Source organism: Macaca nemestrina, chromosome 7, assembly GCF_043159975.1.
Source record: "Macaca nemestrina isolate mMacNem1 chromosome 7, mMacNem.hap1, whole genome shotgun sequence".
NCBI lineage: Eukaryota > Metazoa > Chordata > Mammalia > Primates > Cercopithecidae > Macaca > Macaca nemestrina.
The window spans coordinates 11,963,597-12,251,954 of NC_092131.1; the positions used below are offsets into that span (position 1 = coordinate 11,963,597).

General features: G+C 45.1%; 3 protein-coding genes, 3 long non-coding RNA genes and 1 pseudogene across 9 annotated transcripts; 2 read left to right on the top strand and 5 right to left on the bottom strand.

The window, feature by feature from the left end:
* Window positions 1-4,672: 4,672 nt before the first annotated feature.
* On the bottom strand, window positions 4,673-129,771 carry LOC105467462 (uncharacterized). Its single transcript, XR_978904.2, has 3 exons — window positions 129,544-129,771; window positions 120,097-120,170; window positions 4,673-4,936 (listed from the first exon to the last, which is right to left on the bottom strand). It is a non-coding gene; the product is annotated as an uncharacterized lncRNA (long non-coding RNA).
* Window positions 124,396-125,298, top strand: LOC105467461 (mortality factor 4-like protein 1 pseudogene; annotated as a pseudogene).
* Window positions 129,772-131,062: 1,291 nt separating the features above from the next.
* LOC105467463 (TCL1 family AKT coactivator A) lies at window positions 131,063-145,967 on the top strand. Of its 3 annotated transcripts, none has more exons than XM_011717079.2 (4): window positions 131,063-131,303; window positions 132,877-133,047; window positions 133,460-133,517; window positions 145,380-145,967. In XM_011717079.2, exons 1-3 carry the CDS (start codon window positions 131,184-131,186, stop codon window positions 133,505-133,507), a joined length of 339 nt encoding a protein of 112 aa, XP_011715381.1. In that variant the 5' UTR covers window positions 131,063-131,183; the 3' UTR covers window positions 133,508-133,517; window positions 145,380-145,967. The 3 variants fall into 3 exon arrangements, with proteins under 3 accessions (XP_011715381.1, XP_011715380.1, XP_011715378.1); XM_011717078.2 differs by having other exon boundaries at window positions 145,391-145,966; XM_011717076.2 differs by lacking the exon at window positions 145,380-145,967 and adding an exon at window positions 134,409-137,007 and having other exon boundaries at window positions 131,064-131,303.
* A 465-nt stretch (window positions 145,968-146,432) lies between these two features.
* Window positions 146,433-153,550, bottom strand: LOC105467468 (TCL1 family AKT coactivator B). The gene is made up of 4 exons (XM_011717081.3): window positions 153,260-153,550; window positions 149,279-149,449; window positions 148,851-148,919; window positions 146,433-148,240 (listed from the first exon to the last, which is right to left on the bottom strand). Exons 1-3 carry the CDS (start codon window positions 153,440-153,442, stop codon window positions 148,866-148,868), a joined length of 408 nt encoding a protein of 135 aa, XP_011715383.1. The 5' UTR covers window positions 153,443-153,550; the 3' UTR covers window positions 146,433-148,240; window positions 148,851-148,865.
* Window positions 153,551-169,642: 16,092 nt separating this feature from the next.
* On the bottom strand, window positions 169,643-176,397 carry LOC105467465 (uncharacterized). The gene is given in 5 exon segments (XM_071099647.1): window positions 169,643-171,687; window positions 171,690-171,735; window positions 171,737-171,844; window positions 171,846-171,953; window positions 174,960-176,397. Coding segments are annotated over 5 exon segments (426 nt in total). The 5' UTR covers window positions 175,014-176,397; the 3' UTR covers window positions 169,643-171,577.
* Window positions 176,398-176,609: 212 nt separating this feature from the next.
* LOC105467464 (uncharacterized) lies at window positions 176,610-221,401 on the bottom strand. 2 transcript variants are annotated; one of them, XR_003014888.2, is made up of 7 exons: window positions 221,316-221,401; window positions 193,763-193,871; window positions 190,122-190,307; window positions 189,859-189,971; window positions 177,983-178,069; window positions 177,410-177,595; window positions 176,610-176,801 (listed from the first exon to the last, which is right to left on the bottom strand). It is a non-coding gene; the product is annotated as an uncharacterized lncRNA (long non-coding RNA). The 2 variants fall into 2 exon arrangements; XR_003014889.2 differs by lacking the exon at window positions 193,763-193,871 and having other exon boundaries at window positions 221,316-221,390.
* A 40,304-nt stretch (window positions 221,402-261,705) lies between these two features.
* On the bottom strand, window positions 261,706-270,406 carry LOC112424170 (uncharacterized). Its single transcript, XR_003014836.2, has 3 exons — window positions 269,743-270,406; window positions 262,941-262,995; window positions 261,706-262,341 (listed from the first exon to the last, which is right to left on the bottom strand). It is a non-coding gene; the product is annotated as an uncharacterized lncRNA (long non-coding RNA).
* Between the last annotated feature and the right edge of the window lie 17,952 nt (window positions 270,407-288,358).

Consider the following 288,358-nt stretch of genomic DNA (forward strand, 5'->3'; position numbering starts at 1 on the left):
AGAATAGAACTCATCTGTTATATTAACACCTCTTCCAATATCCCCAATTAAGAATGGTACTGTGGGTTAAATGGCACCCCCCAAAAAGTATGTTTGAGTCCTACTTTCCAGTGTCTATAAATGTGACCTTATTTGAAAATAAGGGACCTGCAGAAAAATGAACTAGATCCCTCATACAAAATCTCGCCACATACAAAAATCAAACCAAAGTGGATTAAAGACTTAAATTTAAGACCTCAAACTATGAAACCACTACAAGAAAACATTGGAGAAAATCTCTAGGACATTGTCTGGTCAAACATTTCTTGAGCAATACTCCACAAGCACAAGGGACCAAAGTGAAAATGGACAAATGGGATCACAAGTTAAAAAGCTTCTGCACAGCAAAGGGAACAATCAACGAAGTAAAGAGACCACCCACAGAATGGGAGAAAATACCTGCAAACTACCCATCTCACAAGGGGTTAATAACCAGAATATATAAGGAGCTCAAACAACTTTATAGGAAAAGAGAATCTAATAATCTGATTTTTTAAATGAGCAAAAAATGCAAATCAAAGCTATGAGATATCACCTTACCCCAGTTAAAATGGCTTTTTTCCCAAAAATAGGCAATAACAAATGCGGATGAGGAGGTGGAGAAAAGGGAATCCTCATACACTGCTGGTGGGAATGCAAATTATTATACCCACTATGGAGAACAGTTTGGAGGTTCCTCAAAAAACTAAAAAGAGAGCTACCATATGATCCAGTAATCCCACTGCTGAGTATATACCCCCAAAAAAGAAAATTAGTGTATCGACATGATATCTGCACTCCCATGTTTGTTGCAGCACTGTTCACAGTAGCTAAGATTTGGAAGCAACCTAAATGTCCATCAACTGATGAATGGATGAAGAAAATGTGGTATGTATACACAATGGAGTACTATTCACTCATAAAAAAGAATGAGATCCTGTCATTTGCAACAACATGGATGGAACTGGAGATCATTATGTTAAGTGAAATAACCCAGGCACAGAAAGACAAACATCGCATGTTCTCACTTACTTGTGGGATCTAAAACTCAAAACAGTTGAACTCATGGACATAGAGAGCAGAGGGTGGCTACCAGAGCCTGGGCAGGGTAGTGGGGGAATTGTAGAGGGAGGTGGGGACAATTCATGGGTACAAAAAAAGTTAGAATGAATAAGTCCTACTATTTTATAGCACAACAGAGGGACCACAGTCAATCATAACTTAAGTGTACATTTTAAAATAAAAGTTATAACTGGATTGTTTGTAAATCGAAGGATAAATGCTTGAGGGAATGGAAACCCCATTCTCCATGATGTGCTTATTTCACATTGCATGCCTGTATCAAAACATCTCACGTACCCCCATAAATATATCCTCCTGCTATGTACCCACAAAAATTAAAAATTAAAAAAGAAAAAGAAAAAAGGATCTTTGGGGATGTAATTCCTTTAAAATGAAGTCATATTGAATTAGAGTAGGCCCTAATCCAATGACTGATGTCATCAGAAGAGGGAAATCTGGACACAGAGACCCAGACACAGGGGAGAAGCTCACGTGAAACTGGAGGCAGAGACTGGAGTGATGGAAGGTCTGTAGCTGCTGAAAGCCGGGAGAGAGACATGGAGCAGCTCTCCCCTCACAACGCTTGGAAGGAACAAATCCTGCCCACACCTTGATCTTGGAGTTCTAGACTCCAGAACCATGAGAGAATTAATTTCTGCTGTTTCAAGCCACCTGGCTTTTGGGAATTTGCTACAGCAGACCCGGGAAATGGATAGGGATGGGGACACTGAGACGGGGTGGCTTGCCTGATGGGCTGGAGTAAGTTTTACACAAAGCAGTCGCAGACTCGCGCTCTGATGTCTTGGGCACACACCCAGCTCAAATGGAAGCCTGTGTTGACCTCTCGGCCTGCATGTTGCTATGCTTTGTATGAAGGGAGAGAACAGGAGAGAGCAAGGAAGTTATTGTTGGTTGGTGCTGGCCCTCCAGAGCAAGACAGCTTTCTTCCCACTCAAATCACTGTGCTCTGCTTAGTTGCCTAATGCATTTCTGTCACATACTAAGAATATTCCGAAAACTGTAAACTTGACTATGTCTCATAAGCACAGAGACAGGTTAGTGGATTCCATTTGTCATGCATCTGCTCAGTTCCCATTTAGCCAGAGTTGTTAAAAGAATGATAAGAAGAAAATCAATGTGCATTTTAGTTCCATTAAAAAATGAATAAATAAGAGAATATCCTGTCATTCATATAACTCCTTATAAAATCAACTATCTGACTCTATTTATAATTCAAAGTCTTTTCTAATGAGTGAATTTTTTTTTCAATTAGAGGGTTCGATTATTTTACTTTTCAAGGACTTCACTGACAAGTTATATTTGGGGTAGGTTCCTTTGATCAAATTTCCCTGGACTTTTTCAGAAGACTCAAAACATCTGATCCAGATAACACCAATATAAAGAACAAGACCCAAACCATGTTTCCGAAATTCTCATGCCCAGAAATCCCAAGCCATTGGCTTGCATCCCTTTACTATATGTGATGCCACAAGTGATGGGGGCAGGGGAGGTAGGGGCAGAAAACTGGAGTGGAAAATGCTGACTTTTAGATCAAGATCTGTACACTTGAATTCTGCTGTTTATCTGATGAGCAACCCTGGTAATTGAAATAACCTCTCTGAGCCTCAATTTTCCCTCTGTATCTTGCAAAGTGACTCATGGTTGTCAGAGGTCAAAAAAATATATACACATTTTGGGTAGGAAACCTACTTCCTGAGCAGGAAGGAAAACTACTGCATCAGAAAAACTAAATGTAGTAGGTTCAAGTTCTGAACCCAAGTTCAGCCACTCACTGCTCAAAAGCCAAACACCAGAGACAAGAGTTGATGAGAGGAAATGCGGGTTTATTCAACAGCTGGCAACTTAAGGAGATGGTGGACTAGTGTTGCAAAGAACATCTCAAGTGAGTACAAATTTCAGGCTCTTGCTATGTTAAGTGTAGGGGGAAGAGTAGAAGGTTGGGATCAAGAGGTGACCAACAACTGCAGGCATCTGAGCACTGGCAAGCTTCTGAGGAGGCTAAGAACTTTTTTGTCTTCGCAGTTCACAGTGCTCCTATAAATCTTTAAACAAGACATAGTTGTTTACATACTTCCCCTTTAATCCTAAAGTTAGTTTTAAAAACCATGTGATTGCTGTTTTTGCATATTATCTCAGTGCTCTAAAATTATCCTTGCCTTTGTGCAGTAATGGGTAAAGAACTCTTAAACAAAAAGTGAAGTCCGTTATGTCAGCTCTTTGCTGTTTCACTGCTACAGAAGTCTATGAAAAGTAGTAGGAAGTTTGTGAAATTACGGGATGTGCACACTTGGAAACATTTCTTCTGTTGTGCAGTAGGGAGAGAAAGTACTAAATTAGGGATAAGGCAATGTCATGGCCAGTAAGATGTAAGAAAACACAGGTAAGATAAGGGAGAGGAGGAGGCTGCAGAGTGCTGGCGTTCTTGTGACCTCAGAAATGATGTTAGCCAGGACTTTAAGTTGATTTCAACCAAAGATACAGGAAAATCTGCTTAAGGCCAAGGAGTGCAGGCATCTACTCTGCTTTCCCTGCATAGGGGTTCCTCCTCACACATGTGAAGTAAACAGCGATGGGGACAGAGCAAGTGCTTCTCCTTGGAAAAGGCACTGGAGTGGGACTTGGGTAACATTTGACAGAAGATGAAAAGGGAAATTGTATGGAGATGGGAGAACATATTTGGAAGGGCTTGAGTACATCATAGAAGTGTGTGTGAGTGTGTGTGTGTGTGAGAGAGAGAGAGAGAGAGAGAGAGAGAGCTGGGCTGCATGCATGCCTGAGAGCATCTCAGGAATGCCTGTTGGTTCCCCCATGGGATGGTTGTGAACTGGAAAGAAGCTACCTGCTCCTAAACCTACATTGCCTCAAATACCTTGCTTACCGTATGACCACAGTGGGACCTGGGTCACGGGAGGCAGATTTCACAGTCTTGGTGGCCTCTGTGAGTTTGTGTAACTATTGTGGTTTTGGGCAATTGTAGTGGGTTGCCACCTCAGTGACTCTCCTATCCCTTTTCACAACCAAGAAAAGTTTAGCCAACCCAAGGGGAAAAGGTCACTGATACATATATAAAGTATCATGCTTATAATAGGCACTCAGTAAATACCAACTTTATGCACTCTTACAGTTGTATCAGAAAAGATAAGAATTGCTTGTCACAGACAGGCACAGAAACTTTAGACACTTGGCACAGATACACAGAAATCAGAGCTGCATTTTTTTTTTAAAGAATCATTAAAACAATCCAGTGATGTACAGCTCTGACGTACTGCTCTGCCACCAGGGCTAGGGGTGGAAGAAGGGACAAGAGAGAGTTATTAGTGATAGGGTCCAAAGTTTCAGTTAGACAGTAGGAATAAGTTTTTGTGATCTAGTGCACAACACGGTGACTATAGTTAATAATAACTCATTGCATATTTCAAAATTGCTAAAAATAAGTAAAATTCAAATGTTCTCATCACAAAAGATGATAAACATGTGAGATGACAGACATGTTAGTTAGCAAGATTTAATCATTCCACAATGTATACATAGGTCAAAATGTCACATTAGACTCCGTAAGTATATGCAATTATTATTTGCCAATTAAACTTTTTTAATACACAAAGCAAAAAAAGTTGAACTTAACTATTCCTGTAAATAAGTGGGAAAAACCTTAGACAAAGATGCAAAAGGCTGGGACCGTGGATTTAATTATGGCCTTACTTGGGTATCACCCGCAGAAGCCCAGTTAACTCCCTTCTTCTCTCTGGTCAGCTCCGACGATGGATCACTCTTCTCCTATTGCTCTGAATTCAGCAGATCATTCTACAATTTGCTCTGTATTTTGTGGAAAGACCTAGTGAACAGAAGGCAAAAATCCTTTCTTAGTAAAGTGGAAATAAAAATATTATGCTTTCTTAAATTAGAAAAAAAAACAAAACATTTTTAAAATTAATATTTTCTTCATCTAAACTAGCCAAATATTAAAAACAGATTCCTAAAGGTGATCAGACAAAAACCTTGTTAGAAGAGTATCAAAGAACACAGAGAGCTCGGAAATAGACATATGAATTTAGAATATGAAGAAGAGAATGTTTCACATCGGTGGAGAAAAAAGGACTATTTAATGAATGATTACATTGAATAATTGGCAAAATATTTGAATAAAAAAAAATCCCTGCATCCTTCCTTATGCCAAAATGAAATCCAGATGGAAAAAGATGGAAATGTAGGAAATAGAATCACAAAATAACAACGCTAGTTATTAATAATTAGAAAACACTGGGTAGTCTCCGTGTCGGGCACAGTGCCTGACACATTCAAGGCACTCAGTAAACATTTGTAATATCCATTAATGCAATGCTTTTTATGTGCCGGATTCTCCACAGAGGAGTGCTTTACCTGCTTTTTTTCTCATTTAATCCTCAAAACAGGGATATGACACAGGATATAATAGTTCCTATATTTTATGTATGAGAAACAGAATCACAAAGAGGTTAGATAACTCCATTGAGAGCCACCAGCTAGCAAGTGTGGGGATGACATTCAAACCCTGAAATTTGGACTCCAGGGCGCTCTCTTGTTTTCTTTTCGTGTGTGTATGTGTGTGTGTGTGTGTGTGTTGTGTGTACACGTATTTGTGTGTGTGTGTTCCTGGTAGATTTTAGTTTTTGTCTTTTTATTATGGAAAACCTTAAATATATATAGAGATGGAGAACATGGTACCATGAGCGCCTGTGGATGTACGTACCACCCTCCATTTAAAACAACCATCAAGGCCAGTCCACTTCATCTGTATCCCCACGCACTTGGGTCCGCTTTGGGTGACTTTGGAACAGATCCCAGACTTATTCATGTGAAAATATCTCCGCATGTGGCTCCAAAAGACACAGGTGTCTTTCTTCGAACATAATCTCAGTTCCATCATCATTCTAACAAATAACTATATCTTTATAGCAAATATTCAGTCAGTTTTCAAACTTTCCTTCTTGTTTCACTTTTCTGGAGAGAGGGATCCATTTACTGAGGTTATCTGACATGGCTTTCGAGTCCCTTCTACCCCACAACTCCCCTTTTTTCCCTTTATCCTTGTGAATTATCTGTTAAAGAAGCCAGGTCACTGGTCTGCAGTTTCCTATTGTCTGGGTTCCACTGACTATGTCCAGTGGTGTCACCGAGCATGTGTCTCCAACCCTGCATTTTTGCAGACTGGCCATCCAATTTGGTTGAGCCCATATGGCTTAGTTCATACTTATGAGACAATATTTTGTTTTGAGATGGAGTCTCACTTTGTCCCCCAGGCTGGAGTGCAGTGGCATGATCTCAGCTCAATGCAACCTCTGCCTCCCAGGTTCAAGCAGTCCTCCCACCTCAACCTCCTGAGTAACTAGGACTACAGGCACACCCTGTAGCCACCACACCCAGCTAATTTTTATATTTTTAGTAGAGACAGGGTTTCACCATATTGATCAGGCTGGTCTCAGGTGATCCACCCTCCTCAGCCTCCCAAAGTGCTGGGATTACAGGCGTGAGCCACTGGCGCCCAGCCAAGAATAATTTTTTAAACTGTTTGGGGAAAGAAGAGCCTTGCTTGACATGATGAAAGGAAAGGAAAGCAAGAGGAGAAGGAGGAGGAGGAGGAGGAGGAGGAGAAGGAGAAGGAGGAGGAGGAGGAGGAGAAGGAGAAGGAAAGGAAAAGGAAGGAGGGAAGGGAAGAATTGGCTGGGTGTGGTGGCTCACACTTGTAATCTCAGTACTTTGGGAGGATGAGCCGGGCAGATCACTTGAAGTCAGGAGTTGACCAGCCTGGCCAACGTGGTGAAACTCTGTCTCTACTAAAAATACAAGAATGAACTGGGTGTGGTGGGGGGTGCCTGTAATCCCAGCTACTCAGGAGGCTGAAGTGGGAGAATCATTTGAAGCTGGGAGGTGGGAGTTGCAGTGAGCTGAAATTGCGCCACTGCACTCCAGCCTGGGTGACAGAGCGAGACTCTGTCTGAAAGAAGGAAAGAAGGAAGGGAAGGGAAGGGAAGGGGAGGGGAGGGGAGGGGAGGGGAGGGGAGGGGAGGGGAGGGGAGGGGAGGGGAGGGGAGGGGAAGGGGAAGGGAAGCCAAAAAATATTTAGAAAACAGTTAGCTTTTCCTGTCTAAATATTTAGAATTCCCTTCCTTTATGACAATCTTTCCCTCTCTCTCCAACTAGATCAGAGGGTGTGCGATAAACTAGGGAAAATATTTGCAATGCTTCCATCAGTTAATAACCATAATCTATAAAGAACTCCAACAAATTAGTAAGAATAAAACAAACAGCCCTTGGCTGCAGTGAGAACGTGCACTGAGCACTCAGCTCTCCTACCGTGGGGGCACAACTGATGGGCAGCTTCAACTTGCCTGGAATTCAACACCACATTTGTCTCAAGTCCATGCTTCCCAGGGCTGCTCACAGCCAAGGACAGGAATGCAGGTCTCTTCCTGGGACAAGACACTCCCCTGAGGGTGACTTGGTTGGAGTCCATGTTGGCCTGCCTGAAACTTTCTTGGAACTGCGGGGCAGTCTGATGCTCTGTCTACTCACCCCTCTTTTACTGAGGCTGCATTGTATGACCCTTCCCACCCTCTCCAGCCCCTCCCCTTCCTCACTAACTCTCTCCACATCTAATCCCATCTCAACATCTGCTTCTCAGAAGGACTCAACCAACAAACCCTCCATGTTGCACCTGTCAGATGGAAATGATGAAAATAACTGATGATTATCACAGTGTGCTGAAGTTGGCATGCTTATCCACCATGATGGGGGGTATGAGTGGTTAAAATCATTCTAAAAGACAGTTTAGCAACATGTCTCCGACCTTGTGAGTGGCTAACCTCTTTAACCCCAAATTCCATATCTAAGATTTTAGTTTAAATGGTATGTATTAAAAAAGAAAACACATATTCATCTCAATAGATGAGAAAAAACCTTTCATAAAATTCATAGCCTTTCATGATTAAAAGATAAAAACCTTTTAGCAAAATAGAAATAGAAGAGGACTTCCCTAACACAAAGAAGAGATGTACTCAAGAAAAATGCCCGAGGGCAAGAACTGCATCTGCCATGTACCAGGGCCTATCCCTGGCTCAAGGTCAGTACCTAAAAAGTCTGTATGGAATGAATGAAAAAAAAAGGGAATGGTCCCTGGCCATGTTTTCAGCCCCATCTTCCGATCCCCCTTTACACGCCTCTACTTCAGCTGAACAAAATGACTGGCACTTGCTGCGGTGATCTTAGAACTCCACTTTATTGGGCTGGGAGCGGTGGCTCATGCCTGTAGTCCCAGCACTTCGGGAGGCCAAGGTGGGAGGATCACCTGAGGTCAGGAGTTGGAAACCAACCTGGCCAACATAGTGAAACCCTGTCTCTACTAAAAATACCAAAAAAAAAAAACATTAGCCAGGCATGGTGCTGTGTACCTGTAGTCCCAGCTATTTGAGAGGCTGAGGCAGGAGAATCGCTTAAACTCAGAAAGTGGAGGTTGCAGCAAGCCAAGTTCACACCACTGCACTCCAGCCTGGGCAACAGAGCAAGACTTCATCTCAAAAACACAAAACAAAACAAATATTGAGCATCTGTGTGCTGAGCTGAGAGTTGAGCATTTGACTAACGTCATTTCTAATTGTTGCTACAACCCTGAAAGTTGGAGAGAGTTCCCCATTTTATAGAAGAGGAAAGTGAGGCTCACAGATGCCAATAGCCCACTCGTGGACACACAGCTAATGAGAGGCAGCACTTGGATTTAAGTTCATGTGACTGCCGTGAGGACCTGTGCTCGCTCCGCCCTATCACACAGACTTTCTGGGGCAGCACTAGGATATATGAAGACCTTGCCCTTAACATTGAATGACCTGATACCTTGTCACTTGATCTGAAAAATGACACTGTCCAGTCCACTTCTCCTGGCTCTGCATGTACATTATTCTCTTCTGTGTCTCCTGTGCACTGAAAACCCCATTGACCAGCATCACTCTGCCCCGTGCAAGAGAACCTCCAGCCACCCTTGAGATTCTAACCAGTGTTAGTGACAGCAGTTGGAGCTGGGGACAGGATGGAAGGGACACACTGTGAAAATGGAACATGTGCATTTTCAACAGCCTTCTCCAAGGTCTTGGCCTCAGGCCTCTGTTCCCTACACCCTCCTGTAAATGGTTTAATCACAGGCTGGAGCCACAGAACCCCCATCTTCATTATAGCCCCAGGAAACAAGGTGCCAGGCCCTCTAGAGCAGCCTGCCCAGAGCAGGCTGTCTTCTACTAGTGTCAATTTCAGACATTAAGCCTCAGCCACCTTGACAGTACCAATAATAATTTGCAGGGAGTGGGGAAGATCTAGTTTGCAGAACTGTAGAGGCTGGAGAGCCCTCTGGCTTCGCTAGTCATCTTGTAATCCAAATTTCTTTAAAAATATTAGTAGGTTAATTAAAACCAGCAAGAACAGCAAAACCACATTGTTACTCAAAGGGCCAAGTGCTTTGCCAAGGTGACATACTTGTCCAGGGGCATAGTTTTGGATGGAAGTCATGGGTTCTGTCTCCTGTCTGATGCTCCTTTGATCTGCCGAGACCGTTGGGGACATGACTGCCCCTTAGCGTCCCTTCCCATCCTAAGGGTGCAGGTTGTAGTTAAGAGCATATGATGGTCTCAGCCCAGCTCTGCTGATTGCCAGATGTGTAGTCCTAAGCAAGCTAAGAATCTCTTTGTGCCTCAGTTTTCTCGTCTGCAAAATAAAGATGATAAAAAATGTTATCTAGTGGAGTTATGAGGGTTAAATACATTAACATATGTAAAGTTTTTAATACAGTGCCCAGTACACAATAAGCACTCCACAAATATCGGCTATTACTATATTAATTGGTAGCTTTAGGTCAATAAACCATTGTGGAACCTTTCTCAGGAGTGAAGTTAAAATGATTTGTACCCAGTTTATAGTAACTCTTGAATGAGTGAATACATGAATAAATAAACAGATGAAGGACAAGTGAGTCCAAATATCCCTGAATGGTAGTTAATGGCTTTGATATTTTTCCACATGACGTGTCCACTGAACAGAGAATTTCCTCACTGTAAGTTACTAACAGTGCCCTCAGACACCATGGCTTCCCAATAAGGTGGATATTTAGGAGCAGGGGGCTTTGCTGGGTGATTGGATCTCCAAATTAAAATAATCTCAGCCACAAAGATATCAGGCCCTTCCATGTTCCAACGCAGGCTCGTGGAGGCTTTGTTTCAGGAGAAGAGGGAATCCCAGCTATGACTGACATTTATTTACGCTCACAAGATGGCTTGTCTGCTGACGAGGAGCTGGAGTGTAGGAGTGAAAGTCAATGACACAGAGAAACAGAAATAGATGGGGAAGGTAAAATTATCTCTTGTTTTGGCATCTTCTGCTCTGCCAGGAGCACAGTTAAATTCATACCATCTTAGGATGCCAGAGATGAGGTTTGCCTTGGAAGGGCATTCATTCTGTCACCATCTAGAAAGCATTATGTGCTAGGTGCTGGGCCTGAGGGTGGCAATGCAATGGTGCCCCAGTGAGGCCCATCTCCTGCCCTGGGTCATGGAGAAGGGAGGGAGACAATGACCCAGCGTTTCAGAGTGCTCCGACGTTCAGCTGTGAACTGGATTCTTATGGATATAAGATGGGGAGATGCCTCTACTAAAACTTCCTTTTAGGGTCAGGGAGACTGTGAAGGGGAGGGAATACTTGAGCTGGGGCTTCAGTGGATGAAGAGAAGTTTGCCAACCAGAAAAGCTGGAAGGCCCCCTAACGGAGGCAGCAGGTGCAAAGGCTGGGGGCTGTCCAGGGGACCTCCAACCTTTGTCATGGCTGCAGCAGCAGTGAAAGGGTGTCAGGGACGGGTGGGAGATGGGAATGAGTGAGGCTACAAAGGAACTGAAACTCTATCCTGCCACCATTGCAAGGTTGAGTAGGAGAGGTCAAAGTGGTACCAGCCCATCCCCTCATTTTCACAGAGGAAGAAAATGAAGCCCCTGGACATGGAAACGAAGTGACTCCCCCAGAGACACAAAACAGGTCCATGCTGGTGCCAACACCCAGTTCTCCAAATGCCCCATTCTGACACTTTTCACCGCACTCTATCGTCCCCTCTAAACCTAGGAAATGAACAAATATATAACATGAAGCAAAATCTGCTCAGAGATAGGCCACATAAGGATAAAGATTTCTGGTTAAGGCTGTTTGAAATTGAGTTCCTGTTCTACTTAAGAGCTCAGAAATTCAGTTCAGTCATTGTAAAGTGGAGGTTATATTTTCCCATGTAGGACTAAGTGAGATAGAGATTGCGAAGACACAGAGCATAGTGCTTGGAGAGTAGGCAGAGGACAGCCAATAGCTGCCATAACCATTGATGGGCTGAGACCTTATTGGTGCCCACTGGTAAGTGGGAGTCCAAACTCAGCTCATAAAATAAAGCTGTAGACTGGTGGTATTTTCTTGGAGAATCTTCAAGGAAAGGCTCAGCTTTCTGTGATAATGGTTTCCTTTGACTTACCCATCCTCTCTTAGCCAAACTAGTACAGAGCCACCTGGGATTTCTTTCCTCATGCAAACCTGCCTGCACAGCATTGGTATTCTAAGCAGCTTTGGTTCTCCGAAATGATTACCCACAGTTATTTGGGGCACTAATTTGCATGTAGTGTTTATTGCATTTTGAAATGGTTCTTTTGTTTTCAGCCCAGCAGACATAGTGGAGGAGGAACATGGGGAGGAGTGTAATGTATCTTAATTTGGGGGTAGCTAACAGTCTTAAACCAAGCTCTGAGATGTACCTTTGAAGCTGAAGCTGGGCATACACTAGGGTGAGGGAAGTGGGAACCAGCCCCTGCAAAGTATGCATTTCAATAGAACACTGCATCTTTTTTTGTTTTTTGAGATGGAGTCTTGCTCTGTAGCCAGGCTGGAATGCAGTGGCGCAATCTCGACTCACTGCAACCTCCACCTCCGGGGTTCAGACAACTCTCCTGCCTCAGCCTCCTGAGTAGCTGGGAATACAGGCGTGTGCCAGCATGCCTGGCTAATTTTTTTGTATTTTTAGTAGAGACAGGGTTTCACCATGTTAGCCAGGATGGTCTCGATCTCCTGACCTTGAGATCCGCCGCCTCGGCCTCCGAAAGTGCTTTCGGGTTTACAGGCATGAGCTATTGCACCCGGCCCACATTGTATCTTTTAAACAAAGAGTCTTGGATGGCATATGATTTTCGAGCCAAACAGGTAAAGGGGAGAAAAATGTACTTAATTAAATTGCATAATTAAAGAACAGTAGGCTATGCCTCATCTTATAACAACTAAGTCCTCGTGAGTCAACCTCACTCCATGGAGTAAAACACAAAGCCTTTTCACCATGCTCTTCTTCTTTGCCTCTTAGCAGCAGGTGGCCTGGTTATCTGTTCTAACCCCTTGACATTCTCTCCTACCCTGACTTCCAAAAGTCTCTACTTCCTTTGGTCCCCTGCTTCTCTCTGACCACTTTCTCCTGCCCTGAAAGTCTGTGTATCCCCAGGGTCACTCCTAGGACCCTTCTCTTTGCTGTCTCTTCTTCCCTTCTTAGGAATCTGTTGTTCTTTGCCAGGCTGTCTCCAGGAGTGAGACCCTGTTTAAAAAAAAAAAAGAGGGCCAGGTGCGGTGACTCACTCCTGTAATCCCAGCACTTTGGGAGGCCGAGGCAGTCGGATCAGCTGAGGTTGGGAGTTTGAGACCAACCTGACCAACATGGAGAAACCCCATCTCTACTAACAATACAAAATTAGCCAGGAGTGATGGTGCATGCCTGTAATCCTAGCTACTCGGGAGGCTGAGGCAGGAGAATCACTTGAACCCAGGAGGCAGAGGTTGCAGTGAGTCAAGATCGTACCATTGCACTCCAGCCTGGGCAACAAGAGTGAGACTCCATCTCAAAAAAAAAAAAAAAAAAAAAAGAATAACCAAATTCATGTGATCAACTTTCACACCTGAATCATGGTAGGCTGTCCCAGGCAGAGCTCTCTTGGTTATCATGAAAACCAGTTGATATGGTTAGGCTTTATGTCCCCACCCAAATCTCATCTTGAATTGTAATCCCCATAATCCCCACATGTCAAGGGAGACACCAGATGGGCGTAATTGAATCACAGGGGTGGTTTCCCCCATGCCGTTCTCGTGATAGTGAGTTCTCACGAGATCTAATGGTTTTTTGGGGGGCTCCTCCCCCTTTGCTCAGCACTTGTTCCTGCCACCTTGTGAAGAAACTGTCTTGCTTCTCCTTTGCCTTCTGCCATGATTGTAAGTTTCCTGAGGCCTCCCCAGCCATGCTGAACTGGGAGTCAATTAAACTTCTTTCCTTTATAAATTACCCAGTCTTGGACAGTTCTTTATAGCAGTATGAAAATGGACTAATACACAAGTTATCCAGCCCCAGCAAATGGAAGGGTCATTGAATGTACTTAGCACCTTCCTTACTTATAGGACAGAGCTTCAGGAAACACACAGGGCCTCTGGCTTCTTCCAGCCCCTTCTCTCTAGGACCTCACGGTCTTCCAGCTTGGCATCTCTTACAGTCTGTGTACCCTCTTGTTTCTGCAAACCACACTACTTCATCTCTCATGGTTCTGGCTTAGCGAGACACCACCCCCAACTATAGCCCTCCGGATCTTCTTGTTGAATGGCTACCACCTCTGACCTCTGTGACTCAGTTCCTCTCATTGAGCATTTCATTGACTCAGCCCAGTCCACAAACAAGCCAGTCTTGAGTCATATGGTCATGCTTGGTCCAATTGGCTGTGGCAGGGTTGAGGTCACATGACTGCTCTTTGCAGAGGAAGGCAATAGAGCTGATTAAGTCAGAAGGGGAAGTTGGGTGTGGGAGGCAAACTGATGGATCTGTCTGCTGTACAGGTTTTTCATGAATGTTCCATTCAGGAATGTTACTTTGAAAGCTAGGAAGAGGGACTGCCCTGTTCTTGGGACTGACATTTGCTTCTCTGAATCAGGACTTTATGGTTGGATTTCCTTTTCTGTCTTCTGTTTTCTTGTGTCTGAAATGCTAAGAGACTGGGAGTGGGAATAAGGGACAGAGAATTATGACTTCGACTTTGGCTTTTGTGCAATTTCTGATGTAATGCTATGTGCTAGGGGGTTGAATACCTCCTCCTGTCCCTGCTGTGCCACTTCCCAGCTGGTGGTACCCTGGCCTGGTCACCTACCCATCCTGATTAAACTGCATGACAATGTATTGAATTAAATGATAAGGTCTGTTGTAGCCACCATGAATCCTGTCCTCACTCAGTCAACAGTCAATAAACATTTATTTTTATTACATGTGTGATAATGAAGGCTCTCTCCCTCTGGAGGGTGCAGAGAAGCAAAAGCAGGGGATGGCATTTGCTAATTTCTTAGGCTATTTCCAGCCCTCACATTGATTGTTTTTCAGCTATCGCTGCCCCCAAACTGGATTAATGTCACCCTGCAAGAAAGAACCAAAGAACAAGAGGGCAAGTGTGAGAGAACACATAAGACAAGGCTGCTTTCCAGGAGGGAAATGGAAATGCCAAGAATGCAATTGTCACCAGAGAGGAATAGGGCCTGCCCAAGAGGACAGGAGGCATAAATCTCTCCCACTTTGCAACTCTTCCCGGAGCTCTCTCTAGTGGGGAGAGGGAGAGAAGTTATGGGAAGAGGGTTGACAGAGCCCCATCTCTGAGCTGGCCTGTGCTTTCCTGACAAGGAATCAGACACACCAAGTTCAAGGCTTGGCTCCGTAACCCCAGGGCAAGTTGTCTAAACTGTTCTTTCTGTTTTTTCAGCTGAAAATGAGAGATTAAATACTTTTCTCCAAGAGTCACTGTGAGAAATATATGTTGCTATATATGGAGATGACACCAACACAGTAGCTATTCAAGAGGCGTGAGCTTCCTCTCCCTCAAGCTGGGAGGCCCATCAATCCCAGAGCCGATGGAGCACAGTGACCATCCATTTAATCCTGCAGAGAAGGAAACTGAGGCTCAGAAAGGGAATGACTCTTGCCTGAGCAATGGTTAGGGCCTTGCTGCTGACTGCACAACTGGGTGACCCTCATCACAAGTCCTGTGGGCCAGGCTGGTGAGATCCTGTGCCTGTGGATGAATGCTAGCACCCTAAAATGGATCCTTAACAGAATCAGTGACCTAACCCTCACCCAAAGCTAGCAGACACTGCAGAAACTCTGAGCAGTTGCTCGAGGTTTGGGGATTCACTGTATTGAGCATGAACTTCTGGAAGCTCCCAGTGAGTACGGACACTGTGGAGATCCCAAGCCAGAGCTGAGACAGGACCTGAAGTTACCCCCAGAAAACCCACCAGGGTAACGGGGAGACAGAGGGACGAGCACCTAGTTCTGAGGATCCGTTCCACCCCAACTGCCTTCACTACGGCAAAGGCCCAACCACTGAGGAGATTCCTCTCGTGTCTGCCTGCTCAGCATCCATTCCATTCATTTTAGTGACAGCACCCCAGATTTCCTTGGAGAACCACCCCTCCCCATTCTTAAATCCAAGATTTAGTCTTCTGACTCTTACTCTGTTCTCCATCCTCCTCTCCCGGAATGGGCATAGCAACATGACTAGCTGGCCAATCAGAGCATGGCATTATCCTCTACCTACAGTGATTGGTTCAGAAATGGGCACATGACCCAGGCCAGACCAATTAGAGCTAACGAAATTTAACAGGAATGCAAATTACTGGCAAAGAAAGCCTCTGCCTTTTCCCTAGTGAAAGGATAGGGTGTAAGCCTGGAATTGCCACGAAAAAAAGGTAGCCTGTTAGTAATCACAGCCTCCACAGAAATGCAGGTTGGGAGGTCTGCGTGGGTATAGCGTGGGGCACCAAAGCTTCAGAGAGAAATGCTTCTGATCTTCCAGCTCTTGGTGCTCTGGGAATGGAACCGGACCCTGTCTTTGGGGCTGACTCCAGCTTTGTTCCAGAAGGTACAATGTTGTGTGGTCATTTGGGTGCTCCAGACAATTGTAAGGACAGTGTTTACCCAGTGTTCTCGGAGCAGTGCTGAATAATCCCAACGCAGTGACTGTTCTGTGTAAAAATGTCAAAGACTGTGGGCAGGGTGATCCCTGCAGACATAATTAAGGTGTGAGCAGTGATGGGCTGGGAGAGGTACCGCCCGGAACCCTCTTCAGGGAAGGACCTGTCGCCCAGTTGCTGGGCAGGCTGTCAGCCCGTTCAGGGATGCTTCAGGCTAAACTTCTCTGGGACGGCTTCACAGGGAACCCAATTGCTGCCATGAAGTAATGCTTCCTCTATTAGGATCCAATGAGAGAATTAGAGAATGGGGGGGGGAGGGGGCACAAATGGCAAAGGGCTGGATGCCACAACCTGGTACAATTGAGGACTAAAAGGAGGAAATGTCCATGAGGCACCCGCCTCTTTCCCTCCAAATAGAGTCAAGGCCAAGGAACATCAGGAGCAGCAAGATCCCATACTGATATTTAGATGCTTCTTTTAAAATAATTCCTGTATGTTGCACTCAAAACTCAGAAAAGTCTCTTAACCCAACAGCCTTAAGCTAACTGTGCTTGTGGTGCCTCTGGTTGTATTTGGACTGGAAATTGAAGCTGCAGTTCCCCAAAGGTTATTCAAAGCTGTCCAGAGGTGATGGGAGGAGGTCAGAGCAGCAGCTGGAGTGAGAGGTGACAGCCTGCAGTCAGGACAGCTGGTACCCGGATCCCCTGGCTCAGGACTTGCTTCCTGTGGTCTTACCCTGGAGGGCCTCTGGCTAAGGAAGTCTGGCATTAAGGGAAGGAGTAACTTCCCTGAAAACTGGGATTTGAGGACATTAGCGTGACCCCAGACTTAGGACATGTTTGCTGACTAGCCCTCAGGGAAGATGGCCGAGGGAGGTGGGATAAAAACAACAACCCCCGCCTCAACAGGCCATCGGGGGAGGAGGAGCACCCTGGGGGAGGGGCTTGCTGTGTGCTGCAGCCTGGGGAGAGGAGAGGGGAGGGGAGGGAAAGGGAGGGGAGGGGAGGGAAAGGGAGGGGAGGGGAGGGAAGGGGAGTGAGAGAGGACTGGTTGGGGAGGCCATTCCCTGGTCTGCTCTGGCACAGCACAGGGCCCAGAGGAACTCTAGATGGTGAGACTGAAGCTGGCTGTGCTGGGAGGTTCCCACCATGTACCCTGAAGGAAAGGGCAGGGCTGAGCTGTCATTCCTTTAGGCTGCAGGCCCAGGTGTGGGACCCAGAACCAAGGCTCCTGGCTCTCCACCCTTCCTGCAGCCCCAGGAGCCTGGGGCGGCCTCTCAGTCACTCTCGGGACAAACAATCTTGCTGAATGCATAGAGTCTTCAAGGAATAAAATCAAGGATTTTTCATGCTCGTGGTCAAAGCCTCACATTAACGTAGCAGAGTGAAGGGGGTTGCCCCATTTCCCAGGTGGAAGTATTGAGGTGCAGAGACATAACGGACATGCCCACGATCACAAACATAGCAAGTAGCAGAGCCCCTTGAGCTCCCCCTCTGCCCCCAAGCTGTCCTAAAGCTCCTTCTTGCTTTATTTCTGCCCCAGTCTCCCATTTAGGATGTAGGTACAGTCTAAGCCCATTTGCTGAATGCAGCCAATGCCATGTGAGTGATGGGAGCCGACGCCATGTGAGTGATGGGAGCTCCAACCCAGCCTTAATACACGTTTTCTTATTTGGTGACTGTTTCACCACAAGGTGTTTCTGATTACAGAGCTGGGGAATCTCTCTGGAGTCACTGGAATTGGATGTACAAAGGCTTAGCTCTCTAGGACAGGAAAGAGGAACCAGCCATAGTTCCCCTGAGGGCAGGCAGGGGCCCGCAGGGCTGGGAAGAGAAGGCAGAGCCTGATTTATTTTCGCTTCTGAGGCATTCCTGGGTAAGATGGGCCCATCCTATTAGTCATTCTGCCTGAATGGGTAGAGCCGAGGCTGAGCCTTTTCCACAACTCTTCCAAGAAGGCTAAAATGTTGGTGGAATTTTCTTCCTTTAATGGACAAAGAAGGGCATATTAGTTTTCTGTGGTTACTGTGACAATCCACTATAAGCTGAGTGGCTTTAAAAAAAAAAAAAGTATTATCTCAAGTTCTGGAAGCCATGAGTCCAGAATCAAGAAAGAAACCATCTCTTGCTTCCCCTAGTTTCTGGTGGTTGCCGGCATTCCTTGGCTTGAAGTGACATCACTCCAATCTCTGCCTTCCTCTTCACATCATCTCCTCGTGGTGTGTGTGTGCATGTGTGTGTGCATGTGTGTGGGCACATGTGTGTGTGTGTATGTGTGTATGTGCCCACACTTTCTTTTTTTTTTTTAATTTTTATTTTTATTTATTTATTTATTTTTGAGACAGAGTCTCGCTCTGTCGCCCAGGCTGGAGTGCAGTGGCCGGATCCCGGCTCACTGCAAGCTCTGCCTCCAGGGTTCCCGCCATTCTCCTGCCTCAGCCTCCCGAGTAGCTGGGACTACAGGCGCCCGCCACCTCGCCCGGCTAGTTTTTTGTATTTTTTAGTAGAGACGGGGTTTCACCGTGTTAGCCAGGATGGTCTCGATCTCCTGACCTCGTGATCTGCCCGTCTCGGCCTCCCAAAGTGCTGGGATTACAGGCTTGAGCCACCGTGCCCGGCCTGTGCCCACACTTTCAAGAGGCTCAGAGTCCAGTGTGGAAATCCAACCAGTACATGCTCAATGACCATCTTTTGCATTATTCTGTAAAGCCAATCACTACAAAGCTGTGTGATGCATTCTGTGGTTAGAATGTGTGGCTGGTGAGGTGGCTTGTGGTAGTAAGCAGTGAATTCTACCTGGAGGATCAGGGCAGGCTGCTCCACAAAGGGGGCCTTTGATCCTGGCCTCGGAGGAAGAAGAGGAGTCCAGGAGGGAGCATTGACCAATGGAAGACAGCAGGCCCAGTATTGTCTCTGGAAGGTCAGCAGTCCTGCGTGGTCAGGCAGAGCGCAGGCTCGTTGGATGAGAGGACATATTTGGAAGCGGGGAGAGGGGGGTGCTGCAAAGGGTGGTCAGGGGCATTTCAAAGGCCCTCCCTCCCCTGCTAGGAAGTGAAACCACCTTGCAACTTTGGCACTAAGTGTGATCTCTGCTGCATTAACCCGGATGCATCTTTTTCCTCTCAAACATGACTTCCTCAGAAAGATCTTTTCCAGACTACCCAGACTCCAGCACTTCCCTGTGATTTATACTCATGGCACCCCATGCTTGTCTTTCCCAGCATTTATCTCATTTGTACACACACGAGGGGCAGCTCAGGTTAATGCGTAAGAGCAGGACACTGGACCAAGACTGCCAGCGCACACCTGGCCCCACCACCTACCAGGCAGGTGATGTGCAGGGCTGCATCATTACCCTGGTTCCTTGCCCATCTCTGCTTACCCTTACCAAGCCAGTTTGCAGTACCCTCCCCTGTGGGCAGGGCTTGCTGCCTGCCCCTGTGTTTGGCTACTTGCTTTGCTTTAACTGGTAGAATTAGGGGGGAAATGACAGGGTACCACCTCTGAACCTACTGCTCGCTCTCTTGTACTTCTGCCATCCCTACAAAACGGACATTCCTGGACTGGCCTGTTGCTTTCAGAAGAGGAGGAGAGGCATGTGGAGCAGAGCCAAGCCCCCACTGGCCACTGGCACATAGATGAGAACAGGAGAACCGCCTAAATGAGCCCAGCCTGGATCAGAGCCGACACCCACCCAACAACTTGTGACAACCAATACATGGTTGTTTTAAGGCATTAACTTTTGGGACTGGTTTGTTATGTGGCTATAGCTAACAGATACAGGTGACCCTGGGCAAGCTAATTAATCCATCTCTGCCCCCATTTTCTTTTTTGTAAAGTGGGGAAATGAATAGTACCTGCCTTGTGTGATTTTTATAAGGATCAGATGAGTTAACAATTGTATAGCACTTAGGTGCCTATATACACATTTGTTTAATAAGCATCTTTGTCTTTATTCAAATAATGCTGTTTCCCCAACAAGACTCAATAACTGTTTTTTCATAATGTCCCCAGCAACTAGTACAATGCTTGGTCCATAAACGGCACTCAATAAATGCCTGTTGAATAGATAGTGGATTTTCCTAACACACATATAAATTAAAAGACCAAATATGGAACTTCCTTTTTTTTTTAAAAAAAAAAAAAAAGCTATTTAATGAGCCCTTACTAATTGCCAGGCATGATGTGAAACAACTTAGGTAGAAGTAGGTAGAATTATTATGTTCACTGTAGAGACAAGAAAACTGAGGCTCGAGGTTAAGTAACTTGGCTGCAGTCACACAGCTAGGAAGCAGCAGAACTACGATTTGACCCCAATCTGAGTTCCTGCATTCTCTCCTCCACCCCAGCATGCGTCCCTGTGTGCAGATGGCAAATCAAAGCCAAGATTATTTCCCACTGTGGGAAAGGACTGCAGGTAATAAGGAAGGGGTCAAATACCCAAAAGGGCAGGCTCAGCCTGCAATGGGAACCGGGTCCTCAGAAGGAACTCTTTAATTAGATGAATTCAGTTTTTTTTTTTTTTTTTTTTTTTTTGTGGGAGAGTCTGATTGATGTTGTCACTGCAGGAGGAAGTCCAGTGTCAGCATATTCTCCAGGGGCATGGGCTGGCCTCTCCCCCAGTCGCCAGCTCCATTTTCTGAAGGTGGTTTATTGGAGTTTGCTCCCCGAGGGCCACTTCCTGAGCGGAACATGAAGGCAATAGCGAGATGCTTATGTGGAGGTTTTCTTTCTTGGGCAGGCGTTGGAAGGGTTGGGAAGCCTATCTGAGTAAGCAAGTCTGGGCAGCCTGGGACTCCTGGGGCTCATATGCTCTGAGCTGCTGAGAGAGGCTGTCAGCACCTCCTTGGTGGACCCACCGTGGGGCCAAAACAAGAAAGGGCCTTCCTGTGACTTCCCTGCCTGCTGCTGCAGCCATCCCCTACCCGCTAGGAGCTTCACATTCTCCCCTGGGGCCCCCTGAAAGCGGGGGGGAACTGGAGGACATGGATCACAGCACCAGGAGCCATGGATCTAGCAGTCTGGTGTCAGACACGTTCTACCAGCTGTGCAGACCGTGAACAGTCAAACAGTATCTCTGAGCCTCAGTTTCCCCATGTGGAAATTAAGAACTCTAACTGCTATGGAAACCATAGTTCAGTACCCTAAAGAATAACAATATCTATGCATGTATTCAACACCTTCTACATTCTAGGTCCAGGGCAATGCACTTTATATATATGATCTCGTGCAATCATTTAAAAACCCCAATGAGAGACTGTAGGGTTGATTTACTCTTTATTTTACAAATGATAAAACTAAATCTCAGGAGATTAAACAAAAGTTGCTTACAGTTTCAGGTGGTCAAACTTTGGAGTGTCCACTCGGCATCATTTCCACCTTTCTCCTTTCTAATAGAATCCCAATTTTATCCACGTAATTTTCTGTCTCCACAGGGAAAGGTGACCACATCTCTGGCTCCGGGACTCAGTCTCACTACCTCCAACAGCAACGTGTGTTGTTTGGTGGCTATGCCACTGGCCCATGGGTGAGCACAGGACTTGTATGGGGTGAGGGTCTCCTGAGCTAATGATGTTGTTCTGTGTGTGACCTCGGTTTCTATGCAGCAATCTGATGAGTATGAAGGGAGTCACCCTTAGGATGAAGCCAGTGTGAAGCAGAGATGGAAGAAGTGGAGTCTCTGATGATATTATCGAGCCATTGAACCACCACTCCTGATGCTTGCCCTCCCTCTAGATTTCCTCGGCAGTCAGATAATCAATGTCTTTATTTTTCAGTCTAGTTTGAGTCTATTTAAATCATCCTGAAAGGCACATGACATGAACTTTCATCAGTTCAACTTTGAACCCATGTCTTTCCAATCAGTACCTAAAATGACAAAGATTTCGTATTTGTTCCATTAAAGAATTTAACAAGCATTTGTTGACTGACTAAGTATATAAATATTTTACAAACATTTCACTTTATTCTCATCATAGCCTGAGAAGGCACATCAAGTTAAGATAATTTTTCTCCCAAAGGAACAAAGATTCAGAGAAGTTAGATGACAGAAGTAAAAGACACACAGCTATTAAGTGGCAGAAAATAGCTTAAAACCTGGATTTCTCAGAGTCCAGAGCCCATGCTGTTTTCAACATTGCACATCACTTCTCCAAAACCTGTGAGCTCCAAGCTTTACCCCCTACCCACAGAGATTATCAGCAATCATATCATCAGGTCAGTTCTAATCCTAGTTTTAACCACTCCCATATACAGACTAGAAAGTTGCCCTTAAGACACTGGAACCCGTTTTGAGCCCATTGTCTTTTATCCTCAGATCAAGTGAGAAAGACCACCTGGAAATTTGGAGGGGAAGCAAGGCTACTTCCCGCATTTCTAAAGAAAAGAAAGAAATTCTACCAATAGTTCCCTCCCCAATGGATTTGCTAGGGTGAACTCTGCCTTTCTCTTACTTCTGATTCATTTCGTCCCCAGGAAATTACATTTAACACAAAGTTGTTGAGCAACTACTATGTGCCAGGTTCAGTTCTCAGTGCTGAGGATAGACCAACAAAGAACTCAAGGTCCTATCAGGGGTGTGGACTGGAGCCTAGCATTTGTGGGGCCATGTTTCTTAGTCACCCAGTATTTAAGGGCTCATTGCTCATGCATCACTTCCTCTTGTTTTCTATTCTCTTCTTATACTATTTTCCAGTAAGGCATCTCAGGGACCAAGGAGACTGGGAAACTTCTACATATTTTGGGGAACACATTAAAAAACTAGGAAATCCTATAACATAGTTACCAAAATTATGCTATATTTTAAATACATACATTAACTAAAGCAACACCTTGAATGTAAAAAATGCAATGACATATACTTACGCTCTTCACAAAACAAAATACGTAATTTTTAAAGGTTCGTTTATTCACTATCTATATTCATTGTGCCGGTTTAAAGTTGTGTTAGTCTTCAAGGTCGTACTACTGGCACATGAATAGAAAAACAGATCAATGTTACAGAAATAGGCAAAAATACATACAAGAATTTAGTATATGATCTCTGCAGAGTTTTGGCAAAGTAAAATTTTATCATTTTGATAAAGTTCAATTTGTTAACGTTCCCTTTTATGAATTATGCTTTTGGTGTCAGGTCTAAGAACTCTTTCCCTAGTCCTATATCCTAAAGAAATTATCCTGTGTTTATTTTCTTAAAATTTTATAGCATAACATTTAATATTTAAGTCCATTATCCATCTTGAGTTAACTTTTGTATAAGGTGTCAGATAGGTCAAGGTTTATTTATTTGCCTATGTATGTACAATTATTTCAGCAGTATTTGTTGTAAAGGCTACTTTTCTTCTATTAAATGCTTGTGTGCCTTTTCAAGAATCATCTGAAACTATTTATGTAAACTATATCTGGGTTCTCTATTCTGTTCCTTTTATCTAGATGTGTGTCCCTCTGCCAGTAAAACAGTCTTGATTATTGTAGCTATATACTAAGTTTTCAAACTGGGGAGACTGATTCTCTTTCAAAATTGTTTTGGCATTTTTAGTTTCTTAGTCTTTCCACATACATTTTAGTATAATTTTGTTTGTAGTTACAAAATATTTTTCTGGAATCTTATGAAAATTGCTTTAAGCCAGTTTGTCAGTTTGGTGAGAATTGATATCTTTGTTATTTCCAATTCATGAACGTGGTATGTCTCTCCATTTATTTGGATCTCTTTTGATTTATTTCATCAGTGTATTGTAGTTTTTAGCACAAATGTCTTTTACATGTTTCGTTAGATTTACATCTGGGTATTTCTTTTATTATGTGATTGTAAATGCTATTGTATTTTTAATTTCAGTTACCAGTTCTTCACTGCTAGTATGTAGAAAGGCAGTTGATTTTTCTATGTTTATCTTTCATCCTGTGACCTTGCTGAACTCTATTATTATTTCTAGGAGGTTTTTTTGCATATTTCTTCAGATTTTCTACATAGGCAATTATGTCATCTGCAATAAAAACAGTTTTATCCTGTCTTTCCAATCTGTATGCTTTTTTATTTTTACTTCTTGTCTTATTCTACTGGCTAGAACTGCCAGCAATAGATTAAATAAAAGTGGTGAGAGTGAGCATACTTACCTTCTTCCTGATCTCAGGGGAAAGTTATTCAGTTATTGATCATTAAATATAAGGTTAGTTGTAGTTTCTTTCTTCCTGCATTCCTATTTTCCTAAGATTTTTTTTTTTTAAATTGGGGTTGTATTTTATCATATTCCTCTTTCTTCATGGATTGGTATTATCATGTAGTATTTTTCTTTAGCCTATTAATATTATGTATACATTGATTGACTTTTAAAAATTGAACCATGCCTGCATACCTGGAATAAATCCCACTTTGTCCTACTATATGCTGCTGAATTTTTTTTTTATTTTTTTATTATTTTTTTTTTTTTTTGAGATGGAGTTTTGCTCTTGTCACCCAGGCTGGAGTGCAATGGTGCAATCTTGGCTCACTGCAACCTCTACCTCCTGGGTTCAAGTGATTCTCCTGCCTCAGCCTCCTGAGTAGCTGAGGTTACAGGCATGTGCCACCACACCCAGCTAATTTTTGTATTTTTAGTAGAGATGGGGTTTCACCATGTTGGCCAGGCTGGTCACAAACTCCTGACCTCAAGTAATCCACCCGCCTCAGCCTCCCAAAGTGCTGAGATTACAGGTGTGAGCCACCATGCCCAACTGCTGAATTCTATTTGCGAATATAATGTTAAGAATTTTTGCCTTTGTATTCATGAAGGATATTGGTCTTAGCATTCTTTTTTTGTATTAGCTTTGTCCAGTTTGAATAGAGAGTAATACTAGCTTTGTAAAATGAATTGAGAAGTGTTCCCTTCTCTTCTGTTTTTAGGAAAAGTTTGTATAGAATTGGTGTTAATTCTTCTTTAAATGTTGAATAGCATTCACCACTGAAACATCTGGATGTTTCATCTTCAGTGAAACATCTGGAGATGTTGGGGGGCAATTTTAAAATTACAAATATAATTTCCTTAATAGTTATAGGTATACCCAATTTTTTTTTTCATATTGAGTGAATAGTGGTTATTTGTGGGCTTTTGAGGAATTGGTCTATTAAACCTAAGTTTTAAAATTTATGTGTGTAGAGTTCAAAGTATCTCCTTATTATCTTTTTGATGCTTGCAGGGTCTATAGTGTTATTTTCTGTTTCATTCATAATATTGCTAATTCGTGTCATCTTTATTTTTTTAGTTTGTTGTTTGTTTGTTTGTTTGTTTGGTCAGTCTTGCTACTGACCACATTTGTCAATTTGGTGTACCATTTCAAAGAACCAACTCTTTGTTTTGACTTTTCTCTATCGCTTTCTGTTTTCAGTTTTACCGATTGCTGTTCTTGTCTTTATTATTTCATTCTTTTTCCTTACTTTGGGTTTCTTTTGCTCTTATTTTTCTAGTTTCTTGAGGTGGGAGCTTAGATAATTGATTTAAGACTTTTCTTCTTTTCTTGAGTATGAATTTACTGCTAAATATGTCCCTCTCAACACTGCTTTAGCTGTGTCCAACAAATTTTTTAGGTCATATTTTCACTTCCATTCATTTCAATGTAATTTTCATTTCCTTTAAGACTTACTTTTTGAACTATGAATTGTTTAGAAGTATGCTGTTTAGTTTCCAAATGTTTAGAGATTTTATCAGTTATCTTTCTGTAATTTACTTCCAGTTTAATTCCATTGTGGTTGAAGAAGATACTCTGTACGTTTTCATTTCTTTTAAATTTGTTGAGGTTTATTTTATAGCCTAGGCTATGGTCTATCTTGGTATATGTTCTTTAAGCATGTGAAGAAGATGTATATTTTGCTTTTGTTGGGTGATGTGTTCTACAAATGCCAATTAGATTCTGTTGGTTGATTGTGTTGAGTTTTTGTATATTCTTGATGGTTTTCTTTCTAGTTCTATCAGTTGTTCAGAAATGTATGTTGAATTCTTCAACTACGAATTCTTTCTTATTTCAGTTCTATCAGTTTTTGCTTCACACATTTTATAGCTCTGTCATTTGAGACATACACACTTAAAATTACTATTTCCTCTTGGTAAACTGACTTATCATTGTATAATATTCCTTGCTAGCTCAGATAATTATCTTTGAAGACTACTTTATCTTATACTAACATAGAGACTCCTGCTTTCCTTTGATTAATGTTTGCATGGATATATATTTTTCTATCATTTTACTTTTAACCTGCCTGTATCGTTATGCTTGAAGTGAATTTCTTGTAAGCAGAATATGGTTGAGTCATGTTACTAATCTCTGTTTTTCAGTTGATGTGTTTGAGTGTAATTATTTACATGATAGGCCTTAAGTCTTATTTTTCTGTTTGTTTTCTCTGTTTTGTTCTTTCTTCTAGTGGGTTATGTGGACATTTTTAGATTTACAAAGATGTAGAGTTTTGATTAATCTGTAGTGTTTTTAGTGCATCTCTTTGTGTAGGGTTTTTTTTTTTTTAGTGATTGCTCCAGATATTACTTTATATACATAATTTATTACAGTCTATTCTTATCATTTTTATAGTTTGAGTAAAGGATGATACCTCACTTCCTTTAATGACCCTTTACTCTCCCCTATGTATAGTATAATTGTATTAGTCCATTTTCACACTGCTGTAAAGAAATACCTGAGACTAGGCAATTTATTTTAAAAGAGAGGTTTAACTTACTCATAGTTCTGCATGGCTGGGGAGGCCTCAGGAAACTTAAAATCATGGCAGAAGGTGAAGAAGAAGCAGGCACCTTCTTCACAAGGTGGCAGGAGAAAGAGAATGCACAGAAGAAAATGCCACTTTTAAACTATCAGATCTTGTGAGAACTCCCTCACTATCACTATCACAAGGACAGTATGGGGGAAACCACCCCCATGATCCAAGAGCCTCCTACCAGGTCCCTCCCTCATCATGTGGGGATTATAATTAGAGATAAGATTTGGGTGGGGACACAGAGCCAATTAGAGATAAGATTTAGGTGGGGACACAGAGCCAAACTAGACTAATAATTTTCTTAACTATTTATTCTACATACCTTTAGAACCACATCAGACAATGCTAGAGTTTTTGCTTCAAACATCAAACACAGTTTAGAAAACCAAAGAGGAGAAAGACCACCTATTTTATTACCCATATTTTCACTTAGCCATGTTCTTTCTTCCCTTCAGATGTTCCAAGATTCCTTCTTTTATTGTTTCCTTTCTGTTTAAAGAACTGTCTTTAGCCATTATTCAGGGCAAGTCTGCTGATGACAAATTCTCTGAGTTTTCCTTCGTCTGAAAATGTCTTAATATCTCATTCATTTTTAAAGGATATTTTCACTAGATGTAGGATTCTGGATTGACAGTTCTTTGCTCTCAGCATCTGAAAATATTGTGCTACTTCCTTCCTTCTGGCCTCCATATTTTCTAATGAGAAATTCACTGTTATTCTATTTGTTTTTCCCTTATAGGTAAGATATTGTCTTTCTCTGGCTGTTTTTAAGATTTTTTTCATGTTTTTGGTTTTCAGAAATTTAAATATGATATGTCTTGGTATGGATTTCTTTGGTTTATCCTGTTTGAGATTTGCTCAGGATTTTGACTTTGTAGGTTTGTATGTCTTGCCAACTTTGGGGAGTTTTAGCTATTATTATTTCTTTGACTACTTTTTCAGCACAATTCTTCTCTCTCCTTTTGGGACCCCAGTGATACAAATTTTAGATTTTTGTTGAGGTTCTACTGGTCCATGAGGCTCTATTTATAATTTTACATTCTGTTTTTCCTACATTGTTCAGATTGAGTAATTCCTATTGTTCTATCTTCCAGTTCATTAATTATTCTCTTTATCCCCTCCATTTTGCTGTTCAGTCCATCCACTGAACACTGAACTTTTTATTTTGGTTACTGCATTTTTCAATTCTAAGTTTACCTTTTAGTTCTTCTTTATATCTTTCAATTTTTGCCTTGTCTTTCTATTTCTTTGCTGAGACTTTCTATGTTTTCATTTGTTACAAGCCTGTTTATCATTGTTTGTTGAAGCATTTTTATCATGATACTTGAAAATCTTCATCGGATAATTCTAATATCTCTGTCATCTCAGTGTTGGTATCTATTAAATGTCTTTCCTCACTCACTCTGTGATCCTCTTGGCTTATGATATGACAAGTGATTTTATTTTAAGATCTGGACATTTTAGTTTTATGCAATGAAGCTATGAATCTGAGTGTTTTAGCTATTTTTAATGACTGCTCTAGCAGGGAAAGTGGGGACACTGCCTTGTTGTTTTTAGGCAGAAATAGAAGTCCTGAGTTCACATTTGGCTTTGTTGATACTTGAGAAGGGGGTTCTCCATTTTGCTGGGTGAGAGTGAAAGTCCAGCCTCCCCACATGGTCTCTAGTGATATTGCTGGGAAGGAGATCTCATTGTCAGCTGGTAGGAATGAAATTCCTGGCTTCCTAATTGGCCACCTCTGACATCAGTAGGGGTATTGGGGTGTCTTGTCAAAACATCATGAGACCGAAAATCTAGGCTCTTCTTTTGCCCTTTTCTGTCATGAGTGAGGATAGGGGTTTCAAGGTTCTGTGTGTAAAGTGTTTGGCTAATGTAGAGTAGTTATTGGGAGCAGATTTTGTTTGAGCTTTTGATTTTGTCTGCTCCTGTCCATGTTTCTGGGAGAACTGGCTTCTTCACATCCAATTCTGGGATATATGAGGCAAAAAGAAAACCCAAGGAACCCACCACCATGTTATTCCCTGGGTTCTGAGGTCTCTAGCCTTTTACCTTCCCCTCTCTATCTTGCAGGAGCTCCGTATGTTTGTCTTGCATATAACGCCTAGGCTTTTCGTCGCACTTAACAGGATGAATAGAGAAAAGTACACCTGCTTTTTTGTCTTAGGCAAGTAAGTCCCCTCAAAGATACACTTCTAGTTGAAACAGGAGGGTGCAGAACAGAGAGTGTGCTCTGTGTAAGCACACATATGTGCAAGGACTCTCTCTGGAGAGTCAAACACAAAACACCAATCACATGGCTTCCAGGGGGACTGGGGTCAGAGAGGAAAGAAAATTATGCTTCTCTCTATATTCTTTTGTAGCATTTCCAATTTGTACCATGTGCATGTGTTACATATTCAAAAGAATAAATGGTTTTTAAAAGAATGCAGCACGATGTACATTTTTATATTCTCCAGGAATATTTCCCTGACTGTCTGCCTAACCTTGTGTTCTGGGCTGAATTATGTCTCTTCCAAAATTCATATGTTGAAGTGCTAGCTCCTAGTGCCTCAGAATGTGACTGTATTTGGAGATAGAGCCTTTAAAGAGGCAATCAAGTTACAATGAGGTCATTACAGTAGGCCCTAATTCAACATAACTGGTATCCTTGTAAGAAAAGAAGATTAGGACACAGACATGCACAGAGAGAAGACCACGTGAGGACAACAGGGGAAGACAGCCGTCTGCAAGCCAAAGGGCGAAGCCTGGGAAGAACCCCTGCCAATACCCTGATCTCGGACTTCCAGCCTCCGGGATTGTGAGTAAATAAATCTCTGTTGTTTAAGCCAGGCAGTCTGTGTTACTTTGTTATGGCTGCCCTAGCAAACTAATCTAACTTGTTTGGAGATAACACTGAAGGTATGAATTTGAGACCCTTGGCGAGTGAGAGACCTGAAAGAGACGGCTCTCTGGCCACACCAGCTGAAGTTCTGCCAATGTTCCTGCTGTGGAGTCTGTGAGGCCCAGGCTGCCTCTAGGATGACCCTTCAGCCATTACTCCCTGAGTGGGGAAGCCTGGCTTGCTCCAGACTTTCTGTTATGGTGAATGCAGTTTGGGGAATCTTCCCAATATGGCATCATCAATAACAACACTGATACTGAGCCTCGCCTGGCTCCTTGTGTTCGTTCTCAATCGGTTACACACCCAGAGGGGAGAGGAGAGATTAAATAGGTTCCCTCAGACTTCCAACAAGAGCAGCCCTGCAGTTTTTTGGTGCAAATGCTTTGAAGAGCATCATCCTATATGTCTCTTTTAAAAAGACCTGTGGGATGCATCCCACTCTGATGTCAAAGTCAGAAGCATTTATTACCCACTTAACAGCCTGTGCTTCCGTTACAAACATCAGAGCCTGCCTTGCTCTTTGCCCAGACTCTTTCTACTGTGGTAGAAGGCAGGCTACTTGATAACCAGCTATGAAAATAGCCTTTCAGTCATTTTTCTCTCTTCCCTCCTGTGCTTTTTGTGTTTTTTCGGGGTTTTGTGTTTTGTTTGTTTTTAATCTGTCCCTTTTTTCTGTTTCTCATTTAAGTTGTTTTTAGTATTATTTTACCCATGTTTTTGTTACAAGCTCTCAACTCTGAAGATGAGCTGATGTGCAAATACAACCAGGTGGAGAGAGATAACCCACATTCTCTTGTAACTGTAATAGTTACAATAGTATCAATTATAATAGTGAATGTTCATTGAACAGTTTTTATATACTCATGACTCTATGGTGCACATGACATGCATCATTTCACTTGATCTTAGAACTGTCTGGGGGAAGATATTATTGTCCTCAGTTCATAGAGAGAAACAGAGGCTCTGAGTGATTATAACATATGGCCACAGCCCACCTCGCTTATAAGTCATTGATTGTGTATTTGAAACCTGGCTGTTGAATTCCATGGCCCAAGCTTTTAATCACAGAAATGCTACTTGGCAAAAGGAAGGGCAGGTGTCTTCCTTGTGCCTGGCACATGAAAGATACTCTTTGCGTAATTGTCAAATATTAGCTCTGTGAGACAGGGCTTTTGGTCTATTTTGTTTACAGCCTGGCACTGAATAGGTGCTCATTAAATATTTGCTGAAGTATCAAATGAATGAGTGCATGAATGAATGAATACAAGGATGAACATGAGAATCAAGAGCTGTGGGAATTCAGAGAAGGGGAAGCTTCCCCCAACCCCCAATTTGGGTCAGGTGAAATACGAGAAGAATCTACAATAGCTCCTCTGATACTAGTGGTAAAAAAAATCCTGACATCATTCCAAACAGGCTCTGTGTTGCCCAGCCAACACCTCAGGAGATATCACTGGAGGCTTAGGCGTGTGGGGAGGGCAGAGATTCTACATCCACCACAGCAGAGAGAGGGCCCCAGAAGAAACCCCAGACCTTCAAGCTGCACACAGGGTTGCAGTCTGCACAACTTCTGCTGATGGCCCTGCTTACAGGTGTGGGCTGGAGTTGCTGCACCTCTGGGTGCTAAGTGGTTGGGCGCTGGGCATGGCTGTCCCAAGCGTGGTTCATGTACATAATTTAGAACGTGAAAGTACATAGATGCTCTTCAAGTTGCTCCCAGAGGTGACGTGCATTATCAGAGGGGAAGAACCATCCACAGAGAAGGCAGTGATTGCTTGGGGAGTGACTGGAGGATGGGATTTAGTCTCCCATAGCCTTATCAGTTATTTGCCCCATTCTTCGTTATGGACAACTGATGGTTTTCAGTCCCACATAGAGGGCTATGGAAATACCCCAAGCCCACATCCCTGCCCACAAGTCCCTCATCTGGTGACACAGGTGCTGTTACAGGGAGAGTGTCCACCTCATGCTGGCCCCTCTGGCTCTGTGGCCCCATTCCTGCTGACCGTGTGCTCGCAAAAGATGTGTTGAAGTGCTAAGCACAGTGCCTCAGAGTGAGACTTTATTTGGGAATAGGGTCATTGCAGATGTAATTAGTTAAGATGAGGTCATATTGGAATGGGGCAGGCCGTTCATTCAATATGACGAGTGTCCATATAAGAAGAGAAGAGACAGAGAGAGTAGAAGGCCATGTGATGGCAGAGACACGCCAGAGAGGACCACGTGAAGCAGAGATGGGAGTGATACAGCTGCAAGCCGAGGAATGCCAAGCTTTGCCAGTAACTGCCAGGAGCTGGGAGAGACACATGGAGCCGACTCTCCTTCCAATCCCTCCAGAGGGAGCCAACCCTGCCCGACACCTTGATTTCAGACTTCCACTTCCAGGATTGTGAGAAAATAAACTTCTGTTGCCTTGAGTCACCCAGTCTGCGGTGATTGGTTACAGTTGTTGTAGGACATGAATACTCTTAGCCACGCTGCCCGAGTGCCAAGACACTTCTCAAATCATCTCTTTCCCATGTGCAGGAACCTTCAATGGCTCCCCATTATCCTCAGGATAAAATGCAGCTCTCTGGGATGATTCACGCGGCCTTCTCAATCCGGCTCTGCCTGGTCCATCTCTGTGGCCTCCTCCCCGAGGCTCCCTGCCACTGTCCTTCCAACTCAACCACAGCAATGCCTTCATGAACCCCTTCTTTGCCTGGAAAACTCTTATTTATTCTTCAAAACCTGGCCCAAATGTTCTCTCCTCCAAAAAGGCTTCCAAGGTCTATCTGAGCAGAGAGAACTGGTTGCCTCCTCTTCAGTGCTTGAGAGCACCTTGAAATACCTTTGTGATGGCAGGTAACACAAGAACGTAAGCTCCATGAGGACAGGCAGTTTATCTTGTTCACTGTTCGGTCCTCAGAGCCTAGATAATAGTCATTCATTAGGTATTTGTTGAATAAATGTATGAATTAATGCAGGAAAGAATGAATGAATGCAATGTGCTATAATTACAGTCGCTTGAGAGACTGAGTCCCTTCGTGTCAGGACTATGTCTCATTTGTGCTGTGCACCTATGGATGGCAGGGAGGAAAAGGTTTCTTTCCAGCATCTGTAATTGGAAAGGACGAGGTTTGAGGGGCACAGGACTAATGGTAATAAAATGAAGCCAGGCATACTCCCCAAAATAATAAAAAGGCATTTGCAAGCCTTCACATCAGCTGACTGTAACTGTTTTAAGGAAGCACAGAAAATGGCTGGGCATGGTGGCTCGTGCCTGTAGTCTCAGCTACTCTGTAGGCTGAGGCCGAGAATGGCGTGAACCCGGGAGGCGGAGCTTGCAGTGAGCCGCGATCCTGCCACTGCACTCTAGCCTGGGCAACAGAGCGAGACTCTGTCTCAAAAAAAAAAAAAAAGAAAGAAAGAAAGAAAGCACAGAAAACAAAGAAGGTTCAACACCAGCAGTCCCACAGTAGTGTGTCCCCAGGTTCCAGAAACAATAGACATTCCATGTCATCAAAATTATAGGACTGCAGCTGGAGGTCATCTTGAGGACAAATGTCACCCGCATAGAGAAGCCCTCCCTAACTGTGCGATATAAAGTGGCCATCTAAATTCCCCACGTAGCCCTTGGCATACTCTGCTTCTTGCGACCTCTTTGTTTATTATCTCATCCCTCTTCCTTCCCCTGTGGTACATCAGAGGTTGGCGAACTACAGCCTCTGTGCAGCAGGTGAGGAAACCAACTCAGGGAGGGAAGGAGTCTGCACTGGGTCATGCGGGAGGCAGCCTTGGAACTCTCATGCTATTACTTGTCTGCTGTTGCTAACGGAATGTTAATGCTTTGCGGTTGATCCCAGCCCATGGAAAGTGGAACGCCAAAGCAGGAAGGACCCTCAGAGACTGTTCAGCCCAAATGTGCTATCGCAGAGATGAAAAGCGAGGCTCACTTACCACAGGGGAAGGAAGAGGGATGAGATAATAAACAAAGGGATCGCAAGAAGCAGAGTATGCCAAGGGCTACGTGGGGAATTTAAATGGCCACTTTATATCGCACAGTTAGGGAGGGCTTCTCTATGCGGGTGACATTTAAACGGAGATCTGACTGACAAGGAGTCCGCCGGCTGATGATCTGGGGGAGGAATATTCAGGGCAGAGTAAAGAACTGTGCAAAGATCTTAGAGTCAGATTCATTACAGCGTCACCTCTGAAAGACGAAACACTGCAAGATGCAAAGGCCAACAACCAGTGAGTCTCTCACGGCCTCCTGGCTTAGGTCAGATTCCCTAGAAATGGAGCCTAAGATAGAGATTCTTGTGTGAGCAATTTAAAGAGGAAGTGTTCTCAGGAGATACCTGTGAAGGAGTCAGAAATGTGAAATATAGGAAAGGGACAAGCCAGGCAAATGTGTGGTTTAGGGCGAGTCTGGCCTCCTGACCCCATGGGGAGCTCTGGAGCTTCAGATGCACCACAGAAGTTGTCTTGGCAGAGGCAGGAGGGCTGGGTGGTCACACCCTATATCAATCTGCTATTGGCCACAAGTCACTGCTAGGGGTTTGGCCATACATCCCAGGCATCCCTGGGCAAAGTAGCTCCCATCAACCAAAGGCCATGCTCCAAAAGGATGCAAACATGAGCTGCTGGCAGCCAACACCTGCCGCATCTGGGAAATGAGTACAGCAGCCCCCAAGAGGAGTTGGGTGAAGACCAGCGTGACTCAGTGCACCTATGGCACACCCTAAAGCATTCCAGGTACTTTTCCACCCATTGCCCCATGTCATATTTACATCACCCTGTGTGGAAATCATCACTATTTTGCAGATTAAAAACTGATGTTTAGAGAGGGCAAGGTACTCGCCATGGCTCACTCTGCTAGGAAGTTAGTGAGCTAGGCTTAAGACCTGGGTTTTCTGATTCTCTTTAGGCTACTTCAGACTGCCTCCATTGCATATATAAATAGTCTGAAGATGCAGACAGTAGGTGCCATTTGTTTTATGCCTTGCTGCATAGTATATGTATCTCACAGCCAGAGATGTTAACACACTCCTTAGGGAGGAGTAATTCCTGAAAGCCAGTGATCTTGTGGAATACTCCTTTGAGCATCGGCTCAGAGCCTGGTCCACATCCCTGGTTAGTTCAGGTGACCGGTACCTAGCAGAAGTCATTCTGCTTCCAGTCTGAGTGCCTGCATGTCAGCTCAGCAGAGACCCTGTGGTCCTAAAGCTTGAGGTGAAAACCACAAAACTGATCTCATGCTGTTGTGGGTGCTCAGCTGCCTGCTTTGGGAATCCTCTGGAAAGGCAGCTTATAGCTCCCATTGGTGCCTGGTGAGCAGCGAGTCTGCATCAGTGAGCCTTGCGCCCCATGCATCTTCCACATTAGTCACTTTTTTACAGAGATCTTTCTAAAATGATTAAGATGCTGAACAAAATTTAAGTCTCTTCTTAACGACCCAGGGATCATCATCCTGAGTATGGGGCCAAATATAGTATTTCTTTCAGAAAGTAGGTACTGTTTGCCCCTAAACTAAATAATCCCAGATTTCTGCCTAGTATAAGTTAAATTGCATCACCCTACACATTTGTATGTTGAAGTCCCAACCTTTAGTATCTCAGAATGTGTAGGGTCTTTGCAGATATAATGAGTTAATATTAAGTCATACTGGAGTAGAGAGAGACCCTAATCCAACACGACTGGTGTCCGTATAAAAAGGGGAAGCTTGGAGACAGACACACACAGGGAGAATGCCAGGTGGAGATGAAGGCCGAAGTCAGGGTGATACATCTACAAGCAAAGAAATGCCTATTATGGCTTGAAAGACTGACAGCAAATCACCCTAAAACTAGGAGAGGGACATGAACCGATTCTCCCTCACAGCCCTCAGAAGGGACCAATCCTGCCTATCCCGTAATTTACAACTTGTAGCCTCCAGGACTGTGAGAATAAATTTCTGTTGGCTAAACCACTCATTGTATAATACTTTGTTTCAGCAGCACTGGGCTAACATACTGCCCTTGCTAGTCATATGTAGGGTTTACTTTTTTAATATTTTTTCAAAATCTTTTCTTGGTAATCTTATGTAAGAATATAATAGTTCCTCCTTTTATGAACCCAATTCTTTTTTTTTTTTCAAAGATGAAAGAGGGCTGAATATTAACCCAATTCTAATTCAACTAATCAACTAGAAGCTGAACTAAATCAGGAAATAGTTGGGCATATGGGTAAAATGGAAACCAGCAGGGCTGAGTAGGACTCACCGCTTGAGTTTTGTCACAACTTTTTGTTTATGCTTGGACTCTCCCTTCTTGCTTTGAGATTCCTGTTCTGAGAAGCCTGGGTTCCCTGGAGCTGGACCTTCAGATAAACATGTTTTCATTGGGAATGGACATGTCGGGTCCCAGGCTGAGCTCTTTTTGTACATTATCTCCTTTAATCATCATAACCAAGTGGTAAGGCAAGAGTCTTCATCCTCACTTTATGCTTAAGGAATGCGAAAATTACAGAGTGAAGAAAGTTGCCTCAAATCATGCAGCTGATGAGCAGTACAGCCAAGAAGTGAACCCAAGCCTTTAAGTCGTCAAAGCCTGATCTCTTTCCATTAGAACACAGGATTTCTGGTCATTAAACCCAACAGCCCCATATGTTGGTATCACCTAATGATCATACTTATCATGATTCTTTGTGTGGACGGGACTGGGATGTGATGATGGGAAAAGGATTCCAATAGGCATCAGCCTGTGTACTGAACCCCAGGGTGACCAACGACTTCCAAGTTTCCTCACCATCAGCTCAATCCAAAGATAGATTCTTGGCCAAATTACACTGTAATTGCATTGAATCCAAGAAGTTCTTTCTTTTGTCCAACTAAATTCTGAAAGCTTCAATTTATTCCATTCCTTTTGATGGGAAGCTCTCTAGAAAAGGAAAATAAACTTCTTCCATGTTTCTACTCCAGATACGTGATGTTTCTGCAAGAATAAAACTTGTCACCTCTTCTCTGTAAAACAATTCGGTGCAATGATAGACTGTTTTGTTTTGTTTTTGAGGCAGTCTTACTCTGTCACCCAGGCTGGAGTGCAGTGGCACAATCTCAGCTCACTGCAACCTTCTCCTCCCTGGTGCAATGTATTCTCTTGTCTCAGCCTCCCAAGTAGCTGGAATTACAGGCGTGTGCCATTATGCTGGGCTAATTTTTGTATTTTTAGTAGAGATAGGGTTTCGCCATATTGGTCAGGCTGGTCTCAAACTCCTGACCTCAATGATCCGCATGCCTTGGCCTCCCCAAATGCTGGGATTACAGGCTACTAGACTCTTCTTTAATCACTTCTCCATAGAGTCACTCAGCTTGAACCAAATAATTTAAAAAGACAAACACCGACTCTTTTCATCCATCATGTGCACAGACATGATGTGCACAACTTGGCTTAGGCCCTGCTGTGTGCAGGGGTCTTCCTGTTTAGATTCTGCCATTTTTTCCATGGATCAGGAAGCCCACATCATACCATGTTGTCATCATTGTGTGTTAAGTCTGAGTCAATAAGCCCTTAATAAAGACCCTTTCTGTGTTTATGCCATTTTGAGAATTTGATGAATGCTATGCCGTCCACCCTCAATTCATATAAAAAAACACAAAAACATTAATATGAATTCAAATATTCTGTTTTTCAGAGTCAATCACTGTCCATGGTTTCAGGTTAAAAACACCTGACTTAAAAAGAGACTAAGAAAAAAAGAATCCCTGAAATGGTTTCTTAGAATATTGATGACTTTATCCCAAGGCCAGTCCGTTAAAGTGTGAAGCTGCATGTTGCAATCTGGTCAAGAAAAGAGATTATGGAAAAAGAAGGAAGAGAAGGAGCAGATAAAGAAGGACAAGGAACAGGAGAAAGATGAGGAGAAGAAGAGAAGGAAGAGACTTTGGCACCCACTGACAAGGGTTGGAGAGAAAGACCTGTGTCCTGATTGATCATTTGGGCTGCCTTGGGAGTCGGAAGCACAACTCTTGTCACAATGACATAGACTTGATTTACTGTTGAAGAAATCCTTCATCTATCTAGCCTCTCGGGAAGGTTTGCCAGCCTGAGACACACCTGTGGGGCTGTGCTTTCTGCCTGCAGCCACCAGGGATACTCTGAAAAGACTCTAGTTTTGTCTCCATGGAGAAAAACACCAACCTGAGAATGAGAAGAGCTGTGTGACCCTGGGCAAATCCCTCTACTCAGCTTCAGTTTCCTCTTCTGAAAGATGAGAATAATTGCCCCTGCCCAGCCTGTCTCTCAGGGATGTGGTGATGTCCAGGTACTTTACAAATGGAAAACACTAAATTGACATAAGGAAGACCGTTGGTCAGTGGGGTGATGCCTTAAGGGACACAGTGGCAATTTATTCTGAATCACTCCCAAGTGCAATTCTCTATTTTCTATTTACTTCCCGTTGTCCCAGAGATAAGAAACAGCCTTGCTCTTCTCCCACCAGCCATCTCTCTTGCCTTCCACCAGCTCACTTAGATCTGGCAGCAGCAGGAGTTTCACAAGTACCTGGGACAGACTGTCCTCTTAGAAGACTGTGTGGAGACAACGTGATACTGAGCACCTGTTGGACCTGACCTCTAGAAAGGGTGTCTGGGAATAGGTAGGGCCATGTTTTCTTATCAGGAGAAGCCACTGCATTCAGACAACCTCTTATGAGCACTTACTACGAGAGTGGTGCTCAGTGGGGATGCTAATGAAAGATGCGGTCTCTGCCATTAGGAGTGGAAAAAGAGCCAGCTACTGTTGAGTAGCTCAGGTGGACTGGATGCTGTATGGATGCTTTCTCTAACCCTTGAAGCAATCTATTGAGGTCACATCCTCCCCACTTACACACAGGGAGTACAAGGCACAGAGAACCTTGGCGATTTGCTCTAGATGTGCAGGATGGAGCCAGCCTTGGCCTCTCTGGGTCCAAATGCCATGCACTTTTCTCTGTGTTGAGTTAGCACACACTCTGGAGGAAGAGGCAAAAAGTCTGTAATACCAACAATGACAATAACTCACAAGTCAGGTATTATCCACCAGACACTGTGCTAAGTGCTTTACAGAGTTACTCTCTTCTGATACAACACCACAACATGGTTTCTATTAACAGCTCTATCTTGCTGGTGGGATAACTTAGATACAGAAGGTTAAACAAAGTGACCAAGTTCACACAGAGAGAAAGTGATAAATGCAGGGCAAAAATGCTGAGAGTAACTCTAGAATCCCCACCATTAATGTCTCTGCTACATTCTCCCCATCAAATGATGAATCACTCTGTAGGATGGTGAGACTCAGCACACAGAAACCAGTGAAAGACTCCCTGTGATGGCGAATTTTATGTGTCAACTTGGCTGGGTCACAGGGTGCCCAGACATTTGGTCAAACATTACACTGGGTGTGTCTGTGAGGGTGTTTCTGGATGAGATTAACATATGAGTTGGTAAACTGAGTAAAGCAGATTGCTCTCCTGAATAGAAGAAAAAGACTGAGTCAGAAGGAGCTTCTTTTGCCTTCCTGCGTTTGAGCTGGGACACCAGGTTTTTCTTGCTTCAGACTTGAACTGAAACATCAGCTTTTTCGGGGTCTTGAGTTTGCTTGCTTTAGGACTGGAACTACTCATCGGCTCTTCCAGGTCTCCAATTTGCAGAGTACAGATCTTGGGACTTGTCAGCCTCTGTAATTATGTTAGTCAATTTCTATATAAGTCATAAATCTCTCTCTCTCTCTCTGTCTCTCTCTGCACACACACACACACACACACACACACAGAGAGAGAGAGAGAGAGAGAGAGAGAGAGAGAGAGAGAGAGAGAGAGAGAAACTATTGGTTCTGTTTCTCTGACACCACAGACAGCAGCTTCTAAGCTGCATGCCTTATCCCTGGATCATTCCTGGTTCATTCCCAATAAGGGAAAGTTCATCCCGCATTGGTTTGAAAAATGGAGGACCTTTCCATAATCTCTCTGATTTTGGGTCTTCGGAGCTCTTCTGGCCTCAGCCAACTGGTTGACCTTTGTTATGAGTTCCTGAGGCCAGGGACCAACTCTTTCATCTTGGTGCCTTGGTGCCTGACACACAGCAAGGACCCTTGTATATCTGCTGGTTTAAACTCAGTTTGGAGGGAAGGCAAGAGAAGGAGAAAATGTAGCTCCCTGCTCTTTGGTTGGATAACACAAAAGAGGAGGAAGAGCAAACTGAATGAAGGCAGGGAAGTGTTGAGTGTGGATCAGGATGGAGCTTACCTGCCTCGAGCATCCAACTGGTGCCTGGTGTTAGTTATGACGAGGAAAGACCACTTTTGCTTTTTTCCCATGGGGCAAGACCACTAGGGAGGATTTTACCTGGGTGAGAGGCAGGAAATGCAGCTCCATGGAAAGCCTAACTCCCCACAGCAAATGGCCCTGGTCTGAAGAGTAGGATCTGCAATGTCAGCAAGCATAGGCTAGCAGCCAACATGCAGGTAGGCAGCAAAAAGTTGAGAGGTTGACAGCGTCAAAGAAAAAACTGGCTCTAATTTCAGCTGAGCATAGAGTGTTCTCTAAAGATAAGCCATGTTCAGCCAAGGCCAGTCTTTGACCATGTTTGGAACAAGACAGAGTGATCACCTTGCAGTGCCCAAGGTGTGGGTATAATGAAGGCCTCCTTGAAGGAAGATGAAGCTCCTTCCAACCCTGGCTCTCTGGCCCCCTATCCTGCCAGGATGCTAAGCAGAGATTAGCAGCTTCTTCAGCCAACTGGCACCTCAGCAGAGAAAGGGCCAGCCTGGTGCTGCTGAGAAGGACTGGTCCTCTGTGGAGGGAATATGCCCTGCCCCAGTCAGGCTGGACCCAACTCCTCTCTCTGAGTCCTGGGAAGCTCTTAACTTAGGCTTTACAGGCCTGTTTTGGGTCCCTGTTTTGTTTGAATTCCATAGAATCTGAGATAAACCACTTTGAGCTCCCACTGCAGAGATGGAAAAACTGAGGTCCAGTTGACTTAGCCTCCAAGAGGTACAGCCCAGGTGAAGGTCTAATCAAATACTACATTTTTTTTTTTTTTTTTGAGATGGGGTCTTGCTGTGTCACCCAGGCTGGAGTACAGTGGCGTGATCTCGGCTCACTGCAAGCTCCGCCTCCCGGGTTCACGCCATTCTCCTGCCTCAGCCTCCCGAGTAGCTGGGACTACAGGTGCCCGCCACCATGCCAGGCTAATTTTTTGTATTTTCAGTAGAAATGGGGTTTCACCATGTTAGCCAGGATGGTCTCGATCTCCTGACCTCGTGACCCGCCCGCCTCGCCCTCCCAAAGTGCTGGGATTACAGGCGTGAGCCACCACGCCTGGCCCAAATGCTACATTTTTATTTCTAGGCAGGGCCACTACATGGGCTCCCCATCCAAAGCAGGATAGGCTGAGAGGGATTAAGCTGTGGACTCACACAGACCTAGGTTCAAATCCTGGCCCCACCATTACCAGCTATATGGTATGGGAAATATATCACCTCTCTGAGCCTCTGTCTTTTCATTAATGAAATGAGGACAGTAAAATTTCTTATTCAAGACTGGTGAGGCTTTAATGAAAAAATGTCAGGCACTCAATAGATGCCAGTTGCTACTTCATCCTGCCCAAAGGAGGTAAGCTGAGTAGCATTAAAGAGAACCCCAATTCACCCCTCCCTTTCACTCTGAGTCCAAGCCTGGAGCCAATCCTAAGCAGTCAAATCCCTGCTTCTATTCTTTGAAACCTGAACTGACCACTGACACTCTATCAAGCCCCAAATGCCTCCCTCCCAGATAGGGGAACTCAGAAAGCTCTTCCAAGTGATACCATGATATCGCCCAAAATCATGGTACAAATAGCTCTATAGAGCAGTCCCTCCCCCAAAGCAAACATTAAGCTGAAAAGAGTAAGTGAAATAAACTCTTCTGGAACTCTGGAACTTGAGGACATTGATGACACCCAATAGAATTCTTGATAAAGGAAGAGGCTGCTGATCCTTCATAAATGAGTAGCATGGGCAAACCAAGTACTTTCCTCCGTTTCTCAGCCCCACTACACCTGTGAGCATAGAAGCTTATGTTCTTGGCATAGCTGGCTGCAAGAGGGTGGGCAGTGAGACTTGTTCTCCAAAAGTTTGAAGTTGTACATTTTGGTTGGTTTGATCATGGCTTGAGAGACTGGTAGATACATGGCCCTCTTGTCATCAGTGACTTCCCTAGTGGCATCTATTGGAAGATTTAAAGAGATAGAGCCATTTCCCCCATCATTTTAGAGCCAGATCTTTAAGAAAAATATTTGTTAGGTCACTGGTTGACTGCGAAGAAAATAGAACATAAAGTTCAGTGACCAGACACAACAAGGAATATGTACTTTGCAGAAATAAATTGGAAAAGTCACAAACAGATAACGCTAGCCTTCAAGAAGCAAAAATCAGCAATCTCCGAAGAGGGGAAGAATCTGATTTCCAGAGTTGCCACATTATAATACTCAGAATGTCCAGTTCTCAAGGACAAAAAAAAACTACAAAGAAACAGAAGAGTATGATCCAATCACAGGAAAAAAAACTTAACAGAAACTATCTCTGAGGAACTTAACAGAAACTATCTCTGAGGAAGACCAAACATAACTAGTCAAAGACATTAAATGTATTAAATGTGTTCCATGAGCTGAAGAAAACCATGAACAAAGCACTAAATGTAATTAGGAAAGGAATGTATGAGCAAAATGAAAATATTAATAAAGAGACATTATAAAAAGGAACCAAACAGAAATTCTGGTTGAAAAGTACAATAGTTGAACTAAGACATTCACTTCAACAGTAGATTCAAGCAGGAAGAATAAAGGATCAGATAATTTGAAGATAAGGCCATTGATATGATCCAGTCTGAGGAACAGAAAGAAAACAAAATGAAGACAAACGAACAGAGTCTGAGGAACCTGTGGAACACCATCAATTGTACCAATATGTGCATCATAGGAATTCCATAAGGAGAATGGAGAGAAAATAGTGGCTAAAAACTTCCCAAATCTCCAGCCTGCTCAACGTAGCAAGACCTCATCTCTACTAAATTTTTTTAAATGAGCTGAGTGTGGTGGAATATACCTATAGTCCCAGCTACTCAGGAGACTGAGGCAGGAAGATTGCTTGAACCCAGGAGTTCAAGGTTGCAGTGAGCTATGATTGTGCCACTGCACTCCAGCCTGGGTGACAGAGTGAGACTCAAAAAAAAAAAAAAAAAAAAAAAGCCAATGTCACTTTTTTTTTGAGATGAGACCCCTCATCTTAAAAACAAAACAGTTCCAAACCTGATGATAGATATGAATCTACACACTCATAAAGTTCAATGAATTCTAAACAAGATAAATTCTAGGAGATTCACACCAAGACATATTTTATTCAAATTGCAGAAACCCAAAGCCACAAAGGGGATTTTGAAAGCAACAAGAGAGAACCAACTCATTGTGTACAAAGGATCCTCAATATGATAACAGCTGATTTCTCATCAGAAACCAAGGAGGCCAGAAGGCAGAGGGATGACATATTTAAAGTTCTGAAAAACACAAACAAACAAACAAACCCTCTTAACCAATAATTTTATATCTAGCAAAACTATCCATCAAGAATAAAGGAAAAATTAAGACATTCTTCGATAAAAATAAATGCTGAGGGAGAGGAAGCAGGAGAGGAAGGGAAGGGCTGGTCCCTACACTTCAGGGAAAGGTTATAGTCATAGTACTTTTCAAGTCACTCCCAAATAAGCTGGAATGAAAGAGACAAAGGTAGGTATGGTCAGCATAGAGTTTTGGTCATATGGTCTCCAAGGCCCCTGAAGCTGATTTACACTGAAGCCCATAGAATTTTGAGGGTGTAACAGACATCAGGCTGGTGACAGTGGGCATGAAATCAATCTTCAGTACATCCCCTCAGACCATATAAAAGGCACAAGCCACCTAACAAAAGAATTTGATGCCTCTGAACCTATGAATTCTCCATGAGAGGAAGGAAGATCTGAATGTTGCATTGAGTCAGGCAGCAGAGGAAGTGGTCCTCAAATGCATCTGCCACCAGAACTGAAGCAAGCTCCTTCACTGATTACAGTCACTCTCTGCCCCTCACCTTGGACTTCCAACCTCATTTTATCCTCCAAATAGCAGCCTGGCAATCACTGCAAATCACATCCTGTCCTTCCTTGCTTAAAGCTTTCCAGTGGCTCGCATCATCCAAAGGTTAAAATGCTAACTATTGACTTGTCATTCATGACCCCCTAGATTCAGCCCTGCCTCCTCTCTGGCATCATTATTCATCAGTGATGAGCAACCTGGAGTCCTAACAATATACAATTCTTTCTCACACCCCTAGGACTTGGCCCCAGTATTCCATCTGCTAGTAAAGGCTTCTTTCCTCATTTGTCAAGTTTGAGTCTTCCTTGAACACCTGGCTAGATCAGGGGCCTTTCTCCATGCTAAGTCCACTATACCACTCATTGTACTAGATAGACCACCTACTTTTCTCATCCCTCAGTAGGCTCGTTTTCTCTGACAATCTCTTAATTACCAGGCACTAGTATAAAGCCTGGCACAGAGCTGGCACTTAATAGATTATGTGTTCAATGAATAGATGAAAAAAACAAATGAGTGAGTAAGTGAATGTCTGTATGCCAGGGGGCAGGGCATTCTGGGCTTGCACAGGTGAGGAAGGCCATGCCTGGAATACCAAACCATTTTAAAGCCATTATGTTATTAATGCTGGCTCAAATTTGGCAGAATAAACAAACCAGCTTTGCTCAGAGCATTTTGCTGCCTTCTGAATTGCCCAGACATGAACAGCTCGGAAGTCAGATCTTCTGGTGATTTTCTTTGTTTCCTCTCCTGCACTTGCTGGAAATGTGTGTCCCTCCATATCTTCACCCACTAAAGTTTTCTGACGACTTTACTGGTTTTAAAGGACCCAAAGTTCTACAGTTGCCTCCCTGGGTATCAAAAAGTAACTGGCCACTAGAAGCTTTCTGACACTGCTTTTGAAAGAAGTTTGGTATCCTGCCAGCCTATCTGCAAATGGACTTAGACATTTATTCACACAACAGACGTATTTGGAGGGCCAACCACATGCTCAGTATCATGCAGGGTGCTGAGGATTCAGGGATCCAGACCTGGTCCTGAAGGAGCTCACTGTCCAGTGGGGCAACAGATAACTACTGTGTGGTGAAATGTGTCTAGGATAGGGCTTGCAATGGGGCATATGAGAACCCAGTTAGAGGACAGCTGTCCAAGCCTGGGGAAGACAAAAGGCTGTGTCCAAAGAAAGAGACATACATACATTTATTTATTTATTTATTTATTTATTTATTTATTTATTTGACAGAGTCTCGCTCTGTGGCCCAGGCTGGAGTGCAATGGCATGATCTCGGCCCACAGACAACCTCTGTCTTCCGGGTTCAAACTGTTCTCCTGCCTCAGACTCCCCAGTAGCTAGGGTGAGAGACATGTGCCATCACATCTGGCTAATTTTTGCATTTTTAGTAGAGATGGGTTTTACCATGTTGGCCAGGCTGTTCTCGAACTCCTGACCTCAGGTGATTCACTGGCTTCGACTTCCCAAAGTGCTGGGATTACAGGTATGAACCACTGCGCCCGGCCTAGAGGAAGAGACATTTAAAGAACAAATTCATGTTGTTTATCTAACAGATGAAGACACTGAAGAAACGGTATCATGACCAAAGAGATCAGCGCGTGCTGAGGCTTGGATGCATGAGAGGAAGTCATTGGGAAACTGCAAGTATCAGTTGTAGGTGCAGCCAGTGTATGGCTACAGGATGTAAGAAAGAAAAGTGGTGCAAGATTAGGCAGGAACTGGAGCTGGGGAGTCTTCTATGTCATAAGAAGTGGTTTGCATCTCTATTCTACAGGTTTCAACATGCCCTTGAAGGGTTTTAAGCAGAGAAGTGGTAAGAGCAGAATTATGCTTTAGAAGGATTACATTGTGATGTTGAGCTTAAAAGACTCAGGGTAGTGTCTGGTATGTAGAAGATTTTCAGAAAATCAGCTCCTCTGCCACCTTCCAGCTCCCCCACCCCACAAGCCTTCTTGGTCCTAGACTTACCCTCCCCTTTCCCTGACATCTTTTATGTTTACTCCCTAATTCTGCAATGGCCTTTTCTGTTCTGCCTGCCCCAGCCTCACTGAGCCTTTCCAGGTGAGTGACAGGCAGTGGAAGTGGGGAAGCCATTAGAGGTTGCATATAAGGAAGAGTTAATAGGACTGCAATCCAGACTAGCAGGACATGAGCTACCTAATTCAAGAGTCATGGACCCTCATACATGTGGTGATGTGCTCATCAATTTCCTTGATGAGGACATCAAGGTGATACCCCCAGTGAATCACTAGCTCAGAAAATAAGGGCTATTTGGACACTTGTCCCAGTGGGATCATTGTGCACACAAAATCTTGCTGGTAGAAGGGTATCAGTTGCTCAAATCTGCTCTAATGAAACAGAAAGTTCCCTAGTAAAGGAAGGAGAAAAATCAAGGAGAACAGGCTTGGATTTTGTGCTGAATTCACAGTCAGAATCTTCTCAGAATGGAGAAGGCAACCACTGAGCCCATGGGGAGATGGCCTGAAATTGCCGGAAAAGCAGAAACTATCAGAGAGGCTTGGCAGAGGCTGTGATGACGTGGGAAGCTCAGATGTTCTGCCCCTCTCCAGGAATGCAGATCACAGTGTTGTCTTAGTCTTTATGCTGCTGCTATGGCTGAATACACAAGAATGGGTAATTTATGAAGAAAAAAATACTTCTTATAGTTCTGGAGGCTGGGAAGTCCAAGGTTGAGGGGCTGCATCTGGTGAGGGCTTTCTTATCATGTCATAACATCACAAAGGGCATCACATGGTAAGATGGCAAGAGCATGCCAGTTCAGGTCCCTCTTCCTCTTCTTATAAAGCTATCAGTTCCATCATGGGGACCCCACCCTGATGACCTTATCTAATGGTAATTACCTCCCAAAGTTTCCACCTCCAAATGCCATCAACATATAAATTTGGAGATTAAGTATCAAATACATGAAATTTGGGGAACATATTTAAATCATAACAAGTATCCCAGAAATGCAAACTGTGTGGCTGCAGGGAGCGCACCAGACAGAGGACCACCCATTCTGTCCACCCAGCAGACTTCGGGGATGACGGCCCTGGTGCTCACCTATATGACAAGGGCTCTCATGCTTCTGCTACATTGGCTTCAGTGACTGGCAATGCACCATCCCTGTGTTTCCATCGCAACACAAGGTAATATGTGTAGAGCCCCTGGTACACAGTAGGTGGTCAATGAATGAAAACCATTGTCATATTCTGCAAGCTTTGTGTAGCTGAAGGTTAAAGCAAAATGCTTTCAGCTGAAGGGCACATGAAGTTTATTGTCCATCTTTTCTTGAAAGAGCCCTGGTTGAAAATAACTGTTCCCAATACAACAGTTGTTATCAGAAAGGTCTCCCTTTGAATATCATAAACACACTGTCACACACATTCCCATTGCTTTCTGAGCCCACTGAGGCCCCAACTTTGGGCCAAAGCATCACCATTTCATCTTGGGTGGCTATTCTTGTGGTCTTTAAGAACCCAAGGAGGCATAGATGGTATCCAAGCTCCTCTGGTTGGGTGAACAAGCATGTTTATGCCAGAGGGGTGGGTGGAATGTGGTCAACAACAACTGAGCAGATGGCCCATCTGGCCAGGCAATCTGTCCTTTCAAAAATTACTGCAGAGGTATGGTGGAGTGTAAAAATGAGGCAGGGAAATTTAGATTCATGTTCAGCCTGGCCACTAGCTGTTTGCCTTTGGGCATGTGACTACGTCTCTCTGAGTCTATTTCTTATGTGGAAGATGGGGTAATGGTATGACTTTTACTGGGCTATTGTGAGAAGGAGCTCAGATAATGCACCTGAAAGGCCTAGTAGAGTGTTTGTTACATAGAAGCTGCTCAGCAGATGCTAATTTCATTGGTTTATCTCTTCCATTCTGTGCCTCCCTAATGTACCCACTCCCAAAGTAGACCCTCTTTGCATGGACCCAACCTTTCCTAAGTTTCCCACACTTTTAGGGTGGAAGGTTCCTTCCTCATTGCTATTCCCAACTTCCCCAAGTGGCTTTTCCTTGTCTATATCTCACACATGGGCTCTAGGCTCATTGTGACTTCCTGGACAACCACTAATTGGCCCATCCTCTCTTCCAGGAAACTTGTGGGGAAACAGCGGCTCCCACTTTCCTTTTCTTCATCTAGCCCTGAAAAATGGGGCCACCTGCTGGAGCAGTATCCGAAACAAAGTCCCAGCTTGCCTCCCCAGCATAATCCTATCATTCATCTCTATGCTGGTCCCAAACTCAAACTCTCACTGTTCCCAAACCCACTTCATGCTCTCCTGTCTCCATGACTTTGTTCCTATGATGCTGTGGTCCACAAATGTGCACATGACATGCACGCACACACACACACACAGAAACACACACACATACACCTGTGAAATCTTCCATCTCCATTTCAAAGCCTCTTCTGGACCCTGTGACCCTCAGGGAGTGCAATTGTTACTTTTTTTCTTTCCAACTTTTATTTTAGTTTCAAGGGGTACATGTGCAGGTTTGTTACACGCGTAAATTGCATGTCATGGGGGTTTGTTGTACCGATCATTTTGTCACCCAGGTAATCAGTATAATATCCAGTAGGTTTTCAGTCTTCATTCTCCTCCCACCTTCCACCCTCAAATAGGCCCAAGCGTCTACAGCTCCCTTCTTTGTATTTATGTGTACGCAATGTTTAGCTCCCACTTATAATGGAGAACATGCAGTATTTGGTTTTCTGTTCCTGTATCAATTCACTTAGGGTTATGTCCTACAAAATCCATCCATGTTGCTGCAAACGCCATGATCTCATTTTTTTTTAATAGCTGCATAGTATTCCATGGTATATACACATCACATTTTCCTTCAACTAGTCCACCACTGATGGGCATCTACGTTGATTCCATGTTTTTGCTGTTGTGAGTAGTGCTGTGATGAATATATGTATGCATGCATCTTTATGGTAGAGCAATTTAAATTCCTCTGGGTATGCACCAGTAATGGGATTGCTGCGTTGAATGGTAGTTCTATTTTAAGTTCTTTGAGAAATCTCCAAACTGCTTTCCACAGTGGCTGAACCAATTTACATCCCCACCAGCAGTGTATAAACATCCCTTTTCTCTGCAACCTCACCAGCATCTGTTGGTGGAGCGTAAATTAGTTAAACCATTGTGGAAAGCAATATGGTGATTCCTCAAAGAGCTAAAAACAGAACTACCTTTTAACTCAGCGATCTCATTACTTGGTATATACCCAGAGAAATATAAATTGTTCTGCCATAAGGACACATGCATGTGAATGTTCATTGCAGCACTATTCACAATAGCAAAGACATGGAATCAACCTAAATACCCATCAATAACAGATTAAATAAAGAAAATTTAATACATATACACCATGAAATACTATGCAGTCATTAAAATGTTCATGTATTTTGCAGGAACATAGATAGAGCTAGAGGCTATTATCCTTAGCAAACTAATACAGGAATAGAAAACCAAATACCACATGTTTTCACTTATAAGTGGGAGATAAATGATGAGAACCCATGAACACAAAAAAGGGAACAATGGACACTGGGAGAAGGGAGAGGAGCAGAAAAGATAACTATTGGGCTTAATATCTGGGTGATGAAGTAGTCTGTACAATGAACCCCCATGACCCTAGTTTACCTATTTAACTAACCTTCATTTGTACCCCAGACATGAAATAAAAATAATAATGATAATAACCATTCTGACTGGTGTGAGATGGTATCTCATTGTGGTTTTGATTTGCATTTCCCTAATGATTAGTAATGTTGAGAATTTTTTTAATCTCCTTGTTGGCCATACATATGTCTTCTTTTGAGAAGTGTCTGTTCATGCCCTTTGCTCATTTTTTAATGGGGTTTTTTTTTTCTTGTTGATTTGTTTGAGTTCCTTGTAGATTCTAGATATTAGACCTTTGTCAGATGCCCAGTTTGCAAATATTTTCTCTCATTCTGTAGGTTTGTCTGTTTACTCTGTTGACAAGTTTATTTTGCTGTGCAGAACCTCTAGTTTAATAGGTCTCTCTTGTCAATTTTTGTTTTTGTTGCAATTGCTTTTATTGCATGAAGTCTTTGCCTGGGCTGATGTCCTGAATGGTATTTCCTAGATTTTCTTCTAGGATTTTTATAGTTTTAGATTTTACATTTAAGTCTTTAATTCATCTTGAGTTGATTTTTGTATATGGTGAAGGGTAGGGATCCAGTTTCAATCTGCATATGGCTAGCAAGTTATCCTAGCAGCATTTGTTGAATAGAGAGTTCTTTCCTCATTGCTTGTTTTTGTTAGCTTTGTCGAAGATTAGATGGGGGTAGGTGAGCAAGCACAGTGTTTTCAAACCCCTTGAGCCCTTAGGTCATATCCCTTCTAGTCACCTGACTCCCACAAGTCCAAATTTTTGAAAGACTTAAGGAAGAACTTATTTCCCCTGCAGCCAGATGAATATCTTTATCCTTGTAACCTGTGTTAGTTTGCTAGAGCTGCTGTACAACCATCACCACAATCAGTTTTAAAACATTTTCGGCCAGACGCAGTGGCTCACGCCTGTAATCCCAGCACTTTGGGAGGCTGAGGCAGGCGGATCACAAGGTCAGGAGATCTAGACCATCCTGGCTAACACTGTGACATCCCGTCTCTATTAAAATACAAAAAATTAACTGGGCTTGGTGGCGGGCACTTGTAGTCTCAGCTACTTGGGAGGCTGAGGCAGGAGAATAGCATGAACCTGGGAGGCGGAGCTTGCAGTGAGCCAAGATCATGCCACAGAACTCCAGCCTGGGCGACAGAGTGAGACTCCGTCAAAAAAAAAAAAAAAAAAAAAAATTTCATCACTCGAAAGAAAACTTCATACCTATTAGCAGTCATGTTTTTCCCCAACCTCCATCCCAACTTTAGGCAACCACTAATCTATTTTCTGTCCTTATAGATTTGCCTATTCTAGATATTTCATAAGTGGAATCTTACGTGGCCTTTGGTGGTGACTGGTTTCTTTCATTTAGCATAATGTTTTTAAGGTTCATCTATGTTATGACATGTATGCATACTTTATTCTTTTCAGTGCCTAGTAATAGTCATATGTATGGATATACCACATGTTATTTAGTCATTCATCAGTTCACAGACATTTGGGTTTTTCCCACTTTTTGACTCTTATGAATACTTCTCCTATGAACATTCACGTACAGGTTTTTGATTGGATGTATGTTTTAATGTATCTTGGGTATATATGTAGAAGTGGGTTTTACCTACTATTTCCCTAAGAAAACAGTATAGAAGCAATAAGAAAAAAAAACTTTCTTAATCTTTCCACCTCAAATCAACCAACCTATCTGCTTTCATTCTGTTACAATGGAAGAATTATTCCTGGTTGTCTTAGTCCATCTCTGCTGAGACTGGCTAATTTATAAAGAACAGAAATCTATGCTTACAGTTCTGGAATCTGTGAACTCCAAGATCAAGGTGCCAGTAGGTTTAGTATCTGGAGAGGCTCTTGTCCCTGCTTCCAAGATGCTGCCTTAAATGCTGCTTCCTCGGAGGGTTTGAATGCTGTGTCTTCACTTGGTAGAAGGAAGGAAAAGGAAAACTCATTCCCTCAAGCCCTTTTATAAGGTCTTAATCTCACCCTTGAGAGAAAAGTCATCATGACCTAATCACCTTCTAAAAGGCCTCACTTTTTAATACCATTGTACTGGGGATTAAGTTTCAACATGAATTTTGAAGTAGACACAAATGTTGAAACCATAGCATTGATCCCATCTAAGGCTGCCCTTCCTATCCAGCTCAAGCCTGGGTTCTGAACACTGTTTTCTAGCCAAGAACTTTGTTTCTTCCAACATTCATTGTCTCTCCTGTGTCACCAATTTCTCCCACCATTTCCATCAACTCTCAACTATGCCAAAATGTCTCCCAAATTATGAACAATTCTCTAGACCCCCACATCCCTTTCTAGCCACACCCCCATTTGCATGCTCCCACTTACAGCAAAATTACTCGAGAGAAATCTGCTCCCACCCTCTCTATTTCTTCACCTCTTATTTTTTCCTAATGCTATTTGAGTTGAGCTGCTATTCCCACCACTAGCATTCAATAGCCCTTTTTAGGGTCACAGATGCCTGCTATCTTGCCAAGCCCAAAGGCTGAACCTTAGACCTCATTTCTCTCTGCTTATCGACAGCATCTGACATAACTGATCACTCCAAGACACCACACTATCCTTTTCTCCTATCTTGCCAGTCACTCCATTCAATCTCCTTTGATGGTCCCCACTCTCTTCTAGTCCTCTAAATGGTGAAATGCCCCAGGACTCAGTTCTCTGTCAATTTTTCTTGTCTATACTCTCACTTATTGTGTACTATTATCTACTTTCACAGTTTTAAATATTAACTATTACAGTGGCCACTAAACTTTCCATAAAGGACCAGACTAAAAAATATTTTAGGTTTTTTGACTCAGATGGTCTCTCAATTCCTGCTGTTATAGTGCAAAAGCAGTTACAGACAATATGTGGATGAATGTGGTTGTGTTCCAATAAAACTTTGTTTACAAGAAATAGCCAACAGATGGATTTGATCTGCAGGCTGTAGTTTGCTAAGCCCCAAACTATAAAAAATTTTTAAAACTTTGTTTTTTAATTAAGCTTAATGTCTTTTCTGAACTCCAGACCCATGTATCAATTGCCTACTTTTGTCTCCACTTGATTGTTGACTAAGTATTTCAAGCTTAACACATCCAAAACAGAACTCATGCTTTCATCCACCTCCCCTACTCACATGAACATTTCTTCCACATATTTCTTCACCTCAGTAAGTGGCATTCCATTTATGCAATTAAAGAATGCAACTTTAGGCCGGGCGCGGTGGCTCAAGCCTGTAATCCCAGCACTTTGGGAGGCCGAGATGGGCGGATCACGAGGTCAGGAGATCGAGACCATCCTGGCTAACACGGTGAAACCCCGTCTCTACTAAGAAATACAAAAAATAGCCGGGCGAGGTGGCAGCGCCTGTAGTCCCAGTTACTCAGGAGGCTGAGGCCGGAGAATGGCATGAACCCGGGAGGCGGAGCTTGCAGTGAGCTGAGATCTGGCCACTGCACTCCAGCCTGGGCTACAGAGCGAGACTCCGTCTCAAAAAAAAAAAAAAAGAATGCAACTTTATCTTCTTTCTTTCCTTCATACACTCATCCAATCCATTAGCAAGAATGTTAGCTCTGCACTCAAGATACACTCAGAATCTGAGCACACGTCGTTTTTCCAAGTTTACTACTGCCTCCATGGTCACCTGGACTGCTGCAAAACCTCCTTACCAAACCCCTTGTATGAAAATCTCCTGGCAACAATTAGAGTGACTTTTGAAAACTGTTAATCAGTCATCTTAATCAATTACAAATAAAATCTAAATGCTTTATCATGAGCCACAAGATTCTATATTAGAGATGGGCATCTGATTTTATTCTTCTGCACACGGATATCCAATCTTCCCAGCACTATTTATTGAAGAGACTCTTCTTTCCCAAATACATGTACTTCACACCTTTGTCAAAAATGTATTGTACACTTCAAAAGAGCTGGAAGAGAGGATTCAGAATGTTCCCAACACAAAGAGATGATAAATGCTTGAGGCGATGTACATGCCATTACCCTGATTTGATCATGATACATTGTATATGTATCAAAATATCACTTGTGCTTAATAAATAAGTACAATTATTACAAGCTAATTTTTTAAAAGATTCTATGTTAGGAGACCTAGCCCATGCCTATTTCTGTAAACTCGTGTTCTAAGACTCTCATCTTATTCCTTCTACTAGTGTCACGTGGATCTTCTTTCTATTCCTTGAGTACATCAAGCTAATTCTGACCCCAGGGCCTTTGCCTCCACTCTTCACCCTGCCCGGGGAGCTCTTCAGATGACTTGCTTTATTATTTTGTCTCTGCTCAAAAGCCATCTCTACAGAGATGTGTTTCTCGGACAATCTCACCACAGTACCTCCCTAGAACCATCACTCTCTCTCTTACTAAGTCCTTCTGTGGCTTTTTAAAAATAGTACTTCTAAGTCTTTGATGTTATCTGTTTGCCTACTTATTTATCAGTTTATCAGTTCCTGTCTCTCCCAAGAATAGAAGCTCATAAAATCAAACCCTTTATCATGTTCATCACCCTGCTCCCAACGGCTTAGAACAGTGCCTCACATGTGATAGGAATTTGATACAGTGTGTGCTGAAAGAATGAATGTGTGGCTTCATTGTCCACACCAGAGCCTGATAAGCACTCTATCAGGTGTTGTTCAATTGAGAAGACAACAGGATGTGGCAAAATCAGCCCTCTTGGAGGAGCCAACAGTCCTAGGTCCTAGTTCTAGCTCTGTCATTAGCTGTGGGACCACAGGCGAGACACACCCCTGGTAGAAGCCTCTGTGTCTCATTTGTGCAATGAAGATGCTAATTTAGATATTTTCTCAGGTCCCTTCCAGCTTGGATGTCAATGAATGAAATTGAACTGAGACACTCTAATGGAATTTCAGGATCAGCAGGAGAGGGCCAAAGGAAGCAATTCGGTAATACCTTTCAAATGACCCCACATCTTCCGAGCAGTCTTGGAGCTTGTGGAGGCAAATCTCCTTAATGAGAACAGCACCTCAGGTGGGCAGCCTGAGCCCACATGGCAGTGAACCCTGTATCAATGAGGGAGAATAATAATGACTTCAGCCCTTCCAGATAGAAAGCCACATGCACTCAGCTTTTGCAATGAATCTTGAAGATCATGAAGTGATTCGAGTTGCTGCCAAGAAAGCTTTTGTCCTATAAATATGGCTCAGGAGTACAGGTGAATCAGCTGTGTGCCACATCTTCAGGAAAATAAAATACAGTGCTTAGTTAGAGTTTAAAGCCTGCAATTGAAGTGAACATGTCACTTAAATTTATTTGCTGTGATATCACCACCAGATTGCTATAAAAATGGGGAAGGATCATCAGTCAGTGCAGTAGAGATCACCTTCAAGAAAAGCCACAGAAAAATGTCTTGGCTTTCCTTATTAAAACTGTAAGTTCTGGCCGGGCACAATGGCTCGTGCCTGTAATCCCAGCACTTTGGGAGACCGAGGTGGGCGGATAACGAGGTCAAGAGATCGAGATCATCCTGGCCAGCATGGTGAAACCCCATCCCTACTAAAAATACAAAAATTAGCTGGGTGTGGTGGTGCACGCCTGTAGTCCCAGCTACTCGGGAGGCTGTGGTAGGAGAATTGCTTGAACCCGGGAGGCGGAGGTTGCAGTGAGCCAAGATCGCACCAGTGCAATCTAGCCTGGTGACAGAGCAAAACTCTGTCTCAAAAAAACCAAAAAACAACCTGTAAGTCCTGGCATTTCCAGGTTTCTGATGATTTCTCAGTCCTGCTGCTTGTCAAGGCAACCTTTCAAAAGGATGGACTCAAGGAGTGGACTCAAGACCTATTACATACATATATAGACAGCTTCACATACATATGTAGACAGCTTCACAGTTTACTATGCATGTTTTCACTCATCATCTCATGGGCTGTAACTTTTGATGTCTCGAGGAAATGTCTGACCTTAAGTTTCAGTGTTTTATCTTCTTTGCTATGTGGCCTTAGGAAAATCACTTCCCCACTCTGGGCTTCAGCTTCCCCATCTGCAATCTGAAAATACTCAGAGTCCCAAGTGGGCCTTCCCAGACCCCCAGAGGCATTTGAAGGTCAAAACTGAGATCCAAGAGCTGTTCTCAGATTTCAAAACACCCCCCGAGAATCCTGTATATGCCCATGACCAGGCCAGACAAGTTAATTAAAATGTCAAGCTTCTTTGCTTTGGATGGAATGATATTGGCTCAGGTGTTGGCTCAGATTATCTTGCAATGATCAGAAGCTCTGATAGGCTGTAAGCGATATCACAGGAAATACTGGGATGTTGTTTTATTGCCTGCTCGGCTGCTATGTGTCTGGTTCATAAAGTGGGGAGGGAGAGAAATTAGCTACTGCACACCTGCAGACTTGTAGTCAAAACCTGCCAAGGAAAAGGTGTGTGAAGAAAAGTGGGTGGTGGAGTATCATGGATGCTGAAAACGTCCTCCCTCCACCATGCTGATCCCCAGAGAGTCTCTGATATTCCCTTTCCAGTGCTAAATTCTATGATTCCAACATTGTGTTCATTTGAGAATGCATTTTTATCCATCAGGGAAACATACTGAAGAGGACATTGCTGTCTGTTTTTTAAAATAGCCCTTTCTATGATAAAGTCACCCCCAGGTACAAGCAGAAAAAGAAAGCAATTCATTTCAGTGTATAGGATAGAGGCAGCAAGGACAAGGTCCTGAAAAAAAAATCAATATGGCACCAGTTTTAAAGAGAAATCTTGCAGCATGCCCTGAAGTTCAGCAGTTGTTGGCTACCGAGAAAGGACAAAGAAACAGATTACACCACCGACACCCTTTGGCTTCGAGGATCTGTGGATAAAAATAAGGGACTTGGTGACAGTAGAGCCCTAAACTCAGGAACTGAGCCATGTGACCCTCAGCAAGTCCTTTATTCTCTCAGGACCTCAGTTTTCCCCTCTGTAGGGTACAAAACAATTGGGTGGTGATGGATGCTATGTGTACCCCACCAAATCCCCTCTGCTCTGCCATGCCTCCAACTCCTACCTTCTCCAAGTACTGGCAGCTAGCAAGTCACAGCTGTACCTTCTCTGGAGAGCTGTTCTCAGTTGAAGGAAGCCACCTCCTCTGAAATGGTAGCTCCCACCCCACTCCCCAGGAGGAGCAGCCTGCAGCCATTAACAGACTGATATGAGAGTACAGCAGTTCAACTTTTGCCTCGAGGTGGGACCAGCTCAGCAGGGCCAACAACTGCTGAACTTCAGGGCATGATGCAGGATATCTCTTTAAAACGGATGCCGTGTTCCTGAGCTCCCCATGGGACCAGAGGAAGCTAGACTTCAGCAGAGGCCACATCCTTGCCTGTTTCCTTCCGCCATGTCCTACCTCTCCCAGTCCCTTGATCCCTCAATGTATTCTGTCTCTGAATCCCTGTCCCAGACTCCAGTCCTGATCTAAAGCACTAATGCTTGAAAAATACTTGTAGCTATATTGACTGACTCCTCAACTATTCTAGGTGAGGACATTCTGGAGCATGGCTGGGCTTCCCTGGAAGCATGTCATCACCATCCTTTCTCCATGCAAGGTTTTATCTCTTGGCCTAGCGTAATTCTCTCATCCTGAATACTTCATTGTACTCTAACTGGCTGGTTAAAATCACTATGGCTGTCAGCCCCTTAGGCTCTTCAGTATTTGCTTCCTATGTTTATGTAATCAAACTTCCAGATTAGTCCTCCAGAGAGGACACAACTTGCTCCTTGTCTCTCCAAAACCTGTTTTTCCCAGGGATGACTTCCAGCTCACTCAGACCTGGTAAAGTGGAGAGAGACCTGCTGTAAAGTTAGAAGGCACTTCAACCCATGGCCTGACCCCTCATGGATTGAACAAGCCTCAGCTTCATTATCCGTATGAAACAAAGAATAGGTCAATATCTGTTAGCCAATATTGATTGGATCAATATATATGGAAATATATAAAAGCCACATACATTCAAGTCATCTGGGGAATGTATTTTACATTGAGATTCCCAAGTTCCATTTCAGATCCGCTGTGTTAGAATTTCCAACATGTGCATGTTGAGGGCAGCGTCAGGAGTGCATGTGCTAGGAACACTGTTATGAGACCACCAAACTACGTGACTTCCGAAGCTTGTTCCCACTCCTATGTCCTCTACGTTTACCATGGCCATTTCTCAGATGGGTAGGGCAGATATTAGTGCTACATTCACTACAATAGTCTCCCTTTAAAGTTTTCAACCAGAAACTTCCTTTCTAAGCAGATCCTTCTTTAAGCACAGAGTCTCTAGGCTACCTGACCCTCATGCATCCACCTATTCCCACCTATGGCACCATTCCCAAGATTGCGGCACAAGATCTCTTCTGCTTCGGATTCATTTACTCTCACTGGAGGCTCTTGTGGTTGCAGAAATCCCATTCTGATACAATTAACTCAATTCTCTATGATCCTAGGACCTAATCACAGGACATCTTGAATGCTGGCCTAAGGAATTTGGACTTCGTTCTTTAGGCCACATTTTCCCACACTGTGTTCGATGGAATTCTACTTCCACAAAAGAGAGAGGAAGAAGGTGTTCCCAGTAAACTAGGGAACGGTGGCCCATTGTCCCCTTCTGGAAGTTTCACGGTATCACCTGCCTGGTAGTGATGCTGAGAAGTCCACCTACGTGGAAGCTTGCCTTTGTTGCTGTGCCCAGCAGTTCCAATACAATTTGGGAATGGAGCCTTTTTTCCAAGGAACACTATTAATATTTTGCAGGAATTAGTGTGGCCTGGAAGATCATTTGGGAAACTGCTCTAGGCAGAGTCTGTGAGGAGACCAATTTGAAAGTTTACAAGCCAGTTAAAGACATACTGAGATGTGCCTTAACATGGCCCAGATGAAAGCTGTTAGAAACGAATGGAGTAGTGGAGATTGCAGGCTGGGGGCCAGTGATGAGAAGCTGTTGTAATGCTCCTGCACTGGGCCATTTTTGTTTGCTATAAAGGAATACCTGAGATTGGGTAATTTATAAAGAAAAGAGGTTAAATTGGCTCACAATTGTGCATGTTGTACAGGAAGCATTGTGCCAGCATCTGCTTCTCAGGAGGGCCTCAGAAAGCTTCCAATCACAGCAGAAGGCAAAGGGGGAGCCAGTGCCTCACATGATGAGAGCAGGAGCAAGGGGCACGGGAGGGGACACACTCTTTAAACAACCCTCTTGCATGAACTCAGAGAAAGCACTCACTCATCACCAAGGGGATGGTGCTAAGCTATCCATGAGGGTCTTGCACCCACAATCCAAACACCTCCCACCAAGCCCCACCTCCAACATGGGGAATAACATTTCAACATGAGATTTGGAGGGAACACACATCCAAACCATATCAGGTTCACGTGAACTGTGATGGGGCCTGAACTAGGGCAGACTGGGGAAGGAGGTCTGTGACAAATGGATGCAGGGAACACTGGAGAATTAGGATGCTCAAAGCCTGGGAACCTTGTGCTTTGAACCTCGCTGCCTGCACAGTCTTCAGGCCTCTCCTGGGTGCTTATTCCAAATGCCATTTAGCCCAACTATGCTTACACTTTGGTGCAGCAGGAATAGCATCAAGCTGGTCCTCAGGTTCTATCTTCTGCAGGGATAATGGAAGCCATGAATCCTGGACCATTGGCTCTACCCCGACACTAGTATCTAGGGGCTCCCCCTCCCAGGCCTTCATCCTCCTGATCTCTCCTCTCATCTTCTCTCTTAGCCCCTTTGTCTGGCTGCAGAGCTGAGCAAGACAGTGCACTGGGCTCAAGGTTAAGCCTGATGCCCTAAGTCCCCATCCACCATGCTGATGTCCAACTGCTCCTGGACTAGCTTCTCAGTGTGCAGGACTTTCCAGTCTGCCTAGCACCTTCATTTACCTTCTCTAAATTAACCCTCCCAGCAACACTTGAGAGAGGACTGTTATTCCCATTTTATAAATTAGAGGGGAGGGGGGAGCAACTTCTCTCAAGGTCACACCACCAATGAGTAGCGGAACCAGTCCCTAATCCCTACTTTACTTCTTGGTCCTACGCGCTTTTACTGCAATTCTAAAGTACAATGGAGTCAGCCAGTCTGTCTTCTGACTCTATTTGCCCCTCTCTCTCCATTTCTCTCTTTCATTCTGAAGAACCCCATAGGCCCTATGCCTCCCTTTACAATTTTGAAGGTGCCACAGGTGTGCGGAGACCCCAGCTCCATCCATGAGTCTGTCTCGCAGATGCTTTCAGATTGCATCACTCCTCTAAGCAAGAGTCTACCCAGAACTCCTGCCTATGAGTTTCAATAAATTCTGAGTGTTACAAAACATTTAAAAATTGCTTCCCCTAAGAGATCCTCACTGGGATGGGGATGGGAGCTGCCACTCCCCGTAGGAACAGAGGCGTAGTTTTTTCTAGGCTGGGCAGGCCTGGCTCCATGCCAGGGCCTGGCATCAGTAGGTGACCACTGCTTTTCATCAGGTGGCAAGTGCTTTCTTGGTGCTGCAGACTTGCATGTCACACTGAGGAGACGGGAGTAGGGGGGACTCTTTAGGCAGGTGGAAATTTCTGCTGTTTGCAGTATGTACCATTGGACTCCACCAAGACGTCAAGGCTATTGGGCCAAAAGTACTCATGGAATATATTTGAAGAAAGACAGCATGCAGTTAAAGGGGAGCCTTGAAGGTCATGGCTGAGGAGATGGAGAGCAGGGCAGGACCGTGGCAGGCTGAGGGCAGCTGTGTGCTTGTGCAGGTCATGGGCGACCAGGGGAGCCAGAGAGGGCAGGAGTGGAGCATGGGCAGTCAGACAGTAGCGCCAGGCTGGCTCCTCTCTTTCCACTTTGCTAATATCAAACCCACGCTAGCTTGACCATGGCTTCTGCTTCTATCAGCTGCTGCCTGGGGGAGGGAAACCACAGAAAAACAGTTCACACCAACATGTCTGATTGGCATATTCGGGGATCCATAGTGAGTGCAAGAGGGTGGTCTGGGCTGGAGGGGGAGTCTTGCCATAGAGGTCACAGTCAGGTCACAGCACAGCTGGAATCCCCGCTTGGTTCTCTGGACTCTTAATGAAATCTTTTCAGAGTGCAAGTGCTGTGTGCCATTCCAGAGATCCTGGAAACCTGCAAACTCTCCCAAACCTGGCTGGTCTTCCTCAGTTTTGCAAAGTAGTAGAGTCTGTAGGAAGTGAATGGAATCCCTGTGGTTACAGAATGATAGAATTTGGATGTGTGTCTCTGCCCAAATCTCATATTAAAATGTAAACCCCAATGTTGGGGGTGGGGCCTGGATGGGGGTGATTTGATCATGGGGGCTGATTTCTTGTGAATAGTTTAGCACCATCCGTCGGTACTGTCCTCATGATAGTGAGTTCTTATAGATCTGATCATTTAAAGAGTGTGGCACCTCCCCTCTTGCTCTCTTGCTCCCGCTCTAGCCATGAGACTAGACTAGCCTGTGCCCTCTTTGCCTTCTGCTATGATTCGAAGCTTCCTGAGGCCTCCCCAGAAGCAGAAGCCACTACTTCCTGTAGAGCCTTCAGAGTCATGAGTCGAGTACACTTCTTTTCTTTGTAAATTACCCAGTCTCAGATATTTCTTTAGAGCAATGCAAAAATAGACTAATACAAAGTTCATGTATCATTATTTTATGGGAATGGTACTATACCTTCCCTGGTCCCAATCACTATCTTAACATCTCCCCTCTTACCTGCAGTTGGAATTTCTAACTATGCTGCCTTCCTCTGGCCCCTCCCAGAATGCTGCTGCCAAGTCCTCAGCAGCCCCTAGAAATGCCCACTTTTATGGCCAATGGAGCCTCATAAGACTGTCGCGTTTGAAAGCCAGATCAATTGGACAAAGCCTCTGGTTCCTGAGCTCCAACTTTTAGCAGGTCTTGAAAGCCAACACCATGTGGACTGACAGCAGAGGCAGCTCCAACCCAACATTTCAACAGGCACTTACTGAGCATCTATTATGCGACAGCTGCCGTGCTTGGGATAAAGGAATGAGGCGTCCGCAGACACAAAATACTATGAAACGCCACATGATGATGTCAATAAGAGAAATAAGTTCAAAGTGTTTTTGAGAACCCAGGGGAAAGCACAATGAACTCTGCCTGGAACCGAGAGGGTGTTGCAGTGGCCTGGTGAAGAATCACTGGTGGTGTGAGCAGTCAAGGGGGCTGCAAACAGAGAGAAACAGAACATTTCAGAGTCATTAAAAAGCCAGACAGGCTAGGCCTGAAAAATTCGTTGAATGAGGTGAAGGGTGCTTGGGTGACTGGGTGGGTGAGTGTCAGGGTCATTTCTTGCGACAGGAAACCCAGGAAGGGGGAAGATTTGGGGCAGCAAGAGGGTTTTCTGTCACTTGCTTTGTGAGAGCCACCATCAGACCAGAGGCATTTGAGTCCTTTTGTTAGAATAAAGTGCACGCTACTATTTGAAATGACCTTAATACTTCCTTCTCAGGCTGTCAAAACCCCACCCTTTCCCAGCCCAGCTCAAATTTCACCTTCTCTGAGAAGCTTCCTTAAACACGGTGGACCCCTCATTCCTTGTTTGAGGTCATCTTGGTGCCATCTTTTTCATCAGCGACAGCACTGTGGCCTTGCTTGCCTGGGGATACAGCAAGCTGCACACAGGTGTGTGTCTCTCTCTCCAGGGCCCTGGACCTGTTTTTCTCACCCTTCCTTCATGTCTTCATGTGCCCAATGCCACACCCGGCACAAAACAGCATGAGCAAATGAGTGCTGCATTGAGCCAAATTGCAGGGCTTCTGCTTAACTAGGGCAAGGAGCAGTAGAAATTTCTGGAGCTCTCACCTGAAGCTTCAAAAGAAACCAACCTGCGAGATGCAACAGCCAGACAGCAACTCCTCTCTCTGATGCACAAATAAAGCCAAGCCTGGAGGAGGGAGCCTGGCACCAGGTCCACCTCTCCAGATCATCTGCCTTCCAGAGTTGTACTCTGTGAAGGGGGCTGGCCCCTAAGTGGAGGTGACAGTTGGCTGGCTCTGGCCACCCATGCACACAGTCTTTGCCCCGTTTCTGTGGCGGGCAGAATTTGCAGTCTGAATCCAAGCATTGGGGGCAGCCCTGGGCCAATCTGAAGCAGTGAGGCTTGTCATCCTTCATTCTCAACTCGGCTTTCCCTGACCTTCAGTGAGTACCAGCTCTACCCTATCCTCCTGTTTCTGAGCAGCCATCTGCCCCCATCAGTGTCCTGCTTCCAGTGCAGCTATCAAAGGATCTGTCCTCAGACCTTGCTATGAACCCTGCCCCTCACCTAGTGTTACCAGCCATGCCGTTCGGCAAGGAGTCTCAAGGGATCCTTTATGAAGCCAAGCCCCAAGCCAGGCACTCTACAAGAGTGAGAGACCCCATCACACCCACAGAACTGCAGCGGCCACCATAGCATCTGACACATGCTATGCTCAATGGAGGCACTGGATGCATGTCCGGTGCTCAATGGATGCATGTTGAATGAATGTTGGGTGCAATAATAGACAGCCCCTGTCCTGCAGCAGTTCACGATCTGGCAGAAGAGACACTGGACAGAGAGGCTGGCTTGGGAGCTGGGGTCAAATCACATGGCCTAAATACACACTCTGCTATGGATGTGCGGGGTGGCTTTGATTTGTCTGTGCCTCCGTTTGCTCATCTGTGAAATGTGGATAACTTTGAAACCTGCCTCCCAGGTAGTTGAAGAGAGTAGGTTACATCTGATAAGTGTATAGCACAGTCCCTGGCACTCAGCAAGTGCTCAAGAGACTCCCTGAGAGGATAGGTGGTAAATCAATGAGTGAGTGAGTGGGTGAGTGAAAACATGAATGAAGTACTGATGTAGTACAAAGTGCCGCTGGAACAGGCAGCATTTGGGGACCTTAGTGGAAGGTGGTGTTTGATGAGGAGGGTCTCCCTAGGTGGAGCTAGGGAAATGGCACCCCAGGTGGAGGGCACAGCCCAAACAGAGGCAGAGGTGGGAATGGGCAGGGCAGTTTGGGGAACAGGTGGCTCAGGGTGGCTGGGCCATGAAGGGCAGGGACGGGAGCCACAGAAGATACTGAAGGGGAAGGTTGGGCCCAGACACATGGGGCCCTGAATGCCAGGCTGGGAGCTTGGCAAAGGAGAACTTTGCCATAGGGGAGGGAAGAGCATGCCCAGGACAGGAGGCAGATGATGCCTAGAGGGACACAGAAGGAGCTGAACATCTGTTCTGCCTCCTTCATGCTGCTCACAGCCCAGTTCAAGCGGAAGTGCTCTGATGGGGATGAACCAGTGCATGGGGAGAAAACCCTCAAAGCCTTTACTGCTTGTCCATCAGTAAGCATTACTGGGTTTGCTGGATCCAAGAACATCCATAAGACATAGGATTTCAATCTCCGTCTCATCTGACTCTCCCAGTTCCATAGATCAGAAACCCAAAGACAGGGAAGGGATTTGCCTGAAGCTAAGAGCTCCTGGGCCTCTGTCCCTAGGACCTATTTCCCTCTAACATGAATGTAACATCAGCAAGTTAAACCCATCTGAGGCAAGAAAAATGAAAATAAATCTCTACCAGTCATCCCAACACCAATCCTAAAGAACTGATATTTTACTCTTGAAAAACAGAGGCAAAGAAAACTGACATTGCTTGTCCCAGATACTGATGGGGCCTGTCTTTCAGGGCAGCATGGCATGAGACATTCTTCATTCATTGACTCATTCACTCAACAAGTGTTCATCAAGTGCCTTTGCCACATGGGGCTCCATGCTGGATGCCAGGAGCCTAACTTTGGAAAGGCCACAGATTTGGCATCTGACCTCAGGCTAATTCTGGCCATGCCTGACCCATCTGTATGGCCTTGGGCAAGTCACATCATCTTTCTGAGCCTCAGCTTTGTCATCTGCAATGTAAGGATCCAGCATAGAGCTCCTGGCATTGCATTCAGCATTAAACAGGATCATGTGTGTAAAGTGTCCATTGCCGTCCCACAGAAGGAGGTCCTAAGGCAGCTTCCCAGCCCAGATACCTCGCTCAGATACATTTTTGTTACTACCCCCATGAGCTCCAAGGGAGATTCCAGATTCTGGGGCACTTAATTGTTTCCTTCTGATAAATGTCACAGGGCACGAAAGCTGAGAGCTGCAACGGGTGCATCTGGCACTTTGAGACGTGGCATCTCCTTGCGGAAGCATCGCTCACCACTCTGCGAGCCAGGGAGCCCAGCCCACGCTGTTGGCAGAGAGGAAGGAGCTCTGACAGCAGCTGGGACACAGTGACTGATAAGGTGCTGTCACTTTCCATCCACTGCTGTGTTCAAGTATCAAAGTACTTGGTTGAAAATGTCAGGCAATTTCTTTCCTCCAGAATTCATCAAAGCCTGTGGGGGTTTGGGGAATAAATAGAAGAGATGCTGAAAACAATTAGAAATGTTCTAGGGAAATGATGCACTGGGGACTCCTGTACATCACACTTTTGCCTTTTCTTCCACCCCTCACGTGGCAGAGAGCTTTGGTCTCAGGTCTCAGATGAGGAGCACTTACAGACTGGATGACCTGGGCTGAGGCACTCAACCCTCTGGGGCCACTGTTTCTTCATCTGGGAATAAGAAAATCTATTTGAGTTTATTGTGAGTGTTAAATTATGGGGGGAGTCTTAAGGTTTTGTGCTGAAATGACCTTTGTTAGTCAGGGATTCTTAACCCTGGCTATACATCGTACCCACCTGGGAAGTTAGTTATTTAAAATATCTTTGTCTGGGGCCCACCTCTGGGTAGTTTTATTTAACTGGTCTGGTCTAGGGTCTGGGCACTGTCTGTCTGGTTGGTTGGTTGGTTAAAGCTTCCCAAGGGATTGAAATCTGCAGCCAGGTTTGAGAATTCTGTCATTGAATCTGCCTTCTCATTGCAGGTCTTAAGCATGGAAACAACACTGTCAGTTTTATGCCTTGGAAAGATCACTCTAGGGACAGTGAAGATAATGGGTTGTGTGGTAGGTGTAAGACTACATTTAGGGACACCAGTTAGAGCCTTTCTATTCACTGTGTGGTCCATGGAACCACAGTATTGACCCTCCTTGTTAGGGAGGCAGAATCTCAAGACACATCCTGAGCAACTACTGACTGAGAGTCTGCATTTTTAACAAGATCCCAGGTGATGTGTACCATCATCCCTCGGTGTCCACAAGGGATGGGTTCCAGGACCGCAGAGGATATCAAAATCCACAAATGCTCAAGCACTTTATATAAAATGACATAGTATTTGCATATAGCCTATGCACATCCTCCAGTATACTTTAAATCATCTCTGGATTGCTTATCAGACATACCTAATACAATGCAAATGCTATGTAAATAGTTGCTGTACTGTGTTGGTTTTACATTTGTATCATTTGTATTGTTGTGTTGTTACTTTTGTTGTTTTTAAAAATATTTTTGGTTTGCTGTTGGTTGAAATCACATATATGAACTCGTAGATACAGAGGGCCAACTCTTCATTCATGAAAGCTTGGGAAGGTCTGGATTAGAAGACCATACACTGCAGGGGTCCAGGCTGGAGATGGTGATAACCCCACTCAGAGAGTAGGGTTTTAGAATAGAAGGAGACATATGGGAGAAGAATTGACAGGGTATAATGGCGGGGCTTGGTTTGGAGTTTGGGAAAGAGATATCGAAAACAAGAACATATTTCTCATTTGGCCCTTGGGGGAAGATAGTGTCTCTGTCTGCAGGTTAGTAGGGAAAGGCTGATGAGTTATCTTCTTTAACTCAACTATTTTTGCACAGCATCTTATGCCAATAAGTAGCTTGCAACTTTTGTGCCTTATTTAGTAAGAAGCATCTACCCAAACATGCTCATTCTGGTGTAGATAGAATTGGGCATCTTTTCATTGCAAGTTTTCATATTTGGAAACAGGCTAGGTGCTTGCTCTTGGTCACATACATAGGAACTGGTGGAATGAAGCCTGAACTCAGACCTTCTTACTTCAGATCCTGTGCTCTTTTCCAAGACTGGCGGTATTTCTTTTGTTTTGTTATTTTGTGTCCCATTGATCTCTGCTGTTGTTATCGTCCATTCACTGCTTAGTGTCCAACTAAGTCAACGTAATTGATCCCTCATGGAATGTTTTTATAGAATCTCCTATATTAATCACTGGTCTTTTAAAAAATCACTGCATATAATAGGCACACAATCAACACATAACATCTCTGGTCACCAGAACATGTGAGATTTTTCCCACACTGATCTCACAAGACTGCCCTGACTTGAGATTCCACTCTTAAGTCCAGGCCTCCCGTATTTCTGGCCAACTGGCTATAAATTGGGGATTCCCACGACCCCCTCCTCAGGCTTGAACATATGAGCATATGATGGGAATTGAGGGGAGAGGAGGGTGGAGAGGCAGGGAGATACTCTATTTTGGGGGTCTCAGATGCCTTGGCAGAGGTTTGGACCTTGTCAAGGGCATGAGACTACTAGATATGTACCTTTAAAAGATCACTGTAGCAAAAAGATAGAAGAATAATTACATCAGGGTTAGAAAAACATAAGAAAACTTGGCTGAAGAAAAAGTCCATGTGAGAAATGAAGTCAGCTGAACCAGTGCCTCTGGCATAAAGAACAAGAGCAGCGGCGATCAACCTTTCAGGACCACGGACAGATCCCCTCTGAGTTCAATCCCCTTTAACGAGAATATTGTATAAATACCCTATCCGACTATTTTCAAAATAGCCACCATTTACTGAGTGCCAGGATCCTTGCATACATTATGTCTTCAATCCAAATAACAACCCTGAAAGGCAATGATTATTGGCCCCATCCTGCTGGGGAGCAAAAATTGAGTCTCACTGAGGAATCCCTTATCAAGAGCACACAGCAGACCAACGACACAGCGACTTCATTTTGCTATACTGACCATTACATCAAGCTACCACCACATAACATGCTCTAATTTTGAAGTGGCAATTAATTCTTTTTTCCATTTTAATTAATTAAAAGCACAGATCCAGCCAGGAATTTTAATTGGTCATCCAGAACTGCCACGCAGTACTGCTTGTACTTCTAGCCCCAACCAAAGGAATTTGGCATCCTTGTTCTCTGTGCTGAATATTGTGAGTAACTGCAAGGATATCTATGTAGGGTTTGTTTTGAATGTTGGAATAGTTTCTAACACCCTTCAATCCTCCTTCAAGGATGCCTAGGGATGTGGGGAGCCAGGACACGGAAAGGTGAAGAAGGCAGACCCTGGGAACACTGGCACCCTTGTTAAGGTTTTAAATGGGTCTTCTCCAGGAAGCTGAGAAAATACTCAGCCCTACCAGCTCCTTTCCCCATCTTGGGAACATTTCCTTTCATTTTCACAAAGTCAGGCTTGTGATTATTTTCAGTTCCAATATGAGTTTGTTACCGTGTGTGGACTGGAAATGAGGTGGATGTCAAATAAATACCTGATAGAGTTTCTGCCTCACAAACTGGGGAGTGTTGAGAGAACTTTCAACACCAATGAGAATTCTATTACAGTATTTTCTGGGCTGCTGTTTATTTCTTTGGTCAGAGGGTCCGAATTCAGGGCCTCACTACCTCCCCCTGGGAAGCTGTCTCTAATTCCTCCCCCTTTGATGTGTTGTGCATACAGCATTAGATTTATCTTCAGTAGAGCAACTCTATCTAATAAAGTTACTCACCTGCTCCAAGATTCTTAGTGGTTCCCTATTGCCTTCCAATATAGTTCATGGTCCTTACCTGGCTATTGAGGGCCCTTCACAATTCAGCCATAGCCTGTCATTCTGACCTCATATCCTGCTGCATCTCTCCACAAACATCACAGTCCAGTCACATGAGGTTAATTTCTATTCCACAAATTCATAGCTCAGGATGTGCAAATTGTCTTATCAGTTTCTTGGCACACAGGTCTCCCCAATATAATAAGAGGCTTCCTCAAAATCACCATTGAAAGCAGTCTGCTAGCAAGACAGAAGTCAGAACATTTTGTAATTTTATCATGGAAGTGACATCCCCTCAATGATGCAGTGCTTTGTTTATTAGGAGCAAGTCACTCAAGGGGAGGGGATTATATGACGTTGTGGATATCAGAGGGTAAGGACCACTGGGGACCATCTTAAAAGCTACCTACTACAATTCCTGTTGAAGACCTACCATCCCTTTAAGAGTTAAATCAAATCATATTTCTCAAAGATCTTTCTATATGTCCTAGTCAGAATAATTCCTCTCACTTCATAATATCCTCGTTCTACATTGCTTTATTTGTCCTTCTAGAGGAACACTTGTCTTAATGCCTATAGTAGAGGCACTTAAGATGTCTGTCTTTACCACCATTTTGGGAGTCCCTGGAGGGCAGGAATCACATCTGTTTCTGTCTCTGCATTTTATGCAGCCTAATGGAAGAGAGGTGTTGTGTAAATGTTTGCTGAAGTGAGTTGGCCAACTCTTCTGTTCCTTTAGAAATAGCTTTTAGCCTCCAATTTCAAACACAGAAAATAATTCACTGACAGGGTGTTTGTCTTGGGTGATAAGGAAATATATGCTTTTCTCAGAGTTTACAAAATCCAAGATTTGACAGGTTAAGAAATAGGAGCTTACCGTAAACTGAAGCAGAGAGAAGCAAGTTTCTCTGAAGGCATTCATGTATACAATATATGACCATATATAAAAATTCACAAGGTAATAATAAAAATAAATAATGCTTACCATGTCAAGTGCTGTATACTTCACCTACTTTGGACCACTTAATTCTCACAATAGTCCTAACATGTTGGACAACTTGTCCTCATTCTACAAATGAGAAAGGCTACAGTTCAAGAGGTAGGTAACTGCCCCAGGATTATAGGGTCTGATGACAAAGGCTACGCTCCTCACTGCTCCCCTGGGTGCCTTTTTCTTATTTTCTTAAATAAAGAATTTCTTTTCTCTTAATGCTATTTAAAAGCTGTAATTTTACCACAGTGAACTTAGAATTGCACTGGGCCAGTTCTGAAGCATAGCTTTGTGAATGACACATAGGTCTGCATATCAGGAGTGCAGAATTTTTCTTTTGGTTATATCCCAAACTTGTAGCACAACCCTGGTAAGGTTGTTTGCTGTCTCGGGATCTTCTTTTCTAAAAACAGATGCAAATTATGTAATACCTAAGGTTCATCACAATTCTAACAGTATGTAGGATTTAATTATAAATCATTATAATTTAAATTGTATGCTAAAATGTACATTAAAATCAGATCATTGCTATTTTGTCAAAATTCCTCTTGTTTGTTTTTTATAGATAAAGGAGTAACCATTTAAAGTTACATTTCAAAATGCCTTCATGGAATAAAGAGACTAAGCCTCAGTGATATCATTTGGGATACTTTTTTAATGAGGTCTTTTTTTAGAAAATCTTGTCAATAAGTCATAACGGACTATATTCCCTATTACAGACCCAGAGGTTTCATTACGGACCTTTTAGGAAGATTAAAGAACACTCCCTCTGGAGGGGACTTGAGTCTCAGAGCACCCAGGATATCACATTAAGCATCTGAAATACTCATTTTCAGTTTCTAACAGCGGATTAATGAATCTACAAAGAACACACTTATTAAAACCAACATATGCTGAGGGATAATAAACCTAGTCCACATTTTCATCTCTCTGTTTCTGCCTGTGAATGAAGGGAAAAAGAGCGTGAAAATTGAGTTGCTGTCCTACCCAACACTCTTCTGGGTAAGTAGTGTCATGGATTGGACACTGGTCTTGGGAACAAGTAACCAGGGTCCAAACCCTGACTAAGCCATTCACCTTGTATAAATCATTTGACCTTCTGTGGGCCTGTTTCTTTCTTTTCAAAATAGGCTAGACCAGGGATTTTCAGAATGTGCCCCTGAGAGCTTGAGGCATTTCTTCCTCGGTGCCCAGGGAACGCTGCCGGGTGATGACTGGATGAAGGGGTTTCTCAACATTAAATGCTGCTGTAAAAAACCACTGGCTGGTTGATGTGTAGAGTCTTTTCCAGTTAGATTTTGGAGGTGATAGGGAAATATCTATTGATGTTTCCGTATTCTTGAATTATTTTAGCTTATAATTCAAGTTTTTAAAATGCTAATACACATGCATACACGCTGTTATGGCTAATAGGTACCATGTTGTCACATTGAGCTTCCTGGAGCCTCAGTAGAGTCAAGGTCAGAACTCTTTGGCATAGGTAATATTTTCTGATCTCAGAGCTTGAAAGAAACAGGAGATTCATTTAAAAAGGAAACTGAGACTCAGAGGTTATGCAACAAAGAGAGGAGTGGACACCAGGTTTTCTGTCTCCTGTTTCAGGATGTTCTCTGCTGTCCCGTGCTCCCTGCCCTGCTGTTCTCCATCCTACAGCATCTCTGCACTGTGCTACAGTTGCTTGTGGGCATCATGCCATTCTTCCTAAACCATAAGGTTCTGGGGGGTCCGGGCTGTTCCGTCACAATGACCAATGGTGTGCGTTTCATCCCATCATCCCCTGAGGGGGCTGCAGACATTTGCCATCATCAGGAGAAGAAAAAGAAAGCTTTAGGAAGATAAATCATGGTGTTTTTTTTTTTTTTTCTTCACTAAGAAACTGTTTAGACTGGAACCCATCTCCACAAATTATGGAACATACATACTGAAGTGTCATTTTTTGCAGAAAACAATGATTCACCCAAGTTTTTCCTGACTGGAGATTTAAATTGGGCTGTCCATCAACTTGCTGTCAATCAGCGTCTCCTATCCTGAGCTGCACATACAGTCAGAAATAGAATCACAAGGTCTTTTCTCTGAGGGGAAGCAGGGCTAAGTTTCATCCCTTTTGATTTGCCTCTTAATTTAGTCTGTTGGCAAACATGTGGCAAGCACCTACTATGTGCCAGGCTTTGAGAAGGTGGGAGGGAAGCTAAAGACGATGAAAGCATGGACTTTCCCTGCATCCATTTTCTATTTTCATAACAAATTACCACAAACAGAGCAACTTAAAATAACACAGATTTATTATCTCACAATTTCTGCTGGTTGGAAATCTAACACCGAGCTAAAATCAAGGCTCATCAGGGCCACATTGCTTACTGGAGTCCCTGGGGAAGAACCTACTATTGCACTTATTCAGGTTATTGACCTGACTCAGTTCCTTTGCTATGGTAGAACTGAGGCCCCATTTCTTTGTTGACCATGACCAGGGGGTCTCCCTCAGCTCCCACAGGCCTCTCCCCAGGCCTTGCATGTGGTGGCCACTTGCACCTCAGAACCAGCCATGATGTGCCAAGTCCTCAGACCCAGGCTCTCTCCTTCTGCTGTACCTCTGTCTCCAGCCAGAGAAGGTTCTCTGCTTTTATGGGCTCATGTGGTTAGCTTGGGCATATACAGATGGCCCAGAATAATCTCCCTGTCTTCAAATTTCTAATCTCATTTACCTCTGCAAAATTCCTTCACAACAATACCTAGACTCATGTTTGCTTGAATAACCAGGAGATGGGAATTGTATTAGTCTGTTTTCACACTGCTATGAAGAAATACCCAAGACTGGGTAATTTATAATGGAAAGAGGTTTAATTGACTCACAGTTCCACATTGTTGGGGAGGCCTCAGGAAACAACAATCATGGCAGAAGGCAAAGGAGAAGCAGGTACCTTCTTCACAGGGTGCAGGATGGAGTGAGTGCAAGCAGGGGAAATGCCAGACACATAAAACCATCAGATCTCATGGGACTCAGTGACTGTCATGAGAACAGCATGGGGAAAACAGCTCCCATGATCTGATTACCTCCACCTGGTTCCGCCCTTGCCATGAGGGGATTACAATTCAGGATGAGGTTTTTTGGGGGGCGGGGAACACAGCAAAATCGTATCAGGAATCTCAGGGGATGTGACAGTTAATTTTATGTGTCAACATGATTGGTCTACCAGGTGCCCAGACATCGGTCGAACATTATTCTGGGTGTGTTTGTAAGTGTGTCTCTGGATGACAACAGCATTTGAATTGGTAGATGGAATATAGCAGACTGTCCTCCCAATATGGTGGGCCTCATCCAACCAAAGGCCTGAATAGAACCAAAGGGCTGACGTGCCTGAGAGTAAGAGGGAGGTCCTCCTGCCTGACTTCCTTAGAGTTAAGACATTGTGTTTTTCCTGTCTTTGAACTCAAACTGAAATACTGACTCTTCCTGGTCTCAAGCCTACAGGTCTTTGGACTCATCGGCCCTCCTGGTTTCCAGGCCTTCCAACTCAGGCGGGAACTACACCATCAGCTCTCCTGGGTCTCCAGTTTGCCAATTAAACATCTTGGGTCTTGTCCCTCCATAATCATGTGAGCCAAATATACACACACACACACACACACACACACACATATATATATAGGCACACATATATATATTCCCACTAATTACCTAACTCATGTATATATGTATATATAAATATAAATTCCTGTTAATTACCTAATTTGTGTGCATACACACATATATATATACACACACACACACACTTGTTTTCTAATATATATCCATGCTGGTTTTCTTTCTGTGGAGAACCCTAATATACAGGAGTATACCTCTATGAACAACCTCCTTCAAAACTCTATCTACTGGAGCCAGGCCCTTCAACAGGGATTGCAAGCTCAAAAGCCTTCAGGGTCAAGGCGAAAAATCAAAATACCAGATGGACATGGTGTCATACAACAGGGCAGTGGTGGTTCTGTGGTAAACTGGAGTGTACAAGTTCTACCTACCCTTAAGTTTTCTAAAATCACAATGCGGCCAAACAAAACACATTCGTAGCTAAATATGATCAGGACCCTTAGAGTTTTCAATAAAATGAAAACTGTTATACTAGAGGCTTGCTGGAAAACCACAAAGAAAGGAAGGATAGAAATGTTTTTATAAAAAAGATGACATTTGCATTGAGCCTTGGTGGTGAATTATAAGTTCTCCAGGCCCGGGGGGAGGAAAGGCACTCCAGACAGAGAGAAGAGCATGGCAAAGCAGCAGAGCCCTGGTGGTGCCCACGTCTGCTGTGAAGTGGATAGGGGCACAGGGCCCAGGCAAGCAGCTGGAGAGTAGGTGGGGGCCAGACTCAGGAGGGCTCTGCTGTTAGGAAAGCAGCCGTACCACCCACACACTCCCTGAGACTGGTGTCAGGTGCAAGGCAGGCCTGGGCTGGGAGCTTCAGATCAGCCAGAGATCCATTTCGCCTTCTATACAGGGATTTCATCATGAGAGACTGAGGAACACAGCTTGAATAGCAATGAGGGCCTTACCTCCTTTTGTGCACAGCAGGCAAGGCTGCCCTGAACACCAGGGCCTGGGCTCGGGGAGCTGGACCCCTGGAGACTGAGGGCCCTGCCTTCCCCACCTTGCTCATTCTCACAACTAGTACCCCTTTCCCATTAATTACCTAATTATTGTTTAAATGTCTGAGGCCAGGTGAGCCATCCTCCAATTCAAGCCAAGGAAAGCCTGCAGCCCCCCAGGTGGTGGAGGGAAGCGCCTCTGGGGAAAGGCCCCGACCGGCAGGCAGGATCTGTGAGCTGCGTTCAGCTTCAGTCTTCACCACCTGCCTTTCTGGGATCCCAGTTCCATCCTCTGAGAAACCACAGCATTGGGCTGGTTACTGCCCAGTCCTGTCCAGGCTCCCGAGGTCTACTCTAAGTCCAAGTCCAGACTTCTGCAGATCTTCAGTCTGAAAAAGGTTTTCTTTCTTTTCTACCCCAGAGACACAAAACCCTTAGAAACACCTAAAGCACAATGAGAAATTTCAGAAAGGAAACTGGGTATCACTTCTGGCTAAGGTTGGAGTTTCTCTTCCCCACCCATGTTCAGGATAAATGACAGGAAAAGGGCACAGGCATGAGGCAGGGGGAGACAAAACCTCCACTGAAAAAAGTAAGGTTGGGGCAAATGGCTTAATTGCATGGGGTCCCTAAAATTTTACCTCTGAATCAGACACCTGTGCCTACCCAGCTCTAAAAGAGGATCCAGAAGGGACTGATCCCAACATGCCCAGTTCCTTCTCCCAGGCTCACCAGTTCGGTAAATGCTGCCACCTTCCTTGGGGAGGCGTGAATAAGGGGAAGAGTGTGTGGCAGAAAGAAACCAAGGGTGTCGTCCTAGTCGAGGTCCCTCCACAAAGAAACATAAGGAGTAGGGAGGGGAAATGTCCCCCCATAAGAGATAGTGATAATAATAATAATGAATAATATATATTGAAGGCTGAATGTGCCTGACTCTAAAAGTGTATTATTTTGTTTCCTGAAGACAATCTCATGAGGTAGGTAATGGAGAAATTGAGTCACAGAAAATGTCGCTGGTCCAAAGGTCACACACTAGGTGATATAGTTTGGATGTGGGTCCACCGGAATCTCATATTGAAATGCAACCCCCAATGTTGGAGGTAGGGCCTGGTGGGAGGGGATTGGGTCATGGGGGCAGATTTCTCATGAATGGTTTAGCACCATCCCCTGTGGTACTGTCCTTGTGATAGTGAGTGAGTGCTCGTGAGATCTGGTTATTTAAATGTGTATGGCACCTCCCCTCACTTCCCTTGCTCCTGCTTTCGCAATGTGATGTGCCTACCCCACCTTTGCCTTCCGTCATGATTGGAAGCTTCTTGAGGCCTCCCCAGAAGCAGAAGCTGCCATGCTTCCTGTACAGCCTGCAGAACCATGAGCCAACCAAACCTCTTTTCTCATACATTACCCAGTCCCAGGTATTTCTTTATAGCAATGCCACAGCGAACTAACACACCTGTCAGGCAGTGAGACTGCACAGCTCTCTTTCCCAACGGTTCACTCTAGACCAGTTCTCTCCCGACAGCTGTGGGACCTGGTGCAAGGCCCTTGACCTCACTATGTCTTGGGTATCTCACCTGCAAAGAGTCATGGCAGTCTCCAGAGCACGGGGTTTGGTGAAGATCATGCCCCGGATGTACTTCTATTTTGAACTTACTCAGTTTGGAGAGGCCGGATAATGTAGTGGGAGGGGCATAATGTGGTGGAACCAGGAGGTTCAAATTATTTCCCCTTAAAAAGGATCATAATAGGCCAGGCACAGTGACTCACGCCCGTAATCCCAGCACTTTGCTGGGCTGAGGCGGGCAGATCACCTAAGGTTGGGAGTTTGAGACCAGCCTGACCAACATGGAGAAACCCCATCTCTACTAAAAATATAAAAAATTACCCAGGCATGGTGGTGCACGCCTGTAATCCCAGCTACTCAGGAGGCTGAGGCAGGAGAATCGCTTGAACCTGGGAGGCAGAGGCTGCAATGAGCTGAAATTGTGCCATTGCACTCCAGCCTGGGCAACAAGAGCAAAACTCCACCTCAAAAAAAAAAAAAAAAAAGAAGATCATAATATCTACATTATGCAGACAGACCAACATCCGTGGTGTAGACTTACATCTATGGCACAGGAGTCTTACGAGTTAAAGCTGCACAATGCCTAATAGCTGTTGTTTTGTTGCTGCTGCTGTCATAATTGCTTTGGGGTCTCCTGCTCTCCTTTCCCCACTAGACGCTGGTTTTTGTCTCCCAGAACCATCACAATGTCTGGCATACAATAGCCACTTGGTGAGTATGAGGTGGGGTGGATAGTTGTTATTTCTTCCTCCCACCCACCTTCCCGCACCGCCCAGGTGAGTTCTCCAGGCCTTGTTAGCATCCTGAATGTCCCTGTTAGTGTCCTGTTAGCATCCTGAATTTCCACTTAGAAGAGCACTCACCACTCTTGAAACAGATTGTTGAATTCTTTGCTTTTCCTACTAGATTATCAACACCATTAGTGGAGGGCTGAGACTGTCTCATTCACCATTTACCCACCCGTGGTACAATGGCAGGAATATGGAAGTCACTCAATGGATGTCTATAAGATGGATGAATGAGAAAATGCATTGAGTGAGCGGATGGATGATTTCACAGAGCTGCTGAGTCCCAAACCAAATACAGGATCAAACCTTGACCCTGTGCAATTTCAGACATGACCAACAGAGGGTGCTCTGCTCTGAGGTTCGTAAAGATAATGCGATTTCTGTCCTTAAAGCTTGAAAACCAACTAAGTGACCGATGCTATCCGGCACGTGGCTTTAGGTAATGCCCTATTTAATGGCCTCAGTTGAAGCTGCCCACTCTCCACAGCTGAGCTCCCAGCCAAGCTGGGGCAGTAAGACAGCCCTGTTAGGGCTAAAAAGCCTTTTCTATATTTCGAAGATGTAGGTAAAATCCCAGTAAGGCATTCAATGGCATAACTTTATTGGCAGAGTCAGCATGTTTTTAAGTCAGGCATTAAAGGTGTTGGGGCTCACACTGGCCTGGAAATCCTGATTCTGTGCTCACCTGTATAAAACCTTGAACAAGGGGTTTTCCTCATTCATTCACCCACTCATTTCATTTATTGGACAAACTTTTTCTGAGTGTGAAATATGCCAAAAGCACAGGAATGTCTGAGTTGAAAAGTCAAGTCCTTGTCCTTAGACAGTGCAGAGTTTAAAGGGGTAAGATAGGCATGAAACAGACATTTCAACACCAGAGTCATCATGCGGACTGTGTCGAATGGCACAGGGGCACAGAGAAGGAGCACCCAATTCATCCCAGGAGATGTGGTCAGGAAACACCTCTAGAAAGAGGCGGCCTTCAAGCTTTGTCTGAAAGGACGGGTGAATGAACAGGTGCAGGGATGAAGTTCCTGGCAGGAGGACCAGCAAGAGCAAACACAAGGAGGCTTGGAAGTATGTGTCTTGCTTGAAGAAGTGCACTAAGGGCAGTTAGTGTGCAAAGTATTCATGCAGGGACCAGATGAGGGTCTTTTGTACTGACAGCAGAGGCCCTACTTCATCCAGATGGCAAGAGAGAGCTTTTGAAGGATTTTAAACAGGGAGGTGACAGGACCAGTGTTGTATTTTGAAAGATCACTCTGTTGACCAAGCAGGCAGTTGGGGTGGAAGGTGGCTGGTGGGAGGAGGCCTCTCTGAGCTCACTTTTCTCACCTGAGGTGTCTGAGAGTGGAAGAAGATGGCCTAGAAATTTCCTTTGGGTTCAATGTCCTATTTTTTCTACACACACAGATATGGACACTTTAGTCCTTCAGCATGAACAGAGGTTATCAGAAACACATCACAACTGGGGGTGGGGGGTGAGGGGAAAAGGTTTCCAGCAAGCTGGGGTCTCAAAATACCATGATCTAACTGGGTCTGCCTGTCACCCACTTCTTCAGTGGGTCTGACGCGGTGTCGAGAAGCTGTTGTATTTGTCTGCAACCCTAGTTAAGAAAAGCCCGCAGGAAGCAGTTAAGAAGAGAAGATGCCACTCACCTTGTTGGACGGGTGTCCTTCTGAGGCACTCTGCCGTTAACAAGGTGTCTAACAAAGTGTCCGAGGGCAGAACTCAAAATCAGACACTTTCCTGGAGTTGTCCCTGACCTTCAGAAAACGGGACCACTATGGCCTTTGTGGAACCTACGTTCTCCTGGTAATGCCAAGGAAAGAACCCAGAAAGAAATGCTCTCTGTTCCTCATCCCAGGAGCCCCATGCTCAGGAGGGTTCAGTTTTGCTCATGAGGCAAAGGCAGAGGAGACAGGGAGATTTATGAGAAAGGGACACAGTCCTTCATAGGCAAGTTCACCACATACAGACAGCAGAAAAAGTGCTCCTGGAAGAGGAAACAGCTTAGATAATGACCTTGAGTCAGGAATCGTAGTAACCTAATGCAATTGTGTTGGAACAGGTCTTGAGCGTTGCTTTTTCAGTAATTGGAGACATCTCTAATGTCAAAGGGGACAGCTTGGGTCTCGATGGTATATTGATAAGACTGGCAGGACTGGTATCAATGAGGGATTTCCTAGTCCTTACAATATTGTAAACATTCACCTGTAGAACCCCCCGGGCCTGGCAGTGGTTATTTGTACGTGCACTTTGATTTTAAAAACTTATAAGGGTATATACAGTTTGATACTATGTATGTGCATTTAAAAATATATAAGACAGTGCTGTAAATTGTTTAGGTATTTATCCTTAAATCATGAAAGTCTGGGCAGGAAGACTCTATGACAACTTCGATATAGAGGTAACCTCTGGGAAGAGGGAGGCAAAGGTTTTACAATATCCGCGACATCTTTCTACAAAGAGAATATGCTATTGAATTACTTTTCTGTGTGTGTTTTAAGTGTTTCATAATTGGGTATTAACATATAAAAATGGAAATCGCTGCCAGCAATAATAAAACTGGGGCTCTTTTCTGGAATCCATTCATTCGGTGCTGGTTCATCAGGGCTCTGCCTCCTGCAGGCCCCACTCTCCAATCTGCCTCTCCCTGACCCAGACCTGCTCTCTTTCACCCAGACCGGGTGGCACCTTAGAATCAAGTTGCTTTCTCCAGACCCCTGACCCATCACCGCCATGGGCCTTCCTGAGTCTGATTGGTGCTGCAGAGATGGGATCTGAGGCCTACATTGCCTCTGGGTTCACTCTGCCACCTCCTACCCAATCCTGGCCCAGACCCTACTGTGGCCTTCTATCTGATTGCGGTTCCAGAAGTGGAGGAGGAGAAGCTGCCCCTCCCTGGTGTAGGATCACCTACCCACCACAGGCTCAGGTCAGTCCTCCGTGCCTCTCAGCCCTGCCTACTTGGTCACCATCCCCAATGGAAACCCCTCTAGGCACCCAGTTTTTTCTACCACCTCATGTTGCTCCGTGACCCAAATTTCCTCTGCTCTCCTACCTGCCCCCTACCCCACTGTGCATTCCAGAATCCCGGCTGTAGAGCAGGAATGCCCTTTGTACTGGTTTGCTCTCACGCTGCTAACGACGACGTACCCAAAACCCGGTAATTTCTAAGGAAAAAGAGGTTTAATGGACTCACAGTTCCACGTGGCTGGGGAGGCCTCACAATCATGGTGGAAGGTGAAAGGCATGGCTTACAAGGTGGCAGACAAGAGAGAGTGAGAGAAAGCAGAAACCCATTATAAAACCATCAGATCTCATGAGACTCATTTACTACCATGAGAACAGTATGGGGGAAAATGCTCCCATGATTCAATGATCTCCACTGGGTCCCTCCCACAACACGTAGGAATTGTGGGAGCTACAATTCAAGATGAGATTTGTGGGGGACACAGCCAAACCATATCACCCCTCTATTCTGAACCTCTCATTCAGCTCCCTTCATCCTCCCTGCTGAGGCTCTGCTGTCCCCTGAGGGTGCCACTTCCTGACAGGCTTGTTCTCACAGGAGGGGCAGACATAGGCTGAAATTCCTCCTAATCCCCGCTGCTCCTCCTAGACCATTATTTCTTCAACTTCACATACAAAGCCCATTCTTTCAGGATCACATCCTCAGGCCAGATGGTCCTACGCTGTTCCTTCCTGCTGTTGTCTCCAAAGCCCTGGACATTCCTCTTTATCTGCAGAGCACTCTGGCACCTGAACGCTGCACCATGAATGCCGTTGAGTATTACAGGCTGCAAACTCGCCACTGGCTGAATCAGCCCGCACACATTATTTATTTGTTTATAAATAGGAATGTGTATTAGCCAGCTCAAGCTGCCATAACAAAATAGTCCAGATTGAGTGGCTTAAGCCAGAGATTTATTTTCTCATAGTCCTGGAGACTGGAAGTTTGAGGCAGGGTGACAGTAGGATTGGTTTCTGCTGAGGGTGCTCTTTCTAGCTTGCAGATGACCATCTTCTTGCTGTGTCCTCACATGGCCTTTTCTCTGTGTGCACGCAAGGGATGCAGGAATAGGAGAGGGAGAGAAAGAGAGAGAGAATAAATGAGCTCTGTCTCTTCTTATAAAGACACTAATCCTGTTAGATTAGGGCCCCCAACCCATGACCTCATTTAACCTTAATTACTTCCTTAGAGGCTCTATTTCCAAACAGAGACACACTGGGGGCCAGGGCTTTGCCCTGTGAATTTTGGGGGGATGCAAGCTGATATGGTTTGGCTCTGCATCCACACCCAGATCTCATCTCAAATTGTAATCCCCACAATCCCCAAGTGTTGAGGGAGGGACCTGGTGGGAGGTGATTGGATCATGGGGGTAGTTTCCCCCATGCTATTCTCATGATAGTGAGTGAGTTCTCACGAGATCTGATAGTTTTATTAGGGGCTCTTCCCCCTTCACTCCCTGTCTCTTTCCTGCTGCCTTGTGAAGGAGATACTTGCTTCTCCTTCACCTGCCTCTGTGATTGTAAGTTTCCTGAGGGCTCCTCAACCATGTGGAACTGTGAGTCAATTAGACCTCCTTTCTTTATAAATTACCCAGTCTCAGAGAAGTTTTTATTGCAGTATAAAAACAGACTAATACACAAGCATTCATTCTGTAAAATAAGGTGGATGTCTTTGAGCATGCATGCCCTCTTGTTTGCTACCATCCCTACCACTCCCTATTTCTTTCTCCCTTCCTGCTGCAGTCTCTTGCATGTCTACCACGCTGAATGATCTTCACTCTCCTCTAACTCAGCAGCCAAGTTCGGCCGCATCCTGAGCCATGTTGTCACCCGGGACCTTCGCATCCCTGAAGCCAGTCTACAACCTTCTGGTTACAGTTTCCTAACTTTCTATCCTGCTGAACTGGGTCCACTGGATCAGGTACAAAACCACACTTCTACATCTTGGGACAGTTTTTGAACCAGGAGCTCTGTTCCCCAGAGGCTCTGCCACACCTGAGGAAGACAACGAATCCAGCTCGCACCCCAGAAGAGAGCACGGAAAGAACTGGAGTTAGAAAATGGATACAGTCAGGGGCAAGTAACTTAGCTTTCTGGGCCTCAATGTCCCCATCTGTAAATGGGAAAATACCAATTCCTTCTTCCTAAGGTTTTTGTGTAAATTAAACTTCATGTCCATGGAAACACTTTGTAAACAGCAATCATGGAGCACAAGGACTCAGTGGTCGCCTGAGAAGCACATGTTCCCCTAATTGATACTGGAGACACCATCTCCTTATATGGATGTATTAGTCAGGGCTCTCCAGAGAAACAGAACTAACAGGATATATGTGTGTGTAAATATTATGAGGAATCAGTTCACATGCTTCCAGAAGCTTAGAAGTCCCAAGATCTACAGTTGGTAAGCTGGAGAATCAAGAGAACTGATGGTGTCACTCCAGGCTGGAGACAGGCAGGTGCAAAACCCAGGAAGAGCTGAGTTTCAGTTCAAGTGAGAAAGGTAAAAAAGACCAGGGTCCCAATCCAAGCACTCAGGCAGGAGGAGTTTCCTCCTACTCAGACTTTTTGATATTTTAAGGTCATCAGTTGATTGGATGAGGTCCCCCATCTGCTTTACTAAGTCTACTGATTCAAATGTTATCCAGAAACATCCTCCCAGATGCACCCAGGATAATGTTTGACCAAAGGTCTGGGCACCCTGTGGCCCAATCAAGTTGACACATAAAATTAATTATGTGGACACAGATTTTTCAAGGTCAGGAATTTCCTCTCCTTTTGTACACGCAGTTGCAGTTGAGAATCCTAGTGATTTAAACAGCCCTGCAGGGTGCTTTGCTGATAGCCTTGAACTTTATCTATGTCCAAGGATGACAGAATGAATGGATCCAAGACAGTAAAAGCAAGAATGTTTTGGAAGAGTGGAAAGTTTCATAGACACACTAGTAGGTGTTGGTATCATGGTTCAAATTGGTGCAGCTTAATCATTATTTTCTGAGAACCAATCACAGGCAAGACCATGGGCCTGGCCCACTAGAAGCCCAGCAGGAGAGAGATGAGGGTTTTGGGATCCCTGAAGCATCCCAGTTCCATGTGCAGCATGAGTCTGCCTAAAAGCATGTTGACAGTGTGACCTTGGGCCTCTCCCTGGGCCTCAGTGTCCTCAACTGAACAAGCAGGCTCTGAACAAGGTGAGGATGTGCAGAATCATCATAAACTAAAGCCCTGAGAAATGGCAGGCAAGTTCCTTACATCTCTGAGCCTCAGTTTCCTGGTGGGTAAATGCAATGGTCATCGGTGCCCTCCTAGTTAGTGTGAGTGTTCATGAGACAGTGTCAGATGATGCTTACCATGCATGACGGGTGGCCAGGGGAATGTCACAGGTGCCATTTATTCACGAGTTTGGACATTGATTAGACATGTACTTACTGAGGACCTGCTACGAGCAAGGGTTGTGCCAGGGGCTGGAGAAACAACAGCAAATAACGAGAAGTCAAAGTCCCTTCCCTGAGGGGGACAAAGAAGAGTCAGCTCAGTCGATACTGAGCAGCCATCCCATGTGATTACTCATAGGCAGATAAGACAATGCTGTGGGGCCCAAAGGACAGTTATCAAACCTAGACTGGGGCTGCATCACAAGAAAGGCTTCCCAGGAGAAATGGACCTGGACCTGAATTTCAATAATGAGTAAAAGTTTAGGACCTAAAGACAACATAGTTAACTACCCGTCTTGTTTTTTTCCACTTGTGCTGAGATAACTAAGACTTCCTTTCCTGGGGCCGTCTAATGTTAGACACTTTCAATCAACATACCTGAGAAAAAACCTCAGGATGCACTCAGGCTCACAGCAATGTCTAACTGTGTCCAGCTTTAACCTACACTTGTGTAGAACTTTGTGGTCACGTGGAGAATGAAGAAGTAGGGAGCCAAGAGAAAAGCTTCTTGTATCACGTATCAAAATACATTCCAGCTGGATGACAGAGGTTAGGTAAGTGTGAGAAAATCCGTACACCACCAGAACTAGACTTGAATATCTATCAAACATCTGGAGGGAGAAAAGGCTTGCTAAGCATAGCAGCACTGGAAACAAGCCCAAGGGAAAACAATGGGCAGAAGGGACATCAGCAAATTTTGACTTGTCAAGTTTATTCACGTATTCTTCACCCATTCGACGTTTAGTTATTGAGTACCTACTACGTGCAGGATGCAGAGCTATCAGCATTACTGGAACAGCAATGAAAGACAGTCAGAGTCTTTAAGTCAGCTGGTCCTCTGGCCAAGTAGAGTGTGGTGTAGAAAACTTCCAGCATCTTTGCAGTGTGTGAGAGTCATCCCCTTAGCATCTGAAAGACTTAGAGAGGCACCCAATCTTGCAGAGCCAAGAGCCTCAGTCATTAGAGTCTCTGCACTTGGAGGTGGGATGGGGAGAGGAGAAAAATAGTAGGAAAAATATTTGCAACAAAGAGTTAATATTTTTATTATATAAAAAATTCATGGCCGGGCACAGTGGCTCACACCTGTAATCTCAGCATTTTGGGAGGCCAAGGTGGGAGGATCACCTGAAGTCAGGAGTTCGAGACCAGCATGGCCAACATGGTGAAACCCCGTCTCTATTAAAAATACAAAAATTAGCTGGGTGTGGTGGCAGGTGCCTGTAATCCCAGCTACTTGGGAAGCTGAGGCAGGAGAATTGCTTGAACCTGGGAGGTGGAGGTTGCAGTGAGCTGAGATCACGCTACTGCACTCCAGCCTGGACGACAGAGTGAGACTCTATCTCAAAAAAAAAAAAAAATCATACACATCAATAAGAAAAACTGAGCTTTCTGTAACTAAATGAGTAAAGGATACAATTTCCAAATTAGTAGGGAGACATACAGGAAAATGCACCTCCCCTCCTCTGTAGTAACAAACCACATGTAAACTGAAATAAAGATGAACTACCATTTATCCTTAGCAAAGCTGTGACCATAGGAGAGTCCCGGGGCTGGCAAGGGATGGAGCAGAAATCTTTCTGCACTTTGCCTGTGGGTTTGGAGATGGCATTGTCTAGTGGTACGACTTGTCCCTATTTAAAGGCTTTGATAAAGATGATATATCGAAGGCTTTACATTATAGGCAAGAGGGAACAACTAAATATCTTTCTCTAGAGTCCAGAGGGTTAGTTAAGGGGGATGCAGGGACTTGTCAAGGTTATTCACATATTCTTCACCCATTCGACGTTTAGTTATTGAGTACCTACTACGTGCAGGATGCAGAGCTATCAGCATTACTGGAACAGCAATGAAAGACAGTCAGGGTCTTTTAGTCAGCTGGTCCTCTGGCCAAGTAGAGTGTGGTGTAGAAAACTTCCAGCAGTTTTGCAGTGTGCTAGAGTCATCCCCTTAGCATCAGAAAGACTCAGAGAGGTATCCAATCTTGCAGAGCCAAGAGCCTCAGTCATTAGAGTCTCTCATTAATTTGGGATAACACACGCTCCTTGGGGACATTCGTCTGAGGAGGAGGCAGTGTCAGTGGCAGGATGTGGAGGCCACACACCTGGATGCTGGCCTTGCCTTGGCTCCTTTCCCACCGTGGTCTCGAGTGAGTCACTGGACCTGCAGCTCCCACCGTCAGACCTACACAAGGGGTTAGTAGAGGAGGGTTCATGTCCTCCTAGGCGCGAAAGCATCTGTCAAACTGACATGTTGGACAGACAAGAAGCACATTCATTACGTAGGACACCAGAGCTTCTCTGAAAGCAGGTTATTTATTTCAATTAGCACCTCAGAATCTTCCAATCCCTCCTGTTTGGGCTGCAGCATTCCAGGGGAGGGATGGGTTTCTCCTTGCAGTCTGGTGCTTGGAGAAGCACTGCCCCACGTGGTAGTGATACCATACTCCTTTCAGCAGTTACAGAAGTCTAATGACCTGATGGCTAATTTTGTTCTGATTCATATATTGCTTAATTAGGATTTTTACCCTGTAACAGATGGCTGTCTTTATTAAATCATGATGCATTCGCTCTGACTGGAAGCAGCTGGTTTGGGGGTAGATGGCAGTTTATTTTCTCCGTGTCAAAATGAGCCACGAGAAAAGGAATTCAGATGAAAATAATGCAGTTTGTTCCAGTTAGTTTTATCCGTAAAATTAGAAGTTTTTTTGTTTTGGTTTTTGTATTCCCTTGAGTCTGTTAGAGGTCTGCACTATGATCTTTATAAAGATCCCCTACCTTAAGCAGTAGGGGAGTTAAGCAGGAAACTGAGTAACCCCCTGAGAAATCCCTAGAGGCAGCAGACTTTGCAGCCTCCTGATCACAAGGTCAGGAGTTCGAGACCAGCCTGGCCAACATGGTGAAACCCCATCTCTACTAAAAATATAAAAATTAGCTGGGCATGTTGGCAGGCGCCTGTAATCCCAGCTACTCCATAGGCTGAGGCAGGAGAATCGTTTGAACCCAGGAGGTGGAGGTTGCAATGAGCCAAGATCACACCACTGCACTCCAGCCTGGGTGACAGGGTGAGATTCTGTCTCAAAAAAAAAAAAAAAAAAAAAAAAAAAAAGTGCACGCTGATGGATGGAAGAAAGATTTTCAATCACTCCTGTCCTTAATCAAAAATAGAATTTTCTATAAAATTAGTGCAATCTGGTAAGTCTTAGAAAACACTGAATGACCTCATGAAGCTTTATAAAAGACACAAACACTATAGAAAGAATTTGATATTTTTCTAATCAATAATTATTACTAGTGATTGCATGACTGCATACACTTGTCAAAATTTATAAATTATACACTTAACATTGGTAAATTTTATTGTATGTAAATTATGCCTCCATAAAGCTGATAAAAAAGGGATAAATACCCAGGGACACTGTGGCATTTCCAAACAATTATTATTAAATTTAACCTAATGCATTTCTAGGCACTGTAAGGGAGGAAGAATCTATCACTAAATTCATCTATCACTAAATTCATGACTGAGGCCTCACAAAGACAGATTAACAAGAGAAAAGCATACAGATTGATTTTATTTAAGTTTTAGGTGACATGGGAGGCTTCCTAAGGAAAAGGAAGAACTGAAGAAATGTGTAAGGTTTTACAATTTTTATGCTAAGTTTGATGAAGAGTTGATAGCTTTGGAGAAGTATAACTGGACAAAGATGGTATGAGCAAATGGTGACAAACTGGAAGAACTTAGCAAGTCCTGTTCAGATTCTTCTCTGTGACCCTGTGTCTTCAAAGATAAGAATGTTCCTTCTTTCTGGTACAGGGAGGGGCCTCTCAAAGGAGACCTGCTTCAGGGGGAAAGGGAGGCGGATGGTGAGAATAACCTTCCTGCTTCGGCCATTTTCTCAAACACCAAGGTGCCATATTTTGGGTTAGCATATCCTGAACCCATCAGTATAGACTGTACCTTCCTACATTATTTAAAATCTTATCTTCAAAACACACAGTCTTGAAAAGAGTCCTGAAACTTCAGGCAAGTTTGATGTGAAACTTCACATCAAATCCCCCTAATAATTTTCTATTTTCTAGTTTTGCACTTCAAATTTAAAAGGCATTCTTTTCTATCATAGCTTCCTGCTGATTACAAGAGAGCCCTTGTCTTCGTTTCCTAACCCTAATCAGCTAGAAAATTCTCCCTGACTCTGCTGCCACAGTCCTCACTGGGCATATTCTCAGTGAGGAAAGGTAAAGGAGGCCATTTTCAACGAGGCTGCAGGGAGAGGGTGTCCAGCTGTGTTCTAGTTGGAAATTCCCAGTGATGTGTGACTTTAAAGTTAGGCAAGAAAAACATTTTCTTTGCAACAATACAGCATTGACAGTGGGTCCAGCATTTTCAGTGATTCTTGCTGTCATGTGGGAACTCTTATTTCTGTTTTTTTGTTGTTGTTGTTGTTTTTGTTTTGGAGACTGAGTCTCACTCTGTCACCCAGGCTGGAGTGCAGTGGAGCAATCTCGGCTCACTGTAATCTCTGGCTCCCTTGTTCAAGCAATTCTCCTGCCTTCGCCTTCCGAGTAGCTGGGATTACAGGTGCATGCTGCCACGCCTGGCTATTTTTTTGTATTTTAGTAGAGATGGGGTTTCACTGTGTTGCCCAGGCTGGTCTTGAACTCCTGAGCTCAGGCAATCCACCTGCCTCGGTCTCCCAAAGTGCTAGGATTACAGGAGTGAGCCACCGCACCCAGCCAGGAACTCTTATTTCTAACTCTTGATATTCACGCTGTTAAGAAATGAGCATGATTAACGCAACTCCCAATGTCTCCTATTTCCTTCCATGTGGAGGGAATTTTATTAGAAGTCTTTCTCTGCTCCTTTATTAAATCTCTCTGGGGGCTGAAGTGACTTATTTGATTGGCAAATATGAAAAACAAAGCAGGCAGGCTGAGGTTGGTTCCTTGTCTTTATCCTGAGAGTGAACCTGTTTGTGGAAACATTAGTTCTCTGCTTCTCCACGTCCTAAAGCTAATCTGGGCAGACCCCTCTCCATATAGACCCAGTGTCCTGTCACACTCCAGCTGCTGGGACTGGGAAGTTAAGCAAGTCCAACTTTAGGGTTTAAGTTTAGTAAGCCTACTTACCCAAGGATATAAGCCATGCCCTCCAACCTAGCCTTTGTGACAGCTTGATGTTCCATTGACCCCTTTTGGACAGAGAAGGGGTTGTCATTATTGAATTACACTCAAATACCCCAAGACTTGTAAGAGAAGGCAATGGGCATGCATTGAATTCTCAGTCTTATCAATTAACTAGAGTGTGACTATGGATCTGCCACCTGACCTTTCTGAACCCCATCTGTGAAATGTTGGGAGAATCATTATGGAGACTAATGATACCAGCATCATTGAGCAGGTGTGTGTATCAAATGAGTAATGAATATGAGACAGCTTGGCCAACTGTGACGACCTTTAAAGTGAGCCATGCCTAAAAACACTGTAACAAGGTCTTTAGCAAACATATACAATACACACATGCATGCAGAGATCCAAGCTATTTATATGACACCTGTTCACTTAGCACTTCATTGATCATTGTCCACTTCGTAGTCTTGGCTCTGGAACTAGCCCTAGCAAGACTTAGTAGCAGGTGAAGGCACCACTTTGTCGGATGTCACATGAATGTGGTGAGGTGGCTAAAAGCATAGATTCTGATGCCAAATAGAACCAGTTTCACCTTTCAGGTCTGCCACTCACCAGCTGGGTGTCTGTGGGTGAATTACTTCATACTTCACTCTTCTTAGTCTTGAATTCTTTTTTTTTTTTTTTTTTTTTTTTTTTTTTTGAGACAGAGTCTCACTGTGTGGCCAGGCTGGAGTGCAGTGGCACGATCTTGGCTCACTGCAACCCCCGCCTCCCAGGTTCATGTGATTCTCCTGCCTCAGCCTCCCAAGTAGCTGAGACTACGGGTGCATGCCACCACACCCAACTTAGTCTTGAATTCTTAGTCTGAAAAATATGAATAATAATAACTGATGGGGATAATGAAACATGCTTTGTAGGGTTATTATAAGGAGCAAATGAAGGAAGGCATGGGATGAATCCAATACAAGTCTGGGCACACCATAGGAATCCATTACATGCTAACAGGCATTATGATGTCTACCCACCGCCTCCACCATGGCACCTATGACACACAACCCCCAGGCTGGTCCAGTTTCTCACCATAGCTCCTTGTCTGAGCCCAGCCTCCTTCCCTGCCTTTGTTGCCCATTCCTCTCAGCAACTCATATGTTCTCAATTCCCCCAGTCAACCACTCCACCCCACCCCACCATGCCCTGTTTACCCCAAGCTCCTGGCAGGTTAATAGGAACTATGCTCACTTATTTATTTATTCAGTAAGTGCACACTGGGCACCTCCTCAATGCCAAACCCTGGGTGGGAGTTGGGGTCACAGAGGCATATCAGCCTCATTCTCCCATTCTTGAGGAGCTCACTCATGAGTGGGTAATGAACACAAATGGCTCCACTCCATGGGAAGGTGTGATGGGGCAACTCCAGAGGGACAGGCAGTGCCTTGTGAGCACAGGACATGGTTCCTTCCAAGGAGGTCACATTTAACTAGAACTTCAAAGGCAAGAGATGATGAAGAGGAGCTTGCAAAACAAAGGAAAGGGTGAGGAAAAGGACTAAGATAAACAAAGGCATGGAGGAAGGAAACGACAAGGATTGTGAGATGGAAGGTTATAGCAATCCAGAGCCTAGGGTGCTTGGGAGGAGACGACCAAGAAGAACTTTGTAATCACAGGTAAGGTTAGGGAGGTGAGTTGAAGTTAGGCTTTGCAGAGCCCTGGATTTTTTCCCTAGGACTTGCATGTGCTATGGGAGTCCATTAAAGGTATTTGCACCAGGGCATGCAGGAATGAGGGCAGCTCCCCAGGACAATGATGCGATCAAGTAGGAAGAATGGATTGTGGAAGGGTGGGGAGGATCAGAAACCTTCTGAGGTCACCAGTCAGCAGTAAGAGCATCATCACCTGTTTACTAACTTATACAAGAAGTGGCTGCTGAATTCCCTATGTCAGGCAGAACCTGTGTCTTTGGATGGGACACTTGAACCTTCCTGGGCCTCTGTTTCTTCATCTGTGAAATATTCAGGTGTCAATATTCAGGAACAAAGGCTATGCCTCTGGTGTCAGATCTTGGGGACAGGTTGCTCCTGCTGCTTTCTGGAGTCTCCTGCAGCCTTTGAGATGCACTCCCTAGGACCCTGCTTGGCCCAGCCAACTCTTCTGGACTTGAGGACTAACAGTATCTCCTCATCCTTTCCCAAGCTACACTACATTGTCATGTCCTGAGGACAGAGGCAGACGTGTCCGTATTATCTGGACCTGCCTAGTAGGTGCTTGCCCTGAAATTGAATGTCACGTGAACGTCAGCATTCTCTGAGAAGCCATATTCTCCGGTCACATGAGGAGCCGTGGGTTCCCGGGATTTCATCTATCGAGCCTTTACTTCATGCATAGAGACTGTGGCTGGGGTCTTTAATGACCTTTGCTTAGCCCTCCAAGAGGCTTAGGAAATGGGTGTTTGTGCTCTCGTGTTCCCAATGACCAACTGAGGGCCAGAAAGATAAGGCATTTGCCTGAAGTCACAAAGTAAGGACACAGCAGAACTGAGGCCAAACACAGATGGGGCTGTCTCCTCATCCAGTGTTCTTTCAGCTACATCCCACCTCAGACTCACATTAGCCCCCATCCCCGCCCAGCACCTCTCATTCTCTAGGGCTTTCGAGCAGCCCCTGCATATCTCAGGATCCTCAGCATGATGGTTCTCCCCACCTCAAGGAGAATGGCAGCAACATATCTGGGGAAGAAATAGCACATGAATGCATCTCATCCATCACCCACTCCAACAGGAAAAACAAATTATTAAACATGCTCTGTATGCCCTTTCCAGTCCTGGTGGAGGATTAAACAATTAAAACTTCTCATTGCAGGAGTTGCCCTAGAGACAAATGAAAGGAAATTGAATGTGAAAATGAGGGGAGAGCAGGATCTCCATAGAGGATCTGGGTAACTTCAGGACTGTTCAGAGAGATGATCATTTTAAAGCAGCCTTAGCTGGCGGTCTTCAGATGTAAACTCAGGAGCAAGCCCAAAAACATTTCTGGAGTGGTCAGTGAATAAAGGCTTTTCTAATATAAAATAAGTGTGTGTGTATATGCATATGTGTATATATGTCTACTCACACATATATATACTTATATATAAACACTTATATACATATATAAGTATGTGTATACATATATAAATGTTTATATTTATAAACTTACAAGTGTTTTATATGTGTAAATACTTATATGTATGTACTTGTGTGTATACACACACTTACAGAAATGCTTTCTAAGTTAAAACATAAGAGATGTTCATTAAAGAAAATCCTGGAAGTAAAAGAGAAGAAATCTTGGGTCCTACCGCCTTGCTTCTTTCCCTTGCCCAGTAAACAGGTTGTATTAGTCTCTTCTTGTATTGCTATAAAAGCTACCTGAGACTGGGTAATTTATAAAGAAAAGAGGTTTAATTGGCTCGCGGTTCTGCAGGCTATACAGGAAGCATTGCAGCTTCTCGGGAGGCCTCAGGAAACTTTCAGCCATGGTGGAAGGGGAAGAGGAAGCAGGTGTGTCTCACGTAGTTGGAGCAAAAGGAAAAGCCGGGTATGGGGGGGTACCATACACTTTTAAGTCACCAGATCTCCTGAGAACTCTGTCACAAGAACAGCACTAGGGGGATGTGTTAAACCAGGAGAAACTGCCCCCATTATCCAATCACTCACCACTGGATCCCACCTCCAGTACTGGGGATTGCATCTCAACGTGAGGTCTGGGTTGGGACACAGATCCAAACCATATCACAGGTCCTCTCCAAAAGAGAGTCATGGGTAACAACTGATTCCCTTCATTCCATTTTTTTTCACATAGTCAAAACTATGACTTTATAGGGAAAGGAGGTGCTTATTTAGCACCTACAATATGCCAGGCAAGTGTCATTGCTTTGCCTTTGCTGCCTCCTTTAATTCTCACAGCAATGCTGGGAGGTCGGTATCATTATCCCTGTTTCAGGGTTGAGGAAACTAAAACGCAGAGTGGTTCAGAAACGTACTCAAGTCACACAGCTTCCAAGTGGTGAAACTGAGATTCCCACTTGACTCTAACTATAGGCCCCCCCATTACCTCAAAGGAAGCAATGTGGAAAAACATGAAGACTTGGCTGTACTCCCAATTGCTCCCAGCACAACAGGGGAGGTCAGATGTGCATGGCATTGACCAGAAGCCCAGACAAAATGCTATAACTGTATGAAGTTTCATTAAAGTCCTTTGAGAATTTACAAAAGGAGCATATTACTTTTAGTTGGAGAGAGGCAAAGGGAGATTAGATTAATGGAAGGGGTGACATTTGAACCGGTCCTAAAAAAGGGGGTGGGATTTTAAAGGGCACATTGGAGGAGGCAGAAGACTCTCTAGGCAGAAGCAATAGCCCAAAGAAAGAAAAAGAGTTAGAACACTCAGAGGCTCTGCAGCAGACAGGAGATCGACTCCTTTGGCTGGAAGTTGAAGATGTGTGGATAGAAGATACAGACAATGAAGCTGGAAATGAGGTTGAAGGCAGATACTGAAGGGCCTTGAATGGTTGGTTAAGGGTTCAAACTTCTGTCGTTGAGCAGAAAAATGGCACGCTCTGAGTAACAGTTTAAGGGAATCACTGTAGGAGCACCTTGAAGGCAGAATGAACGGAGTGGGGGCAGCTTTCCATGGTAGGAAAACCAAGCAGGCTGCAGTTACTGTAACAGAGCAGAGGCCCATGAGGGTGAAATGGTAATAGTATTGGGAAGATACGAAGAGGAGAGCACTGGAATATGAGATATATCAAAGACAGAAATGATGAGGCTTGTATTGGGGAGATTTCTGACTTGAGTTATTGAATAGGTGGTGGACCATTAATTGGGAGAGGGAGCCCAGGAAGGGAAGCAGGCTTCAGGGACAACACAATGAAATCAATTTTTTGTCTAGTTGAGTTCATGGTGATTGTGTGACATCTGGGTGAGATGTTCAGAGTAGGTGGAGGTATATACCTCAAGCCCTGAAAATGCTGGCTGATACTTTCCAGCACATTCTATCACAGACCCAGCAAAGGCCGTGGAAGTCATCTATTCCAGCCTCATCATCCCTGCAGCAGACCCTGCAACACCTTTGCCTCCAATTCATTGACCTTTCAGTAACTATTCCCTGAGCCACTTCCTTTATTTCCTCATCCCTGGGATCTTCCTCCCTCTGAAGTCATAATGTCTAGTATTCTCTACTCTGATCTGACTATCCCATCTTCTCAAGACTTTATTTCAGATTGGCCTTATCAGCACTCTTCCCCCTTCAGCCTGTCCTTTTTCTCCCAGTCTTTGGGATCTTTTGTGCCCATTTTTCATCCCACTGGTGCTTTTACTCCACATGGACTTTCTAAGCCATTCTTTCACCAACATCCTTAATTCCCTTGTGCCTCTCTTGTGCCCTGCAACCAGCTGATGAAACTCCATCACTCTATCAATGCAGGGCCCCACCCTCTCTATTTCTATGCTATATTGCCAAGGAGGAGGAAAATCATGCAACTACATTGATCAAATATACTAAAATTAATGATCTTTCCTCAATTGGGCTCACTACTCCATTGTCAAAACCTTCCACTTGTCCTTTTTCAATTCTCTAGTTCCATCTTTGCTCTTGCTGTTCTATAAATTGTCCCCTCTTTTCCTGCACCTCTAGCCTCCCCTTCTTCACTGGCTCCATACTTAGATCTTTCTCAGTTCGGTGTCATCCCATCTCTCATATTTTTCTCTTCCCAACTTGTTAAAGGACTTGCCTTCCATGATATTCACTGACTTCCATTCACTTCCAAGCCCATTAAAATCAGCCTTCCTTCCCATTGCCCTCCTGGAACCACTCTCAGGAAGGTATCAGGGAGCTTCCAACATCCAATGGCCACATCCTTCCTCCATGCCTCATCTCACTCTGCCTGTCTCTTAGATTTGACTCTGTGAGTCACTGTATTTTTCTTAAATCTCCCACCCCCGTGACTTCTATGGAGCAACAGCTTCTGGGTTATCTCACACCACTTTCATTCTTTCTCAAAATTCTTCATGGGTACCTCCTCCCCTTTCCGGCCCTTGAAGTTATTCCTTAACATTATAGTAGCAGACCATGACTGTTTTAACTTTACACATACCCTTGGTCTGGGGGGTCTTATTCAAATCACCAACTAAATACAGACAACTCCAAAGACTGTAACATCAACCCAAACTTCTACCATGAGCCAGACTCAAATCCATCTGCATACCTGACCTATTCCTTGACACACCATTGACTCCTCAAAGTTAACATATCAAAGTACTCTTTCTCTTAGTTGGTGAAATGACCATCTACCTGATTTAACCTGGAAGTCATCCTGACTCTTCCTTCCCTCACTCATCATATCCAATAGATTTCCAGGTTCTGATTGTTTTATGTCCTAAATGTCTCTGAAACTGCTTACTTCCTAATATCTCCTAGTGTCGTGTGTATCCTTAGCATCTCTCCATTGAATTCCTGTAACCCTTGCCTCACTAGTCTCCTATATACAGCCTTATTTCTTTCAAATCCATTCTCCACACTGTTAAAGATAAATCCTATAGAATCACTCTCTTCTTTAAGACCTTTCAAAGACCCTGGATTGCCCATAAGCAGTGTTTACCAAAGAGGTTTTTAAAAAATGGCTTTTCAGAATGTTAAAAATTGTTACGAAGTTAATAAACTGAATAGTTTTCTTCATTGGAGGACTTCTCAGTGCCCAGCGGGCTACTATTTATTGGGAATCTCTAAGATATTACCCAAACATACTTGGCCTCAGGACTTTTTCCTAAGGAGCATTTCACAGGACTGGCTTTCCAAGAAAAGTATTTTAGGACTCATTAGTCTACATCATAAAGTCAGAGCTCCAGAGCTCAGCATCTAAGGATGCCATGATATTGACCAAACTGACCACTCCAGTCTGACTCCTAGTACTCCCCGCCTTACCTCCTGGGCTGTGGAAACAGCAGACACATGCCCATCCCTACCTTCATCATCCCATCTCTCACCTCCTTACTGCTCATGCCATGCCCTTTGTTTGGATGGCTCTTCCAATGTATCTTCTCTTTGCTGATTCCCAGTAATTCTTCACATCTCAGCATAGCTATCATCTCCTCTGGGAAGCATAAAGATCACGGAATATACACAATGGGAAAGCCAGGTATGCAGAGCAGACACTTCCCCAAGCAGCCGAAGGAGAACTGAAACTGACTCCTACCTGATTAATCACAGAGGGACTAAGAAAGGGGCTAATCCTACCTGATTAATCACGGAGGGGCTAAGAAAGGGGCTAATCCTACCTGATTAAGTCTTGAGTTGCCAAGACTGATTTGGGCTTCACCTAGGTTTGCTTACCCTATGGAGGACAGGAGCAAAAGGAAAACATATTATCTTAGACTGGATATGCTGATAGGGAGAGCCCAGAAGAACCCAAGACACCTATGCTCATTCCCTTTGCCCATTCCTCCAGACCAATGAAGTCCCTCTTCCTATCTACAGGAGTCATGAATTGATATGAGTGAACTAACAGACACAACTTCTTTCCATGATTTCCAAAAAGATAGAATTTCTTAGTTTAAGGACCAAAGTAGAAAATGTGATCAAGCAAGAAAATGAGTTATCCTCTATAGGAAACATTGCACATGCTTAATTACATAAAAGAAACAGGCCATTTGAGTGCATCAAAAGAGTTACAGAGAGACTGTGACCCTTCCAATCTAATTAAGGCAGCTGATGCCTTCGGAAATTCCTATGGCTCTGAGAAGAGAGACACAATGGAGCCTAGAAACAGAAAGTAAATAGGGATCCACATGGTCTCCTTTCCTGGCTTTGCAGAGAACTGGATTTCAAACATTCATCTCAATGAGCTTTACCACTGTCTGAGCGCCAGAAATCACTGTCACTCCCCAGTTCTTGTTTTCTCTGAAATGTCTCTGGTTATTCTGGTTAGGTAGGCACTTAGACTGACATTTAGCTTCTATTTCTCCTTCTTAAAGGGCATCCTGGTTGCCCCCCATTTCACGCAATTGTCTGCTCCCTGAGGATGTGTCCTCCTTGCAGTTCTCAGCTTCCTTCCCATCTTGCTGCTACCCACTTCTCTGTTTCCCAGAAATCTAATTAGCCTCTGTCTCCCTCACCTTACACTGCCCACAACCAAATGCAAAATGTCAGGAAATTGTTTCTTCATTGAATGCATCAGCAACCTGTCTCCCATGCAAAATGCATCGCCTATCTTTTGGCCCAGAACCCATTTCCGGTTGTTGCACTTGATTATGATCAAGGTTGAGATACGGCATGGTGCCATGGAAGGGGCAGGCCTGGTTTTCCATATAACTCTCTCAGTAAACACTTGCTTTGTTTAAGTTTATGGCCCTTAACTTGTCTGGGCCTCAATTTCCCCACCTGTCAAATAGGGATAATAATAGACAAGTCTCAGAATTTGTGATAATCAAATAAAAGACCTCATACACCCAGAAAGCCCATAAATATGTTGGTTTAATGGAGACATAGGGGATTTTCAGGCATTCCTGGAGAGCAGCTCCTTATCATTGTGTGTTGAGAGGGTTAAACATGAAAATGAATGCAATGTCTGTAGTTCAATTCCAGACTGATAGGAGCTCCCTTCCATTCCCCCATTTTCCCAATAATCCACATATCCCATTGTCTTGCCGCCCCTGTACCTCCAGGACCATTGGAAAGATGTGGGTGACCCTTCCACTTCCCTTTGTGCTGGATCCCCCACCTCCATGCCCTCTATTTACTTTGCTATGTTGCCAGCTCACTGAGTTCTAATTGCTTGTCTCATTAAAAATTGCTAATCTAATAAATACTAATTACTCTGAAATAAAACAAGAGCATCCTCTGAAGAACAGCATACTCAAAAGCATCCGAGGCAATAGGCGTGGGGATGAGCCACAGAGCGAGGGCCTCTCTTCTCTCCAGAACTAGTGAACTCTTTCCAGATTTTAATTACATTTCTCAAAAACAAAAACAAGACCTATTCCCCTGTGAGGGATTCATCCCTGTTTTATGGAGAACAGAACCAGCTGTGTTGAATAGCAGGATAACAAAACCGGAGAGGGACAATCATGGCTAACATGTCCTGGACAAGAACAATTGCACATGTTGTCCTCACCACATGCATAAGAACAAGCACCCCCACCCCACCCCGCAACTCCTCCCCTGGCCACTGGGTTCTTACCCATCCCCCAGGTATCCTGCCTAAGGGAAGATGAGAGGCATACATGTTCTACAAACCCTGTGTCCTCACCAGGTTCATCATGGCAAATGGCTGGGAATCTGACAACCCCAAATTTCCACCTAAATTGGCATTATAAACAGCAGCCTGCAAACTGGAAACACTTGGGTTGCTTGGACTCATCTGGTCCATGATATAATGATTTGGGTTCTTGGGAAAAGTCACTCAACCTTAGTCTCAGTTTCCTCATCCATGAAATGGATGCTTTCCAGTCTGTCTACCTTCCAAGGTTGTTGCTGAACTGAAAACAGAAAGGAGACACCAAATGTAGAGTCATGCTGCAGAGAACCCTTTTTCAAAGTAAGAGAGTTACACTGAGCAATGCTGTCTTCTCTCTGAATTAGGGTCATGGGGCAGAGAAGCCAGGCGATGACCGTCCAACACCTGGTGACCAGGGAGGAATGCCGGCTTTTCTATCTCATGTTATGACCAAGTCCTCTCTACTGACCTAGGCCCACTGGGAGACAGCTCCTTCTGAGATTCCATCAGAAGACTCCCTTTGTGGATGCCACCCGGCGTGACATGTGGCATGGAACAATCTTGCTGGAACAGCCCCCTTTGAGGCAGCCTGAACTGCTCACCTCATCCCTCCAACCTGACATTTTGCTCCGTGCTGGGGCTGGAAAGTGACAGCTGAGATACTGTTCATAACCACATTTTCCTAAAACATAACTGAGGTGCGTGCAAATGCCTTGTCAAAAACGATAGTGCTTGGTGATCCATGCCGCTCCTTACAGAGGGTGCGAGAGAGAGCTGGGAAACATGGTCCTTGCCTCTGCATCCTTCATCAGGAACTCTTTAGATTAGTAATTCTCGGCCCAGAGTGATTTTGACCTCCAGCAGGTGTTTGACAATGTCTAGAGAGATTTTGGACTGTCATAACGATTGGAGAGCAGCTACTGGCATCCAGTGGGCAGAGGCCATTGACACAGCTAAACACCTTACAATGTACAGGACACCCCCACAACAGAGATCCCACCCAAAATGTCAGTAGGGCTGAGGCTGAGGAACCCTGGTCTAGATAGTATTTCAGGGCTTTTAAAAACATTGGGCAGCTGTTGTCACCCCCACTAACCTTTGCCTGTCTTTCCCTAATGGCAAATGACTCTTGAGGGGGCTTCCTGATCAACCACATAATGAACCCAATAATGACAGTCATTGCCAAAGAAAAGGTTCTCTCTTTTGAATAGAATGATGATGTTTGCCATCCTATTTTATTTGTGCCAAAATAATACACAGGTTAGTTTACATAGTCTGTCTGTCATCCCATGAATAACGGTGCTGAGACTTGCTCGATCATCAGAACAAGTTGGTTTCCAAGGGAAAGAGGTTCTTCTTTTCCAAATCAGAGCCCTTCATGTACACAACTAAGCGTGACATTTGCAAATCACAATGCTAATCCAAAATTATATAAAATTAGATGGAGATCGAACCCAAGTCTTCATTGATGCCTTCATCTGTCAGCCAACAGAAACGTGTCAAGCTCCTTTTATGCCCAAGACCTTGTGTTCCAGCATGGGATTCCAGTGAGAAGTGGCCTCTGCCCTTTAAGGGCACACTCTGATGGGAACAGACATTTGCAGAGAAGCAATTTCAGGAAAATGGGATGGACTGAGTGTGGAGGCGTGCAACAGAAACTGACCAGTTGTTCTCCAAACCTGCTCCCTTTCCTCCTGCACACATAGTCATACCCTATTTCCCAGCCTCCTCTGAAGCCAGGGTCTCTGCATTCTGGACATTGGACTATGAGTCAGAAGTGATGGGACTCACTCACAGCCTGGCCCATGGGAGCCTCCCATGGTTGGCTCCTGTCCTTCCCTGTCTCCTACCCAGATACAGAGGATCCAGCAAAGGATTCTGAGATCCCATGGGATTGCACAGCCACAAGATGAGAGGGACATGGCTACCTGGAGGGCCTTGGGAATGACCACCTCCAAACAAGAGTATCCACCATATTCATCAGAGTTCTCCAGAGAAACAAAATCAATACAAAATCAGTATGATACACACACACACACACACACACACACATATTAATTTGTTGTTATAGAGGCTCAGAAGTCCCACCATCTTCTGTCTGCAAGCTGGAGAACCAGGAAAGCCAATGGTATAATTCAGTCTCAGTCAGAAGGCTTGAGAAGCAAGAGAACCCACAGTATAAGTTGTGATCCAATGCAAAGGTCCGGAAATGGGGAGGCTGATAGTGTAACTACTGGTCTTTCCAAAGACCTAAGAACTTACAGTGCTGATGTCTGAGGGCAGGAGAAGATGGATGTCTCTACTCAAATAGAGATAGCAAATTCACCCTTCCTCTACCTGTTTGTTCTGTTTGGGCCCTGGACAGATTGGATGGTGCCCACCCACATTGGTGAAGGCAATTTTCTTTATTGATTCAAATGAGGATCTCTCCAGAAACAACCTTCCAGACACACCTACACCCAGAAATAATGTTTAACCAGCTATCTGGGCATGGCTTAGCCCAGTCAAGTCAGCACATAAAATTAGCCATCATACCCACAATGGACTGAGACATCAATTTGCATTTGTTAACCTACTGGAACTTGGGACTTCAGTTCCTACAGCAGCTAATGTTACCAATATGAACTAACGTAAGTTTTGTGCCCAGGCCATCATCTTAAGTGGAGCTGACTTGCCTTTGTGTCTGCCTTATACGTTATGGAGACCTTTATCTCAACACATGGGAGGTTTTGATGCACTAGTGCATTTATCTCTCTGTCTCTCTACAGGGGTTGCCACAGACTTACTTGACAGAAGGGACTTAGGGATGGCAATTAGACTAAGAGGGGTGCTAGGAGATTTGTCTCGAGGCTATAACTGCCCAGAAAGAGTACTGTTGCACTCCTGATACAAAACTAAAAGAGTTTCTAGAGTGGTTTTGACACACTGCAAAAGAATGAGAAAATGGCAATTACTCCATTTCAAAGAAAGGGTAAGGAGTTCCCCTACCAGCTTGCTGAAGAATAACTGGGTTGAATCTAGGGTCTGCCTTTTACCATTTGTGATGTTAGATAAGTTACTTAATCATGCTCAGCCTGCTTCTTCATCTGTAAAATGGGAGTAATGAGATCACCTGCTTCATAGAGTTAGGATTAAATAAGATGATGCGTGAAGAATGCCTCTTGTACGTTCTGGCACCCAACGCCAGGCATCCTGATTATTATTATCTCCAAATCCCCAGCACTTCACCACAGTGCCCAAAAGCGTGGTAAGTGTTTGCTGAGAGAATGAATAACTGACTTTTTAAGATCACCCAAGTCAGAAGAAGATAAGAGGAAAGATATTGCTCATCCAATGCTGATTCAGCTATCATGATTAATTTCAGAGATACATTTTGCTGGCATCTTTTCCACAAGGATTCTCCCCTAGATTTAATTAGGAAGGCAAAGTCAGCATCCTACCAAGGTACTTATCCTTTTTTTATGCTCCTCTTAAAAAACAAAGCAAAAACAAAAACAAAACAAAAACAAACAACAACAACAAAAAACTGTGATGCTATTTAGTGCAATGAAAGGTATTGTCCAGGGTTCTCACTGTAGCAGTGCACACTGCACTGAAGAGCCAGCCAGCTGTGCTACCTACCTTTGCAGAGAGAAAAGAGAAAGGGCCCTGGGGATCTAAGAGCCAATGCAAGGTCAGAAGACAAAACGATGGGGCTCAGAGGCTACTAAAAACAAGAACCTTAGGAATCATCTCAAGTCGCAGATGGGGAAGCTAAGGCCCTGGGAGGGGCCGGCCAAATTGCCCAAGATTACAAGACAGGATGCAATAGGTGTGGTTCCAATGGCTTCTCTCTTAAGCACCTCCAGGGGGTTTGGGTGGGTACATTTTGATTCTTCTTAAGCATCCCCTCCATCTTCTGTCCCCAGGATCTGGTGCAGAGTAATTTCTTCCGGCTCCTCCAGAGGTAGATATGAGTATCTGAGGGCAGTGGACACAGTCTGGACCCCTTATGTCACACTGGAAGGCAACTGGACCAAGGAGCTGAGTAAGACTCACAGCAAATGCATCCACTCTTCCAGGAAAAATAACCTCCAAGTCCTTGGAAGAGTAGTCAGATGTGTCAGCTCCATCTGCAGACAGTAGTAAAATCAATGATATCCTTTGGTGTCAAATTGGAGTTACAGTACATTTTAGGGTCCCCTTGGGGTCAAATTGCCTGCAGAATAACTCAGAGGGGGGCGGTGGAGGTAGGGGTGGGAGTTAGGACGACAAAAATCTTGCTTGATGAGCTGCCATGGGCAATATGTCCCATCAATCCAACACCAATCCAACATCCAGCCCAATGCCCATTCACCCAGAGTGGCCACACATGCTGGAGGTTAAAGCACACCTCTGAGGGCTAGACTACCTAGGCTGGAATCCCTGTTCTCTTGCTTATCTGTAAGACTGTGGGCAAGTCACTTACCTGTGCATGACTCAGTACCCTCCTCTATAAAATGGAGATATGAATTGTCCCCACCTCATAGGGCTGCTGAGAGGGTTACATGCCGCCTAGCTCCTTGTGTATACCACCCTCTCCAACACACACAAATCGTGATTACTGTTTCTGAACCATCTCTTCTGGGTCTGGCACTGATCTCAGCACTTCAGAGAATACAAAGATGAATGGTTCGGTCTCTGGACTTAGACACACAGAGTCCTAAGACAAGCGTCAGAGGACTCTAATGTCAGAGTCCTGAGTGAGTGGGGCCCCAGGCAGGCTTACACCGTGTGTTTTGGTCAAAGGAGGGTGCTGAGCCTGGTGGTCAAGAGCCAGAGCTGGCAGCTCATGGTTGTGGGTTCCGTGCACAGCTGGCCTGGGCAGAGGGGATCCCAAGGAGAAAGGTGGCAGGTGGCAGGTGGCAGGTGTGGAGGCTAGAGGAATTATGCTGAGAGCTGGATGACAGGGAGTGTGGCTCACAAGGCTGATTCCAGAGCCTCTTTGGAGGGCAGATTTTAAAAGGGGAGGGCTTCGTGTAGAGGAGCATGAGTGTCTCCCATGTGGTAGCTTTGCCTGCCTTGCAGTTCACAGTATTCATCTGATCCCACAACAGCCTCGGGGCAAGGCTGAGTGATGCCTTGTATTTTAGAAGTCACTTCTCAATGCCCCTGTACACTAGGCCCCTTCCTCAGCACTCAGCCTAAGGTAACACATCCAATCCTCCTGACTGCCCGATCATCATCTCCTGTCTACAGAGGGGAAACTGAGCATTGAGACGATAGGTGCTTTGTCCAAGGCCCCTCAGCTAGTGGAGAAGTCAGTCCCACATGAAGCTGGCTCCACAGTCCACACCTTTAACCAATAATCCAAACAGGAGAAGTGGGGCTCAGAGCCAGGCCTGAAGTGAGATCATGAAATAAACAAGCTCACAGAATCACCCCAAGAACCAGGGGGACAAGGGTGTGGTGGGAAGACACTGTCCGTACCTCTGAGGATGCGGTTTGAGGTCTGTCTTTTCCACCTGCTCATGGCAGAGCCCCTGAGGACTCATATCCTCAGCTCTCTAGAATGTAGCTTCTGTCACAAGCTTCTGTCACCATCTCCCATGGCCGGCCGAGGAGATGTGGTCCACCACCTGCCCTGGGCCAGGTTCTCTATTCCCACTTTTGACTCATATATTCAAATATCCCCAGGGCAGTGACCTGTTCAGATTCCTGTTGTAGAAGATCTTACTTGGTAGAGGGCATGATAAGAAGATTCTAGGTACAGGGAGATAATTTAGCCTAAATAATTTAGCGTAATTAAGTCTAAAATGAGGCTGCTACCAGGAGACCAGGAAAGAGGTGGTACAATCCCAAGGAGCAGCAAATTAGGCAGTAAAGGCTTTGAGTTCACTCTCCATCTCCTGTATCCTGGGATGCCTGTAACTCATGACATTACACCTCCAGGATTTCAGCAGGAGGGAGCAACCTTGCAGAGTCTGACAAAGCAAGCACATTTGGTATGGGGGACTCACAAACCCACTGTGAGCCAGCTTCTTGTCCTCAAATAAAAGCGCTGCTTCATCTCTAGGCAGGGCATGGAGCAGCCAAAGGGAATTAAGTAATAAACTGCATAATGACCATAGACCCATTCCAGTCCTCTCTGTGAATCATCCCAGCACCAATACCCTCAGCCTCTGTGCTGATGAATAATTGTTCCATTCCGGAGACCAGAAGCCTGAAGTTGGCTGTGTATATATTTATCGATGTCACCCACAGGTTCTTGGAGGTGGGAGATCTAGAAAAGGCTTGCTATGGTTAAAACCAATATATAATACACTGTTTATTTAGGGACTAATAAAGGCTGTCTAGGGTTCTTTTTTTTCCACATAACAGTTTCATGCCAACCATCATATTTAACACTCATAACCCTCTGAAGGGGCATTATTTTTCATTTTACAGATGAAGAAACTGCAGCTCAGAGAAGCAAGTAACTTTATTAGGCTCATAGAGGAAAGTATGCCTCTCTCCATACCTACTACATCACACTGAAATTTCTTTTTAATCCTTTTCTTCAAAATTACACAAGGCTGTTCAGAAATTTCCCTGCATGGAAAGAACGGGTTATAATCATCAACCTATTTTTCAAAGGTTATTTTTTTACATAGAGCCAAAGGGCTTCTTTCCATTCATCAAAAGCCCAGCTATCTTTCAAGGCTGTTTAAATGCTCCTATTCTAGAAGACCCCTGGGACCTCTCCAGGCCACACCAATCACCTGTGTTCATCCTTTGTTTTTTTGTTTGTTTGTTTTTTGTTGTTGTTGTTGTTTTGTGTGTGTGAGTGTGTGTGTGTGTGGTGTGTGTGGCTTTTGTCTTTCTTTCTTTCTTTTTTTTTGAGTCAGGATCTCATTCACTCAGGTGGCCCAGGCTGGAGTACAGTGGTGAAATCATAGTTCACTGTAGCCTCAAAATCCTGGGCTTAAGTGATCTTCCTGCCTCAGCCTTTCCAGTAGGTGGGACCACAGGCATGCACCACTATGCCTGGCTAAGTTTCTTTCTTTTTTTTTTTCTAGACAGAGTCTCACTTGTCGCCCAGGCTGGAGTGCAATGGCACAATCTCTGCTCACTGCAACCTCCGCCTCCCAGGTTCAAATGATTCTCCTGCCTCAGCCTCCCAAGTAACTGGGATTACAGGCATGCGCCACCACACCCTACTAATTTTATATTTTTAGTAGAGATGGGGTTTCACCATGTTGGTTAGGTTGGTCTTGAAATCCTGACCTCAAGTGATCCACCCACCTCGGCCTCCCAAAGCACTGGGATTACAGGCGTGAGCCATTGTGCCCAGCCTCTTTTTTTTTTTTTTTTTTTTTTTTTTTTTAATTTTGTAGAGATGGGGTCTCACCTAGACTGTTCTCAAACTCCTGGCCTCAAGCAGTCCTCCTTCCTCAGCCTCCTAAAGTGCTAGGATCACAGGAATGAGCCAACACCCCTGGCCCCTTTGGTTCTTGATGGTCAGCATTTCAGACAACTTCTCTTTATTATTTAACTGCTCATTGTGACACACCATTAAGAGGATGAAAAGGCAACCCACAAAGTAGTAGAAGATATTTGCAGTACATGTGTCAAAGACTATTATTCAGAATATATAAAGAACTTCTACAAATCAACATGAAAAGACAAACAACCCAATACAGAAGTGGGCAAAATACTCAGAAACTTCACCAAAGATATTAATTTTAATGTTGATAATAAAAACGCTTTAATTGAAGTATAATAGACATACAGCATAGTGCAAGTATTTTGAGTATACAGCATGGTGAATGTTCACAAATGCACCTGTGTGACCAGCACCCAGCTCAAGAAAGGAGATCATAACTAACACCTCCATTATCCTTCAACTTATACACCCTTCCAGCTACCGTCTCTCCCCACTGAGGGTAATCCCTCTTCTAACTTCCAGCACTACAGATTAGCTTGGCTTGTTTTTGTGTGTTCTGTAAATGGAATCATGAATGGAGTCATACAATGTGTACTCCTTTGAGTCTGTCTGCTTTTGCCCACAGAATGTCTGTGAAGTTCATTCACGGCTGATTTCTTCCCCCCAACCTTATGTCTGTGAGTTTCAGCCATCTTTTTGTGCATAGCTGTAGTTTGTCCATTCTCATTGCTAAGATGGGCTTTCAGGTACTTACCAGATTGAGGCTGTTTTGAACAGCACTACAATGCACCTTCCAATACATATCTTCTGGTGGAAATGTGCACACATTCCTGTTAGGTAAGAAGAGTAGGTCCCTGAAATCTGGAATAATACTGAACCCAATTGCTGTCAATCTGAACATGATTCTGTTCATGCATTCCACCTACAAATGTCATGCCTTTTCTGCCTTCATTAAGCACTTACCATGCACTGTGGCTGTAACTTTTGCAGTTTGAAGTGTGACAACAAAAGTAGCATGAATTTCTTTTTCTTCTTTCACAATTTCATGGATAGAAGATTTGTTCTTACTGTAGATCTTAGCAACCTCAACATACTTTTTTTCTTTTTCTTTAAGTCAAGAACTTTCACCTTTTCCCTTAAAGAAAGCACTTTAAAGCTTCCTTTTGGTATATCCAAATTGCCAGCATCAATACTCTTGCACTTTGGGGCTATTATGAAGTAAAGTAAGGGTAACTTGAACATGAGCACTGCGATACCCCGACAGTCAATCTGAAAACCAAGATGGCCACTAAGTGGCAACTGGAAAGGAGTGTAGACAGCATGGATATGCTGGGAAAAGGGATGATTCACATCCCAGGCAAGACAGAGCAGGACAGTGAGAAATGTCTTCGCAATACTTAGAATAGCATGCAGTTTAAAATTTAGTAGTTACTTATTTCTGGAATTTTCCATTTAATATTTTTGCATTGCAGTTGACCATGGATAACTGAAAATGTGGAAAGCAAAACCACAGCTTTAGTAGAAATTGCCAGTTTTCCAAAGTGGTTGAATAAATGTATACTTAACAAAATATGAAAATCCAGTTGTTCACATTCTTACCAACACTTAGTATTTTCTCTTTTTCATTTTAGCAATTCTGGTAAGTATGTAACATTGATGTCTAATATTGGTTTTAAACTCCATTTTCCTGATGTCCAGTGAGGTAGAGCTTATTTATGTTTATTGGATATCTCGATAACTCTTTTGGTGAAGATCTTATCTGAGTGTTTTGCTCACCTGTATATTGAGTTGCTTGTTTTTACATGTTGATTTCTAAGAATTCTTTACATATTCTGAATAAGAGTCTTTTTTCTGACACATGCAGTGCAAATATCTTCTAATACTCTGTAGAAGAAGTAGGTTGCCTTTTCACTCTATTAATGGTGTGTCATGACGAGCATCTTTCATTTTATCCAAATTTAGCCCAGATTTATAAGATTTTCTTTTATGGTTAGTGATTTTATGTGCTCCTTAAGAAATCTGCCTACTTTAGGATTATGAATACGTTTGATCACATTTTCCTTTAAAAGGTAAAAACTTTTCTTGTTTAAATCTGCAATCCATTGTACATGGTGTGAGGTAAGAATTGAAATTCATTTTGGTCCATGCATCTATGCCTGGGAAGGCCATCCTTTCCCCCATCGCTTGTGGTGTCTCTTTTCTAGGTCTGTTTCGGACTCTCTTTGCTGTTCCATTGTGAAGTTTTTCTATCCTTGAGCCTACCAAGCTGTGTTGTTGTTGTTGTTGTTGTTGTTGTTGTTGTTGTTGTTGTTTTTTAGACAGGAGTCTCACTCTGTCCCCCAGGCTGGAGTGCAGTGGCGTGATCTCGGCTCACTGTAACCTCTGCCTCACGGGTTCAAGTAATTCTCCTGCCTCATCCTCCCAAGTAGCTGGGATTACAGGTATGTACCACCACGCCTAGCTAATTTTTGTATTTTTAGTAGAGACAGGGTTTCAAAATGATGACCAGGCTGGTCTCAAACTCCTGACCTCAGGTGATCCACCCACCTTGGCCTCCCAAAGTGGGAGGTTGGGATTGTTAGATATGAGTTCTAAATTTCTTTTCAAAGAATCAATATGTCAGTATGTTCAATTCTTTGCCTACTTTTAAACTTAACTTCTTCAAAAAGCAACCTTTTTCGATTACCTGCTCCACCCTGACTTATTCCGATTACCTACTTCACCTTGACTCACTCGACTACCTACTCTACCCTGACTCATTCTGATTACCTGCTCCACCCTGACTCATTCCGATTACCTCTCTGTCATAACCATTTTTCCCACCAAACCACTCACCCCCCACCTCCCACTCTCTTTAAATTAGCCAATCGGAATTAGTTTAGCCTGTGCGGTCTAACCCTAGCTAATAGGGGAATGACACAGCAGCAGGGGCCACGTGTGTCAAGGATAAGAACCCCTTCCCCTCCCTTGTCCAAGTGTGCGCTCACCACTGCTCCACCTGTGAGGGTGCACCCTTCTATAGAATACCTTGCCTTGCTGAGAATTAAAAAGAAAATTTTATATTCAAGTGCTATTTATTTTGTGGCACTGAAACTTTATTTGTAACAGGATTACAGGCATGAGCCACCACGCCCGGCCCATACTGTCTTAATTATTGTAGCTTTTCATCTGGTAATCCTCCAGGTTTGTTCTACTTCAATATGGCCTTGGCTGTTCTTGGTTCTTGCAGTTCCATATGAATTTTACAATTTTGTTCTTGTCAATTTCTGACAAGAACAACAACAAAAAAGATTAAACTTGCTGGGATCTTGATTGGGATTGCTTTGAGTGATGTCTTTATAATATTGAGTGTTCTGATCCATGATATATTGAATCATTCCATTTATTTACGTTTCCTTTCTGTAATGTTTTGCAGATTTCAATATACAATCTTATGCATATTTTGTTATATTTATATATGAATAATATGCTATTTTAATAGTACCTTTAAAATTTTACTTTCTGTTTCTTGCACATAGAAATACTATTGCATTTTTTGTATATTGGTTTTATATCTAGCAAGATGGTTGCTTAAGTTTCAAAGCATGTGTTTTATTTCCCCAACAGGCTGTAATTTCTAAAGGAGATTTTGACACTGGGCTCCCAGTTTGACATACCTTAACTCCCTCACCAGTCCTTGAGATAGGTATAAATGGCCCCAGTTGAAAGATACAGCAACTGAGTATCATCAATGACTCAGTTTGCTGAAGGTCACATGGCTTTTTGTGTATGACACAGCCCAAGGCCAATGCTGGAATGTCTGATTCCAAGGTCTATATTCCTTCTGCTACAGCAGACAGGGTGACTGATATCATACCTGAGTAAATTTCTCTTTCCTCAACACAGAACTGGGGTAACAGAAGGTGCTTAGTTGTTTTTTGTACAAGGGCAAAAACCTTTCAAACTCATCGCTTACTTTCTCATTCTCTGTCTTCCATGAGAGCAACATGTACGTGCCAAGTTGCCAAGTTCTTCCTTTAAAGAGAGTAACTCCGGACAAAGCCCTTGGGGCTTTAATTTTGCTGCTTTCTCATGTTGCAGATTGAATTTTGTCTGAGAACTATACTTTCTGCTCCCAAAGGCTTTCACCTTGTGTTACAGACACAGAGCATTGGGCACTTTGTTGGGAGTGGGGACTGGTCAGGTAAATGGATGCACAGAGGGAGAAAGAGGTTATTCAAGGCAGGGAGGAAAGGGAGCTGGGAGGCAAGAAACAAGGAATGGAGTCCTCCTCTGACCACTTTCTGTACCAAGAGCTGGTCTGAAATTTTGGGAGGTGGGTGGCTTTTAGGAGCTCAGGTGCACAGAACTGAGTTCCTCATGGTCACTTCCTGGCACCTTAGCACCAGTTTTGTCAGAGGCATTTGAACCAGAGAGACTCCATCTTGAATAGGGGCTGGGTAAAATAAGGCTGAGACCTACTGGGCTGCATTCCCAGGAGGTTATGCATTCTTAGTCACAGGATGAGATGGCATAAGATATAGGTCATAAAGACCTGGCTGATAAAACAGGTTGTGATAAAGAAGCCAGCCCCAACCCACCAAAACCAAGATGGCGATGAAAGTGACCTCTGATTGTCTTATTTACTCATTATGCACTAATTATAATGCAAATATAATAATGCAAAGACACTCCCACCAGCACCATGACAGTTTGCAAATGGCATGGCAACATCAGGAATTCATCCTATATGATCTAAAAGGGGGAGGAACACTCAGTTCCAAGAATTGCCCACCCCTTGTTTAGCATATAATCAAGAAATATGTATCCTTAGTCCAGCAGCCCAAGCTGCTGCTCTGCCTATGGAGTAACCATCTTTTATTCTTTTACTTCCTTAATAAAGTTGCTTTCACCTTACTGTATGGACTCACCCTGAATTCTTTCTTGCGTGAGATCCAAGAACCCTCTCTTGGGGTCTGGATTGGGACCCCTTTCTGGTAACAGTTTTGGGCAAGAAGCCCCTTTGGTATCTCATTATTTCTCTCCTCCGTCCTCCATCCATCATCCCAATTCTGTCGATGTTATAGAGTATCCAACCTAGTGCTTATGCATCCTCCCAATTTCCCTTCTAATATTTGTTTGGATGTATAACTTTTTAAAAAATAATTTGAGGGGTGTGGTTTTAAAAATTACATGAATGAGATTTTTTTCAACAAATCTGATTTCGTTTTTCACTTGCTTCCTTTGACAGGTGCTTTTTCAGTCTATCCAGGAGGTTCCAAAACGTAAATACAGTTTGCTCCTTGTAACTACTGTAGTATCCTCTTCCACAGGAATATACCACATTTTACTCATCCATGCCCACAGGTACAGATTGCTTACTTTCTGCTCTCTTTGTGACATTCATTCGACATTCATTCATTTCCTGATTCACAGGCCGGGCGCGGTGGCTCAAGCCTGTAATCCCAACACTTTGGGAGGCCCAGACGGGTGGATCACAAGGTCAGGAGATCGAGACCATCCTGGCTAACATGGCGAAACCCCGTCTCTACTAAAAAAATACAAAAAACTAGCCGGGCGCCGTGGCGGGCGCCTGTAGTCCCAGCTACTCGGGAGGCTGAGGCAGGAGAATGGCGTGAACCCGGGAGGCGGAGCTTGCAGTGAGCTGAGATCCGGCCACAGCACTCCAACCTGGGCGACAGAGCGAGACTCCGTCTCAAAAAAAGAAAAGAAAAAGAAAAATTACATGAATGAGTTTGTTTCAAGCAATCTGATTTCGTCTTTCACTTCCTTCCTTTGATAGGTGCTTTTTCAGTCTATCCAGGAGGTTCCATGTAAATACAGTTTGCTCCTTGTAACTACTGTAGTATCCTCTTCCACTTTTCAAGCAATGGGGTTTCCCCAACTGAATTTTCTGTATGGACTTTGCCCATTTCCTTTAGACTTTTTGTCTTTATATTGTTGATATAAAAAAGCTCTTGGAATGCTCTAGATGTTAATTCCTCATAGGTTTTAGATACTGCAAATACATTTCCCTGTCCTGGTACCTGCCTGTCATTTTTGCTGATAGTTTTCTTCCCAATTTTTTTTTTCCTGTATGCTTTCTTGCTTTCTTTCTTTCTTTTTTTTTTTTTTTGAGATAGAGTTTCACTCTTGTCCCCCAGACAGGAGTGCAGTGGCATCATCTCTGCTCACTGAAACCTCTGCCTCCTGGGTTCAAGCGATTCTCCTGCTTCAGCCTCTCGAGTAGCTGGGATTACAGGCACCCACCACCACGCCCAGCTAATTTTTTTTTTTTTTTTTTTTTTTGTATTTTTAGTAGAGATGGGGTTTGACCATGTTGAGCAGGCTGGTCTCGAACTCCTGACTTCAGGTGATCCACCCGCATTGGCCTCCCAAAGTGCTGGGATTACAGGCGTGAGCCACCATGCCCAGCCTCCTGTATGCTTTCTAATTTGAGGGTTAAGGAGATTCTCCTGCACTCCTGAGTTACAAACATATATATTCTTTTGCCTTTCATGTGTGCCTCTTTAACCCATTTAGAGTTTTTGTTTTGGAGTTTTGTTTTGTTTTTAAAATATTGTGAAGGATAGGAACCTAGCTTTCTCCATATAGTAAGGCAGTTTCCAAAATACTGTTTATTAAAAGGCTCATGCTTTCCTCATTAGATGATACCTTGACCTTATACATAATCTTCACATATATTGGGTTCACTCCTCTATTCCTTTGATTTATTTGTCTGTTGTTGGAAAAATTGTGCCCAATTTTATCATTATGGCTATTAGAATATTTTAAAAATGCATAAGGAACACCCTCTTTGCTTTAACTTTGCTGTTAGAACTCTATTCTTCCATAAAAATTTAGAATATGTCAAGCTTTTATTGTGATTGGAATCACACTGAATTTGTCAACCACTTTGGGGGAAAACTGACATCTTTACAATACTGAGTCATCACATCCATCCAGGTGAAACAATCTCGTTGCCCAAGGCATCACTCAAAGTTCTTTGTTTCACAACCAAGAAAATTAAGGAGCAAGAACACCAAGGGAGAGGTTGGAGCAAAAGTTTAATAAGCAAAAGAAGAAAGTGCAAGAGTTAAAGAAAGAGGAAAGAAACAGGAAATGTGGCTGGTAGTTAAAGACAGGTTTTCTTTAGATAAAACCTGAGAGGGACTCCTGGCCGATTTTGGTGAGAAGTGCTTTCTCTTACAGACTGTAGGGAAAAGAAAGAGAGATCAGACTGTTACTGTGTCTATGTAGAAAAGAAAGACATAAGAAACTCCATTTTGATCTGTACCCTGAACAACTGTTTTGCCTTGAGATGCTGTTAATCTGTAACTTTAGCCCCAGCCCTGTGCTCACAGAAACATGTGTTGTATGGAATCAAGGTTTAAGGGATCTAGGGCTGTGTAGGATGTGCCTTGTTAACAATATGTTTACAGGCAGTACGCTTCATAAAAGTCATCGCCATTCTCCATTCTCAATTAACCAGGGGCACAATGCACTGCGGAAAGCTGCAGGGACCTCTGCCCTGGAAAGCCGGGTATTGTCCAAGGTTTCTCCCCACTGAGACAGCCTGAGATATGGCCTTGTGGGAAGGGAAAGACCAGACCATCCCCCAGCCTGACACCCACAAAGGATCTGTGCTGAGGAGGATTAGTAAAAGAGGAAGGCCTCTTGCAGTTGAGATAAGAGGAAGGCCTCTGCCTCCTGCATGCCCCTGGGAATGGAATGTTTCAGTGTAAAACCCGATCATACATTCGTTCTGTTCTGAGAGGAGAAAACCACCCTGTGGCTGGAGGCAGGATATGCTGGCAGCAATGCTGCTCTGTTACGCTTTGCGACGCTGAGATGTTCAGGTGGAAAGAAGCATAAATCTGGCCTATGTGCACATTCAGGCATAGTACCTTCCCTTGAACTTATTTGTGACATAGATTCCTTTGCTCACATGTTTTCTGGCTGATCTTCTCCCCACTATCACCCTGTTCCTGCCATATTCCCTTTGCTGAGATAGTAGAAATAGTAATCAATAAATACTGAGGGAACTCAGAGACCAGTGCCGATATGGGCCCTCCATATGCTGAGCGCTGGTCCCCTGAGCCCACTGTTCTTTCTCTCTACTTTGTCTCTGTGTCTTATTTCTTTCCTCAGTCTCTTGTCCCACCTGATGTGAAACACCCACGGGTGTGGAGGTGCTGGCCCCCTTCAACAGACTAAGAGTATATATTGGTCTTAGGGTGAGGGGGCTTATCACAAGCTTGGAATGTTTATGTGTGTGGAGAAGTTTATGGTGGGGTTGGACTCTCTCTGAGAGGAGAGGAGTTTATCTTGGGGTAGACATCTTTCCAGCCTGGAGTGGGGTTATCTCGGGGCTAGTATCTGTGGATGTGCTTGGTTCTGTGTATCAGCTGCAGGCATATTTTAGGGAATATCCTCTGTGCAAGTTCCCGTATCTGAGTATGCCCAAAAAAGATAAGGGGTGTGCTCACTGAAGCCCACTGGACCTCATTTCCTTATCTGTGTTTGTAGCTTGATCTTCCAAGCTGCTCTTTTTGTTAGAAAAGAATTCTTCTGAGGCCTTGTCCTAACTATCTGCCTAACTTGTTCCTTCCTCTCTCCTCTCTCATAGGCATGTGGTCGTGTCTCTCCATTTACTTGGAATTCCTCTTACATCATTTCACAGTATTTTCTTTATAAAGGTCTTATACATTTTTTTTTTTTTTTTTTTTTTTTTGAGATGGACTCTCACTTTTGTCACCCAGACTGGAGTGCAATGGCATGATCTCGGCTCACTACAACCTCTGCCTCCCAGGTTCAAGCGATTCTCCTGCCTCAGCTTCTGCAGTAACTGGGATTATAGGTATGCAACACCATACCCGGCTAATTTTTATATTTTTAGTAGAGACGGGGTTTCCCCAAATTGGCCAGGCTGGTCTTGAACCCCTGACCTCAGGTGATCCACCCACCCCAGCCTCCCAAAGTGCTGGGATTACAGGCATCAGTCACTGTGCCCGGGTCTTATACATTCTTTAACAGATTAATTCCTAGATATTTACTAGATTTGTCTTCATTATAAATGGTGTTTTATTTTCTATTACTTTTTCCTTGTTGGTTATTACTTATATAAAGAAACGCTACTGATTTTTGTATGTTGATCTTATATCTGGCAACATTTAATTTCATTGCTTCCAGCCCTAGAAATAATGTGTCTCAAAGTTCCCATTAAGTGCAATGTCTGCTGTTAAACAGACTTCAGATAGATGTTATTAATTAAAATAAATTCCGATGTATTTCTAGTTATATTGTCATATATATCATGTCTCAAAAGATCTGTAATTTACAAAATACATTTTCTGCATCTATAGAAAGTTCATTGGACTTTTCTTAGTTTCTCAATTTACTGTCATTAGTGTAATGAATTATGTTGAGAAATTTTCCATTTTTTGCATTTAAAATTTTTGTTTTCCTTTTCATTTTTAAAATTTTCTATTGAGGCATAACTTCACATACTAACAGGCACAAATCTTAAGAATACAGGTCAATAAATGTTCACATATTCATCCACTCTTGTAACCACCATGCCCAAAATAGAAAACATCTCTAGTACTCCACCAAGCACTCTCATTTCCTCTTCCAATAGTAGCACTTCCCCCCAAAATGCTTGCTATTTTGAATTTCATGTACCTAAAATCACATATTTATTATTGTGTGTTTGGTGTCTTTTACTGAACATTTTAGGCAGAGTTTAGTGACTCCTTGTGCTACCCTCTGCCCCACTCTGGGTGGCCCAATGAGCTTCTGCCATTTCCCAACATAAAGTTTCTTTCTGGACAGCAGTTCATTCATTCAAGTATTTCTTAAGCATCTCCTGTGTGACAGGCTCTCTCCTGGCTGTGTAGGATTCAATAAAACAAAACAAAAGCTTTACCCTTATACAGCTTACATTCCAATAGGGAGTTAGAAAAGCATAAGTCTGAAATCTTCAATGTGAGTAATGAAATAAATCATCAAGACTGCTGAGTGGGCTGAGCTGGGATTAGACATGATGAATGTATAAAATCAGAAAGATGCTATGACCTTCTCCAGCAGCACTCAGAAGCCTGGGAAGAGATAAAGTCAGCAATAGAGGGTTGGAAATTAAAATGAGGAAAAAAAAAAAACAGCAACTCTTTGGCTTGATTTTCCAGCAATATATTCTAATCTCTAGAGGTTATTGCCACAACTGTTCTGCTCAATTTTAACACAATATAGCAATGCCCAGACTAATCCAGTGGTCAGCTTTTTGGCACAAACAGAAACTGGGAAATGAAAGAGATTTTAGTGAGGCCTCTAAGCTTTAGGAAAAAATGGGTGTTATCCAGCCTTTGCCATCCCTAGCATCTCACTCAGATAAGAGCATGTAAAATTAGACAACAGATTAGGAGAACGAAGATGCCCAGAGACCATCAGAAAGTGACGGCTAACAGGAAGAGAAGAGAAAGTAGATGAACACCTTGCAAGGCAAATGGAGCTAAGAAATACAGGAGTCGGGGAGCACAGACTTTAACTCTTAAGGGGTGAGCATCCTGATTCAGGCTCCTTGTGAACATTTCCAAATTATTACATGGTGCAATAACTTGACATGATAGAGCCCGGAAAAGAAGAGTTATTTATATTTAGTCTACTTCATTTATGAACTCAAGGATAGATGTGATGTTGTCCTCTAGAGAGAATTCTCTGCCCCACCCCCTACTGCCAATGGTATTTTTAAGTTGTCATAATTGGAGGAAAAAACTTAAATTATCATGAATATAAGCCACATGATCAGTAGTTCTTAACTTTTAGAGTCTTAGGCCCTCTCCCTAGAAAAAGAAGTCATTTATTTGCATATAAAGAAAATTTTGCACATAATTACAGGACTCTGATGCCTAGCTTTGAACTTCAGCCTGCAATCTCTGACTTATATGTAATACTCTCATTTATTAGTGATACAAAAAAATAATAAATACTGTTACTATTCTTATTCCACTTTGCCAAAGTTAGTGAATCTTCCATGATACCCTCTCAGTTATATTTCTTAATAACAATGAGCTTAAAACCCATGTTTATAAATACAGTGTATTCCTGGTTAATCTTCCCCAGCTCCACTTCATTGCTGAGTAATTTATGCAGGGCAATATTTATTCTATATTTATTCATCTGTTCAGTGCACCACCCTGTGGCCTCACCCACCTGGAGACACCCTGGCCTGATCTCAGCTTCTTCCCATCCTCAGGCCTGTGGACCCAGGTCACAGCATGCCTCCTGCCCAGGTGCACCTGACTGCTGAATCCCTACTTCCCACCTCTACCCAAATTCCCCTACAGTTTTCCTAATTCCAATTTCTTTATTAAATGTAAGAATAATGTCCTCCTTTATGGAGAGGTACTGTGACATCATCTCTGCCCAGAGTGTACTTGAACAGCAGCCCTGATTGTCCAGGAGAGTTTCCAGGACTCGACAGTCACTGAAAAGCTCTCCGTGCAGTCTTTAGATGACTTAATATCTGCATATTACAGCTCATGTCTCTGCTCTTATGGGAGCCTCTCAGGCTCTGCTCAGAGCCCATCTGCTTGCACAACACACAGAATCCTAAGAAATTCATGAATTTTTTATTGACAAAGATTAAACGCAAAATGAAGAAAGCTGGCATATATGGGGATATGAGTAACACTACATTGCGTGTGTGTGTGTGTGTGTGCGCACACATGTATGTCATCTTTGAAATCCAGGGCGCATTTCACACATATAGTATATCTCAATATACTGGCCATATTTCACATGCTCAATAGCCACTGTGGACAATGGCCACATATTGGATGGCACATCTTTAGAAAGTTAATCACACAAAGGCCTTATATATAAGGGCTCTTAGAGGAATTACTCCATCAAGAAGTGAATCTAGGAAGGAAAAATGGATATAAGAAGTAAATGTAGAGTGGTGTCACTTAAGATAGTGGAGTAGGAGAAAACAGCCTTCACCCCCAAACAACAAAACAAATATAGACAGTTATCCACAAACCAAAATAGCCCTGGGAGGGCTCAAAAGCCCATTACCCAGCACTTTGGGAGGCCAAGGCGGGTGGATCACAAGGTCAAGAGATCAAGATCATCCTGGTCAACATGGTGAAAACCCATCTCTACTAAAAATACAAAAATTAGCTGGGCATGGTGGTGCGTGCCTGTAATCCCAGCTACTCGGGAAGCTGAGGCAGGAGAATTGCTGAACTTGGAAGGCGGAGGTTGCAGTGAGCCAAGATCGCACCACTGCACTCCAGTCTGGGGGACAAAGCGAGACTCTATCTCAAAAAAAAAAAAAAAAAAAAAAAAAAGCCCATTAAAGAATCTGCAGCAACACAATAGAGAAAAAACAAACAAAAAAACAAAAAAACAAAAACAGAATATCCACACAGAAAGGATTGCTTGTGAGACTGGCAGAACAGAGATGCCAGAAAATGGTTAGAAACAAAGAAGAAAGGCAGAGGCTACTGGCATCGGCCATATGGTAGAAGCCATCCTGTCCGCAACAGCCTGCTTCTCGGGCATCTCGGGCATAACAGCATCTTCTGCCTTGATGTTAACCACAGCCATTACCACTGGCAATATGAAAGAGGGAGAAACTCTTGGGTTTTCCCTGCCCAAGAAACAAATGCTGTTGTGTGCCTTCAAGGCTACAGCCACCATCCCCCCTCTTGGGTGTGACCCTGACACATAAGCCTCAGCTGCCTCATAAGTGACTACACTCCAGACACCAGGCTCTGTGGCTGCACCTCACTCACCCGTGTGTCAGACACCAGAGACATAGCCATAGAACAAGCTTACACCCCAGAGCCCAGAATCAAGGTCTCTCTGCACATGTACGTGCCCATCCTCCAGGCACCAGCTCAGCTGCCATAGAGAACTAGGCCCTGCCCTGACCCCGGAGCCACTGTAACTCTGACCATGTCTGTGCTCCTATTCTTGGCTGACACTTCACAAGCGCTCACATCTCATATATTGTTACCAGTGCAGCAGCAGGGGTGCCTTCTCCCAGGCACCAGCAGGCCCCAGAGCCATAGTTCCTCTACCCATGCCCAAGCTTCAGATCTCAGCTCTATGGCTACTCCAGGGTACCATTCATCAATACTGATGCCGCTGCCAATGCAAATCGGCCCACAAGCTGGACCCAGTACCAAAAGGGAACTCCTCTCCACAACTTCCCCAGTTGGAGAAAAAGAAGTTGAGAGGATCTTAGCAGCTATTACCAGTGAAACCCCGACAATCTTCACCACCACTGCAGACATCCACACTGTTGGCCACTTGCAATCTTCAGCAACATCAACACCTGAGCTTACAGAGCTGCAGAGAGACCACACAACAGTGGCACCCTCGCTGGTGTCAGAACTGCTACACAGCATCCAGGAAGTGCCTTCACACTTCCAAGTAGAAGAAGATCTTTCCACATTGAAACAAGCCCATAAAGTCTGAAAGGGATTGACCTTAACAAATGTGCAGAATTCAACATAAGGCAGCAAGAAACATGAAAAGCCAAGAATACATATCACCATATATTAGTCCATTTGCATTGCTATAAAGGAATACATGAGGCTGGGTAGCTTATATACAAAAAGGCTTATTTTGGCTTATGGTTCTTCAGACTGTACAAGAAGCATGGCACCAGCACCTGTTTCTGATGAGGCCTCAGGAGGCTATTACTCATGGCAGAAAGCAAAGGGGGAGCAGATATATTACTTGGCAATAGGGGGAGTAAGAGAAAGATGGAGGTCTCATACTCTTTTAAACAACCAGGTCTCATATGAACTAATAGAGCAAGAACCCGCTCATTATCATAGGGTGGGCACCAAGTCATTCATGGGGGATCTGCCCCAATGGTGTAAAACCTCTCCCAAGGCCCCACCTCCAACATGATGAATTACATTTCAAAATAAGATTTGGAGGGGACAAATATCCAAAATATATTATTCCTCTCTGGTCCCCCAAATCTCATCATGTCTTGCTCATATTGCAGAATACAATCCGTTTCCAGTAGTCTCCCAAAGTCTTAACTTGTTCTAAACATCAACTCAAAAGTCTCATCTCAGAGTCAAGGCAAATTCCTTAGAGTTATGAGGCTGTGTGATCAAAAATAAGTTATTTACTTCCAAGATACAATGATAGTACAAGCATTGGGTAAACATTCCCTTTCCAAAAGGGAGAAATCTTCCAAAAGAAAGCGACAACAGGTACCATGCAAGTCCAAAACCCAACAAGGCAGACAATAAACCTTAAAGCTCCAAAATAATCTCTCTTGACTCCATGTTCCACATCCTGAGCACATTGGTGCAAGGGGTAGGCCCTCCAAGCCCCGGACAGCTCCATCACCATGGCTTTGTTGGGTGCAGGTCACATGGCTCTGCTTTCATGGGTTGGAGTAGAATGTCTGCAGCTTTTCCAGGCTGAAAGTGCATACTGCTGGTGGCTTTACCATTCTGGGGGTCTGGAGGGTGTTAGCCCAGTTTGCACAGTTCTACTAGGTAGTCCCCTAGTGGAGACTCTGTATGGGGGCTCCAATCCCACATTTCTCCTCATCATTGCCTTAGTAGAGGCTCTCCGTAGGGGCTCTGCCCTTGTGACAGGTTTCTACCTGGGAACCCAGGATTCCCCATACATCTTCTGAAATATAGGTGGAAGCTGCCAAGTCTCCATAACTCTTGCATTATGCACACCTGCAGATCTAATACCATGTGGAAGCCCCAAGACTTATGACTTGCACTCTTTGGAGTGGCAAGCTGTATCTGGGGCTGTTTGAGCCAAGGCTGGAGCCTGTGCTACAAGTATGCGGGGAGCAGCATTGCAAGGTAAGACAGCCCAGGGCAATTGTGCCCTGGGCCTGACCCCTAAAACCCATCTGTCCTTTTAGGCCTCTGGGCTTGTGATGGGAGGGGTGGCCTGGGAGATTTCTGAAATGCCTTTTCCCCATTTTACTGAATATTAGCACTTGACTCCTTTTTAGTCATGCTAATCTCTCTAGAAGAGTTTGTTTCCCAGCCTGCATGGATCCTTCTCCTTTGGATTCCTTCCCTGAAGATGCTCTTTCCTTCTCTACCACATGAGCAGGCTGAGGATTTTTGCTCCCATATCTGACTGTAGGTTGTTAGAAGTAGCCATGCCACTTCTGGAATGCTTTGCTGCTTAGAAACTTTTTCCGCCAGATATCCTAGGTCATCACTCTTAAGTTTAGCTGTCCATAAAGTCCTAGGACATGAATAAAATGCAGTTAAGTTATTTGCTAGGGAGTAACAAGGGTGAATTTACTCCAGCCCTCAGTAAGTTTCTCATTTCCATCTGAGACCTTGTCAGCCTAGCCTTTACAGTCCATATTTCTATCTGCATTTTGGTCACAACCACTTAACCAGTCTCTAATAAGTTCCAAAGTTTCCCTTATCTTCCTGTCTTCTTCTGAGCCCTCCAAACTCCTTCAATCTCTGCCTGTTACCCAGTTCCAAAGCCCCTTTCACATTTTCAGGTATCTTTATAGCAACACCTCACTACTCAGTACTAATGTTTCTGTATTAGTCCATTTTTCATTGTTATAAAGGAATGCCTGAGGCTAGGCAATTTATAAAGAAAAGAAGTTTATTTTGGTTTATGGTTCTGTAGACTGTACAAGAAGCATGACATCAGCAACTGCTTCTGGTGAGGCCTCAGGAAGCTATTACTCATGGTAGAAGGTAAAGGGGCATGTCACATGGTGAGAGGAAGCAAGAGATTGTGGGGGGTCCCAGACTCTTTAACAACCAGATATCACATGAATTAATAGAGCAAGAACTTACTCATTACTGTGGGAAGGCCACCAAGCCATTCATGAGTGATCTCTCCCTGTGATCCAAATACCTCCGGGCCCCACCTTGAAAATTGGAGATTACATTTAAACATAAGATTTAGAGGAGACAAATATCCAAAGTATTAGCATGACTATCTTTATTGCTATAAAGATACCTGAAAATGTGAAAGTGGCTTTGGAACTGGGTAACAGGCAGAGATTGAAGGAGTTTGGAGGGCTCAGAAGAAGACAGGAAGATAAGGGAAACTTTGGAACTTATTAGAGACTGGTTAAGTGGTTGTGACCAAAATGCAGATAGAAATATGGACTGTAAAGGCTAGGCTGACAAGGTCTCAGATGGAAATGAGAAACTTACTGAGGGCTGGAGTAAATTCACCCTTGTTACTCCCTAGCAAATAACTTAACTGCATTTTATTCATGTCCTAGGACTTTATGGACAGCTAAACTTAAGAGTGATGACCTAGGATATCTGGCGGAAAAAGTTTCTAAGCAGCAAAGCATTCCAGAAGTGGCATGGCTACTTCTAACAACCTACAGTCAGATATGGGAGCAAAAATCCTCAGCCTACTCATGTGGTAGAGAAGGAAAGAGCATCTTCAGGGGAGGAATCCAAAGGAGAAGGATCCATGCAGGCTGGGGAACAAACTCTTCTAGAGAGATTAGCATGACTAAAAAGGAGTCAACACCACAAAACAAACAAAAAACCAATAATCTCCCAGTAGCTGACCCAAAAGAAATGGAGATATATAAATTGCCTGACAAAGAATTCAAAATAATTGTTATAAAGAAGCTCAGAGAATTTCAATAAAAATACAGAAAAGCAATTCAATTAAATCAGAGAAACATAAATGAACAAAATAGATCAAAATCATATACAAAATAAACAGAGATTGAAATCATATGCAAAAATAAAAATTCTGGAACTGAAGAATTTGGTGAATGTAATGCGAAGTGCAACAGAGAGCATCAACAGCAGAATTAATAAAGCAAAAGAAGAATCTGTGAATTCAAAGACAGGTTATATGAAAGTATACAGTCAGAGAAGAAAAAAGAAAAAAAACTTTAAAAATGAAGAAAGCTTAAAGAATGTATGGGGCAGCATCAGGAGAACAAATATTTAAATTATGGATGACCAAGAAGCAGAAGAGAAGAACAACAACAACAACAACAACAAAAACAACAGAAAGCTTATCTAAAAAAATAATAGCTTCCTGGGGCATAAGGGGCACCAAAGAATATAAATAAACAAATAAATAAAAGTTAGAAATTTTCCAAATCTGGGGAAAGATATAAATATTGAGGTATAGGGAGGTCAAAAGTCTCCAATCAAATTCAATCCAAATAAGACTGCACCAAGCCATATTATGATCAAACTGTCAAAAATCAAAGACAAAGAGAGGATCCTGAAAGCAGCAAGAAAAAAGAAGCATATCACGTACAAGAGGGCTCTAACAAGGCTGGCAGTGGATTTCTCAGAAGAAACCTTACAGGCCAGGAGAGAGTGGGATGATATAGTCAACATGCTGAAGGGAAAAAAATCCTGCAAACCAATAATACTTTACCTGACAAAGCTGTCCTTTAGGAAATGACAAAGACTTCCCAGAAAAGAAATCTGAGTGAGTTTGTCACTACTGGACATACCTTACAAGAAATGCTAAAGGGAATTCTTTAACCTGAAAGAAAAGGATGCTAACAAGTAACATGAAAACATATAAAAGTATAAAATTCACTGGTAAAAGTAAGTACAGTCAAATTCACAATACCCTAATACTGAAATGGTAGTGTGCAAATCACTTATATCTTTAGTATGAAGGTTAAGGCTGGGCATGGAGGCTCACGCCTGTAATCCCAGCACTTTGGGAGGCCAAGGTGGGCAGATCACCTGAGGTCAGGAGTTTGAGACCAGCCTGGACAACCTGCTGAAACCCCATCTCTACTAAAAATACAAAAATTAGCCACGTGTAGTGGCACACGCTTGTATCCCAGCTACTCAGGAGGCTGAGGCAGGAATCACTTGAACCCAGGAGGTAGAGGTTGCAGTGAGCCAAGATCATGCCATTGCACTCCAGCCTGGGTGACAAGAGTGAAACTCTATCTCAAAAAAAAAGGGTGGGGGTGTTAAAAGACCAAACTATTAAAAAGAATAACAACTACAACGATTTGTTAAGGGATACACAATATAAAAAGATGTAAATTATTACACAAACATATAAAATGTAGTTGGAGGGGCACTGGAGTAAAAGCGTAGAGGTTTTTGTGATCAAGGTTAAGTTGTTATCAGCTTAAAATAGCCCATTGTAACTATTTGATGTTTTATGTAAGCCTATGGTAACCACAAAGCAAAAATCTATAGTAGATACACAAAAGATAAAAAGTAAAGAATCAAAGCATGCCACTAGAGAAAACCATCTAATCACAAAGGAAAACAGCAAGTGAGCAAGAAAGGAAGAAAGGATCTACAAAATAACCAGTAAACAATGAGCAAAATTACAGTAGTAAGTCCTTACCTATTAATAATTACCTTGAATGTAAATAGATTAAATTCTCTAATAAAAAGAGTGGCTGAATTGATTTAAAAAAAGGAAAAAAACAGACTCAACTACATGCTACCTACAAGAGACTCACTTTGCCTTTAAGAACACACATAAATTGAAAGTGGAGGGATGGAAAAAGATATTTCATACAAATGGAAACCGAAAGAGAGCAGAGATAGCTATATTTACATCAGATAAAATAGACTTTAATTCAGGAGAACATTGACTACATAAAAAAAGAGACTAAGTTAAAAACTATAAAAAGAGACAAAGGTCATTATATAATGATGAAGGAGCCAATTCATCAAGAAGATAAAATAATTACAGATATATATACCCTCAACTTCAGAGCATCTAAATATATAATGCAAATATTAATAGACCTGAAGAGAGAGATAGACTGCAATACAATAACAGTAAGGGAACTTAATACCTCCACTTTCAACAATGGACAGATCATCCAGACAGAAAGTCAATACAGAAATATTGAACTTGAGCTACACTTTAGACAAAATGGACCTAATAGACATATACAGAACATTCTACACAACATAAGCAGAATATATTCTCAGGAGCACAGAGAACCTTCTACAAGATAGATTATATGTTAGGCCACAAAACAAGTGTTAACAAATTTGTGAAAACTGAAATCACATCAGGTATCTTTTCCAATCACAATGGCATGAAATTAGAAATCAATAGGAGGAATTTTGAAAATTTGCAAGTATGTGGAAATTAAACAACATGCTCCTAAACAACTAGTGATTGAAGAAGAAATTACAAGGAAAATTTTAAAATATTTTGAAACAAATGAAAGTGGAAACACAACATGCCAAAACATATGAGATGTAGCAAAAGCAGTTCTAAGATGGAAGTTTATAGCAATAAATGCCTACATCAAAAAAGAAGGATCTTAAATAGACAACCTAACTTCATACCTCCACAAACTAGTAAAAGAGAACAAATTAAGGTTCAAGTTAGCACAGGAAAGGAAATAATAAAGATCAGAGCAGAAATAAATGAAATGTACTAGAAAAACAGTAGAAAATATCAAAGAAACTAGGAGTTGGTGTTCTGAAAAGCGCAAAATCAACAGAGCTTTAGTTAGACTAAAAAAAGAGAAGTCCCAAATAAACAAAATCAGAAATGAAAGATGAAACATTACAACTGATACCACAGAATATAAAGGTTCATAAGAGCCTCCTATGAACAATGATGTACCAACAAATTGGATAAACTAGAAGAAATGGATGAACTCCTAGATATATATAGCCTAGGAAGGCTAAATCATGAAGAAATAGAAAATCTGAACAGAGCAATAACAAGTGAGAATATTGAATAAGTAATAAAAAGTCTCCCATCAAAGAGAAGCCTCACAACCCTATGCTTCACTGCTGAATTCTACCAAACATTTAAAGAACCAACCCTTTCCAAGTGCTCCAAAAACTTGCAGAGGGAAGAATACTTCCAAATTTATTGAATAAGGCCAGCATTACCCTGATACTAAAGTCAGACAAGGACACCGCAAGAAAAAAATATATTACAGAAATTCCAGGAGGGTGAGTGAGTGCTGTGCTTTCATGGGCCTCTTCTTTATGAACCAAAGTGTGTAAAGGTTGCCATAAAGGACAAACAAGTGAAATACTTTTTACATTACAGTGGTTGGAATAAATATTGGGATGAGTGGGTTCCAGAGGGCAGAGTACTCAAATACGTGGACACCAATTTGCAGAAACAGCGAGAACTTCAAAAAGCCAGTCAGGAGCAGTATGCAGAGGGGAATATGAGAGGGGCTGCCCCAGGAAGGAAATCATCTGATCTGCAACAGAAAAATGTTGAAGTGAAAACAAAAAAGAACAAACAGAAAACACCTGGAAATGGAGATGGTGGCAGTACCAGTGAGACCCCTCAGCCTCCTCGGAAGGAAAGGGCCCAGGTGGATCCTACTGTTGAAAATGAGGAAACATTCATGAACAGAGTTGAAGTTAAAGTAAAGATTCCTGAAGAGCTAAAACTATGGCTTGTTGATGACTGGGACTTAATTACCAGGCAAAAACACCTCTTTTATCTTCCTGCCAAGAAGAATGTGGATTCCATTCTTGAGGATTATGCAAATTACAAGAAATCTCGTGGAGACACAGATAATAAGGAGTATGCAGTTAATGAAGTTGTGGCAGGGATAAAAGAATACTTCAACGTAATGTTGGGCACCCAGCTACTCTACAAATTTGAGAGACCACAGTATGCCGAAATTCTTGCAGATCATCCCGATGCACCCATGTCCCAGGTGTATGAAGCACCACATCTCCTCAGATTATTTGTACGAATTAGAGCAATGTTGGCCTATACACCTCTGGATGAGAAGAGCCTTGCTTTATTACTCAATTATCTTCACGATTTCCTAAAGTACCTGGCAAAGAATTCTGCAACTTTGCTTAGTGCCAGCCATTACGAAGTGGCTCCCCCTGAGTACCATCGGAAAGCTGTGTGAGAGGCACTCTCACTCACTTATGTTTGGATCTCCGTAAACACATTTTTGTTCTTAGTCTATCTCTTGTACAAACGATGGGCTTTGAAGATGTTAGTGTATAACAATTGATGTTTGTTTTCTGTTTGATTTTTAAACAGAGAAAATAAAAGGGGTAATAGCTCCTTTTTTCTTTTCTTTTTTTTTTTTTTTTTTCCATTTCAAATTTGCTGCCAGTGTTTTCAATGATGGACAACAGAGGGATATGCTTTAGAGTGTTTTATTGCCTAGTTGACCAAGCTGCTTCTGAATGCTGGTGGTTCTATTCCTTTGACACTATGTACTTCTATAATATGTGTTAATGCTATATGACAAAATGCTCTGATTCCTAGTGCCAAAGGTTCAATTCAGTGTATATAACTGAACACACTCATCCACTGGTGCTCCTTTTTTTTTTTTTTATGTTGCTTAAAGTAAAGAGCCCATCCTTTTACAAGTCATCCATGTTGTTACTTAGGCATTTTATCTTTGCTCAAATTGTTGAAGAATGGTGGCTTGTTTCATGGTTTTTGTATTTGTGTCTAATGCACATTTTAACATGATAGACGCAATGCATTGTGTAGTTAGTTTTCTGGAAAAGTCAATCTTTTAGGAATTGTTTTTCAGATCTTCAATAAATTTTTTCTTTAAATTTCAAAAAAAAAAAAATATATATATATATAACAAGCCAATATCCCTGATGAATATAGATGTAAAAATCCTCAACAAAATACTAGCAAACTGAATTCAACAGCACATTAAAAGGCTCATTCATCATTATCAAATGATATTTATCTCAGGGATACAAGGATGGTTCAATGTACACAAACCAATAAAAGTAACACATCGCATTAACAGAATGAAGGACAAAAACCATATGATCATCTTAACAGATGCAGAAAAGGCATTTGACATAATTGAATATCCTTTCAAGGTAAAAACTCTCGACAGATTAGGCCTAGAAGGAATGTACCTCAATACAATGAAGGTCATATTTGACAAGTCCACAACTAATGTCACACTGAATGGTGAAAAGTTTAAGGCTTTTTCTCTAAGATCAGGAACAAGAGAAGGATGTTCAGTCTTACTACTTCTAATCAGCACAGAACTGGAAATCCTACTCAGAGCGACAGGTAAAAGAAAGAAATAAAACGCATCAAAATGAAAAGGAAGAAGTTAAATTGTCTCTGTTTGTGGAAAACATGATCTTATATGTATAGAAAACTCCTAAAGATTCCATCCAAAAGCTGTTAGAACTGATAAATGAATTCAGTAAAATTGCACGATACCAAAACCAACATACAAAAATCAGTAACGTTTCTATACACTAACAATGAGCTATGTGAAAAAGAAGTTTTAAAAATCCCATTCACAATAACTACAAAAAGTAAAAAAAAAAAACAAACACTTAGGAATAAATGTAACCAATGAAGTGAAAGATCTGAATACTGAAAACTACAAAATACCCATGACAGAAACTGAAGAAGACACAAACAAATGGAACAATCTCTCATGTTCATAGATTGAATGAATTAAAATTATTAAAATGTTCATCCTACTCAAAGCAACCTACATATTCAACGCAATCCCTACCAAAATTTCAACAACACTTTCACATTAACAGAAAAAATAATCCTGAAATTCATATGGAACCACAAAAGATCTGAATAGCTAAAGCATTTTTGAACAAAACGAAAAACCAAAAACAAAGCTGTAGGCATCATAGCACCAGTAGGACAATAACACCCAAGGTGTGGAGTCATCCCAGGATTGAGAAATGTTTCCAATACAAATGTAGGTCAACTTTAACTTGCCTCTGGCAAATGGGAGCCACAGTTGTAGCTCAAAGTGTCCAGTGCAATTCTATCACATCTTGCTCACTCACTAGCTTGGCAGAATCAACTATTCGGTGCATTTTGAGTAGCGGTTGCGAGTTGTGTTTTTCATTTGTGTTTTGTGTGGGTGTCAAGGGTAGTATGGGGGTTAGTATAGGCCCTTGCTACCCAGAGGTGATTTATAGACCATTAGTACCTGCCTCAACTCCAAAGATATGAATATGTTACAAATTCAGAATCTTGAGAATCGCCTCGACCCCACCAAATTAGAATCTGTATTTAAATAAAATCTCCTATGCACCTTAAAGTTGGAGAAGCTTTAAGTTTCTTAGAATTGTTAAGTTTAAAGAGAGAGAAGATAGCTATGTAGTGGGCAGAGTAGGATCAGTCCCTAATTTCTACTTGAAATACCCTTGTCTCAGATTCTCCATTAATTTAGAGATACCATTTCATCCCTTATGAGTAAAAGGCTACAACATCTTTTTACCCTCAACTCACTTGATCAGCAGCCTTAATTATTTAAACTATGGCCCAGACATAGGAATAAAAAAACAAACAAACAAAAAACAGGCCGGGTGCAGTGGCTCCTGCCTGGGTGGCTCATCCCAGAACTTTGGGAGGCCGAGGTAGGAGGATCACCTGAGGTCAGGAGTTCGACACCAGCCTGACCAACATGGAGAAACCCCGTCTCTACTAAAAGTACAAAATTAGACAGGCATGGTGGTGCACGCCTGTAATCCCAGCTACTCGGGAGGCTGAGGCAGGAGAATCGCTTGAACCCAGGAGATGGAGGTTGCAGTGAGCCAAGATAGCGCACTGCTTTCTAGCCTGGGCAACAAGAGGGAAACTCTGTCTCAAAAAACAAACAAATGAAACACTCCAGGCATGGATGCCTTAACAGCTACATATATATCACAGAATCTGTTTTACACATTAGCAAGATCTCAGACCTTTATGATTCCAGTAAACTTAGGGCTACGGATCCCTGACCACAAAGGATTGGAAGCAGCAAAGTAGGGCAAAGGGAAAGAAGTAAAATATGGAGTTGGGGTGAAGTTTACAATGAGAATTGATGGTAGAAAGAATAGCTTTGACATTTTCATAGTTACTTAGATTTAAAAATCGGTGCACACATCAAAACAATCACTCAGGTCTTAGAGAAATTGTACTCAACCCTGCCTGCATGTTAGAATCACCTACTTTTCTCAAGCCTCAATCTCAGAGATTCTGATCTAATTGGTTTGGAGTGGGATCCAGCCACAGGTGTTTTATTAAAGCTTCCCAGATGATTCTCAGTGGTTTAGGGTCAGTCATCATAGGGCCCAGAGGCCTAAACATCTGAGTAGCCTCTAAATAGGCTCTTTACAGCTTGCTATAATCATTGACAATCAAAGACCCCAGGGTTGGTTAGGATGACCTTGCTTACAGGATTTTCTTTTAAGAGGAAAACACTCTATATATTAGAGGTGATTTTGACAGAAAATAAGATAGCCTGGAACTAAATGATACATAAACATCAGTATAAGTCCTGTGTCATAGTTGGAGAAATCTAGGGGGCACTGGTGTGTTGAATCAGACACCCCCTATCTCTCCCTCTTGACCCTCCCTCCATGTAGCCCAACATTTACCATGCCCATGAATCACCTGGGGGTCTTGTTCTGATACAGATTCTGACTTAGTAGGTCTTGGGGGAGGCTCCAGATTCTGTCATTTTTATGAGCTCCAGATGATGCTATTGCAGCTGGTCCAGGGACCACACTTTGAGTCAAGGTCACCCTGATGGCCTTGGCTACCCCTCTACCCCTTCTTTGGAACTCAAACAAGAAGAATGGCTTCCATGAATTCCACTGGGGTCCTTGATCCAGAACCACTGTGCCCAAAACTGTAGGCTTTCCTGAACTAACATCATGTATTTTGTCCATCTATTTTCTTAACTATTCCCTCCTCCCACTAGGCAATGTTATGGGAGGATTGGGGCCCATTGAGTTAGAAAAAGGCTTAAAGAACAGGTAGTTTGGCCCATTCATTACAAAACTACAGCACTGAGGCCAAGTTGGCAAACGATTTGCCTGGTTCACAGGTGATCGTAGTAAAGGCGAAACTAGATCTAAATCAGGACATGAACGCATCCATTAAGGGTTCTGTCAGAATGATTGCTTCCTATAGCTTTCTGTGTGAAACATAGGGAAATCAGACTAATAAAGACTCAGACAGGAACATAAAATTCTAAAGCTAGGCTTATGGCCTTTATAGCCCTTAGATGGGGCAGATAACATGCCACGGAGGCTCAGAGACAGCTCTGAGACTATGCAATAGCTACTGGTTCCCCTCTTGTGGAATGTTCACTTAAAAAAGCTCTATAAGTTGCCCAATGAACTCCACAGTCATCCTTAATTCATTTTCATTTATTGGAACCCTTTCTCAAATAATTTTCCAAATCCCACACAAGAATGATATATATTCCTGCTCAATAGTAAGAAGCCCTCATGCAAAACTGAAGAAATAAATTGTTCTTACAAAAGAAGGAAAAATGAATTACATTTCCAGAACATTCTGCTTACCCAGACACACGGATCTGATTCTTGCTCCCTTGTTTGTAGCATTCTCGGTCCTAGGGCCATTGATGTGGCTGGGTCAGTGGCCACACTGGCTCCTGGGTACCCCTTCCCTGGCCACAAAAGTCCGTCCCAGCAGCACTATTTAAACTGGACTTGTTATTTCTCACCTCAAAGCTCTGGCCTGGGCTGAGACCTCTGCAACAGAGCTTATTAGCGAGCTTTTCATCATGCTCTGTGGCTATCTGGGTCTGAAGTCAAGAGCCATTCACAGGAAAATCAGCGTGAAACCTATAAGTTTGCATATTAAATATTAACACTACTAAGGGCTACAGTGGAAAAGAGGTTTGCTGAGCTTAAGGGCTCTCGCTCCACCCCCAACTGCCCTTGACTTTTCTCTTCTATGTTGTATTCCTGGTAAATCCCGTTATATCTCAACTACCTTAGGCCACCTCAGCTCCTTCTTGGGAATTAGGCTGTCTGGATAGGCAAAGAGGCAGATATCCAGCTGTCAAGTGAATCAGATGTCCTCATCAGATCTCTTAATTTCCACTTTTGTGATATTTCAAAGGATCACAAATTATTTTCTTAGTGCCTGGTCAGAGAACCAGGAAAGAGCTAGAAGGTGAGACACCAAACTCCGTTCCATGGTGATGTTTGAACCAGGTTGGAGCTGGTTTCACATGTTTTTCATTGTGCATGACTTTCTTAATTGCCTTAGTGGGAATGTGTTACTGCAAAATAAAGTGAAATTGTTTTCCTTATTGCCTGTAATTTACAGAGGGATGGTTTTGATAATATAAACCAAGGACTTTTCAAATCCATTGATCTTAGGGTGGAAGGAGGGGTTTCTTTTTAAGTATTCATTTTGAACTATGCTTTCACTAGTAAATTCAAAGCCCAAGGGGAAAAACCCATGTTTCTCCGTTTTGTAATAGCTATTAGATGTCCACAGCATCATCAGACCTGCGGAAAACGCATGCTTTGTGTATGGAAGACGGAGCGTCAGGAGTTGTTCTTTGCCAAGAAATGGACCCTGACACTCAAAGGCACAAGCTGGAGGAGATCCAGGGAACCCGGGAAAGCCCAGGCCTAACTCAGGCCCGCGTGGGTCTCTTCTGATCCCAGAAGATGAGGACTGGGTCCCGGCTCTGGGCATCCTAGTGTCGACTGTGAGTTCCCAGCAGAGGCCCATAGTCCCGGTCCGGCAGCCGAGGGAAGCGGCGGGGTCTCCCAGAAGAAGAAAGGGCCAAGGTCACCCCGGGTGACTCTCCAGCAGCAGCGGAGGGCGGCGGTCGGGGTCGCTGCTGGCCGGGGCCTCGAGGAAGCCGCGGGTCAGCCAGGGCTGGGTCTCCGTTTCCAGGTGCTGCCACCGTTCCAGGGAGCCAGTCAGGCCGGGACGTAGCGCCTGCGTGGGACCCTCACTTGCCACCGGGACCCCCACAAACCCCGCCCCATCCTGCCTTACGCCCCGCCCCAAGGTCGTCCTCCCGACCCACGGTCCCGCCCCAAGGCCGTCCTCCCGCCCCGCCGCTTGGTGGCGGCCGCATGCTGCCCGGATATAAAGCGTCGGCCCCACATCCCAGGGACCAGCGAGCAACCTGGAGAGGCTCTGGCTCTTGCTTCTTAGGCGGCCCGAGGGTGCCATGGCCGAGTGCCCGTTACGTGGGGAGGAAGTCACCGACCACCCGGACCGCCTGTGGGCCTGGGACAAGTTCGTATATTTGGACGAGAAGCAGCGCGCCTGGCTGCCCTTAACCATTGAGGTACAGCCAGCTCTGGAGCGGATGGCGAGGCAGCAGGGGCAGCCCCCGGGAGTTTGAGATGCCCTAGGAAGGGTGAGGCCTTGAGAAGCACCCACTGTGGGGCAGGGAGGATCCCCACAGATGAAGCCACTTTGAGCCGGGCTCTGGAGGATGAATAGGAGTTCTCCAGGCAGGGAAAAAGGGTGGGAAAACCGCAAAGAAATGTCGGCCAAAGGAGGGGACCCAGTGCCTGTGGAGCGTGACTATAATGTTGACTACAGCAGGGCTTTTCTGGGCTTCGGGGTCCTAATCCTTAAAAATGGGTATCTCTAAGTGACTCATCCATACGGCCGATTATCGGAATCATCTTAGGTGGGTCCCAGAAATCTGTATTTTAAAAAGAACCCTCAACAGCTCAAAAGAACACGTCAACCAGGCATAGCAACCACTGCCCTAGAGTGTGAAGTATTTTCCATGACCTCTGTGCTTTATTTAGAAAACAAATTTAACAAGTGATGTCGTAGTATAAGCGCCGGTATTGAATCAATATTGACTTTGTTTTATGTGTGATGCCTTAGGATGGGTCCTTAGTCCATGTTAAGTTTTTGTTAAACAAATATATAACTCTTTTACAAGTATTTGGATTTACTCGATGAAAAAGAGTCAAAAAATGTTCAAACTCTTTCCAAACATAGACTGAAGAAAGCATAAAAAATTAAAACAAATTAGAACATGTATGTCCAGTAGCAAACAATCAAAAATTATTGAGTGTTAACTGTGTCTCTACAGATGAGAAACTGAGGCACAAAAATGTACATTTGTCCAAGGTAGGGCTGCTAGTAGGTAATGGGGTTGGAATTCTAGGCTGTTAACCACCACCAAAATTTGCATTTTTATTGGCACTTCAATTTTTTAAATATGTTTTTACTTTAATAATCAAGTTAAACATTTACTTTTTTAAAATCAAAATTTGAAGAAATAATCTGAATATTCGGTGAATTTCTTTTTTTAAATCTCTGGTTGAGAAATCTCTTCAACGTGACACCAGAATCATAAACCAGACAGTTTTTCATATAATCATGATAAATGCCACACAAAAACCCACTAGCAAACTGTGGGACAGATTTTGCCTCACATCATTGAAAAGGCCAGTATTCTTTTTCTTTCTTCTTTCTTTGTCTTTTTTTTTTTTTTTTTTTTTTTTTTCCCCCGTAGAGACAGGGTCTCGCTCCGTCACTCAGGCTGATCTTAAACTCCTGGCCTCAAGCGATCCTCCTGCCTCGGCCTTCCGAAGCACAGGAATTACAAGTGTGAGCCACTGCAACCCGCCAGAAAAAAAGTGTGCCTTTCATGGCCCTGTCTGGGTAGCTAGACACATGTGCGTGCTGGTGATCCTGGCCCAGCCAGAGTCCCTGAGAGGAGCATGCATGGCCTACGGAAGTGAGCTTCAGGGAACAGTGATGACCGTCATTTCATACTCGGACCCCTGCCCAGATGGGTGGGTGGCTGGCAGGAAGGACTCTGGTTTTCTGTGCCTGGAGGAGCCCTGGCAAGCGGAACCTGAAAGTATGCCCTGTGCTCTTCTTCTCCTCAGATAGAGGATAGGTTACGGGTGCTCTTTCGTCAGGAAGACATCATCCTGGGGAATCCTATGACCCCCACCCAGATAGGCCCAAGCTTGCTGCCTATCTTGTGGCAGCTCTACCCTGATGGACGATACCGATCCTCAGACTCCAGTTTCTGGCGCTTAGTGTACCACATCAAGGCGAGTGTGCTTCTCCCAGGGATCCATCGGGTGATCTTGGGTTTCCCCTCCTCCGTGTCTGGCCTTAGTGGTTTATCTTCCCTCCATCCCAGTCCCAAAAGCCTCAAAAATTGGGGGGAATGGACAACTGAGGATTTCTAAAGGACTTTCCCAGAGAGAAGATAGATCCTCTGAGGTATCTAACAGAACCCTACCTCCCCTTCCTCCCAGCCCCCCAGCTGGCCGCAGGAAGACATCTCTGGTGGGCGGCCACAGGCTGAAGGCTGGTGGGAGGAGGAGCAGTCTCCGAGAGCCCCTGAAATTCACACTTGGGTTCCTACCTGCTGTTTCCAGCTAGGGGAAGGCGCAGGAGTGAGGAATGGAGGGAGTGGAGGGCTCTGGCCGATCAATGCCTTCTCTGTCTGCCTCTCAGATTGACGGCGTGGAGGACATGCTTCTCGAGCTGCTGCCAGATGACTGAGTGTGGCACGGTGAGCGCCACTGACCAGGGCTTGACCCCTCTTAGTCCACAGTGGCTGTACCAGAAGGAAAGACCACCCGTTCTCCATGAAGGCAGTGCTAACCCCTCCCCGACTGCTGCCATCTCAGGCCTCCCAGGGATGGGAGAGTCTTCCTGGAGGCACCCATGTCTCTCCCTTACCACTTTGGGAGCCCCCTTTATCGCAGCTGCTCATATCTACACAGCACTTCACAACTTCACGTTTCAGCGAGTACTTTCAGTTCCCATTGCCTTTTGTTTTTGTTTTTGTTTTTTGAGTCTCGCTCTGTCGCCCAGGCTAGAGTACAGAGGTGCAATCTCAGCTCACTGTAAGCTCTGCCTCCTGGGTTCATACCATTCTCCCGCCTCAGCCTTCCAAGTAGCTGGGACTACAGGTGCCCAACACCACGCCCAGCTAACTTTTTGTAATTTTTTTTTTTTTTAGTAGAGGCAGTGTTTTACCGTGTTAGCCAGGATGGTCTCGATTTTCTGACCTCGTGATCTGCCCGCCTCAGCCTCCCAAAGTGCTGGGATTACAGGCTTGAGCCACCATGCCCAGCCTTACCATTGCTTTATTAAATAAGCACTGGTGCTTGATAATATAACTGAGCCAGATACTAGATATGTTACTGAGTTTACATAAGATTACAAAACTCCAAAATGAGTTTTGAGGAAGTACAGTGAGTTGACATCTTCAGATTGCAGAGCCAGGTATATTCTGACTGTATTCTGACCATAAGCCTTCTGCCCTGTTCAGAATTTGCCTTGGCTCAGAAGGCCTCTGGGGGCCATCCCTGACCACGAGGCTTCCCACTTAGACTTGCTCGCCACTGCCTGGTCCTTTCCTTCACCCTTGACTCTGTCTTCTCTTGTCCTTTCCCAGGTCTCGCAGCACCTGTCTCCTTTCGCCCCAGGGCCTGAGTCTGGCCAGCCTACAGTGGGGATGTTATGTTTCTGTTCACCTTCGTTTACTATGCCTGTGTCTTCTCCTCCACCACGCTGGGGTCTGGGAGGGAACGGACACACAGAGGATGAGCTCTCCCCAGGGCCTGCTGGACCTGCCCGTAGCCCACTCTGCTCCCCTCAGCACTACCACTCCTGCCAGGGAGGACTCCATTTGGCAGAGCTTCTTCCAGGTGCCCACCTTTACCTGTGCCTCAGCTTTTCTCAGCTGGCTGATGCTTTTCAGCCTCTTTCTGCCCCTGCTGTCCCTCACAGCACTACTGTTTCATGTTGCACACCCACTCAGCTCCGTGAACTTGTGAGAACACAGCCGATTCACCTGAGCAGGGCCTCTGAGACCCTGGACCAGTGGTCTCACACGGTGCTGTGCCTGCAAACCCTGCCTGAACACGGGTTCAGGTGCAGCTCAAGAAAAGGCCTGAAAGGAGCCCTTGTCTGCGCTCAGGACTCAGAAGCCTTTGCATCAGTGGTCCACAGCCCGGGACGCAGCAGGAGGCCAGGCCGGCGAGCCTTGTGGACAAACCCTCAGAACCCTTGGCTTGCCCATGTGGAAAAGGGATAGAGGTTGGGTTTCCCCCCTTTTATAGATGGTCACACACCTGGGTGTTATATGAGGTTGTATGTGTCATGAATACTTTTTGTAATGATTGATTAAATGCAAGATAGTTTATCTAACTTCATGCTGAATCAGCTTCTATCCTTGACTTAGATTCTGGTGAAGAGAAGTGAGAACAGGTAGCCACCAAATAGAAAAATTCGTGGATTTATTTATTTTACTTTGGAGATAAGGGACTACAATTTTTTTTCCCATGTAATCCAATGCTTAAAACCCCAGTGTTCTTGGAGGCATACGTTGAGAACCATTGGAGTAAGCAATCTCAAAAACGTCGGCAATGCCTGGTATTCAAGAGCCCCTGTGCCTCCATCTGGTCCTGCCCTCCTCACCCTCCTCATTCCCATGTGCCCTCGGCTCCAACCAGCGCTGCCTTCTCCTCGCCCAGGCATTCACCAGGCTCTGTCCTTGCACAGATACTTCTGTCCTCTCTGTGCACAATACCAGCAGAAGCCCCTCCTGCCTGAAACTGTCCCTGGCCACTCAGGCCCCGAGCAGACTCCCTTCCCCACCTCCCATGACCTGCAGTCACAGCAGATCCCACCCCTTGCCCTGTCCTCTTGCTCCCTTCTCAAGGCCCCCCTGCCCCTCCTGTATCTCCATAGACAGTAGCTGGACCTCAAATATTACCAGGGGATGCCTTCCAGAGAAGGGAATCCATCCTGTGTTGAATCCTGGCCCTCCCACTTTCATGTGTCTCTAGTCCACAGCTTTCTTGTCACAGATGAACTTAGAGGGTTCTTCTGAGGATTCAGCGGGATATATAACTGCAGTGTTTTAACAGAATTGTATAAGAAAAACACTACTTCTCCCACTTTACAGTCTCTGAACCCAGGTTTCTTAACCAGCACTAGACAGAGAAGAAACACTTGATGCTCAGTGTGCCAGAGTTTGTGTCTCTTGTAACCCAATCACCCTGCACAGCCCATGGCAGCAATGGAGCTTGGTCTGTGGGAGCAATTACTGTACAGATGCCTCTCAGCAGGGCCAAAACATGGAGAGGCAGAGCGGGGGGGTCATGGGCGATCAGGCAGCCGCCTCATTTTAGGAATAGGAATGCGGGGACCCAGGAAGAGGAAAGCTTTTGTGCCAGATTCTTTTGTTGACCAAATATTTGACCATCACCATGAACACTGCCAGGAACTGGGACATAGCAAGGACAAGGCGAAGGCCCTACTCTCATGCAGCCTTAGTTCTGGAAAAAGATAAAAAGAAGGTGCGAAATCCCAGAAGAAAATAGAACAGGGTAACAAAGTATAGGGAGTTCGATTGGCTGGTAAGGAAATTCCTGTCTGTGGATGTGGTATTTAAGATTGGGCCTTGAAAAAGAGGGAGCTAGATTCTTAGGAAGAGGGGATGGCAAGCGCTGTGCAGATTTGATTTGCTGTGGAAATTAAAAACATAGCAAAAGGATTACTTCTTACTAAAAGAAATGCTGTTTTGTAAGAATAAATGACCCCAATAAATTAACTAAATGCAATGCAGAATCTCAGTTTTCCACCAGACTGACTCTAGGGTTTTGGCTGGAAACACAAAGTTGTTTTGCCAATGCATTCTAAATACCTCATAATTTTCCACATATATATATTTATATATATATAGAGAGAGAGAGACACGGAGTTTCACTGTTGTTGCCCAGGCTGGAGTGCAGTGGCACGATCTTGGCTCACTGCAACCTCCACCTCCCAGGTTCAAGCGATTCTCCCACCTCAGCCTCCCAAGTACCTGGGACTACAGGCACCCACCACCATGCCCAGCTAATTTTTTTGTATTTTTAGTAGAGACGGGGTTTCACCATGTTGGTTAGGCTGGTCTCCAACTCCTGACCTCAGGTCATCCACCCACCTTAGCCTCAAAAAGTGCTGGGATTACAGGCGTGAGCCACCGTGCCCAGCCTCCCTCTACATATTTTATTGCATACATATTTATCTATATTTTATTTAATTTCTTTCAATAACATGTTGCAGTTTTCAGAGTATAAGTTTTGCATTTCTTTTGTTAAATTGATTCCTAACTTTACTTTTTTTATTATGATTTAAAAAAATCTAATTAACCTGGCATGGTGGTATGTACCTTTAGTGCCAGCTACTTGTGGGGCTGAGGCAGGAGGATCGCTTGAGCCCAGGAAGTCAAGGCTACAGTGAGCCATGTTCCTGCCACTGCACTCCAGCCTGGGTGACAAAGCTAGACCCTCTCTCAAACAACAAAAAAGCGCAAACAAAAAAACTAACATGAAATTGCCCTCATAACAGACTTTTAAGTGTACAGTACAGTATTGCTTATTATATGAACATTGTTGTACAGTAGATCTCTAGAACTTTTAAAAACTAAAAAAAAGTTTTAGTCTTGCATGACTAAAACTCTATGCCCTTTAAAGAGCATATCAATTCAAGGTTCTGTTTCGTAAATTGGATTGCTGAGCCATATGGTAGTTCTGTTTTTAATTTTTTGAAGAGTCTCCATACTGTTTTCCATAACAGTTACGACATTTTACGTTCCTACCAACTGTGCACAAGGGTTTGCCACAGCCTCACCAGCATTTGTTGTTTTCTGTTTTTTTGATAACGGCCATCCTCACAAGTATGATGTGATATTTATTTTACTTATTCTGTTCCAATCACGGATGATTTTTCTTTTGTCTTCTTGCCTAATTACCCTGGCTAGAACCTCTAGAACTGTGTTGAATAGAAATAGTGAGAGTGGGCGAGGCTCGGTGGCTCATACCTGTAATCCCAGCACTTTGGGAGGCCGAGATGGGTGGATCACCTGAGGTCAGGAGTTCAAGACCAGCCTGGCCAACATGGTGAAACCCCCATCTCTACTAAAAACACAAAAATTAGCCAGGTGTGGTGGTGGGTGCCTATAGTCCCAGCTACTTGGGAGGCTGAGGCCAGAGAATTGCTTGAACTCGAGGCGGAGGTTGCAGTGAGCTGAAATCCTACCACTGCACTCCATCCTGGGCGACAGAGCAAGACTCTGTCTCGGGACAAAAAAAAAAAAAAAAGAAAGCAAGCATGAGAGTGGACATCCTTGCCTTGGTCCTGATCTTAGAAATCTTCATCTTTCACCATTAAGTCTGATATTAGCTATGGCTTCTTCATAAATGTCCTTTATCACATTGAGGAAGTTCCCTTCTATTCTCGGTTTATTGAGTGTTTTTTTTCATGCAGGGATGTTAGATTTTGTCAAATGTTTTTTTCTGCATCTGTTGAGATGATCATCTATTGAAATGTTGGTGTTTGTCCTTTATTGTATTGATATGGTGTGATACACTCATATTTTTTTTTTGTATGTTGAACCATTTTGCATTTCTGAGATGAATTTTAATGGATCCTAGTGTATAATCTTTTTTATATGCTGTTGGGTTTGGTTTGCTAGTATTTTGTTAAGGGTTTTTTTGTTTTTGTTTTTGTTTTTGAGACAGAGTCTCACTCTGTCGCCCAGGCTGGAGTAGTGCAATGGCGTGATCTCTGCTCACTGCAAGCTCCACCTCCCGGGTTCACACCATTCTCCTGCCTCAGTCTCCCGAGTAGCTGGGACTACAGGTGCCCGCCACCGCGCCTGGCTAATTTTTTTTGTATTTTTAGTAGGGACGGGGTGTTAGCCAGGATGGTCTCAATCTCCTGACCTTGTGATCTGCCCGCCTCGGCCTCCCAAAGTGCTGGGATTACAGGCGTGAGCCACCGTGCCCAGCCTGTCCTTTCATTTTTATTCATATAATTTAAGCAGGAGGGAAGGAATTACTACTGGTCTGCAACTAAAGAGATCAAGAATGTTGCAAGAATAACAATTTGCTGTATTATTAAAAAATCAAACAGTTGGCTTGAGATGCTCACCTTAAAAAATATGGCATATAATCACAAATAATTAGGTCGATTTTTGCTCAAAGTTACAACTGCCTTTTTTCAACATCTCTACTTTCTTTGGCAACTGTTCAACAGGGTGACAGGCACCCCCACCTACGTTTGCTTCAGGCTATCTCAGAATGAATGTAGTCAGATGCTAATGTCACAATAGGAAAAACTAAACTTGAAGTAAAACTGTATCATTAGCTTAGTAATTACTTATAACAAAGGTCTTTGTATATATAAGGAAAACAGTAAAATATGTATATTATGTATTTTTCTCCTTGAATTTCTAGAAAATCCTTTTGTAAAGATGGATTTGTACATACCATATTCTGAATTTTATTAATCTGTGTCTTGATATTTTTTAAATGAACATCACCACCTTTGTTACAAGCAGCTCAGGGTAATGTGCCCAGGAGTTGGCAATGCTAGGCTGAAAGTGTGTGATGTCATACAGAATCAGGAAGCTGGGGTTTTATTTACTCCTAACCATCTACGATCTTAGCCCAGGAGAAAGCCTGGCCAGCCTCATTTGGCACCTAAGGTCAAGATAATAAATTCTGGATTTTTTTTTTTAGGAGGCCGGGGGTGACAAGTACATACTGTTGTGTAATGTTACACTAAGCAAAAAACAGCAGCCACTCAGAGTCCTTTACTGTGAAGTGTAGGTAACATTGTGTGGTATGCCTTGATTGAGGAATTAAAGGTAGTTTAACTGAAGATGTTGAGGAAACTTGGTTCTGGTTTTAGTACACCAGAATAACTTTTTTTCAATTTTAGAAAACCAAGGAGGTTGGAAAAACTAGAGGAATTGGCCGGGCGCGGTGGCTCACGCCTGTAATCCCAGCACTTTGGGAGGCCGAGACGGGCGGATCACGAGGTCAGGAGATCGAGACCATCCTGGCTAACACGGTGAAACCCCGTCTCTACTAAAAAATACAAAAAACTAGCCAGGCGAGGTGGCGGACGCCTGTAGTCCCAGCTACTCGGGAGGCTGAGGCAGGAGAATGGCGTGAACCCGGGAGGCGGAGCTTGCAGTGAGCTGAGATCCGGCCACTGCACTACAGCCTGGGCGACAGAGCAAGACTCGGTCTCAAAAAAAAAAAAAAAAAAAAAACCAGAGGAATTAGGGGATACTTTTTTATGGGTTCATTTATAAGAAGAAGAGAACTCACCATAAATACTTTGTGAGATTTGTCCTGTCTTAAACTTGAATTGTAATATGAGTAATGCTTAAGGGAATTTTAATAAAGAAGGAAAGCTAAAAAAAAAAAAAAAGAGAGAGAGAAAGGCAGTTGGTCCAAAAAGTGATCCCAGTGGACTAGCTAGTGTGATGTGTGATGAACACAGATTATCTCCTTTAGGCCTTACGAAGAAGTAAGTACTCTTGTTACCTCCAAGTTCTTGGTGAAGAAACAGGCTCCAAGACTAGAAGTTACTTGCCCCAAGTTAGTAAGTGGTGTGGTCTGGATGTTGCCAGAATCTACCCTGTTTCTCCCTTCTGGTCTTTGTTTATTCAACTCAATCTTTGGCCCTGAGCTAGGTGCAGAGGGTATGCATTCTAGTACAGAGGGAAGCCCTGTGATGGAAAGAAACAAGAGCAGAGTGATCAGGAAGGCAGGAAGAGCTTTGTGCGGGCCCTTCAGGCAAGGCCCCTCTGGGAATTCCCCATTTGAGGTCTCTTTTTCAGCCAAGTAGAAGAGATGGACTGACACAGCCATCTCTGATCCAGGGGAAAGCAGCTTACTAGAGAAACCTGATAGAATTGCTGAGCAGATCTGGCCTTTTGAGGTTTGCAGGCAGGAATTCAAAGTGGAAATTGTCAGCCTGTTTTTATGAGTATTTTGTCTATCAATATTTTTCTGTCAGGTTTAGAAAATAAGAAGGGAAAGTGGGTTCCACCAAATGTGGCATTTCACCTGGCAAGTGATACAGAAGAGCGGGGCAGACTCCGTGTGTGAAGGAGTTTTTGGAACACGGAATCTAAGCTGGTGAGGGATGAATGAAGTGTGGAAACAGCCATAAAGAATCTTTGGATATTCAGGAAAGAAGTCCTTTGTCAGTGTTTCTCCACATACTTATCTGTGTTTTCGCCATGGTTACGTTGTTTTGTACTTTATTTTGTTGTTGTTTCTGCTAGGCAGAAATGTTTTATTTTTTAACATTGTCATCCTATATATTGCTTTTCTTTTGTGTATTCTGGGTTTAGGTTTTTCTTTTTTTTTCTTTTTCCTTTTTTTTTTTTTTTTGAGACTGAGTCTTGCTCTGTCTCCAGGCTGGAGTGCAGTGGTGCAATCTCGGCTCACTACAACCTCCGCCTCCCGGGTTCAAGCGATTCTCCTGCCTCAGCCTCCTGAGTAGCTGGGACTACAGGCGCCCGCCACCACGCCCGGCTAATTTTTTGTATTTTTAGTAGAGACAGGGTTTCACCATGTTGGCCAGGATGGTCTCGCTCTCCTGACCTCGTGTTCCACCTGCCTCGGCCTCCCAAAGCGCTGGGATTACAGGCGTGAGCCACCGCACCCAGCCCAGGTTTTTCTTAATAAGGACTTCTCTGCTCCACAATAACAAATTTCCTTCATGTTTTCGTCTATCCTTTTGTCCTTTCCTTTGTTTAAATCATTAATCTATCTGGAATTTACTTTTATATGAGAAATGAAGCAGTGATCCAACTTTTTTAGGCAAATGGCTAGCCAGGTGTCATGACACCGTTTAGTGACTAATGTATCCTTTGGCAGTGCTTTGAAATGCCACCTTGATTGTGTAAGGAAGGCAAAAGTTCACCTGTACCCTCTTAGCATTTTCGGCTGGGCTAGAGAATTAAATTGATGTAAAACAGATTCATAGGAGAAAAGCGTATTGATTTCATATAAGTTTTCTGTGACACAGGAGCCCTCACAGGAAAACAAAGACACAAAGAAACAGTTAAACACTAATTTTGGACAAAGAGTAGTATATGGTGAAAATGTGACCAGGCAAGGGGCCTTGGGCTAGGGGAGTTACTTGTGGCTGAAGGAGAAAGGTTCATTTATGATGTTAGTTTATACGGAATTCTCTCAGCCCCAGTGATGTGTTACTTTCCTTCTGATAGAGGGAGGACATCTTCCACATGGAGGTTTCTCTCTTGCTTTCAGGAGGAGAAAGGAGAAGGCAGAGTGCTCTTTGTCAAGGGCCATTGGATAAAATAATCGTTATGCCAAAGTGGGACCTGCCTTCATTCATGTGTGAAATTTCCACTAGTATTTTCAGTTCCCTCTCAGCCTTTGTTCCATTTTCACTGCTCTGAGGCCTGCGTGCGTGAGCACCACCAGGGTTAGCTGCTGCAGCTCTGGGTTGCTTCTTGATGGCTGCTAACCCTAGTGCGCCCTCACAGCTCTCCTCGTTCAGATTTTTCCCAGCTTTTCTTACATCTTAAATTCCCCGTATCAATTTGAGGTTCAAAGTGTCCAGGTACAAAACTCTTTTAAGTTCTTTGTTGTGATTGCATTACATTTATAAATAGGCTTAGGGAGATATTGTATCTTTGTGATAATGAAGCCTCCGATTGATTTAGGCAACACTTTTCCATAGCCCTGTGCACCACTAAGAGCTTTACAAATGCTTACTTAACCCGATATGTTAATCTGTACAACAGCCCATGAGATGGCTATTTTTATTGTCCCTGTTTTACAGATGAGGAAACTGAGGCATAGAGGTAAATTGTTCAATTTACATGACTATTTTAAGATTTTTAGGTTTATTCAAGACTTGTTGACTGTCCTTCAGAATTTTAAAATTTGCTTCATATAAGTATTTTACATGTGATTACCCATTTTTTTTTTTCTGACTTGTGTCTATATAGTAGAAAACTGTTGGGTGTTATGTGTTAAATGTATAAACACTTGTTGAATTCTCTTATTGGTTCAGATATATTCCGGAAAGGTTGTTTTTCTTATATAATTCAGAAGGTCTGCATTGCACTTTTAGAGCTTTTATTATTTTTTTTGAGACAGGGTCTCACTCTGTCACCCAGACTGTAGTGCAGGGGCATGATCTCCCCTCACTGCAATTTCCACCTCCCAGGCTCAAGCAATTCCACTGCCTCAGCCTCCTGAGTAACTGAGATTACAGGCGTGCGCTACAACCGCCCGGCTAATTTTTGTATTTTTAGTAGAGATGGGGTTTCACCGTGTGGGCCAGGCTGGTCTCGAACTCCTGACCTCAAATGATCCACCGACCTCGGCCTCCCGAAGTGCTGGGATTACAGGCGTGAGTCACCATGCCCGGCCCTTTAGAGCTTTTATATGGCCGTTCTGTTTATTGTTCTACGACCTCTCCCAACTGTCCCCTGTGAAGGATGAGGAAATAGCATCCTTGTGCTTCCTCTCTCCTCCTGTCCATATCTCCTGCTGCCAGTCTTGGTTAGTTTTTTTATGAGTCTTATTTCTTCTAGTTTTTCCTTTAAATAATATGTTCCTAGCTCTGTGACTTGATCTTTCAACTGTATTTTCTGGACTTATTTCCATGGGAAAACCTACGTACTTTACCTTCTCTCTTCTCCCCTTCCCAATGTTTGGAAACACTGTTGTTATTTTTGTATTTCCTGGAGGTCAGAAGGGTGGGACTAAAAGTTCCAATCCTGTAATCACATGGTAGGTTGAAAGGGGTTTATTATGAAGAACAAAAGATGCTCCTCTCACTCCTATCACTTAGAAAATTCCAGAGGTTTCAGGAGCTCTATGCTAGGATCTGGGGATGGAGACCAAATCTGTATTTCTTAATGTATCACAATGTTACAAGGAGCCTGGGCCAGAGCCTCTGGGCCCAGGCAATGTGAAAGAGTCCACTATTGAAGGGGCTACTTTGTCTGGGGTATATACCCTGGGGTTCCTTATACGACACAGACACATGAGGAGTTTAAGAGCAGAGGTCTAATAGGTAGAAGAGGAGAGAAAGAGAAACAGCTTCCTCTATAGAGGAAGGGGTCTCCAAGTGGAAAAAGGACAGTTGGTGGTGAATGCTCCGAGTTTCATGGCCCAGTTGAGGAGGCGGTATCCGATTCATATAGGACTCACACATTAGTTTTGGCGGGGAAGGCTGATCACCCCGCACGGATCTTACGCAAATGGGCTTCCCAGTTGATTGGCCCCATCCTGTCTGCTCCTTACAATACATGTGGCTGACAGAGAAGTCTGCCGCCTTGCACATGTCTAGTCCTTAGTTCCCGCCAGCATTCACCCGTGCAGGCTCCCAGCTTGCAGGCTGCATTAGTTAGAAAATGATTTGGGGCTACTTTCATTAAAAAGAAAAGGCTGGGCTGGGCACGGTGGCTCACGCCTGTACTCCCAGTACTTTGGCAGGAGATCACCTGAGGCCGGGAGTTCAAGACCAGCCTGGCCAACATGGAGAAACCCCGTCTCTACTAAAAATACAAAAAATTAGCTGGGCGTGGTGGCACATGCCTGAAATCCCAACTACTCAGGAAGCTTAGGTAGAATCACTGGAACCCAGGAGGCGGAGGTTGTGGTGGGCCGAGATTGCGCCACTGCACTCCAGCCTGGGCAACAAGAGCGAAATCCTGTCTCAAAAAAAAAAAAGAAAAGAAAAGCCTTACTGAGGACTCCCATGCCCTTGCTATCTGCCTAAATAATTCCTTTTTAACTCCCATATCACTATGGTGAGGTGGGGTGAGAGGTTCTCTGGAGTGCATCTTCTGTGGGTCACCGCCATGCCCCATCCAGCACTGATGCCAAGTGCCAGGGCTGACCTCAGCAGAGGCTTGGGTGTGGACCAGCCAGATGGCAGCTGGAAAGGGGTCACAGCAAACAGCTGGGGCAGAACAAGCAGTAGGATCCCAGGTGAAGCCAAGTCACCCAGGCCCTGGGAGTCACCAGGCACAGAATATGCGTTGTTCTGCTGCAGACCTCAGCAGTGAGGCCAGGAGAGCACGCAGACCACCAGCAAGTGCAGGACAGCACCCAGGAGGGGCAGCAGATCCCAAAGTGTGCTTCCCTGGGGACCAGCCTGGGGCTGGGGGCCCCTCCCAATGCTACAGGACTAATGGTGCTCTAAGGTCAAGGAGCAGAGGTGTCCTAAGTGGCAGGGATGAGGGCCTATTTCCCAAGGAAGAAGCAGCACCCAAGCTCTGCTTCCCATGGAACTGATGGCTTCCTTCCCTCATCCTGGGAGCCTGAAACTTCCCCCCTTGCAGTTTGCATGCTGGGTTCTGGACAGAAATAGTCATAATTAAGCATTGATCAGGCTGCACTTAGACCCACTTTCTTGTTGCTGAAAGTCACATAGCACTCTAGATGGTGACCATTTGCATACCCGATGTTTCCACAGATAGGATTTCTGACTTTAGGATTATAAGACTGACTGTTTAATAATTTATTTGTATCCCTTTTGTTCCTATAGACAGGATCTCTGATATTAGAATAAATCACTTAAGATGTTTTTCAGAGTCTGAATTCCAGCAACCAGTTTGAAGACCCCCACAGAGGACCAAGCATGAGAATACAGCGGCTTCATCTCCCTGTCCCATGATGTCATCCTGCACTTTTCAACCAATCAACAATCTCCACACTTCGGCCCATTCCTAATCCAAACTTCTCTGGGAGATGGATTTGAGGTTTCCTCCTATCCCCTCCTTCGGTGACCCTACCATTAAACTGCTTTCTCTGCTGCAACCCAGTGTTGGGATATGTGCACATTTGACAACAACCCTATTACAATTACACATAGACCCCAAATGTCCAGGCACTGGACGGCTGGCATTCCCAGGCCCCACCCACCTGGTACCCAGGAAGTCTGTGCAGCCTTCATCATTGCACTTGTGCCCAGCCTGCCCTGTAAGAAGGCAGCTAAAGGACTGAATTCTCTCTCCTGGATGCAGACACCCACCACCCACTGTGTGTCCAGCAGAGCCCGCTCCTTTCTGGGGGGCACGTTTCTGTGGGTAGGAAAACAATGCCTCCTTCCCTCTCTGGCTCTGTCAACTTCCCATTTAACAATAAAAACCTTCCCTAGGCCGGGCGCAGTGGCTCACGCCTGTAATCCCAGCACTTTGGGAGGCCGAGGCAGGTGGATCACGAGATCAGGAGATCAAGACCATCCTAGCTAACACGGTGAAACCCTGTCTCTACTAAAAATACAAAAAAATTAGCCAAGCGTGGTGGCAGCCACCTGTAGTCCCAGCTACTCGGGAGGCTGAGGCAGGAGAATGGCGTGAACCCAGGAGGCGGAGCTTGCTGTGAGCCGATATCGCGCCACTGCCCTCCAGCCTGAGCGACAGAGAGAGACTCTGTCTCAAAAAAAAAAAAAAAAAAACTTTCCTAACTCTTGACTGGTGTCATCATGAAATCCTTCTCTGTTGACTGGGATGCATGCTGCATGACACACCCTCTCCTGCACACCCCCGACTCAGGCCAGTGGGAGGGAAGGCAGGCTAGGGGAAGAGGGTTCCTGAAAGACCAGGCTGCCAGATCAACATAAGCTGCTCAGCAGAAGGTACGATGCCAGCCTGCAGTGCTCACGCAGCCCCTGTTCACGGGGCCTCCCTTTAACCATGCCAACACTGTGGAATCTCAACTCTTACCCCAAGGCTCCCTCTTCATGCCTCTTGTGTACACCACACGTGCAAGTGTTTGTGCAAGTGTTTATCTAGGGTAGTGATTCTCAGCCAGGGCAATTTTGCCCCCTCAGGAGCCATCTGACATTTTTGGTTCTCACAAGTTGGGGTCAGGGGATGCTTCTGGCATCCAGTGGGTGGCAGCCAAGGATGCTGCTAAACATTCTACAATGCCCAAGACAGCCCCTTGCCACAACACCACTGGCCTTGAGCAAGTCCGCTCCAGGCAAACACTGGCGTGCCTTATATACCATGCTAAATTGTGATCGAGGCTTCCTAATATTTTGTCATACAGAAATGCTTCACTTGAAAAAGTTTGTTTTACACTGTCTTTTGCTTACACCTGTGTCTTACTTGGGTTTTTTTGTACCCCACATTCATGAACATATTTCCCCAAACTTTCTATGAATGCTTTTACAGATTTTGTAAGGTTGGGATTTTAGCCCATGGGTGATTTTTTCTTGTGAATGACATGAGGGAGGGAATCCCCTCTCCTTGCCACCACTGCATGGTCACCCTGACCTGCACTGTATCGTCCACTTCTTCCTGGTCACAGTAGCGGCCCCGCTCAGTGCCTTGGCCCCCTGCCCCATCCCTCCCTGCTCAAGGACTCTGCTTCTCTGTCATGTCATCTCTCCCACACATGGGCCCTTCGTCCCTTGCACCTGCATTCTGCATCTCCTGCACTGACATGCTGTTGCACTGTCTCGTTTTGGAAGCTCTCCCTTGCTCCCGGTTCTCCTGTGACCACCACGGCTTTCCTGCCCTTTCACAGCAGGGCTTCACCCAGAGCCCGCACGAGTCTCCTCCCCTTCCTTACCTCCCGCCAGCGTCCTGCTGCTGAATGGACTGATTACAATTTCCTTCCCAGTGTGGAAAAATATGAAAAGGAACATTAAAATGTTACCTTAACATTTCGATACCGGAAGCTGCATTTCTATGCTAGAAAGAGGCCAAAGAGAAGCTCCAATTCAGCACAAAAGTGGACAGTGTGCAATAAAGTTTAATTAACCAGTACTGCGAGGCCACCTTCATGGACTAGCATCCCTTCGTGAGCTGAAGAACTGAACAAGCAGAAGCACAGGCCAAACCCGTCCTTCCATGCTCCCCACTGTGCAGATGGGCTCACTGAGCCTCTGGCGTACACTACTGGCTCAGCACTGGATCTATTTCGGGCCAAAGCGTCAGCAGAACTGATACCCACAGGGCATCCGAGTCCATATCCAGACTGGGCTCCCTCTGTGGCCGTCTCTTAAACCGAGCCACTGCCTGCTGATGGTGAGTTTCCAATCACGAGCTGCACTGGGAGTGCCGGAGGCCTGGCTGGGCACACATCCCGGTGGGTATGAAGGGAATTTGGGAGTGGCATCTAGAAGATCAGCATGAGGGGTACAGAGGAGAAAAAGAACCCACAGCTTGCAGCCAGCAGGGGAAACTGGCTCAGCGCACAGACAGGGCCCCTAGTGAAGTCCATCTAGGCCAGTTGCCCTAAGTGCAGATCCAAGCAGGACAGGACAGGACTCATAACTGAGGAAAACGAGAGAAGCTGAGTGTTCAGGGGCCCCACTGCCTCCTGCCTGCAAGGAGGCTATGCTGGGTGTGCAAACAGAAGACGGTACATGAAGATCCTCACTGAGGGGGCATGCGGAGACACCAGGCCAGAGGGGCAGGGCCAGCAGGGCCTGGGAGAAGACCAAAGGAGATAGTCAGTGAACTATGGAGGAGCCTGGCACCCCATCCAAGCTGCTAGGGTCAAAGGCAAACCCAGTGCCAGCCCCTCCAATGGACCAGGCCCTGCCTGGCCTGCTCCAAGCTGCAGCCCATCTGGGAGGAGCCCTCTGTGGGTCAGTGCTGGGTCCTCGAAGGCCACCGTCGCATGGCACCTCAGTGCCATGGTTAAGTCTAGGGACCTGAGATCATTAGATGTGAGCTTGATCACTGCTATTTCCTGGCTGTACGGTCTCGAGGAAATCATTCCCATCCCCAGAGTCTTAGTCTTTTCATTGTGAAATGGGTCATTAACATGTACACCTCACAGAATTCTCACAAGGATTAAATGATTAATCTTATTCGATGAGATCCCATGCTTTAGGAACTTATTATAGGGGCCCACCCACAGTAGACCATCACACATCCAAGGGGCGGGGGAGCAGAGGTGACAGGTGGCTATGTAAGAAAAATCTCAGGAAACAGCAGGGAGGAGAAGGAGGCCATGCCGTCTTTCTGAAAAGAGGAGAAGTATTCTCGCTTTCGTCTGATCCCTGCACCGAGAGGCACGGGCCCCCAACATACCAGCCACTCCCACTGTCAGTCTTTCCTCTCCGGCTGATATGTGAGGACCAGCTGCTCCATGGAGTCGATCTGCAGGAGAGGGAACAGCCATCAGAACCTCTGGGAGATGCTCCTCCAGTTGGCCTTAAGGGCCGCCCATGCAGGCTGGCAGCAGCAGGCAGGGGCGAGGCAGGTGGGAACTCCGGCTTGTGGATTTCCCTAGCCCAGGGAAGGCAACCCTCCCTCCCTCACCCATTCTGCCTACATCCCACATGGGAACTCATGTACTGATCCACCCATACACATTCAGGCCTCCTTGAAGGAAGACTTGAGCAACAGGAAGAGGAGAGACAAGAACCCCGAGGGGGCCAGGGGTACAGAAGAGAGAGGGCCACGGCAGTCACCAGGGGGCCACCCGTCGCTTTCACCTGGAACCACCACACACTTGCCTGGCCATGGTCCACTATTTCCCAGAAACTGGAATCGGCTGCTCGGTACTTCCTCCCGGGGTAAAGCTGCCACACGGGGGGCAGCTGGGAGAAGGGCATCTGGCCGGAAAAGAGTGGCTCCCGGGTATGCACTGCCATCTGCCACAAGTGCACCGTGATGCTGGGTTCATACTGAAGGGACCGGAGAGGGGGTGGCAGATCAGGGATAGGGTTCCCTGCCAACTGGGCGGCATACTAGCAATGCAGGCCTAGATGCCCCAGCCCGGCCAGTGGGCTGCCAGGGTCAGAGGTAAATGTTTTCAGAATTCCAGACCAAGAGCCTTGGCACTGGTGCCTGTGGCTACATCTAGGATGACTGGGGCTCTTCTGGCCCCCTCTGACCTGCTCCCTGCCTCGCCCCACTGCAACCCCCAAATTTAGCCACTGTTTCCAACCTGTCACCACCCTGGGTTAAAGCTAAGTATTCTCTTGGGGCTCCATCTCTGCCATTGCCATAATTTTTAAATCTTCGTTTTAAAAAAACAAGATATCCATGGACTCCTGGATCTGAGGGTGATAGATTTTCCCCCCAAAATATACTGCAGTTCTGATCATGAACTTCACATACTTACAGTAAATATACAAAATAAGGCTGGGAGCAGTGGCTTATGCCTGTAATCCCAACACTTTGGGAGGCCGAGGCAGGAGGACTGCTTGAAGCTAGGAGTTCAAGACCAGCCTTGGCAACATAATGAGACTCTGTCTCTACAAAAAATAAAAAATTAGCTGGCCATGGTGGCATGTGCCTACAGTCCCAGCTACTCGGGAAGCTAAGGTGGGAAGATTTCTCGAACCCGGGAGGTAGAGGCTGTTGTGAGCTATGATTACGTCATTGCACTCCAGCCTGGGAGACAGAGAAAGACCCTGTCTCAATATAAATACATAATAATAAAAATAACAAAATTAGGCTGGTACTGGAAGTTAGAAAGATGAAAGGAAAAGTAAAATCAAAGCTTCTTATGCAACAAAATGGAAAGTCTTTTACACAATTTTCTAAGTATTTGTCGTTAGTGATAAAACGTCTTTTTGAATTAAGAATATTAGCGCTTTATCAAAAAAACACGTTGTGATGATTTTTCTCAGTTTGTTGTCCTAGCTTTTTTACGGACTGCTTTTGCAAAGAGAAATATTTTAAATTATGTGGCAAAAACCTCTCCTTCTCTGTGTATTCTGACTTTAAATCAGAGATCAGCAAACGAAGTCCGGCTTGCCATCTGCTTTTGCAAATAAAGCTTTATTGTAAATAAACTAAGGCTCCTTCCCTCATTCCTTTACCGTTGCCTTTAGCTGCTTTTGCACTGCAATAGTAGAGCTGAGTAGCTGCAAGAGCATAGCTCTCAAAGTGGAAAATGTTTACCATCAGATCCTTTACAGAAAAAGTTGGCTACTCTTTGCATTAGATGTGCCCAGGAAGCTTAATTCCCACCCTAAGACATCGATCTATTTTTAAGAAAGAGGGAAAAAAATACTAAGTAGGTCCCTTATCCCACCCATGGCTAAGTTATTTGAAGAATCCATTCTATTTCCACTGAATCATAAAAACAAAAACAAAAACAAAAAAAACTTAGAACTGTTTTTAAGAGTACAGTTCAGTGGCATTAAGTGCATTGACATGTGGAACCGTCGGCACTATCCACCTCCAGAACTTTTTATCTTCCCAAACTGAGACTCCATACCTGTTATTAACATTAACTTCCCATCCCCGACTCCCTCCAGCCCCTGGCAGCCACCATTCCACTTTATGAACGAGACCACTCTGAGTACCTCATACAAGAGAATCTGTCCTTCCGTGACTGGCCTATTTCATTTAGTATAATGTCTCCAAGTTTCATCCATGTGCCTGACTTTCCTTCCTTTTTAAGTGTGATTACTTCATGGTTTGTGTTTTGTTTACCCATTCATCTATCAATGGACACTGGGGCTGCCTCCACCTTTTGGCTAGTATGAATGATACTGCTGTGAACATGGATGTACAAATACATGCTTAAGTTCCTGCTTCAAAGTCTTGTGGGTATACACCCAGAAATGGCATTGCTGGATTGTGCCGTAATTCTCTTTTTTGAGGAATTCTCATCCTGTTTTCCATAGCGGCTGCACCATTTCACAGTCCCCTCCATTAACACCTTCTCCGGCTTTTGAAAAACTTAAAATATTTGCTCCACAATTTTTGCATGCTTTATTTAGTGTATGTACAGAAAAGCCTTTCCATGTTGTCTACCAACGTTTTTTGAAACAACCTATTTGAAGATTTTTAAGGAAATGTGTTATATTGTTTAAAATGTCAGTGAACTGGCCGGGCGCGGTGGCTCGCCTGTAATCCCAGCAGTTTGGGAGCCAAGGTGGGCAGATCACTTGAGGTCAGGAGTTCAAAACCAGCCTGGCTCACATGATTAAACCTTGTCTCTTCTAAAAATAACAAAAAAAAAATAGCTGTTAAAAAAAATAGCCTGTAATCCCAGCTACTCAGGAGGCTGAGGCATGAGAATCACTTGAGCCTGGGAGGTGGAGGTTGCAGTGAGCCGAGATCACACCACTGCACTCCAGCCGCAACAGAGCAAGACTCTCTCAAAAAACAAACAGGCAGTGAATTGTTTACAATGACCTAAATGTTTGGGTTTTTTTGTTTTTGTTTTTTTTTTGAGACGGCATCTCGCTATGTCACCCAGGCTGGAGTGCAGTGGCGCTATCTCAGCTCACTGCAAGCTCTGCCTCCTGGATTCACGCCATTCTCCTGCCTCAGCCTCCTAAGTAGCTGGGACTACAGGCACCCGCCACCATGCCCGGCTAATTTTTTTGTATTTTCAGTAGAGACGGGTTTTCACCATGTTAGCCAGGATGGTCTTGATCTCCTGACCTCATAATCTGCCAGCCTCGGCCTCCCAAAGTGGTGGGATTACAGGCGTGAGCCACGGCGCCTGGCCTTCAATGGCATTTTAAATATCCGGATAAACTTTCACCATATTACACTAAGGTACAGCCAGCTCCCCATTTCCGTGGATACTGCACCCATGAATTCAACCAACCTCAGATTAAAAATATTTGGGGGAAAAAAAATTTCCACAAAGTTCCAAGAAGCAGAGCTTGAAGTGATGTGTAGGTGTAGCATTAGGTGTTATTAGTAATCTAATTTCAAATATAGGAGAGGATTGTGCTGAGGTTGTATGTAATTACTACCCATGTAATTTTCTATCAGGGACTTGAGCATCCACAGTCGGTCCTGGAATCAATTCCCGCCCTCACCAGAGACTCTACTGTATTTACTCTATCCCTCAAAGACCGGCTGTGATCTAAAGCCCTCATCTACAGCCGTTTCCTGAGTCATTATCATTATCACCTGGGGAGCTTTTGAACAGTAAAGAATCTAGGACTCCACCCAAGCCTCCTGAATTAATTTCCAGAATCTGTTATCAGTCAAATGCTTCCCCAGGCCAGTCAGGCGGTGAGCCACGTACATGAGCATGTCTGTGACTCACTTGCCACAGAGGTATATTATTCTCATTTTGCAGATTAGTAATCTGAAACCAATCTCACATTCATCCTATTGGCCCACCTGGTGCCTCCAGGTTGCAATGCTTTTGCTTATACTACTCCCGCCTCCTTTCTAGACCTGGAGAACTCCTACTCATCCCACAAAGCCCAGCTCAATAGCTGCCCCATTTGTGAACCTTCCCAGCATGCACTGGGAATGGCACTAGGTCCTGAGCTGCCTTAGCCTCGGCTTCACCAGGCAGGACCGTATTACCTCATGTGGATAAGTTTGTGCCTGTGGTCCCTTCACGGGGGTGTTCCTGGGGCCAGGGCATTGCTTCGCTCCTAGACCTGCACAGAAGTGTTTTCCAGTGCGGGTAAGAACGGCCCCCTCTAATCCCCCACCGCGGTCCCACACGGGCAAGGGTCAGTGCGCAGCCCTCCCACAGCCTCCCCCCCGTGCCCAGGACTCACTGTGCTGCCCTGGGAGGCGCTGCCCTGGGTGTTTGAGGCCCTGGCCCATTCCCTGTGCGAGGGACTGAACCGCACAACCACAGTCACCCAGGTCCTCCCTTCCTCGTCTTCGTAGATGCCAGGCTTCTGGATCCACAGACGGTCAGGGGGCGTCCCTAGACGCGCAGAAGCTTCGGAGGCCATGGCAAGTCTGCACCCGGGGGCTCGCCTCGAGGCTCACATGTGTGGACCTTTCAAGGTGCGCAATCTCCTTAAATGGAGCAGCTCCCGCGTGGGTGGGGCCGGGGCCGGCAGTGGGGGCGGGGCCGGCAGTGGGGCGGGGCCAGTCGGGGAAGCGGGGAAGAGCGGGGAGGGGGAATAAAGGTTGCTTAATATGTGGGGAGCCCTATGCCATGTCAGGCATTTTTCATAGGGTATCTCACTGACATCTCCTAACAACTCCATAAACTAGAGACTGTCACCCACATTTCACAGACAAAGTATCAGAGGCTTGAGTGGCTTAGTAACCTGAACGAAGTGGGTAGCAGAGGAAGGGGAGGTAGCAGAAGCAGAGGAGGGAGAGGAGAGGGAGGAGGAGGGAAATAAAAGCAACCTGCAGCAGGGGCTAGGCAGGGACGAAGCCAAAGAGCAGGGGGGTTAGGAACCCGGCCTGGGTCTCCTGGAGGGGCGGGGGCTGGACCGGGAGCTGCTGGGGGCAAAAGGGCAGCTCCCGGGCATAGAGCTGCCCAGGCTTCACCCCAGGCATCTGCAAGGAATTTGGCCCCTAAGACCTATTTCACCTCCCTTCCACTGGTCCCAGTCCCTCCTCAGCCTCCTCTCTGAGATCCCCCTGCCCAATTTTCTGGCAGGTGATTCCCCTCCTTTGCTCCTCGCAACCCCCTGCCAACCATCCTGCCCCAGATCCTGAGCTGGCATGCACGACCCTGGTCTCTCCCACCCTGTGGCCATTCCTGTAACAGGACTCCGTGTCAGGGACCCTTCTTTGAGCTTAGAGCTTAGAGGCATGGGGGGCGGGGGCGTGTAACCTCTGTGGACTCTTGGCCCTGGAGGTATCTGGTGAAGGCGCATCCTGCACAAATCAAGCTCCCTCTCCTTAGAAAATAAGCCAGGGCCCTATCAGCATCTGAGATCAGGATCAGATAAAACTGACAGAAACAAGACCACGGGAGGCCACATGGCCACCTGGCCAGCCCATCCTTGGCCACGGGACCCAGAGTGCCCACTTGGCCTGGTCGTCTTATTTGCTCGACTTTCTCAAGAGGCCACAGAAGCTCAAGAACATAGCAAGGTCCGTTCTATAAGCACCCTGGGCTGCTCCTAAATGCACCATGAATAGGAACCTTTTCCTTTTGAAATCCACACGCATGATTCTTCTAGTTCAAGTGAAAATTAGTATTGAGATGACGCCATTCTGCTGGGGAGATGTGAAAATGATTTCTGGACAGCCCTGATCCAGTGTAAGTGGCAGGTAGGATAACCACTTTTGAAGAACTCACTGGGCAGCTTCTGTGGAGGTCTGAGCCTTGTTTTCACAGCAATTCCACCTCCTTCCGCAGTGTTTTTCCAAGAAACCAACACTTGGGGTGGGACTGGAGTAGGCCAGGAAGACAAGGGACATCACAGTCTCATATAATGTGATGTGGAATCACGTTATATGTGGAATCACGTACGTATGTCACCTTTGCCGCATTCTATTGGTCAGGGGTAGGTCCTACCCTTACTCAAGGTTATGAATACTAGGAGGCAGGGATCATGGGGACACCTGGTCTCCTGGGCCCCCCGTAGCCTGTTTGCTGTAAGTACCTACCCTATGGGACTCCTCTGAGGATCCGATGAGGCTATATGTAAAGTGTTAAAGCCTGACACATAGTTAACACTTGAAATACCCTGGTCGATAGTTATGTTCTCAGATGAGTTCCCTCTCCCAAGCAGAATCCATCAGTCCTACCCTTGTAACCCCAATGCAATTACTATTTATCTCTATCACTTTCTATTGCAAATATATATATTGATATTCTCAACCTCATTCCCTGATGGGCAGGTGTGTGACTGTCAGTGGGGTTGGAGGTAAAGGTTGCTTAATATGTGGGAAGCCCCTATGCCATGTCAGGCATTTTTCATAGGGTATCTCACTGACATCTCCCAACAACTCCATAAACTAGAGACTGTCACCCCCATTTCATAGATGAAGCATCAGAGGCTTGAGGGGCTTAGTAACCTGAACGAAGTGGGTAGCAGAGGAAGGATATGGACCCAGCTGTTCTTGGTTCTAACATGCATGCTGCTTGTTGTCTGCTTTGGCCAAGTTTGGCTCATTACATGGAAGAGGCAGAACCTGGAGCAGGGAGATCCACAGTGGCTACTGAAGAAATGCTGGTGGGCTCTGAAGGTGCAGACGGAGAACACCTTCCCATGAGTGGGTGGTCAGAAGGCAAGTAGAGGTCTCCATAGGCAGAAAGAAATAACTACCACTTAGCCTCGAGGTGGAAAATTGATTGCTTCACCAATCACCCTCCTTGGCCAGGTCTCCCACTCCTCAACCCTTGGACCTGCTCTGAAAGAAGCCTCAGAGCTGCAGGTGAGAACAGTTTGGTCCCTGGTCCTTCAGCTGGCCTTTGTCCATGTCATGTCTGAGATAAGGCTATGTCTTCTGGCCAAGTTGTCCATATCTGGTACCTGTGACCTGAAGGATTCACTCTTGGGGGTAGGTGCCACCAAAGTCTTTGAGAAGCACTTTGATCTCTCCAGAATGTCTCCCGGGACTGCCTGGTACTGATAGTGCACTCATGCCTGGGCGCAATGCTCTCCTCTTCCAGCAGAGGGAACCCTTCACAAGCCCCAAGCCCCCGGGGACCCGCTTGCTGGAAGGATTCCAGACCACAAACAAGGAGGCACTGTGCAGGGATTGGAAGGCTGGGTAAGAGTCACTGATACCTCTGCACAGTTCTGTTCAGCTCCTCCTCGGTACTGGGCCAAAATGGCAGGGCAGACAAGATGCCAAAGGCAGACAGTCTAGACAGAGCGTGGTATAGATGGAACTGGCAAAGTTATCCCACAAAGGAAGCAGCATGAGTAGACCTGGACGAGAGGTAATTCAGGGTGTGTCTGGAGATCAGGAATAATGAGGATTATCCAGGCTCATACGATAAAGAATAAGAATGTGGTGGTGGTGGGGTGGTGGGGGCAGGGGAGGTGCTGATGCTCCATTGTAAGGATCAAACACGCCAGTGCCAGCAGCTGGTTTTGAATGAGGAGCAATGAATGTTTGAGACAAGGAGTGGCATAAGTATGCACTTAATGTTTGAACTAGTGATAAAACGAAAGAGTGGCTTAGTAATCAAGTAGATCGTGACTACTAGAGAAAAGACTGGATGGAGACTGTGCAGATAATAACAAAAACAAGAACGTCCAGAGAAAACTTGCAAACTGGTAAAAGAAACTCAACCCAACTATGTAACTGAAGAATGGGGGTTTAGGAAAGTTTTGCTCATTTCAAGGTGAAAATGTACACTATTTTTCTTCTAAAGGTTTTATTTAGATTCATTTGTCCATGTTGATATCCAATTAACTTAATGCCATTTATTTAGAAGACTATCCGTTCTCCTACTGTACTGTATCATCACTTCTGTCACAAATCTGGGAATATTCATGTCTGAGTCTGTTTCTGGACACTTTTCTATTCCACTAGTCTCTTTGTCTCTCCTTGTGTTGATACCACATTGCTAATTACTATAGCTTTAAAATAGGTCTTTATATCTTATAGTAAGATTCTGTTTCTCTGGAGAACCCTAATACAGCTATTTGCTTCCCTTTACATATGCATATGCATTTTAAAATCAGCTTGTTAATCCTTCCCACCTCCAAAAGCCTGCTAAGATTGATGGGGATTGTGCTGAATCTATAGGTCTATTTGAAGAGAATTAACACCTCCACCATATTAAGCCTTATAATCTGAAGCGATTGCATAGTGTATCCTTCCATATTTTGGGTTGTCTTTCATTGTTCTCTCTGATTTTATTAAATTAACTCTTAAGTATTTGATGCCATTTTAAACGTCATTTTAAATTCTGTATTATGTTTGTTGCTGTTATAAAAAAATGCAACTGGTTTGTGTACATTGACACTATATCCAAGACTTAGATAAACTGACTTATCTCTAATAGTTTATCCATTCTTTGAGGAAATGTCTTAGCCATTATTATCTTCAACTATTCCTGTCTCATCCTTTCTTCTCCTCTTTCCCTCTCTTTCAGTAACTCCAACTACACATTGTCAGACCCTTTAAACTGTGTGCCATGCTCTCTATGTTCTGTCCTGTTTTGTTTCCCTTTTTTTCCCTCTCTGAGCTTCAATTTTGATGTTTTCTATTGGTTTATCTTCCAGTTCACGAATGCTGACATCTGCTATATCCAATCTGCTCTCAACTGATTTCTTTGCTGCAAATATTATATTTATTAGTTCCAGGATGCCCACTTGATGCTTTTTTTGAAAAATTAAAACTTTATCTGATAATCTCTACACTTTTAATCATTCTGTCCATCATTCTATTTCTTTGGACATAATCATAAAGTTCTTGTCTAATAACTCTGATTTACTGGTGGGCCTCCTTCTATTGTCTGCTTTTTCTCTTGGTTTTTAGTTAAATGGTCTTTTCTCTTGAGTAATATTTAAAGGAATGCCAAATATTTTGTATAAAAGCACTGGAAAGGCTCTAGTGTTTTCCCCCTAAGTACAGTTAACCCTATTCTCTGCTAGGCAGATACAGTGAAGTATTAAACAGTTTAATCCCAATAGGGACTGAACTGAGCCAAGGTTAAGTTGCAGTTTGGAAAAGAATCAGTCTATGTGGCCAGGCACAGTGGCTCACTTTGTAATCCCAGCACTTTGGGAGGCCAAGGTGGGTGGATCGCTTGAGCTCAGGAGTTTGAGACCAGCCTAGGCAACAGTGAGACCCCCATCTCTACAAAAAAAAAAAAATACAAAAAGTAGCTGGGTGTGATGGTGCATGCCTGTAGCCCCAGCTACTTGGGAGGCTGAGGTGGGAGGATCACTTGAACCCCGGAGGTCAAGGCTGCAGTGAGTCAAGATCGAGCCACTGCACTTCAGCCTGGGTGACAGAGTGAGACTCTATTTAAAAAAAAAAAAAATAGCCCATCTACCTCTAGTTTGCCCTGTTCTTAGAGTATGACCTTCAATCAAGAGGCTGATAGGTCTTTGTCTCAGCACCATGAACAAAAGTTCTCTGGAAAGGAAATTGGAGGAAAGAGACTTTATATTCCAGTGAATAGTTTGCACACCAGGGAGATGCAGCCTTCAGTGTAAAACAAGATGTGTTCCAGAGAACAAAGGGAGGCTTGGGGTTCTGTAGCAAAAGTTCCCACCCAGGTTCCCAATCAGGTCCATTTATGCAACCGAGAGATTCAGACTCAGGTAGTTCCAATTAGTTGGTACAGCTGAGCCTTGATTGGTCAAGGCAGGTGGGCTCTGACTGGTTGGTTTAGATGTGCTCTGAAAGTCCTCAAGTCGAACAGAGGTGTTGGATTTCTGGGAACTCAGAGTACCTATGTGATTTCTAGTTAGCAGATGGCTGCTTGGCTCTATTTTACATTTAGGCCCCATTAGCCACTAAGGATCTTTCTTTTTTTTTTTTTTTTTTTTTTGAGACGGAGTCTCACGCTGTTGCCCAGGCTGGAGTGCAGTGGCGCGATCTCGGCTCACTGCAAGCTCCGCCTCCTGGGTTCACGCCATTCTCCTGCCTCAGCCTCCTGAGTAGCTAGGACTACAAGCGCCCGCCACCGCGCCCGGCTAATTTTTTGTATTTTTAGTAGAGACGGGGTTTCACTGTGGTCTCGATCTCCTGACCTTGTGATCCGCCCGCCTCGGCCTCCCAAAGTGCTGGGATTACAGGCTTGAGCCACCGTGCCCGGCCTCTTAAGGATCTTTCTTGAAAGATTGGCTCTTTCGGGTTCACATTTGCTCATGACACTAAGAGACTGCAGGAAATTATTTTGCTTTTGGGGGTTTGGCTATGCTCTTCAGCATCCTGCCCTGAACTGCTTCACATTGTAAAAAGCCTGTGGTTAGAGGGTACTGGTCACACAGCTGAGGTTCCCTCAAGTCTCCACATTTGTCCCGCTGCACAAAGACTCATGGCTAATGTTCTCAGGGAAAAGCAGCTGCAGATGCCTGACAGCAGGGGTCAGTTCACCTGCTCTCCAGCGTTTTCTGCTCCCGCCAAGTTGTTCTCAGGAACTCCACCCCCTGGTGAGCCTTTGTCTTCTCAGGAGACCACAGGGAGCCTGGGCAACATGGTCAGACCCACTCTACAAAAAATACAGAAAGTACCCGGGTGTGGTGGCACGTGCCTGTGGTCCCAGCTACTTGGGGGCTGAGGTGGGAGGATCACTGGAGCCTGAGAGGTCCAGGCCGCAGTGAGCTGTGATTGTGCCACTGCATTCCTGCCTGGGTGACAGAAAGAGACCCTGCCTCAAAAAAAAAAAAACCCCACAGGAAATTCCACTCTACTTTTCTGAGGTCTTCAACTTAGCCTGTTAGCCTCTCACATCACACAGCTTCACAGTTCAGCACGTCTTAAGGAGGAAGCTGGCTGGATGCTTGAGGCCCCTCAGGCCTTTAATTTGATTACTCCACAGCAGCCCCCGACTGGACTCAGCACGAATTTCAGTCTTTAGCCTGTGCCCGGAATTATCAACTGACAGCAAGGGAAAGGCATCTGCAGATGCTCACCTCTGAGCTGTCCTCCCTTCTCCAGAATTTTACTTCCTCTGGCCCTTGTTGCTTCTGTAGCTCCCCGACGGTTTGGAAAATACAATCTTTATTTTTATCTAGATTTTCCATAGTGTGGCTGTAGTGTTACCAGAAAGGGGTCCCAATCCAGACCTCAAGAGAAGGTTCTTGGACCTCATGCAAGAATTTGGGGCAAGTCCATAGGGTAAAGTGAAAGCAAGTTTATTAAGAAAGTAAATACAGAATGGCTACTCCATAGGCAGAGCAGCCCTGAGGGCTGCTGGTTGGCTATTTTCATGGTTATTTCTTGATTATATGCTAAACAAGGGGTGCATTATTCTTGAGTTTTCCAGGAAAGGGGTGGACAATTGGACCGGAGGGCTCCTCCCCTTTAGACATATAGGGTAACTTCCTGATGTGTCCATGTCATTGTAAACTGTCATGGTGCTGGTGGGAGTGTCTTTTATCATGCTACTATATTATAATTAGTGAATAATCAGCAGTGAGGACGACCAGAGATCACTTTTGTCACCATCTTGCTTTTGGTGAGTTTTGACTGGCTTTTTTTTTTTTTTTATCACAACCTGTTTTATCAGCAAGGTCTTTGTGACCTGTATCCTGTGCTGACCTCCTATCTCATCCTGTGACTTAGAATGCCTAAGCTCATGGGAATGCAGTCCAGTAAGGTCTCAGTCTTATTTTATTCAGCCCTTATTCAAAATGGAGTCACTGTGGTTCAAACGCCTCTGAAAGTAGCATTGGCATGTTGCAAACCACTTCATCTTACCCTAAGAGAGGGAGAGCTTTTTTTTTTTTTTTTTTTTTAAAGTAGAAGGAATTAAATTATGTCTTTGTGCTGACGGAATTGAAGCAGGAGAGAATGGCAAGGTATAAACTGAAGGCAAGCACAGTGATGAGAGCCCAAGGGGATGGCTTGGCTTGAAGGAAGGAGGGACTCCTCTTCCAGTGTAACTGAAAGGAACAAGGAGAATCAGCTCAGAGGCAAGTAAGGGTTTTAGGTTTGGGGGCAAGAAGAGGAAATTCCCTTCCTCCACCTTTCACAGCATGAAATTACAAATGGTTATTTTGTAATTTTCTAAGACCTAACCTTGGAAAATAAACATATGAAAATATTAAGAACATGTTTATGACCTTCGATAGGGATGACCTTCTTAAAGATGATGCAGAAAGCAAAAGTATGACCTTTTTTTTTTTTTTTTTTTTTTGAGATGGAGTTTCGTTCTTACTGCCCAGGCTGGAGTGCAATGACACGATCTCGGTTCACCACAACCTCCACCTCCCAGGTTCAAGCAATTCTCCTGTCTCAGCCTCCCGAGTAGCTGGGAATACAGGCGTGTGCCACCAAACCCGGCTAATGTTGTATTTTTAGTAGAGACAGGGTTTCTCCGTGTTGGTCAGGTTGGTCTCAAACTCCTGACCTCAGGTGATCCGCCTGCCTCGGCCTCCCAAAGTGCTGGGATTACAGGCATGAGCCACCGAAAAGTATGACTTCTTATGACAATACATGAATTTTCAAAAGTGACCAGAGTAAGAGAAGATAGTAACAATATATAGCAAAGTATTAGTTTCCAGTATATGTAATGAACTCTTACAGATCAGTAAGTAAAGGGAATAATAACCCATTGGAAAAATAGGGAACAGCTAGAATTCACAGAAAAGGAGATGAAAACGGCCAGTTGCTGTATGAGAAGACGCTCAGTCTCACAAGTAATCAAGAAAATGCAAATTTTAAAAGTGAGATACATTTTTTAAATCTATAGTAGTGCCAAACAAAAGCACTTGGCAATATCAAATGTTGGCAAGTGACGTCATTTGCGTTATTGACCAGGTCCCTTTTTCACAGGAGCTGGTGAAGGAGAACCAGGCTCTTCCTCCCGTGGCCACCCTGGCCGGTCAGTTTCCACAGAACTAGCACACCAGGCTGGGCAGGCCAGAGCAAGTTTCTTTACTGAAAGTTGGGTCCGTTTCAAAAGGACAATCTGGACACAGAACAGACAAATGTTAGAGTTTGAGAGTTTTCCCTTGAGTTTTGCAAGACAAAACATCTAGTAACTTCAGTATTCACCAGGAAGAATTCCCCAGTGGCCTCTCCCTCCGGCCCTTTCTCCTGCCTGCCTTCAGGATCACCCCTTGTCTCATAGGCTTTAATGTTTCAGGTCTCCTTCTTGGATAGATTCTATCCTGCCCACAGGTGAGCCCTCTCTTCCCATGCCAAGTTTCCACCTAACCTTGGTCTGGAGCAGGTGCAGGCTTCGGCCAGGTGGAAGCTGCTGGGTGGGTGCTGCCTAGCCTTGGATGCTTGGGTAAGGAGAAGCGGGGTGAAATTAGGGTGATGGGCTCCAGCCTGTTGGCCAAGGTTGAGCCTGGCTTCTCTCATTCAAGTTTCCTCATTGGCAAGAACAATAAGCCTGCCAGTTCTTTTATTAATAGATCTATAAAGTTGGCACCTCTCCCAAGGGCAGACCTTTTCTCCCCCATAGGACAAGACAGTCTAAAACCAAATTGAGGAGGAAACAACACTTTGTCCGTTAGCACAGGCTCGTCCTGCCCTTGCAAACTTTGGTCTCATTATTGACAGAGGGGCTTTTGATTTCTCCCCAGCTCCACTGAGAGGGGGTGGGGAGAGCTGGATTTATGCTTCATAGCTGAGCTTTGTTGGAAGAGGACCAAGGGATAAATTCATTCAGCCCAGCCATTCTTTCTCCTTCCCCATATAAATGGAGAAAGACGGTTCCTACAATGCAATAGTATTTTCCATTTGCAAATGAGTTAGGAAGCCAGGGGCACATAGCATCAAGCCTATGGCGGGAACTCTTGCCTCCTTTTCAGTCAGAATAATTGTCTCCCACCTTTTCTTCAGACTTCCATTATCACATCAGCCTCACTCTGACTTGGCTTACAGCATGTAGGTTTATATTGCCCAGATCCTATTTCAGGCTTTCTATCTCTGTCTCCACTAGACTCTGGCTCCCAAACGAAAAGGGGACCTGGAATATTTGAAAGTGAAATGGGAGAGTTCCCTGACCCCTGTCCCATGACGTGTGACAGGGGCATAGCTCTTATGTTCAGCCACCACATCCTCAAACCCCTTACCGGAGGGGGAGCATGCAGATGGGCAGGTGCAGGAGCCAGGGTGAGCACTTTTTGGGTTCCAGCCCCATGGTAGCATCTATGGGTGGATGTCTGTGACTCCCAGAGTCCAAGTGGGCACATGTTACAGCATTCTGTTAGCCTTGCTGTCCATGGATGACTTAAGTGTTAGACAGTTCAGTGGACCCTCTTGGTACCTAGGTCTTTGTCCGTGTCCAGGAAGAATCAGGTCACACATAAACTTTAAGGATGAATGCAGGCAGTTCATTGAGTGGTGGAGGTGGCTCTCAGCAGGATGGATGGGGAGCTGGAAGGGGGATGGAGTGGGAAAATGATCTTCCCCTGGAGTTTGGCTGTCTAGTGGCTAATCTCCTCTCCCACTGCCCCCAGCCAAATTCCTCTCAACATTCAGATGTTCCTTTTCTTCTCTCTACTGTGCCATCCTGCCATTCTTCTGCTCTTCTGTTTGTCTCCTCATCTGCTTCTGGAGCCTGGGGTCTGGGGTTTATACAGGTATAGGATAGGGGACATGGTGGGCCAAAAGGCAACTTTTGGGCATGAAAACTGGAATGCCTCTTCCCATTTAGGGCTGCAGGTTTCCAGGTTTGAGGGTAAGGCCTTTGCCAGGGAACCACCCTCTTCTACCCAGTATTTCCGGGTCTCCTGTCTGTATCAAAAGCATATAGGGTTTGATGGTGAACAGCCCCCAAATCCAAAGGTTAGTTTTACCCCTCACTAGTTGTGTGACTTTGACCTTATAACTTAACCTTTTTGAACTTCCTACTCCTCACCTGTAACACAAAGATGCTATCTACCTTACTATGTTGTTGTAAGCAATGGTAATAATATTTATGAAGTCCCTGGCACATGGCAGATCATCAATGATAACTGATAATTGATAATCAGTTGGGGGACAGAGACCATTTCTTATTCACCTCTATGTCCTCAGCATCAAACCAGTGCCAGAAACATTGGAAGGGCCCAGAGAGTATTTGTTGGATTGAAATATCCTTTAGTCAAATGGTTTCCTGGGTCAACATGAACCCAGAGGTGTGCTGAAAATATAATTCATTCTGACTCCCTTCCTGCCAACTCCTCATAGAAAATGTACTCAGGAATGAAAGTGTTCACAGCAAAACAAAGGCCCTGGGTATTGAGAGTTTGCAGTGAAATAGAGAGGTCTGAGGGGTCAGGAGAAACAAAGCATCAGTCCGCACAGACGGTCCCCCGGGGTCTCTGTAATTATCATGTCTTTCTTGCAGGTCTGCTGTGTGACTGGTCTATTTAGGTTAGCAGAGTTGCCGAGGTGAGAGGTGCGCTCTGATTGGCCATGGAGGCTGCCCTTGTGTGCCTGGAGCTTTTCCTGACCGTGGTACAAAGCTTCCTCATGCAGTGCATGAAGATCCACCTGCATCTTCCCTCTGCTGCCTCTCCCTCTGGCTCTTTGGGCTGTGGTTTTAAATGGTTCTTCATTTAATCCATCAGAATGACCCAGAAGGAAGCAATTGTTTGTAAATGGGTCACTCCCTCAAGCATGGTGGCTGCCTTCTTATGATGAAGAAATTGGGTCTTTGCAAATATTAAGTATCTAACTGAAGGGTGAGGGGAGAGAGGCCCGCATGTGTTACGAGCTCTCCATGGAAACTGGGCAGTGTTCCTATCTTTGTTTTAGAGATGAAGAACCAAGGCTCTGAAAGCAACCATCAGGATGGGCACGGTGGCTCACACCTGTAATCCCAGCACTTTGGGAGGATGAGGTGGGTGGATCGCTTGAGCCCAGGAGTTTGAGACCACCTGGGCAACATGGCGAAATCCTATCTCTACAAAAGGTAAAAAATTAGCTGGATATCATGGCGTGCGCCCCACAGTCACAACTACTCAGGAGGCTGAAGAGGGATGATCTCTTGAGTTCGGGAGGTTGAGACTGCACTGAGCCATGATCATGCCACTGCACTCCAGCCTAAGAGACAGAATGAGACCTTGTCTCAAAAAAAAAAAAAAAAAAAAAAAAGTGACCATCACTTAGCCAAGATCACAGAGGTAGCTAGTGGAGGAGCTGGAATCTGAACTTCAGCATGTTTGATTCCAAAGTTCAAACTCTCTTCTACTACACCACAGGTACCTGGTGGACACTGCAAACCCTGTTCACTGATTGACAGAAGTCAGGGTGGTACTCATGATCTGGGGACATTTGCCCCAGTAACTCAGCAAGCCTGTCAAGTTACATTGCCAAATACTAATGACTCATCTAATCCACACAGAGCATCTGGGGCCCAGCTCCAAGTTACTCCATAACAGTAGAGGGTACCATCTTATTTATACTCAGGCCCTGTAGGACCCAACTTGTCTAGGAGATATTCTGGGGACGAAATGGAGGGGACCTCACTACACAACTCTAATAAATAGAATGCCTGATTTGCAAGGCCATGGTTGCTTGAATATCTGAGGTCCCAGGGATGCCAGCCAACATGCCTGGCTTTCTGGGGTTGGGAGAGGAAGTAACCCACCTCCCCCTACTCTCTGTAAATACAGATATTATGAGGACCCTCCCATCCTTAGAAACAAGCCTGCCTACCACCATCTTTTCATGATGGTCAATATAGTATGTGGGTTAAAAACACAGATTCTGGAGCCAGATTGCCTGGGTTCAAATCTCAGCTCCGGTATTTACTAGCCATGTGAATTCCAGCAAGTAACTCACCTGTCAAAAGGTATAATGAAAAGACTACATACTTCATATAGTTGTAAGGAATTTATTAAATGAGCTGAAATGTGCTAAGTTCTTAGAACAGTGCCTGGCACATTCTAACTGCCTTAGGTATTGTTATTGTTGAGCATTGTGCTAGCTCTCCAGCCTTCCCTTCGAAGCCAGACTTCTCAGAAAAGTCTAGGAGCACTAACCCTCAAGCCTGATTCCTGATACAGACCATCTCACAATCTTGTTTCTGCCAACCTGCCCACAGCCTCCACTGAAATTGCTCTCTTAAAGGGCCCCAGGCACCTCCTTCCTGAAGGTGGTGGATGATCAGTTCCTTTAGCAGAAGTCATCCCGGTAACTCTGCTGCCTGCCACACCGCGGCCCTTCCCACCTTCTCAACCCTCTGGTTTTCCTTTGGTTCCGTGCCTTGACACTGGCAATTCTCACCTTTTGACATACCAAAGTTTAAAATGTTAGGCGGAATTAAAATTAACCATCATCCATCTCCTAAAAGCTTTCCCCCTAAACTTCTTTTCCTTTTTTAGACAGGGTCTCACTCTGTCAGCCAGGCTGGAGTACAATGGTGCCATCATAGCTCACTAAAGCCTCAACCTCCTGGGCTCAAGCGATCCTCCCACCTCTGCCTCCCGAGTGGCTGTGACTACAGGTGCATGCCACTGCACATGGCCCCCGCCAGACTTCTGGTAACAGCATGTATTTTGTCCCCACCATTCACCTTTCTCATCAGAGAGATCTGTTAAATGAGGCTTCACTGAACACACAGAGCCCAAGATGTGATTGTTTAACAACCATCCATCTTTATCCACCAAACTAGATTCCCTAGTGTCCAGGGAAAAGGTTGTTCCCATTTTCCTTATGCTATAGGGACCTGCTATGGGAGGCGGACAGGCATAGGGGCAAGGCAGAAGCAATGAACAGCCACTGGCTGGTCTCACTGGGTTATAAAGTGTGTTAGCTGGGCTCTCTGGGCAAAAATCAAAGGTCTCAACTCAGATCTTACACAGACGTCCAACATACAGCCAAGTCCATGATCCTGTGACCTGCCAGGTTCATCATCCATCCCTTCTTCTTCCCAGTGTCTAGAACCATTCATCTCCCTGCATCCTCAGCCCTGAACTAGCACTGAGTCCAATTCTACCCTGATTTAGAGAAGAGGAGTGGATTAAAGACCTAGCTTAGAATTCAGCAACTCCAGCCTGTCTGCTGGCCATACTAGTGTTCGAAGTCCCCACTTCAAAACTAGGGTTCAAGTCCCCACACTTTAGTCACTCCATCAAAGATTTGCCTTAATACCAACAGTTCAGGGAGAATTTTCTGCCCCCAACCCCCAACATACACACACCCCTACACACAATGCATGCATACATGTACACACACTCACTCATCCTTTGCAAACACCAGAGGCCTGCATCTGATTCAGAGCTGTGCCTCAGGCCTCGAGTCCTGATAACAGTCTTTTTGATGCTCAATGGATAGACACGGACCATGTCATCTTGGGGTTTATAGTAGGCCTGGCACATACCAGGTGCCTGAGAAATGTCAGAAGAGCCAAATTCTTGCTCCCTCATGCCTGCTGCCAGAAAAGTCATAAGGAACAGGATAAAGAGTATGTCCTTGGGGATGAGACAGCCTAGCTTGGATCTGGGTTCTGGCACTTCGTTGGCTTTGGGATGGTAAACACATTCCTCAACCCCTTTGCACCTCGGTTTCCTCAAGGTTGTGAGGATTAGCAACGACATATGGAAATGTGTGCTGTAAAAATGCCTGCCTGGGTTTGATCTTGAGAAATGGTGCTATGAAAACAGAATATTATAACTCCCCTCCCCTTTCAGAGGGGAAATAAATCAGAAATACACATTTTTCTTCAGGAAAAGAATTACTTGTAATGAAAATAAACTATGAAGAAATTACCGTACCTTTGTTTATCCAGTGCAAAAATGCTGCCTCTGCTCTGAAATATTTGTAAGGCCTTCTGGGTTATAAAGTGTGTTAGCTGGACTCTCTGGGCAAAAATCAAAGATCTCAATTCCGAGCTTTCTTCTGAGTTTTCAGCCTCCCTAAGCTACCTGATTCTCAAGGTCCAGAAATGCAAGAGATTGCTCAGCTGTGCACTCCATCTTTGCCTCTTTATAAAATACAAATCAGGCTGGGAGTGATCGCTCACACCCATAGTCTCAGCACCTTGGGAGGCCAAGACAGAAGGATCGCTTGAGCTCAGGAGTTTGAGACCAGCCTGTGCGATATAGTGGGATCCCATCTCTACAAAAATAAATAAATAAGTAAATAAAATATGAATCAGAGCCCTATATTCTGTGCAGACTCCTAGCTTTGTGAAGCACATTTTATATGACTCCATGAAGCCATAAAACCTGGCAAGTGTAGGAGTTTGCTGAATGTTACACATTTACTCACTCGAGATATACATGTACAGAATTTAGTTTTGTTTGGGATTTTTAAAAAAATGTTCTCTCCCTCTGTCCTCCTCCTTCTCTGGTTGTTCCCCAGCACTGTGAATAACTCCAGGAGCCTTTAGTGTTTGAGGGGGCAGCTTCCTGTGCTGATTCTCCCTGTTGGAGGGAGGTGTAACAAGTTTCTATTGATAAAAGTGCTTTGGACAATTTCAGAAACTAAAATTCATCTCAAAACAAAATAGTAGCGATTTTTACTGCTGTCATTATTGTCAAGTCCTCATACATCAGCTTTCCCCCAGACAGTGGTAGTCACCTACTTGCTAAGATACCAAATTTACCTCTTCTTGGAGTCTCCCTCCTTCTGCCTTCTGTCACCTTTCATTTCTTCAATAAATATTCCTTGGGCTCCTACTTTGTGCCGGCATGGTCCTGGATGCAGCAGATCCACAGGTGAATGAGACAGGCACGTGCCTCCCTGCTTCATCCATGTCCTTTCTAGTGGGGTGGCAGATGATGCACAAAACCAACTGATGTTATCTGGATGGCAATAAAAGTGTTATGGCACTGTAATGGGCTGGAGGGATGGAGGAGGGTACCATGTCAGACCACAGGGCCAAGGAAGACCCCTCGGAAGAGAGTATTTAGGCAGAGAGCCAGCTGCATGATCTGGCAGAGGGGGCACAGACTCTCAGAAGACAGAAAGACAGCGTGAAGGTCCAAGAGCAGAACAAGCTTGGAGTGTCTGAGAAACAGAAAGGCCGGTATGAGGAGGGGAGGGGGATCTTAGATGAGGTTAAGAGGTAAGGACAGGCAGCAGGTCACACAGGGCTGCAGGCCGAGGTTTCATTCCAAGGGCTGTGAGAAACCAAGGAGAGCAGATTAAAAAGATCTGTCTTGTGGCTCCGCAGAGAAGGCACTGCACGATTTGAGAACAGAAGCCAAGACCACTCGGGTGGCTGTTGTGGAAGTCCCAGTAAGAGATGAGGTGGCATGGACTGGAATGGGGGAGACAGAGGTGAGAAGGCGCTGGAGGCAGGATCTATTTCAGAGCTCACAGGACTCGACAGTGGGTTGAGGTGGGTGTGAAGGAAAGAGAGGAAGGAAAACAGGCCCTCTGCCTCCCCAGTACGCGCTTCGCCAGCCTTTCTGACTAGCCAAGACCCTGGCCCAGCTCCCACCTCCACCCAAGCACCACCCTGATTTCCCTCCTCACAGGCTACATGTTCCAGAGCCCCCCTCCTCTCTCACCTGCACTCTCACCTCCCCAGCTTCTGTTGTAACTCCAAGAAGGAGAAGGAGGGAAAAAAAGGACGTGACTGGAATCTGCAATGGCAGCTGCTCTTGGCCCAGTGTGAATGTGTCTGGGATGTAAATCTGTTGTCTCTCTGGATAAAACAGGAAACAATTACTCATGCAGATGAAAAACTTTTATTCCCCTCCTTGACAGCTAACATCTCAAGGAGCCTTTACTATGTCAGTCCTCAGTTGAGATAGAAGCAAATATTTAACATCTATAGTCTCTGGGATAATGTAAGGCAGCTCCTTGTTTAATGATGAGCTTCCGATTTTTGGCAGGACCAAGGAGATACAAGGCAGGGAGAGGAGGAAGGCAAAGAACAGCGAGAGAGGTTCTAGGGAAGCGCACCTGAGAATTGCATGTGAAAATTATTTCAAAGTCGAGGAAGTTGATATGGTACTGGGTACTAGTCTAGTTACTGAGATGATACAGGGGCTCCTGGGAGAGATGCGCCCCTAGACAGCGCCTGGGCAGGAGGGACCAGAACTGGAAATTACAGCCCTGGGTTCCAAGCTGGGGCTTATTTCATTCAATCATTCACTCATTTAACAAATCTTCATTGAGCATCCACAATGTGCCAAGCCCTGTGTAGATTTTACTTTAGGTACTGGCAGGAGTGGGAGGGGATTAACAAGTAAACAGAAAAATTACGATGCAGAGTAAGCATTAGAAGAAACCAGCACAGATTTGGATGCTGCTAATAAAAGCCCAAAGAAATTGCATCTAAGCAGAGGCCTTAGGAGGAGGTGGGCAAAGGCAGAAGAGATGGAATTCCAGGCAGAGGGAACAGCATATGCAAAGGCAGAAAGGCAAGAGGTGCTCAGCAGGCCCAGGGAGTTGCTAAGAGCTCAGTGTAGCTGCAAAGTGGACTGTAAAGTGTGGAAGGCAGCTTCTAAAATAGCTCTCAAGTTCTTCACCTCCTGCAGTTTATCCTTTGCACAGTCCTTGAATGTAGGTATGACTTGTGCCTTGCTTCTAACCTGTAGAAAACAGGACAAAGGTGGCCAGGCACAGTGGCTCACGCCTGTAATCCCAGCACTTTGGGAGGCCAAGGTGGGTGGATCATGGGATCAGGAGATCGAGTCCATCCTGGCTAACATGTGAAACCCTGTCTCTACTAAAAATACAAAAAGTGCTGGGTGTGGTGTTTGTTTGTTTGTTTATTTATTTATTTTTCAACTGAAACAGCTTAGTAGCCCAGCCCTGTGGTTATCCACTAACTCCAACGTTATCAACTAGTGCTTAGCTAGTTACGGGCTTATAAACACCAGAATTCTAGCTCAGCTCCAGCAAAGATGAGTCAACAGCTGGCAACGAGAGACAGACAGGTGGACAAGAGCCAGAGAACACCAGAGACAAGAGCGAGGCTGATTAGGAAGCCAGAGCTGCGAAGCCAGACAGCCAGCAGCCTCTTTCCAACCCTGTTCCTCCACTACATCGTCACTCAGGTTTCTCTTTTCTTCGCTGCTTTCCTGGCTCACTTGAATCAATTTACAGGTGACTCCATACACCTGTCTGCCTCTGCACTTCCGACCCCAGTGGGGTCTTCAGCCCTATCCAAAGGAGGCTGGGGAGTGAGGATTGCTTATCCAACTCTGGCTGAGGGCAGCTTCTGGAACAAAGAGGCTGCTTAGAACACGCCCATGGAAAGAAGTCGAATTGAATCCATGGGAATTCCCCGCTTGTTGATGCTGGAGTGAAGCAGAGACATTCCATTACCGTGAGGCCCATTTTGTAGATGGGGAACTGAGGCTAGAAAACATGTCCCTTGAGCCCTGTTTTTAACGATGACAAAGAGACAGTGGTGTGTAGTACAAAAGGCCTTGAACCACAGATGCAGAGATCTGGGCTTTACTTGTACCTCTGTCAGGGACGCCCTGGTTGACTGCAGACAAGCCACTTATTCTCTGAATTTGGGAGAAAATCAGAAATTGCTGATTCATCACTCACTCAGCAAACATTTCTGGAGCCTCTTTGACGTGTCAGGCCTGGGGATAACTATTGAAATACGTGGGCTCCAAACTGTAGCCAGATCACACCATGGAAGTCGGGTTTGGCCCTGCGGCCACATGTCCGCATGGCTTTCGGTCACGTTTTCTCACTTGCTGTGCCTTCTTCACATATGTGTGAATGAGAGAAAAGAAGGCCTGTTTTTCAGGCTTCTATGCAGATTGAATAGTAACGTAGGATGGTGCAAAGAGCAGCCCTGGCCTGCAGAGGCTCTCAAGCGGTAGACAGCGTTGGTCAACGGACTGCTGCAAAGAACCAGCAACAGGCAGGACACTCAGTAGACCAGGGTCCACTCTGGAAACACTCGTCCAAGCCACACACCTCTGGAAACTTAGCAGGAAGGCTTAATTTGAAACACTTGTGGTCATACTTCAGGATGTCACTTGTAATTTCCATGATCTGTAAAAAGGTGAACTTTCACACTCACATTTAATAGCTTCATTCTAACATCTCAGGTACCCCATAAACACGTCACTCTGCACCCACAAAAACTAAAAATAAAAAATTTTAAGTTGTTTTATGATATAAAAATAGCTTGAATCTAATCAAAACTATAGACAAAATCATGAGTTTGATATTCTGGTAACTTTTTGGAAATACAGAAATGCATATTCATCATTGCAATTCTCTATCTTTGCAGCAGTTATAGCCTATCAGGAAAAATTCCGAGAAATAGAAAAGCATTATAGATGGGATGAAATCATTAACAAGAGGTAGATTATGAAAATTTCCAAATGAGGGGCATGAGTAGTAGGGGTGACCTCGGCTTCCAAAGGGGTCTCTGGCCATAGAGTGGGGCAGGAGATTCCAGGTGAGCCCAGACAGGAGCAAGGAGGGGGTTGGGCTTGTGACCAGAGCTCAAGTCTGGGAAGGGCCTCCACTGGCCACCCTGAGCACGATGAAGGTGTGGTACAATACCCAGCAGGGGCCTCACCACGTGCAGACATGGGCCATCACCCCCTCCTGAGCTTCGAGCCCCCAGGGAAGCAGGCAGGAAGTGATGTTTGCAGACAGCTTTCAGCTGAGTGCCCAGCAGATGCCCTTTGTGCAGATGGTACATTTCCCAGGAGATCTCTCTCTGTGCCCTGCCCTCCAGCCCCACCCCTGGTACCAGGGAGGGCCACACCAGGGCAGGATCCAGCAGGACAGCAAGAAGCCAGCTCCCTGCCTGCCTGACTACAATACAAGGTGCCTGTGGCTCTCAGACCGTGCAGTAGTGGAGCAGTGGAGCTGCAGCCAGCCAGAACCCGGTTCAAATTTCAACTCTGCCTCTTACTAGCTGGCTGACCTGGGCACTTCCTTCCTTTTCTGGCCCCTGTCTCCTTCTCTGTAAAACTGAACATGAATACCTGTCTCATTGGACATTGCATCCACCCGATATGTACTGGGCATCAGTTATGAGTGAGGCACTGTTCCTGCCGTGAGAGCCCAACGACACCCGGGGAGATCAATCATCATACTCAATAGAGCTTTCATTTATCACGTGCGTGCTTCCTCTATACCAGACCCTGGATGAAATGGTTTACAGCTAGTATCTCATTTAATCTTCACCAAAACCCAAGCAGAGGTCGAACCATCCCATTTAACAGTTCAGAAAAAGAAGGCTCAGGAGGTGAAACAAGCTGCCCAAAGAGTTTCAGCTTAGCACAGCACAGCTGGGATGGAACCAAGGCCTGTGGGACACCAGCCTGCCTCCCAGTACCTCTCAAGGAGTCCACACCTGGGACATTCTGGGGAAATGCCTGGGATTAGCCAAGGTCCTTGATCCCCTTCCCACACTGCGTTGCACACAGGATGGGGCACACTAAGTGTCCATGCCCAGTCAGGAGTGACTGGTGGAGGGTGGAACAGCATAACCAGGCATTCCACCTCACATCAGGGGTCCTGCCCCTAAATCTCAGTGGGACCTCAGCCAAGTGGCTCCCCATCTGGGCCTGGGCAATGAAGAGATGACAGTTGATAAAGATCTTTTGGAGAGTTCTCTCAGCACTGATCAAATATAGTCACCATTTGGATCAGAGGGAGCTCGTGTTTCTGGCCTTGGATGCTGGCCTGCCACTCTCTAGCTTTGTGACCTTGGGTAAGTGACTTAACCTCTCTGAGCCTCGATCCAACTCAATTTTCCTGTCTGTATTCTAGGGATAGTAGTAATGCCTTCCTCACAGAGCTCAGAGGTTAAAGGAGATGATAGAGGCAAAGTGCCAGAGCAGGGTGCCAGGCCCCAACGGGGTGCAATGACGTGCTGTGATCATAAGAAGAGTGGGTATGGTGGCAACCCCATATCCCTGCATCCTCCTGGCCCCAAGCATGGGAGGCAACACCCAGTAAACCTGTGGAATTGAGTCGAATCTACCAACCCCAGATAAGAACCTATGTGCAGTGACATGAACCCACTTGTAAAGACCTCATAGGAAAAAAATATGCTTTGTCCACAGTCCAGGATGGGAGGCCCAGTGGGGGCTTTATTGAGCAGGGCAGAATCTGTTTTCTTTTTTCTCTTTTTTATTGTGGGTTTTTTTTTTTTTTTTTTTTTTTTTTTTTTGAGACGGAGTCTTGCTCTGTCACCCAGGCTAGAGTAAAGTGGCGCGATCTCGGCTCACTGCAAGCTCTGCCTCCCGGGTTCACGCCATTCTCCTGCCTCAGGATAATGTTAGCCAGGATGGTCTCGATCTCCTGACCTTGTGATCCCCCCGCCTCTGCCTCCCAAAGGGCTGGGATCACAGGCATGAGCCACCACGCCCGGCCCAGAGTCTATTTTCTTTCCCTCCATGTTAGAGTCAAGCCCATGTAGGGAGCTCCAAATGCCATGCCTTTCCCTAGCTGGTGACTGCTGTTATGCCGAACCCCTGTCTACTCCAATGGGGATGGCAGCAGGTTCGAGAGGCTGAAGAAGGGACCCAGGACTGGTGAAGGAGATGCGGAGTTTTACTGGGGCTTACATGCAGGGGAGAGCATCTAGCAGTGGCAGGCTGGGCAGGAGAGCCACACAACTTGCAAAAAGCATGCAGCGTATATAGCGTCTTCACTTAGCACCCTCCCCCAACAGCCTCCATCTGGCAACATTTACCTAACCCAGAACAAGGGGCCTTGATCCCCTGTACTGTCTGTGTTGCACAGGACCGGACAGGAGCTCAGATGTTCCTCATAGATAAGGAATCAGAATGAATCTCCAGGTTGGCCACTCCCAGATTCATTAGCTCAGAACTCCAAACCACATTCACCTGCACCTGCCACAAGGGTCATTCTCAGGGGATGCTTAAGTGATTGCTATCAGGTGTGTTCACTGTAAGCGGCTTTTGCGGAAATTGCCTGCTGGGACTGGATCAGCAGGGCCATCATAGGAGAAGGTCCCCCAGGGTCAGAAGAGCCTGGTGATCTCAAGCACATCAGCTCTCCAGGCCTCACCTTCCCCATGCATCCATCCAGGGACCTCTTCCTCTGTGTCACTCTGGGCTCCATCCTCTTGGTGCATTTGGAGTCAGATGAGACCTTGGTTCAAATCCTTGGCTGGAGGGATGCAAGATGCACATGGAAGGAGAACCAATTCATCCTGTCCAGGCTCTTCTAGAGCAGCTGGTCCCCTGCCGAACTGTCTAGCTGACCCCAGGCACCAGGGCAAGCCCAGCCAAGGTGGGCCAAGCCAGGCCCCGACTGGCAGAAACACTCACCTGACTTGAGACACGTGGGCGACAGTAAGTGCTCGCTACATGTCGGTGTGGCTTGTCACGGAGCAATAGCTCACCGGTGCAACCAAGAGGCAGCAGGGCGGTGCGTACAGTAAGCAAACAGCCGTCCAGCTGCCAAGGAACATTTCATATAGGAAGGCAGTATACAAAGGCAGGAATCCTTGACAGCACCTGCAGTTTACCAGCAGGGTAGTTGTGAGGCCTGGTGCTGTGGGGGTCCTTCTACCACGAGAGAAGCCAGCCTGGGGACAGAGGACGGAGGAGACCCTGTTCCCCACTTGTCCCCTCGTGTGCTCCCACATGGCACAGATATTTGATGCTCAGAGCTGTGCCAGGCATCTTACAAAGGCGAAGGAAAGGAAAACTGTATAAATGGGGATGCCAGCTCAGTGCCCTGACCTGATGAACCAGTGCTGGAAGCTTCTGTTCAGGGATAAAAATAAGTGCTTCTTATTTCAGCTACACTGGCGGGCTGTCTTTTGCCTGCTGCTGAAACTCCTATCCGATGCACAGCGGCTGCCTGGTCCCTGCAACTCCCTGATTTCTGCAAGACCAGGTCAGACACCAAGAACCTCCCATTCTGTCCCCATGCCAGAGGTCTGTGCCTAGTTGGTGCACTTCTGAATGCAATTAAAAAGCTTGTTTGAGGCCAGGTGCCATGACTCATGCCTGTAATCCCCACACTATGGGTGGCTGAAGCAGGTGGATCGCTTGGTCAGGAGTTCAAGACCAGCCTGGCCAACATGGTGAAACCCCATCTCTACTAAAAATACAAAAATTAGCCTGGTGTGGTGGTGTGTACCTGTAATCCCAGCTACTTGGGAGGCTGAGGCAGAAGAATCACTTGAACCCAGGAGGCGAAGGCTGCAGTGAGCCGAGATCGTGCCACTGCACTCTAGCCTGAGTGACAGAGTAAGACTCAGTCTCAAAAAAAAAAAAAAAACATTGTTTGGTGCTCAGCCCAAGTGTGGGACATTTTGTTTCTATTTTATTTTTTTCTCAATTGATTCTTTATGAAAAGTTCTTAACCTGCTCTGCCTTTTAAAACACTCTGTGTCACCCCCCCAAACAGCACAATCCAACAAGGTGCTGGTATTATTTCAAATTGCTGTCCACTTAAGATTAAAGTCCAAAAAGAAAGAGAGAAAATAAATAATCACAAGGCATGAAACTGACCACACCACTGCTGTCCCCTCTTTGGCTCCACACACACTCTCAGACTTCCTGTTTCTGATTGCAGGCGTGTAGCTGGAAGGTGAACCGAGATAGTATGAAAACAGGTGGAACCGGCTGCAAAAAGAGCACTGGGGCAGGAAACCTGGATCCTGTGCTGCTCGGATGGACTTGGCTGTGTGACCTTGGACTTGGCCATCCACTCTCTGTGCTTCGGTTTTCTCCTGTGTTCAGGGCAATCTCACTAAGTCCTTTTCCCACTCTGCTCCTCTGTGAATTGAGTGAGGATCTTTCTCATTAATTTCAGCCTCCATCTTGTAAACCAAAAAGTATCTGAGACAGGTCTCAATCCATTTAGAGATTTGTTGTGCCAAGGTTAAGGACATGCCTGGAAGTGTAAAAAAAAAAAATTAAAAAAAAAAAAAACCACGAAATTACAGCAACAGTCTCTAGTCTGTGCCTTTCTCCAAAGATGATTTTGAGGGCTTTGATATTTAAAATGGAAAAGCAGGCTGGAGGGGAGAAAGGCAGGATATGGTCACATGACTGAATCCCCATGTTACAAAGGAAAAGGAGCAGGTAGGGGATAGTCAATTATGTATTTGTCTCAGGCTCAGCAAATCAGCAGTTTACGTAAGATAAGGTGAACATAGAGTAGCTACCTGTGGAGCTATTTAACCTTTTATTTGTAGCGATCTACTTAGGTGCAAAAGGAAAGGCAGCTTCTTGCATGACTCAGCTTTCAGCTTTTTTTTTTTTTTTTTGCCTTTTTGGCATAGTGAATTGGGTTCCCAAGTTTTAATTTTCCTTTCAGAATCTGCAGCTGCAACCATGTCCCATGAGTGTGGTAAGGCTTAGGGTGTTTTTGGAGATGAGCAGGCCCGAGTTTTAATCCAACTATGATGCCCAAATGCTAAGTTAATGTTGGACAAATATTTAACCAACCTGATCTTCAGTTTGTCATCAGTGAATGGGGAATAATAATAATAATAATACCTTCTTTTGATAATTAGAGACAATGCATACGAGATATAAGCGCACAGCAGATGTTCCATGGCTGGTAAATATTCTCCCTCTTCTTCTTTGTGTAGCTGTCTGCTTGCTGTGTGTCTATGGAAGTCAGATGAGCATTTGCCCAGAGGCTGGGTAGATGGAGCCCACAAGCTCATAAGAATAAAATAACTAGAATGGAAACAGAAAATTAGGTGTTCCATATGTTGTAACTCATTTTTGGCTGGAAATTATAGAGACCTTGGTTGGGAGTGTCATTAGATACTTGGAAAGGATGGGCAATGATTAGCACAGGTGGCTGGAGATGAACTCCCTGAACCGGCCCTGACATCTTGTTAGAGACAGAAAAGCTCACATAGGTGTGAGCCTAGAATTTCAGTTAATATGCATTTATTCCGTATCTTGTCATCACAGAGTTGAGTTTTGCAGTCTGCTAAGAAGAGCAAAGAACTTCCCAGTAATATTGAAAGGTAACAGTCCTAAGGACCTTGAAAAGCTACATTTGTTAGGGAGTTTATTGTAGAATAGCACGCTTATTCAGTAAAAGTGGAAAATTACCTTTGTGATTGATTTCACCGGACAGCACTAGTGATCACCCATCATGACTTCCACTTTTGCTTTCAGTCACCTCCACCTGTTGTGCATCTGGCAAAAACAGGAAAATGGCTAATGATTTCTTTCCCCAGATGAGTATTTGTTTTTTATATAAGAATAATGTAACCAGACACGGTGGCTCACGCCTGTTGCATGAAGTCAAGGACCCCGAACGGAGGCCAAATTAATACTTTTATAATTTCTTACACCTGTCTTTACTGTAATCTCTGAACATAAATTGTGAAGATTTCATGGACACTTATCACTTCCCCAATGAATATCCTTGTGATTTCCTATGCCTGTCTTTACTTTAACCTCTTAATCCTGTCTTCTTCTTTGTAAGCTGAGGAGGATGAATGTCACCTCAGGACCCTGTGATGATTGTGTCAACTGCACAAATCGTTTGTAGAGCATGTATGTTTGAACAATATGAAATCTGGGTATCTTTAAAAAAAAGAACAGGATAACAGTGATGTTCAGGTAACACGAGAGGTAACTTTGAACTGGCTGCTGGTGAGCCGGACAGAACAGAGCTATATTTCTCCTCTTTCAAAAGCAAATAGGAGAAATATTGCTGAATTCTTCTTCTCAGCAAGGAACATCCCTGAGAAAGACAATGCGCCCTGAAGGTAGGCTTATAGACGGCCCCTTTTAAGGCGTCCGTCTTTTATGGTTAAAGCCCAAGGGATGAAATAAGCCTCGGTCTCCTGTAGCGCTCCCAGGCTTATTAGGTGGAGGAAAATTCCCGCCTAATCAATTTTGGTCAGAGGTTGTCTGCTCTCAAACCCTGTTTCCTGATAAGATGTTATCAATGACAATGTGTGCCCGAAACTTCATTAGCAATTTTAATTTCACCTCATCCAGTGGTCCTGTGATCTCGCCCTGCCTCCATTTGCTTTGTGATATTTTATTACCTTGTGAAGTATGTGATCTCTGACCCACACCCTATTTGTGCACTCCCTCCCCTTTTGAAAATCGCTAATAAAACTTGCTGGTTTTACAGCTGGGGAAACATCACGGATCCTGCCCACATGTGCTGTCTCCCGCGGACACCCAGCTTTAAATTTCTCTCTCTTGTGCTCTTTCCCTTTATTTCTCAACCCAGTGGAGACACTTAGGAAATAGTAAAGAACCCACGTTAAACATTGGGAGCGGGTTCTCCCGATAACGCCTGTAATCCCAGCACTTTGGGAGGCTGAGGCGGACAGATCACGAGGTCAGGAGATGGAGACCATCCTGGCTAACACAGTGAAACCCCGTCTCTACTAAAAATACAAAAAATTAGCAGGGCGTGGTGGCAGGTGCCTGTAGTCCCAGCTACTTCGGAGGCTGAGGCAGGAGAATGGCGTGAACCCGGGAGGTGGAGCTTGCAGTGAGCCGAGATCGTGCCATTGCACTCCAGCCTGGGTGACAGAGCGAGACTCTGTCTCAAAAAAAAAAAAAAAGAATAATGTAACTTTAAACAAGTATAGAATAAGAAATCATCTCAACCACAGAAAAGCTCCTGAGAAGAAGTGAGCCAACAGCAATCAGGTCCAGCTGCTGAGGCCACAGGGACTTTTTGTGAGAGGCCTCAGAGACCATCTGAGAGGAAAGGTGTCTGAATGAAGAGTGGGAGAATACCTCAGCCCAGAAGCTACTCCATTTCTTAACCTAAAAACACAGAGGTCTGTGCTTTTGTGTGGATTTGTGCTGGGTCAATTTAGCTAAGCTAGAAATACATTTTCCAGAATTTCCTTTCCTGTATAGCTGCAGGTTACCAGGGGCCCAAGACAAATTCACTGTGAGATTTGCAAGCTGAAACAGCAGTCACATTCTTCTTGCACTCAGAAGGAAATCTAGCCGAGCATTCAGCACGGGTACTCCACAAGTAAACATCAGGGGACGGAGCAGAGAGGGGCCAAGGGCACACTCACTAGCCTCAAGGTTCAGGGTTAGACCCCTGGGTTGGTGTGGTCTGCTGCACGATGTCCCCACAGATCTATCCAGGTCTTTGTCTCTGGAACCTATGAGTGTTACTTCATGTGGCAAAATAAACTTCACAGACACTGCTTAAGATTAAGTTATAGATCTTGAGGCCAGGCACGGTGGCTCATGCCTGTAATCCCAGCACTTTGGGAGGCCGAGGCAGATCACCTGAGGTCAGCAGTTCGAGACCAGCCTGGCCTACATGGCAAAACCCTGTCTCTACTAAAAATACAAAAAAGTTAGCTGGAGGTGGTGGTGCACACCTGTAATCTCAGCTACTTGGGAGGCTGAGGCAGGAGAATCGCTTGAACCCAGGAGGCGGAGGTTGAAGTGAACCGAAATGGTGCTACTGCACTCCAAGCTGGGTGACAGAGTGAGACCACATCTAAAAAAAAAATTAAGTTCTAGATCTATATATGATCCTGGATCGCTGACATAGGCCCTAAATGTCATCACACAAGTGTCCTTATAAGAGGGACAGAGGGACATCTGACTGCGGAAAAGGAAAGGCAACGTGAAGATGAAAGCAGAGGGAGATCTGAGGATGCTACGCTGCTGGCCTCGAAGAGGAGGAAAGGGGACCATGGGCCAAGGAATGCAGCTCTCCAAGCTAGAAAAGGCCAGGAAGCAGATTCTCTCCTACAGCCTCAGGAGAGAGCACGGCCCTACCTTGGTTCCAGCCCAGTAAAACTCATTCTGCACCTTTGACCTCCAGAACTACCAGACAATGTTTGAAGGCACTCAGTTTGTGGGATTTGTTACAGCAGCCCTAGGAAGCTAACATCCCTGTTAAGGTTCAGGGTCGTTCCCAGACAGGGGACTGAGAGTAGGATCCATCCAGCGCTGCTCCGATCTTGCTGTTACCTTCAGGAGATCCCAAGGAAGAGTTTGGAAAAGGGGAGGCTTTGGGTGCGGAATAGTTAAGTGACGTGTCATACAACCACACCAGAGGACGCTGTGTGTATGTGAAAAATGACATCCCATAGAGGTTGGATGATGCAGGGAAATGCTTAGGATGTAATGCCAAACAAAAAGAACAAGGAATTTTTTTAAGTATATGTAGTAGAACTTGACTGTGCTAAAAAGGGGGGCAAGTCCAGGCTGAGAGCAAACAAAACAAAATATTGCAAAATGTACCCAAAGGCTATCTCTGGCTCGGGGGACTCAGGCGATGGCTGTTTACTTTGTACTTTTCTGTGTAGGGTCTCATTTAGGAGGATTCAGTCCTGCAGAACAGCAGCTGCTAAATGAGCAAGTTATAGCCAGAAGATTTTCAAATGTCAGCAGATCAGGAGCTCTGAGATAACATCGGAGGCCTCCCAGCTGCTTGTGGGACCCTCAGGGTTGGACCATGGGAGGGGAGGAGGGGGAAGGAGAGAGTGTTGTAAGAACTAAGGAGGCAAGTTACAGACAATAATCTGCCAGCAAACAGGTTTTCTAACCCGCCTTGCCTGTGGCTGCGCCTTGCCTGTGGCTGCGGCACCGTTCTCTTTTTGCCGAGGGAAGTGGGAATACAATGTTTGCCTTTCCCATTCTCTAGGTCTCTGAATTGTTGGGAAACACACATCCAGGCCAAAAGCAGGCTCATTTTAGCAAGCACGATTTCACACTGCTGCCAGCTGGGGCTGGATGGGGCTGGCGGGCACGGCAGCCTTCTCCCTGTCTCCAGACCCGGGCTGAGACTACGCCACTGACTCCAGGCTGGAAGGTGACTTTTATCTCCAAAAGAGCTGATCCTAGTTCTCTTGTTCTCCACGTGGTTTAGACACGAAGAAGCCCAGGACTGGAGGAAGAGAGAGTAGTACCGGCAGATCGCTGGGTGAAGCTGTGTCTATCTGGTGCCACCGTAATACATTGGCAGGGTCCTGTGTCCAGAGAAGCCCTGGGCTGCCCAGCGGAGATAGCTGTCAGGACGGACCCTTCTAAACCAGAAGAATGAGTCTTGGCTGCTGGGTGAGGAGCGGATCTGCCAGCTCCAGGCAGCGGGATCAGAGTGAGGAAGGGGCTTCTCCAAGCCTTGTGCTAATGGGAATTAGGCTGAGAAGGGACTTCCAACCTAGTAGAGGTTGGCTGGAGGCCTGGAGCAGCAAAACTGTCTTTTGGCACTAAAAATTAATAACGTGGAAAGCTGAGAAAGAACAAGGCTGTGAGCCTGCCTACCAGGCAGCCTGGGCAGAAGTCAAAGAATTCTATTTTTATCAAGAAGTGCCACGTTCTATTACACTACTCTAAAAGAGATGCTCATTTTTAACATGGCAAGGAAGTCTCAGTCAGGGGTAGCTCTGAAAGGAAAGGTCTAAGTTGCAGGGTATGTGTGCTCATATGTATATGTGCATATGTGTGTGTACATCTGTGTGCATGTGTGTGCATACATATATAATATATAAATATATTTAAATATAAAAATATATAAATATATGTATATACATAAATATATCTAAATATATGTATATAAATGTATACACGTGTGTGTGTGTGTGTGTGTGTGTGTATATATATATGCATGCAGGTGTACATGTGTGAGCACCTACAGGCGCTGTTCAGAGAAGCCAGAAAATGTGACTACAGAGATTTTTAACACCTGCAGCCTGGCTGGATTGGAGGCATGTGCCTGCTGGTCACTTGCCCTAGGCCAGATAAACAACCCAAGCGTCACACCCAGGACCCTGCATATTCACTGCAAACTCCAGAGGTCCCCAGTTGAGCTCACTGTCCTCCTGTCCAAGTCTGCCCCTCCTGTTCTAGGTCCCACTTAGCCCTGCACAAACTGAGGCACATCCGAGATGCTGGTTTCCCCTTGCCCTGCATTCAAAGTGGGGCCAAATCCTCTCCACCCGTTCCTCACCTCCCTCTTTTGACCCACCATCAAAACAAACAGGACACACTACCATCTACCACACTCTCCTCATTTGCCCCCTTTCCTCACCACGCACGGGCTACCTGAACCCCGCACCTGAGCCCCATCCCTAAGCATCGTCCTTCCTTCCTCCTGGTCTTGTCCTTCCAAATCTCAGCAGCCACCATGGCTTCCCAGCTCCGCCCACTGATGCCCCAAAACAGGGCGGACTCTGGACAAATGTGATAGAATAACTTCCCGCCTCTATCTCCTCCCTACCTCCTAAACTCTATGAAAATGACAGTAAGGGAATGAACAAAATAAAAGCTGTTAACCCACAGGGATGGAGAGAACATGACCTCAGGCAATGGCAGACAGGATCAAAGCACCCAACACTTGGGAGCAGCCTCAGAAGAGTTGAGGACAGTGTATGGTAAAGCTGAAGGGGGTGTGGGAAAGTGGAGGGGCAGGGTGGGCATCGAGAACAGAGACTCTCCAATAAATCCTGGGTTTGCAAACATCAGGCACCAAGAAGAACTGGCACTGAAAGCATGAGGTTGACTGAAAGTCAGTATACTGGCTGGGCACAGTGGCTCACACCTGCAATCCCAACATTTTGGGAGGCTGAGGCAGGAGGATCACTTGAACCCAGGAGTTCAAGACCAATCTGGTCAACATAGGAGACCCCCATCTCTACAAAAAATAAATTAGCTGGACATGGTTGTGTGTGCCTGTAGTCCCAGCCACTTAAGAAGCTGAGGCAGGTAGACTGCTTGAGCCTAGGAATTTGAGGCTGCAGTGAGCTGTTATCATGCCTCTACACTCTAACTTGGGCAACAGAGTGAGATTCTGCCTCTAAAAATGAAAGTCAGTATACAGTTACCAGCTAGCACCCCAATCCATTTCCCTCACCTGCTCAAGCAGACCACACCCCTCCTCCCACCTCCCTCAGGAGACCCCAAATGATTGTGTGGTGAAACCACACCTGTCCAGTCTTGAGGGCACAAAGCTCAGGGGAGGAAAGGGTGGGATCCCAGCTGAAAGTGGGGCTGTGTTTAAGGGAAACACTACATTGTGAACTGCGGGGGCCTCTGCTCCCTTCCCTCCTGGCAAGTCCACAGCCCTCGCAATCCCTTAGGATGGAAATGGAAAGGTTCATTTCTGGAGAAACTGAAGGTGCCAGAAGGAGATACTCTGCCCGTTGATATCTGGGGATCCCCAACAAGAAGTTGGGCTCATCACTTTCGCTAGTCAGGGTTCTTGAGAGAAACAGAACCAGTAAGATAGACAGATGACAGATGGATGGCTGGATTGGTCGATAGACTGACAGGTAGATAGACAGAACACATAGACTGATGGATATAGATTTGTTATCAAGAATTGGCTCATGTAATTATGGAGGCCAAGAAGTCCCATGATCTGCCACCTTTAAACTGGAGACCCAGGAGAGCCGATGGTGTAAGTTCTAGTCCACAGAGAAGAGGAGACCAACGTTCTAGCTCAAGTGTTCAGGCCAAGAGAGCAAATTCTCCTGCCTTTCTGTTCTATTCAGGCCTTCAAGGGTACGGTGCCCGCCCACATTGAGGAGGGCAGCTTGCTTTACTTAGTCCATCCATTCAAACACTAATCTCATCAGGAAACACCCTCTTAGGCAAACCCAGAAATAATGTTTAACCAATTAACTGGACACCCTAAGAACCTGTCAAATTGACACATAAAATTAATTATCACACCATCCAATTACTCTCCAAAAAAGCACTCTAGGTGACAATCCCACCCACATACAGTTTGAAAAGTTCCTAAGAATCTGCTCTGATCTTAAAAAGAAACAATAGTTCAGGAGAGATTGAGGAAGAAAGTCAGAAACAAACTAATTGGGGAAAGTAAAAAAAAAAGTATCTGCAGAAAATTAAAACAAGGGAGAAAATACAACCTTCAAAAATTAGATATAATATGCTCAGAAAGAAAACAGGAGAGCCCACACATCAAACAACAATGGAATGTTTTTTTTTAAAAGGGAACAAAAGAAAGCTCTTAAGATTTTTTTAAGGCATGAGCAAAATGAAAAATTCCTCGACCAAGAGTTGAGGAGAGTAGAATGAAAAGACAAAAAGATGGAAAACAGGAAGAAAGAGATCAGATAATTAGAGGATCAAGGCAGTCTGGCATCTGACTCCAGTGTGTTCCAACATAAATAAATAAAAGGTGCAGGTGCAACAGCACAACTCCAGAGGATGCCATTCATAGAATATGGGGTGAACAGTGCCCTGGAGTCGGACGCTGCAGAGGCCCTGATCTGAGGGAGAGAAATCAGGCAATCAATGCTACAGATATTTTTGCAAAGCCAAAGGACACACGTTTCCAAGTTGAAAGGGCCAGTGAATACCCAGCACAGTGGGTAAAAGAGACTCACACTAGAGCACATAATTGTCAATGACAATCAGAGGCTGAATGCAGTGGCTCATGCCTGTAATCTCAGCACTTCAAGAGGCTGAGGCTTGAGAATCCTCAGTAAGAAGTTGGGCTCACCTTCTGTATTAGTCAGGGTTCTCCAGAAAAACAGAAACAATAAAATAGATGGATGGATGGATGGATGGATGGATGGATGGATGGATGGATGGATGGATGGATGAATGGATAGATTGATAGGTAGAGAGACAGACACAGACATATACAGATGGATATAGATTTATTATAAAGGATTGGCTCATGCAGTTGTGGAAGCCAAGAAGTTCTATAATCTAGAAAGATTGCTTGAGGCCAGGAATTTGAGACCAGCCGGGACAATATAGTGAGATCACATCTCTATGAAAAATTAAAAAATTAGCCAGCCATAGTTGCACATGCCTGTTGCCCCAGATACTCAGGAGGCTGAGATAGGAGGATACTTAAGCCCAGGAATTCAAAGCTGCAGTGAGCTAGGATTGCACCACCGCCCTCCAGCCAGGGCAAAAGAGTGAGACCCTGTTTTTTAGAAAAAAAATAAAAATATTAAAGAATGTCAGAGAAAAAAAATATTTCAATAATAGTAATAGCTAACATTAATTCAGTTCATTAAATTCCAGAAACTATTTTAAGTATTTTATGTGTAACTTCTAGTGAGAAAAAAACTGGTCTCGTTAATAAACATGTTGCAATTTAAAATGCCATCAAATCTCAATGGCCATGCTGAGTGCTAGAAGATGAGGGGACAATGCCTTCAAAGTTCTGAGGGGAAATATTTCCCATCCTAGAGTTAGTGAACCAAAAAGTATCTGAGACAGGTTTCAATCCATTTAGAAGTGTATTTTGCCAAGGTTAAGGACATGCATGGAAGAAAAGGACACAGAATCATAGAAACAGTATGATCTGTCCCTTTCTCCAAAGATGATAGTGAGGGCTTCAGTATTTAAATGGGGGAAACAGACACGGAAAAATTCATCTCTGGAGGGGATAGAGGAAGAGTATGGTAATCCACATGTTGCAAGGGGAAAAGAGCAGGTAGGGAACAGTCAATTACATATCTGTCTCCTGCTCAGTAAATCGGCACTTTACAAAAGATAAGGTGAACACAGAGTAGCTACCTGTGGAGATATTTAACCTTTTATCTGTAGCCATCTACTTAGGAGCAAAAGGAAAGGCAGTTTCTTGCATGACTCAGCTTTCAGCTTCTTTTTATTTTTTCCTTTTGGCATACTGAATTGGGGTCCCGAGTTTTTATTTTTCCTTTCACAAGTTCAACATCCAGTCACATTATTAATCAAAGGTCAAACAAAAACATTGTCAGATAAGGAGGGGCTCAGAAAATGGGTCTCCTGTGCACCCTTTCTTAGGAAGCTACTGGAGAACAGGCTTTAGCAAAAGAAGATAATAAGAAAGAGAAAAATGCATGTTAAAAGATAATTTTCAAAAACAAGTTAAATGATAACTCAATACAGATATAAAAATGAATATGTGCTGTATTAGTCCATTTGCACACTGCTATAAAGAACTACCTGAAACTGGGTAATTTATAAAGGAAAGAGGTTTAATTAACTCACAGTTCCACATGGCTGGGGGAGACCTCAGGAAACTTAAAATCATGGCAGAAAGCAAAGGAAAAGTGAGCATCTTTTTCACAAGCTGCCAGAGAGAGAGAGAGAATGAGAGAGAAGGGGGAACTGCCAAACACTTTAAAACCATCAGATCTCGTGAGAACTCATTCACTATATGGGAACACCATGGGGAAAACCGTCCCCATGATCCAATCATCCCCTACCAGGTCCCTGCCTTGACACACAGGGGGATTACGATTCAAGATGAGATTTGGTGGGGACACCGAGCTAAACAATATCATGTGCTAAAGATTATATTTAATTCCCCAGTGAAGAAACTGAAGAGGTGTGACAGCTAATTCAAATGAGAATCTGAAAGTCAAATTTATTGATCAAAAATACTGAAACGGGCTGGGCACAGTGGCAGATGCCTATAATCCCAGCAAGTTGGGAGGCCAAGATGGGAGGATCACTTGAGCCCAGGAGTTTGAGACCAACCTGGGAAACATAGGGAGAGCCCATCTCTATAATTTTTTTTAATTAGGCAGATATGGTGACACGTGCCTGTAGTCCTAGCTACTTGGGAGGCTGAAGTGGGAGGATCTCTTGAGCCCAGGAGGCTGAGACTACAGTGAGCCATGATTGCACCACTGCACTCTGGCCTGGCACAGAGGGAGACACCCTAAAAAGAGAAAAGAAAGAACAGAAGAGAAATATTGAAATGAATGTGCAAAATGGAAGCAAACTGGGGGATTTGGGGGAGGTAAGGAAGGGTTGTCTCTCTTCAGAACACAGGCATTTGCATGTCCACAGACAAGAATTATTTTTCATTGCTATCAGTTATCTGTAGCTTTGAGAATTGTTTTTTTTTTTTTTTTTTTTTTTTTTTGAGACGGAGTCTCGCTCTGTCACCCAGGCTGGAGTGCAGTGGCCGGATCTCAGCTCACTGCAAGCTCCGCCTCCCGGGTTCACGCCATTCTCTGGCCTCAGCCTCCCGAGTAGCTGGGACTACAGGTGCCCGCCACCTCGCCCGGCTAGTTTTTTTTTTTTGTATTTCTTAATAGAGACGGGGTTTCACGGTGTTAGCCAGGATGGTCTCGATCTCCTGACCTCGTGATCCGCCCGTCTCGGCCTCCCAAAGTGCTGGGATTACAGGCTTGAGCCACCGCGCCCGGCCAGCTTTGAGAATTGTAAGACAGGTCCCATAGAATTGGAATCAGATAACCTGGAGGAGTATGCCCTGGACAGAGAAAGATTCTGTTCCTTGCCTCCCACTGAAGCAGAGTGTTTTCTACAAATGCAATCCAGGTAAAGAAGAATACCTGTTAGGAAGCCTGGGAAGAGCATTGCGGGGTGGGGTTGGGACAGGCTGAGAGATTCCAATCAACTTGTGCATACACAGCTGAACAAACTCAAGAAAACATGTTTTTGTTTTTTTCAGACAGAGTCTCGCTCTGTCACCCAGGCTGCAGTGCAGTGGCGTGATCTCGGCTCACTGCAACCTCCACCTCCTGGGTTCAAGCAATTCTTCTTCCTCAGCCTCCCAAGTAGCTGGGACTACAGGTACCTGCCACCACATCTCGCTAAGTTTTTTATATTTTTTAGTAGACACACAATTTCACCATGTTGGCCAGCCTAGTCTTGAACTCCTGACCTCAACACCACGCCCGGCCTAAACAAAATATGTTTTAAAAGTCTTCTCCCAGGCTGGGCATGGTGGCTCACACCTGTAATCCTAGCAGTTTGAGAAGCTGAGGCAGGGTTATCGCTTGAACTCAGGAGTTCAATACCAGCCACGGCAACATACTGAGACCCCATCTCTATAAAAATAAAATAAAAATCTTCTCCCTGTAATTCCACCACTTTGGGAGGCTGAGGTGGTAGGATCACTTGAGGCCAAAAGTTTGAGACCAGCCTGGGCAACACAGTAAGACCTCCATCCATACAAAAAGTTTTAAAATTAACCAGGCATGGTGGTGCATGCCTGTAGTCTCTGGTACTTAGGAGATTGAGGAGGGAGGATAGCTTGAGCCCAGGGAGGTAGAGGCTGCAGTAATCCGTGATTGCACCACTGCACTCCAGTCTGGATGAGAGTGAGATTATTGACAAATGAAGAGTCAAGCTCTGTAAAGTATTTGAAGATATTTATTCTGAGCCAAATATCAGTGACCATGGCCTGTAACACAGCCCTCAGGAGATCCTGAGAACATATGCCCAAGGTGATTGGGGTATGGCTTTGTTTTATACATTTTAGGGAGACATAAGATGTCAATCAAATACATTGAAAAAATACATTGGTTCTATCCAGAAAGGTGGGACAACTTGAATTGTTAGGCAGAGGTTGGGGGCTCCCAGGTTATAGGTAGATTTAAAATTGACTAGTTGACAATTGGTTGAGTTTATCTAAAGATCTGGGATCAATAGAAAGAAAATGTCTGTGTTGCAATAGGAGGTTGCGGAGACCAAAGTTTTACCCTACAGAGGAAGCCTCCAGGTAGCAGGCTTCAGAGAGAATAGATTGTAAATGCTTCTCATCAGAGAGGTAGAATGAGTCCTGTCTGACCTCTACTTCCCATCATGGCCTGAACCAGTCTTTCAGGTTAAGAGTGCTCTGGCCCAGGAGGAAATCCATTCAGATGGTTGAAGGGTGGGGGTGCCTCAGAATTTTCTTTTTGGTGTACATCCTGTCTCAAAAGAAAAAAAAAAAAAAAGAATAAAAGAGTTTTTGGTTTACACCCTTTCTCAAGAAAAAAAACAAATGAAAGAAAAGAAAAATCTCAAGGACATCTAAAAGCTGGTAAGACAGAAATTACCAGGCCAAAAATCAAAGGGAAGTGGAATTCAGAAAGTGCAAAAAACAGAATGGAAGCTGCTTTTTCCCTGAGAGTTTTTTCAGAACCTGAAAATCAGACCATGTTTGAGCCTCATGGAGACCGGCAGAGAAAGAAGTCAAGCCAGGCCTTGCCCAACTCTAAAGGAAAACCCAAACTTGTCGATATTTGATGACACTATAAATCACTTGCCTCTTTTCACTCTCTGGTGCTCCAGCAGCACAGCCCCACACCAACCTTCATCTGGAGTGTCTCAAGACCTTCTGGAATCTTCTCCCACACATACCTCCTTAGGCAGATCCATTCTGTGAAAATAAGCAATTCAAAATCTAAGCTGTTGGAACTTTAAAATATTCTGAGCCTTAAGGGAATTTGATCATGGGACCTGAGTCATGTAAACAGGCAGATGCAACCTTTGTTTCTCTGATTATAGATTAGCCTTTTTCCTTACTTACATCGTTGTGTAAAATGTTGTATATGACTGAAGGGCTCCAGGGAAGACCCCTTTCCTCTTCACTGTTGATTTGATCTTCAGTATAGATTAACTCCCTCTTTCCTCTCTCCAGAGACTTCATGACCATCACATTGTCTGGGGTAGAATGTTAAACACATTCTTAAATTGGAAAGGAAATGAAAACAAGCTGTAGAGAAAAGAAAACAAGGTGGGGGCAGGGGAACAACCTCTAATTAATTGTACCTTGTAACTCATAAACCAGCCTCGCATAGAAAATGTTAAACAACAAAGTTAAACAAGAAATGTTATACAAGAAAATGTTCTACAAGGTTACTAAATTTCTTTGTTTTCTGCCTATGTCAGCAAGACTTTAACTTTTAAGTTCAGAGCCCTGGCTCCATTTCCCTGGAGTCTGTGTTTCTCAGATGGTCACTCCCAGCTTTTGGCTTGAATAAACTCTTTAAAACTGGATTCTGGGCTGGGTGCAGTGGCTCACGCCTGTAATCCCAGCACTTTCGGAAGCTGAGGCAGGAGAAATCACTTGAACCCAGGAGTTCGAAACCAGCCTGGTCAATAAAGTGAGACCGATTAAAGAGAAGTAAACTTGAAAGCAAATAAAAACAACTTTAAAAACCCTGGATTCTGATCCTTTCAATTACTTTATGCTGACAGTTCTACTATGGGTGCTGCCCAATCAGCCTTGTAAAGCACAGGGCTGACCACTTCAGCTCCCTGCTAAGTGTTGAATCTGGAATAAAATCCAGATTCCAGAGCTACAGAGCCCTCAGGTCTGGGACCCTTGCTTTGTACTTCTGTTTTTCCACTTTACTTAGTTGAAACACATTCCCTATAGCAAGCTAAGAAAGGAAAAGGTCCATTCCCAAACCCTTCACTCCCTAGACCACTGCTCTGTGTGTAGACAATGAAAACAGCCATGAGTTCACAAAAAAGGGAAGGACTAACTGCCCAGGGCAGGATTCAAAGAATGCCTGTTAAGCCCCAGGGAGGAAGTGGCTATTGACCTGGGAAGAGTCTGTTAGGCAAAGTCAAGGGCTGAGGTGGTGGTTGACATGAAGGCAAATTTTCTATGCCCTGGTGAGAAGTTGCAATCCTTGCTGTGAACATTGGGTAGTACAGTGTGCAGGACCATGTGCTTGGCTATTGGATCCCACCTGTTGACATGTACCAGGCCTGATTTTCCTTGGCCTTCCCTCCTGATTTAGCTGAACACCACCCTTCTCAATACAACCCCGAAGTACACCTTGCTCAGTTTTTAACAGAGCTGCCGGATTTCAAGGCATGATTCTCAGCACCGTGACTATACTGAAGACAGAAACTCACATGGCAGCCATGCTTTTGCTCCCAGAACAGCAGCCAATGCTGGCAGTGTCCTTGTCCTAATGTGTCTGTTCCCACCTTGGTGGGGAACCACTAGGAAGAGGGGGTCAAATGGGAGCAGAAAAGCTGACTCCCATCTTCATACATAGGACTGGTGCTCCAGCCTTGTGCACCCATACCCAGCTTGTTCACCTCACCCTATCCTGGTACCCCTCTCCAGCTCTGACTCCTCCTTCTCAGCCACACCTGCTACTTAAGGGCAAGGAGCTCTCCTGCCATCTGGGCAGATCTTTGTAACTATTCAGGCCAAACCAATTCAGACAGCCCTTCTGTTAGGGACAAGCAAGTACCTAGCCACCACCATCTTTGCTCCCAGCATGGCTCACCTGCCTAGCTCAAACCTTCATGGAGCTGTGATCTGTACCCCAGGATACAAACAAAATTGGGCCCCATCCCACGGTCCATATCAAACTCATGACCAGCTCCCAGAGGACCCTCCTGCTGCCACACTCATCCTCAGGCTGCAGACCTGCTTGACTCTTCACACAGAGTCAATGGCTACTACTGCACTCCAGGATTCTCCATATGACCCCTCCATCCACCCAGCTGCCAGGACCAGAAACCCTGGCCATGCAGTAAGAATTCACTCAACAAACTCTGAGCCCCAACTCTGGTCAGGCACTGGGGTCAAATCAGATGTGGCTCTGCCCTGCTGCAGCTTGCAGTGTGACTGGGAGCAATGACGGTCCCTACTTAGCCTGTCACCTTGCATCCATCAGTCCCACATCAGCCCATTTACCTCAGGCTCACATTGTCCATTGCAGGGACCATGCGGCTCAGTGTCGGCCCTGCCTCTGGGCTTGCCCCTCCAGCTCCCCCTTCACTCTGCTTCCAGAGATACATTGCCCATTCTAATTTAATTTTACATCTTCCCAAAGAAAACTCCTCAGTAGATGCCAATTGTTTTTAGGATAAAATTAACCACCTTGTTTTGGCACCCACAGGACCGCATGACCCTCATGCCAGGCCCCCAGCTCGGACATATTGGTCCAGATGGGGCACCTGGCAGTTCCTCGAATGGATCGCGCCCATCACACCTCACACTGCTGCCATGCTGGCCTTGTGCCATGAATGTCCCGCCTCCTCCTGCATGTTGCCGCCAGATAGGTTTCAACTTGTCTCCCATATTTCAGAAAGTCTTCCCTAGCCCTCCAAACCAGGCTCCATGCCCTCTGGTTCCCCATAACGCCCAAACCACGCTCTGCAGCAGCACATATCATACTGAGTGGTAAATATTTACAGCCTGTCTTCTACACTAGACCATGAGGGCCTTGAGGACAAAGACAATAAAGCCATTCATTTTTGCATCATCAGAAACTAGCCCAGCATTCAATATATATGTACCTGGTGAATATTTACTATATGAATCAATGTAATGATTAAGTAAGTGTCCAGACTTCAGGTTTGGCCCACCGGCACTAATAATACCTCCATCTTTCTCTTCTGACACTCAACTTATGACCCCCCTGACTTGGATTCCCATTAAGGACTGAAGGTTTGTGTTTCCCCCAATTCCTAGGTTGACACCCCGACTTCCAATGTGACTGTGTTTGGAGGTAGCGCCCTCAAAGGTAGACAGCAGCCGTTTATTGATCCTGGGCCACTTTCCAGAGAACACTCTCCTAGGACCGACCATAGAACTTTTATAGGTCCTTCTGGGACCAGTCACAGCAATTTGGATTTATCTACCCCAAAAGGTAAATGGGTCAAAACAACACATTAATTAAATTAACTCCACGGCTAAAATTCTGTTTCTTTTTTTTTAATATTTTATTGAGAAATAATGGTAGATTTGCATACAGTTGGAAAAAATAATATGAGAGATTCCATATATTCTTCATTCACTTTCCTCCTATAGTATGATTGTAGTACAACATCATAACCAAGAAAGCCCTGGTTGATAATCCACTGTATTCAGATATGACCCACCATATTAGATATGATCCACTATATCGGATTTCCTTTCACATGCACTCATTTGTGTGTGTGCGTGTGCATGTGCACATTTAGTTGTGCAATTTATCAGATGCACAGATTCGTGTAATCACCACCACAATCAAGACGTGAAACAGGTCCATCAGAGGTACCCCTCAAGCCACGCTTCTATTGCCAGAGCCATCTCCTCCCCACTCGCCTGGCAAGTACTAATCTAGTCACCATTTCTATACTTTTGTTCTTTCAAGATTGCCATCAAAATGCAATCATACAGTATATAACATTTTGGAATTGATATTATCCACTCACCATAATTATCTGGAAATTCATCCAAATTGTTGTATCTGTTAATAGTTCACTCCTCGTTATCAATGAATAGTATTCCATGGTATGCACACACAACAGTTAAACCATTCACCTGTGGAAGGAAATTTGAATCGTTTCCAGTCTCGATGATGAACACAGTTGCTAGGAACATTTGGATACAGGTTTTGTGTGAACACAAGTTTTTATTTCTGGGTTGCATGGTAGTTGCTTGTCTACTTTTACAAGAAACTGCCAAGCTGCTTTCCAAAGTGGCTGTACCGTTTTATACTCCCACCAGCAATGTAGGAGACATCTAGTTTTTCCACATTCTTGCCAGCATTTGGTGTCTTCATTATTTTGTATTCTAGCCATTCTGATAGGTGTGTAGGGGTATCTCGTGATTTTAATTTGCACTCATTTAATGACTAATGAGGTTGGATACGCTTTCACGTGGTTGTTTACCATCTCTATATCCTCTTTGGTGAAATGTCTGTTCACATTTTTTGCTCATTTTCTAAGTAGATTGGTTTTTTACTGTTGAGCTTTGAGCATTCTTTGTATATTCTAGCAACTAGGAACATGGGCTCTATCTGGAAGGAATTCTGATGGATACAGTTACTTAACTATTACATCACTTTATATACAGAGTTTGGCAACCACATTTTCAAAATTAGGAATCCAGGGAAGAAGAAAACAATGAGTAAGAAAAGTCCTCAGTGTGGATTTGAGAATGGCTTACAATGTCTCAGTACCTCAGACTGCTGGCTTCTGAGGAGCCCCACTAAGACCCTGCTGTCCCCATGTGGGCCTGGCTGGGGCAGGCAGCCTGATTCTTATCCATCAGGTACCAACAGCCTCAGTGACACAGGGCAGACGTCCCTGACACCGTTGTCAATCAAACCCCATTACCAGCCCTGCTGTCCCACCTGCCATCACTGTCCTTCTTGTGCAGGTAGCTGGCGTGGGAGACACAGAACAATTTATGAGCCACAGCCTCAGGGCTTGGTTTGGCCAACAGAATCAGAAATCCAGTTTGAAGGCTGCTGCTATATTTCACCCTTCCACTTCCCTTTGAACACGTTTCAGAGCTATTGATCTTAAAAGCAGAAGATTAGTCACTTCAAAATGAGGCTCAGAGTGTGCTACAGAGGAGGGCTGTTCTGAGGATTACAGGCAGCTGCCCCTCCTCCTTCTACCCCTCCACTGCAGCATCCTCATCTAGGCCCCTGGGGCAGGTCTCCCAACTGGAAACTCCTCAACAGTGAGGGCAGGACAATTAAAAGAGGCCAAGCATGTACAATGCCACAGAAGATGATCAGTAAATGTTGGACAAGAATCTAAGCATGCTGGCACGGGCAGCAACAGGGAGCTACCACGCTTGACAACCTGTCTCCCAGAGGCCTCCTGGTCAATGTTTCGCAATCCAGAGTCAGCCTTCAACCTTGCATTCATAGAAACTGAATTTTCCAGTTCTCAGTAGATGTCCACTAACCCAGCCCACAGGAGCGAAGTAAGAAGCAGAAGGCCAGTTTATTAATTTATTAAAACAATGCGAGGTGTAACTCTGTAGGGACCAGAGCAGCCCAAGTCTATGTGAGATTGCCTTCTTCATTGTCAGCAGATTGGCAGGGAGCCTGGCATGGCTTAACCAACAGGAGGCAAAGCCTGAGAAGCCAGTTTGGACCCAGTCATCAAACACGGCAGCCCAGGCTCTTAACTGCTGTGCTACGCTCCCTCCAGCAGGTTCCATCGGAAATAACTTGGGGCCTGTCCACCCACAGCCGCCTGTGTCCTGTTTCTTGTTTTCCCAGGGAGGCCATTCGCCCAATCTTAGATGGACCTCAAAACTTCACCCAAATTAGGGGCTTCACCAAAATCGCCCCCAGGAGGGGTAAATCCGTCTTCCCAGTACTTCAGGCTCTCTTGTCAGAGGCTTGGTCTGAGCTGGCTACTCTCAGCCCACAGAAAAAATGAGCATCCTGGCTGGGCGCGGTGGCTCACGCCTGTAATCCCAGCATTTTGGGAGGCCAAGGCGGGCGGATTATGAGGTCAGGAGATCGAGACCACCCTGACTGACAGGACGAAACCACGTCTCTACTAAAAATACAAAAACTTAGCCAGGCGTGGTGGTGGGTGCCTGTGGTCCCAGCTACTCAGGAGGCTGAAGCAGGAAAATGGCGTGAATCCAGGAGGTGGAGGCTGCAGTGAGCTGAGATTGTGCCACTGCACCCTCGTATGGGCGACAGAGCGAGAAGACTCCATCTCAAAAGAAACAAAACAAAACAAAAAAAACAAAAAAACCCGAGCATCCCCAGATATGCCAGATCTGTTTAGCTCTTCTGTTTGCAAGCAACAAGTATTAAATAGCTCAACCCAAATAGCCATAAGCAAAACCGAAAATATGTTCATATAATGGGAAAGTGTAGGGAGAGGGGGAGGGGCAGGCCCTGCTGGATTCAGGGCTCAACCTGTGGGGCCAGAACTGGGAAGGTGGCTGCCTCAGTCACACCATCTTTTGTTCACAACCAGAAGATTGGAGAGCGGACAATCAACTTCCTCAATGACAAAAACAAGTCTAGGATTGGGGCTCTTTGGCTCTGCAGCCAGAGCTGGGTCATGTGCCCATCCCTGAGCCAATCACTATCATCAGAGGGGGACCTGAGGCTCTGATTGGCCAGGCCTGAGTTGCATGCTCTTGGAAGCAGGGAGGAGGTCACCTTCATTAGAAGCAAATTGTGATGACTTTCAGAGGAAATCGGAGCTCTGACTAGCCATGGCTGAGTGGATGATGATTAGCTCCAAAACACAAATGTTCACCCCCGCATGATCTGTGCTTACCTCTGGACTTGAACTCACCCCAATGCCCACACCCCAATGCCCACACCTGAAACAACCTCGTGCCCATCCCACCACTACTCCATCCTACACTCCTGTTCACTAAAAAACCCAGAGCCTGCCTCCACCAAGCAGCCGTTCCTGATTACCTCAGCCCACACATACCCTTCCTTTGCACTCTGAAGCCACTTATTGTCCACAAAGGCACAGGGCACCTAGCACGGCTGACTGGTCAAGCTCTTTGTCTTTTGGGGTACATGTATTCTCTCCAATACAGTCCTCTAGGGCTAAGGTATATAAATTTTTTCTTTAAAGAATTGGATTGTAAATATTTTAGGCTTTGTGGGCCATACAGTCTCTGTAGCAACCACTGAACTCTGCCATTAGAGCACAAAAGTAACCAGAGACATCTAAATGAATGAGGATGGCTGTGTTCCAATACAACTTTATTTGCAAAAACAAGTGGTGGGCTGGGTTTAGCCCAAGTGCTATGGTTTGTCAACCCTTGCTCTAGGGGCTTTAAGGACTGGACCTTACCTTCTTGATTTTTGAATTTCCCATTCAAGCCAGCACAGCACTTCGACACACACGGACCAACAGTAATCAAAGCTGATTGGACAACATTGAATTATATTATTTTAGTTTCCTTCTTTTAAAAGAAACAGTAGAAAGCTGTGAAGACTGACTATAGCCAAATAGGAACGAGTGCGTGTTCCTGGTTCACACCAAGAATAAGATGTAGGATACACTGGGAATTTCTCTGTGCAGACTCTTCCAGAAGTCAGAAACAACTAGAGCAGCTGGTAAGAGACTCTTCTCTGGGGCACACCAATCACAAATAAATGGAAAAGCATGCATGTCTGTGGGTGTTTTTATTGTGTGTGTGTGTATGTGTGAGTACATGTATCTGCATATATGTGTGAATGCATGTGTGTAGTACCGGCACACCAAAAACAGGCATCCATGTTGCAAAGGCCAGCCCCATCATCCTGCTGATTCCACTTTCTCCTCACAGGCCCTGCCAAGACTGTCCCTTACCATGCATCCCTGTGACTGTCTCTGGGAATAAAGATGGTTCAAGCCTGGGCCATTCTGTGATTCCACACTAGGAATTTTGGGAGCCCTTTGTTCTGTCTGGAGGGCCATGAGCTAGAGAAGTCACTGAGGAAAAGCGAGTGTTTTTAATAGTATTGCTCCCTCTTGGTCTTAGAGAGTCAGTTGTGTCTTTGAGCTGAAAGCCATGGGAAGGAGCACAGGAAAGAGAATGAATGGACTTGGGTTCTGAAAACCATCTTTTCTGCCACTGGGAGGAGTTGACGGGCCCTCTTGGGGTTCCCCACTTCTATTGAGCCCCAGATGTCCTCCCTTTTATGACTCCTGCTTTCCTGCCTCACTGGGCTTTGTAATAGCATCTGGGCTCCACCACGTATTTACCATGGGATCCTGAACAAGGTATGGTCTCACTGAGTCTCAACCACTCATCTGCACATTAGGAATACAATCTATTTTCCAGGACAGTTGTGAGGATGGAAGATGATGCATGTGAAGTTCCTGAGACAGAATTTACTCTCAGAAATAGCAGCCAGCATTAATATTAATAATTCTACTTATTATTATTAGCAGTTACCTAAAATGCTTCATGATCTTCAGCTTTGTTCATGTGGCCTCGTTCTCCTAGAGGGCCCTCCAATCTATCCCCACTCCACGGTGCCCACTTCCTCACAAAGGAACAAAAGTATTTCCCTAGCCATTCTTCATAAATACCACTAACTCTTTCATACAACCTTCATGAGTCTTCTGACTCAAACCACAGTGGAGGCCTTGTCTTGTTCTAAGAAGCCATATGGCAAGGTGGAAAAAGAACCCCGGAATGGTTGTTCAACCTGGGCATAAGTCAGGGCTCTCCAGAGAAAGAGAACCATTGGGATATACATGAGGAGATTTATTATGGGAATTGGCTCTTGAGACTATAGAGCCTGAGAAGCCCCATGACCTGTTTTCTGCAAGCTGGAGAACCAGGAATGTTAGTGGTGTACTTTTTTCCAAGTCTAAAGGCCTGACAATTGAGATAGGGTTGGGGGACAGCTGCTATAAGTTACTGGGTTCAAACGCCCCAGAACTAAACTCTCTAATGTCCAAGGGCAGAAGAAGATGGATGTCCCAGTCAGAGCAAAGAGAGAGAATTCACCTTTCCTCTGTGTTTTTGTTCAATCTGGGCCCTCAGTGGATTGGATGATGCCTGCTTACTTGGTGAGAACAGGTCTTCTTTACTCAGTCTACCCATGCAAATGCTAATCTCTTCCAGAAAGAGATTACAGACACACCCAGAAATAGTGCTTTAGCAGCTATCTGGGCATCACTTTGCACAGTCAAGTTGACACATACAATGAAGCATTACAACCTGAGTTCAAATTCTTGCTCTGTTGCTCGCTACCTGGATACCTAGGACAACCCTCAACCTCTCTGAGCCTCAGTTCTGCAAAAATGCAGTTGACTCTTGACTCTATGGGTTCACTGTAAGGAACTGTTAAGGTGACAGTGCATGGTACGTTGGAGGAGCTCCAAAAATAAAGGCTCATGTTCAAGAAATGCTGTCAACCCACAAAGACATTTCTTATACCCGCAATATGAACTTGATTTCCACAAATAATACATTTTTCTTAGTCTATGTTTTTTCCTCTCTAAGGAACCACCCAATCGCACAGAAAATGAATTCCCACTTCCACCTTCCTGGTGGCTTGGACAACTCTCTGTCCTTCAGTGTCCTTGCTACATTCTCCCTCTCCCATTTGTGCTGTTGCCAGCTCCATCAGAGCAGGAGAAAGAGGCAGGAATTAGGTCTTTATCATGATTGCTTAGACTGTCCTGCTAGTGTTCATTGAAAGACTTTTTTTTTTTTAGTTCAAAATGTAAAAACTAAGAGCCAGGTCTTCCTTAACTAAATTCAAGTAGACATTTTCATTAAAAAAAAAAAATAAAGACTCAGAAGCCATAAGGGAAACAAGCAAATGTTCATGCTCCCCCTCATTCTCCCTTGACTCAGCGGGGAGGAACTGGTCACAAGGCTTCCCCCGGCAGGCAGAGGCCACAAAGAGAAGGCTGCGCATCACCAGCGGCCTGTGGATGCCCAGGGAAGCGGGTCTTATCTGGCCAGGGCAAGAACAATGTTTCTATCCACTGGTCATTGCATTCAGTGATCCAAAAGTGTTTACTAAGCACCTACTGTGTGCAAGGCATCATGCTACATGCTGGCGTGACCCTAGGGGAAGAAAGAAGTCAACACCGTTCTGGAGTTTCTCAAAACCCTAGGGAGCCAGCCCTAGGCCTTCTCTTCTGTGGGGCTGGCCTGTCTCAAGAGGGGCCTGACAAGGACCCACAAGTTCTTTTAAATGATGCTTCCCCAACACTGCAATGCTTTTACAAACACCATGTTGATCCTAAATCCAAACTGCTGCCCTATCCTAAAGCCCTTTGGGATCTAGGCCCCCGAAATTAATGGCTATCCAGGTCAGGAGGTATCTGTTCATCTTCTTTTCCATCAGGGCAAAACGTCTGATCCTGACTGGCCCTTAACTCAGAGCTGGAGAACACAGCAGCTTCGTTGCACTCCTAAAGAGGAAAACAAAAAAGAACAAAGCTCAAAAAGGCATGGAGAGAGGGTCCCGGGTGGGAGGGCCCCTAAGCTCAGTGAGTACAGCACAGATCCATGTCGGAGGGCTGAGCACGTTCTTCTGGAGAGTCGTGGGGTCTGTCTACCTGCTAATTATGCCAGGAATTTCATCCGTCTGCAAAGGCATCTCTTACACTCACAAGATGAATTTTGTATTTCACAAATAATGCAGCATCTCTTAAATCAGCACTTTTCTTCTCTAAGAATACTCCCAGCCACACAGAAAAATTAAAAATATTCCCAGAGAGGCCGGGCATGGTGGCTCAAGCCTGTAATCCCAGCACTTTGGGAGGCCGAGACGGGCGGATCACGAGGTCAGGAGATCGAGACCATCCTGGCTAACACGGTGAAACCCCGTCTCTACTAAAAATACAAAAAAAAAAAAAAAAAAAATAGCCGGGAGAGGTGGCGGGCGCCTGTAGTCCCAGCTACTTGGGAGGCTGAGGCAGGAGAATGGCATAAACACAGGAGGCGGAGCTTGCAGTGAGCTGAGATCCGGCCACTGCACTCCAGCCTGGGCGGCAGAGCGAGACTCCGTCTCAAAAAAAAAAAAAAAAAAATTCCCAGAGAATGGGGTTTATAAAAACACTTCAAAGAAGTGGACATAGCTGTAGAAAAAGGTCTCAGAAACTGCCACCGCCATTGCAGACAAGGTGACTCAAGGCTGGTGTGGACGGTGGCCTCATCAGATGGGGATATGGTCCTGCCTTGCAAGACTGTGGCTAGAGCATCACAGAGATAACCACCGACAGGAATGGGCAGCTGCCCCCAGACTCCCCCTCCCTATCCCTCCTTTCCTTGGCCCTGGCTGACAGCACAGCAGCCTAAAGTGGCTTGAATATTGGGGTTTTGAAAGGCTCCAGAAATGCTCCCAGGAAAGTGAGCCCCACACAAGCCCAGACAACAGGTTTACAAGGCTTTAGATGTCTTCTGTGCCTTACTGCACCGCAACTCTCAGCTCTCGAGGCCATGACCCCACGTTGACTCTTCCTTAACTTTTGACCCTCAGTTCAGCTCCTCAGCAGTTACTAGATTGTGCTGTTCAGGAGGAAGAATTGTTTGAGTCACAGCCCTCCTCCTGTCCCCAGCTCTCCTACATCTGCTTTTAGGCCAGGAAGTCTAACATCCCCATTCCAAATGAGCCTCTTGCCCCTGGAAGGAGAGTTCAGTTATGTGACCTCAGATAAATCAGCTACCCGCTCTGTGACCTTGAATGCCGTCATGGGGTGTTTGGGCTTGCTCTGAAGGACATCAGAATTGTCAGAAAAATTATAAGCAAGTCATTTGCATTATACTGATTTGCATTTTTTAAAAGTTCCTTCTGATGGCTTTTTGAGGGCAAAAACCACATAAATGGAAAGAAGTCTTGCATTGGAGTCAGGCAGACACATCATGGTGCTGCCCTACTCAGTGAGGTGACCCTGGGGAGTCCTTTAGTGTGGCCACCTTGGGGGGTCTTGTTAAAATGCAGATCTGATTTTGCAGGGAGGAGGGAGGCCTGAGAGTCTGCATTTCTCCCAAGTCCCGGGGTGATACTTCTGCAACAAGACCCAATTCCCTGGGCATCTGCAGGCCACCAGTGACACCCATGTTTCCCTGCACACAGAGCCTCAGTTTCCTCATCTGTAAAAATGGTATCAAGAAAACCCCAGGTGTATGGGGTGTGTGGGGTGTGAGCCAGATCTCACACGTGGCTAGGCTTTTGCTGAGGCCCCCTGCCCCCAGCTCCCTTTCTCCCCATTACTGCTATGCCCCAGGATGATTAGTGTCTGTTCTAGGCTCAGCACTGACTCCTTCATTTCCGCTCCTCCCTCCTTTTATAGTTGGTGTACTGTGGAACTTTGCTTGGCACTGGACTTGCCTTTCAAATGCCCTAGAAATCTTCTTTTGGCTCTCCTCTCTTCTCAAATTCAAAATCCACAATGCTTGCCCAGGCTTTCTACAGTCCCAGCGCCATTATAAGATTAGAATTTTGCAACACCTGCCTCTGCTGCTCCCAAGGTCCGACTTTTCATGCCAAGCAAGGCACAAGACACATTGGCCACATTCTCCTTCCAAGTGAGGGAGCAACCTGTGAGGATGGGCTTTCTAATAATAAGGCCTTAGGTTTGCAGCTTACCTGGTTCACTTCCCAGGCCCTGCAGAGTGCTGGGGTTGGGGAGGGCTTGCAGAAATCCAATGAGGTAGGGAGGGTGGGAAGCTCTGTGTATAGGCCACTGGCCCAGAAATTTCAGGGCCTGGGAGCTTATCCTGGCTCTGCCGCTCATTCCCTCTATGACTCTGGACAGGTCATGACCCACTCAGGCCTCAGTTTATCCATCTCTAAAAAAGACATGGAACTAAGTGTCCTCTAGGAACCCTTGCAGCCCCCCATCCTCTTGTGGTCTCCAGTTTGTAAGTGAGAAGACTCAGGGTTTCTGACTATGGGCCAGGGCTCTTTCTACCCATGATATACATGGTAGTCATGCTTTACAGCCATGATACATGATACATACATCATATACATCCAAGATAAACATGGAGTCACTTCCTTCCATTTTGAAAATGAGCCACTCAACCCCACATTTCGCTCCCACTGTGGTCCCATTTCTTTGTTCTTTTTTATTGCAAAACTCCTTGATAGAGTTCTTGGGGAGGTTTTTAATTATGTCTGCCAATTCTTTCACACTGCTCCCAGGGAGAGATGAGGTCCATGTCTCCCATTTGAAATGGGGTAGGCTTTTGAGAGTATTTTGACTAACAAGGTAGGGTAAAAGGCCACACACACAGCTCTGCTTTGCTCACAGAAATTCTCCTTCTTAAGCAGTTTCAATACCCTGAAGCCGCCATGCTGCAAGGAAGCCCAAATGAGCTCCCATCCAGCAACATCATGGAGAGACCCCGAAACTTCATGAAAAGCGAGACAGAGATCTGCCTGATCAGCACCCAGCAAGCTCCGGCTCCAGTCACTGAGGGCCTGCATGACACTGCCTGGCAGGTCCCAAGTCAGAACTGCCCAGCCAAGCCCTTATTCTCAGAAACCATGACAGATAATGAAATGATTGCCATTGCTCTGTGCCACTAAGATGTGAGTGACAAGACAGCACTCAACACTGGAACAATTGTCTATGTGTGCTCCTGCAAATCCCTTCACCACCCCACTGCTCCTCCCAAACTGCTTTCATGACGCATGATCATCACTGTGCCAAATCCAACAGTTTTCACCCTTCATCCTACTCAACCTGTCAGCACCATTTGACCTGAAGTCATACCCTGTTATGTCGTGCTCTGCTCAAAACTCCCCAGTGGTTTCCCATCTAACTTAGACTAAAATCCAAAGTCAAGACAACAGCCAATGGAGCCCTACCTGATCTGTCGCCCATCCCCCTTACCCTTCTCACTCAATTCCCATTACTCTTCCTTCTGCTCCCTCTGCTCTGTCCACTGTGGCCTCCTGGCAATGCCTCAAACATGTTTCCACCTCAGGGTCTTTGTACTTGCTGCTCCCTTGGCCTGGAACTCCTAGATAATTGCATGGCTCTTGCCCACACCTCCCTCAAGTGCCACTCATCTAAAAAAGCTTTCCCTAATGGCCCTTAATATTTTCTTTAAAATTTATTATTATTATTATTATTATTATTATTATTATTATTATTGAGACAGAGTTTTGCTCTGTCACCCAGGTTGGAGTGCAGTGGCGCAATCTTGGTTCACTGCAACCTCCACCTCCCGGGTTCAAGGGATTCTCCTGCCTCAGCCTCCCAAGTAGCTGGGATTACAGGCAACAGCCACCAAGCCCAGCTAATTTTCATATTTTTAGTAGAGACAAGGTTTCACCGTGTTAGCCAGGATGGTCTCAATCTCCTGACCTCGTGATCTACCCGCCTCAGCCTCCCAAAGTGCTGGGATTATAGACATGAGCCACTGCATCCAGCCCCTTATTTAAAATAGACATCCACCTGCTGGGCACAGTGGTTCACGCCTGCAATTCCAGCACTTTGGGAGCCGAGGAGGGCGGATCATGAGGTCAGGAGATCGAAACCATCCTGGCTAACATGGTAAAACCCTGTCTCTACTAAAAATACAAAAAATTAGCCGGGCATGGTGGCAGGCAACTGTAGTCCCAGCTACTCAGGAGGCTGAGGCAGGAGAACCCAGGAGGCAGAGCTTGCAGTGAGCCGAGATCACACCACTGCACTCCAGACTGGGCAACAGAGTAAGACTCCATCTCAAAAAAAAAAGATACCCACTAACACCCTCACACACAGAGTACACCACTACTGGACCCTTTCTTGCCCCTGTTTATTTTCCTATAACACGCCTCACGCTCTGGCATACCTTACATTCATTTGTTCTATCTGTCTCCCTCCACTCAATTTTAAGTTCCATGAAGGTAGGAATTTTAGGCTGTTTCATTCACTGCTGTTTTCCCAGCATCTAAACAGCGTCTGGCACATAGAAAGTACTCAATAAGTGTTTGAATGAATGAATGAATGAATGAATGAATGGATATGATATGATATATGATATGATATGATTATGGCTCCCAATTGCTGCCATCAGAGTGATACCAGACACAAATCATTACCCGCACCCTTCAATAGCTCCCTATCATCTGGAGGATAAACCCAACGTCCTTAACCCTACCTTTAAGGCCCTTTATGACCTGGCTCCTACAGACTTCTGTAGCCGCCACTGCTCACTGCTTCCTGCTTTGCACTTCACACTCCAGCAACACCTAACTGCTTGAGTTTTTCTACATGTCCCCATGATATGTCCCATGTTCTTATCTTTGCTCTACTGTCCCCTCTTGCCTGGAATGCCCTCCCTGCCTTCTCCTCCCTGAAACATTACCTCTCTTTCTTCAGTGTGCAGCTCAAATATCCCTTCCCCAAGGAACCTTCCTTGCCTTTCCTAGGCTGATCAGCTTCTTCTTCATGCTCCTAAAGCAGCATGGATTGATCTCCATCACTGTAGCTACCACTTGATGGTTCACCTACCTGTTTTCCCCACTCCCCACTAGTGGTAGAGATTACCAATGACTAAAGACATGAGCATGTTAATTTAATGAAGGGCAAGATCCAGGGTCAATGCTGGAAATGATATGCTACAGGACGACCTCAGATGAAAGGAAGAGGAACGTTGAGTCAAATCTTCTTGGTCCTTCTTTTGGAGAAACTTGGATGTGAACTGGATATCAGGAGATGCTTTGGAATTATTGTTGATTTCCTTGGGTATATCTGTAAAATGGGGATAATAGTATGCCTGTCTCCATTGGTTGCTGTAGGCTTTAAATCTAGCATTAAGTTAGGCACATCTTCAAGAGGTGCTGAACACAGAACAGTGCTCAGTCAGTGATACTGACGAACAAACATGATGCTTCCATCTGGTCCAGGGCTGGGCGTGTGGTAGACACTCCCAGAATGTCTTTGAATTGGAAAAAGAAATGGAGGCATGAGCATGTGGGGATTTCATGCAGCACCACCCGGAGCGTGTTTTGATGGTGCAAGGAAGAGAGGAGAGTAGAGCCCCTATTCAGGATCCTGCAGGGATGGGGCTGAGCCTGAGCAGATGGTGAGGTGACAGGTCCCTGCTCTTCTTCCCTCTACCTTCAGCAGGCAATTAATTACCTGCGTGCTTCTCTCATTTCTACAACAATGACGCCCCTCCTGGGCCCAGGGAGCAGAGGAAGGGGAGCTGCTTCCCTGACAGTTCTGGAAAAACCCAGGCTGAGGCTGACAGGGGGAGGAAGATTTTGCCAGTCTCTGCTGGGAGACTCAGAATCACTAACAGCAATGGCCAACAAATCCACCCACCCGGTGGCAAAATTGTGAGCATGATCATCAGGATTAACATGAACTGCTTACTGAGAATATGACTTGGCCTAGGTTCACTTTTTATTGGTTATTTTATTTGAACTTCATATGTTAATTCCATGAAATAGGAATATTACCACCATTTTGTAGATGAAGAAACTGAGGGTCAGAGGTGGGTGGAGCATCTCCTAGATTCACATGGAGTCGGGATTTAAACAATTGCAGAGCTCTTCTCTGCTACACAAGTTCACAAGTTTCGGAGAAAAAGCCCAAACGGTGAGGTCAGGAATAACACCACCCCACCCCCCGACACACTTCACACACACCACATATACACACATACACCAAGAACCCGGTTTGGTGATAAATAAAGATGTAGAGAGCCACACTCCTGTGTCCTGGGCCATTTCCTCCCAGGACCTCTGCTCCTGACATCCAGCATGCCTACTCCTCCCACTCTGCTTAGCGAAGCTGCCCTGTCCCACCCAGCCCCACTCTCACACGCTCCCAGGCTGGAACCTTCCAATACGGTCGGGGTCTCCAGCCTCCCCTCCAGCACCTCCCCGAACATTGGTAGCTGCAGGACAGACCTTACCTACTGGTCAAAGCACCCAGAAGTCAGGGCACACCCCTGGCCTTGGATGAAGACAGAGATGAAATACACACCCAGGGATTCAGGGAGAAGCCTCTGCCTTGGACAGGAGTGGCTAATTCCAGAAAATAACAGAGACTCCACAAAAGCGCATGAAGGGCCCTCCCTGCACTCAGACTGACTCTTGTCTAGCAACTGAGGGATCTTTAGATGTTGTCTGTTTCAAAACAACTTTTGTGCCCATTGGCCAATATGATGACAGAAACAGACTCTTAACAAGGACATGCTTTCTCTATCTTTCTATACCTGCATTCATTCATTAACACAGTTTTTGTTGAGCCCTATCTATGAATTAAGTCCTGTTCTAGGTGCTGGAGATACAGCAGTGAAGGAAACAGACAAGAACTCCTGGCCCTGTGGAGCTGACATTCTGGTAGATGGATAAGCCCCACATACAGAGGTAAACAGGTAAACATACCATGTGTCAGATGGCCAAACAGGGGCTGTGGAGACAAGCAAAAAAAACGGGAGGGGAGTGGCTGCAATTTTAGATCAGAGGTCAGGGAAGCCTCACTAGGACAGTTTCATTTGAGCAAAGGCCCAAAGGAGCAGAAGGAGGTAGCCAGGCAGATATCTGGGGAGGAAGCATTCCAGGCAAAGAGAACTGCATGTACAAGAGCCCTGAGGCAGGAGCGACTTTACTTGGTCAAGGAACAGCAAGAGGCCAGCATGAGCCAGAGGAAGGCAATAGGAAAGGAGGAGAGGTGGGGACGAGGCCAACTTGTACAAGGCCTTGTGCACCACAGAAAGCTCTTTGGCTTTTCCTTTGAGCATGGCTGGAAGTGACCGGAAGCTTCTGAGCAGTGCTGGAATGTGATCTGACTTGAATTTTAAAAGAGGACTGTCTACTATGTGAAGAATAGATGGCTGGGGACAAGGTGGATGCAGAGTCAATGAGGGAGCTCTTGTAATAATTCAGCCAGGATGACAGTGGCTTGGCCCAGTAGGAGCCTGGGAAGATGGAGAAGGGGTTAGGCTCACACAATGGTGTATTAAAGGCTTATATATGTCTTCTCCCAGAGGCAACCCAGCAGGGAGTTAAGAGTGGGACCTCTGGAGTCCAGCAAGCTTCTGTTTTAATCCTGGTCACTCTTTCTCAGCTGGTTATCTTTGGGAAAATTGACTTAATCCTCCTAAAGTTTCAATGCTCCCTCATTGGAGAAACTACCTCTGCTACCTCTTAGTCATCCAATGTAGCAATGCCTGTGTATTAGTCCATTCATACATTGCTATAAAGACATACCTGAGACTGGGTGATTTGTAAAGAAAAAAGGTTTAATTGACTTACAGTTCTGCAGGTTGTACAGGAATCATGGCTTGGGCAGCCTTAGGAAACTTACAATCAAGGCAGAAGGTGAAGGGGAGCAGGCACATCTTCACATGGCTGGCAGGAGAGCAAGCAAGTGAAGGGTAAAGTGCTACACACTTTCAAACAACCAGATCTCATAAGAACTCTATTATGAGAACAGCAAGAGGGAAGTCCACCCCCATGATTCAGTCACCTCCCAGCAGGCCCCTCCTCCAACGACATCAGCCTGTAACACCCCCTCCCTGACCACCACCCAGCACAGCTTCTGACACACAGAAAGCACTCAATCATGATCAGACTTGTGGTGGCTCTTTGATTTCATGACTCTGTTACCAAGACCCACTAGGACAGAGGCCACAACAAGCTCTGTCTGCTGTACTCCAAAATGCCAACTCTTATATCTGCTCCAAATTAAACTCCAGGTTCGTCTGGGAATTTAGGACACTCTGACCCTGCCAGTCCGACCAGTGACCATGCTGGCCTTCCCCTTGTGACCTCAGGGATGGCTTATCCCATGTTTATATATAGGAGCTTTGGAATCAAAATTATGATAATAGTGACTTTGGTAAGAAACTATTTTTGGTATGAAATCCATTGAACTAATGTAAGCCCTTAAAATAGTTTTCCACATATCATGAGCTGTATCTTGCTTTCCCCATGTCCATTAGTCATTTTAGAAATTGTTTTCATAGGATTGGACTCAGGCACAGAGCTGCTGCATCTTACAACTTCAGGAAGTGCTGGCTAGGGGCAGCCCCTGGCATGCACGGGGCAGCAAGCTATGGGTCTGGGCATGGCTTATCTTGTCCACGTGGTCATACAACAAAGCTTGGATTCACTGAGCAATTGTTGGACCCATCTTGGCTTCTGCCAGGTGGTTTTGCTTAGCATCATTATTTCTTTCAAGTTCACCAGTGAGCTTGCTGCACGATGAGGTCAAAGCAGCAGGGTCATGACATCCTCTGGGCCAAAACATCCTCTGGGCCAAAACAGCAGGATTTTGCCCCAGTCCCTGGTGATGCTTCTGGCACCTCAGACACACCTGGGCTGTGTGGCTCTCATTCCCTTGGCATTCCTGTGACCCCTCCCAGTTGGGAATGCTTAACCCCCATCTCAGACCTCTGTCCACTTGGGGTCCACCACAGCCTGACCTCTTCGGCACTACTGCCAATATCAAGGTAAGTTATTCATCAGTGTCACCCCAAGGATTAAAAGGAAAGAAGACATCCCAGCAATGGTCCTCCCTGGTCCTGGCCATTCCCTCTAGCAGTGCCATCCAGCACATGCAATTCAGAGGTCCTAGTCTAATCCCCATCCCCCAACACACACACACACACACACACACACACACACACACACACACACACACACACACAGAGTGAGTGAGGAGATTTCTGGAGACAAGCTTTGCCCTGGGGGACTGTACCAAGGTCCCCTGGCTCTGCACTGCAGTAACTGAGCCAGCACCAGCAGTCTCATCACCCTCGCCTGGACTGCAGCCTCCCTGCCTCCCATGGCTTCCTCTGCATTGAATTGTGCCCCAGGAAGCTTTCAAAGTCTATCCAGACCCTATCCCGCCATACCCCGACCCAGAGGATGAAGCCACCTCCTTGTTTCATCTGCAAGTTCTTTCATCATATGGTCATCACTCGCCTCCCAGGCTCCTTGCCCACCAATGTCCAGTCCTCCTCTGCACAGTTCCCTCCAGATGTCCCCAGAGACTTGCAGGACCCATGTCTTCTCTACTTTTCCAGGCCTCCACAATTTGCCACAGCTGTTTTCTCAGCCTGACATCGCTTCTGCCCTCTGCTCTACAGCCCCAATGCACAGGGAGTCTCTTCTGCAGCTCCTCCCTCTCTCCTCCCAGAGGAGATGCTATTGGGCATCACCCAGATCCTCCTTCAGGACTGAGTTCTCCTCCCCAGCTGTGGGGGTGTTGGAGGCTGGGAGCTCCTCACTGGATCCCTTCCCAGGAATTGCCCTCTCCCAAGAGAGCTGCTTCTCCCAAGGCCATGCCATCCTTCCAGCCTGATCACTGTCGATGCGGGCAGTAGGGCCCAGGGCAGAGAGGCAGCTGCTGGCCTTCACTCAGTGCAACTCTGAAGAACCATCTAGAGCTTCCTATGCTGCAACCATGCCACATGGCAGCCTCTGCCTCTGCCCAGCCCTGCTCCCTGCTCTGCACCCCTGCAGGTGTCGCTGACAGCAGCCCCCATATGCCTTCTGCACGCAACCTCCCTTTCAGAGTCCACTGGCTGGGAATCGAATCTGTGATGGCCACCGACCCACAGCAGGTGGGTGCCTGTGGTAAGCCTGTGTTAATGCCTGCTCGAGCACCAGTCTCACTCCATGGGGACTCTTCATAGCCTGTCTCTCTGACCAGACCACCATCCTCTTGGCATCTTTATCCATTCATTCCAGAAACACTGACTAAGGAGCCCTAACTTATTCATTCATTCCACAAATCGTTAATGATCCTATACCAGGTGATGAGTGCCAGGGATGAGCAATCAGACATGGGGCTTAAAATATGCCTTCTGCCTGTAATCCCAGCACTTTGGGAGGCCAAGGCAGGCAGATCACCTGAGGTTGGGAGTTCAAGACCATCCTAGCCAACATGGAGAAACCCCATCTCTACTAAAAATACAAAATTAGCCAGGTGTGGCGGCACATGCCTGTAATCCCTCAGGAGGCTGAGGCAGGAGAATTGCTTGAAGCCGGGAGGCGGATGTTGTAGTGAGCCAAGATCGCACCATTGCACTCCAGACTGGGCAACAAGAGCGAAACTCCATCTCAAAAAAAAATGCCTTCCCCTCTGTATGACTTACCCATGGCTACTATTACAAATCACCACATATTTAGTAGCTTAAAATAACACACATTTATTATCTTACAATGCTGTAGGTTCAAAATCCAACACAAGTCTGCCTGGGCTAATATCTGCATGCCGTTGGGCTACGTTTCTTCTGGAGACTGAGAGAGAATCCACTTCTCACCTTTTTGGCTTCTAGAGCTGCCCACATTCCTTGACTCATGGCTCCTTCCTCCATGGTCAGAGTCAGCAAGTGCAGGCTGGATTCTTCTCACACTTGGACCTTTCTCCTAGTGTCTTCTCTTCTCTGACTCTAACTCTGCCTCCTTCTTCCACTCATAGAGACCCTGTGGTTACATCAAGCCCACCCAGATAATCCAGGAAAAATCTCCTTACATAAAGTCAGCTGATTAGCAGCCTTAATTTAATTTGCATTCTTAATTTTCCCCTTTGCCATGCGAGCTAATATATTTACAGACACCTGGGAGTAGAACATGGACATCTCTGGGGAGGGGGTGCATTATTCTGCGGATCCCACCCTCCTGCCTAGCTTGGACATGACACAACAGTAAATGCTCAGTAAATATTACAACAAAAGACTGAATGTACGAAAAGCCCTAAACAGTTGATCCCAAGCATGACTGCCTTCCCGCTCCTTCTACCCTCTCTCCTTGGCTCAGCTGCACTGGTTCTAGCTTGTGGCACATGCTCTCACCCTTCCTTGGGGTGTCACTAACCCCTCTGTTCAGCCTGAGCCCCAGCAAATACTCTTCCATTTTCCTCACTCGGTAACGTATGTCTCGTATGTGTATCTATCTCACTCTAAGATGTCTGTCCTGTCTCTGTCCTTTTCCTGCATCTGCGAGTCTCACAGCACCTCCCCCAGTGCTCCACCTCCCCCAGTGCTCCACCTCCCCCAGTGCTCCAGAAATCATTCTGATATCCTCCTCTGCCCCCAATCCTCAGGTCCCCCCTCTAATCCCAGTACAGTTTTTCTGCATTCTACTTCTGTCTTCTCTCACCTCCTTTCTTCCTCTAAGGGCCCCACCTATACATTGTACATTTTCTTTTTTCTTTTGAGATAGGGTCTTTCTCTGTCACTCAGTCTGGAGTGCAGTGACATGATCTCAGCTCACTGCAACTTCTGCCTCCTGGGCTCAACTGATCCTTCCACCTCAGCCTCCTGAGTAGCTGGGACTACAGACACGCCACCACACCTGGCTAATTTTTTGTATTTTTAGTAGAGATGGGGTTTTGCCATGTTGCCCAGGCTGGTCTGGAACTCCTGGGCTCAAGTCATTCACTTGCCTTGGCCTCACAAAATGCTGGGATTATAGGCATGAGCCACCACACCCAGCCCACACTGTACATTTTCAATAAGCAAGTCATTCCCATTGATGGTGCCACATTTTATAAAGGTACTTAAGATGGCACATTTATTTTTTCATGCAGACAAATCCATGCCCACGCTCTCACTCCACTTCTGACATGTCTCTCCTAAATTTACAACCACTTTTTTGGGGATGGAGGAACCATTTTTAAAATAATGACATTTAATATTCCAAACATTTCCACTCCTGGTAATGTATTAATATCTTAAATTGTCAAGCCTCAGAAGCCAAAAAATCATAGTAATCACCCTGAGAAGCTGTGGCTGGTGCACGATTGATGAGAACTCCTATGTAACAAAGAGCCAAAGCAGCTGCTCCTCCATCCCTCCTTCACCTGGTCAAACCCACATATCACCTCCAAACCTTTAAGAGTTATACACAGTAGTGTGTGTGACATGCTCACCTCATTGTTTGGAAGGTGAATATTCTAAGTGGAGTCTATCTGTCTATCAGTGGTTTTCCATTGCTGTGCCCTGGAGCTTATAAGAGTTCCAGCAGTGCCTCAAGGGTAACACCAATCAGAATTTCTGTGTAGAATTGGCTTAAGGGAGGTGGTCTGGTTGGTAATTGGCCTTGGATATTTGTCTTGATGCTGAATTTGCATGACAAACTCATTGCTAAAGATTGGAGTTTCTGCCACTGCTGGGGGCTGCCCTCATTTTCTGCCACTGCTGGGGTGCCCTTTAGAAAACAAAAAGGGAGGCTAAGAAAAAAGAAATTTAGCATTTATGGAACATCTGCTCCATGCCAGGTATTTTCCAAACACTGACCTACTTAACCATTACAACAATTCTGCAAGGTAGGAACCATCCCCATTTTATAAATGAAAGAGGCTCAAAGAGGCTAATTAACTTGCCTGTATTTGGTATCTTTCGCAGCATAACAAATTACTCCAAAACTTAGCGGCTTAAAACAACAAACATGCATTATCTCACAGTGCCTGTGGGTCAGAAACCAGGGAGAAGCATAGCTGGGTAATTCTGGCTCAGTTTCTCATGAGGTTTTCAATCAGGACATTGGCAGGGGTCCCAGTCATCCAAAGCCTTGATGGATGGCTGGAGGATCCGCTTCTGTGTCAGGTAGAATAATGGCCCCACAAAGATGTCCATATCCTAATTCCTGAAACCTGTGAATATTGTATGGCAAAAAGAAATGAATGTTGCAGACAGAATGAAGGCTGCCAACTAGTATACAGGGACATTATCCTAGAGTATCCAATGTAATTACAGGGTCCTAAAAATTGAAAAGGGAAGCAGAAGAGATTCTCAGAGAAAGAGATTGGCAACAGAAGCAGTGTCGGAAAGATGCAGTGTTGTTGGTTTCAAGACAGAGGAAGGAGCAACAAGCCAAGGAATGCAGGCTACTGCTAAAGTTGGAAAAGACAAGGAAGTAGATTCTCCCCTACTTTAGACTCCATAAAGAAACAGCCCTGCTAACACCTTGATTTTAGCCCAGGGAGACCCTGCTGGACTTCTAACCTACAGACTTCAAGATAAATGTGTGATGTTTTAAGCTGCTAGGCTTGTGGTCATTTGTTACAGCAGCAATAGAAAACTAATACAAGCTTCCAAGGTGGTTCACTCACATGGCTGCTGGCAGAAGACCTCAGTTCCTCACCATGAGGGTGACTCCTATAGTCTGCTTTAGTGTCCTTACAACAGAGCAACCATCTTCCTCCAGAGCAAGTGCTCTCAGAGAGAGAACAAGGAAGAAGCTGCAATGCTTTTCGTGCTCTAGTGCTAACAGTCTAACATCAGCTTTCCCACCACATTCTAGTTGCATAGTCACCAAGTATGTACAGTCCTCGCATAAGTGGAAGGCACCTGGGTGTTTACGGCCACACACCCTGAACGTGGCCAAACTCATCTGAAGTTTCAAAGAATTTGTGGACTTTTTCCCACACTGCCAAGGTCACACCAGATTAATCAGTAGACTTGAAATAAAATTAAAAACTCAGGCTTCTGTCCCCGAAGTCTACACTCTTTCCATTTCACAGAATTATAGAGCTGGTTCTAAGACTCAGGTACTGCAGTCTTGCCACATTACCAGTGGTACTGAGGCTAGGTTCCCCAGGAATAGTAATGGGGATCTGAGAACTATTTTCAATATTTTAAATTGCAAAGGGAACATCACATTCCCAACCAAGATGAGGTCGCACCAGCTCTTGCATGAAATGACATCAACTCAATTTGCTTATACTGTGATCAGAAGCTTTAGTTGGAAGTTATGGATGTCTTTAATAAAACATGGAGAACCTAATGTTATTAAATAAGCTCTATTTGACAGATAACATCTTTCAAAATATAGCCTTCCAAGGACAAAAACCAAAGAGTATCTTGGTGGCGAGGAGGTAGGGAATCCCTGTTCTACAGCAGCCCTCTGTTTTACAAATGGAGAAACTGAGGCCCAGAGAGGGTGGGGTCTCACCCAGGTCACCCTGAGAGTTAAATAAGGCCAGGATTTAATCAGGACATCCTCATTCCCAAGTCAGTGCTCACAGCCTCCAAGGAAAAGGTTTTCTTTAAATGAGAGAGGGGTGAGCAGAGAAGTAACCAAATAATTTTCTAACTGTTCCTCCTCGGCAGGCTTTGGCCTTTTTTTTTTTTTCCTTTTGAGACAGAGTCTCTTTCTGCTGACCAGGCTGGAGTGCAGTGATGTGATCTCGGCTCACTGCAAGCTCCGCCTCCCGGGTGCATGCCATTCTTCTGCCTCAGCCTCCTGAGTAGCTGGGACTACAGGCGTATGCCGCCATGCCCAGCTAATTTTTTGTATTTTTAGTAGAGATGGGGTTTCACCGTGTTAACCAGGATGGTCTCGATCTCCTCACCTCGTGATCCACCTGCCTCAGCCTTCCAAAGTGCTGGGATTACAGGCGTGAGCCCCCGTGCTCGGACGGCTTTGGCCATTTTTAAGGTGCATTGCTTATGGGGAAAGGAGCTAATGTTCCCATGGGAGCTAATGAGAGGGAGGTGATGACTGATCTTGGAAGGGGGTTTTGGAGGAGGAAGAGGTGAAGTCTCTGTACAAATGACTATACGGATCCCAGAATAGTCCAACAGGCAAGAAATGACACTGAGTCATGAGTTTGTTCCCTACCCTGGATGTCAATCCCTGAAAGAGGAGGACTCAGATGACCCTTCATCTGAGTTCCTTGAATAATCTGGTTTCTTGAATAATTCCTAGGACCTAGCCCTGAATCTGCCCCAGCCAGGCTCAGACCTACTTAGAGCCCCAGAAAGAATCCGATCTCTGCAAAATGGCACAGCTGTGGAAAACAATATGATGTTCCTCAAAAAAATTAAACATAGATTTACCATGTGATACAGCAACTCCACTTTGGGATATATGCCCCAAAGAACTGAAAGCAGGGACTAGAACAGATATTTGCACACCCACATGCACAGCAGCACTGTTCACAATAGCCAACACATGGAAGCCTCCAAGAGTCCATCGACAGATGAGTGGTCTATGCACACGGGGGAAATTACTTAGCCTTAAAAAGGAATGAAATACCGGCACATGCGACAACATGGATGAAATCTGAAGACACTCTGCTAAGTGAAATAAGTTGGTCACAAAAAACAAACACTGTATGATTTCACTTATATGAGGTACCTAGAACAGTCAAATTCACAGAGACAGAATGTAGAATGGTGCCGCCAGAGGCTGGGAGTGAGGAAAGAGCAGTTAGTGTTTAACAGGTATAGAGTTTTGGTCTGAGAAGATGAAGCCGTTCTGGAGATGGATTTTAAAATGGTTAAGGTGGTGCTTTTTATGCTATGTATAATTTACCACAATTTTAAAAAAAATTTTTAAAAGACATCAGGGAGGTAACACTCTTGGGGAGGGCTAGAAAACCAGGCTTGGAAGCTACATATCCAGGACTGACACCCCAAACTATCCTGAAGACCCCACTGGGTGGAGACGTGGCTGCTGAGCTGCCGGGCACAGATGCATCACCAGTGCTGGACTCCAGACCCTGCCACTGCTAACCTGGAAATCCAATAGAGCCTTGCCACCAGCCCTGCCAGGATATCTCTACTTCTTCACAAACTTCTGACTCAAGGAGCAGAAGCCCAGGTCATGTGCACACAGCCTGGATGCAAAGGGACCTGGGAAATCAGGTGCATATAATTTGTATCAACTTCCATTGCAGGAAATGGGTTCTAGCTCACAGAGAGGGAGATTTCTCCCAAATATTTTAGAAAAAAAATGGCCCTGATATGGTTTGGCTATGTCCCCACCCAAATCTCATCTTGAATTGTAGCTCCCATAATTCCCATGTGTTGTGGAAGGGACCCAGTGGGAGATAACTGAATCACGGGGGCAGTTTCCCCCATGCTGTTCTCACGGTAGTGAAAAAGTCTCATGAGAGCTGATCGTTTTATAAGGGGTTTCCCCTTTTGCTTGGCTCTCATTTCTCTCTTGACTGCCACCATGTAAGATGTGCCTCTTGCCTTCCACCATGATTGTGAGGTCTCCGTAGCCACGTGGAACTGTGAGTCCATTAAACCTCTTTTTCTTTACAAATTACCCTGTCTTGTAATCAGCAGCAAGAAAACATACCAATACAGGCACTTGCTCTCCATCCACACCACCCTCCTTCCAGATCAGGAGTAGCGTGTCTCAGCCCAACACTCCTAACTTCCTCCTTGCTGACCTCTCTCTCTAGAGCTACCCCTTCCTATCCAATCTGCAGCCTCTGTGTTCCCAGGGGTTGTCCCTCTCTTCCTTACACTCACATCCACTGTGTCACCAAGGCCAGCTAGCTCTGCCTCCCCAGCATGCTTGTCCACCTTCTCCTTGCCACTCCTTTCCTCTCTCCTTTTAGAACCCTCATGCAGGCTCCCATTACACCCTTCTGGTCCCCAAGTCCAGGGAATGCTCTTGACCACTCTCAGCTTCCCCCCATGATGCTTCTAGATGGTAAACCAGATCAAAGCACTCCCCTGGTCAAAATTCACCTATCACTGGCTCCTCTGTGCCTTGAAGATAAAATGCCAAGGCCTTAGCCTGGTATCCATGCATCCTTCACCCTCAGCCTCCCCTAGGATCACAACCAGAGCATATCCCAGCTGCAGGCACCATGCTCTCTCTTGAGCCCCCAAATATTGCGTTTCCAAATGAAACATCTTTCCCACCCTTTTGGCCAAGCAAAATACTCAGAAGCCTTGCTTGACCTCCAAGGCTAGGTTGAGGGTCCTCTCTGTGTCCGCTGACACATGCATCCTGCCCATCTGCACCTCACTCAGCTCCAGAACAGTACTTATTGTTCTGAATTGGAACAAACTGTTCACTTATTGACACCCATGACCTCCAATAGCCTGGAAGCTCCTTCAAGTATGGGACAATGTTTTGTCTCAGCACTTAGGACAGCAAACAGTAGACACTCAATAAATGTTCAACAAATGAACAAGGCAAATGAACTTTCAGCCCCAAAAGACCACCAACCTGTCTCTGGGGAGTCAGTCCTTTCATAACAGACTGGGCTCTTTAAGACTCAGCAGGTTTTGCTCTGGGGTGATGCTAGCATATCTTATTGCCTCCTGACCATGAGGCCTCTTCCCTCGAAACCACCAGCAGGAGACCAACCACTGGCCTTTCTCTAGAACTTCCTGTCTCACCAAACTTAGCCTAGAACAACTCAGAACCCAGCCTCTTATCTACTGAGCAGTCCTGCCTGCTCTGTCCAGGCTGTACCATGTCCTCAATGCACCAACAGCCTTGCTCAAGGATCCAGCCACACTGAGGCAAGATGAGCCTGCTGAGCGCAGCACGATAGGCCTGGCCTGGCCTAAGTTTCAGCCTAGCTAAGGCACAGGTCTCCATGGTCCCACTCCAGAACTTCCTGGATGCCCAGCTGTCCTGCATTTCATCACCTGCCTTTCTGCTTAGAGTTCTCCCCCAGCTTTTCCGTCCTTCCTTCCCTCCCTCCCTCCTTCCTTCCTCCCACTCCCCTGTCTTCCCTCTCCTTTCCCTCCTGCTGTGGTCTGAATGTTTGTGTCTATTCCATATTCTAATCCTAATCCTAACCCCCAACATGATGGTATTAGGAGGTGGGGTCTTTAGAAAGTGATTAGATCATGAGGGTGAAGCCCACATCAATGAGATTAGTGCCTTTAAAAAAGAGGCCCAAGAGAGACCCCTTGCCCTTTCTGCCATGTGAGGACACAGGAAAAGGACAGCTATCTGTAAAACAGAAAGCAGACCCTCATCAGACACTGAATCTGCTGGTGCCTTCATCTTGGGCTTTCCAGCCTCCAGAACTGTGAGCAATAAATTGTTACAGCAGCCCAAATGGACTATGCCACTTCTCTCTTCCATCCACATACATTTCCATGAATGCCTTTAGCCTGTCAAACAGGTGGGAAATCAATGAATCAACACATCTTGGTGTGCCCTTTCTTGCAGCTGCTGTGCTAGGCACCTAATACAGAGCATTTCACCACCACCAGCCCACAATCTCTGACACTGGGATTATGATACTCAGTTTACATAGGAGGAAGTTTAGCTCAGACAGGTCCAATCATTTGCCTTACTCATTAAGTCACCTAGCTGGAGTTCAAACTCTGGCTGCAAAGGACACACCCTTCTCCCTGCACCATCTGCTTTTTCTGCTCTGACAATGTCTTCTGCAAGAGGAAGACAGCCTGCTCCTTCTGCCCTTGAAGAATTTTCAGCACCACAGTAGAGAGAGCATTCCCTGCCTGTCAAGAAATTTAGACAAAAGGTGGGGGAGGCCCAGTAAAACTAGACATTCACTTTCTGTTGGGGAGATGTTTGAATTTTGTTTTCAAGAATAGATCAGGCTTAGGCTGTGTGGAAGAAAGTTCAAGGATAGAACAGGCAGGAAGGATGGGGTATGCTACAAGAAACATGTCAGGCTCCCTGGAACTCTGAGAGGCTCGTGCGTCACTGAGAAGTGATGCCCATCCTTGCAAACCACAGAGGAAACAGAAATATTGGGCAATGGTAAAAATAGCTGCATGGTGACAATGTATTTTTTGGAACCACCTGGACAGTGAGATATTGCTGACGCTCCACTGGTGAGGCTGTTCAGATTGATCTATGCTCTTTTAGGGGGTAGGGAGGTGGGGGGAGACAAGCAAATGAACTCATCACTTCAGGTAGAGAAAAAATAAAAGGTCACCTTTGGTACCAAGATATTTTTCCGAGTCACAGAGCCTAGCAATACCTAAACCCCATCCTTACATAACTGAGGGTTTTGCAGCCCGGGGGCTTGTTGTCCGCAGTGAGGATCTTTTAAGAAAACAAATGGTCATTGTTTACATGATAGTAACAGAAAAAAAATAATGAAAACCAGGCAAGGGGCCCCTGGAGATGATTTTGACAGGTAATTAAAAGGCATACTAGAAGTCCCAGGACTACATCTGCCCCACCCAGGGGCCTGCCTCCCTGGTGGGGTCTGGGGAAGTAGATACCACAGTTCTCCAATTTGCTGGATGTTTGGTTTTGTTTCAGAGTTTTTCTTATCAAAGTTCTTTCTTTGTGGTTATAAGAGAGAAACTGAGACCTAGATTAACATGCTAATTACTCCTTGGCAATTAAATTAACTTTAATTGTCAGAAAACAAAAGTTATCTCCCTGAAATGCATTTCCCTTGTTGCTTAGCTGCTAGCTTAAAAGCAAATCAGCATCTATTCAAATAGCATCTATCTGAGGGTCCTGGTAAAAGTTCCATGATCCTCTTCGTTTAGAAAAATGGTAAGAATCGCCAAAAAAAAAAAAAAAAAAAAAAAAAGAAAGAAAGAAAAATAATACTACTAAGAATTGTACGACATGCTCAGCTGGCATTGCTCTTCTTCTTCTTTCTTTCTTTTTTTTTTTTTTTTTTTGAGACAGAGTTTCATTCTTGTCACCCAGGCTGGAGTGCAATGGTGCAATCTCAGCCTCCCTAGTAGCTGGGATTACAGGCTCCCGCCACCACGCCCAGCTAATTTTTGTATTTTTAGTAGAGATGGAATTTCACCATGTTGGCCAGGCTGGTCTCAAACTCCTGACCTCAGGAGATCCACCTGCCTCAGCCTCCCAAAGTGCTGGGATTACAGGCTTGAGCCACCTCACCTGGCCAGCTTCTTATATTCATTACCTCTCATTTAATCCTCAAATAATGCTGTAGAGTAGGTACTTCTGTTATGTCCATTTAATTAATAAGGATATGGAGGCACAGAGAAGTTAAGGACCTTGCCAGAGTCACACAGTTCATTTGTGACTGAGCTGGGACTCCAAGTCAGGTCTTCAGTGCCCAGTTCTTAACCATCATACCATCTGTCTATTGGGAGGTCTCTAGTCCCATGTGTTGTTAAATGTCTTATTTTGTACCATACATTAGACCACGGGCTGGAAAACTATGGCTACATGCCAAATTTAGCTGTCTGCCTGTTTTTGTAAATAAAGTTTTACTGGAACACAGTCACATTCATTTACATATTGCCTATGTCTGATTTCATGCCACAACAACAAAGTCCAGTAGTTATGCCAGACTGGCTGGCCTGCAAAGCCTAAAATAGTCACTATCTGGCCCTGTTCAGAAAAAGGTTGTCAATGTCTGCCTTAGATCATTGGTTCTCAAGTTTGTATTTTGGAGTCTTACGAAATTTAAAAAATACCTATGCCTGGGCTGTGCCTCAAGTGATTCTGATTAAACTGGTATGGAGTGCAGCCTGGGCACTGGAATTGTTAAAAACTCCCCAGGGACCCGGGGATTCCAATGACAGCCAAGTTTAAGAACCGCTGCCTTGGAGTATAAGGGACTTAACCCCCTTGCAGTAATTACAGAAGTTCAGTTTACACATAGGAACACTTTATATGGCACTTAAGCATAACTCTGCCATCCATAGAGGACCTCCTGACCTTCAAAATCATATTACATCTAGCCCACAGCCCAATTCCAGATTACTATGAAGGTCCAGCGCCTCCTCACCATTTCAGAGTCCACTCGATTGGTGCCCAGATTGACGCCCCTCCCCATCCTCTCCCCAGCTGCTTGACTTCCTGCTTCCTCTCTCAGAACCCAGCCCCAGGTCCAATTTCCACAAAACTCCACTCTTTCAAGCACTTCCAGAAGTTACCTGAGTGTGATGCTGCTGATGGGGAGCGGATGCCGTGGGGGGTCACGCGACAAAACCCTGGCTGGATGCTTCTCGCTGGCTCCTTCTCGCTGGCTCCATCGGCTCTCCGCGCTCCCGCTTCCGCCCACTCACTTCCTGAGCATCAAAGAAACCCTTCCCCTCCTCCGTACCTCCTGAGCTGCCCTGGAGACCCAGCACCTTTTTGTGCCCTAGTTAGCTTATATGTGCCCCTCCACAAAGGCCAGTCATCCCTACAAAACACGCCCATGCTAACTGCTGTGAAAATAAGCATTTCTCAGCATTGTTCGTAGAGCAAAGTGCTTGATGACACAAGATAGGAACCAACAGATACTGTTTGCCCCATTTTTCAGGTCAGGAAATGGCAACCTGGAAATTTTCAGAGACTTGCCCAAAGTCAGTCCTAGCCGTCTAGGTTAGGCAGCTGGCCACACACGCTGCCCGGGGAAGCACAAAGATCCCAACCTTAGGCTGTTCCGGTCTCCAGGCTTGGCCAGCCAGCCACATGCCATCTCTGTCAATCCACTCTCCCTCGCTCCTGCTTCCCAGGTTCTGTGAATGTGTGGCTCTCAGTAGTCTCCTATGTCTTCCTGGGATGTGACACATTAGCACATCTCTACCTGCCCCAATCAAGCCTTCCCTTTGAAATCCTCCCACCCTTAACTCCATTCAGCAGCATTTCCTTATCTTTTTGGAGAGACAGGGTCTCATTCTGTCACCCAGGCTGGAGTGCAGTGGCGAACGCACCACCTCACTAGGCCACAGTCAGCAGCGTTTTCAAGTAAAGATGTTCTGACCACACCCTTATCCCTACAGGACTGACAAGGGTCAACCAGGCCTCTTCTGGGAGAGGGAGGTGGGCATCATTTACACAACAATTACGTATTGAGTCCCTGTTGCGCCACTTAGAGACTTCCATGAGGAGTACATCAAACACAGCTTCTGCTGTCATGGAAAGAGAGGCTGTGTATTATTTAAAATGAAAGATTACACGTTCAGATCCCAGCTCTACTTACCAGCTGTGACTACTCTGTGCCTTAATTTCCCCATCAGTAAAATGGGGATAATGAATGTACATATAGTACCCTCATAGGGTTGATGTGAGTAGTCAATGTACATGAAGTGCTTAGACAGTGCCTGGCACAGAGGAAAGTGCTATGTAAATATTAGCTATCATTCTGGAGCTCACAGCCCTGTTGGGGAAGCAAACCTGAAACAAGTCGTTAAGGTCTGCAAATCTGGCCATGTATTAGAATTCCTCGTGGAGTTGTTACAAACAGACTGTTGGACCCCTCCCCAGACTTAATAACTCAGACTCTCTAGGATAACACCCAGGAATCTGTGTTTGTGAAATGCTCCCTGGGGCCATTCTGATTAGGCTGGTGTAAATGAAAGCTGCTCTTCTAATGCAAATGGTCCTCCCTATAGAACTGAGAGGACAGAAAGTCTTACGCAGCTCAGCAGAGCTAAATCAGTGGGTGCTGGCTGGATGCTGGAAGTTGAGCTAGGAGTTGGCTACAACTCCCCTTCCTTCAGCATCAGCCAAAGGGAGTCCACATAGTCTGGACAGGTGGAATCTATCTCTTTTAAGAAGGAATCAATAGATGGGGGGAAAACATCCTAGGACTCCTGAAAAGTGCTACAGCCACAGAGAAATGGAACACTACAAGAAAGCCTCAGGAAAAACGACTTGCTCTGAAAATTATTTTCCCCATTAAGCAGAAGGAAACTGTTAGGAACCATAGATAGGGTATCTCAGAAGATGTGGCCTCTGTGGAATAGGATCCAGGAGCTTCAGCTGACAATCTCAGACTCCAGGACAGCAGGCTGAGATGAAAAGGGTAGGCTGAGACAAAAGCCTGCAGGAAAGCTGGATTGCAGTTGCAAAGATGAAATCCACCTCTGAGGCACTAAAGACAAAGCTGACCAAGCAGCAAATCAAATTACAGAGGGTGTGGTGAGTTGAATAGTGTCTCCCGCCCCCCTACCAAAATTTATGTCCACTAGAACCTCGGGATGTGATCATATTTGAAAATAGGATCTTTGCAGATTTAATTTGTTAAATTAAGATGAGGCCATACTGAATGAGGTGAGTCCTAAGCCTAAAGACTGGTGTCCTTTTAGGAAGAGACACACACAGAGAGGAGAAGGCCATGTGGCAATAGAGGCAGAGATTGGAGTGATGCAGCTGCAAGTCAAGGAACACCAAGGACTTTCAGGAGACACCAGGAGCTGGCAGAGGCAAAAATGATGCTCCCCAGAGGCTTCAGAGAGGCCATGGCCCTGCCAGCACCTTGAGTTCAGACTTGTGACCACCTGAACTAAATTTCTGTTGTTTGAAGCCACCGGGTCTGTAGTAATTTGTTACAGCAGCCCTAGGAAACTAATGAAGATTTCTAGGTCACAGTTCCAGTTAAAAAGGAAGAAAAAAATGGAATAAAAATGTTAAATTAATAGCCACAGAGGAGAGAGAGAAAAGATCTAAATGATTAGGCTGTCTGATCAAGCAGATAGGCCCCAAGTGGGTTTGCTGAGAGATGAGAGAAAGGATTAAAAATAAGTCACCTGTTAGGCCTTTTGTGTCTGTAAATGAAGGACTGTTATAACAAAATGTAAAAGAAATGAAGGGGCAAAATATTAACCTATTAGTACAAAGTTTTACAAAGAAAGCACAAATAATACAGGAGCAATAGTCCACACTTTAATAGAAGAAAACTTCCCAGACCTCGGAAGTTATACTTTCCTGCATCGAACCAAATTAGGACACCACTGAAGCCTGCCCAGGTACCCAGCTACAAGGATGGCGCCTCAGGCTGCCACCTCTGCCACAGGCTCGCCACATTCCTGCTCACATTCTAGGCTTCGGCGACAATGAATTACTCCAAGCTACCCAACCATGTTCGTTCATGCTCTTTCGCTTACACCCTTCCCCAGAACTGGAATCGCTTCCCCATCTCCCCTCTGTCCTGCCACAACCCCTGCTCGCCCCCTCACCATCCTGAGACCACCCACTCACCCACCAGGTCATAGTCAAGCACCTTGGCCTCCACAAAGCCTTCACCAAGGCTGCCCCTTCCTTTTCTTGTGCCCACTACACCCTGGACACATTCCTATGATCCCATTTCTCACACTGCGTTGTCATTTCTATTTTTACATCTCCATTTGGCCTTCTAAACTGGAAGTTTCCAGAAGACGAGACTGCTGCCTTTTCCTGTCCTTGTTTCCGCTGCTTCCTGCACAGTACTCAGCCCTACTTTACCCTTTAGGGATAAATTAGTGCTGTACCTAAGGCCAGTTAAATTTGCAAGTGTCAAACAAAAATATCTGGGACGTGAAAAAAAATAATAGCTCCAACTATAGAAAAAAGAGACCAAATTTAAAATTAATGTTTGTCCATTAACCGTAACATCAAATCATTTTCATTAGTTATTCACTTTAGTGTTTGTAAGAATGTCATTACAATTGAAAACGAATTGTAGGGTAGGTTTTCTTTCTTTGCAAGAATCCCTCATATGCATAATGGTTGATGAGAAATCATAGATAATCACAATAAATTACTTAAATACAAATCATTTTAAAAGTCAAATGAGGGGGCAATGAGGAGATGTTGGTCAAAGGACATAAATTAGACAGTACAGGAAAATAAGTTCAAGAGATCTATTGTGCAGTATGGTGATTATAGTTAATAACAATGTATTATGTACTTGAAAATTGCTGAAAGAGTAGATTTTAAATGTTCTCACCACAAAAAATGGTAAGTATGTGAGGTAATGCATATGTTAATTAGCTTGATCTAGCCGTTCCACAGTGCATTCGTATTTCAAAGCATCACTTTCTACACCATAAATATATGTCATTTTTATTTGTTGTTTTGTGAAAGGCCATGTATACAAGTGATCCCAAAATGCGAAAGAAGCTGAGAAACCAAAGAACAAGGCAGACAAATTAGTTTGCCTTTAGAGGATGATTTACTGGGGAAATTACGGACAGAAGTGTGGTCTTGTATGGCCATAAGACAGATAGCTCTCTACACTGTTATTCCCGGAGACCCAGGGCTTATATACCACAGGGAAAAGCTACATGTGACCTAGAAGGAATGCGCAGGACAATTAAAGTTGACCTTCTAGGAAAGGACAAAAATGCTGTGTACATCATAGCCTTGAATTTGTATGATAATATCAAGGCCGTCTTGACCTAAAGGCAGGATTTATGGCAAGCATATGCTCTTACACAGGGACAGGAGATAAAGTGGGAATTAGAGGCATTCCCAGACCTGGGGTTAATCGGAAGTCAACATGGCAGACTAGCATCTAAGATGGAGCTACTTTAGCCTCCACTTGTCAATTGAAAAAAAATTAAATTTAAAATAAATAAAGGTGAAACCATCTTAAAGGCTTTCAAAATTTCCAAAAGAGAATGTCTAATGTGTGATGGTGGTGTCTTTCAATGTGTTTAATATAGTGAGTGCTGGGAGGTCCTAAGGCAGGAGAGCCTATGGCCTGAGGATCTTTTTTTTTTTTTTTTTTTTTTTTTTTTGAGACGGAGTCTCGCTCTGTCGCCCAGGCTGGAGTGCAGTGGCGCGATCTCAGCTCACTGCAAGCTCCGCCTCCCGGGTTCACGCCATTCTCCTGCCTCAGCCTCCCGAGTAGCTGGGACTACAGGCGCCCACAACCGCGCCCGGCTAATTTTTTGTATTTTTAGTAGAGACGGGGTTTCACCGTGGTCTCCATCTCCTGACCTTGTGATCCACCTGCCTCGGCCTCCCAAAGTGCTGGGATTACAGGCGTGAGCCACCGCGCCCGGCCGGCCTGAGGATCTTAAAGGGTTCTGACAGTTCTGACACCTAATAGAGATTCAATAGATGGACCTTGAGCGAATAAATAACACAACCTTTGTTCCCTTTAGAACAAACAGCAGCCCCTGGGGTACCATCCATACAAGGAGAGTGTATGCCTAGCCCAGTGGGCTGTGGAAGACCAAGTGCCCCTCGTGGTGTCTGGGGAGAACCTTCTCTGCTGTCCATGTTTCCATTTCTAGGACCATCAATTGGGGTCATGCTCTGGGCCTCCTACCAACCCTTTGTTCCCTCTGAATTCTGATGAGGGAAAGGGGAAGTGGGCATTCCCAGTTCAGCCCCTCCTTTCTTTCTTCTTAGAGACTCAGATTCCTATATGAAGTATGCATTTGGGGCTGCTTTGCCTTAGGCGTTAAGTTTACAGGGGCAGGCCTTCATGTGAGGAAGCCAACAGTGGTCTAACTGTGCCATGAATAGTGGGCGGGACTTTCTGACAAGGACTCAATGCCTCCTTTGTTTCCAAGTTCCACACCTGGAGTGTGTGATTTCCTTACTGGTTCATTGTGTGTGACGCTGCCCCTCAGATGATCAGCTTAGCTAAGTGATTTGCCTCAGCTTATGAAATACGAAAAAGTATCAGTTCCAGACGGAGACTTTAAGAGGCATCACACATTTCTGCTTACCCTTCAAGCACTTCTGCCACGGTCAATGGGAGTAGCATGCGCACGTATCCCCTGATCCCAGAATCAGAGACATGCAGGGCAGAGGGGAACCCTACCTGCAGCCTGAAGCTGAGCTGCACTAGTGCATACAGACCAATGAGTAAGAAAAATATTTTTGCGTGTGTCATAAGACACTAAGATTTGGGGGTTATGTGTTATGCAGCAAAAAAAGCCTAACCAAAACATCATCCAACCTAATGCTTAGAGGTAATATTTATTCTCCATCTGCTGAACTCAAGCGAGGAAAGAGAAGGGTTATTTAGTAAGCTGCTCAAGTACTAACAACTTGCAACATCACTATGGAAAGGTCTGTACTTGGGAGACTCTTTGGACTAGATCATCCTCACACCATTTGTACACATCTTAGGGAGATCCTACGTCTGTAATGGGGAGCTTCCATACAATGGGTGGAAATAAGATGATTCAGGAACATAATACTGTTCTCCAAATGGGGACTGGGGAAGGAATTCAAACCATCCTGCTACCTTGTTGAGCCGTTTGGAAAAAAGTGGGTCAGAACCAGAGATATTGGAGAGCACTTTCAAAGCTTCTAATTTTCTAAGGTTTTTCTTTCTCACCTTGGAATGTCTTCAGATGCTTCGATGGAGCTGTACTAAAAGCATCCTCTTACATATCTGTTTTTCTTTCTGTGCTGGGAATTCATTGAGGGTAGGGACTGTGTACCTTCTTCATCTGTGTAACCTTGCTCTGAGCTGGATGGGTAAATAATGGGAAGGCTCTCTGACTCTGGAGCGTGATGTGGGTACACGTTTCTGGTTTTGTAAGAGATGCCTCCCTGGCCTTAACTTTCCCAGACTGTTGAAACCGCCTTTGCAGAATTATGACAGGAAGAGAAATCTGACATCGTTAACTCCATCTTGCTTCTGACCTCCAAGTTGTCCTTGGGCATTCCTGGGCAAAGGCCAAACTAACTTTGGGAGGAATTTAGTTTCTAGTTTAAGGATGTAAGCAAGGATGGATAATAGCCCTTCCCCGAACTAAACTGCTTTGTAAAACTAATGTAAGGCTACAAGGTTAGGATAATGAGAGTGGCCTGAATTCTGCTAAGATGTAGGTGTAGTTAAATATCCAGTCATGGTTTCAGTGGTCACAAGATTTGTAACTTCCCCTATTACTCCTGTAGATAACATCACTATTGTAGGACCTAAGATTGGCTTTCTGAGATGTCTTTTCAGACTTTTGCATTTCTGAGGACTAGATGACTCCAGCTGGACTTGTGATCATGACTCACCTGGTCTTAGGACCCCACCCAGAGGCAGACTCAGTGCACAAGGACCATTTTCCACAGCCATATGATGTGTTACCAACCAGTAAGCAGCACCCATTCCATATTCCTGGGCCCACCACACTATCCTTGAAAAGTCCTAACCTCTGAGACTTTGGGGAGACTGATTTTAGTAACGACTTCCATTCTTCCATATGGGCTGGCCTCATATCAACTAAACTCTTTCTTCACTGCAATGTCATGGTCTCAGTGAATTGGTTTTGTCTGTGCAGTGGGCAGGAAGAAGCTGTGTGGTGATTACACTGTCACCACCAAATGAGAAGGCTGACAAGAGCACAGATCCCCAGCTTCCTGCATCTGCTAACTCCAGAGGAGCTTTCTAGCTAAACAGATCAAGCTGAGCCTCTGAGGACCATGTCGACATTTCCCCAAAATGGTGAGGCATAGTGATGTGAAATGAATTGTTCTTCATGGGAGACACCCTGTTGGTGGTCACTGAAGCAGTGTTTCCACAGCTGGGATATGTACTTTTTCAAGGGCAAAAGAGGCGTCAGGGCAAGTGACTATGTTCTTGGGAATTTTATCTGTATCCTCACTACCCTGTGACTTTGGAAATAAAACATAATCTCTTGGAGCCCTCATTTTCTCATTTCTTCCCTTGTTTTCTCATTTATTAAGTGGCCATTGTGCCGCTGGCCTCAGGATACTTAAATACACATAATAGATGCAAAATATGTAGCCTGTAGTAGACCCTCTTTAGAACCAAGGGTCTTTAAAAAAATGTTTTGGCAACAGCTGGACTTTTAGTTGAATGGGCTTTTTATAATGTCTTTGGCCCATAAGCGTCAAAGGTAGTACTGTTTTGTTTCGGTACATCTTGGATTTGCCTCATTTGAGGAAATGTGAAACAGAGAAATGCTAATATCTGTCTATTTTAAGGACTTTTCAGAGGATGGCACATCTTTCAGTCACATATGTGTTAGCTTGGCAAACTGGAAATGAAGTGTTAGCTTTGAACCTGAGTCCCAATTGGTGCTGACCCCATTCTTGCCCTTCCAGCCTTCTCAACCACTAGGGTGCTTCCCAAGTGGCCTGGGCCCTGGCCACAGTTCTTTCCCTGATGGGCCCCTTCTCTGGGCTGGCAGGTCATCCTTCTCTTCATCACAAATAACAAATCCTACACCTACCGTGTCTTCAAAGTGGTGCAAACATCACCTCCTACAGGAAGTCTTCTTTTTCAGCCCCAGCACATTTGTTCTTTCTCCCACTGCTGCTGCAGCACAGGGAGCTTTGGAGTTAGCACTGGGTTTACAGTGTGGACTCACCTCTTCCCAGCTCTGTGACCTGAAGCAAATGGCCTCACCTCTCTGTGCAGATATTTCCTCATGTAAAGTAGAATAATCACTTAATTTGTAGGGCTGTTATGAAGACTATATGACACAGATCCCTTATAGCAAGGGAAATATTCAATAAACTTTTTTCTTCTTTCTTCCTTTTTTTTTTTTTTTTTTTTTGAGACAGAGTCTCACTCTTTTGCCTAGGCTGGAGTGCGATGGTGTGATCTTGGCTCACTGCAGCCTCTGCCTCCCGGGTTCAAGTGATTCTCCTGTCTCAGTCTCTCAAGTACCGAGGACTACAGGTACACACACCATGCCCGAGTAGTTTCTGTATTTTTTAGTAGAAACTTGGTTTTGCCATGTTGGCCAGGCTGTTGAACTCCCGACTTCAGGTGATCCATCCACCTCAGCCTCGCAAAGTACTGGGATTATAGGCATGAGGCACCATGCCTGGCCTTCTTTCTTCTTCCTTCCATTGGCCAGGATCACTACATTCTCTGTCTTAGCTTGAATGCTCAGGTCTTTTGCAACAAGCTTGTAGCTTCTCATTCATTCATGAATTCATTCATTAATTCTTTCAAAAATATTCATTGACTATTTTTCAATGTTTGCCAGGCACTGTCCCAGGCATCTGGATACACATGTGAATGAAGTAGTCAGAGACCCCTGCCCTCACGGGACTTAACTTCAAGCTGGGAAGACAGCAAATAAACAATGAAGATAAGAAATTGCATTATTTTGTGTGTTAGAAGATGTTAAGGGCTATGAAAAAAGGGGAAGAGGAGAGCGGAGATTAGAAGTGTTGGGGGAAAACCAGGTTGCAGCAGTAAACGGGACCCAGGGAAACCTCATGGAGGAAGTGAGATTTAAGCTCAAACTTGAAGGAAATGAGTACATTTCATCCATTTGTTGAATAAATAAATGAATGAAGCAAGAAATAACTACATTTTATTTATTTCTAAGGTAAAATAGCTCAACAGCAAGAACTTGAAACTGTAAGATTTCAGGCCAGCCATGATGAATCACGCCTGTAATCCTAGGACTTTGGGAGGCCAAGGCGGGCAGACCACTTGAGGTCAGGAGTTCAAGACCAGCCTGGCCAACATGGTGAAACCCCATCTCTACTAAAAATACAAAAATTAGCTGGGCATCATGGTACATACCTGTATTCCCAGCTCCTCAGGAGGCGGAGGCATGAGAATTGCTTGAACCGGAGAGGCAGAGGTTGCAGTGAGCCTAGATCGTACCACTGCACTCCAGCCTGGGTGACAGAGTGAGACTCTATCTCAAAAAAATAAAGGAACTGTAAGATTTCTACCAAACCCAGATCATAGCCCATTAATAGAGGCAAGGAAAATTCTGAAAGTAATTGGTCCTAAAAGTCGCATACCTTTTATAAAGTGTGACATCTGCCAAGGGGGAAGGGGAGGGCTGAATCGACAGGGGAAGTTTTAATTGACTTCTTCGTGTACATAATATTTACTAATTGCATCTGACAAGAGAAGTCTGTTGGTACGGTGAGTAATTCCTCCTGCGAATTGTCAAATGAGTTTGCCGGCTCTGACCTGCATTGTGTGGGCGGCACTCGGGAAGACTCAGAACTGAGAGGCTGGCTGGGATTTTAAAAGTGCTCCTCCTTAAATGGGCACTGGATGGCAGATAAAGAGGCTTTACTTATGTGGTGGCTGTGTCCCAGGTGACCTGCCCAATGGCCACCTGCATGACTGTAGAAAGAACCATTGACATGGCAGAAAGAACTCAGGTCAATCTTCACATGGTCTTCCAGCAACTCCAGGAGGTAAAAGAGGTGAAGTCTTCACTCTCACTTCACAGAGGAAGCAGTGGAAGCTCAGAGAGGGCCAGTGATATTCCAAAGTCACACAGCTACTGACCAGCAGGACTTAGCCTCAGACTCGGGTCGTCCAATGCCCATTCAGGTTCTGGTGCACTCCAGGAAAGTAGACTGCAGCCCAGGAAGGAAGACAAGATACAGAGAAGGACCCACCAGTTCATTCTGCTTCCCAAGCAGGGGAGTGGGTGTTCACAGACTGCCACAGAACAACTCCACCTTGTTCAGCTCCAAAGTGCTGTATGGAGTGTGGCCACTGGAGTCCCCATGAAAACCAGCCCATCTCACATGCCAAATGTGTGAAAGGGGGCAGGGAGGGTCTTGAGCTGTCAACCTTGCAGCATAAAGTTTTCTAGCAGGAGAAGCAACACTTCGTAACCAGTTCACCTCTACGAATCTGGAGGGGCCAGATATCGATGCAGATAAAATTGTACAGCATCCATTCTTTCCTCGGTCTCAACCTCACCTGGAGAATGTCCCCTGGACATTACTAAAGCCTCTTGACCTGAAAGGATATCACTCCTTTCTCTTTCTCTCTTTCTGTCTTTCTCTCTCTCTTTCTCTCTTTCTTTCTTCCTTTCTTTCTTCCTTTCTTTCAGACAAGGTCTCCCTGTGTCATGCAGGGTAGATAGAGTTCAGTGACACGATCATGGCTTACTGTAGCTTTAACCTTCCAGGCTCAAGCCATCCTACCATCTCAGCCTCCTGAGTAGCTGAGACCATAGATAGGCACACAACACCATACCTGGCTAATTGCTTTTTTTTTTTTTTTTTTTTTAATTTTTTGTAAAGACGAGGTCTTCCTATGTTACACAGATTGGTCTCAAACTCCTGACCTCAAGCCATTCTTCCACCATGGACTCTCAAAGTTTTGGGATTATAGGCATTAGCCACCATGCCCAGCCTCTCACTCCTTTCTTGATGGGATTTATGTTTAATTTGTTTCTTCATTCATTCATTCGTAACTAGATAACTAGATAACTAAACCCTGGTCCTGCCCTCAGGAACCATGGCAATGTTTGCGGTACTAGGAGGGGGTAAACACTGAGAATTAAAGGAGCCAGAAGAGGGGTACCTGACTGTGTTTGGAGTTAAGTAGGAGGTGAAGGAAGGCTTCCTGGAAGAGGTGGAGCCTGGGCTGAGCCTTGAAGGATAGGGGAAGTTATCTGGGTAAGACATGGAGGGGAGAAGGGTAAGAGTGAGAGCAGGTTGGCCAGGCACGGTGGCTCATGCTTTGGGAGGTGAGCCCAGCACTTTGGGAGGCCGAGGAGGGTGGATCACCTGAGGTCAGGAGTTCAAGACCAGCCTGACCAACATGGTGAAACCCTGTCTCAACTAAAAATACAAAAAAATTAGCTGGGCGTGGTTGGCAGGCGCCTGTAATCCCAACTACTTCGGGAGGCTGAGGCAGGAGAATCACTTGAACCTGGGAGGCAGACGTTGCAGTGAGCCGAGATGGTGCCATTGCACTCCAGTCTGGGTGACAAGATTGAAATTCTGTCAAAAAAAAAAAAAAAAAAAAAAAAAAAAGAGTGAGAGCAGGTCATCCGAGGCCTACAGACCAGAGAACGCCATGGAAGACCTGGGAGCCTGGTTTTATACTGGTGGAGCAGGAGGTTCTGAGCCATCACAGATGGATGGAGCCAAGAGATAAAAGCAGAGAGAGAGACAGGACCTTGCAAACCAGACTGAAGGAGCTTGGACTTGATCTCTAAGAACAGCAGAGACAGCCAGTGGAGAGCATTAAGTAGGGAAGTGATGGGGTCAGATTCGTGTGTTAGGAAGACCAGTCTGGCATCCACAGGGAGAAGAGACTGGAATCCAGAGAGGTAGGCAGGGAGGACTGGCAGGATTTTACTCTCTCTCAGCTCAGCCTCACAAGGTTGGTTTCCACCAACCCTTCCATGCCAAGGATTCCTGGTGCCCTCAGTGAGATCTGGAGCGCAGACATCTTAGGATTCTGGGCTGCAAGACCCGTATGGAATCTTTACCAGAGCAGCTCTCTGCTGCCCCCAGCTGTCTCCAGGAGGGTCTCTGGACTTTGCAGGCTTTTTCTAAACCTCTTAGATTCTAGCATAGGGGTAGCAAACTTTTTCTATAATAGATGAAGTAGAGCAATATTAGACTTTGCAGAACATACGATCCCTGTTGCAACTACCCTACACTGCAGCGCGAAGGCAGCCACAGACAAAATAGAAACAAATGAGTGTGGCTGTGTCCCAATAAAACTTTATTTACGGACATTAAAATTTGAATTGCACAAAATTTTCACAAGTCACAAAATACTCTTCTGCTTTTGTTGTTTTTTTAAACATTTAAAATGTAAAAATGTCAGAAACAACAACAAAAAACAAATAACTCAATTTAAAAATGGGCTAAGGACTTGAAGACACGTTTCTCCAAAGATGATATACAAATGGCAAACAACCCCTCTCATCATGAGAGACATCAAAACCAAAGACACGGTGAGATGTCATCTCACACCTATTGTAAAGGCAACAGTCAAAACACAAAGTAATGCATATGGACAAGGATATGGAGAAACTGGAACCCTTATGCGCTGTTGGTGGGGATGTGAAATGGTGCAGCTGCTATGGAAAACAGTTTGGCAGTTCATCAAAAAAATCAAAATAGAATTAACATAGATCCAGCAATTCTACCTCTGAATATATACCCCAAAAATTGCAAACTAGATCTCAAAAGAGGTCTTTGTCGACCCATGTTTTTAGCTGCATTATTCACAGTAGCCAAGAGGTAGAAGCGATCCAGATGTCCATCAATGGATGAGTGGATCAACAGAGTGTGCTACATACATAGAGTGTTATTCGGCCTTAACAAGGAACAAAAGTCTGACATTTGCTACACCATGTGAATGAACCTTGAGGATATTATGCTAAGTGATATAAGTTAGTCACAGAAAAAAGACAAACACTGTATGATTCTACTTACATGAGGTACTTGGAGTAGTCAGATTCATAGACACAGGAAGAATGGTGATGGCCAGGGCTTGGGGGAGGGGGAAATAGGGAGTTGTTTCACGGATACAGAGTTTACGTTTTGCAAAATAAAAATGTTCTAGAGATTAGTCTTACAACAATGTGAATATACTTAACACTACTGAACTGTACACTTAAAAATGGTTAAGGTTTTTTTAGATAGATATTTAGATAATTTAGATAATTTAGATAATTTAGAAATTTAGATAATTTTACGTTATCTATACTTTACCACAATTTTTTTTCCTTTGAGACAGAGTCTTGCTCTGTCACCCAGGCTGGACTGAAGTGGCGTGATCTTGGCTCACTGCAACCTCCACCTCCCGCGTTCAAATGATTCTTCTGCCTCAGCCTCCTGAGTAGCTGGGACTACAGGCACATGTCACCACACCCGGCTAAGTTTTGTATTTTTAGTAGAGATGGGTTTCACCATATTGGCCAAGCTGGGCTGGAACTCCTGACCTCATGATCCGCCTGCCTTGGCCTCCCAAAGTGCTGGGATTACAGGCATAAGCCACTGTACTCGGCCCACACAGTTTTCTAAATGTAGAAACCATTCCAAGCTGGGATAGTATACAAAAACAGGTGGCAGGCTAGACTTATACGTTAGTCCATAGTTTGCTGTCTCCTACTCTAGCAGAACAAAATCCATGGAATTCCAGAACCCTTCCTTAAAACTTCACAGCACCCCTTCTCAAGTTCTCAGAACCAACAGCATTTTCCAATTTCCTCACAGGGCTTGGGAAGAGAACTTTTGCTGATCTTAATGAAATCTGACTTTTGAACTCCAAATCAGGATTAAGTGAATGGAAGCAGCAGAGTCTGACCCATACTGTGAGTTGGTGCCAGATCTGGTTCTACCTTTCTCCTCCTAGCATGAGTGACAGGCACCGTAAATCCTCTACAGATGCAGCCTCCAGATGGTTCAAGCCTCCCTGTGATTGGGAAGTGCATTGTCAAGTTCACATCTGATTGGTTTGTCACATAACATTCTGACTTCAGTTCTTCATTTAACACATTTGCTGAGCATCCAGTCCCTGAACTAGACCCTGGAAGCAATGAAGAGGACATGGCCCATCTCCCAGGAGCTCACAGCCTCATGAGCATTCACGTGGGTGTGTCGGGGAAACTGTCCTAGGGACCTGGGGCAGTAACTTGTTGAGCTGGAGGGCTTTGAAACCCACCCAACTCTACCATCCACTGTCATATACCCTTCCTTTTCTTTTGGCCCAAATTTTTGAAAGAATTTGGTCACCACTCAGCACCCTGGGACAGAGAGGAGATAAACATCCATACAGCACAGCTCAAAACGTTACTGCTGGGGCCCTGGTGTGGCATGCCAGGCTTCCCGTGCTCCAAACCTCTTTTCTTCTCCTTCCAGCACACAGCTAGGCTTCATTTCCCAGATGCCTTGCGTTAGGTTTGACCAAGTTCTGAAATGTAGTCCATGAACTCTCCCATTGATGGTCCTTCATGATCTCCCCCTTTGCCCTGGAACCAGGGGTTAGAGTTGGCAGGCCACACACAAAAAGGAAGGATCCAGATTCCTAAAACAGTGCACAGAGAAGAGATACCAGTTGATCAAAAATACCTGTCTGGGCATTTTGTAGATTAGGAGTAAATTTTAATATTGCCAAGCTACTGAGATTTGGAAATTCGTCTGTAATGCGGCTAGCGTCACTGTGAGAGATATGCTGATGTGTGACATACAGAGTGAAGACAAACACACATCTGGCTTTTAGGCTCTATGAAAAAGACTGGCACAGAATAGAGGGGGATGAGAGAGTGAGTGTAGACAGCAGGTGTCAGACAGCAGCAAGCTGTATCCCAACCCTGGCTCAGATTTCGGCTCAGATCTTGGATCCACTAGGTGGCCCAAGACAAGCGCTTCACTTGTATGATCCTCAGTCAAGGAGGCAACTGACTCCTGACCTGGATCCACTAGGTGGCCCAAGACAAGCGCTTCACTTGTATGATCCTCAGTCAAGGAGGCAACTGACTCCTGACCTTGCAGGGCTTTGAGTGGATTTGAGATCATGAGTGTAGGAGGCCTGGCATGGTGCTGGCCAGAGAGTGAGCTTAGTGTAGTAGAGACTCCTGGGGCTAGTATGGTCACTTTCTAAGGGTGGGAATAGGCTGTGTTTCAGAGTAAGATTTGTCAAAATAATCTTCCATTCTGTGTGCATTGTCTTGTCTTTGTAAATGGAGGCTGAGCTTTAGCTGTGCGGATAGACCAGCAAATGGTCATAGAGAAGCTTCTTGAAAATCCCTCCACCCCTCATCTACATGACTTTGCCTTCTCTAGCAGTTATTCCCTTTTAATAAATGCATCTACAAGAAGAGTCTCCATTTTTACTGCCTTCTTAGGCCTCCAAAGCTCTGTGTTCTACACTGAAATTTTCCTGGGCTTTTGGGCAGCCTGTTTCCCCAGTAGCTCTGGGGTGTTTCTTTGTTTGTTTGTTTGTTTTCTGAGATGGAGTCTTGCTTTGTCGCCCAGGCTGGAGTGCAGTGGTGCGATTTTGGCTCACTGCAATCTCTGCCTCCCAGGTTCAAGCAATTCTCTTGCCCCAGCCTCCCGAGTAGCTGGGATTACAGATGCATGCCACAATGCCTGGCTAATTTTTGTATTTTAAGTAGAGACGGGGTTTCTCCATGTTGGCCAGGCTGGACTCAAACTCCTGACCTCAGGTGATCTACCCGCCTTGGCCTCCCAAATACCTGGGATTACAGGCATGAGTCACTGCACCCAGCCACTCTGGGGTATTTCTGGTGGAGGTGAAACCATCAAGCTGTGTGTTATATGTCATTATGCAACACTGCTCCACAGCCTTTGTGCCAAAAGATGCCACTACATTTTGCTAACCCAATCTGAGTCACAGGACAGTGAAGTGAGGGGTAGGAGACAAGCATGCACTCCAGTCTGCAATGTGCCTCAGTGGGTCCTCTGTTGGCTTTTCCTGATATTAGGTGCCAGTTGCAGAGTCTTCCTTCCCAGCCCCTGGCTTGCATAGGGCAAGAATAAGAGAAAAATGGGAAGAGAGTAATCTCCCTACCCCAGGAGTTATCTAGGGAGGAAGGAAAAAAAGGCACCAGCTCAGCGCTTAGACCTGTGATTTCATTCAACCCTCACGCCACTCTGAGCAGGTCCTGTTAGCTGTGGGGTGGAGAAGCATTCTGGCCTGGATCCTGAGCCCCCAGATCCTTGGCCTGCCCCTCAACACACACAGAGGCACAGGAAGGCACAAGTGAGAGGATAAGACCAGGCCAGATTGCTCTATGATGGCTGTTGGGCTCTGGCCACAGGTCCATGGCTTCCTGGCCTGACGGCTGGACTAGGCCAAGGGTGTGAGTTGGGAGGATTCCTGCTCCCCACAAAGGGACAGGGGCACATGCTTGTCCCCACCTCCACCAGCAGGCCTCGCCTTCCTTCCATATTAACTCTGTGTGTGGTGTGTGTATGGAATTGTGTGTGTGATGTGTCTACTGTGTAGTGTGTGTGTGTGTGTGTGTGTGTGTGTGGCATGTATGTTGTGTATGTGGTATGCCTAATGTGTGGTGTGCCTGGTGTACAATACTTATGGGTTTTGTCCCAGGATGCTTTGGCCACATCAGTGAAAGGGAGAAAAAAAGGGGCAGGGGGTGGACACTGCACTCCAGCCTGGGCAACAGAGCAAGACCCTGTCTTTAAAAAGAAAAAAAAAAAAAGGCCAAGAGAGCCCATAAGCCAAAAAACATCTGCATAAATGAGCGAGTCCACCAACGGGGCAGGTCAGGAAAGAGTAGATGCTCATGCTGGGTCCACAAGTCCTGCTGACATCCCACCTCTGCTCCCTGCCATGCAGGCTCCTGTTGTGGGAAGTCAGGGACCCCGAACGGAGGGACCAGCTGAAGCCATGGCAGAAGAACATAAATTGTGAAGATTTCATGGACATTTATTAGTTCCCTAAATTAATACCCTAATAATTTCTTACGCCTGTCTTTACTGCAATCTCTGAACACAAATTGTGAAGATTTCATGGACACTTATCATTTCCCCAGTCAATACCCTTTTGATTTCCTATGCCTGTCTTTACTTTAATCTCTTAATCCCATCATTTTCATAAACTGAAGAAGATGTATGTTGCCTCAGAACCCTGTGATGATTGCGTTAACTGCACAAATTATTTGTAGAGCATGTGTGCTTGAACAATATGAAATCTGGGCACCTTGAAAAAAGAACAGGATAACAGCAATGTTCATGGAACAAGGGAGATAACCTTAAACTCTGACTGCCGGTGAGCCGGGCGGAACAGAGCCATATTTCTCTTCCAAGAGCAAGAGCAAGGAGAAAGCTACATTGCCTTCTCTAACCGAGTCTCTGAAGCGGCACAGATTCACATCCATTGTTGTTGCAGCTCATGTTTTCTATCTGTTAGGAGCAAGTCACTAAATCCAGTTCACGCTCAAGGAGAGGGGAACAAGGCTCCACTCTTCAGATGAGGAATATCAAAAAACTTGTGGACTTACTTAAAAAAGACAGAGATGGGGGTCTCACTATGTTTCCCAAGCTGGTCTCAAACTCCTGCGCTCAAGCCATCCTCCCACCTCAGCCTCTCAGCCTCCCAAAGTGCTGTGATTGTAGGTGTGAGCCAAGGCACCCAGCCTGGGCATTTTTTTAAACCACTATAACTTTTCTACTTAGCCCACTTAGATTCTGTAATCCATCATTACCCTTATTCCTTTACACATAGCCTCAATTTTCTCACCATTCTGTGAATCCAACTACTCACCTATCCCTCACCTGCATCTGAGCAGCTGAACACAGCTGGGGAAAAACTGACTTCACTTTAAACTCATAGCCACCAATCTCAAATGGAGCCTGGCAACCCAACCAACTCACTGGGAGCTTTCAGCCACTACTCAAAGGGATTGCCCACCTTCTCCCCTCAACTCAACCTGCCCCACTGCCAGACAGGGACTTCCTCACCTTCTCCTTTTAAAGATTGTCATCTATACAACTCGGTGCCTGTTTCTCCCACCTTTGCTCTTGTTGCCATAGATGTGTCCCAGAACCAGGGCCATCACTTCCCCTTGTGCCCTGAAGCCCCTCTCAGACTTCTCTCCTATAATTATTCCCTCTCTTCCCTACACCTTCGTTTTTTCCCCCTTTCTACTGGGTCTTTCCAATCAGCACATACACACACACACACACACACACACACACACACACACACACGGTCACAGAGTTCTGGTATCTCCTATCTTAAAACCAACAATCAAAGCCATCTCCCTTGGCTCATGATGTCCCTGTAGCTCCCAACTCATCTTTGCTCCCCTCCATGAGAAACCTTCTTGAATGAGGTGTTTTATTTTTTTATTTATTTTTTATTTTTTTATCTTTTGTGTGTGTGTGTGGTTTTGTTTTTTGTTTTTTGTTTTTTGAGACAGAATTTCCCTCTTGTTGCCCAGGCTTGAGTGCAATGGCACAATCTTGACTCACTGCAACCTCTGCCTCCCAGGTTCATGAGATTCTCCTGCCTCCCGGGTTCAAGCGGTTCGCCTGCCTCAGCCTCCCTAGTAGCTGGGATTACAGGTGCCCACCACCATGCCCAGCTAATCTTTGTAATTTTAGTAGAGACGGGGTTTCACCACGTTGGCCAGGCTGGTCTCGAACTCCTGACCTCAGATGATCCACCCACCCACCTCGGCCTCCCAAAGTGCTGGGGTTATGGGCATGAGCCACCATGCCTGGTCTCGTGAATGAGATTCTATGGCCCCTGCTTCCCCTTCCTTTTGTCACGCTCTCTTTTTGGCTCACTCCAATCAATCCTCTGTCCTCCACTCCCCTGAGACTGCTCTCATGCGAGCACTTTTGGCCTTTATGTCACCCAAACAAATGGGCATATCTGTTCTCATCTTCCTCTACCTCTCTGCTGGTACCACATGGTTGACTCTTCCTTGTAAAATGCATTCTCCTCTTAGCTTTTATGTCCTAGTAGCTGATTTACCTACTACTGCACTGCCTGCATTTTAGAGTAGGCAGATATAGGCCCATTACATGCCAATGACTCCAAATGAACATCGCCAGCCCTGACTCAGCATCTCACTGGGGGGTCCAACAGGCTTCTCAAACTGATCACTTGAGTCCTCAGTCCCAACATGTGTGCACACACATGTGCACATGCACACACACACACACACACACACACAAAACCAGCTCTTTCCCATTTTGCTAAGTGGCGCCATCACCTACCCAATTATTTAAGTCATAGCTAGAGGAGCTGTGCTTACTTCCTCTCTTCTCTCTGCCACACCTGTCACATGGACTCACTTAGCAAATCTTGCTAATTCCATCTCCAAAATTATCCTGAAACCACTTCTTTCTCTTCATCCCCACAGTTCCTACTGTTGTTCAAGTGGCCATCTCCATTCCCTAAACCACTGCTGTGGCCTGCTCACTGCGTGCCCCGCCTCCTCTCTGGCCCTTACCATCCATGTCTCACAGTGGTCTTGTTAACACATGAATCAACTCATACTGCTGCTAAGGATAAAATCCTCCCTGCTATTTCTCTCCCTCCCATCACACTTGGAAGGAAAGCTCAGCTGCTTACCCCAACCCAGGAGGTCAGAGTGATCCGGTTCTCCCCATCTCCGGCCACCTCTCTCCCAACTCCAGCTGCATTTCTGTTCCCTCATTTCTGCCTTGGTGCCTTTGCATTGTTTCCTCTGCCAGGAATGCTCTGCTTCCCACTCTGCCCTTGACTCACTCCTTTTCATCCTCCTGATCTCAGCTTAAATGCCACCTCCTCGGAGAGCCTCCTGACCACCCTGTCTAATTTCACCTGCCCCAAAACACACACACACACACATACATCTTTCTAGCTCTAGTTTTCATGGCATTGTTTATTACTTCACTAATCTGTTAACTTCATATGATCAGAACAGTCTCTGGCACATACTAGGTGCTCAAAACAACACACTGAATGAGTGAATGTGCAATAAATGTTTGTGGGTAAATACGCAGAATATATATTATTCCTAAATTACCAGACAGTGGGGTGGTTTTAAAATATGCCCACAAATTCTTTGATATTTCTCCTTTCAAAAGGTGTAGCCTATTGTCCTCTTCTTGCATGCATTCTGGACTTAGTGACTCACTTCTACTGAACAAAAGGTGGCAGAAATAATGTTTCAGGACCTTTAAGTCTAGGCAATAAAAAGGATGGCTTCTACCATGTTATCTCTGTCTGTCTGTCTCTGTGTCTCTCTCTGCTCTGGGGGAAGGCACTCCATGTTGTGAGAACACTCAAGCATCCTGAGGCCCACATAAAGAGAGACTGAGATTTTTCACCAATATTCAGTGCCAACTTGCCAGTCATGTGAGCAATTCTGCCACTTTGGAAGTGGATGCTCCAGCCCCAATCAAGCCTTCAGAAAACCGCAGCCCCAACCGCAATTTTGACTGTAACTTCACGAGAAATTGCCAAGCAGTTTGAAATTTCTGACTCACAGAAACTGTCAGTGATAATAAGTGTTAATTTTTAAGTCGCTAAATTTTAGGATAATTTGTTTTACACACCAATAGCTAACAAATGCAGTAGAAACACAAAGGAGTATACAACATGATTCCTGTGCAGAAACTCCATGGAGGAAGGAAATGAAGCTAGTCAAACAAATTTTTATTTTCATTTTGAGTCCTGAACTTCACTACTTCTTCTTCAACATGCTTCGTGATATATACTAGAACTTCCTAGGGATGAAAATCAAGCTGATGGGTCTATAATTGGAGAAATATTCTTTTTTTTTCTCTTTTTCAAAAAGTGCACACTATCCCAAGTCTTCAAGGACTCCTCTTTTCTCAAATACATTTCAGCAGTAGCAGCATCACTGGCAATTTCCTTCAGCCCTCAGGATAATATTCATTTAGGACAAGAGACTCAAATTCTTTAAAACTGCAGCATGCTATTTTGTAGTTTCCATGCTCAACTTACTTCTAGATGATCTCTGATATGGTTTGGCTCCGTGTCCCTACCCAAATCTCATCTCAAATTGTAACCCCCACGTGTCAAGGGAGGGACCTGGTGGAAGGTAATCAGATCACAGGGGTGGTTTGCTCTCTTCCCTGCCACCATGTAACACGTGCCTTGCTTCCCCTTTACCTTCTGCCATGATTGTAAGTTTCCTGAGGCCTCCACAGCCATGCAGAACTGTGAGTCAATTAAACCTCTTCCCCTTATAAATTACCCAGTCTCAGGCAGTTCTTTATAGCAATGTGAAAATGGAGTAATACATTTTCCAAGATCCTTTGACAACTTCTTCTAAAATTCTACTGATCTCGATTCAAGGTGCTCAGAGTATAAAGTGGAGAAACTAGAACATGCTAGGCTTTCACCTGCATCACTGACTGGTGCAAGTCAGTTTCCCCAACCCATCCTGCCATATGCAAACATGGACATACATGTACATACGTGCACACAGGTACACACATGCACACATGCACTACTTTTTTTTTTTTTTTTTTTTTTTTTTGAGACGGAGTCTCACGCTGTTGCCCAGGCTGGAGTGCAGTGGCGCTATCTCGGCTCACTGCAAGCTCCGCCTCCCGGGTTCCCGCCATTCTCCTGCCTCAGCCTCCTGAGTAGCTGGGACTACAGGCGCCCGCCACCGTGCCCGGCTAATTTTTTGTATTTTTAGTAGAGACGGGGTTTCACTGTGGTCTCGATCTCCTGAGCTTGTGATCCGCCCGCCTCGGCCTCCCAAAGTGCTGGGATTACAGGCTTGAGCCACCGCGCCCGGCCGCACTACATTTTTGTAAGGGCCACATGATAACACACATAAGGAGCTTTCTGCAGGACTGCTAAAGAGGAGTTACTGTATATAAATTATTATTCTAAGAAAGTGCATTGGCTTGTCACCTACTTAAACTTGTCTAGGAAATCATCTGAGAGAGAATTAATAAAATCCAAGCAGCTGGGAAACTTTAAGCAGAGATAGACTAGGGAGGACAGGGATAGGAAGTGACACATGGTGAACATCTAGGCTGTGCCCAGCATTCTACATACATTGCTTCATTTACTCCCACGATGGGTGGGTATTACACATGTCGGTATTACACATGGGGAGACCAAGACTCAGGTCAGAGGCAGAGCCAGCATCCAAGCCACATATACCCTGGATTTTTTTTTTCTTTAACATGCAAGTATTTGTTTCTACATACATGTTGAAAGAACAGACAAGAATAACTTTGATATTTCCTTGATTCCTTGTGGTTTGGGGCCAACTGTGCATTCTGGCCCCTGAGGTGGTATGACTATGAGGAGAGAACGTGTGTAGATGGTGGTTGATTGTGCCCTGGCCTGGCACCAAGGTCACAGCAACATGGAAATTCACTTTTAGATCATTCCTTCCAGCCCCTACTGCTTTACTGGCCTCAGTGTGAGGGCTGGCATGGTGGAGTCACTGAGATGGTCTGCAGTGCAGGCCCTGGGTCTGTCTGCGGGAGAGACAGTGGCTTGGAGCTTCATCGCTTCCCATTCCCATCACTTTTTAGTGTGTGACCTTGATGAGTTACTTAGTGCCCTTGACCTTGTGAGGCAGGATGGTACTTCAGAGCACACTGGGTTTCTTGCAGATTCAATGAGATGTGTATGGGGCAAGCCTGGCATATAATAGAAACCACAGCATAAGGCAGTGATATGAAGACATCCTGAGTTTTGATCTGGTTTCTGACTTTGACTTTGTACAAGTCAACTTCCCTGCCCCCCACATCCATACACACACCCCACAAACACACACACATACACACACTCACACACAGATACACACACACCACATATACACACAGAGATGCACACATACACACATGTGCACATAGACTCACACCCTTTACATATACACACACAGAAGCACACATACACACACACATACATACACACTTATACTCACACACCCTACATATACACAGAGAGTCACACACAGACATGCATGTGCACACACACATATACTCACACATGTACATATATACACATACACACATATGCATATACAGACATACACATTCATGTATTTATACTGACACATACACATATGCTCATGCATGCATACTAACACACACATGCATGTACACACACACATATACTCACAGAGTCAGTCACGCACATATATGCATACTCTCATCTCACTGCCACTAATGCCCTATGAGGACTTATACCACACCATCCAATTAAAATACACACTACACATCATTGAAGTTTTTCTAGTACTCCCATTAAAAAAGGAAAGAGAAATAGGTGAGATTTATTTTAATAATATATTGTGTTTAACCCAATATATCTAAAATATTATCATTCTAACATGTAATATTTAAAAAATATGAATGAGATGCCATATACTCTTTTTTTGCACTAAGATCTTTGAAATTCAGTGTGCATTTTCCACTCACAGCACATCTCACTTCAGATTCGCCATGTTTCCAGTGCTCACTCACCACATGTGGCTCCTGGCAGCTCTGCAACAGACCGTGTCTTTCCCTCCCTCAGCTTTGGTTCCCCCAACCATGCAGTCATGGGGAACCACGTGATCCCCAGACCTCACCAGCTCGTCCTCCAGCTGCAGCCACCTCACCACTTTGCTCCTACCTTACTATCGGGGAGTCCCCACTGTCGGTAGAGAGGATAACGCACAGCCCTTGCTGGGAATTAATGAAGCAGAGCTGCATCAGGCTATGAAAATGTTGTTAGGCAACCCTCCAGCCACGGGGTTAACCAGGGAAGCACTGAGCATGCGCATTGGGGAGATAATCGGCTGTTAATTGCGGCGGCGGTGAAGGGACTGCCTTGAACGCTGACAACACCAGGAGCAGCCGCTGGAGGCTGCGGCTCCCTTGAGGAGGGACACAGGAGACAGGGATTACTCCTGTAACTTTAGTTTTAAAAGGGTAAGAAGAAACACCTCACCAATGGCCAATGAATATTGACAGAGCGGGAGCACCATCATCTCGGACAAACACCACCATGTTAAGTTCCAGCACCCTTTCTAGCCTCATGCAGTTCAAGGAAATCACTTATCTTCTAACTACAATCAGCCAGAAACAGCAGACAGTAAAACACAAATAAAACAGCCAGAGCACAAAGGAAATAGGGAGAAAGTCTCTTGGGTAACTACAACATTTCACCCTCATACAACAGGCCCCAGTAAAACAGTGGGCCTTACTTAATAAGCACATTCCTTTCCCTTCAGGTTCATTAAAATAGGGAAGCTAAAAGCAAACTCGGGGGGTATGCCTGCAGCTGCAAAAACATGTATAGAAACAGACACATAACTCTCCCTCCCAAATAAGCACAACAACAACAACAACAACACACACACACAAAACAAAAAACACAGAAGCAGTCCAAGCTTCTAATAAACTCTCCCACCCTAAATCCTTAAAAACTCTTAGTCTGTAAAAAAGTGGGCCTCTAACCTAACTCGGCCAAAGGCTCCTCTCAAGTTTGTTTTCTCTAAAATAAACCTGTCTTAACTGGCAAGCCACCTTTCGTGTTTCTTTCCTCCTTAATTCTTACAAACATGAAAATAGGATTCAGCTCTGCAATAGTCAGAGAAATGCAAATTGAGCCTCAGCAATGCTTATGTGTTTCCACATAGCAAGCTGGCACAAATGTTTTAGAATGCTAATACTCAGTATGGGTGAGGATGTAGTGAAATGAACAGTCTCATATATTGCCAGTAGGGGTATGTAGATACAGGCTTTCTAAAAAGTGACTGGCAGTATGTATTCACTGTTTTCTAAATATGCAGAAATCCTTCCCCTCTTTCCTAGAGTCTGTCCTTAGGAAATCATCAAAGAGGCTTTATCATTTAGCCTGTGCTATGAAATACAACATCCCAAAACTGAAGGGCCTAAGCACTACATTTATCTCACAATTCTCTGAATTGGCTGGGCAGTTCCTCTGGTCTTCGTGGCTTGACTAATCTTTCTTACACATCTGTAGTCAGCTGAAGGCTTGGTTCAACTCTGTTATCAAGGCCCCCACAGTGTGGACGCTAAGGCAAGCCCTCTCCCTGAGAGACACAGGACACCTCTGACAGCCAGCTTCAGCTTGGGGACTCCCCGATGGCTTTGCCAAGGCTTCCTTCTTTGTGCAGCAGTCTAGAATAATTCTTTCCAACCTTCTTTCTCTCCCCACTCCAAGCCAGACCTGCATGGCCATCTGACAGCTCACCCAACCTTTCCCCGCCTCTGCTCCATTTTCTCTCACACAGGCATTTCCCCTGATGCAATCCTTGCACACACTTAATTCTGCTTTTTGGAGGACCCAGATGAACACAGAAAACGCAACTCACGTGTCTGGTAGCTGCCTGGCTGTTCACCATGGTTCTCTCCCACTGGCCTTTCATCCACTCAAGGCTAGCTCAGCGCATTCGTCTGGTGATCTCAAGGAATACCACAGCTACACTTTCTCAAGTCAAATTTTCTATGTCCCTTTGGCCATGCCCAGAATCAGTGTGGTGGAAACAGACTCAAGGGCTGGGTACAGGATTGTGGCTGTGTTTGCAGGCAGCACCACAGAGACATCCAGAGATGAGTCTGCAAGGGCATCCAGTGTGCCATTCATTTACTCATCCAACATATGAGTACTGAACACCCACTATGGGCTGGGCGTCATCCAAGATGCTGGGAATTTAGTTGTGACCAAACCGGAAGGCTCTGCATCCCCCTGGAAACTGTATTCTAGTGGAGAGGGACAGGTGTACGAACAAGCAAGCAAACAAGCCAGAGAAAAATATCAGAGAGTGATAATAATTATTCAGAGAATGCAGAGAATCAAAGTGTGGTGACATGATGGTGAACCGAGGGGAAGGTGCAGGCCATGTAGGCAATCCAGGCAAGAGAACAGATTAGTCAAGGCCCAGAGGCAGGAAAGAGCACAACAGGCTGGAGGAAGAAAAGGAAGAGTGTCATGAGGCTCAGCCCCAGGAGGTGGGTGAGGAGGAGCATGTGACAAGGGCACTGAGGTAAGCCAGGCTGGGACGACAAAGGCCTTCATACACCGGGGAACAGGCTGGACAAATGGTGAGAAACCACTGGAAGGGGTGTGTATTAGTTCTCACACTGCTATGAAGAAATACCCAAGACTAAGTCATTCATAAAGAAAAGAGGTTTAATGGACTCACAGTTCCGCATGGCTAGGGAGGCCTCAGAAACACAATCATGGCAGAAGGGGAAGCAAACATGTTCTTTACACGATGGAGGAAGAGAGAAGAGTGGAGTAAAGGGAGGAAAGCCCCTTATAAAACCAGCAGATCTCATGAGAACTCACTCACTATCTGAAGAACAGCATGGAGGAAACCATCCCCATGATTAACTTGGCTCCCACCTGGTTCCTCCCATGACCTGTGGGGATTATGGGAACTAGAATTCAAGATGAGATTTGGGTGGGGACACAGTCAAACTGTATCAGTGTGTAATGGGGGCAGGGGACATGATCTAAGTTATGTTTTTAGAAGATCACTCTAGATGCTGGGTGGAGATGGGAGGATAGAGCAAGCGTGGAGGCAGGCAGAGCAGTGAAGAGGCAGCTGCAGCCATTCATTGAGACTAGATAAGGGCTTGGACGCAGAGCTGGGGGAGAAAACAGAGAAGTTGGTTGCTTGGGGATACATTTTGAAGGCAAGAGTTGATAAGGTCTTGGATGTGAGAGGTGGGTGAGGGAAAGGGAGGAATCAAGGCAGAGTCCTGGATTTGGGGGCTTCGTGATTCCAGAGGGAAGGATGAAGGAGGAGCTGGCCTCAAGGTGGCAGCTGGAATGGAAAGTTCTGTCAGACGCTTGTGGAATTTGAGTATTGTCAGGCTCCCAGGTGCAGCTGTCACTTATCCTGTTGGGTATACACGTCTACAGTTCCAAAGAGGGGGCAGAGCAGGGGATAGAGACTGAGGGGCTCTGGGTGCATGGTGGGGATATAACACCATTCAAGAGATGGACTCAAGAAGAGAGTGTCACCAAGGGACCCAGGACTCAGCACCAAGGGACTCCCCCACTGGGAGTCAAGCAGCAAAGGAGAAGCCATCCAAGGTGGATGAAAGGATCCAACAGTGAGGGGATGAGCCAGGAAAGCGTAGAAGCTGAGGAGAGAAAGAAAGTCCAGGGTATGCACCTGTGTGCCCAATGCTGCTAAGGTATGAACATCATGAAGACAGAGAAACGATGACTGGCTGTGGCAACTCAGAGATCGCTGCTGCCCTTGTCTAGTGCAGGCTCAGAGGAACGGACTGGAGACACGGGAATTGGCTAAGATAGGAACCCTGCAGGTGGACGTGGCAACTATAGGCCTCTCAGAAGTGCTGTTATGAGGGCAGCAGAGAAGTGAGACCCTGGCTGAAGGGGGAGGTAGTGTCACAGGAGGATTTCTTTTTTTCTTTATTTTTTTTTTTCAGAGCAGGTTTCTAACCTGATAGGTTTGACCGGCTGAGATAGAGAAGGTGATTATTCATGAGGTGCAGGAGTGCGCATGAAAGAAGCCCTTGGAAGTGTCTGTGAGGCAGGATGCAGAGCATGAGCCCAGCGCTTGGCCCCTGATGGAGCAGGAAGGGCCGTCGTAGTCGTGTGCAGTAAGACGATGGCATGGGCACACTCGGCAGGGGCTACTGCATTTCTCACCCTGCCTGAGAATCCTGTTTCACGTGTTCCGTCCACGAGACTGGAACTTATAACCTGGTGGGCACATGTCACCCCATTCCCAGCAGCTAGCCCAGCACAGGGTATACTGCACCTGCTCAAAGGATGTTTGCAGAATAAGCAATTTCCAAATCCATTTCCAACGTTGATGTTCCAAGGTAGGAGAATTTTGCTGTACAAATAAACAATATTGGAGATATAGGTGATTCTATTTTTTGCAGGGCCTTCTTCACCCCCAACATCTGCCTGTAAAAGTGCTTCCAGGCCCTTAGCCAGGGCTACCTCTTCCAGGAGTGTTTCCGATTCTTCCCGCTTCAGGGGCCAGCTCCTGTTCTCACACCTGCACCACAGTGTATTTAAATGTCTCTTCTGGCAACTCTTCCATTTGGCCTGAATTCGACTTGCTGTGTTTTTCTCTTGATGGGGTCCTAACCTAACGTTTGTGAATGAATGAACAGTGGGGCCCCTAAGGATGGAGTCGTATCCTGTTGCTTAGTAGACCTCAATACATCTTCGCTGAATTGAGTTGGATATCTAAGACTTGGCATGGAGTCTTCCTTCTTCTTCCAAGAGCTTGAAACTATTCCACAGAGCTTGAAACTTTTTGCTCTGCAAAAAGAGAAGGAGGCTTAATCACCAGCTCTGTGCAAACAGCCAAGAGATGGGTTCTCAGTTTTCAGTGTATGTCTAATGGGGAAGCTAAGTTAAACAGGGCCCTGCTATAAACCCAGCGAACAAAGGCAGGTGTTCCTCTCTTATCATGCCTCAAGGTGCTTCCAGACAGGGTCAACCTGAAAGCCTGCTGTTCCTTCTTGCATCCCCCTCACCTGGCACACAGCCTGGCCCAGGGTAGGTCTTCCAAGTATTTGCAGAAGTGTCGAATCCCAGAGCCTGAATGTGGTATTTCCACCACTGTATTCCTTGCATATTAAGTAATCGATGTTTACTGAAAGATATGCTTGAAAAGGACGTTTTAAAGACCTGACATGAACTCAACTCTGTACCGAAATGCAAGGCAAAAAACAGCTTGGTTAGGACTGACAACTGACTTGGCTGATTCAAGAGAACTTCATGTGGACAGAGATTAGATCAGTTCCATGTGGTTCCAGCAGGGAGAGGCAGGACCCAAGGATAGGGAGAGAACTTACTCAAAGGCAGATTTTGGCTCAGACCTGGGATGAACTCTTTAACAATCCAAGCTTTTCGGGATGGAGCAGGAAGCCTTACAGAGGAGCATCCTCTCTTTGGCCCTCCAGCCGAGCTGCCAAAAAGGGACTCCATGAGTCTTTTTGGCTTTGGAGAGAAAAGGTAGACATCTATGAGGGTCAGCAAGTGCACAGTCCCTGTGCTGAGGGGACCGAGGCCTCCTGCTGTGTGTATCCTCATCGTTATCAGGCTTTAAGGGAGCATGTATGGAATTACCTCTGAACCTCTGTGACATCAACACACTTTAATAAAATTCATGATATCCTCAAGCTTTATTTCATTTTTTATTTCTTTTTAATTTTCTTATTGAGACAGGGTCTCTCACTCTGTCACCCAGGCTGGAGTGCAGTGGCATAATCATAGCTCACTGCAGCCTCGAACTCCTGGGCTCAAGCTATCCTCTTGCCTCAGCCTCCCAAGTAGCTAGGACTACAGGCACATGCCACCATGCCTGGCTAATTATTTTTATTTTTAGTAGAGATGAGGTCTCACTATCTTGCCCATGCTGTTCTTGAACCCCTAAGCTTAAGTGACCCTCCTGCCTCGCCTCAGCCTCCCAAAATACTGAGATTGAAGGTATGAGCCACTGCACCTGGCCCTCTTGCACTTCTTTTTTATTATTATTATACTTTAAGTTCTGGGGTACATGTGCAGAACGTGCAGGTTTGTTACATAGGTATACGTGTGCCATGGTGGTTTGCTGTACCCGTCAACCTGTCATCTACATTAGGTATTTTTCCTAACGCTATCCCTCCCTTAACCCCTCACCCCGCAACAGGCCCCAGTGTGTGATGTTCCCCTCCCTGTGTCCATGTGTTCTCATTGTTCAACTCCCACTTATGAGTGAGAACATGTGGTGTTTGGTTATCTGTTCCTGTGTTAGTTTGCTGAGACTGATGGTTTCCAGATTCATCCATGCCCCTGCAAAGGGCATGAACTCATCTTTTTTTATGGCTGCATAGTATTCTATAGTGTGTATGTGCCGCATTTTCTTTATCCAGTGTATCACTGATGGGCATTTGGGTTGGTTCCAAGTCTTTGCTATTGTGAATAGTGCTGCAATAAACATACGCGTGCATATGTCTTTATAGTAGAATGATTTATAATCCTTTGAGTATATATCCAGTAATGGGATTGCCGGGTCAAATGGTATTTCTGGTTCTAGATTGATCCTTGAGGAATCACCACACTGTCTTCTACAATAATTGAACTAATTTACATTCCCACCAACAGTGAAAAAGTGTTCCTATTTCTCCACATCCTCTCCAGCATCTGTTGTTTCCTGACTTTTTAATGATAGCTATTCTAACTGGCGTGAGATGGTATCTCATTGTGTTTTGATTTGCATTTCTCTAATGACCAGTGATGATGTGTTTTGGCCGCATAAATGTCTTCTTTTGAGAAGTGTCTATTCATATCCTTTGCCCACTTTTTGGTGGAGTATTTTGGTTTTTTTCTTGTAAATTTGTTTAAGTTCTTTGTAGATTCTGGATATTAGCCCTTTGTCAGATGGACAGATTGCAAAAGTTTTCTCCCATTCTGTAGGTTGCCTGTTCACTCTGATGGGTTCTAATTAAACTAAAGAGCTTCTCCACCTCTTGCACTTCTTACACATTAAATAAACAGATCTAATCTAATAACTGGCATAATTTCAAACTAGTGATCAACATATATGATATTTTGAGATATCTATAACACTTTGAACGTAGCATGAAAACATCTGTGATTTCTACTTGTGACAAATTTAGTTATTGAAAATACTACTGTAGTTTTTTTGCCTATAGTCTTAATTGAAGTAAATGCTAAATTTTAATGAGAAATTAGAAAAAATGAACATGTAATTTTTTTCCCATTCAAGTTCATAGGACACTCTAAAGTCTGTCCATGAACCCCCCAGTGCCCACAGATGCCAGGTTAAAACCCTTGAACCTGAGCTTCTGTAGAACCTCTGACATTTTCCAAAGTGTATGTAACATTCTGAGCAGTTTGGTGTCAAAAGCCCTTCTGGTGCCCCTTTGGTAAGTTGTAGCATTTGTTTCTGAAAGCCTTGCCCCCAGCTGATAGTGCTCAGGAATGCTGGACAGTCCCTGGAATGGTCTATTTCTCTGTCAGGCAATAAACGGTAGTGGTCTGTGGGAGACATGACTGGTGCTCACCCATATTCCCCACCTACTTGCAATTAGGTGGCCTGGAATGGAAGGAAGTAATAGGTGCTGCTTCCAGGATACGCACAGAGAAGCCCCTTCAGAACCCTGCTATCCCTTTCCAGCCTGGTAACACTGAAGTGACACATTGAGAGTCAGCTTCAGAAGAAGCTGGGCTCCTGAGTGACTACATGGAGCAGAGTCCCCTGCTGACTGTATTGCACGGGGAGTGCAGGTGAGATAGTAACCTTTGCAATGGTAAGCTGCTTATGGCGTGGGTTACTTACGGTAAGTGCACTTAGGCGACCGACACTTACAGACCTTCCTCCATGACGACTTTGATTCACAACCCCCATGGTCATTTTTCCTCCCTGCAGTCTTCAGCATCATCTAAGTGGTCTGGACACACACAGTGTATTCTGCCTGAATCTGACCTTTGAGTTTGCTGCAGGGTGCCTTAATCCCAGACTCCTCATTCTTCCACAGAGGGGAGGGAAAGTCTGCCCCACTCCCAGGAGGGAAAAACAGGGGAAGAAAACTTCCAGTCTCCCTGTCTCTTGCTCATTCCTGAAGAAAGAGGAAGAAAGGCTCCTTGGGTTGGTGAATTTGGGAGAAGGGACTGAGCACGTGCAGCCAGCCTGTTTCCCTTCCCTGCCCAGAGCAGCAGCGTCCTGTGCTCAGCCACCTACATCACTGCTGCAGGAGGCACAGACCAGCGCCTGTGTCCCCTGAAGAAGGAGGCCTGCAGAGTGTGAGTGGTGGGAAGTTCAATATAGGGATGAAGATGATGCCTGTGTCAGGAATCAAGTTGATAACTTGATCTCCTTTCACCTGCCTCTAATTTCCTATTTCTCTGCTGGCTCTGAAAGCAGGAAAGGAAAGGAGAATATTATTATTTAGTAGCCTCTGGCCCTGAAAAGTAGAAATCACAGATGTTTCCCTGCTATGTTATAGCTGTTACAGATATCCCAAAATATAATGTACATTGATCTCTAGTTTGAAATTAAGCTAGTTAATAGATTAGATCTGGTTGTTTAGTGTGTAAGGAGCACAAAGGGGCCAGGCATGGTGGCTTATACCTGCAACTTCAGCACTCTGGGAGGCTGAGGCAGGAGGATGGCTTGAGGCCAGGAGTTTAAGATTAGCCTGGGAAATGTAGCAAGGCCTTGTCTCTACAAAAAAATTTTTAAAAATATTAGCTTTGTGTGGTGGTACATGCCTGTAGTCCTGGCTACTTGAGAGGCTGAGGGAGAAGGATCACTTAAGTTCAGGAGGTCAAGGCTGCAATGAGCCATGATTGCATCACTGCACTCCAGCTTGGGTGACAGAGTGAGACCCTGTCAAGAAAGAGAAAGGAAGGAAGGAAGGAAGAGAAGCATATAGTAGTAACTATGTTACATATTTTTGTATTTTGATAACTTTATTTTGATATAATTGGTTTATTTTTAAATTCAATACATTTTGCATTATGCAGGTAAAACCTTGATTCTGAAAAGTTACCATAGGCTTCACCGGATTGCCCTGAGGGCCCATGGGACAAGAACCCCAGGTTTAGATCAGGTTAGTTTACTTATCAGAGAAACCCAGAAAGAGTTTAAGAAAGTATCCATAATGTTTAAAGTCATGAAAAGGCACAAGATGCTGCCTATATGCTAATATTTCTTCAAAGATTTTATTGTTTTCATATTTATAAGGAGCAATTAGATACTATCTAATTACCACCAGTAATTAATTAAGTACATCTAATCAACACCAATAAATGTTTCCTTGTTCACATGTTTATAGAAAGCCTAGGGAGATAGGATTCCAACAAATCCTCATATACAGTGATGCTGGGAAATGTTTAACTGGCTCTTCTGAGGGAAGAGCCTACATTTGTCATGTTTGCCAATTGCCGTGGTGTAAGTGCTCCCACTATAGTTGATTTCAGGCTACCAACCAACATGACAGCCACTAAACACAGAGTTGGAAAGAGAGGTGTGCAGCAACACACTATTGTACAGTGTAGTATTTCCACCATATAGATACAATCGATGTAAATAACTCCAAAAGCACAGGTAATAGTGACATAAAATACAATAACTAGGAAGTGAGGTATTTTGGATATATACTACTTTGGAGGGCAGTAGTACAACCACAACTCACTACAGCCTCAGCTTCCCAGACTCAAGCAATCCTCCTGCCTTGGCCTCCCAAAGTGCTGGGATTACAGGTATAAGCCACCATGCCTGGCCTATATAACTTTGCTTTTAAAATAATCTATTTAATTGTAAATGTCTGTAATACATTTTTCATAATGACCATTTTAATAACCAGCTTGCAAAATACCTCAACATGTAACCATCCGCTCTTATGAGCTGGTTGGGTTGGCTCCAACGTACCACTGTTAGAAACCTTTTCTACCACACTGAGAACAGCAACACCTGGGAAAAATTCAGAAGGTGAATTCAGCTGTGAGACAAATCCTAACAAACAACATCTGCTTCTGGCATGTGGCTGATTGGGGAGAGCCCAGGGTAAATGGGGAGCAGGAGGCCAATGCCCCCGCTGCTTTCAAGGGTTTGTTACCGGCACACTCCCATAATTCAGGTCATCCCATCCCCATCATGGGTGCTCAGCACTGCAGCCGGGGAGGCCTCGAGGGTCTGACTGTACCTGAATCAATTCTTGCGCAGACATCAGTCGCCCTGGGGATGGGTCTTCTGAACCAACAGCCACTTGGTGGGATGATCAGAGAGCCTAAAGGTCCAGTTTCCCTGCCCCTCACCCCACCAGAGTTCATCCCTGTCCTGCCCACTTGATCATCAAAGCGTTGCTCTCTGTTCACATCCAAAAACTCCGGGAAGCGGGGAACTTGTGCTCTCTGCCTGTCTCCTGAATGTTCAGGGCCCTCTGTGTTCTGCCCCCAGCTGCTTCTCCTGTCATGACCCACAGCTCTCCTCACTCAGTGACTCGGTTGTCCTCTGTGTGTTGATGTCAGCCAGATCCCCCTTCCAGGCTCTCTAATGCCCACCTGCCTGCCAGACAGCTCCACTTGAGTGCCCTGCAGGCCCTGCAGGTGTGTCCCAGACGGAGCTCACCACCTGGAGCTCACCACCCCTCCACATCCTCCTCCAGCCCCCAGGAAGGGCCCCAGCTGCCCTGAGGCTCAGCCAGAAATCTCACCCTCACCCCACCCTGTCCCCTCTCATCCTCACACCCTGTCCTCATCCTGGCCTCCCCTCATCCTTCCCCTGTCTTCATCCTCATCCCCTCCCCAGCTACCCCTTTTTCTCCTTGACCTGCCCTTGGTGCCTCAGCCACTCACTGCACCCAGGCCTGGACCTCCAGGGCACCCTGCCAGGTCATCCTACCCCCTATCATGGGTGTTCAGCATTGCAGCCAGGGAGGCTCCTTCATTCCCGTTTCTCACACCCTGGCTCCGACCCTCCCCACTCCCGCCCTCACCACCCGTAGCCTTTACACTCTGCTCGCTCATTCCACCTTCCAGAGGCTCTTCCCTCCACTCACCACCTCTTGCCTCCAGTCTCCTGGCCATCTCTTGCTCATCCTTTGCGGCTTCCACTCCTGCCATCTCCTCCAGGCAGCCTTCTGTGATCTGTCACTCTGGGTTAGGAGTCCTTTCTCCATGTTTCCATATCACCTGACCTGAGCAGTACCCACGGGATTATGTATCATAATTGCCCACTTTTTTTCTCTGCACCCTCCCCTAGACCATTAGTTCTGGCAGGCCAGGGACTTTGTCATGTTCATATGGGATCCTCATGCCTTGTACAGTGCCTGGTGGCTGTTAGGTGCTCATCAAATCCTTGTTGATAGAAGTCAAATTTTGCTAACAGTAAGAGGCAGAATCTTCACAGTTCTTTATCCTTGGCACCACTTCAGGCACTTCATAAATAAAAATTCATCGAGGGCCAGGCACGGTGGTTCACACCTGTAATCCCAGCACTTTGAGAGACTGAGGCGGGCGGATCACGAGGTCAGGAGATTGAAACCATCCTGGCTAACACAGTGAAACCCTATCTCTACTAAAAATACAAAAAATTAACGGGGAGTGGTGGCGGGCGCCTATAGTCCCAGCTACTTGGGAGGCTGAGGCAGGAGAATTGCTCGAACTCGGGAGGCAGAGGTTGAAGTGAGTGGAGATTGCGCCACGGCACCCCAGCCTGCGAGACAGAGTAAGACTCTGTCTCAAAAAAAAAAAAAAAAGGAAAGAAAGAAAAGAAAACTCATCGAGCTCTCACAACAGCCCCATGAGAGAGGCACAACTCTTATTCCCACTTCACAGATGAGAAGACAGAGGCGTAGAAAAATTAAGTGATTCACACAGGTCCACAGGGCTGTTAGTGGCACAGCTGAGATGTGAGTCACAGCAGCCTGACTCCACAATCTGTGCTGATCATAACCGCTGTAATGCCTGGCCACGTGGGGAGTGGGAAGAACACAAAGGCTAGGGTGTTTGCCAACTGAGGGGACAGCCCCTAGGGAGGAGGGAGCAGAACCTGCATCAAAACGAGGGCAGGCCAGGAGTTCCAGGCTGCAGTGGTGAGCTGTAATGGCGCCACTGCACTGGGCAACAGAGCAAGACCTTGTCTTAAAAAAAAAAAAAAAAAAAAAGGGTGGGGGTGGGAATGATAACAACTGACATGTGACATGTACATGTCCCTTCCATGACACGTGGAGATTACGGAAACTACAATTCAAGATGAGATTTGGATGAGGACACAGCCAAACCATATCATGTAGTTAATAACCATCTTATAGGCAGATATTTGGAGAGTATGTAAATATCTCGTTTCTCATCAAACTTTCACCCCCTTGTTTTTATCTGCCATTGGTAAGTCTTACCAGCATCCATTGTAACTACGATGGTTGTCAAATAGTGAGATGCAGTGTAATTAGTTTCCTGTTGCAGCTATAAAAAATTAGAACATGTTTATTGGCCTAAAACAGAAAAAACGTATAGTTTTTTCTGTTTTACAGAAACTTGAAGAAACTGTAAGAAAACTTACAGTTCTGGAGGTCACAGTCCCAAAACAAGTCTCGCTGGGTTATAATTAAAGTGTCTGCAGGGCTGTGTTCCTTCTGGGGCTCTAGGAAAGAACCCATCTCCTTGTCTTTTCTGGTTCTAGGGTTGGTGTTCCTTCCCCATCCTGTGACCACATCCCTCATCCCTCTGACCAGTGATTCCATCACTGCACAGCCTCTTCTCACTCTGACCCTCCTATATCCTTCTTATGTGGACTTCGGTGATTATGCTGGGCCCACCCAGATAATCCAGGATCATCTTTCCCTCTCAAGATTCTTAGTTTAATCACATCTGCAAAGCTCCTTCTGCCACGGAAAGTAACATCTTCACAGGTTCCAGAGATTAGGAGGTGGACATCTTTGCAGGCTGGGGGTGGCATTAGTTTGCCTACCACATATAGTAATTTCTTAAAAGAGTGCTTCGCTATTGTCTATGGTTCACCCACACTCTGCAAGCATTGACGTGCTCAAGCAGGAATGACTGCAACCAGCCAGTGACTGTAAGATGCATTGCAGTCTCAGAGGTATTGAAATGTGATGATAAGCGCCTCACCTACATAATGAGGACATGATGGGGTCCCTCCCATTGATGTCTTTCATGCCATGGTTGCTCACCCTTCAGCAAGGTGTCTGAGCACCTCCCGGGCATCAGCAATTGTACTATATGTGGGGTGTGCAGAGATGAGACACACAGCTCCTACTCTTGAGGGGGTTCTATCTTTCAGTGAGAGAGACAGAGAAGAAAGTCAAAGAAGTGATTTAGCAAAGAGGAGATAAGTGGAAAGAATGAACATTTAATTTCCTTATTAAACTGGGGTGACGGATTGCTTGGCTGGGCTCTGCAAATGTCCATCCAGGCAGGTGGGCAGAGTCAGAGTAGCCCCAGTGAGGCCAGGGTTCAATCCAGCAGTCTGGCTGCACAGCCTCAGGTATAACCCCTACCAAAGGGTCTTTTGTTTGGTGAAGCTGATGTGGAGGAGACTCTTACAAATGTAAAGTGAACTTTCTGTGTGTGGTGGCTCAAACCTGCAATCTCAGCACTTTGGGAGGCCAAGGTGGGTGGATCACCTGAGGTCAGGAGTTTGAGACCAGCCTGGCCGACATGGTGAAACTTTGTCTCTACTAAAAATACAAAAATTAGCTGGGCATGGTGGCACATTGTACTCCCAGCTATTTGGGAGGCTTCATTTTAGATCCAAACCAAGAGGCTCACTGTGTGGGCTGATATGGTTTGGCTGTGTCCCCACCCAAATCTCACCTTGAATCGTATCTCCCAGAATCCCCACATATTGTGGGAGGGACCCAGGGGGAGGTAATTGAATCATGGGTGCTGCTCTTTCCCTCATTATTCTCATGATAGTGAATAAGTCTTATGAGATCTGATAGGTTTATCAGGGGTTTCCACTTTTTCTTCTTCCTCATTTTTTTTTTGTCCTCCCACCATGATTCTGAGGCCTCCCCAGCCATGCAGAATCTGTAAGTCCAATTAAACCTCCTTTTCTTCCCAGTCTTGAGTATGTCTCTATCAGCAATGTGAAAATGAACTAATATAGTAAATTGGTACCAGTAGAGTGGGGCATTGCTGAAAAGATACCCAAAAATGTGGAGGCAATTTTGGAACTGGGTAACAGGCAGAGGTTGGAAACATTTGGAGGGCTCAGAATAGGACAGGAAAATGTGGGAAAGTTTGAAACTTCCTAGAGACTTGTTGAATGGCTTAGGTAAAAATGCTGATAGTGATATGAACAATAAGGTCCAGGCTCAGGTGGTCTCAGAAGGAGATGAGGAACTTGTTGGGAACTGGAGCAAAGGTGACTCTTGTTATGTTTTAGCAAACAGACTGGTTTCATTTTGCCCCTGCCCTAGAGATTTGTGGAACTTTGAGCTTGAGAGAGATGATTAAGGGTATCTGGCAGAAGACATTTCTAAGCAGCAAAGCATTCAAGAGGTGACTTGGGTGCTGTTAAAGGCATTCAGTTTTATAAGGGAAGCAGAGCATAAAAGTTTGGAAAATTTGCAACCTGACAATGTGATAGAAAAGAAAAACCCATTTTCTGAGGAGAAATTCAAGCCAGTTGCAGAAATTTGCATGAGTAATGAGGAGCCGAATGTTAATTCCCAAGACAACGGGGAAAATGTCTCCAGGGCATGTCAGAGGTCTTCATGTCAGCCCCTCCCATCACAGGCCTGGAGGCCCAGGAGGAAAAAGTGTTTTCATGAGTTGGGCCCAGGGTCCCCATGCTGTTTGCAGCCTAGGGACTTGGTGCCCTGTATCACAGCCACTCCAGCCATGGCTGACAGGGGCCAATGTAGAGCTCAGACTGACTTCAGAGGGTGGAAGCCCGAAGCCTTGGGAGCTTCCACATGGCGTTGAGCCTGCTGGTGCACAGAAGTCAAGAATTGAGGTTTTGGAACCTCCGTCTAGGTTTCAGAAGATGTACGGAAACACCTGGGTGCCCAGGCAAAAGTTTGCTGCAGTGGCAGGGCCCTCATGGAGAACTTCTGCTAGGGCAGTGCAGAAGGGAAATGTGGGGTTGGAACCTCCACACAGGGTCCCTACTGGGGCACTGCACAGTGGAGCTGTGAGAAGAAGGCCACTGTCCTCCAGACCCCAGAATAGTAGATCCACCAACAGCTTGCACCATGCACCTGGACAAGCTGCAAACACTCAACACCAGCTAGTGAAAGCAGCCAGTAGGGAAGCTATACCCTGCAAAGACACAGGGGCGGAGCTGCTCAAGACCATAGGAACCCACCTCTTGCATCAGTGTGATGTAGATGTGACACCTGGAGTCAAAGGAGATCATTTTGGAGTTTTAAAATTGGACTGCCCTGCTGAATTGCAAACTTGCATGGGCCCTGTAACCCATTTGTTTTGGCCAATTTCTCCCATTTGGAATGGCTGTATTTACCCAATACCTGTACCCCCATTGTATCTAGGAAGTAACTAGCTTGCTTTTGATTTTATAGGCTCACAGGCAGAAGGAACTTGCCTTGTTTCAGATGAGACTTTGGACTGCAGACTTTTGGGTTAATGCTGAAATGAGTTAAGACTTTGGGTGACTGCTGGGAAGGTATGATTGGTTCTGAAATGTGAGGAGACGAGATTTGGGTGGGCCAGGGATAGAATGATATGGTTTGGCTCTGTGTCCCCCCTCCCCAAATCTCGACTTGAATCGTATCTCCCAGAATTCCCATAGGTTGTGGGAGGGACCCAGGGGGAGGTAATTGAATCATGGGGGCTGGTCTTCCCTGTACTATTCTCACAACAGTGAATATGTCTCATGAGATCTGAGGGTTTCTCAGTGGTCTCCTCTTTTGCTTCTTCCTCATTTTTCTCTTGCTGCTCCCATGTAAGAAATGCCTTTTGCCTCCTGCCACGATTCTGAGGTCTCTCCAGCTACATGGAGCTGTAAGTCCAATTAAACTTCTTTTTGTTTCCAGTTTCGGGTATGTCTTTATCAGCAGCGTGAAAAACAAACTAATACAGGGTGTGATGGTTAATACTGAGTGTCCACTTGATTGGATTGAAGGATACAAAGTATTAATCCTGGGTGTGTCTGTGAGAGTCTTGCCCAAAAAGACTAACATTTGAGTCAGTGGGCTGGGGAGGGCAGATCCACCCTTAACCTGGTGGGCACAATGTAATCAGCTGCCGGCAGATAGAAAGCAGGCAGAAAAACGTGAAAAGGAGAGACTAGCCTAGACTGTCAGCCTGCATCTTTCTCCCTTGCTGGATCCTTCCTGCCCTCCAACATCAGACTCCAAGTTCTTCAGTTTTGGGACTCAGATTAGTTCTCCTTGCTCCTCAGCTTGCAGATGGCCTATTGTGGGACCTTAAGTTAATACTTAATAACTAATATATATATTAGTATATAGTTCTGTCTCTCTAGAGAACCCTGACTAATACACAGAGCTTCCCTCCTGGAGCAAGGACTCCACTCTAGAATGCAAACACAGCTTTGAGCTTTTGAAAGGAAAGTATAGCCTGCTATAAAAATTCTTCTAGAGACCAGTGTCCTCTGGACACCCCAACACACTTGTTGAATGTGTAGTGTGTATCAGGCACTTGCTGGGGAATGCAGAAATGATGATATCAAGAGGTCTAGTTATTCATGTTGGCATGGTACATCACATGCTGACCTCATTAACCCTCGTAGTACCCCTGTGGCTCATGTCATATTCCCATCCCATTTTACAGATGGCTTGGTGGCTGGGCTGTGGGCCCCTTGGCTCAAAATTCCAGACTGCTTTCTCTCCTTTCTCCTCTTGGACATCCTGGGAAGTTTTACAATCCATTCCTACTATGGGGAGCTGCAAGGAAAGCTGAGGTAGGAATATTTTTACATATATATGTGTGTGTGTGTGTGTGTATGTGTATATATATGTGTGTGTGTGTATATATATTCACTCCTCCCAAATTTCAAGGGCCCACTGTGTGCCAGCCTCGATTCCACACATTTAGGGTATCAAAGCAGGAAAACATCTCTTGCCTTTGCTGAGCTCAAAGTGGGAAGTCAGACAGTTGAGGTGAGGACCCAGGGTGGGCACGGTTAGGGGTGGGTTGACATGATGGGTTGTGAAGTGACCAGTCTAAATAAAGACACAGGGGCCAAGTGCATACCAGAGGCACCACCCAAGGGCAGAGGGGACCAAGAGCCTTTGTCTTAATTGTCTCTGAAGTTCATCAGCTGAGACTGCACTTGGGTGCTTTTCAATGGACATCTGCTTTCATGAAGATGCCTCAGAGTGGAATGAGGGGGTCATAGTGGGGTGCAGCCTGCTGCTCATAGAGGCCCAAGACCACCTGCCCAAATGATAGTCTCCAATGTTCAGTGAACAAGCTCCAGACTGAGGGTCACTGTGTCGGCCCTCCAAGTCCTTTGGTAGGCATCAGGCTTTCTCTGAGAGGAGGTGCAGATGTCCTCTTCTCTCCTTCCACAGCTAAGGTCCAGGGACTGGAGGCCAATCCCATTAGCATTCCACCTGGAGCCTGCTGCAGGAATGCTGAACACAGGCATTTAAAATCTGTGGGTGCAAGAATTGCTGGCTGTTCTCCCAAGGCAATCTAAATGTTGGTAGATTGAAGTCCTCAAGTGTTCTAGTCTGCTAACAAGGGACTAAATCACCTCTGAGAAACCAATTATGGTTCTGTAATAGCATCCCCAGGACTGAACCCCAAGTCAAATCCACCCACACGTAGCCTAACAGAGTTTGACACTTGATCCATTCCCGGAGTCATTGAACAAGCATTGGTGGAGTGCCCCTCACAGGCCGAGCGAGGTGTGGGCTCCCAGGCAGGGTGCTGGATAAGACCAAAGGGGGCTGGTACAAACCAGAAACGGCTTTATTTTCCCCAAACACTCTTTTGAATGTCCTTGTTCCTTTCCCAAAGGTCTCTCAGCAAACCCACAGCTTTCCAATCACTTTGTTATTATAAAGTCCAGCTCAGCCCAATTTAAAATTTCACTCTCACGTGTAGTCTACTTCTCATTTACGCCCAAGATACTTCAAAAGGGGCAGGGCATGGTCTGTTCCATAAACTCCAGAGGATAAATCTAGGAGGGTCCTGGTTCCTCTAGAACTAGTAACAGTCTTGGAGCGGGAAGCCCAGCCTTGGAACTTACCAGCTGTGTTACTTTGTGAAAGTAACTCAGCCTCTCAGATCTTCAACCCCTTCTTCTGTAAAAGAGGGAAAGTATTATTTCCTCTTTCCCCACCCTGGAGCTGTGGGGACGCCAAAGTTGATAAATGGAAGGGACCCGGTGGGAGGTAATTGAATCATGGGGGGCTGTTACCCCGATGCTGCTGTTCTCATGATAGTGAGTGAGTGCTCACAAGATCTGATGGTTTTCTAAAGGGCTTTTCCCCCTTTTGCTCAGCACTTCTTGATGCCGACATGTGAAGAAGGACGTGTTTGCTTCTCCTTCTGCCATGATTGTAAGTTTCCCGAGGCCTCCCCAGCCATGCTGAACTGTGAGTGAATTAAACCTCTTTCCTTTATAAATTACCCAGTCTCAAGTATGTCTTTAGTAGCAGCATCAGAACAGACTAATACACTACAAAAGGTAAAATAGTTACTTGACAGCAGTGAAATCTGGCAGTTACCACCTTAGCCAAGTGATCAAAATTAGCCTCCCCTAAATGGGACAAATTGACATCATGTGTCTCTTGACATAATAAGCTGAGAAGGCCATATACTCACCTTTGTGGTAACTGTGCCCCCAAAAATGCAAAACCTGAATCTACTCCTAAAGAAATACCAGACAAATCTGAACCGAGAGACTTCATACAAAATGACTGATCTGTACTCTTGAAAAATGTCAAGATTGTGAAGGACAAAAGAAGTCTGAGTAGCTGTTCCAGATTAAAAGAACCTGAAGAGACACAACAACTAAATGTAATGTATGATCCTGGATTGAATTCTGAACCAGCAAAAAATATATATGCATAATTATTTATTGTATAATAACATATAAATATTATATTTTAATGAATACATTTATTACATTTATTAAATAGATGTATGCATTTATTTATTGTAATAGACATGATTGATAAAATGGTGAATCTGAATAAGATCTGTATGTTATGTAATAGTATTGTACCAATGTTAATTTCTTGGTTTTAATCATTGTTCTATGGTTAGATTAGAAAATGTCCTTTTTTTTTGGAGACAGAGTCTCACTCTATCCCCAAGGCTGGAGTGCAGTGGCATGATCTTGGCTTGCTGAAACCTCTGCCTCCCAGGTTCAAGCGATTTTCATGCCTCAGCTTCCCGAGTAACTGGGATTACAGGCGCCTGCCACCACACCTGGCTAATTTTTTTTATATTTTTAGCAGAGACAGGGTTTTGCCATGTTGGCCAGGCTGGTTTTGAACTCCTGACCTCAGGTGATCTGCCCACCTCAGCCTCCCAAAGTGCTGGGATTACAGGCATAAGCCACTGTGCCTGGCCAGAAAATGTCCTTTTTTTCAAAACCAAGCTGAAGTATTTAGGAATAAAGGGACCCATATCTGCAGCTTACTCTGAACCGATTCAGAAAATAGTAATGTACATGGACACATACATGCACACATACACACACACAGATAATCATAAGGTGGTGTAATCAGATAAAAAATGTGGGAATCTGCTGAAGGGTATAAAGGAAATTTTTGTACTATTCTGGCAATTTTTCTCTAAATTTGAAATTGTTCCAAAATATAAAGTTTTTTAAAAAAAATATTGCATTGCCAACACACTTGATCATACAGAGGATACCTATAACTCTGAGTTGGAAAGTTATTTAAAAGAAGTAGGGTTTCTCTATTGAGATAAATATTTTAAAAAAGAAGTAGGGTTTGAATGTGAAGATATTTTCTAAATAATGAACCGATTTATTTCACTCATATTTTCTTTTCTATATATGCAGAAGCACAATAAATAATCAAAGTCTATGTCTAACTAAATTTAAAAGAGCTCTTTATAATGAGTTTACAACAAAAATTCTAAATGCGAAGGAAATACTATATTATAGTTTAATAGCTGTTTTTCTTTCTTTGTGGTACATAAAATAGTGATGCATCCTTGAATTATAAAAACAAAAAAAAAGTACATAAATATTTTTAACTCTAACTTTGCCACTGATTAAAATGTGTGGCCTTGGGCAAGTCCTGTGAACACGTTTTCCTCATTAGTAAGACTGGATGACAATATCTCCTGTGCAGAGCTGTTGGTGTTATCAAACCCCAAATTTTAGGTTCATGTACCTGATACACAGCAAACCAAACACTGACACATCAGCACTTAGAAGCAGAGAAAGGTTTATTTGATTCGGCTAAAACAAGAAGGCAGGAGAAGCAGCCTCTCAAATCCAATCTGCCTTTTAACATAACTGGGGGCTTTTATGAGCAAAGTACGTATGCAGAAGATGGGTTCCCCCAACAATCAAAGCTGTTTGAGTTCCTTGGCCAAAACAAACTCCTAGATGCTATCAAGGAGGTCTGCATGACCTAAGGATCCTTGTTCTTTGAAAGAAAAACAGTTCATCAATCTTGCAGGCAGCCCTGGGGGTTAGGATAGGAAGTTAATCAATTACTAGTGACTTCTCTTGTGCAATCAAGCATGCATGGAGGAAGAAAAGGACAAGGAAATAAGCAAAGTGAACATCTTATGATCTTTATAATAAAGGCTCAATTACATTGGGAGGATTAAAACATCATTGCAACAATAATACCAGTAACAACGACATTTAAACCATTGTGTCTACTTGTCAGGCACTGCACTGTCAAATACCAGCAGCAAGTCTGGCACAAAATAGATGCTCAGTAAATGGTAGCTATTGAATCAGGGCTACACATTTAATTGATATTATGATCAAGATGTTCAAGAAAAAAATACTATTATTTAATGTGGAATAAGTCTAGTCTTTCTCTTGAGCTCCTGCTGGTTAGGAGGCAAAAATGTTACTTGGATCCTGTTTAGAATATTCTCAGATTTGATCCCTCAAATTGTATCAGTCTTACTTATGCACCTGTCCTGTTGGCTGTCCTTGTGCTGCCCCTGACACCTGCCTGCTCCCTAAGGCAATGTGGGGAGAGGAACATATACATTCCAATGTGCTGTAAGGATAGAGATCCTGGCCCGTCCCTGTGAAGCAGGAGAATAGGACCTGGAGGCCAGGAACATAAGGCTGATCCACGCTGACTTCCTAGAACAAAATCAAATGGAATATGAATGGCTTTGTAAACCGCACTTCATCCTCTCCATTTACACCATTTACACTTTGTAATTTCACATTTATCCTCTCCATTTACATCGACTGCACACCTGGTGATATCCTCTCCATTTACATAGACCACACACACCAAGGGATATCCTCTCCATTTACATAAACCGCACACACCAAATAACATCCTCTCCATTTACATAGGGCACATTCGGAGTAAATGACTTGTAACTTCTCTTCATTGTCTTCATTTACACAGAACATATAACAAGTAACCAGTGGAAAATGTCTAGAGAGTATTGAAACCCCAGAAAATTCTGTAACCGGGGCTCACGAGCCCCTATGCTCCGGCCTACTCCCACGCTGTGGGGTGTACTTTCGTTTTCAATAAATCTATGCTTTTGCTTTCCTCACCTTGTGCATTCTGTCCAATTCTTTGTTCAAGATGCCAAGAACCTGGACACCTTCCACCAATAACATCTGGATGTGCCGCTGGCATGCATGGGTCCCCACAGTCACCTCTCCCCCTGGAGCCCCTGGGGGCCAGGGTAACTCTCAGTCTGATCTTGGAGCTTGTTAGAGGTGCAGGATCCCTCCTGGATTGCCATTGCTGTCATCTCCAGCCAGCCCATTGGCCTGAGTGCCACCTTCCCTTGCCCAGGGAAGGCCCTTGGGCAGTTCATTCAGTCTCTGTACGACTCAGGAGAAAGCAAAAACTTAGGGTTCCTCAGCTGACTCTCCTGGCACCTTTCTGAAAGTGGGCTCCAGGACCAGAGGCAACAGCCCCCTCCTTGCCATGAATATCCTCATGGTTCCAACACCCTATCTTCCAGCCTTGGGCCCAGGAAGAAGAATCAGAAAACAAGCTTCTGCCTCATTGGCCTTCCAACCTCTAGCACCTCCTCCTTTCTCTCCCATGACTCTCCAGGTTCCCACGGGGCTGGCTGCTCTCCCAGAGCCTCCCTGACTCCACTCCCAGTGGTGGCCTGGCCTTCCCCAAGCAGACCACGGGGTTCCCTAAGATCCTCTAGGCTTTGCCCTTTATGTGCTAATGCGGGAGACAAAGGAATCCCAGCACTTCTTCTCTTCTCAAAGTGTTCAAAACCAGGTCTCACACAGCCTCTCCTGCCTTGGGGCAATAAGCCTTCTGGCTCCCCTGGAGGGAGCAGCTGCAAGAAAACCTAATTCAAAGCAAGAAGTGAAAATGCAGTGGTTTAAATTTACAGAAAGATTCTATCTGGTTTGTACCTTATCATAATTATGGCCCTGGGAATTGGGTGAGGTCTCCAGAGCTTCAGTACACACTTCAGGCAGAGCATTTGCAAATTCATGGTCTTAAATCCCTAGGACAGCAGGATATGAAGGAAAGTCAGGGAAGCAGAAGTCCTTAGCAGACCTGGGTCCTGAACTCTCCAGAGCTCATGGATCTTCTTGGATAATGAAATTCAGGGGTTGGAAGAGGCTATGTCTAAGGGAGGCTTTCAACTCCGAGAGTCTCTGGCCAAAGGTTCTAATTCCATGTACTTCCGATTTTTGATTAAAGCTGCCAAATACAATCACGATTTTAAAATTCAGGGTACTTAAGGAGTTTAGGATCCTAGGTTCTGCCAGAGTAACTCTCTGCAGGGATGTGGAATGGCTGCATCCATCTGCCCAGGAGAAAGAGGGATGGGTACCGGGGAGGGTACATTAGCAGGAAACTCTCCAGGGCAGATGAACGCGAGGACAGAGCCCAGCTGAAGGGAACCAACGGGGAGTAGGAAAATCCAGAGCAAGATGGCAGATGTGAGAAACTGAGTGGGGTCAGCCAGAGAGTCTCACCAGCAAGTACAGAACCAGCTTTTGTCCCTTGCCATGCTCAGCAAGCCAGGAGCACATCGATCTGCTACAATAGCTGCCTACAGGATTTTCTGCCTCCATTCCTGGCCCCTCCAATCACTTCCCCACCCTACAGCCAGAGAACTCACCACCTTTTGGGATCTTCCCATTGATCAGGATAAAGACCATGGTTGACAAGGCCTTGCAGGGTCAACGCCCAGCAGTTCTCAACCCTGACTGCATATAGGAATCATGCTGGTCCAATCCCAAGGATTCTGATTCAGTTAGTCTGGGATGAGGTCTCGGCATCAGTATATATGTGTGTGTCTGTATACCAGTATATATAATATACTAATACATATTTATATATACTGGTATATATACACACATATATACTGATATATTTTATCAGTAGTTTTATAATATAGTTATATTAATATATAAATATATATTAATAAAAATATATAAATATATCTATGTTATTTATATATGTATATGTTTATATATACTGATATATTAAATATATATTTATACTGATATATATTTATATCAGTATAAACATATTAAATATATTATATATAAATATATATAAACTATATGTTTTTATATATATTTAATCTCCAGGTGATTCTAACTTGCATTAAGGATTGAGAGCCCCCAGCTTTGGCCCTGCAAACTTCAACCTTATCTCATGACAGTCCCCCTCTCATTTTCTTTGTGGTGCAGCAACATGGCCCACTTTGCCCCAGTCTTTTTTTTTTTTTTTTTTGAGACAGAGTCTCGCTCTGTCACCCAGGCTGGAGTTCAGTGACGCAATTCCGGCTCACTGCAAGCTCTGCCTCCCAGGTTCATGCCGTTCTCCTGCCTCAGCCTCCCGAGTAGCTGAGACTACAGGCGCCCGCCACCGCGCCCGGCTAATTTTGTTTTTGTATTTTTAGTAGAGACGGGGTTTCACCGTGTTAGCCAGGATGGTCTCCATCTCCTGACCTTTTGATCTGCCCGCCTCGGCCTCCCAAAGTGCTGGGATGACAGGCGTGAGCCACGGCGCCTGGCCTGCCCCCGTACTTCTAATATGTCAGTCTACCTTTCCCCTGGGCCACTGCACTTGTGTATCTCCTATGCCCGGAAAGCCTAGTCATTTCTCATACCTTGACTCAAACACCCCTTCTGGAGGGAAGCCTTCCCTGGCCTGCTGGACTAGACTATGTTATCCTCTTACACGCTATATCCTCCAGGGTCCAGTTAGGAAAACAGAAGCAACTTTAGGTGTTTCAAGTAGAAAGAATTTAAATCCTAGAAGTTGGTTACACGGGTGAGGAAAATGGTGAGAAGCCCAATGGGATGCTGTAGCAATGACAGTGAACTGCTGTCACCCCTGAGGCTGGAAAGATAACAGACATTTGCCAGAGCTAGAAGCTGGGGCAGCCTGGTAGGAGCGAGAATATAGTGAGAGCTGCCCCCTGGGGACGGAACCACAGAGGGAGGGTCTCTCTGACGAGACATAGAGCCAAGAACAGATACAGCCATTGTGGGAGATGGTAACCAAAGCAGAGAGAGAGAGAGAGCGAGAGAGAGAGAAAACACCCTGGTTTCTTCCTTCCTTCCACCTTTGAGTTTCCCACCAGTGCTTCCCATTAGCCCAAACTACCAAGAACCCAGAGGGCAAAGGAGCCCGGGAAATCTAATTCTACATGATACCGAGCAAAGCCAATGTTCCAGCTGGCTGCGTCTGTTACAGTAGGTAGTCAGGCAGACATAAGCAGGGCAGGAGAGGGCTCCTCCCAACCAGGAATGTCAGGTGACGGTCAGGTGATGGTCAGGTGGTCATTAACTGTCTCTCTAAAATAATAATTGGTTACAGCCAGCACCAGGGAAAGGCAGTCTCCCAACCGATAGAAACATCTGAAACTGATGATCAGTAGCTTCCCAATAAGGTCTCAGGAATTGGACGCGTGGGCTCAGCATGAACACTGAGAGGCAAAATGGTGGAGTTTAACTGGTATATGACCTTCCTCTAGAAACATTCAGCTGGTAAGGGAAGAACGACTTAAGCGAACATGCACGCAACTCCAGTAAACACTGTGCATGTTCCTGTCCCAATGCTGGTAGACCACTGCGCATGCAAACAGCCCACCCCAGGGAAGAATCAGGAGAGAAGAGACCCCACAAGCATGCCAACACATAAAACCCCAAGTCAGGAGTCAAACCATGCACTTGAATCAAGTCACCCACTTAGCTCTCTTTCAAGTGTATTTTACTTTCTTTCATTCCTGCTCTAAAACTTTTATTTTTATTATTTTTATTTTATTTATTGATTGAGATGGAGTCTCCCTCTGTTGCCCAGGCTGGAGGGCAATGGTGCAATCTCCGCTCACTGCAGCCTCTGCCTACTGGATTCAAGCGATTCTCCTGTCTCAGCCTCCTGAGTAGCTGGGATTACAGGTGCCTACCACCACACCCAGATAATTTTTGTATTTTTAATAGAGATGGGGTTTCACCATGTTGGCCATGGTTGGCCAGGCTGGTCTGGAACACCTGACCTCAAGTGATCCGCCCACCTCGGCCTCCCCTAGGATTTCAGGTGTGAGCCACCTTGCCTGGCCTGCTCTAAAACGTTTAAATAAACTTTCACTCCTGCTCTAAAACTTGCCTCAGTCTCTCACTCTGCCTTATGCCCCTCAACTGAATTCTTTCTTTTGAGGAGGCAAGAATTGAGGTTGCTGCTGACCTGTATAATTTTACTGCTACTAACACATCAAACCACCCCAAAACTGAGTCACTTAAAACAATTTATGATTATCATTCATGGTTCTGTGGGTTGATGTGGCTCAGCTAGGAAGTAAGTTCTCACTTGGGCTCTCTCACATGGTTTCAGTCATATGGCGGCCGAGGTGCAGTCACCTGAAGGCTCAACTGGGCCTGCTGTCCAAGTTGGTGCAGACACAATGCTTTCAGTTGACACTGGCTGTCAGCTGGAAGCTCAGCTGGAGCTATAGGAACCAAAAGTCCCACACATGGCCTTTGTATGGGCTTGGGGCTGTCTCACAGCGTGGTGGCTGGATTCCCAAAGGGTGTATATCAACAGCAAGCTTTGCAGGAGACTCAGGTGGCAGTTATAAAGCTTCTTATGACCTAGCCTTGGATATCATCACTTGTATCTATTGGTCAAAGCTCAAATCGGATTCAAGGAGTTAGAAGAAGAGGCTTCACTTCTCGATGGGAAAGTAGCATGTGCATACAGGTAAAATGATTAATAATGGTTATCTTTGGAGGCAAGCTAGCAACATCCAGCCTCTAGCCACTATTTATATTCTTTTCACATGCAAAATTGATTCACTGCCTCCAAAGACATCCAAACTTTCAGTCCACTACGGCAGAAGGTCAGGCTTATGGTCCAGGACCTCATGGTAGAGATGAAGTGCAGGTGTGGATGAGGCTCTTTGGGTACCACTTCTCAGGTGCAGTTCCTCTCAATCTAAAAACATGAAAATGACACAATCGTGTCTCCCCTCATGTACCACTGCTAGTACACAATGGGGAGAGAGCAAAAGGATAAATAAAATAGCATTCCCATCTAAGGGGTATAGTGGGGAATGAGAGGTACGTACGCAGCACCAGTGTGAACAGCACAGTGGAAGAAGGGATTATAAAACAAAACAAACAAAAGACCAAAAAACGAGAAAGGGGCTGTCTCTTGAGGAAGTCCTCCCAGAAACTAACATGACATCTTAGCTCAGATCCCGCTGGGTGGGACATATCACATGGCCTCACATAGCTACGAGGGAGCTGAGGAATGGAGTCTTTCTTCTGGACTGCCCTGTGCCTGGCAAAAACCTGTTACACAAAAAGGGGGAGGATGAATGTTGAGGGACTTCACCACAAAGAGGTTAAATAATTTACCTAAGCCTCCAGAGGCAAAAAGTGCCAGAGCTTGGACTCGAATCCAAGCAGTCTGGCTGAAGAGTCTCCCCTTTGAGCCATTCCTTTCTGGTAGGGTTGGCAATCTATGGGCCAAATTCAACACACTGAGTGTTTTTGTAAATATTTATTTGAACACAGCCATGCCCTTCTGTTTACATATTGGCTATGGCTGTTTTTGTACTATACAAGCAAAGTTGAGGCTGGACGTTAGTGACTCACGCCTGTAATCCCAGCACTTTGGGAGGCCAAGGTAGGAATAGCACTTGAGCTCAGGAGTTTGAGACCAGCTTAGACAACATAGCAAAACCCCATCTTTACTAACAATACAAATATTAGTCAGGTGTGGTGGAACATACTTGTAATCCCAGCTACTTGGGTGGCTGAAGCAGGAGAGTTGCTTGAACCCAGGAGGCAGAGGCTGCAGTAAGCTGAGATCGTGCCACTGCACTCCAGCCTGGGTGAGATAGCAAGACTCTGTCTCCAAAAAAAGCAAAAGAAAAGAAAAGGAAAAAAAAAAAAAAAAGAAAAGAAAAAGAACATTGAGTAGTTGCAATAGAGAACATATGGCCAGCAAAACCAAAAATATTTATGCTTTTATGCTTTACAGAAAAAGCTTCCAACTCCTGTACCATATTGACTACATTAGAGGAGATAAAATATGTAAAATGATTGGCACAGTTTCTGACCCAGAACAAATACTAAAAAAATACTATTCATGTTGCCGTTGTTACATAACTGATAATATTGGCGTTGGCATTAGAATCAGCACCAGCATCCGATCGGCATCACTATCAGCATCTCACCAGACTGCCTTTCAAGGGAGAAGCAGACATCCCACTGCCAGGGTGAGGCTGACGGAGAGATGAGCAAATACTCCCAGAGTCCTCAGCAAACGCCTTTCCCTCTGCCAGGTGCCGGCGGAGAGGTGAGGTTGGTGACCACTGGCTCTCAGAAGGTGGAATTGGAAGCATCTCCTGCCGAACGGCCCCCATGTTTTGCAGGGCTGAGGACAGGCTGAAATTGCAGCTATTTTTCAATGCCTTGAATGTGTGTAGGTGATCATAAGTTAAAAAGAGAATCTGTAGACAAAATGATTCTAAAGTTCATCAGGAAGAGGAAGCTGGAAAGAGAACCAAGAAAAGTTAGAAAAAAGAAATGAAGGCTGGGTACGGTGGCTCACGCCTGTAATCCTGGCACTTCGGGAGGCCGAGGCGGGCAGATCACCTGAGGTCAGGAGGGCAAGACCAGCCTGGCCAACATAGCGAAACCCTGTCTCTACTAAAAATACAAAAATTAGTTGGGTGTGGTGGCATGCACCTGTAATCCCAGCACCTTGGGAGGCCGAGGCGGGCAGATCACCTGAGGTCAGGAGGGCAAGACCCGTCTGGCCAACATGGTGATACTCTGTCTCCACTAAAAATACAAAATTTAGCCAGGTGCGGTGGCAGGTGCCTGTAATCCCAGCTACAAGTTACTTGGGAGGCTGAGGGAGGGGAATGGCTTAAACTCAGGAGGTTGCACTGAGCTGAGATCGCGCCACTTCACTCCAGCCTGGGCAACACTACAAGACTCTGTCTCAAAAACAAACAAACTAACAAAAACAAAACAAAACAAAACAAAACTGAAAAACATGAAAGATGAAAGATACTCTGCCAGGATTTTTAGATTATGGTATCTCATTTAATCCTCACAGTAACTCCATCAGGGAGAGACTGTTATTAAGCCCGCTTTAGAGATGAGAAGGCAAAAATTCAGAGATGACAAAGAATCTCCGAGGATTATAGATTTAGGTACATCTATATCTACACATATACCTATACCTATGCCTACGCCTAAATCTATGCCCATACCTGTACCTAGATAAATGGTTTGAGAATGCATTTGATTGCGGGTGTTTTTTTCAATCAGATCCTAGATCTCTGCCTTCCGCCTGATGCCTCCGGAAACGCTGGTCCCCTGGGAAATGCCATGAATGTGGTTAGTGTGATTAACTCATCACGCTGCCAGCACACTGTGATCTCTGTCTATCAAAAAAGGTTGATTTGAAGACACCTGTAGTTTCTGGGAAATGTTGATATTAAACAAGTAACCCCCAGCCCCCTAAATGTTGATATTTAGAAAATAATTCCCCAAAATTATTTTACGCACATACAGCGAGAGAGAGAGAGGGAGAGAGAGAGAGAAAGAGAGAGAGAGAGAGAAAGGTTGTTTAATGCCCAGGATCAAGAAGGTCTGCATATATTCAGCAAGAAGCTTTATCATCCCAAACCTGAGGCTGAGCCATGATTAGTAAATTCTAAGCCTCTTCTTCTCCCTACTATTTATTACTAGGGCTTAGAACATCTCAAACTGTCGGGTCACTTATGTGATCCAAATGGCAGGACTGATCAAAGACTCTCACAACCTGTATGCTAATTAAAATATATTTCACACACCAGTGGTGATTAGAAACTGCAAGGGGCTTCCAAGCCCCTCTCACATGACTAGACTTGATGAATAATTCCTCATAGTGGCTGATAGCACTTGGCCCCCACAGTCTGCATACTAGATGGGTTTCATGTCAACTTAAAAAAAGATGCCAGGGTTTATCTCTCAGACTTTCTCTCCCCACTCTCCACTATGACCACACAAATGGAAACACCACTCCATTGCATGTACATTCGTACAGTGTTGGTGATCTCTGTCATTAGGCCAAGGAACCCCAGGCAATAGAAAAGTGTAAAACCCACCCGTGACTGGCCCAGGGAATGCCAGCTCCCAGGCCATGGTGCAGAAAGTTGGACTTTATACTCAGCTGCTGCTTCTCCCTTATCTCAACATCTCCAATTCTGTCTTTTAATTATGTCTCATGCCCTTTGTCTCCACCACTACTGTCATCATTAAAGGTGATGAAAAACTCTTAATAACTTAAACGCATGGCAGAGTAGGAAAAGTAGAATAAGTAACATCTTAGGTATTCAATTTGTTTGATATCTCCTATGTGCTGGGCACATTATATATAAGCTCTCTTTTCATTCTTTTCACAACTCTATAGGCAGAAAGATATTATTACCACCATATTACATGAAGATGGTGAAACTGAGCCTCAGAGATGTGAAATAACAGTTCCATGGTCCCCAGAGCTAGAATCAAAACTTCAATCTGAGTTTTCTATTCAAAGTCCAATATTTGGATTCAATCCAATAAGTATTTTTGAGCATCCACTGTGTGCTAAATATTCTCCCAGGTACTGGGAAAATAGTCATGAATAACAACAACAAAATGGTTTGTCCAACTTTCACCTCTGTATAGAATGCAGTAGGTCATAGCAGCCTGGGTTCCTGCGGTAACAACTAGGAAAAAAAATGGAAAAGTTACCAAAATTTTACTCTACAGACATTGAAAAGCTGTGGAATCAGCAAAGGACAAGATGAACTAACGTTCATAGAGTTGAGGAAATAGAGAAAATTTATATTCAGGAGGGCCATGTTCAAAGACCAGATATAAACCAGAGGTGGACTGAACCTACATAAGGTCCACCCCAGCCATGATCCAGCCAAGTTGCTGGGGAAAGAGGAAAACTCTGGTGGAAAATAGCATCATCTACAGCCTTGATGGATCTTACACGAAACAGTCATCATACAATTTTTTAAAAATGTGACCTTCAAAGGAGAAGAAAAAGTAACCAGAAGGAAAAATGGACAATAGAGGCAGACCCAGAGATGCCATAAATTCTGAAGTTAGTCAAGAGGGATGTTGAAGTACTGATTATGAATACATTAAAAATAGAAGAAATGATGAACAAAAGATCAAAATGGAGAATTTAAGTCAAGAATTTGCAATTTACGAAAAAAGCAGCCAGGCGTGGTGGCTCATGCCTATAATCCCAGCACTTTAGGAGGCCGAGGCAGGCGGATCACCTGAGGTCGGGAGTTCGAGACCAGCCTAACCAACATGGAGAAACCCCGTCTCTACTAAAAACACAAAATTAGCCGGTGCAGTGGTGCATGCCTGTAATCCCAGCTACTCGAGAGGCTGAGACAGGAGAATTGCTTGAACTCGGGAGGTGGAGGTTGCAGTGTGCCAAGATTGCGCGATTGTACTCCAGCCTGGGCAACAAGAGCAAAACTCCTTCTCAAAAAAAAAAAAACAAAAAAAGAAAGAAAGAAAGAAAGAAAAAAGAAAATAGCATTCTAGACATGAAAAACATAATATCTAAAATTGAGGACTCATTAGATGGGTTTAATAGCAGAATGCACACCGCTAAATACAGAATTAATAAACTTGAAGATAGGTCAATAGAAAATATCCAAACTGAAGCATGCAGAAAACAAAAAGAGTGGAAAGAACAGAACAGAGTAAAAGAGACATGCAAGACATGAGAAAATGGCCTAACATTGTGTAACTAGAGTCCCATAAAACAGGAGAGAGATCGGGGCAGACCTAGAACTTGGAGAGATAATGGCTGAGAATTTTCCAAAACTGCTGAAAGATATCCACCTACAAGTTCACAAAGTTCTATGAGCTCGAGTGGAGCCTTAGGCGCTTGGCCAACAGCTGCCCACGTACCTATTCTTTCTCAGGTGACTGGTTTTCTGGTTGGCTCCTGCCAACTTTGTCTTTAGATTTTAATCACTTAACAAGCACAACTGAGCCTTTTTTTTTTTTTTTTTTTTTTTAGGATAGATTCTTGCTCTGTCACCCAGGCTGGAGTGCAATGGTGTGATCTCAGCTCACTGCAACCTCCACCTCATGGGTTCAAGCAATTCTCCTATCCCAGCCTCCCTAGCAGCTTGGATTACAGGCATACACCACCACACCCAGCTAATTTTTGTATTTTCATAGAGACGAGTTTTTGCCATGTTGGCCAGCCAGGCTTGTGTCAAACTCTTGACCTTGGGTGATCTGCCCACCTGAGCCTCACAAAGTGCTGAGATTACAGGTGTGAGCCACCCTGCCCAGCCTCACCAAGCCTTTTATAGACCTGGCACTATGCTGGGTGGGGGACACAGACGATCAGACTGGCCACTGCCCTTGGAAGCTGCCTAGCTCCTGGTGGATGGCAGTAGGCCATGCAGAGCCAGAGTTGGACTCCCAGTTCGCTGGTTTCCAATCCAGTGCCCTTCCAGGGCCCATGAATGCATGTTAAGATGCACTGGGGAACGCTCACCAAGGCACCAAGTCAGAAGTGAGAAAAACAGGTCTTCTTTGCTGTGATCCTTATTTCTTGGACTCCCACAGCCTTGAGACAATATGAGCCAGAGTAGTGTTGGGCCTGGAGCTCCCTCTCCAGTTTTATTGCTGAAAATGCAGCCCCCATTCCATGTCCACAAGAGACGGTGTCTCCCATTCTGCTCTGTGGTCAAGGCTGATTTGGCTGCTATTAATGTCCCTGGTGTGAAACAGGTTCCTCTTCCAACATGCCCAGAGTCAAAGGAGAGTGCCCTTCCTTACCCCACCCCAGGGGGTTCCAGCTCTTGCAGGGCCCAGCCTTCCTCCCTCCCTCTTCCTCTTGTGTCCAAGTCCTTTCCACTCATCCCATGTGTCCTTCCAATTTCACCTGAAGTATAACTTCCTCCTGGAAGCCTTACTTGACCACCCCACACCCAGGTCTCCTTTCAAGGAAATAGCCTCCCTCTCCTTCAGTGCCCTTCTATCATCAATGGGATGAGCTGATTAAGGCCTGGCTCCCACTAGCTACCTGTGCACAGCAGCCGAGCACAGTTTAGCTCTCTATTGTGTCGCTGATGCCTTGCACAGTACCTGGCATACAGTGTATATTATATATAAAAGTGCTTTGATGAATGAATGAATGGAGGGATCGATGAATGAATGAAGACACCTAGACCCATACTAGACAGGTGGGATTGTTGAGCAAAGGTGCCAGGGAATCCCTCTTTCATATTTCCTGATATAGCAACACCAATTAAAGGCCCCGGGTTAAACAGTAGCAGTTCCTGGCCATTTAACAAACATTCCAGCTCTGTGTTAGGAGCTACCACTGAGAAGGGCTTGGGGATAGGGTGGGGGCCAAATGTGTTTTCTAGAAAACTTCTTATAAACAATTGATATCAATTTCTCAACAATTGTTCCCACTTAATGATGATGATGATATAAGATAATATTTATTCAGCGCTTCCAATGCACCAGGTTCTGTTCTGGACATATTACATGCATTTTTTTTTCTTTAAAATTCACAAATACCCAATTAGGTATTACTCCTTTTTTTTTTTTTTGAGATGGAGTCTTGCTCTGTCGCCCAGGCTGTAGTACAGTGGCGCGATCTCGGCTCACTACAACCTCCCCCTCCCCAGTTCAAACGATTCTCCTGCCTCAGCCTCCTAAGTAGCTGGGATTACAGATGCACACCACACACCTGGCTAATTTTTTTTTTTTTTTTTTGAGATGGAGTCTTACTCTGTCACCCAGGTTGGAGTCCAGTGGTGTGATCTTGGCTCACTGCAAGCTCCGCCTCCCGGGTTCACGCCATTCTCCTGCCTCAGTCTCCTGAGTAGCTGGGACTACAGGCACCCGCCACCACGCCCGGCTAATTTTTTTGTATTTTTAGTAGAGATGAGGTTTCACCGTGTTAGCCAGGATGGTCTCGATCTCCTGACCTCGTGATCCACCTGCCTCAGTCTCCCAAAGTGCTGGGATTACAGGCGTGAGCCACTGCGCCTGGCCACACCTGGCTAATTTTTAAACATTTTTAGTTGAGATGGGTTTTCACCATGTTGGCCAGGCAGGTCTCGAACTCCTGACCTCAAGTGATCCACCCACCTTGGCCTCCCAAAGTGCTGGGATTATAGGTGTGAACCACTGCACTTGGCTTATTCTTTTATTTATTTATTGTTATTAGAGTCAAGGTCATATTATGTGGCCCGGGGTGGTCTTGAACTCCTGAGCTCGAGCAATCCACCCTCCTCAGCCTCCCACAGTGTCAGGATTACAGATGTGAGGCACTGTACCCAACCAGGTGTTACTCTTCTCCCCTCTGACAGGTGGAAAGGCCTGTGGAGTAGAGGGAAGGGGCAGGTTTGCCCAGGGTCTCACAGTAAGAGGCAGGCGCCATACTGGGTACTGCCTGATCCCAAACCCACAGCGAGGGGAACCCGTGACGCTCGATCCCCATGGCACACAGCAGTGAGCGTGGACCCTGGGGCTCAGACCGCACCCCCAGATGCAGTTTTTTGTGAGGCCAATAACGCCATCATCACTCTGACCCCACGAACGCAGCCCAACCCAACAGAAGCCAGTTAGCAAGACTGTTCTCAGCAAGCCACTCCCAGCAGGGACACAGCCGCAGCTGGCTACTTTTCTCCCCAAAACTCCTGTTTCGGGGCATTGACTCATTGACTTTGCAAACTGCCAAGGCAGAAGGCAGCCATCCAGCATCCTTGTCTTTATTTTTCCTGACACCGGGACCTCTGAATCCTACACATTTACCAACATCTCTGAGGGTGTGTGGGCCAGGTCTTTGCAGCTGCCAGTGGATTTCCACGGGCATTTGGAGGGACTGGGATGGTCTACCCCCACCACTCCCTGCCCGTGAGATATCCCAGGTACCTTCTCAGCAAAGCTCAGCCTCATGGGTGTCCTTTCTGGGGTCATGGCAGCGCGGGGGGAACTAAGAGCAGGTGTGTAGCCACCGGCAGGTGTCAGCCCCTTTGGATTGGAACTAGCTCAAGGACTTTAGACAAGGCACCTCTTTTTCTAAGCTTAAGTTTTAAAAATTGGCCTGTTAAGAACTAAGTCACCACATAAAAGTGACGATTTGCTGTGATTTTCTTTTTATTCATTCACTCACTCATTCAGTATTTACTGCGTACCTATGCTAGGCTTCACACTCAGTTTGTTACCAGAAGGGTTTTTTTGTCTGTTTGTTTGTGTGTTTGTTTGTTTTTGAGATGGAGTCTTGCTCTGTCACCCAGGCTGGAGTGCAATGGCGCAATCTCAGCTCACTGCAACCTCTGCCTCTGGGTTCAAGCAATTCTTCTACCTCAGTCTCCTGAGTAGCTGGGATTATAGGCACCCACCATCTGGCTAATTTTTGTATTTTTAGTAGAGACGAGGTATCACCTTGTTGGCCAGGGTGGTCTTGAACTCCTGACCTCAGGTGATCCGCCCGCCTCAGCCTCCTAACATGCTGGGATTACAGGAGTGAGCCACCATGCCCGGCCCAGTAAAGGATCTTGACTGCAAGTTGTCCAGGTTCTTGGTGTTTTGAGCAAAGAATTGGACAAAATGCACAGCAAAGCAAGGAAAGAATGAACACCTGAAAGCAGAGATTTATTGAAAATGAAAGTATACTCCACAGGGTGGGAGTGACCAGAGCAGCAGCTCAAGGGCCCTGTTAACAGAATCTTCTGAGGTCCAAGTACCCACCTGCTGGAGGTTTCCCACTGGCCACTTGGTGTTCACCCCATGCAAATGAAGTGGTGGCCAGTGATCAGTCTCATTGTTGCAGAAAGTGCCCACAGGGCTGGGCTTGATGTGTCACGTCCTTGGTCCTCACAACAGGTATTGAGTGCGTTTGTACCCTGACAGAACCTGGGGCTCTGAGGCCATGTGTACTTTGCCTGTGATCACTCAGCTAATAGAAGGGGTGCAGGACCCGAACCCAGGCTCACTGCTTCTAAGCCATTCTCCTAACCATTGTGCAATGGTGCTTTCCTAGAGCCCTTACAATTCAGTAGCGTTGACAACACTCGTACAGCTAAGCCTGATGTCGGGCTGGTCATACAGAGTGAGTAGGATTTCAGAGGAGGCAGGCAGCAGGTTTTATCTAGATGGACCAGGGAAGACTTGGAGGAAGATATCACATTGAGCCTGATTTTACAGCAGAGCAAAGCTTCCGCCTTCCCCCTCCACTCCTACTGCTTTGGCTACGCCACTACTCCGGGTACCTCTGGGAATTTACATTCTAGTGGAGGCGACAAGTGACCTCCCAAGGGCTGAGATAGTGAAGGGATGGGGACCCAGGAGACACGCATCGGGATAGAGGGACATGACCTACGCTCGGGGGTCAGGCAGGCCTCCCCGAAGACAGGTGTTTTCAGCTGAGCCCAGTGGGATGAGTACTTTTATCTGGATAAGAGAAGGTTCAAAGAGAGAAAATGAGCTCCCGAAGAGGACAGCATTTTTTTAGACCCAAGGGATGAGGGAGCCTGGAGCCTGCAGAATGAAAGCGGCTGAAGGTGAGGGAGCACAGACAGCCAAAGGAGACATCACCAGAGCGGGGCCAGAGCCACGGGGCCTCAGCAGCCACTGCCGGGGTCGTCCTGGGCTTTCTGGCACAAAGAGAACCACCGCATGGTTGAATCCAGGATGAGTTACAGGTGTGTGGTTTCTGAAGCCTGGGTAATGGACAGGTGGGGCTAGTTAGGCAATACGGGGTATGGTAAGGGGTCGGTGTGGAGAGAAGAAATGCAATTCAAGAGATATTTGGGGGCAGATACCAACAGGACTTGTTTGGATTGAAAGAAGGAGGCAAATGGGGTTCCCAGGTGTCTGGCTGGGGCAACTGATTTGACAGTAGCTTTCGACAGTGAACTACTTGGAAATTGCAATTCGTGAGTGACATGTCGCATTTTCCAGCACACCATCCTGTGTATTCTTAGAGTCGTCATTCATGCGGGAGATGAAGGTGCTATCAAAGGACCCTGACAGTGCAGGGATAATCTGTTCTGAATATGGCAGAGTCAAACCCCAAGGTCTTGGGGAGTCCTTAAACAACTGAGATTACCTTCTTTGATGACCATCCGAAGCTCAAGCAGAGAATATTTTGAATGTCACCTGCGCTGCATCCCAACTAAAGGAGAACAAAGTTGGCTACTACACCCAGCTCCACAGGGTGGGAGTGACCAGAGCAGCAGCTCAAGGGCCCTGTTATAGAATCTTCTGAGGTCCAAGTACCCACGTGCTGGAGGTGGGTAAAAAATCCCCAGCTGTCTGGGATTTTTCAATTTTTGCCTTTTTTCCTCTCTCTTCTGTCTCCTATATAAATTCTACCTATGTAGAAGTCAATCTATCATTTGTTTCCCTCATAGATAAGCAAATTAATTGGCTTATTATATTACCTATGTCTTTTATTTATTCTTTGATAAGAGGCACTATTGTTATCTCCTTTTTACAGTTGAGGAAACTGAGGCTCCAAGAGTTTGAGTGGTTTCTCCAAGGTAAGTGGGAGCCAGGGTTCTGATTCTGGTCTTCAGTGCCCAAATTCCTGCCCCTCTCCCTAGGACAGCTCGAAGCCTTATTCTGGCCTATTAAAGAGGGCATTTCTAGGGAGAAAAAAAATCGATGTGGACACACTAGACGTTTCTGATATGATTGTGTTGTCTGGAGCCCAAATGCTCTCCCACGGTCCCTTGAAATGATGGGAGGGATGCAAGGCCAAAGAAAATGTGGAATGTACCGGACTCAGGCTCCACCTGGGGACGCAGAGAAATCTCCCTGATTTGCATTTCACAAAGAGAATTTACTTAGGGGAGAGTGCAGAACGCGGCCACACGTGGCTAAGGGTAAGTAGTGTACCTGCAGGCAGAAGGGAGCCAGATGGAGACCACCTGCAATAACGGGGCTCATTCCCGGAGAAGCAGCGCCATCTGCTGGTTTCTCATGATATGACTGTGTCAGACCAGAACAAAAGCATTTAGAACAGGCCATCTCAAATAAGTGAAATGCTAGCCTGATGTTTTACTGTTTGGAGTAAAATTTCAGACTATGCAAGGATTTGATCCATTTAGCATTGAAAACAAAATCAAAAGCAAGTTGCTATGGTCTGAATGTTTGTGTCTGCCTCAAATTCCTATGTTGAAATCCCAACTAACCCCAAGGGTGATGGTACTAGAAGATGGGACCAATGGGAGGTGATCAGGTCATAACGGTGCAGTCCTCAGCAGTGGGATTAGTACCCTTATAAAAGGGACCGCAAAGAGACCCTAACCCCTGCTACCATGCGAGGACATAGCAAGAAGCCGCTAGCTATGAGGAAGTGGGTCCTCACTAAACACCAAATCAACCGGGGCTTTGATCTTGGACTTCCCAGCCTCCTGAACTGTGAGAAATATACATATATTACATATACATATGTACACATATATTACACATATTATATATAATACACATATTACATATGTATATACATATATTACATATAGTATATTATATATGTATAATATATATTACATATGTATATACATATACATATACTACATATAACAGAGCAAGACTACTGAATCTTGCTCTGTTGCCCAGACTGGAGTGCAGTAGCACAATCATGGCCTGTTGCAACCTCCACTTTCTGGGCTCAAGCAATCCCCTCACCTCAGCCTTCCAAGAAGCTGGGACTGCAGGCATGCACCACCACACCCTGATAATTTTTGTATTTTTTGTAGAAACAGGTTTTCACCATGTTATGCAAGCTAGTCTTGGGAGGTTGAGGCTTCAAGCAATCTGCCTGCCTCAACCTCCCAAAGTGTTGGGATTACAAGTGTGAGCCACCACACCCGGCCACAATTTCTGTTGTTTTAAAACCACCCAGCTTGCAGTATTTTGTTATGGCAGCCTAAACAGTCTAAGAAATGAGTTTTTGTTAATTATTCAATAAATAGTGTTGAGCCTTTAGGAAAATAAGACATAGTTTCTGCCCTTTTGGAAGTTGCATCCTGGCAAAAGGTAGACATGCTGTACCATCTCTCACACACACAAACACACACACGTAGTTATGTACATACATGCCTGTCTACATACATACATGCATGTGTATACAAGCTCGTTTTAGGTATCGGTAAATGTCATGAAGAAGGAAGAAGAAGAAAAGGTGATACTGGGCTGGGCGCGGTGGCTCACGCCTGTAATCCCAGCATTTGGGAGGCTGAGGCAGGCGGATCATGAGGTCAGGAGATCGAGACCATCCTGGCTAAACCGGTGGAACCCCCCGTCTCTACTAAAAATAGAAAAAAAAAAAATTAGCTGGGCGTGATGACAGGCGCCTGTAGTCCCAGCTACCCAGGAGCTGAGGCCGGGGAATGGCGTGAACCTAGGAGGTGGAGTTTGCAGTGAGCCGAGATCGTACCATTGCACTCTAGCCTGGGTGACAGATCAAGACTCCATCTCAAAAAAAAAAAAATATATATAGATACACACACACACACACACACACACACATTTTTATACTTATATATACATATATGTATATATTTTTATATTTATATACATATATGTATATATTTTTATATTTATATACATATATGTACATATTTTTATATTTATATACATATATGTGTATTTTTATATATACATATATGTATAGATTTTATATTTATATACATATATGTATATATGTATAGATTTTCATATTATATATAATTTCAACTTTTAGTTTAGACTGGGAGGGTACATATGCAGGTTTGTTACATGGATATATTGAATTACACTGAGGTTTGAGGTAGGAATGACCCCATCACCCAGGTAGTGAGCACAGTATCCAATAGGTAGTTTCTCAGCCCTTTCCCCACTCCCTCTCTCTCTGCTTCTAGTAGTCCCCGGTGTCTACTGTTCCCATGTTTGCCTCCATATGTACCCAATGTTTAGTTTCCATTTGTGAGGACACGTGGTATTTGGTTTTCTGTTTCTGCATTAATTCTCTTAGTATAATGGCTTCCAGCTGCATCCAGGTTGCTGCAAAGGACATTATCTCATTCTTTTTTATGACTGCATAGTAGTCCAAGGTGTATATCTACCACATTTTCTTTATCCAATCCACCATTGATGGGCACCTAGGTTGATTCCATATCTTTGCTCTCGTGAATAGCGCTGTGATGAACATACAAATGCGTGTGTCTCTTTGGAGCAATGACTTATTTTCCTTTGGATATATGCCTAGTAATGGGATTGCTAGGTGGAATGGTAGTGCTGCTTTAATTGCTCTGAGAAATCTCCAAACTATTTTCCACAGTGGCTGAACTAATTTGCATTCCCACCAAACAATGTAAACTAACTTACATCCCCACCAATAAGGGTTTCCTTTTCTCTGCAGCCTGGCCAGTATCTGTTGTTTTTTGACTTTCTAACAATAACCATTCTGGCTGGTGTGAGATGATATCTCATTGTGCTTTTGATTTGCATTTCTCTGATGATTAGTGATGTTGAGCATTCTTTCATACAGTAAACAAGCCTTTTAAAGATCACTTTCAAAAGCAAATTGATGGGTGGTTACATTATAGAGACCATGGTTAAACACCTACAGGAAAAAAAAAAAATGTCAGTGTCCTAATGTGCTTAAGATAAAATTCTCATGGAAGTGGTCATACATGGATTCAAAACTGCTCCAGCTCAGACAACTTAAAAAAACTAAAGGTAGTCTGAATGCAATGGTTCACGCCTATAATCTCAGCACTTTGGGAGGCCAAGGCGAGTGGGTCCCTTCAGCTCAGGAGCAGCCTGGGCAGCCAAGACTAGCCTGGGAAGCATGACAATACCCTGTGTCTACCAAAAATACAAAAAATTACCCAGGTGTGGTGGTGTGCACCTGTAATCCCAGCTACTCGGGAGGCTGAGGCGGGAGGATCACTTGAGCCCAGAAGGCAGAGGTTGCAGTGAGCAGAGATCACGCCACTGCACTCCAGCCTGGGCAACAGAGCAAGACTCTGTCTCAAAAACAAAACAAAACAAACAACAACAACAACAAAAAACAAACAAACAAACAAAAAAAACAAAGGAAAGGCACTCTTGGACTTGATTCTCACGCTGTGGTGTGTGGACCAGCAGCAGTAGTGGAGACACCTGGGAGCTTGTTAGACATGCGAGGTAAGGCTCTGCATTTTAATTAGATCCCCAGGTGAGTTATATGCACAATCACATTTGAGAAGCACTGCTCTTGGAAACCTGTGGCAGAGCTCCCAGAGTGCTCCAGTCATAAGAGACATTGATGCTGAAAATTCTGGCAGAGCGTTTTAGTAGTTGTTTCATAAGCTGAGAAAAAAGCAACATTTGTAAATAAATATATTACTTGATGATATATTACATGTAGCTAAATTAATAGATTGTGGGCTCTAGCGCCAAGTGTATGGCCTTATATTTTCTAGTCCTTCCACTTTTTCAGCTGTGTGTCCCTGGTCAAGTTAGACATCTTCTCTGTTCCTCAGTGCTCTCATTGGTAAAATGTGAAGCGTGTGTTAAAACACGTTTAATATAGTTGGTGCACCATATATTTAATATAGTTGACTATGTCATCCACATCCATAAACGTTTTTATATTTAAACTATCGAAACGTTTTCAGAAGTCCTCCCACTGGGAAAAAATGGGAAACAGTGTTTTGCCTTATACTTAGAAACACAAAAAGTGGTTCCATTAGAGTTGGAGTTCAACTAGCTAGTATAAGTTCATTTCAGCTCTTAGTTCTCAGCTGGGTTCAGGCCAAGCTCCTGCTTTAAACGAGTATTTCTAGTGCCCAACTCTGCTAACATTAGTAAACAGTTGGGTAAAGTCTTCAAATGTAAGTATTAAATAAATAGGCCCAGTGCACTGGCTCATGCCTATAATCCTGACACTTTGGGAGGCCGAGATGGGTGGACCACTTGAGGTCAGGAGTTCGAGACCAGCCAGGCCAACATGGGGAAACCCCATGCTTACTAAAAATACAAAACTTAGCCGGGCATGGTGGCAACCTGCCTGTAATCCCAGCTACTCAGGAGGCTTAGGCAGGAGAATCGCTTGAACCTGGGAGACAGAGGTTGCAGTGAGCCAAGATCGCACCACTGCACTCCAGCCTGGTGGACAGAGTGAAACGGTATGTCAAAAATAAATAAGTAATAAAATAATAAATGAAAATCCAGATGTCTTTGAAAGGCAGAGAAGAGAAGCAATTTGCTCAATGTCCTACTACAAAACAATCCCTCCACAGTCTCCCTGCTGTGTGTGGATGAGGGTTGGGGTTACCACGTGGCACAGAGGTTAGGCGTCTTTCCCAAGGACACTGGCCAAGGGAGGAGGCTGAAGCCTAGGCAAGAAATTCCCACTGAGAAACGCTCAGGTAGGTGGAAGAGAGGAGTTAGAAGTGTTTCTCTTAGCTTGGACCTTTAAAGGAGTAGAGAGAGATGCAGGTGTGAGCTTCTGGGGGTGGGAGTGAGGGGTCTGAGCTAGGAAACAAGTCCAACAAGTGGGCCGCAAGTCCAAGCTGAGTGAACCGTGTCTTGTAAGCCCATTTCTCTACTCTGTTCATTTCTCCATGGTCATTCCTGAGTCTTTAGAAAAGACTTTGCCTAGATGTTCCAGTCTTGACCAGCTGTGCCACCAGCAACAATGGGAAAGTTCATGGGTCCAAGTGTCACGAAGTCAGCCTGGTAGGGGTAGAGGTAATTCGTAAGAAGTTACCAAGAAATGATCCCTTGGGGGTTCCAAGCCCAGCCACCTGGAGATTCTCCCCCTGTGCTGGGGGCTCCCAAGACCACCTCAGACTTCATGATTCCCTAGAAGGACACACAGGACTCAGAACAGCTGCTATCTGGTTTAGTAGAGTGAAAGGATACAGATTTTTTTTTAAGCAAGGTGCATATGGTGGAGTCCAGGAGAGACCAGGCACGAGCTTCCAGATGTGCTTCCCGATGGAGTCAGACGCGTGCGTTTCTTCCAGCAGCAATGTATGATGACACACTCAAAGTGTTGACGCCCACGGAAGCTCACCCAAGACAGAGATGTGAGACCCAGCCTTGGTATCCAAGGGTGTTACTGGAGTGCCCACATGACTGACTTAGGCCCCAGAGTTCACTTCTGACCCTTATTTTATTTTATTTTATTTTATTTTATTTTATTTTATTTTATTTTATTTTGAGACAGAGTCTCGCTCCATCGCCCAGGCTGGAGTGCAGGTATGTGATTTCAGCTCACTGCAGCCTCCGCCTCTTGGGTTCAAGTGATTCTTGTGCCTCAGCCTGCCAAAGAGCTGGGATTACAGACAGGCTCCACAATACCTGGCTAATTTTTGTATTGTTAGTGAACATGGGGTTTCACCGTGTTGGCCAGGCTGGTCTTGAACTTCTAACCTCAAGTGATCCACCCACCTTGGTCTCCCAAAGTGCAGGGATTACCAGTTTCCAGCCCCTCTGAGGTCAGACTAACCCAGTGGGGCCCAGGGCCTTGGGCACACAAAAGCACTCTTTCCAGGCAGGGTATTCCCAGGTCAGCCGGGTTATCTCCCAGAAGGAGGTAAAAAGCGGGTTCTTTCTTTGAAAGGGGCAGGGTTTTGGGAACTCCCAGCTTGTTCGGTTAGCCCTTTACTGCCTACTCTCAAATGTCTCGCTCTGAGGTTCCCACTGTGACTTCATGAAGGAAGGGGGCAGACTCCTTTACAGAAGCCCACACCACTGGTTTGTGGAAGCAGAAGGAGAAAAGAGACTGGTTAGCGTGATTGACACCCAATCCAATGCCCCAGTCCCAGTGTCCCTCTGGCTGCTGAATCCTGCAGATGCTTATGGCCAAGTTGAATCCACCTGCCTGTAGATACAAATAGCCAGTCCTATGGCCGTCCACTTCTCTTTCCAGAGCCCCCAGGCAGCCGTCCTGGTGGTGAGGCTTATTCTTAGCACAGAACCACCAAAAGAACATGTACCTA

Excerpts from the sequence above, each read along its gene's own strand:
- LOC105467468 (XM_011717081.3), bottom strand. The coding sequence starts at position 153,442 with ATGGCCTCCGAAGCTTCTGCGCGTCTAGGGACGCCCCCTGACCGTCTG. Across the intron at positions 149,450-153,259 it reads GCGCCTCCCAGGGCAGCACA|TATGAACCCAGCATCACGGT; the intron begins GTGAGTCCTGGG and ends CGGTCCCTTCAG. Across the intron at positions 148,920-149,278 it reads AAATAGTGGACCATGGCCAG|ATCGACTCCATGGAGCAGCT; the intron begins GCAAGTGTGTGG and ends CCTCTCCTGCAG.
- LOC105467463 (XM_011717079.2), top strand. The coding sequence starts at position 131,184 with ATGGCCGAGTGCCCGTTACGTGGGGAGGAAGTCACCGACCACCCGGAC. Across the intron at positions 131,304-132,876 it reads GGCTGCCCTTAACCATTGAG|ATAGAGGATAGGTTACGGGT; the intron begins GTACAGCCAGCT and ends TCTTCTCCTCAG. Across the intron at positions 133,048-133,459 it reads GCTTAGTGTACCACATCAAG|ATTGACGGCGTGGAGGACAT; the intron begins GCGAGTGTGCTT and ends TCTGCCTCTCAG.